Source organism: Podarcis tiliguerta (genome assembly GCF_965153285.1).
Source record: "Podarcis tiliguerta genome assembly, chromosome: 11".
Taxonomy (NCBI): Eukaryota; Metazoa; Chordata; class Lepidosauria; order Squamata; family Lacertidae; genus Podarcis; species Podarcis tiliguerta.
In genome coordinates this window covers 52,397,125-52,640,917 of record NC_139544.1, presented here as the reverse complement: position 1 = coordinate 52,640,917, position 243,793 = coordinate 52,397,125, and the positions used below count along the sequence as shown (strand labels likewise).

At 45.4% G+C, this 243,793-nt stretch overlaps 4 protein-coding genes across 11 annotated transcripts; 3 read left to right on the top strand and 1 right to left on the bottom strand.

Moving 5' to 3' along the window:
• The first annotated feature begins 1,721 nt into the window (after nucleotides 1-1,721).
• Nucleotides 1,722-47,015, top strand: ME2 (malic enzyme 2). Its single transcript, XM_083402921.1, has 16 exons — nucleotides 1,722-1,880; nucleotides 17,301-17,422; nucleotides 21,289-21,422; nucleotides 24,944-25,093; nucleotides 26,647-26,722; nucleotides 28,315-28,476; nucleotides 30,453-30,556; nucleotides 31,262-31,371; nucleotides 31,479-31,576; nucleotides 32,562-32,675; nucleotides 32,784-32,898; nucleotides 36,597-36,739; nucleotides 39,902-40,004; nucleotides 40,623-40,693; nucleotides 41,443-41,541; nucleotides 42,316-47,015. The coding sequence occupies exons 2-16, from the start codon at nucleotides 17,315-17,317 to the stop codon at nucleotides 42,478-42,480; spliced, it is 1,752 nt and encodes a 583-aa protein (XP_083259047.1). The 5' UTR covers nucleotides 1,722-1,880; nucleotides 17,301-17,314; the 3' UTR covers nucleotides 42,481-47,015.
• A 3,735-nt stretch (nucleotides 47,016-50,750) lies between these two features.
• Nucleotides 50,751-61,777, top strand: ELAC1 (elaC ribonuclease Z 1). Of its 4 annotated transcripts, XM_083403053.1 has the most exons (5): nucleotides 50,751-51,562; nucleotides 51,700-51,742; nucleotides 55,294-55,474; nucleotides 56,821-57,288; nucleotides 61,117-61,777. In XM_083403053.1, exons 3-5 carry the CDS (start codon nucleotides 55,318-55,320, stop codon nucleotides 61,599-61,601), a joined length of 1,110 nt encoding a protein of 369 aa, XP_083259179.1. In that variant the 5' UTR covers nucleotides 50,751-51,562; nucleotides 51,700-51,742; nucleotides 55,294-55,317; the 3' UTR covers nucleotides 61,602-61,777. The 4 variants fall into 4 exon arrangements, with proteins under 4 accessions (XP_083259179.1, XP_083259180.1, XP_083259178.1 ...); XM_083403054.1 differs by lacking the exon at nucleotides 51,700-51,742; XM_083403055.1 differs by lacking the exons at nucleotides 50,751-51,562; nucleotides 51,700-51,742 and adding an exon at nucleotides 51,985-52,245.
• A 2,638-nt stretch (nucleotides 61,778-64,415) lies between these two features.
• SMAD4 (SMAD family member 4) lies at nucleotides 64,416-92,528 on the top strand. 5 transcript variants are annotated; one of them, XM_083402945.1, is made up of 12 exons: nucleotides 64,416-64,934; nucleotides 76,019-76,340; nucleotides 76,619-76,793; nucleotides 78,863-78,892; nucleotides 80,730-80,945; nucleotides 83,591-83,710; nucleotides 83,837-83,950; nucleotides 84,564-84,614; nucleotides 85,440-85,623; nucleotides 86,042-86,210; nucleotides 87,977-88,115; nucleotides 89,851-92,528. In XM_083402945.1, exons 2-12 carry the CDS (start codon nucleotides 76,092-76,094, stop codon nucleotides 90,060-90,062), a joined length of 1,659 nt encoding a protein of 552 aa, XP_083259071.1. In that variant the 5' UTR covers nucleotides 64,416-64,934; nucleotides 76,019-76,091; the 3' UTR covers nucleotides 90,063-92,528. The 5 variants fall into 5 exon arrangements, with proteins under 5 accessions (XP_083259071.1, XP_083259075.1, XP_083259072.1 ...); XM_083402949.1 differs by having other exon boundaries at nucleotides 64,542-64,934; nucleotides 85,446-85,623; XM_083402946.1 differs by having other exon boundaries at nucleotides 64,566-69,783.
• A 10,906-nt stretch (nucleotides 92,529-103,434) lies between these two features.
• MEX3C (mex-3 RNA binding family member C) lies at nucleotides 103,435-141,515 on the bottom strand. The gene is made up of 2 exons (XM_083402764.1): nucleotides 140,036-141,515; nucleotides 103,435-106,910 (listed from the first exon to the last, which is right to left on the bottom strand). The coding sequence occupies exons 1-2, from the start codon at nucleotides 141,465-141,467 to the stop codon at nucleotides 105,682-105,684; spliced, it is 2,661 nt and encodes an 886-aa protein (XP_083258890.1). The 5' UTR covers nucleotides 141,468-141,515; the 3' UTR covers nucleotides 103,435-105,681.
• Between the last annotated feature and the right edge of the window lie 102,278 nt (nucleotides 141,516-243,793).

Genomic DNA, 243,793 nt, shown 5'->3' with positions numbered 1-243,793 from the left:
CAGCACAACTGGACATCATCATCTGTCCCAGATGCAATACAATATGTCCCTCCTGTATCTGCCTCTATACCCACAGCAGGTGCTGAAACCTTTCAACAATTTGACATCATCCGCCAGAGGTGCACTCCTCCATTGTCTCCCAAGATAGCCCTGTCCCTCACAGAACTTAAATTTCACTGTGACGTGGGATTGATAGTTAAACCACTCTGGAAATTGTATCTGTGGAGGAAATAAGGGCCTCCTAGCAATTCTCAGCACACTTAACAAAGTGCAGCAGCTCCCAATATTCTTTGGGGGAAGCTATGACTGTTCAAAGTGATATCATAGTGCTTTAAAAGTGGTATCATACTGCTTTAAATGGTGTGAATATGGCCACAGTCATGCATCTCAAGGTGCCCTCAGTCAATCCCAAGCTATCTCTCCCTGCTCTCTTACGCAACTATTGTTTTGTCATACCCTTTACACTCACTTCCTCTCTATTCACCTGGAGAGGTGTCCCTATTTACCAAGCTCTGGTGTGTACAAACATGTAATGCTGGAAGGATAAACCTCCCTTTCTATGTTCGGACATGTATCTTAACCATGGTCATTCTTGTTTGGCTGTTGGTTTGGACATTTGGCAGCTTATATTAATAAACGTGTCTTATGTGTGTGTGTGGGGGTATTGTTTTGTGTTTCATTATGTTATGTATCTTTGTGTTTCTACATTGTAAACTGTCCTGTATTCCTCAGATGAAGGGTGGTACACGAATATAATAAAATAAAACTACCTACCTCACAGAGTTGTTGTGGGGATCAAATGAGGAGAAGTGTAAACATATTGAGCTGGTTGGAGAAAAAGGTGGGTGTTAAGTTGTGGGTGAACATATCAGACGACACAGCGATTTTTCAAACAGCTCTTGTTTATTCACAGGCCAGAACAGAACTGAACTGAAGGGTTCAGCCAGCCTGCTTATATAGAGCTCCAGTACAACATAACTGTAACAACTTTCTGTAACTATCCAATCAGTGAACGTCACTTTCGATCCCTTATTTGCATATGTCGACGTGAACTATCTACAGTATCCCCCTGCTGGCCCAGGGTGAGAACTTCAGTACATAAGAGTGGGATATAAATGTAAACAATCAGTGCTATTTTTCTGGAAAAAGAGGTGCCGGAACTCAAAATGAAAGCCTCCCTTATTCTCTTATAATGGCAATGGTGTCCACCAGAGAGGTGCCAGAACTGAATTCTGGTGAGTTCCAGCTGAAAAAAATCCCTGTGAACAAAATACTGTATGTATTTGCTTGGCCACAGGTGGCCAGCAACACGTGGAGGAATATCAGGTGACCGCCAAATGCTCGTGCGAACTTTCCCATAGATTTTCCTTTTAAATCAGCGCCGGCTGGCCAAGCCGCACCCACCAACCTCGCGTCGCTTTCATTGCCTCCCTAGTCCGCCATCATTTCCCCAGCCAGATGTTTTCCTCTGCATCCCGGCGCGGCGGTCCTTCTGAAGATGCTTTATCCTTACGAGAGCGCTCTGATTGGCTGCTCCGGCCAGCTTATCAGCATAATTCAAATAAGCCCCCCCCCCATCCCCTTGCTTCCGCCTTCTGTGGTTCCAAGGCGAGAGCGGCGGGACCGAGCTGCGGAAGCACCATTGGCTGGCGGCCGCTACCGGCTGTCTACTCGCCTGCGCCTTTCATTGGTCGGGCTGCGATGTCGCTCAGCGAGGGAAGACCCGCCCCCAGGGTGTCGCTCCCTGACTTCGGCTTGCGTGCTTCATTCACTCCCGGGGCCTGCAGGAGGATCGTGGGCTTGGCAGAGGGCTTAGATGGTGGAATAGCATCACATAGCGTTGCGACGAAGAGCAGAAGGTGTCGGCAGCCACTTGCCTGGTAAACTATTTCTCACTTTTATTAAAATCTACAACCTGCGTTTCTTACGGTTGCCCTTTGTAGTTATATTCATTTTATTTTCTTCCTGGTTGCTTTTCAGTTCAGTCCCTTTCCCTCCCGGGACCTGCCTTTTAGACTCTTAATGTACCTTTACATATATACATATACTTTTCATGTATGTGTGTGTGTTTGCTGTGGGCAAATTCATAATTAAACTGCAGCTCAAGCTGGTATTACTATTTTTAATAATTATTATATTATAATATAATTAATAATAATAATAATTCATCATAGCAGTGGCCGCTGGATGGGTCACCCTGTTTCAAATAGCATTTTGAAACTTGCTTGGTAAATAGTGCTTCTCCGCAGGCCCTCTGTTGAGTGATTCAGGATGCTGGTAGGATTGTGTGTCTTTAGGTAGACTGTTAAGCATCCATGCTGTGGGGTGGTGATCTCCTCAAAATATTTTGTCCTTAGAAATTAGATCAAACAGATTTTTCGCTTGGGCAGGATGAGCCCCTCTTCCGCTCAGATCCATATCCGATTTATTTTTCGCAGTCCTCTGTTTGCAAATCATTACTTCCAAGAGTGGAGACCGTTTGCATTCCTGCAGGCTGCTTACTGGTATCTGGCAAGGTTCCTTGGGACAGCGCAATCTGCTTGGGACAGTGTCTACGGTTTTATTTTGAAGGAAACAAGCTGTCTGAAATGAAGTGTGTGTGTGTTATAAAAGCAAGTGAGAGCATATTTGCAAAAAACCTTCACTTTAATGAAGACCTGCCAATAAAGAGCCAGGGCTGTGAGGGGAAGGAAACTTGTCCTGAAGGGTAGCTAAACCTTCAAGCTAAAATCTGATGGTAGTTGAGCTTTAAAACTAGTCATCCTTATTGCTGCACGTCCAGCCCTTAGAGCAAAGCCATTTTGTGTGTCAGCTCTTGGCCTGAAGTGAACCTCTCTCTTCTCAACCGTAAAAGTCAGGAAGTGAAGATTTCAGACTCGGAAGCAAACATTTTCACTCTGGGTTTGATCGCAGATTTCTTTTGCAGTGACTTTGACATATGTAGAGCCAAAACGTCACTTAGAGCTTGCAGCAGCAAAGAGAGAAAGAAAAATTCCATTCTAATGGGCCATAGAAAGGAGACCGGAATAGAAATAATGAAATGTTCCTCGTACGTTTATCACATAAACTGCAGAAATAGCAACAACTAATTGATGGTTAATTCTTGACTCTTTTTTTCCGATCCTTTCTTTGCTTGTGGTTCACTGGAATATTATTTTCCATTCCACCTTTAATTGCTGCAAATAAAGACTACTTGTGCTGTCAGCACAGCCAGAGTGACTTTTGCTTTCTGTTTGTATGAAACCATTTCCTTAGTTTGGAGGGACACACGCAGAACACAGGAATGTCTCTCCATAGCAGGTGGGCTGGCGGCTGTGGTATTTTCTATAGTGTTCAATCTGTTCCTTGTAATATGCTCAGTGGCTTACTTGCGAGAGCCACCTGCCATGTGCACATCTTTGCATGTAGATTACTTTGGCTTCTGCCACCTGCTTATGTATTCCAGAGTACTGTAAATGTCCTGTGAGATATTGCTGCAAGGAAAATTCTCTATTGTAGTATTGGGCTTGGACCTGTCAATCTTACTGCATTTTATGTGGTGGAGGGGTGTAACAAACATACCCACAGTGGCAAGTGCCTTCTCTTCAGTTTCTTTCCTAAGTCCCTGAAAATTAGTGCAAGAATAGCCATGAGGACTTAGTTGTGTGTTGTCTGTCCTCATTCTTTTCTGTTCTGTGTTATAAAATGCAAAGGTTCTTTTGCAGGCCAAATTAAGCAGCTTCTTCACAGCAGGGGTATGACGGGAGTGGTTGAAAACCCCACCCACTTCATGCACTGGTCTTCCACTTTCCTTTGCAGGTTATTGTTTATTTATTTTAAATGTGCATAACCCGCCTTTCAGAGTCAAAATCAATAGCTGAACTGCAGCAGGCCTATTAAGAGCCTTAATCACAAGAAAGCAGCAGTGAATCGATAAGTTTTTATGGCCTTGTGTATCACGACAAAAGCAGAGTTCCACACAGCTGGAAAATGGTTCCATGTCCACAGTTTGTAAAACAAAGCACACAAAAATGGTAGGACAAACTATGTTTGATATGTGGCCTTTACGTTCCCCTGTTGTTGGGAATGGAGTGCGGCTTGTCGTGGGATGAGGTAGGTTCTCTTTTTTTAGCATTATGAAATTCTAAGATCTACCGTTAACAGGAAATAAAGTAGAGAGACAATGTTAGAGAGTCCCATCTTAAACAATTGCATCACATACTTACATACTCCTTCATCCCTGAAAGGAGCAAACCTAAAACTCGCTTCTAGTTTGAACAAGCTGGCTGTAGATGTGTTTTGCTTGCCACAGAAGTGCCACTTTGAAGTTTCTTTTCTGTGTCTCTGTGATGCTCTTCATTTCATACACAGGCAAAGGAATTAAATACGGTATGCTTTGTTTTACTATTTACACTATTAGGAGGCTTTAAGTTCAGATCTAGAAACAAACTCTTAAAAATGGGTATTAACGGGTTTCCAATTTTGCTACTCTGTCTATAAAGTCAAGAAGTCCAAAGTAGATTATTTAAAAGGTAAAGGGACCCCTGACCATTAGGTCCAGTCTTGACCGACTCTGGGGTTCATCTCGCTCTGTAAGCCAAGGAACCGGAGTTTGTCCGCAGACAGCTTCCGGGTCATGTGGCCAGCATGACTAAGCCGCTTCTGGCGAATCAGAGCAGTGCACGGAAACGCCGTTTATCTTCCTGCCGGAGCGGTACCTATTTATCTACTTGCGCTTTGATGTGCTTTCGAACTGCTAGGTTGGCAGGAGCAGGGACTGAGCAACGGGAGCTCACCCCGTCGCAGGGATTCGAACCGCCGACCTTCTGATCGGCAAGTCCTAGGCTCTGTGGTTTAACCCACAGCGCCACCCGCGTCCCACTGTAGATTATTTAGGACCACCTGAAAATATGTGGTTGCTCACTGCACTCCAGTATATTATATATTTTTGATGTAGTCATCATCTTGAGCGAAATAATTGCATTAATATGTCTGTAACATCTAACGTGAAGACAGGAGTGCCTGGCGTGCTCTGGTCCATGGGGTCACGAAGAGTCGGACACGACTAAACGACTAAACAACAACAACAACATCTAACATAAATGTCTTCACTTTTTTGCTGCGGGACAAAAATGTGAAGAATTAACTGATTCTGAAATCTAATATGCAGAGGCAGTGTCTCTGTTTGTTTGAAGCGGAGGCATAATGCATCGATCAATTTGTACCTGGAACTTGCCCAGCTTAATGAATTATAGCCTGTTGTATCTCTGCTAAAGTGGTGAGCCAATCTAGCATGAGCTGTTCTGTCTCAAGCTTATAAAAAGGTCTGGCTATTTCCACAAAAAGAGCGGACGCTTAGTACTGTGATTCATCTTGCTCGTTCTAAGGAGCATAAAGTCCTTCTTTTTAATGGTCCTCATGACTTTGGATGAGGTCTAATCCTGTACAAAGTATCCGCTCTTTATTACTTTGGACTGCAGATTGGAGGCCCATGTAGTCTTTTTAAAAAAGAAAATAATCCTCCCCATAGAAAGCTAGCATGTCAAGGAGAAAGGCTCCCCTATCTCCTAGTTTTCAGAATGCAGGGAGTTCAGTATGCTCAAGGAAATGGGTTCCCCTTCTCCTGACATGCTAGGTTTCTATATGCAAAGAAGGATTTGCATGGAGGAGTGTTCCGTTTTGTGAGACCCCACACGGAGCCCGAAGTGGTTTGGCCAATAACATGGACTTACCATCTTAGTGGGGACGCGGGTGGCGCTGTGGGTTAAACCACAGAGCCTAGGACTTGCTGATCAGAAGGTCGGCGGTTCGAATCCCTGCAACGGAGTGAGCTCCCGTTGCTCGGTCCCTGCTCCTGCCAACTTAGCAGTTTGAAAGCACCTCAAAGTGCAAGTAGATAAATAGGTACCGCTCCGGCGGGAAGGTGAACGGCGTTTCCGTGCGCTGCTCTGGTTCACCAGAAGCGGCTTAGTCATGCTGGCCACATGACCCGGAAGCTGTACACCAGCTTCTTCAGCCAATAAAGCGAGATGAGCACCGCAGCCCCAGAGTTGGCTACGACTGGACCTAATAGTCAGGGGTCCCTTTACCCTTACCATCTTAGTGAAGCCCTTTCCCCTCCTTCCAAATGGTGCCTCATTACCTGCAGCACTTTCCCCTTAATAGTTCTGGTGCTGGAAGTTAGTTGGGCTATGGGAGGAGGAGGAGAAGTCTAGGGAAGGCTTAGTTCTCTTCACCCGCATGCCCCCTTTTCGGTGAAAACAAAAACAGACACCTCTGCTTTATCCATGAGCAGGATCTCTCGGCATAGACCTCTCTGCTTATTCTATTTCTGTGTTTAGATGGTGTGCATTCTCCTCCCCACTCCCCATTTCATCCTCCTAACATCGACCCTGTGAGGTAGGTTAGGCTGAGAGTCAGGGACCGTCCCAAGTTCACCCAGTGAACTGCATGACTGAGTGGGAATTCGAACCTTGGTCTCCCAGGTCCTAGCCCAGCGCTCGAACTTCTCTCCCCATTGCACACCCGCTTCCCAGCCCGTGCGTTTCGCTGGCCTGACTTCGCACCCTCCTGGAGGGTTTTTGCCTGGCTGGAATTTGCCTCTCGCTTGTCTTGATGGAGGGCATGTGTGAATGTGCGTGGGAGCTAGCCAAGCTCAGAAAAATAAAATTTACATCCTTGAGCCGTCCACTTTTCCCCATGTTTGGTGTAAACATTGCTTTGACTGCTTTTGAATAACTTTTTTTTAAATTCAGAAGAAATGTACATTCCTCTTTTTTAATTTTTTTTATTAATTTTCCAAAAAACATCCAGTCAACATATCCAATCATAATCCAGTTAAAACAAAAAACTAAAATAAAAAGTCCAAATTATAATCCAAATTGTAATTATTACTCCCCATAGTCTGGACCTCTGAAGCATATCTCCAAATCTCAGTGCTGCCTCTCCTCGTTGTTTTCATATTTTCCACATCCCAATTTTAACGCTTTAAAGTTCTCTGGTTCTGACTCTACGATTCTCAATCATGTCAGAAATCATATATCTTTTCGCCCGTCGAATACAGCTTTATCTGTGTCTGTATATTTTTCCAACTGTCTATTTGCCAGCACAGCGTCCCCTGACTCCATTCCAGTCCGGGCTGTTGTTCAAGTCTGTTATCTAAAGTTTCATGACGCAGCAACTCCCAAGTTGTTAATCCTTCCAATCCTGGCTGTTATCCAAACCTTCCTTTTGAGATTTAATGACACAGTACCTTCCACATTGTTGAGTCGTTATTATAAATTGTTGGGCAAACTATTTGCAATATTGCAGTGTAAATAACCTGTATTCCACAGATATAAGACATTTGACGGATCGATCAAAATGTACATTCCAAGATAATGCAGCTACTGCAGTGTAACATACTCTTTCGTGCCCCAGCCTTCATTTTCTTTTTTGAAAAAAAAATTAATGATAACTACCCCTGAGTGTATGGGACGCGGGTGGCGCTGTGGGTAAAAGCCTCAGCACCTAGGGCTTGCTGATCGAAAGGTCGGCGGTTCGAATCCCCGCGGCGGGGTGCGCTCCCGTTGTTCGGTCCCACCGCCTGCCAACCTAGCAGTTCGAAAGCACCCCTGGGTGCAAGTAGATAAATAGGGACCGCTTACTAGCGGGAAGGTAAACAGCGTTTCCGTGTGCGGCTCTGGCTCGCCAGAGCAGCGATGTCACGCTGGCCACGTGACCCGGAAGTGTCTCCGGACAGCGCTGGCCCCCGGCCTCTTGAGTGAGATGGGCGCACAACCCTAGAGTCTGTCAAGACTGGCCCGTACGGGCAGGGGTACCTTTACCTTTACCCCTGAGTGTTAGGGGCTGGCTGGGGACGAATAATGTAAATGCATCAGCTGGCTCTAATATTTATTTATTTCATGGAATTTAGACACTGCTTGGTTGTAAAAAAATAAAAATAAACCTGTAAGTGGTTTACACAAAATATAAAACAATGATTTTATCAATAAGAAATATTATTGCAAAAATAGAATATATTTAGCTATGCCTTCCCTCCCCCCCCCCCCCCCGGACAGGGACTCAAAGTGGCTTGCAGATAAAATAAGAACAGAACAAGAATTAACAACAATAATTTGGAAAAGCTCAGACTAACAATAAATTAAAAACAGATTGAAAATCAACATCAGTGTATACTGGCTCCCACTGATGGGAAACGTTTGCTCCCTAGATAAGCGCCTTTGTACAGTGCTAACGATTAGTTTGAACTGGCGGGCTGCCCTTCTGATAAGAGGTTTCCCCTCAGAAACCAACAATCGTCCGTGACTCAGAGAAATACCGTCTTCCAGATACCAAAAATTATTGGCTGTGTGAAATCGAGATGGGTAATGCAATTAGGAGGGGGAAAGCCATTGGTGCCTCTGGTCTGATTGAACGGAAATCACATCTGTCAAGGAAAAAAATGGGTGTGAGAACTTTTCCACATAAAATCAGGCAGGGAACTGTAGGAAGCCAACCTCTGTCTTAGTGAACCTGCTAAGCCCTGCTCAGAGTAATCCCGTTGAAATTAATGCACCTACTTTGTGACCTATGGGTTTACTCTGGGTAGAACTAGCATCCCAGGGTGCAGGTCCCCAGTCAGCCATCAAGGTTGATTACTGGGTGACCTTGGGCCAGCCAATGTCTCTGAGCTACCCTACCTCACAGGATTGTTGTGAAGATAAAATGGGAAGGAGGAGAATCATGTCTGTCACCAGTTCCACAGGGCAGGCGCCACTACTGAGAAGGCCCTCTGCCTGGTTCCCTGTAACCTCACTTCTCGCAGCGAGGGAACCACCAGAAGGCCCTCGGCGCTGGACCTCAGTGTCCGGGCAAAACGATGGGGGTGGAGACACTCCTTCAGGTATACTGGGCTGAGGCCGTTTAGGGCTTTCAAGGTCAGCACCAACACTTTTAATTTTGCTCTGAAATGCACTGGGAGCCAATGAAGATCTTTCAGGATCAGCGGTCTCAGCGGCCGTCACCAGTCTAGCTGCTGCATATGATATGATATGATATGATATGATATGATATGATATGATAGCCATCTTCAAATATCTCAAGGGCTGTCCTATGGAAGATGGAGCAAGCTTGTTTACTCCTGCTCTGGAGGGTAGGATTCGAACCAATGGCTTCAAGTTACAAGAAAGGAGATTTGGACTAAACAACAGGAACAACTTTCTGACAGCAAGAGCTGTTTGACAGTGGAACGGTCTCCCTCACGAGGTGGTAGACTCCCCATTGTTGGAGGTTTCTAAGCAGAGGTTGGGTGGCCATCTGTCATGGATGCTTTAGCCGATATTCCTGCATTGCAGGGGGTTGGACTAGATGGCCTCTTGGGGTCTTTTCCAACTCTATGATTCCCCCTGTCCCAGCAATGGCTCCCTTCTGCATCCTGGGATTGCCACAATTGCACATATTCCCTGTTACGCTAAAATCTTTGTGCGAGGCTGCTCTGCCACCCAGCTCGTCGGACTAAGTCCGCGGGTCCCTGCGGAGGAAAATGAGCTCAGCCGGAGACAGGAGCAAACTGCAGAAGATCCGAGTTTATTGCGCAACAGGTTCAAGGCGAGATTGAACAGCGAGAAAGGGGTGACATGAACTTTTGAAACTTCCTCCATGTCCCAGAATACAGTGCAAAATACATCCCAGTTACATCATGAATACATTAAGAAGAGGTTGGGTTACACAGATTACATCATGAATACATTAAGAAGAGGTTGGGTTACACAGGATTAACATATGGAGGAGGGAGGGGGGAATATGCAGAGCTGGAGATATGCGTAGATAAGCACATCCTGAGTCCAGGTGATGAGAAGACAATGGTCCATGTATGCATAGTCTGCCACCTGGCATTGCCCAGAGGAAAGGCTTGGCAGAGTGATTTGACAGGATTAGGGTCTTGACACCTTGCTTGAGGGATTATGGAGGACAGGGGAGGTGCCATGGAGTCCTAGAGAAATTGAGCAAATTGGCACGTTGATTTTCTATGAATTTTATAGATTTTAGTCCCTTTTGACATTGACAATTGGAAATAAATGGATATATTGTAGCGAAGAAGGAGGTGAAGAAGACATGCCCCCCCCTTCCGTATCACTCCCCATCCCCCAAAAACAAAAACATTGAAGGGGATTCAATCACAGCTGTATCCCTTTTCAAATCATCGCTTCCCCCTGCATCTGTGGCTTGCCAAGTCCACATCTTTCTGATTTCCTCCTTGTCTGAACTGCTGTGGTTTTTCAACGTACCTCCTACTTACCTGTGTTGTAAATAAAAATACGCCCTTTTTCCTTATGGGGTATCCAAGAGCCCGTATAGAGTCCTTACATAGGTTCCCTATTGGTAGGAGAAAATAACAGAGGCCAACCAGAGAATATTGAGAAGCAAAGCAGCTAGTAAGCTTGATCTTTATTGATCTGTTGCAACAGGGTGCTCCCCTCACACGCAGGAGAGGAGGAGGACCCACAAAAATGCTGTGCAAGGGCTTATAAAGACTTTTGAAATTCCCACCCTGTAGACCAAGACCACCCCCAGAAACATGATACATACATCACAGAAGGGGTGTAACCTAAGACCACCCTTCAGATACATCACAGAAAAGGTGGTCTTAAAACAGAACATTTGCATGTTGTTTTTCTCCTGTCGCTGTTTATCTCCTGTCTGGCAAGTTACTTGATTGGATTTCCTGGGGAGCCTGGCCATTCTTTTGTAGTGGTAAAATACTTATTTCCTGGGCCAGGTCACAGGCTCACACCCTATTCATATCTTAAATGTGTCCTTAAGACAGCATTTGTGAGGAAAGAGACAATGGGGAGACTTTTCCAGTTTGACCTTGCAGAGAAAACATTTGGTCAGTTTAGGAATCAAAATGGTTCCAGGTTGGCCTTCCTGTGCTGATCCATGTATGTGCGGTTATGAACATTACCATATGTCTAAGACCATAAATAAGACCATAAAATTCCTATCGCACCTGTTTGCTGAGGATTCCTCCCCCAGGAAAGCTAGGCTAGTGCTTTGTGTGGAGTAAGTGACCACATTAGTGATAGTTAAATGGTCACCCCCACTTCTGCTTGTCCCACTGCTCCCCGCCCCCCACCCCGGGAAAACCCGCTGTTCACCGCTGAATCAGAATAAACATGTTATGTACTGAGTTGAATAGGATTCAGAATGCAGCAGTCTGATTGGTCCTAGAACAATAGGATTCAGTATGCAGCAGTTTGATTGGTCCGCAGGAGCCACCCAATCCAACTCCAGGTGGAAGTGAATCCGCAACCTGATTGGCTACAGGAGAATCCCAGAATTAGCCAATCACATGGGGCCCGTTGTGTAAATAATGTATATAAAGCAGACATTTTGGGGGAACTTCCATTCCTCACTATTATGAGCTGAATAAAGAGCATGAAATCCACACTCGACTCTGAGTATATTTCAAAACATTAATTGGTTTTTCTGCAGATTGCAGATTGCTCCATTTCAGCAGTAAATAGCGGGTTTTCTAAGAGAGAACTGTGTGACAAATGAAAAACTACTTGGACTCATGCGTAGATTGCACAGGACAAAAATCTCTTGGGCTTTGTGGGCGAGCCCTAAGCCTGAAACCACTGCAAGACAACCTTGTTTTGCCAAGCTGGTATTTGGCACACTTGACTCAGCCTTGCACGCTCATATTCACATGCTCATCTGGGGCGATTAGCAGTAGCCCCTAGGTGAGCAGGGGCATGGCAAGTGCCCTGCCCCATTTCCCCCACCCTACCTCATTCTCCCAACTCCTGCTTGCCCCCATGGTTTAAAGCACCGGGGCAACTTTTCTTACCCATGGCAAAAAGAAATTTTTAAAAAACAAACAAACCTAATGTGTGTGTTCTCCTTGTGTTGAAAAACTAAATTAAGAAATTAATTTGAAGGACAAGTAGAAAGTCCGAATTCATTATGGTTTAATCGGCATTTATTTTAAATTATGAGTTCAAGGACAGAGTTCGGGAGAGAATAAGTAATGGCTAATTAGATTGTACCGGGGCCAGATGACACTTGTATCATATTTCATTTGTTCCTCCTCCTGCAACGGGAGAGCAATCCGGTTCCACAGGTTGCTCATTAACTGGAGACAGGTAAATTAATTTGTTGGGAGGAGTACCTTCTGTTGCCTTTATATCATGGCTAAATATATTTGAAGGTGCTTAGCCTCCTCTAATGGATGCCTGTCAGTAATGCAGAGCAGAACGTAGTGCTAATTGCTGTCAAATTGGGATCTAAGGACCAACGTTATTTGAGGTGCAACCCCCATAGCAATTGAGGAATCTGTCTAGAGTTGCCTTTCAGACTGTGTCCAGGGAAATCACCTTTCAGGGGGGTTTATTGGCCAATTGGTGCCAAAGAAGGATAGAACTTTTTTTATGCATGCAACAACAGCAGCAAGAATACTCATCGCGAAGTATTGGAAGACACAAGATTTACCCACCCGGGAAGAATGGCAGATGAAGTTGATGGACTATATGGAATTGGCTGAAATGACTGGCAGAATCCGAGACCAGGGAGAAGAGACGGTGGAAGAAGACTGGAAAAAAATTAAAGACTATCTACAGAAATACTGTAAAATTAATGAATGTTAGAACAAAGTTGGAATGAAGTTATATGGCTTTAGTAGAAATGTTATAAGGAATTAAGTATAAATAGATTAATAGAGTGTTAAAGGAAAAAATAAGGTCAGAATGTATTAAGAAGAATACAGGATAGAAAACAGAGGAAGATGGAAAGGAATTGCTGAAATAATTAATAGAAGTGGAATACAAAAAGGGAGGTGTGAGGAGGTTGCTGAAATAAGTGAATGGAAGATAAGATATTGAAATTGTTTGATGTGTTTTAAACTGTTTTTGTTTTGTTAGTTTAATGTGTTAGTGTTAGGTGTTAGTGTTAGTGTTATGTAGTGTTTTTGTATTGTATTGTATTGTCCATTTTTATTTCTTCTATGTAGTGTTTAAATTGTTGGAAAAGTAATAAATAATATTTTTTTTAAAAAAAGGAAAACGACTGATTCACAGCTTCTTCACTGAGGCATTGCAGTGAATAACTTCAAAGCATTAGTTAATTAGTTCCATTAAAAGCCGAGTGGCAAATAAGCTCCAAAATCATCTTCTTTGTTGACAGGTTCTAAAAACCTTCAACCTAGCTCAAGTTCTCCTGTTTGAATTGTCTATGTACTAATGGCATCTCTTCAATAAATTGGATTTGATACAGATTTCTGCCATAGATCTTTCTCGACCGATTAATTCCAGCAGGCCAGCTGGGTTTTGTCCCCAGTCACCTAAGCGCTCTTCAGAAAGCAGCTTGTGTTTCTGTTAGCAACGAAGTTTCCGTTGCTCCTGTTGCCAAGCTGTAAATGAATAAACTTGGCCGCAGGTCCCTCTGAACTAGCGTGATTCAAAAGAAAACTTCTTATTCTTTTTTACTTTGATTTGTTTTTAAACGGTCTATGCAGCAAAGGTTTGCAAATGTGCACCAAATTCGTGATTTAGAAAACAAAGTCGCTTCTCTCTCCCATAACACCCGCATCTTAAAGCGGGCAGCTAAGAGAGATGGAACTCAAGGCAGACTAAAAATAAAAAGGCACAATCGGTTCCCACGTTGCTGTCGGAACTTTCCAAAGGACATTTGGAGGTTTTTACATTCCTGGCAATGGATTTATTGTTTTTAAAGAGCAATTTATGGCAGTAACCTCCCCTTGTATAATAGGGACCCGAATCTTGATTTCAAAGCCGTACTTAATATAGAGAGATAATTTATTACGGTCAAAGACCAGCTCGCATAACACAATAAAAACAGCGTTCATAAAGATAAAATATACAATTAGAGCAGATTCCAGCAATAGCTCATGTGTTAAAATTGAGATATATACATACACCCGTACAACAGAGATTTGGGCTACCATAAAAATTGACCCTGAGGCACCCCAAAGGACGACTTCAGCTTTTCCCTAATAAGCTATTTTATTCTAGAGGATGATCTGTGCCTACAAATCTGGGCACAGAATCTGGCTACCAGCCAGGTCGTCTTGTGATCTTTGTCCAAGTGGAGAGAATTAAGTTTAGACTTTTCTGAAAGATTGGCCAGCCTCTTCAGCAAAGGGTCAATGGTTTCTCTACGAATCTCAGCATAAAAAGGACGTCTAAAAAATATGTGTTCGGGGCTCCCTATTTCCCCTAATGGGCAGGTGCAAAGTCTCTGTGTATATGGGACTTTTCCATAGTAGCCTTCCAGTTCCGATGAGGGCAAGGCTGAGCTTCTAGCAAGAGTTAAAGCTTTTCTTGCATTTCTGGGTGCGAGGAAATAGAGATATGTTGCTGCAATGGCTACATATCTCCCGTTTTCTATGACAGCTGGACATATAAAGGGCCCCATTACCTTCAGTAGCTTAGGGCCTCATCAAACCTTTATAACCACTTCCCCAACTCACTAGTTTATAATTGATTAACATAATGTTGTGCCTAGAACTTTGACTGCTTCCCCTCCTAATTAATCAATAACTTGAGACATGGAACAGTATGCTATTCAAAAGACGCCTCCACCAGAATTTCATTTTCATTGGTGTTTAAAACCATCTCTCTCCTTCCCCTGCCACATTTAATATTCTATAAAATGACAATAGAAAACCAGATAAAATTATTCCAGGGCCCAAATGAGACCAATGAAACACCGCTTCGCCACCCCTGCCCTGCTGTGGCATATCAAAGAAAGCCCCCCCCCCCACTTTCCCTTGTTGAAAAATTCAGCATTTATAGGCATGGCCTCTGCTTCAAACCATGAAATGCAGGTTGCGCCGAAGCTTGCAAAACAAATACTTAAGACTCAATAGATGCTGCTGTTGTTATAGTGCCTGGATAGCTCAGTTGGTTAGAGCGTGGTGCTGATAATGCCAAGGTTGCAGGTTCGATCCCCGTATGGGGCAGCTGCAGAGTCGTGCATTGCAGGAGGTTTGGCGAGATGATCCTTAGGGTCCCTTCCAACTCGTAAGATTCTATTTATATTGTGCCATGCATATGGTGCTTTACTAAAGTCCCTACTGCAAAGGGCAAAGGAAGCAACAGAGGAAGAATGGTAGAATGTACCCTACGTACCCCTTCCCTGAAATGGGATTGTTTCAGTTACAGGTACTTTGGTTTAGCTACAGCAGGGACGTCCCACTCTCAATAGACTGTGATCTACTCACAGTATAAAAAACTGGCAGTGATCTACCCGTTGTTTTTTGTTTTTGTTTCCCCCCCGCAGTTATTTATTTATTTTTATTAAAGATTTTCTTGTTTTACAGAGGTATGTGTAATGTCTTTCGTATTTTTTCCATGTAACATTTTTACAAACAGTTTCATTTGTTGAGACATTAGGAAGGAAAGGGGGTGGAGGGGGGGAAGGTGTGTGGGGGGGGGTCGGGTGGCGATGTTTCTATTTTGCTTAATGTAGGTAGGGTTTGGTGTCAGCGTTACTCGTGCTGGTTCTCTGCTGTTCACTTCTGTTCCTTTGGTGGTGAGAGAGGTTGGGGTTGGCCTAGGGTGTGATTGTTTGCTTGTGATTGGCTGTGGTGATCTTTGTTTTTGTGTGTGAGTGGGGTGGGTATGATCTACCCATTGTTATTGGATGGACCAAATTTGTTGAGCTTTTTTTAGGAGGCCAAAGTTGTTGAGCTACCAGTAGATCATGATCTACCTCTTGGACATGCCTGAGCTACAGTAAGAACATAGTAAGAGCTCTGCTGCATCAGGCCAGCATCCTTTGGCCAACCAGACTCCTGTGGGAACATCCCTCTCTCCTTCTGCACTTTTTATCAGCTGGCCTTCGGAAGAATTGCTGCCTCTGACCATGGAGGCTGAGCATAGACATCATGGCTCGTAGCCGTGGATTAGCCCTTGTCTTCCGTGGATTTTCCTAAGCCATCCAAGTTGGTGTTGATCACTACATCTTGTGCGAATGAATTCCACAGGTTAGCTGTGCAGAGAAATGCCTTCTTTTCTCTATTCTGAATCTTCCAGCGTTCAGCTTCATTGGACGTCTCTGAGCCTCTAGGGCAGCCTTTCTCAACCTGTGGGTCCCCAGATGCTGTTTAACTACAACTCCCATCACCCCTAACTAGCAAGGCCAGAGCTCAGGGATGGTGGGAGTTGTAGTCCAACAACATCTGGGGACCCACAGGTTGAGAAAGGCTGCTCTAGGGTTATGAGAATTAAATTTGCGATTTCTGCAACTCGGCAAGCGATGGCACACGATGGACACGGGTGGCGCTGTGGTCTAAACCACCGAGCCTCTTGGGCTTGCCGATCGGAAGGTCGGCGGTTTTAATCCCCGCGGCGGAGTGAGCTCCTTTTGCTGTGTCCCAGCTCCTGCCTGCCTAGCAGTTCGAAAGCACGCCAGTGCGAGTAGATAAGTAGGTACTGCTGTAGCAGGAAGGTAAATGGCGTTTCTGTGTGCTCTGGTTTCCATCACAGTGTCCCGTTGCGCCAGAAGCAGTTTAGTCATGCTGGCCACATGATGTTGAAAACTGTCTGTGGATAAACGCTGGCTCCCTCGTTCTGAAAAGTGAGATGAGCGCCACACCCCATAGTTGTGTTTGACTGGACTTAACTGTCCAGGGACCCTTTACCTATACCTGTTTTTTTACTGTAGTCATGCTGCACCCTCATATAGTAAAGGTAAAGGGACCCCTGACCATTAGGTCCAGTCGTGACCGACTATGAGGTTGCGGCGCTCATCTCGCTTTAATGGCCGAGGGAGCCAGCGTACAGCTTCCGGGTCATGTGGCCAGCATGACTAAGCCGCTTCTGGCGAACCAGAGCAGCGCATGGAAATGCTGTTTACCTTCCCACCGGAGAGGTACCTATTTATCTACTTGCACTTTGAGGTGCTTTTGAACTGCTAGGTTGGCAGGAGCAGGGACCGAGCAACGGGCGCTCACCCCGTCGCGGGGATTCGAAGCGCCAACCTTCTGATCTGCAAGCCCTAGGCTCTGTGGTTTAACCCACAGCACCACCCGCGTCCCTTGCACCCTCATGTACGCAGCCACAAAGTGCCAGGAATAAAGCAAAGCACTAATGTTCCTTCCCACCCCCTTCTCTTAGCTCTTTTTCATTCCTCCAAATGCTGTCCCTGCCTTGCTTTTAGACCGAGTTGTTGTTGTTTTGAAAGGCTATAGGTGTTATCTAGCCAGCATGAGAAAAGCTTAACTATCCATAAAGGGTTTTCTTGTACCTCTGTGTGTTGCCAGCGTGAAACAAGACTGCCCTCTTTGTAGTGTGTAACGTAATGTTTTCTTTCTCCAGGCAAACCATACAGAATGTTCTCCAGATTAAGAATAGCTTCTGCTCCCTGCGTGTTGGCATGTCGCAGAGTACATACAAAAGAAAAAGGCAAGGTCTTGATGCTGAACCCGAGAACAAATAAGGTCGGTCGCATGGAATGTCTTTCACGTCTGTTCTTGAATTGCTATCTGTGTTGTGGATCGTACCCAGAGCTAAAAGCTTCTGCAAGAGCATGGGGGGTTGTTGTGCTGAGACTCGTAGCCTCAAAAGAAAAGACTAAGGCTGGTGCAATTCTTACCCACACTTACCTGGGAGTAAACTCCATTGAATTCAGTAGGATTGACTTCTGAGTAGGTGTGGTTCAGATTGTGTTGTAAATGAGATAGAAGCCTTACTTTAAGCAAAGCCTGAATGACCACATCTAACTTTGCATATCTTTATTACCGGTAGTTTGAATGGAAGGGCGACAACGTAGAGAATCACAACAAATCCTCCTCTTGTAATATGAGTACAGTGGTACCTTGGGTTAAGTACTTAATTTGTTCCGGAGGTCTGTTCTTAACCTGAAACTGTTCTTAACCTGAAGCACCACTTTAGCTAATGGGGCCTCCTGCTGCTGCCGCGCTGCCGGAGCACAATTTCCGTTCTCATCCTGAAGCAAAGTGCTTAACCTGAAGCGCTATTTCTGGGTTAGTGGCGTCTGTAACCTGAAGCGTATGTAACCCGAGGTACCACTGTATAATACTGGTGGTGGTAGTGCATTGTGCTTGTGTTGGTGCAGTGTCATGGAATACTTAGCTGATTGGGAAACACAGCAGTTTGCAGTCCTTCTTCCATAAGGGAAGGAGACATTGTCAGTGTGGCTGGGATCAAAACTTTTCACGTGGCAAGTGCAGGGCTGGTAGGGAAAGCACAGGGAACAGGTCAGCTGGAGGATAAAGGAATCTAGTGACAAGGAATGGCACAGGGAGAACTGAGACGAGAAGAAGAAGCTGTGGGAGAACGAATCTTGAGAGAAAGGGTAGAGAAGAGGAAAAGTTTGCATCAGAGAAGAAGTTCATCCCATGTGGTTTAAGATTAGCACTTACTAAGAGGGAGGGAATTGGGTTATTTAAGGTAAGTAACTTTTAAAGCAGGCCTTTTCGGAGCAATGGATCCAAACTACAAGAAAGAAGATTCCACCTAAACATTAGGAAGAACTTCCTGACAGTAAGAGCTGTTCGACAGTGGCATTTGCTGCCAAGGAGTGTGGTGGAGTCTCCTTCTTTGGAGGTCTTTAAGCAGAGGCTTGACAACCATATGTCAGGAGTGCTCTGATGGTGTTTCCTGCTTGGCAGGGGGTTGGACTCGATGGCCCTTGTGGTCTCTTCCAACTCTTCTATGATTCTATGATTCACATACTTTTGGTCTACTGCAAAGTTCCTAACTAGTGAATGGAAAGTAACAAGAAGTGGGGCGGGTGCTGGGTGCCTGCTAAATACGGGGCTCATTTCCTTGAAAACTCAGTGGTTCTTGGCTAAATTTGACTTTCAGAAGAATGTCACCTGGTTGCCTTATTGCCAGCCCAGAGCCGAGAGAGGAGTAAGGGGTACGGCAATAGGTTTGGGTGTCGGCTGCTCTAACTGACCTACTGTCCCCTTTCCAAAGTGTCTTACCACAAAACTTGTGGCCCTCTAGTTAGCTGGCCTCCAACCTATAGCCTGCCCTACAATGGGCACAGCCGCAACACTACAATGGTACAAGTATATGGTGTTTGTTTAAAAGTGGATCCCCAAATGCATGTTTGATCAAAAGGTGGCTCTTCTAAAAAGGTTGCTCGACATGTCATTGGGACTGCAGCTCCCATCATCCTTGACCATTGGCTGTGCCCGCTGAGGCCCATGGGAGTTGGAGTCCTACGACATTTGGAGGGTCACAGGGGAGGTAGGGCGGTACGGAGCTCTGACAGACTGATCTCTTCCCCCCACGCCAAAAAATGAGTTACGGATTCTGTTGACAGGAAAAATAAGAAGCATTTCCGTGTGCAAAACTATAGGAGTGATGAACCCCGAGGTCACCGCTGGGTTTATTGTTCAATCCGGCAGTTTTTATTGAGGCTGAGTCATAAGAGGATTAAGAATGAAGTCGAGACAGATAGCTGTCAAAAGGGGTTAGCTGGGGTTGCTGAGAGGGAATGGGCTTAGGAAAATAAAAGTGCTAAATAATGGCTGCCTGGTTCTCTTCTGCCCCCTCCCCCCAAAAAAGAACCCTTGCCCATTTCAACAATAATATTTTAATATTTATTATTTTTAAAACAGATGTTTGCTGAGCATCTGGATAAGCCCTAAGTAGGCCATATTGAAGCTCAATCTTCTGAAAAAGGAGGGCCTCTGTTCAAACCTCTGAAGAGACTGAACAAGATGTCATCTGAGATTAGTGACCCCGACTTTCCTTCAAAAAACAATATTCTTCATTAGTCTCCAAGCCTCCTCATCCCTGGCAGATTAAAACTGAGGGAACTATGGGCTCTGTTAGCTAAATAAGATGTCAGGCTCACTGAGTTTCAGCTTTGCTAAAAAAATAAAACCCAACTAGATGGTACTGAGAATTGGCAGGAATTGTTTTGGCTTGTTGAATTAGGTTAGTGTTGGTATAATAATAATAATAATAATAATAATAATAATAATAATTTTCTTATTTATACCCCGCCCATCTGGCTGGGCTTCCCCAGCCACTCTGGGCGGCTTCCAACAAAACACTAAAATACAATAATGCATTCAACATTAAAAGCTTTCCTAAACTAGAACAGGGGTGCTTGTTTTTATTTTCCTTAGCATTCTTATGATGAAGCAAATCTTAAGAGTAGGGCCGGGGATACTGGTTGCTAGGAAACAAGAGTGAGAGGGGCCTGTTTCGCTTATGTCCTGCTTGTGGTCTCCTGGACTAAATAGAATCCTGGACTAGCGCTAGGCGAGATCAGCCTTTCAACATCACGATGTATCAGCAGCCAAACATCACAATATGTATCCCCAGCCAACACATTGCAGTGTTGAAAAGCAGAGGGAGGAACGAGCTGCACCGGCCCTGGCCCTGCAAGGCTCCAAGGTGAAAGCACCTCAGCTCCCTTGGCACCTGCATAGCTGTCAACCTTCCCTTATTTGGTGGGAAAGTCCCTTATCCCAGCGCTGTGTCCCGCTTCTGTCCCTTATTGATGGTGTCCCTTAAATTTCCCGGGTTTCAAAGGAATCAGCTCCTCTCCCTCCCTCCCTGCCAGCCAGGAAGGAGGGAGGCTCCAACTGTGTTGCTTGGCTGCGTTGCTCACCCAATAAGGAGTCTAAGAATGACTGGGGGGTGGAGCTTGCATGCCTTGTGCCAATCAAATCGGCCGTGTTGCTTGGGGACTCACCTTTGCTCAGCGCTTCCCAGCGGAGAGGTGACGGTAGTTTCCCTTGCTGCATCCCCTTTGCCGGGTTGCTGCGCTGTGGGAACCACTGCTTGAGGCTTCGTTTGGCTGCTGCCTGGGCTTTCTGCCTTTGGCTCGGAGGGGCTCAGAAGTTGAACATACCTGTGCTCTGAAAAATCCCTTATTTTGGCTGCTGATCCCTTATTTTCGAGGCTGCTGGTCCCTTATTTCCAAATCTGTAAGTTGACAGCTATGTGCTGGTGGCGAAGAGAGTTCCTCTACTGCTAGCACGCCAAATGAGAAACAAGTTGCATTGGCTCCATCGCTGGCAGATGGCCATTGAACTTCTGCTTAAAAACCTCCAAGGAAGGAGAGTCCGTCACACCTTTCAAGGGAGTCCGTTCCATTGCAGAACATCTCTTCCTGATGTTGAGTCGGAATGTCCTTTCTTGCAACTTGAATCCATTGGTTCGAATCCTGCCTTCCAGGGCAGGAGAAAAAAAAGCTTTCCCCCTCCTCCGTGTGACAGCCCTTGAGATATTTGAAGATGTCTATCACACCTCCTCTCAGTCTCCTCTTCCCCAGGCTGAACAGCATCTGACTTCTCTTGTTCCTCTCTGTCTCCAGGGCATGGCTTTCACGTTAAAAGAACGTCAGATGCTTGGCCTCCAGGGACTTCTACCTCCAAAGTTTGAGACGCAAGACATCCAAGCCTTAAGGTTTCACAGGAACGTGGCAAAAATGACCGACCCTTTGGAAAAGTAAGTGTGTGGGGGCAGGCACTTAGTCTTGTATCATTCATTCTCGAGTTTTTATTGCTATTGCTGTTGTAGCTTGGACATGTGTCAGGGATCCATATCCACAGGGGGAAAGCCAGTTTGGCCCAAACTCAGCTTTTGAAAGTAGCCGGTTGACTCAAGCCTTAAAAAATGTCTGATAAGAGAACACTCAGCAGTGCCTAAACGTCCATCAAACGACAGACATTACATTTACAGCATGCTATAATCTCAGTGTATTTTAAAATGGGGTTTCAGAGTTTTTAGGGGGTTTTGGATGTTTTATGTAGTTTTTATGTAGTTTTTTTCCCTTTATTTCCCCCCCAAAAGCAGGTCGGGGAAACCGAACCAGGTCGAGGAACAGCGGGATGGCGGCGCTGCGCCTCCCTGCTGTACCCGAGCTTGTGGGGCTGGCCGATGTCTGCCTGGCGCGAGGGGCGCTCTGCTTCAGGGTGCCCCTCGCGCCAGGCGGCAGGCTGCTATCCGCAGCGTGGGGAGCCCTGCGGGGAACTCCTGCAGGGCTGCCTAGGGTGTGGATGTTTTTCCCGAAGCGCCGGGCGCTCTGCTTTCAGGGCGCCCGACGCTCCAGGAAGCAGGCTGCTATCCGCAGCCTAGACATCCCTGTGGGACCTCCCGCAGGGCTGCCTAGGCTGCGGGTGTCTTCCTGAAGCCTGGAGAGCGAGAGGGGTTGGTGCGCACCGACCCCTCTCGCTCTCCAAGCTTCAGCGAAAGCCTGCATTCACCCCATAGGATGCACCCAGATTTCCCCTCTATTTTTGGAGGGGAAAAAGTGCGTCCTATAGGGCGAAAAATACGGTAGTTTTATGTAGTTTTTATGTGGTTTTATGTAGTTTTTATGTAGTTTTATGTAGTTTTGTAGTAATTTTATGTAGTTTTTCAATTTCATTGTCCTGCATGGGGCAATGATAATAAAGATATCGTATATTGTATACCATGAAAATGGTATATAGATGGCATCTTACCCCCCAAAAGCTTGCTAAGATGTATAAAGGGAAAATATCAACCTGTTGGAGATGTAAAAAAGAGAAGGGGTCATACTATCATATGTGGTGGACCTGTGTAGCCATTGGCAAATACTGGAATGATATCTATAATGAGTTTAAGAAACTATTTAAAATTACTTTCACCCCCCCCCCCCGAGATTTTCCTACTTGGTATATTACCACCATAAATTAAATAATATATAAGGTCATTGTTTATGTATGGTATAACAGCAGCTAGAACCCTCATAGCAAGGAGTTGGAAAAATGAAATGTTCCTAGAGATTACAGATTAGCTCATGTTAGAATATCTACAATTAGCAAAACTGACGGGATCAGTTAGAGGAATATCGAAACAAAAAACAATTAGAGAATGGATAATATTTAAGAATTATGTAAAACTTTATTGTACAAATAACTCCATATTAGCAGAAATTGAGTGATATTCGTAAAAAAAAAGATCAAAGGAATGTATACAAAGCAGAAAGAAATGATATTATATAATGTAAATCTGTGTAAAAAAGAATGTTATATCAAACAGTATAATGAGAAAGATGTGAAGGATTGTGTCGATGAGTACTTTTACTATGTAAATAACTTTGTCTTTTTTAAAATTTCTTTGTTTCTTATCTTTGTTACTTCTTTCCCCCCCTTTCTTTATAAATTTTCTATTTTATATAATTTTCTTTTTTCTATCTGTTAAGAGATAGTACATAATGTTTGTATAGACATGCAATTTTTTTAATCAATAAAGAATATTAAAATAAAAATAAACATGTCCATCGAAACATCATCAGGGCTTCCATCAAAGCATCTCTGACCAGGTATAGGCCGTGCTTCTTTCAACTCGTTCCCATTTTCCAAATATACCCCTTTGAAGCCTTTGTTGCTTTGCTTCTTATTAAATATATTTACTAGTAAAGCAACCTGCTTTCTTTTCTCCATTTCTGAGATTCCCAGCCCTACTTGGACCTGGGACCTTCTGCCTGAGATTTAGATGCTGTGCCATTGAGCTTAGAGCCCTTGCCCCACCCCTGATATAAATCTAAGAGTAATTACTGACTTGAGTGTTAATGTGTAGGCACTTAGGATCTGGGCAGTAACTGAAAGATAGATAACATGCCCATAAAGCAGTGTTCTGCCTAATAAAACAGCTCTCTTATCAAGGGAGGCCCCTGTCCATTGAGCAAGCGATGATTGCACCGGAGCACCTTCATTTCCAATGTCCCTTAAGTAGGTTTTCCCATAATCCTGATCCAGTGTGTGTTTCTTGGAAGAAACTACCACTTGGTTCACAGAAGAAAGAAAGAAGATTCCACCTAAACATTAGGAAGAACTTCCTGACAGTAAGAGCTGTTTGACAGTGGAATTTGCTGCCAAGGAGTGTGGTGGAGTCTCCTTCTTTGGAGGTCTTTAAGCAGAGGCTTGACAACCATATGTCAGGAGTGCTCTGATGGTGTTTCCTGCTTGGCAGGGGGTTGGACTCGATGGCCCTTGTGGTCTCTTCCAACTCGATGATTCTATGATTCTAGGTTACTTTGCATTCAGCAAATGCAACTGTTAAATGCAAAATAAAAACAAAAAGTTTAGTGTCGGTTGTAAAAACAACCTTGAATTGGAGTCCAAAATCCTGCATTAGCTTAACTGGAAGTAACCTCCATGAACAAAGTGTCCATAGGTTGAGAGCCAGCGTGGTGTAGTGGTTAAGAGCGGTAGACTCATAATCTGGTGAACTGGGTTCGCTTCCCCGCTCCTCCACATGCAGCTGCTGGGTGACCTTGGGCCAGTCACACTTCTCTGAAGTCTCTCAGCCTCACTCACCTCACAGAGTGTTTGTTGTGGGGGAGGAAGGGAAAGGAGAATGTTAGCCGCTTTGAGACTCCTTTGGGTAGTGATAAAGCGGGATATCAAATCCAAACTCCTCCTCCTCCTCCTCCTCCTCCTCCTCCTCCTCCTCTTCTTCTTCTTCTTCTTCTTCTTTTCAGCCTTTTTGAGTCCACGGCTCTCTTGACCAACTGCATTCTTTCTGCAGCACCCTGCTTAATTTTCCCCCCTCTTCTGGCATTTTTTGCTCAAAATTCACTCTCTTTAAAAGCTGCTTTTTGTTCCACGGGGGGAAAACAGTATACGGAACCCTTGTATCTTTTCCCCTGTGGGTGAAAAGCAGCCTGCGGATACTTTGAGCAGAAAGATGAGTGGAAGGGAGAGGATTAAGCAGCCCCTTCCCTTCTCTCACCCTCCACCCTTTTGCTGCCCTCCTGCTGAAATTTAACGCCACTTGTGTTTTTTGGTTTTTAAAGAGAAGAGATACTCATCTAAGTGAAATGAATAGTTTCTCCCTGAGAAGGATAGCACGGGAGAACCACAAATTCAAAAAGCAAAAGGTGGAAAAAAGAATGATTTTGTTATTGTTCTCCGTCTTTCATTTCAGCTTCAGAGTATTCCTCATTAGTGGGAAGGTATATAAATAAATCTAATCTTGCATCTCCACTGTTTCATTTACAGATACATCTATGTGATGGGCATGCAGGAAAGAAACGAGAAGCTATTCTACAGGGTATTGCAAGATGATATTGAGCAATTAATGCCAATTGTTTATACACCAACAGTAGGCTTAGCGTGTTCCCAGTATGGACATATCTTTAGGAGGCCAAAGTAAGAACATTTTAATATTCTGATTTTTATGTCTCAACCAGTGAAGCTTTTCAGAATTTACAGTTGCCGTACCATGGTAACTCAGGAGCAGATATGCTGCTGTCTGTTTGCTTGCTTATGTTACTTGATAAAGAGCCATGTACATGTGCTATAAAAAATAAACCAGGAGCCTGCAGCCAAATAATGGACTAATTTTGTCCAAATTGACAACTTTATCTGTTTACCCTTTTCCTCAAGCCTTCCTCTCCTTCATCTATCGTTCCTTTAGATTTTTTGGTAGTCCATTGCCTAATCTGTTTCACAGTGACAGCTGTTGAATTCAGAGATGATGATGATGATGATGATAATAATAATGCTGATGATGTTATTTACACCCCACCCATCTGGCTGGGTTTCCCCAGCCACTCTGGGCGGCTTACAGAAAATTGTAAAACATTAGACATTAAAAATTTCCTGATACAGGGTTGCCTTCAGATGTCTTGTAAAGGTTGTATAGTTACTTATTTTCTTAATATGTGATGGGCGGGCATTCCACAGGGCAGGTGCCACTACTGAGAAGGCCCTCTGCCTGGTTCCCTGTAACCTCACTTCTTGCAGTGAGAGAACTGCCTTGGAGCTGGACGTCAGTGTCTGGGCTGAACGATGGGAGTGGAGATACTCCTTCAGGTATACTGGGCTGAGGCCGTTTAGGGCTTTAAAGGTCAGCGCCAACACTTTGAATTGTGCTCAGAAACATACCGGGAGCCAATGTAGGTCTTTCAGGACCAGTGTTATATGGTCTCGGCAGCCACTCCCAGTCATCAGTCTAGCTGCCACATTCTGGATTAGTTGTAGTTTCCGGGTCACCTTCAAAGGTAGCCCCAAGTAGAGCACATTGCAGTAGTCCAAGTGGGAGATAACCAGAGCATGCACCACTCTGGCAAGACAGTCTGCTGGCAGGTAGGGCAAGCAAATATTCTACAAGCTAACTTCTCTGCACCCTTCCTTCAGCCCCATCCTTTTGAGCTTTCCTACCTACTTGATTTGATTTCCAGTCTTCAACTCGCCCCACCAAGATCCTCATCCTCCTGTTCCTTTGGGGCTAATGTGAGCTTTTCAACCCAGCAAAACAGACAACTTTGCCTTCCCTCACAGGTGACAGACATCTGCTTTGACTTTTGTGCAGCTGTGAATTTCTGTTCACAGAGAATAGCGTGGAGAAGAGAATGTTCGGACTGGTTCCCATTCCCCAATCTTTCTCTCCCTGTTCATTCCTATACTTGATCTAAACCCTAAGTACTTCTGTCAGCTTAGTTTGCTGATTTATGAAGTTCTGTCTAATTTTATTTCATGTGACAGATTGAAGTTGGGGTGGATTAATTTCACATTTTCCAAACTCCATAACCTTTTAATAATACATTCCAAAATTGCAATCTAATATTCATTGTGTCGTCGTCTTTTTTTTAAAGCACTATCTTTAGCTTGATTTATTAATTGAGAGGGTGCCCTTTCACTGCAAAGAAAAGGAATGATTTGAAGGCATCAGTGAGTGATATGTTTCTATTTTCTTGCAGAGGATTATTCATTGCCATAACAGATAGGGGCCATATCAGATCAGTTGTGAATAACTGGCCAGAAAACGATGTGAAGGTATGATGCGTCCCCTTCTTCATATGTGTGTGTTTCTCTTAATTCCAGCTTTGCTTTCTCAGCAATGGGGAAACTGGATAGATAAATACCAGGGGTTATTTGTCTTGCAGTCAGGGATTTGTGTCATGCAACTATGCATACTGCATAGCCACCTTGTTCCATGTCTCGACGAACATGTGCTTCTGAGTATGAAACTTAGGAACGCATCAAAACAGGACCATTTTTGTGAGATCCACTGTGCTCACTCTTTGAGCCAAACAGCTAGGCTGCACCAGGTTGGGGAAGACTGATTTGGACAACTGTTGCATCGCTTCACTACCATTGATAGAGATTTCTAAAATGTATGTGCATTGTGGGAATGTTCAGAAAGGCAGGAGAGGTACCAGATATTTATTAATATCCTTCAAAACTTGTGCTAGCAAGTTCTATAACAGCAGAGTTTTACATTCCCCTTTTAAACGCACGGCAGATAGCTGGTTGCAGGCTTGTTTAAACCTCTCAATATTAGGTTCCTGGTAAATTCCCTTATATCCCTCTTAAAAGAATGAACACGCCACAATCTTGTGTAAAGTATATACAGTGGTACCTCGGGTTACAGACACTTCAGGTTACAGACGCTTCAGGTTACAGATTCCGCTAACCCAGAAATAGTACCTCGGGTTAAGAACTTTGCTTCAGGATGAGAAAAGAAATTGCGCGGCAGTGCAGCAGCAGCGGCAGGCCCCATTAACTAAAGTGGTACCTCAGGTTAAGAACAGTTTCAGGTTAAGAACAGACCTCTAGAACGAATTAAGTTCTTAACCCGAGGTACCACTGTAAAAGAAGTTTACTCACATCATCAGTTCACAGTTGGATTCCTGAAGGCAGACTTAGTTACAAAGTATATACATGTCGATCTATCCCATATGGGGACAATCCCAGTGTCCTATGTTGGCTAAAAGCCAACAGAGCATTTCTAGCTAAAAAGAGCTGCTCCAACAACAGAAGAAGTAAAAAAGAGAAGGTGTGTTGCGTGCCTTGTCCGTTTGTTCCCTAGACAGGTAAGGTCACGCCCACCTCTAGTCACATACAAGAGGAAGGATGCTCCACACCAGGAGGAAACAGGAAGTTTTCGACTGGCTGGACCAAACATTCCCCCACATGTATTCTCTAGGAAAACAAGGAATGTTGTACTTGACTGCTACTTATGTATCATATGCATGTCCACCTATTCCCTAATCCAAGGCAATCCAAGTCTATTCTTTTTTTTATTTGTGCAACCCCCACCTCTTTGCAATCTCAAAGTGGCATCTCATCGTCCCCTCTTTTGCCTATGGTTTAGTCAGTGTGCTGGGAAATTTCTTGGTTCCTCCTCTTCACCCCTGATCAAAGGGTTTCAGGATTCTCTGGGAAAGGGGAACATACTGATTTAATAGTTAAGTCTACAGCGCAGCAGTGTGCCGGGTACTCCTAGTTGCCCTATCCTAATTAGGAAACCAATTGCTTCTTCAGCCTAAACATTCTTACCTATTGGAAAAGAAAGACTGTAGAGATTTATACTGTACCTCTTCCATCCGTGTGCCTGAAGTTAATTTCCCCCTTGTGCCTTCAAGGCTGTTGTCGTCACAGATGGAGAACGGATATTGGGCCTTGGTGACCTTGGCGTTTATGGGATGGGGATTCCTGTTGGCAAGCTCTGCTTATACACAGCATGTGCTGGAATACAACCCGACAAGTGCCTCCCTGTGTGTATTGATGTCGGCACAGACAATCAGGTAAGTTACAACATTGGCTCACCCCTTCTCCTGATACCAGTTTTGTATCACTACATCACTCGGGCCTAGTGGGAGGTTTGGCCTTCCCTTTGTTTATGGGGTGTGGTTATTTAGACTTCCATGTTTTGGTTTGCCACTTGGTGGACACAAAAAGCCCTAGCCTTTTCCAGTCAGGGACACGGGTGGCACTGTGGTCTAAACCACTGAGCCTCTTGGGCTTGCTGATTGGAAGATCGGTGGTTTGAATCCCTGCGACGGGGTGAGCTCCTGTTGCTCTGCCCCAGCTCCTGCCAACCTAGCAGTTTGAAAGCACACCAGTGCAAGTAGATAAATAGGTACTCCTGCGGCGGGAAGGTAAATGGCGGTTCCGCACACTCTAGCTTCCATCACGGTCCTCCGTGCACCAGTAGCGGTTTAGTCATGCTGGCCACATGGCCTGGAAAACTGTCTGTGGACAAACACCGGCTCCCTCGGCCTGAAAGCGAGATGAGTCCGGCAACCCCATAGTTGCCTTTGACTGGACTTAACTGTCCAGGGGTCCTTTACCTTTTACCTTTATAGCCTTTCCCAGAACTGTGGAACGGCAGAGAAGAGTAGAGATCCTCTTGAGAATTTCATGGCAGGTTTTATTTTGATTCGATTCGATTTATTGATTCGATTTGTTGATCTGATTTTTCTGCAAGATGAAAGCTAGACGTAGGACAGCCTGGTTCTAGCATTTCCCTAGGCTGGTTTTCTCTCTGCAGCGGGAGTTTCATGTAGAGTGGCATTTGAAAACAATGTAGTCCTCTCCATTTTACAGTCTGAAGTGGTGCGGGCCATTCATTCATTCCACCATCTGATTCTGCTGCCTGGATAGACACTCTTTTCTTGCAGAATGGTTGATTGATTTGATTGATTGCATTTCGACACCAGTTTTCTTTTGGACGAATCCCAAAGTGGCTTGCAAACAATAAATAACAGTCATGTAATAAGACATAATAGGACACCACAAGTACAGCATAAATCATATTAAACAGTTAGCAAATCATAAAACAATTACAATCTATAAAACACTATTAACAAAGCAGCAACTTTAAAAAGTCACAATTACAGGAAATGTCATATTATGTGATTGACAAATCAATAGAACATTTATAATTTATTAAACAATATTAACAACATCAACAAAATAGCAACTATAAGAAAATAAGCTAAGCACTGTTAAATTCATAACACATACTCCACAACCTATGAGTCATAATCTTTAACACTATTGAGTTCATTAAAATACACATGAAATACATATAATGCTTATTATTATTATTATTATTATTATTGATAATTTTATACATATAAAACATAACGATTTCAAACATTAAAATACAAGGTTCTTTTGAACTTTTGGACCTCCTTCCCTCCCTCTATGGGTTCCATGTTTAAGTTTAAATTTGCTGCATCTTTTACCATTATCCATCTATTATATAACCATAATTACCATAAATAATTCCACATTACAAGTATCGTTACATCCCAGCCAAAGATTTTAACTGTTTACAGTGGTCTTTTAAATAAATGACAAATTTACTTTAGTCTTTAGAAAATACTTGATCTTCCTGGTTTCGGATCTTCCCCATCAGTTTCGCCATCTCTGCATATTCCATCAGTTTCATCTGCCATTCTTCTTTTGTTATTTCTCCCATAAGGCTCATTATTAAGCCAGCTCAGCCAGATGCTTTTCTGCCTGGGGTCCTTGGGTAGTGGGACATGGTAGGGACGGTGGTCCTGGTCTGGGAGTGTTGTATTCTTAGTTTTCTTTTTAAAGAGATGGTGAAGCGTTTAAAATTTGACTAAGGTGTGAAAAGCTACTTGATATCTGCTGCCAAAGTCCACACTTCCTGGGAATGGCACAAAATAAGTAAGTCCTCTGTAGAGCAGGGTACTGCAGAATGATCTAAGCGCTTCCTTTAATGGCTTTTGTTCTTCGTTTTCCACAGACGCTTCTTCATGACCCGTTTTATATGGGGCTCTACCAGAAGCGAGACCGCTCTCAGCTGTACGATGAGCTCATCGACGAGTTCATGGAAGCCATCGTAGACAGGTATGCGTTCCAATAATCACAAACATCAACCCATGTTCCAAGTACAGTGGTACCTCTGCTTATGTACTTAATTCGTTCCAGAGGTCCGTTCTTAACCTGAAACTGTTCTTAACCTGAAGCAACACTTTAGCTAATGGGGGCCTCCTGCTGCTGCCGTGCTGCCGGAGCACAATTTCTGTTCTCGTCCTGAAGCAAAGTACAGTGGTGCCTCGCAAGACGAAATTAATTCGTTCTGTGAGTTTTTTCGTTCTACGAGTTTTTTCGTCTTGCGAAGCACCGCTGCGTATTGACGGTTTCCCGTAGGAATGCATTGGCGGTTTTTAAAAAAAGGCGCAAGACGTTTCGTCTTGCGAAGCAAGCCCATAGGGAAATCCGTCTTGCGAAGCAACTCAGAAAACGAAAAATTCTTTCGTCTTGCGAGTTTTTCATCTTCCGAGGCATTCGTCTTGCGAGGTACCACTGTAAAAGTAAAAAATAAGGAAGGCCATAGTTGGCTAGATGGACCAACCAACTCACTATAAAATAACTAAGTTAAGAAGAGAATCAGCAGCTTAGCTTTACAAAGGTTTCCTTGCCTTGTTTCCTTATGTGGCAAGAATCTTAAATGGCTGTTTCCAAGTCTTGCATGAACATGCACAAAGTATTAAAACATTGTGCCCTTTGCAGCACAGCTATTGACTCCGTGTTTCTCACTCTGCCCTCTAGGTACGGCCAAAACACCCTCATTCAGTTTGAAGACTTCGGAAACCACAACGCTTTCCGCTTTTTGAGGAAATACAGAGAGAAATATTGTACCTTCAATGATGATATACAGGGTAAATCATCCCCTCTTGGCTATCTGTTTTGATGATATTTTGCTGGCTGTATTTGTAGACGCCTTTTTTATTCCAGCTCTTTTCAGCAAGGTCTGTTCTTTTCACAGGGACAGCTTCGGTGGCCTTAGCTGGGTTGTTGGCAGCGCAGAAAGTTCTTGGTAAACCAATTACAGAGCACCAGATCTTGTTCCTTGGTGCAGGAGAGGTGAGTTGTGCTTCCGAGCGAGGCATGAAGTTCTTTCCCAGCTGGAAAAGGTTTGCGACTGACCTTTTACAGCTTCGTTGCAATGACCAAACGCAGTAAGGGATTACAGAAAGCTTTGCACATATAATATTGGCCTGTTTCACACAACCCACCAAGCCAAACTGTGGCTTAGCACACGCTCACAAGTATTCCTGGAGAAGTGATCGCTGCTGTCTCGCTCCTGGTCCTCCTGCTGATGCCTTGAGCTAAACCATGTGTCAGGGAACTGCCATCGGAGCTGGAGGCGGAGAGGAGGCTCCAGAGGGATGCCGGAGAGGGTCCCAGTAGGGAGAGAGGCAGCCCATCCGCTGGGGAAGGAAATCAGCGCAACACCAGTAGAGAAGGGGGGCACATGGGGGAATCGGAGAGGTGGCTCCAGGACTCCTCGCCAGAGACCAGCGGAGAGGGCATGGGTACTCCGCTGCCCACACCCACCCTGCGCAGAAGACTTCCGCGCAGGGAGAGTAGGAGGAGACTGGGCATCAAACAGCTTTTATGCTGGAAAAGGTTCAAGAAACGCCCACTGACGGATTCTGCCAGCGACTGAGGCAGCCACGAAACTTGAGGCTGTCCAGACAGAAAGGGTTCAACCAGGTAACCTAGCCAGGAGTGGTGGCAACTTACGCACGAGCAACCCCTGGAACCATTACACCATGCTTTGGCTAAGTGCATCATTTGCACCCAGGCTCATGGTTTGCCTTGCTCCAGACTACTTAACTAATTTATTGAAAGGCAGTTGGTCAGCAGCTCTACAGAGTGACATACCATACTTATCCATGTATAAGACTGTGGTTTTTTTAAAATTCTAAAATAATGTTCAAAATCGGGGCTCGTCTTATACACGGATACATCTCCCCCCATTTTCTTAAATCGGAGTCCCCCCAAATAGGGGCGTCTTATACACGGAAAAATACGGTATTTTCCCAGCATTTCTCTTATTTATCAGGCTGCCCTTGGAATTGCAAATCTCATCGTCATGGCTATGGTGGAAAGCGGTCTTTCTCCGGAAGAAGCTTATAAGAAAATATGGATGTTCGACAAATATGGCTTATTGGTTCAGGTGAGGCTTGGGGTTTGGTTGGGCACAATCTTATTGCTCTACTCTCTCCCCCCCCCCCCACCGCCGCCCTGCCAACTCTCAATAATTCTTTATTTTTAAAATGTCTAGGGTCGGGAACAAACAGTTGATGCCAACCAAGAGTCCTTTACTCACGCAGCCCCAGACCAGGTGCCAAAGACCTTCTTAGAAGCAGTGAATGTGCTTCAGCCTTCAGCTATCATTGGTGAGTGTTGCGGACGCTTCTCATATCAGGTCAGCAGCCCAGAAATACCGTATTTTTCGCTCTATAGGACGCACTTTTCCCCCTTCAAAAATGAAGGGGAAATGTGTGTGCGTCCTATGGAGCGAAGACACTATAGCCCCGCGACCCTCTCCCGGCTGGAGAGGTGACACGCGTCTATGGCAGGAGCCTCTATAGCTGCGTGTCACCTCTCCAGTCGGGAGAGCGCGCGGGGGGCTAAAGCGGGCTTTTGCGAGAGGTGAGGGAATTCCCCCACCTCCCAGGAAAGCCAAGAGAAGCTGTGCAGCCCTTTTAAAGTGCGCGTGGCTTCTGCCGGTTTTGCGGGAGGTGGGGGAATTCCCCCACTTCCCAGGAAAGCCAGGAGAAGCCGCGATCTCTTTAAAGGGGTTGCGCGGCTTCTGCGGGCTTTTGGGAGAGGTGAGGGAATCCCCCCACCTCCCAGGAAAGCCAGGAAAGCCCTGCGCAGCGCCTCCCGGCAAGGAGAGGCTGCACGGGGCTAAAGGGGAAGCCAGAACAGCGAGCGGGATCCACCCCGCTCTCTGCCTGGGCTTCCTCCATAGCTGCGCGCAACCCCTCCGGCAAGGAGAGGCTGCACGGAGCTATGGATTCTTTAGCCCCACGCAGCCTCCCCCGGGAGGGAGAGGCTGCACGGGGCTAAAGGGGAAGCTAAAACAGTGAGCGGGATCCATCCCGCTCTCTGCCTGGGCTTCCTCCATAGCTGCGTGCAACCCCTCCAGCAAGGAGAGGCTGCACGGAGCTATGGATTCTTTAGCCCCACGCAGCCTCCCCCGGGAGGGAGAGGCTGCACGGGGCTAAAGGGGAAGCTAAAACAGTGAGCGGGATCCATCCCGCTCTCTGCCTGGGCTTCCTCCATAGCTGCGTGCAACCCCTCCAGCAAGGAGAGGCTGCACGGAGCTATGGATTCTTTAGCCCCACGCAGCCTCCCCCGGGAGGGAGAGGCTGCACGGGGCTAAAGGGGAAGCTAAAACAGTGAGCGGGATCCATCCCGCTCTCTGCCTGGGCTTCCTCCATAGCTGCGTGCAACCCCTCCGGCAAGGAGAGGCTGCACGGGGCTATGGATTCTTTAGCCCCACGCAGCCTCCCCCGGGAGGGAGAGGCTGCACGGGGCTAAAGAGGAAGCCAAAACACCGAGCGGGATCCATCCTGCTCGGTGCCTTGGCTTGTGCCATAGCCGCGCGCAACCCCTCCGGCAAGGAGAGGCTGCACGGAGCTATGGATTCTTTAGCCCTGCACAGCGTCTCCTGGCAAGGAGAGGTTGCGCTGGGCTAAAGAGGAAGCCAAAACACCGAGCGGGATCCATCCTGCTCGGTGCCTTGGCTTGTGCCATAGCCGCGCGCAACCCCTCCGGCAAGGAGAGGCTGCACGGGGCTATGGATTCTTTAGCCCTGCGCAGAGTCTCCTGGGAAGGAGAGGTTGCGCTGGGCTAAAGAGGAAGCCAAAACACCGAGCGGGATCCATCCTGCTTGGTGCCTTGGCTTGTGCCATAGCCGCGCGCAACCCCTCCGGCAAGGAGAGGCTGCACGGGGCTATGGATTCTTTAGCCCTGCGCAGAGTCTCCTGGCAAGGAGAGGTTGCGCTGGGCTAAAGAGGAAGCCAAAACACCGAGCGGGATCTATCCTGCTCGGTGCCTTGGCTTGTGCCATAGTCGCGCGCAAGCCCTCCGGCAAGGAGAGGCTGCACGGGGCTATGGATTCTTTAGACCCACGCAGCCTCTCCCGGGAGAGAGAGGCTGCACGGGGCTAAAGGGGAAGCTAAAACAGTGAGCGGGATCCATCCTGCTCTCTGCCTTGGCTTCCTCCATATCCGCGCGCAACCCCTCCGGCAGGGAGAGGTTGTGCGCAGCCTGTACGCTGCTCTTTGGGGCTGGGGGGGGGGAAATATTTTTTTTCTTGATTTCCCCCCCTAAAAACTGGGTGCGCCCTATGGTCCGGTGCGCCCTATGGTGCGAAAAATACGGTAATAATACTGATGCTTTCAGGAAGGGCTTTTAATGTCAGGTGGATACTACTACTACTACTATTACTACTACTACTAATAATAATTTATTTATACTTCTCCTATCTGGCTGGGCTTCCCCAGCCACTCTGGGCAGCTTCCAACAAAATATTAAAATACAGTAATGCATCAAACATTTAAAGCTTTCCTAAACAGGGCTGCCTTCCCAAAGGAGGCTATGTGTTTACTGAGCACCAGACCTGCAAGAATTACATTTTCTACGGTGACTGGCCTGTGTGTGCTTGTACTGTCAACAGGCCTGAGGGGACACTCGTGTGAACACTCAGTAAGGTTAAAGGTAAAGGACCCCTGGACGGTTAAGTCCAGTCAAAGGCAACTATGGGGTTGCGGCGCTTATCTCGCTTTCAGATTAAGGGAACTGGCGTTTGTCCACAGACAGCTATCTGGGTCATGTCGCCAGCAGGATTAAACCGCTTCTGGCGCAACGGGACACTGTGATGGAAACCAGAGTGCATGGAAATACCATTTAGCTTCCCGCCGGAGCAGTACCTATTTATCTACTTGCACTGGTGTGCTTTCGAACTGCTAGGTTGGCAGGAGCTGGGACAGAGCAACAGGAGCTCACCCTATTGCAGGGATTCAAACCGCTGACCTTTTGATCGGCAAGCCCAAGAGGCTCAGTGGTTTAGACCACAGCGCCACCCGCGTCCCAACTGAACACTCACTGGGTGTGTTGGTCATCCTGTGCCATGCTATTCCTGATAAAGCAGAACTGAGCCTTATCCTCCATAAATTTATCAGTGGCTGCTAATACTAGTGGCTAGATACTGCCTTCAGGATCAGAGGTGGCAGGCCCTGTTTAATGGCTTCCCGTAGGCATTTGGTTGAATATTTCTGGGCCCAGGTCCTCTTGATGCTTAAAGCCCTAAGAGGTGTAGGCCACAAATATCCTTCCCTACAGTCCCTCTTGGATATTAAGATCAACAGAGGGGGCCCTCTTGATAGTTCCTCCACCCTCAGAAGCTTGCCGGGACGGGGGCATTCTCTGTTGCAGGCCCTCAGTTGTGCAACGTCCCACAGAGGTGTGGCTCAGGACCTCAATACCTCAAGGACCGCCCCTCCCCATATAAACCATCCCAGACTTTTCATGCATCATCTGAGGCATGACAAATGCCAGAGTGCACAGAAACACCATTTACCTTCCCGCCACAGTGGTACCTATTTATCTACTTGCACTAGCGTGCTTTTGAAATGCTAGCTTGGCAGGAGCTGGGACCGAGCAACGGGAGCTCACTCTGTCATGGGGATTTGAACCACTGACCTTCCGATCAGCAAGCCCAAGAGGCTCAGTGGTTTAGACCACAGCGCCACCCATGTCCCTGCCAGTTACGTGTGGAGACAAGGGAATATACAAACTTGCCATGAGACAAGACCTTACTGAGTCTGTGTGTTGCCTGTCCTGCATTAACTGCTTTCATATCCCACTGGCATTGAGGCAAGTAGGAGCATGAGAAATAATTTTGCTTTAGCAGGAACGTGTGCCATCACATCCCCAGAGTGGCCGTGCTGTGTCCAACCCAGTTGGCGCAGAAACACTTGCTGTGTTCCAGTGTCTTATTGCTACCATTTTCAGAAAACTGCATGTGAGCCTCTTTTTGGCAGGAGGGCAGGGGAAAAGGCATCATGTTATTTGCTTCTTCCAGGGGTTGCAGGCGCAGGCCGACTCTTCTCCCACGACGTTCTCAAAGCGATGGGCTCCATCAACCAGAGACCGATCATATTTGCACTGAGTAACCCTACTGCGAAAGCCGAGTGCACCGCTGAGGAGGCATACACATTAACAGAGGTGGGCCAAATAACTTGAAGCATCGCTGGTCATCACAGTCTTTCTCCTGGACTGTGCAGCTTGACTTGCTTGACTGAGCTGCCGGAAGCTTGATCAGGAAGCACCTTCTGTGCTGAAGACATTATGTGGTTGTGACTCGTGTGCTAGTGTGGCTGATCAGCTCACCTGCAGAGAACTGGTATCTGGTATCAATGGTCCTTTCCCTCTCTCACGAGGACCTCAAGGGACACACTGCCCAGATTTGCGCCCTGGGAGGTCACTTGGGTGCTGCTAACACAGTAGTTTGATTTCTCCTCCTCCTCCTCCTCCTCCTCCTCCTCCTCCTCCTCCTCCCTCTCCTTCTCCTTCACTGATCACTCGTAGTCAAGTAAGATCGTCTTCCATGAACACAGTCTTGACAGTGAGTCCGTAAGTGACTGTGGAGGCCAATTCTGGATCCACATGTCCTTCCACAGTGGGGACATAGGTGGGAGTTGATCATGGCGAGGATTTGCCAAGCATGCCTTCCTCTTAGCACGTTTCTCCCCTGCGTCCTGAGTTTGAGCATCTTCACAGCCCATGACACCTTTGGTAAAGGCTGTTCTCCAATTGGAGCGTTCGCAGGCCAGTGTTTTCCAGTTGTCTGTGTTTATACTACATTTTTTTTTTAGATTTGCCTTGAGACAGTCTTTAAAGCTCTTTTGTTGACTACCAGCATTACACTTTCCATTTTTAGGTTCGGAATAGAGTAGTTGCTTTGGAAGATGATAATCCCCAGAGGTGCACTCCATTGTCCCTTGAGACAGATGGATGTCAGCAGCAACAACTTCTGAATAGGCTCTAACTAGATATGGAATCGGCATGGTGGAGCAGAATCTCAGCTGCCCACCAGGAGTATCTGCCCTACCTCTGGGTGTACCAGACACCCACACATTGGATGTCATAATCACTTACGATCCACACACACCGGATCCAAAACACACAGACTGAATAGGGCAATATTATCCCTTTTTTTATGTGTTCAAAAGTTAACTGTCGTATTGTTGGGCTTACACACTTCCAAAGGCCCTATGGAAACATGGGTTCAGCACACAGATATCTGGTAGGTTTGCCAATGGGGTCAGATTCTGCTGTAATGCAGTTTTCAGGGTGGATAAAAATCAATGATTTATTTATTTTAAAATAAAATAGGATTTTTTTTTATTTAAATCGATTTTAAAAATTTAAATTAGATTCTTAAAATAAAATGTTTTTGGAGGAAAAAATCTTTCTAAAGATAAGTTTTCTATTTAAGTTACATTATAGTCCAAAGGCCATCAGGAAATAAGGATTTGTTTTAAGCTTTTCATGTTGTAATGGTTCTAGGGGTTGCTCATGCGTAAATCGGTGCCACGCCTGGGTGGGTTGCCTGAGTGAACCCTTTCTGTCTGGACAGCCACTCGCCCGTGGCTGTCTCAATCGCTGGCAGAATCCGTCAGTGGGCGTTTCTTAAACTTCTTCCAGCATAAAAGTTCTTTGACGCCTAGTCTTCGCCTACTCTCCCTGCGCGGAAGCCTTCTGCGCAGGGAGGGTGTGGGCATCGGAGGACCCGTGCTCTCCCTGCTGGTCCCCGGCGAGGAGTCTTGGAGCCACCTCACCGATTCCCCCATCTGGCCCCCTCCTCCACTGGTTGGTCCTACGCTGATTTCCTTCCCCAGAAGATGTGCTGCTTCTCTCCCTCCCGGGACGCTCTCCGGAATCCCTCTGGAGCCCTCCCTCTCCTTCTGGCTCCAATGGCAGTTCCCTGACACATGTGTATTGAAACTCAGTCTAAGTTTTTTTTTCTTTATGTTTAACCACATCAGTTAACAAACATGGATACATATGCTATAATGTTATTGTTTTAGTTAAATAAATGGTTTAAATTGTTATTAATTGTTATTACTTTTCTCCTTCCAATAAAGTACAGCAGAAAAGTTGTCCAAATATAAAAACAGTTAACTTATTCGCTCCGCCGGGAAGGTAAACAGTGTTTCCGTGCACTGCTCTGGTTCGCCAGAAGCGGCTTAGTCATGCTGGCCACATGACCCAGAAGCTGTATGCCGGCTCCCTCGGCCAATAAAGCAAGATGAGCGCCGCAACCCCAGAGTCATCTGCGACTGGACCTAATGGTCAGGGGTTCCTTTACCTTTACCTTTATATCTCATAGTACAACCAAATCAGTAATTTTTGATATAACTGTAAAAACTACTCTGAAAATGTATTATTCCAAAAATGAAACCTTCATCCGGTTGTAAATATTACGATTATACCAGCAGGAATGCCTTTCTGTAAAAAAATAAATTTGTTGTATAGTCGTGTCCGACTCTTTGTGACCCCATGGACCAGAGCACGCCAGGCACTCCTGTCTTCCACTGCCTCCCGCAGTTTGGTCAAACTCATGCTGGTAGCTTCGAGAACACTGTCCAACCATCTCGTCCTCTGTCGTCCCCTTCTCCTTGTGCCCTCCATCTTTCCCAACATCAGGGTCTTTTCCAGGGAGTCTTCTCTTCTCATGAGGTGGCCAAAGTATTGGAGCCTCAGCTTCACGATCTGTCCTTCCAGTGAGCACTCAGGGCTGATTTCCTTAAGAATGGATGCGTTTGATCTCCTTGCAGTCCATGGGACCCTCAAGAGTCTCCTCCAGCACCATAATTCAAAAGCATCAATTCTTTGGTGATCAGTCTTCTTTATGGTCCAGCTCTCACTTCCATACATCACTACTGGGAAAACCATGGCTTTAACTATAAGGACCTTTGTCGGCAAGGTGATGTCTCTGCTTTTTAAGACGCTGTCTAGGTTTGCCATCGCCTGTCTCCCAAGGAGCAGGCGTCTTTTAATTTCGTGACTGCTGTTTTTTAACTGTTAACTGATGTGGTTAAACATAAAGGGGGAAAAACTTAGACTGAGTTTCAATACACACGAATAAAAAAATTTAAACCAAGTCTCACTGACTTAAATCAAATCCACTCTGGCAGTTTGTAATATTATTTGGCTGGAGACATGTGTGAGCACCTCTTGGTGTAGCTAAAAGTGTTGTGTCTGCCCAGTGTACAAATACTCACATGTATAAAATTGCAGTGGAACTTCATCTGTACTGTATTGCCCTTATTCTTGCAGAAGTGGCTTCCTGATGAATCGTTTCCTCTTTTTTCTATTTGACAGGGGCGTTGTCTGTTCGCAAGCGGCAGCCCTTTTGAGCCAGTGAAGCTAAGTGAAGGGCGATCCTTCAAACCCGGACAAGGAAACAATGCATACATATTTCCAGGTAAAGCAGTTTGTTAAGAGACAATTTTGGCTCGTAAGAATCCAAAGGCCTCTTGCATTGCGAGATGGGCTTTACGATGGCAGGTTACAAGTTCATAATAAAAAATATTTTTTGCCACAAGGGCATCAGGGAATTCTGTGCTGCCCTACAGAGAGCCAGTGTGGTGTAGTGATTAAGAGCAGTAGACTCGTAATCTGGTGAACTGGGTTCGCGTCTCCGCTCCTCCACATGCAGCCACTGAGTTACCTTGGGCTAGTCACACTTCTCTGAAGTCTCTCAGCCCCACTCACCTCACAGAGTGTTTGTTGTGGGGGGAGGAAGGGAAATGAGAATGTTAGCCGCTTTGACACTCCTTTGGGTATCAAGTGGGCTATCAAATCCAAACTCCTCCTCCTCCTCCTCCTCCTCCTCCTCTTCTTCTTCTTCTTCTTCTTCTTCTTCTTCTTCTTCTTCAGTTCCCTTCATGCTATTGGCTTTCAGTGCTGAGCATTGTTGGTAGCAACGCTTATAAAAATAAACACTGCTGTAAGCTTCTACGCAAACAGCGGCATAAAAGCCTTTCAGTTCCCCAAATCCAGACGATTTTGCAAAACGACTTTGAATGTCTCTGTTCTTTAGGCGTTGCTCTTGCTGTTATTCTCAGTGGGGTTCGGCACATTAGCGATCAAGTTTTCCTGGAGGCTGCGAAGGTAAGTGGTCCGAAGGCGAAACGCCTGGTGGGTGAAATAGTACGTGCATTGCAGTTTCCGCACGTGTGAAGGGGATTTTCAAATGGAAAAGATAGAATATGAGTTCAAAACTGACCTGTGCATTGGTTGGCTTAAGAGGCTAGAAGCGAGGAGGTTGCGCCATGACGTCAAAAGCCTTGGTTAGATCAAGGCGACCGCAGTGTGCTCTACATGGGGCTGCCTTGGAAGACGGTTTAGAAACGTCCTCTGGTTCATAAACGTAGCAGCAAGGATGTAGACCGGAGCCAGTTACTGCGATTGCGTGGCTCCCATTATTGCAACAACTTCACTGGCTTGAGAGCCATTTCCAGGCCTCAGCCAAAGGATTGGTTATCTTCTCTAAAGCCTTAAATGGCCCAGGAGCAGTGTAACCCCAGATGGTGGTTCATAGAATCATAGAGTTGGAAGAGACCACAAGGGCCATCTAGTCCAACCCCCTGCCAAGCAGGAAACACCATCAGAGCACTCCTGACATATGGTTGTCAAGCCTCTGCTTAAAGACCTCCAAAGAAGGAGACTCCACCACACTCCTTGGCAGCAAATTCCACTGTCGAACGGCTCTTACTGTCAGGAAGTTCTTCCTAATGTTTAGGTGGAATCTTCTTTCTTGTAGTTTGGATCCATTGCTCCGTGTCCGCTTGTCTGGAGCAATTCTGGTTCAATTGTCTGGTTCGTTCCTGTGTAATATTTTTCTCTTCGTATTAAAAAAGGCGTTAACAGAGCAGCTGACTGAGGAAGAACTTGCGGAAGGACGGCTTTATCCTCCTCTTGCAAACATCCGGGAGGTTTCCATTAACATTGCCGTTAAAGTAAGTGCCATTTTAGGGGTGGCAGGAGGAGCGTTTGGATAGATGTACAGCCCACTTTAATTTTTCTGAATATCGCAGGGTGGAGTGGGTGGGGACATTCAATGACATTCTAGGGGCTGGAATTGATTGCGTGGGATGAACCTAAATTGCCCATTCTAGGTGTCCGAACAAGGTTTGGATAATGACGATCATCATTAAACGGAAACCTTGAAGGACAAAGGTAGCACACGTCTGGGCCCAAAATGCCAAGGCCATCTTCAAACCATGTTTGTGAGCTTCCAGAAGCAATTGGCTGCTTGTGGTTGGAAACAAAATATTGCAATAGGAAGACACCAGTGATGGGGAATCTGTGGCTCTCCACAGATGTTGCTTCCATCATCCCTGGCTGTTGGCCTTGCTGGCTGAGGCAGATGGGAGATGGAGGGTCCAACGGCAAGCTGGAGGACCACAAGGAGGACTGTAGCTCAATGGCAGAACATCTTCTTTGCATGCGGACAGTCCCAGATCCAATTGCAGGCAGGGCTGAGAGAGACCCATGTGAAACCAACCTCTGTTGCCTGACTCCCAACTCCCATTAGCCCCAGCCACCATGGCCCAACGGTCATGGATGATGGGTTTTGTAGTCCAGCATCTGAAGGGCAGCAGGTTAGCTAGCCAGGGTGTAGACAATACTGAAGGAGATGGACCAGCATAAGGCAGCTTTCTGTGTTCCACAACTCTGAGATAGATCATGGGAATCTTGCAGATCAATAATCTGATTTCCTCCCGCTCCAGGTTGTGGAATTTTTGTATGCCAACAACATGGCGTTCCATTACCCCGAGCCTGCAGACAAGAACAAGCACATACGGTCGAGGATCTGGAACTACAAGTACGAATCGTTTCTGCCGGATTTGTATGATTGGCCAGAATCTACGGCGCACCCACCAAAAACACAGTGACTCGCCCAAGGGGCCATGTTCCTCAGGTGGCACCTGAAATTCTGCAGGGAATCTCTTTCCAGAACAGATTTAAAACCAGGAACGGTTTGAGACTTTGATTTTTTTCAACAACAACAAAAGTATTTTTAAGCCTTGCCCCATAACAATTGCCTGGATTGCTCCTGGTATAGATTTTCCCTCTGATGATTTGCATTCCAATGGATGGAAGTGACTTATCTGGAACCAAGATACAAAAACTTACACTGATTTATTTTTTTTAAATTCATTTTTACAGTCCTCAGGGTCACTTAACGATATACAGGAAATCCTTAATTATCTTGTCATTCCTGTTATGTAGACCCAGTTTATATATTTAGTGGTAGAGCTTCTTCTGAGCTGCCCCACTTCAGACTGCAAATGATCTTCTTTATCTATATTGGAAACAAATAAACTCACCGAGTGTAGAAAATGAGCATGTCAGAAAGATTCGGCCTAGCCTTCTGGCCTGTGCTGCTTTTCTGCTTGCACAGAACTTGTTTTTTGCGGAGAAAACATTCAAACAGGCAACCTTCCAGCATCTTGAAGTGGTACAGCGCAGAAATGGTTTTACCTCTTGATCCTGCTGCATGCATTAACTGGGCCTTAAGCTGGCTACCAAATCTCTTCATCCCTTTTTGTACTCTGGTTGCCTATTTTATATGTGGCCTGGTGGCCCTTGCAGTTGTCTGATGTGCTGAGCTTTGTGGCCTCAATTGGGCAATGTCAGATTTTAGGACGGGCTACCAACTTCCTTTGCAGGTAAACATGGTGAGTTGTCTGTTCTGAGCTTCGAGTAAGCAACTTTGCCCTTCTTAGCTCTGCTACAAAAACAAAAACCCTTGCCAGCAAGCATGGTTTTAGAGTGCTTCCACATGGCAGTTTATTGTGAAGTCTGTGCTGTTCACAAATGCAGCATCCACACAATGTCACAATGCCCTCCCATATTATTTTCCGGTTTAATAGGGGTTTACTGTTTCTGCAGAAAACCCAGCAAGTAACACCCTCCTCGCAAAAGAACAGAACAATAGAACTGGCTTAAATGCAGTGGGCTAAATTATGGGGTGGCATTTTGATGAGGATGATGTTTCAGGGATGCAGCAAAAAAACTTTTATGTGTGAACAGCACAAAGTCCACAGTGTGTAAGTGACCTAAGTCTCTTGAATCTATACAAGGGGCGTGAGAACCTTTGACCCTCCAGATGTTGCTGAACTAGAACTCCCATCACCCCTGGCCATTGGCCATGTTTGCTGGGGCCGATGGGAGTTGGACTTCAAAGTTTCTGGAGGGCCAAAGTTTCTCCACCCCGCGTACCAGTGTTGGCTTCTACAATGTTCCAATTTTGCCTTTTCAAAGTTTTTCTCTGCGGAGTGCTTACACTCCATAGCCCCAAATCCTGGGCCTCCAGTGCATCCTCAGAGCTCTGTCCCAATGGCATCAGCATTGGGGTGGTCTTCCCATATTTAAATTTCAGCCTCCTGTATAGGTCATTCCCAGTTCCCATGGAAATTCTGCATTCAAAAACGCATACACTCCCAAACTTTGGATGGAGGCATGCATTTAGGAATTAGCTTGAACTGTCTTTATTTTACAACATAATAGCAAGATTTGTGCCTCTGAAAACAAGGGGCAGTTTCAGTGTGGGCTTCCCCAGTGCTAAGCTGCATTTTGACCTGACCAGATGCAAGGCTTGCGTTTGGCATGCAATGTGGTCAGTGAGCAGTCCGGCCACGGCTTCCACCCGACTGGGCCACCCTTAACTATAGATCCGCTATGTGTACAGCTGTTGCAAAACTGATTTTCCAACTGATTGTACATTTAGTACAAAGACTTATTTGGTGCCTGGCTGGGTGTGTTTTTTAATCTCTCAAATGAGTTGTTACCTAAAATTGTGGTGATCGTGGAAAATGGGGAGTGGGCATTGTTCCCTGTTTACTTCTTCCGATAAGCACCAGGCGACAGCAGCTCTAGTTTTAAAGACTTGGGAAACGGATTAGGATTTCTTGACCGCCTCATTTTGTGTAGAAGCAACAATGAGATATCGGGGTTTATATCTGGCACTCCACACTCGCTGCCCTTAATGGCTCTTCTGCCTGCCAAAAGGGATGGAAGACATTTGTGATGAAAGAAATTAAACCAATCAAGCATACGGGGTACATTTCTGAACAGATTTAATTCAAATGTTCTCAGCAGACTGATGAGCTGCCGGACAAGCATCACTTAGTATTAGATTGGCATTATGCTAATGTCTTCTCTGCCATTTCCCCTACTTCACCTCTCTGCATAATTTTTTGTCTGCCAAGATGATTGCATGCTCATACAGCAAAGAGATGAATTTTTTGCACCAGCGAAGGTTGTGATTACAAAAGGCGTAATTTACCAGAGTTTTCACAAGCTCCAGTAAATTCATTGGAGCTGTGCAAGCCAGCTACTGTTCTTTGGGTAAAGTCTCCTGGATTTCACTGAGGTTTGTGCACTGCTCCTGCAGCAGTGCTTATGCCACACTTCTCAACAGAAAGCAGAACAGAATGGTCCTTATCTCCTATACACACCCTCAAGGCTTTAAGAGTTGGATCATACATACGGTATATGAACAGCCCAGTGTGTCTTGCACACACAGAACATTCAAAGGAGTAATTTAAGGGTGTTTTCCATGCTACAGTTTTAAGATACAGGAGCACTCGCATAGTTTGAAACGGTCTACCCACCACCCTTCATAGGCATAGCTAGCTTAATGCAATTGGGCACATAATTTGCTAGATTCTAGAGGTAGTTGTGTGGTCAGACTTGGATCCAAGTACACAAGCTTTGACAGAATGTATTTAGTCTGAGAGATAGTCCAGCTAATGTTTCCCTTCTTCCCATGTTGCTCTTGTGAGAACTGAGTTTACACAACTATCACACTCTGGTGATACATCTGTCGCTGGATTGCACCTTCTTCAGACTCCGGGTGGGGAATTGCGTGCTTAAACGTTCCCCAGAATAAAAAGCGAGAGAGCACTGTGCACATGCAAAACTAATATGTTAAGGAGAAAGTTGCCTTGAACCAACCTTCCCTTTATACTAGTTCTGTGATGTGCAGGAAGGTGTTTTAAAAAATAAATATTCAGATATTTATTTGCCCCCCTCAAGTGTGAAGTGGTAGTCTGGGAACAGGTGAATCTTGTGTTTGCTGAGCGTAGTTCAATTCCTATCCAGTCAGTCTTCCTCCTCCAGGGATGTGAGCCTTCCATTCAAGTCAACCTTTGCAAGATCCTTGACGAATACCATTTTAAAAAATAGTACAAGTAAAGCAACATGTGAAAAACAAGGCACTATAATGTAGCTGTGAGCATAAGTTTCTCTTGTGTTATTGGCAAAAACAACAATGGGGTGTCGGCAATGCTATTTAAAAGTGTGTCTTAGTTTGTAATGTATTTTTTTGTGGGGGGTTGCACACAAAATAGCACCTCCTGGCACCTCTTTTAGAAGGGATTTCCCCTCCCCTTTGTTTGCCTTATAACATGGCTTCATCATTGCACTTCCTAACCCTTGTTTTCTTTTTAGCGACGTTTATTTATTCTGTAAGTCGTTTTTAACGAAGCTGTTTTAATGATTGCTCTCGAGGCTTTGCGCATGAAGATTGCTTTTCCATGAGTGCGACAAAAGCTTAAATGCTGCTTTAGAGGGACTGAAAGCAATTCTTCAGAAGAGGGTTCGTTATGTATTTGTACACCTTGTTATCTTGGAATTCTTTTTTGAGAGGTGAAACTCGTGTTTGGAAAACTTGACCCGTGCCTCTCCCTAGCTGTCCCGTGTCAGTGAAGGTGCTGTTCACACAACCGCCTGAACCCATGATGCCCTTTTGGTCTGCATAACAGCCACTATTTATTGAATTCAGCCCAGATCTGCTTTAGGCACATGCCACCAGAAATGTGACAGAAGCTACATTTTTGGAGATGTGCCGAAACCCAATGTGGTCTGAATTTAAAGTGAACATATGCATGTGTACACGATGATCTATACAACAGGAAATCTCTGTTGACAGCCATGTCCTGGTTGGGCTCCTGGATTTGGCCCTGAAACCATGTACTGTATACAGAAAAGAGGGACAGTTTTCTTATGACTCAAGTGGGGAAACCCTTTCATTTTTCTGGCTCCTCTGCATGAGGAATCTTGATGGGAAATAAGAAACCCCAACTCTCTCTGGTAGCCCAAAATGTCCCAAGCAGAGCATAAAAGTAAGGCAATTTTAGTTCCATCAGCTGTTGTGTCTTGCATAAATGCTGTTTGGGCTGTTTCTAAAGCAAATCAAACACCTTTGTGGGAGCAATTCTTGCATAGTCAAAATACAAATCCTCAGGATGAACCTTTTTTCAGAATATGGTTTATTGCGAAGTAGTCTGTGTGGCTTTAAAAATGAACAAACACTGTGTTTAAAAATGTGGGTTTATTTTTCTCCTTTGGTAATATTGTACCCGTACTGAGATACGTGTTAATGGTCTTCTATTTTCATAGTAAAAGCCGTCCCTTTTGCCTACGTTGTGTGTGTGAAACTATTATTTGGCCAAGTTGAACAAGCCTTCGGCTCACGCACAAGGGAGCCCCTGCCCCTCTCTACTCATTCATTCATTGATGCAGCTTTCCTACACCATAGAATAATATTTGGAAGGGACCCTGAGGGTCATCTAGTCCAACCCCCTGCAATGCAGGAATATCAACTAAAGTATCCGTGACTGATGGCCATCCAACCTCTGCTTAAAAACCTCTGTGTAATTAGGACTGTGATGTGGTCTTTTGAAACACTGATATTGGAAACTGCTACATATAATTACTAAGAAATTCGGATGGAAGAGATTCGAGGAAGTCAAATACTATGTTTATGAAGATGGATGGTACTTAATTTTAATTACCGTATTTTTTGTTCTATAAGACTCACTTTTTCCCTCCTAAAAAGTAAGGGGAAATGTGTGTGCATCTTATGGAGCGAATGCAGGCTGCACAGCTATCCCAGAAGCTAGAACAGCAAGAGGGGTTGCTGCTTTCACTGTGCAGCGATCCTTCTTGTTGTTCTGGCTTCTGAGATTCATAATATATATTTTTTCTTGTTTTCCTCCTCCAAAAACTAGGTGCGTCTTGTGGTCTGGTGCATCTTATAGAGCGAAAAATACGGTAATTAAGTGATAATATGTTGAATGTATCTTTTTTTTGTTTGTCTTTATTATTGTTAATCTTTTCTTTTTTTTTACTATGTTTATCTACTGAGAATAATAAATATTATTGGGGGGGGGGGAACCTCTCAAGGATGGAGAGTCTACAATTTCCCAAAGAAGACCGTTCCACTGTCAAACAGCTCTTACCGTCAGAAAGTTCTCCTTTCTTGTAACATGAATCCATTGGTTTGGGGTCCTACCCTCTAGAGCAGGAGAAAACAAGTCTGCTCCATCTTCCATGGGAATAGCCCTTCAGATATTTGAAGATGGCCATCGTATCTCCTCTCAGATTACTCTTTTCCAGGCTAAACATGCCCTATTCCCTCAAGCATTCCTCATAAGGCCTGGTTTCCAGACCCTCAGTCATCTCGGTCGCCCTCCTCTGCACACATTCCAGCATGTCAGTATCCTCCCATATATAATATATATAATATTATTTACTCTGGGCGGCTTCCAACAAAATATTAAAATACAATAATCTATTAAACATTAACAGCTTCCCTAAACAAGGCTGCCTTCAGATGTCTTCTAAAAGTCTGGTAGTTGTTGTTCTCTTTGACATCTGGTGGGAGGGTGTTCCACAGGGAGGGCGCCACTACCGAGAAGGCCCTCTGCCTGGTTCCCTGTAGCTTTGCTTCTCGCAATGAGGGAACCGCCAGAAGGCCCTCGGCGCTGGACCTCAGTGTCCGGGCAGAACGATGGGGGTGGAGACGCTCCTTCAGATATACTGGGCCGAGGCCGTTTAGGGCTTTAAAGGTCAGCACCAACACTTTGAATTGTGCTTGGAAACGTACTGCTTGTAAATATGCCTTTCAATCATCTTCACAGTGGTGCTGCCATAGGAAAACTGCAGCACTTATTGGCATCAGTGGACAGCACCGATCTGGAATGGGCACCAGGAAGGCTGACGCATAAATTCCTCTACATATGATCAAGCTGATGCATGTGATAAACTGCTTGTGGGTGACACACCTGTCTTGTCCATGCAGAAGCAGGTCTCTGGCTTCCACAGGGTGGCCCCTCTATATAAAGCTATATATGCATTTGGATAATGATAACAACACATACCTACATACTCGACAAGCATATATGAAATGGCAGCTGTTTGCATACATAGTGATACGTTGTACCTTTTCTTTTTAATTCTCAAGTTTTCCAAAGGAAAATAAAACAAATTATACAACATTTTCCAATTAGCATTCCATTAATGTTCAACTTCCCCTCCACCCTTCCAGGGTTTCCCCAAATTTCCTAATACTGCTACATATTAAAATTATGCTATGCCATCTCTCCTCCACCGCTCAGTGTGGCGGACGCGGGTGGCGCTGTGGTCTAAACCACTGAGCCTCTTGGGCTTGCTGATTGTAAGGTTCGCAGTTCAAATCCCTGTGGGTGAGCTCCCATTGCTCTGTCCCAGCTCCTACCAACCTAGCAGTTCGAAAGCACACCAGTGCAAGTAGATAAATAGGTACCACTGTGGCAGGAAGGTAATAGTTTCTGTGCGCTCTGGTTTCCTTCACAGTGTTCCATTGCGCCAGAAGCGGTTTAGTCATGCTGGCCACATGACCCACATGTGGACAAACGCTGGCTGCCTCGGCCTGAAAGCGAGATGAGCCCCACAACCCCATAGTTGTCTTTGACTGGAATTAACTGTCCAGGGGTCCTTTACCTTTACCTTCTCAGTGTGTACACTTTGCTGCTGTTCTTACTTGAAACTGCCTTGCGTTTTAACACGTTTACAAAAAAAAAAAAAAAAGCAATCTACAAACTTTTCCCAGTCCTCCTTATAAACTATCTCACCTTGCTCTCTTAATTCATCATCAGAAGAATCTTTATTTACACCAGCCACTAGCCATAACAATAAAATAAAAATGTCCTGAAGATAGAGGTAAAAACTTAACTATACAAAATACATTCTGGATAGATAAATAAAACTTTATTCGCATTAGCCAATGGCCATAGCAACAGTAAAACATTACAGTATACGCAGAAAAGGAAATTTGATATAAAAGCACAATTTAAAGTCCTGAATCAGCAGTCAGTTAGTGGCCCTTATTCTGATTGCCCCTGCTATGAACCTACCAACCTTTGCTGTTATCTGCTCATTTTTATCTGATAGAAGAAAATACATTCTGGAGGTTTACATCAATAATCAAATAATAGCTCTTATTCTAATTGCCCATGCATTTATTTTTTTTTTGCAGTCACCTGATTATTTTGATGACAGGCATGTCCAACTCTCAAGAGACCCTGATCTACTCCCAGTATAAAAAAAACCTGGCAGTGATCTACCCATTGTGCGTTGTGTGGGTGGATTGCCCAGAGTTGTTGAACTTTTTTGGGGGGAGGATTGCAGTTTTTTTTAGCTTTCCCCCCGTAACTTTTTGTACGCAAGGATCCTGCGATCCACCAGGATCAGCACGGGATCTACCAGTTAGACATCGGCAGCTAAAAAAGCCAATGCAATTCTGGGCTGCATCAATAGGAGTATAGCATCTAGATCAAGGGAAGTTATAGTGCCACTGTATTCTGCTCTGGTCAGACCTCACCTGGAGTACAGTGTCCAGTTCTGGGCACCACAGTTCAAGAAGGACACTGACAAACTGGAACGTGTCCAGAGGAGGGCAACCAAAATGGTCAAAGGCCTGGAAACGATGCCTTATGAGGAACGGCTAAGGGAGCTGGGCATGTTTAGCCTGGAGAAGAGGAGGTTAAGGGGTGATATGATAGCCATGTTCAAATATATAAAAGGATGTCACATAGAGGAGGGAGAAAGGTTGTTTTCTGCTGCTCCAGAGAAGCGGACACGGAGCAATGGATCCAAACTACAAGAAAGAAGATTCCACCTAAACATTAGGAAGAACTTCCTGACAGTAAGAGCTGTTCGACAGTGGAATTTGCTGCCAAGGAGTGTGGTGGAGTCTCCTTCTTTGGAGGTCTTTAAGCAGAGGCTTGACAACCATATGTCAGGAGTGCTCTGATGGTGTTTCCTGCTTGGCAGGGGGTTGGACTCGATGGCCCTTGTGGTCTCTTCCAACTCTATGATTCTATGATTCTATCTCTCTGCTAGAAGAAAGGACACAGTAGCAACGGTTGAGCGATGTGGTATGGATAGTAGTAGAGGGGTAATAAGTAATAACCTCACTCCTCAAATCTTTATAGAGTACAAACCAGAAACACGTGAGCTACTGATTCAATACTGCCATTTCCACAGGGACATAACCGTTTTCCCAGGGGAGTTTTTTGAAATCGACCCTCAAGTACAGTCTGTATTCTGGAATTGCCAAATTTTGCAAATAGAGTGCCAACGTGTCAAAATGACTAGGTGGGAAATAATCATAACCATGGACAAAATTTCCTTGTCGCGGCCAAATTTTTCTGCCGCTCAGTATCATATAGGCGCTGCCTAATTAAATTATTTGCTTTCCTAAAACCCAGTGTTGAGAACTGTTGTGGTGATAAACACCAGAAATGTAAAGCTTTGGGTTGACCATTTTAGTCCAATTTTACTAGTTAAACTTGCTAATTCAGCCTATTCCATCAGTTTCAGCTGCCGATTGTACCTTTTCCTTTTAATATACTTTGCATAAAATAATGAAATTAGAAGCGTTCCCGAATTCCAGCCATTTCACCTCCAGACTCGCCAGCAGCTGCATCCAAAATGCCAAAGCGGTTCCTTTTCTTCCTCTGCAGCGGCTCCTCCTCCTCCTCCTCCTCCTCCCCCTGAACGGACTCAACCCCGGAACCTATTGCCTTTCCTATTATGCTCACTTCCTGAGCATGCGGAATAGCCCCCCATCCCGCGGGAGAAGGGCGCCTCTGAGCTTGCAAAGAGAGCAGTTCATTCCTCCGCTTCCGGCTGCTTGCTTGCAAGGTTCGTTTTGGACCGGGGAAAGGTCCGAATGAGCAAAACTGATTTTCAAGCAGGGAGGCTTGCTACAGCCCCGGAAAACCCTCCTCTTTAAACAAAAATCACCTATTCTTTATTTTCTTATTTCCCTTCCTTGGTAGCCGGGCTCTCAAGCTAAGAGGACTCCGAGAGAGAAAACCCAAGGTGGGTAGGAAAAAAAAACCACACACACCCCAAACGCCCCAGGAAACTGTAAACGAGCTGCTTTTAAGCCCAGGAGCAAAATCAGGTGGCGAACTCCAGCTCCCATGAGCCCCAGCAATGACTAGGGATGATGGGAATTGTAGTCCAACGCTATGGGGGCGGGGCGGAATTCCCAGGTCGATGAATGCCGTCTGCAGATTGGCTGAGGTTCTATGCATGCCAGGAAAGGGTTAAAATGCATGCCATTTTTAAATGCTCTTGTCTTAAAACAAAAAAACCACACCAGCATTTTCTCTGCGAAAGGAAAACTTGACACGGAACAGCCTGGTTTTAGCACTGATCAATGCTGGTTTTCTTCCTGCAGCGAGAGTTTCCGTTTGGAAGCAATGCTATCCCTCCTTTGCAACCTGAAGTGGCACAGGCCATTTTATCTGGGGAGACACGCTTTTCTTGCAGAATGTTTGATTTAGTTGGTTGGTTGCAGTGCCAGATTTACGTATAAGGTAAACAAGCTATAGCTTAGGGCCCCACTCCCTTGGCCCACCCCCCAAATTTCACTATTAATATACTGTAAAGGTAAAGAGACCCCTGACTGTTAGGTCCAGTCGTGACCGACTCTGGGGTTGTGGCGCTCATCTCGCTTTATTGGCCGAGGGAGCCGGTGTACTGCTTCCGGGTCATGTGGCCCACATGACTAAGCCGCTTCTGGCGAACCAGAGCAGCGCACGGAAACACCGTTTACCTTCCCACCGGAGTGATACCTATTTATCTACTTGCACTTTGACGTGCTTTTGAACTGCTAGGTTGGCAGGAACAGGGACCAAGCAACAGGAGCTCACCCCGTCGTGGGGATTCGAACCACCGACCTTCTGATCAGCAAGTCCTAGACTCTGTGGTTTAACCCACAGCGCCACCCGCGTCCCTCACAGATAATAAATAGCAATAACCATAATAAAACATAATCGAGCACCACAAATCCAGCACAGATCATGTAAAATAATTAACAAACCATTAATAAAACCATTACGATCTATAGTAACAAGCCATTAATAAAACCATTACAATCTATAAAACACTATTAACAAAGCAGCAGCAGCAACAACAAAAAGCTGTAGTTTCTGCACTTAGACAGAAGGAACCAGATGTACAAATGTAGGATGGGGGACACCTGGCTTACTAGCATGTTAAAAGGGTCTAGGGATCTTGGTGGACCACAAGCTTAACAGTGAGTCAACAGTGTGATGTGGCAGCAAAAAAGCAAATGCTATTCTAGGCTGCATCAACAGAAGTATAGTGTCCATTCTGCCTTAGTCAGACCACACCTGGAATCCTGTGTCCAATTCTGAGCACCACAATTTAAGAAGGATGTTGACAAGCTGGAACATGTGCAGAGGAGGGCAACCAAGATGATCAATGGTCTGGAAACTATGAGGAGCGCTTGAAGGAGCTGGGTATGTTTAGCCTGGGAAAGAGGAGACTGAGAAGAGATATGATTGCCATCTTCATATATCTTAAGGGCTGTCCCATGGAAGATGGAGTGAGCTTGTTTTCTACTGCTCTGGAGGGTAGGATTCAAACCAATGGCTTCAAGTTGCAAGAAAGGAGATTCTGACTAAACATCAGGAAAATTTGATGACAGTTAAGAGCTGTTTGACAGTAGAACAGACTCCTTTGGGAGATGACAGACTCTCCTTCTTTGGAGGTTTTTAAGCAGAGGCTGGATGGCCATCTGTCATGGATGCTTTAGCTGAGATTCCTGCATTGCAGGGGGTTGGACTAGATGACCCTTGAAGTCCCTTCAAACTATGGTTGCCAAATTTTTTTTCAATGAATCCAGGGACCCTTTTTTTTTTTTATGAGTAGCAACAGGGAGTCAGTAGTGGGGATGGTGAGGCAAAAGACCCTGGGCCCAAGCACACGTGCATATTGTATAAAGGTGCAAAGCCCTTCTTTCTCGCCCTGTGGAACATAAATGCACAGTTTTTAAGAAACTGAGCAAAGGTGCTCCTCCTGCTTGTGACTCCCAAGCCCCTTCCCCAATCTCCTCACCCTTCCCTCTTTGTTTTGACTTATCGGGGGGAGGCTCGGGAGTCGTGGGTGGGCGGCCATTGCCCAGTTTTTTAAAAAACTGTGCTTTTATGTTTCACAGGGTGCGAAAGAAGGGCTTTGCACCTTGTCTGGCCGAGAAACCGAGGACCTTGCGCCCCTCCTAGGCAACGCCCGCCCACCCATGACTCCTGAGCCTCCCTCGATCTGTCAAAGGGGAAGGGGGCAGCAGATCTGTACTGCCAGATGTCCCCGGTTCTCCTTCGGCAGTGGCGGCAGCAGCGAGCAGCTCCTGAAGCCAGCCAGAGCCAACTGCACTACCAGGCTGGCTCCGGGCTGCCGAGGCTGCCGCTGCCACGTTTCCCGGGCACAGATTTGCAAATCCGGGGACATTCCGGGCACGGAATTTGTCGGGGGACAGATTTGCAAATCCGGGGACTGTCCCTGAGAACCGGGGACATGTGGTAACCCTACTTCAAACTCTTCACGGCCCAGGACCCTTGTACCTACGGGACCGCCTCTCCCGGTATGCCCCACGGAGGACCTTAAGGTCCATAAATAGCAACACCCTAGCGGTCCTGGGCCCTAAGGAAGTTAGATTAGCTTCAACCAGAGCCAGGGCCTTTTCAATACTGGCTCCAGCCTGGTGGAACGCTCTGTCTCATGAGACCAGGGCCCTGCGGGATCTGATTTCTTTCCGCAGGGCCTGTAAGACAGAGTAGTTATGCCTGGCCTTTGGCTTGGAGCCAATTTGATACCTTCCCCCTCTTTCTTTTTCCTTTCTCCTACTGTGATGAGGCTGCATTTTAATATTTTAATGTTTCTATATTTTAATGTTGTATTTTAATCTTGTTTTTAAGTTGTATTCATTCAACTTGTTTTTATTATTGCTTGTTAGCTGCCCTGAGCCCGACCTTGGCTGGGGAGGGCGGGGTATAAATAAAAATTATTATTATTATTATTATTATTATTATTATTTGATTCTATGATAGGAGTAAACCTGAGCTCCATTGAATTTAGGAACCTAGGAAGACTCCAGCTGGATCAGACCAAAGGCAGCAGTTTGTTCTTACAGATGCCTGTGGAAAACCCACAAGCAAGAGCTGAGCACAGCTGTATGCTTTCTATTTACAATCCCCATCAGCTGGTGTTCGGAATCAAATTCCTCCAACAGTGAAGGTAGAACATAGCCATTATGGCTAGTAGCCACTGAAGGCCTTGTCCTCCGTGACTTTGTCCAATCCTCTTTGAAAGCCATCCAACTTGGCGGCCATCAGTCATTACCTCTTTGGGAGCAGACTTCTTTTGTCTGCCTTAAATCTTGCAACATTCAGCTTCATTGGGTATTCAAGAGTCCTGGTGTTTAGGCCTTTACGCCTTAATAAGTGTGCGTAGGATTGCAGCCTAAGCCTTTACCAGTTCATTTTGATGTCACGTAGCTTTTCTCTTTGTGCATGGGGCCAGAAAGCCCAAAAGTAAATCCCATTTGTTACTGTCTCCGCTAGGGTACCGCGCTGATTTGGAGCAAAATGGCGATGGATGTTACTTTCCTGGGAACCGGGGCTGCCTACCCGTCTCCAACGAGAGGGGCCTCGGCTACGGTGGTCCGTTTTGAAGGAGAAAGCTGGTTGTTCGATTGTGGCGAGGGGACACAAACCCAGTTCATGAAAAGTCATCTGAAAGCAGGTCAGCAAACTCCATTGTCTCTCGAGTCAGATATAACCAACAAGCTCTTTTCTAAAGTCACTGGTAGAAGCTAAAAGTTCTAGCCAAGCTGGCAGCTTTGGAAAAGTATGTGTTTCCAGTTCCATGCTTAAGGCTGCAATCCTATATATCGAGGTGTTGCCAACCATTTATTATCCCATGGAGGCACAGGTCAATTCTGTGTCCAGGGCAGTTGTTTACCAGCTCTATCTGGTACGCAGGCTGAGACCCTATCTGCCCGTGGACTGCCTCGCCAGAGTAGTGCATGCAACCAAGTAGTGGTTAGCTCCCGCTTGGACTACTGCAATGCGCTCTACGTGGGGCTACTTTTGAAGGTGACCCGGAAACTGCAACTAATCCAGAATGCGGCAGCTAGACTGGTGACTGGGAGCGGCCGCCGAGACCACATAACACCAGTCTTGAAGGACCTACATTGGCTCCCAGTACGTTTCCGAGCACAATTCAAAGTGTTGGTGCTGACCTTTAAAGCCCTAAACGGCCTCGGTCCAGTATATCTGAAGGAGCGTCTCCACCCCCATCGTTCTACCCGGACACTGAAGTCCATCACCAAGGGCCTTCTGGCAGTTCCCTCACTGCGAGAAGCCAAGTTACAGGGAAACAGACAGAAGGCCTTCTTGGTAGTGGCGCCCGCCCTGTGGAACGCCCTCCCACCAGATATCAAAGAGAACAACAACTACCAAACTTTTAGAAGACATCTGAAGGCAGCCCTTCATGTTTGATGTATTACTGTATTTTAATATTTGGTTGGAAGCCACCCAGAGTGGCTGGGGAAGTCCAGCCAGATGGGCGGGGTATAAACAATATATTATTATTATTATTATTATTATTATTATTATTATTATTATTCATTTGATGTTTTATTTCATATAATATTTATTGATTTTGTTAAGAAGGACAAACATAGCCAAGAATGCAATAAAATGAAGAATCTAAAGTGCAGGCCAGGAGGCATCACAATAATAAAATATTGACTCATACCGATTATGATATTCGATAATGGGTGGCATGCCTATCTAATTTATGAGAAGGTGAAGTCTTCCTCAATCATCTAATAAGGAAATCATTATATAAGATCTGGATAAAATATAAAGGAATATTGGAACCAAAATTACCTCTGTGGACCTCGCCGACAGAAGCGATGGCAGTTAAGAAAAAGAACAACTCCATATGCCTGTTCTAAAGGTGGAACGGAACTATAGCCTAACATATTTGTACTTCTCTGGTGTGAACTTCTGTTTTCTCCATGTGCTGTTTTCAACGTATGCTTCCTGAATTCTCTCATCTCCAAACCATTGTTGTGTTTTTAGGTAGGATTGCCAAGATCTTTATAACACACCTCCACGGCGACCACGTCTTTGGCCTGCCTGGGCTTCTTTGTACAATCAGCCTCCAGAGTAGCCCTGCCACAAACAAGCTGCCGGTTGAGATTTATGGACCTCTTGGGCTGAGGAGCTTCATCTGCAGAACTTTGGAGCTTTCCCACTCGCAGCTCGCCTTCCCTTGGGTCGTTCACGAACTGGTGCCGACGCCAGACCAATGCCCTGCAGAGGAACGGAAGGAACTGTCTTTTGTGGACGGAGACAAGGTCTCGTCTGAAGAGGCACCAGGAAAAACCCTTCGCCTGGACCCTCTAGAAGACTCGTACACCTTGGTGGACAACTCTCAGTTTGTGGTGAAGGCGTTTAGGCTGTTTCACCGCATACCTTCCTTCGGATTTCTCGTGGAAGAGAAGCCACGGCCTGGTAAACTCAACGCCCAGAAGCTGAAGGAACTAGGTAATAAAAGACCTGCCTCTTTCAACCCTTGAGAATACTGTCCTGTAGCAGGTGTTTTGAAGTTTGTCTTAAAACAGGGACAACCAACAGGTACCCTCTAGATTTCATGGATATCAATTCCAAGCAGCCCCTTCCAGCATGGCCATTGATTATGGATGATGGAAATCTACACCTCTGAAGGGCACCCAGTGGTTACCTCTAGTCTCCCCCCCCCTTTTTTTTTTAGTGAGACCTGCAACAGAAAGTTGCAGCATGGAGGTTTCCTGTTCAGGGTGCCAGCCAGCCAAGCCCTCTCCTCAGGGTACTCCATTCCATTGCCCCTCCCTTGCCCAGCAGACAGTGTTCTGTGGCCACTGAGCATGCTCATTAGAATGGTGTGGTTTTTTTTGTAAGATTTTTACATCGGCAAACTTTGCAATTTCCCCGATTGTACCCTTTTGTGTGTGAATGGTTCTGTTTTGGCTACATAAGGATTGATACTTGAAGAATGGTTTTGCTGTTAGCATATAGGGTGCTCCTGATCATGTTAATCCGGTGGTCCAATCAACATTAGCACACACCGTGCCAAATCCTGGTCAATGTACTAATATTCATTGGATCCCAGTCAAGGTTCGATTTTACCTCCAGTGGGCTGGGACAAAGCAGCTTGTTTGTATGGCTCAGCTGGCGTGCTGGAGTGCTCCCGATCTCCAGCTGAGACACCCCTGGTACTCCCCCCGCTTGCATGGGAGCCAGCGCTGGGCTGGGGGCTCCTTTAATTGCTCTGCCGAGGGTAGTGGCAACTGCACACTCCTCAGCCAAGCAGTTAAAGATACAGAGGGAGGCAGAGTGGGATGGTGGTTTCACTCAGCGGTATATCGCTGGTAAAACAGCCACCGTTCCTGAGTCCCTCTGCTAGCAACACTCGCTGGAGGAAGTCGCTAGCAGAGGGACTCAGGAGCAGTGGCGGTTTCACCAGCAATATACCGCTGAATGAAGCTGACATCGCGGTCTGTTCCTAGGCGATATATTGATATACGGTGGTACCTTGGTTCTCAAACTTAATCCATTCCGGAAGTCCGTTCCAAAACCAAAGCGTTCCAAAATCAAGGTGTGCTTTCCCATAGAAAGTAATGCAAAATGGATTAATCCATTCCAGACTTTTAAAAAACCGCTAAAACAGCAATTTAACATGAATTTTACTATCTTATAAGACCATTGATCCATAAAATGAAAGCAATAAACAACGTACCACAGTCATACAGTCAACCAAACAGTAGCCGAACTGGGTTCCACACAGTCACAAAAACAAAACAAAAAGAGCCGCAAAAACAGAAACGCAAAATAAATAGCAAAAACAGACAGACCTCAGCGTAACACTCAAAACGGAAGTGTGGCACGCAAATCGGAAGCGTAACACTTAAAATAGAGTATGTTTGGCTTCCGAAAAAAGTTTGCAAACTGGAACATTTACTTCCGGGTTTGCAGTGTTTGGGTTCCAAGTTGTTTGAGTACCAGGGCGTTTGAGAACCAAGGTACCACTGTATCAGCCAGGCCTACTTGTAAACGATGGCCGTACTTAGCATCTACTTCAGGCAGAGTATCTCAACTGTTCCCACAACGACCCTGAATTATAGGTCGTTATTGCAGTGGCGTAGCGTGGGGCGTGCAGGGGGGGCCGGCCGCACCGGGCACAACATCTGGGGGGGGCGCTCGCACTCGCAGCTCTCTGCCCCCTGCTAAAATCCACAGGTTAGGGGGCGCAAATTACTTGCCTTGCCCCGGGTGCTGACAACCCACGCTACGCCACTGCATTATTGTGCTGCTGGCAGAGGGAGCCGTGAGAGATTTGAGCAGAGGGCTTCCTGGTGCACAGCGCCACCTCTTAGCCACTGCTGTACACTTGATGGATTCAAAATCCCACAGCGCCTCTGCTGATTGTCGTGAGCGCTGACGTCACACCGCAGCTCCTGAGTGTGACTAATAACTTTCCGAGCAGGGGAAACGTCTTGCTTTTACCCATAAAAGAGAGTGCTGTGGCACCTTAGGGAATAATTAATTTAGCACAGTGCTTGTGTGTGTGTGTGTCTTCAAAGCCATCGGCCTGCTCTATGTAATCGCTATTGGTTTCATGTGGGATGTGCTTTTGAGGCCAGTCTTTGAGATGCCTGCGTTCTTCTTTCCCTTCGCTGTTATAGACTAATGCACATATTCCCCTCTTTTAGAGACGCAGGTAATGTTGGTTAATGCTTCTGATCAAATCTGAAAACTTTAGTGCAGAAATCTATGGGGGGTAAGAGCCGAGCTCCTTCCACCCCCACACCCCCCAAAAAAAGCATTTCAAAGTAGAGCATCCTTCATGTAACAGGGAAGTAAAAATCAGTGTTGTATAAGATTATAGCTCTACCTTTTTTATTTTTCAACCAAGGCTAACAGAGAGCTATATTTAATGTGCGGGGTTGGAGTATTAGGCTGGCCTTGGCTGAAGCACTGCAGATATTGTAAGTATTAAAATACCGTATTTTCCGCTCTATAAGACGCACCAGACCACAAGATGCACCTACTTTTTGGAGGAGGAAAACAAGAAAAAAAATATTTTGAATCTCAGAAGCCAGAACAGCAAGAGGGATCGCTGCGCAGTGAAAGCAGCAATCCCTCTTGCTGTTCTGGCTTCTGGGATAGCTGCGCAGCCTACATTCGATCCCTAAGATGCCCACACATTTCCCCTTACTTTTTAGGAGGGAAAAAGTGAGTCTTATAGAGCAAAAAATACGGTATATATCATCTATGGGACAAAAAGTCATGTGGGAATGAATGCAGCGAGAAAGGGTTGAAAAGGAATCTGAATAGGATGGAACTTTTTCATGTGTAAAATTTGTTAGGCAACAGAAACAATTCAGTACCTAAAAATAGAAACCCTGCATGGACTTTATTCTAAACTCAGTATTTCCCCTGCATAAAATGTTAAATCATACAGACTTGGAAGGGACTCTGAGGATAATCTAGTCCAACCCCCTGCAAAGCAGGAATATGCAACTGGCCCTTATGGGGTTTGAACCTGCAACTTTGGAGTTATCAGCACCACACTCTAACCATCTGAGCTGTCCAGCTAAATGTTCTTTAGCAGTGGTCACTGATGCAGGGAAGGAATGGTTATGGACCCCTCGCCTGGAGTACTGTGTCTCCTCACTTGGAGTACTGTGTCCAGTTCTGGGCACCTCAGTTCAAGAAGGACACTGACAAACTGGAACGTGTCCAGAGGAGGGCAACCAAAACGGTCAAAGGCCTGGAAACGATGCCTTATGAGGAACGGTTAAGGGAGCTGGGCATGTTTAGCCTGGAGAAGAGGAGGTTAAGGGGTGATATGATAGCCCTGTTCAAATATATAAAAGGATGTCACATAGAGGAGGGAGAAAGGTTGTTTTCTGCTGCTCCAGAGAAGCGGACACGGAGCAATGGATCCAAACTACAAGAAAGAAGATTCCACCTAAACATTAGGAAGAACTTCCTGACAGTAAGAGCTGTTTGACAGTGGAATTTGCTGCCAAGGAGTGTGGTGGAGTCTCCTTCTTTGGAGGTCTTTAAGCAGAGGCTTGACAACCATATGTCAGGAGTGCTCTGATGGTGTTTCCTGCTTGGCAGGGGGTTGGACTCGATGGCTCTTGTGGTCTCTTCCAACTCTATGATTCTATGAGATCATTGCAAATGTGCATTCATAAGGACTAGAAACTTGGTGGCATGGATGCGTGAATTTTTGGGGAACTGCCGATTGCTCAAAAGTGTGTTTAAAATTTTGTTGCAAGCCAAGCTTCTTGACAAATAGCTTTGGACCTGTGCTTTAATTTCTAGGAGTTCCACCAGGCCCTATATACGGCAGACTGAAAGACGGGGCTACAGTTGTCCTGGAAAACGGTACAACCATCTTTCCTTCAGATGTCATGGAAGACCCGCTTCCTGGGAGAAAAGTTTGCATTTTAGGAGACTGCTCTGGCATTGTAGGAGACGGAGCGGCGGCCCTTTGTTACGGAGCCGATCTCTTGGTTCACGAAGCCACGCTGGACGATGCCCAGGCAGACAAGGCGAAGGAGCACGGTCACAGCACCCCACGGGTGGCGGCGGAGTTTGCAAAGTTGTGCAAAGTGAAGAAACTGGTTCTGTCTCACTTCAGTCAGAGATACAAGCCCGCAGGTCAGACTGGCGAAGGAGATGTGGATGTCATGGAGCTGAAGAGGCAAGCCGAGTGGGTATTGGATGGCCAAGAAGTGGTGTTAGCCGAGGATTTTATGACCATTGATATTCCAATGAAAAAAGTAACAATAGCACAGCCAAATTAATTTGCTGATAGGCTGAACCTCTAGCTATAGTTTACTTCCAAATTAGTTTTTTAATGCCCAGTTGGAGGTACTTACGGACCTGATCCATTGGACTTACTTATGGGTACTTTTCCTACTTGAAAGACCTCATCCGTGCTTTCCTTTTGACAAATATATTAATTAAATCATCAAAAGACTGAGCTAGCAAGCTTACTTTCTGCTGAAGGCATAATAAGCTGGTTTAGCCTTTGATCTCAGGCAAACCATTACAAATTTCACTTTCCTAAACTAAGCATTCTTAAGAGTCATAATGGGACGCGGGTGGCGCTGTGGGTTAAACCACAGAGCCTAGGACTTGCTGATCAGAAGGTCGGCGGTTCGAATCCCCGTGATGGGCTGAGCTCCCGTTGCTTGGTCCCTGCTCCTGCCAACCTAGCAGCTTGAAAGCACATCAAAGTGCAAGTAGATAAATAGGAACCGCTCTGGCAGGAAGGTAAACGGCGTTTCCGTGTGCTGCTCTGGTTCGCCAGAAGCGGCTTAGTCATGCTGGCCACATGACCCAGAAGCTGTACACTGGCTCCCTCGGCCAGTAAAGCGAGATGAGCGCCACAACCCCAGAGTCGGTCATTACTGGACCTAATGGTCAGAGGTCCTTTAAGAGTCATAATGCATATCTGTTAAATATAGGTTTGGAGTGAAGTGCAATCTGGGATGGGATTATAATGGGGAAAGGTGGGTAGACCCTAGTGCCTGCAGGTGATATCAGACTCCATGATCCATCTGCCATAACACAGACCTGTGCAATGTGGCAAAATCATAAAACAGGGATTGGAAATATGTGCAGTCAGAGAACGCAAGTGCACGATCTCATCCACAGACTGCACATCAACTCACAAAACCACTGTTCATTTATTTCATAAAATTTATATCACACTTGATTGTCAGAAACCTCAAAGCGGTTTACAAAAAGAACGCTAAAATTATCAGTCAAAACTGTTAAGAACAACTATTTTTACAATTCGAAACAATATATGATAAGTGATAAACTAAAAACAGGTTAAACACACACACCAACATGTTAGATATCTACATAGGCTTGTATAAACAAATATTTTTTAGCAGGTGGCAGAAAGAGTACCGTGAAGGTGCCTGCCTCATGTCAAGAGGCAAGCAGTTCCAAAGTGCAGTACCATCGTAATCAAATATCAGTTTCTTACAAATGCAGTTTATTTGGCACCTGCGCTGTGGGTTAAACCACAGAGCCTAGGACTTGCCGATCAGAAGGTTGGCAGTTTGAATCCCCGCTTCAGGGAGAGCTCCCGTTGCTCGGTCCCTGCTCCTGCTAACCTAGCAGTTCGAAAGCACAAAGTGCAAGTAGATAAATAGGTGGGAAGGTAAACGGTGTTTCCATGCGCTGCTCTGGTTTGCCAGAAGCGGCTTAGCCATGCTGGCCACGTGACCCGGAAGCTGTACGCTGGCTCCCTCGGCCAGTAAAGCGAGATGAGCGCCTCAACCCCAGAGTCGGCCACGACTGGACCTAATGGTCAGGGGTCCCTTTACCTTTACTAATAGTACCACAAGAACTGGTGTTCAAATTCCTGCATTGTGTTGCATGGAAAGGAATGCAGCAGAAGGCAGCTCTGTGCTGGAGGCTTCGCTTTAGCAGAAGCCGCTGCATAGAAGAGAGATGCACGCGGGATTGTGAAATGTGGTTCATCTCCTCTGCAGCTTCTAAAATGTCACGAAACTGGATATCTTTTACTTCCCCTTTTGCTTTTTGGATCCAAGTGCATCCAGAGTTTAAAAATACTTCTGCCTCCCCCGAGATCCCATCCGAGCTCAGATGTCCTTGATCTAATTTTAAACTTGGCAGGCACATTGGGCATGAAGGCTGAATCTTTCCCATGTTCAAAGAAAGAGGGCGTGGCTTGGGCCAAAGATCCCAACCGCTGCGCACATTCTCCCCTTTAAATAGCATAGCCTGGCTCGGCTATCCCCAGGGTTCCCTCCTGTTCAGCGTCCCAAGCCAAGGAAAAATTTCCTGCAGCTAATCACTGGGAGTTCAACACTTTCTCCCTGCAAGCAGGTCCCTGATCCAACTTGCAATTACTGCATCTAATCGCATCCCAAGTGCTAGGTGCTTTTATGGTTGGTGTGGAAATCTGAACCGTGGAAATCGCTGGACTTTGGCAACCAGCAAGCAAGCCCAGCTTTTCACAATTGGATTCTCTTGCCTTGTTGACCCAAGCTGAAGTTGGGCTGGGTGTAAGGACCTTACACCCCATCCCAAAAGTGAGGAGGGGGAGGTCATTTCGTGGTTCTCCTCAGATCCCTTGCTTTATACAAACAGACTTGTTTGAAGGGGTCCTGAGGATCATCTAGTCCAGCCCCCTGCAATGCGCGAATCTCAACTAGGTCACCTATGATTTATGGCCATTCAACCTCTGCTTGAAAATGTGTGTGTGCCCTACACCCAGCGCTGCTGGCAGATCAAGGCTGGTGGCTGTCGCAGGTACCGCGTGCACGCTGCAAACAATAAGCAGTGCGGTTTTTTTTTTTAGCAAAATCGGCGGTATTTCCCTGAAGGAAATTGCCAGCCAGCAATTTCAGGGCAAAAGAAAGTTTTTTTAAAAAAACCCGCCCGCCCGTTCTGTGTTCGCACGCTGACGACGCTCCTGAAAACCAAAAACCCAACTCCCTTTCCCTCTCCTGGTTCCCGCGGTTACTCCGCGCCCGCCCGCATTCTTTTCCAAGGAGAGGGGAAAAAAAACCTATGCTAGGGCGCCGTCGCCTGGCTTGCCCTCGACTGAGCATGCGCGCTGTGTGCACGCTTGCGGGAGGTGGTGAAAGAGCCGTAGCAGAGGGCGGCGTGGGGCGGCGGCGCGACAGAGAGAAGCAGCAGCAAGTGCGGGAGGGTGGGAGGGAGAAGGGAAGAGAGAGGGGAAAAACCCGGATGTGGCGCATGCGCGCTACGGCGCCTGCCTGGCCGTGTCTGCGGCGGCAGCGGCACCAACAACAACACCAGCCAGCCAGGGGCACGACGTAGGAGGTGGCGGCAGCGGCGGCGGCTGGAACGTTCCTCCCTCCTCCTCCTCCTCACGCCTCGGCCCCCCCCCCGCCGTCTGCGCGCGTGCGCAGAGCGAGAGGCCGCGGCGCCCCTCAGGAAGCCTCCCCCCTCCCGGCTCGTCTCCCTCAGGGCCGCTGAGGAGGCGGGAAGGCGATCGCGAGGGGCGGCCGAGGAGGTGGGTTAGGGGCGCCCAGGAAGGCCCCTCACCGGAGGGCGGGCGGGCAGGCCGCGGCGGCGCCTCTGCTGCTGCCACCGCCGCCCGACACGGGGTCCCGGCCGAGGCCCAGGTAACGCCCCCTCAGCCCCTTCTTCTTTTCCCCTCTCCGCCGCTCGGGCTTTTGTTTTCGCTCTGCTCGCTTTATTTACTACTTACTCGGCCTTGAAGCTCCTTCCCGAGTTAAGAGGCGAGGAGTAGTAATCTGCCTGTGTATATAAACATTGCGAGGCTGTGATTGTAATAAATCTGCCGCGAGCAGAGAAGGAGAGACAAAGGGAGCCTGGGAGGTCTCTTTTCCCTACTCTCCCCCCCTCCCCCGGGACCCCCTTTTGTAATGATTTAGAAAGGAAACTCTGCACGTTTACTCTACTTGAGTTACTCCCGAGTAACTCCTGCCTAAGATTGAAGCCCGAGCAGTGGCTCTGGGCGGGTAAGGGGGGCTCTCCGTGGAAGCCCCCTGCAAATCCGCTTCGAGGCTTCATTATTCTCATTTTTTTTCCTGCCCCCTTTGCGCGGTGTAAGAGTTCCAGGAGTGTTTCTTTCATCTGTTGCTCCTGCAGCGGAAGGAGGACCCCCCTTAAAAATATGGTACCTTTTAAAGGCTTTACGGGACTAGTTGGTGGAATCGTGAAGGGTTTTTTTTTTGGGGGGGGGGTCTAGTCCACCCCCGTGCAATGGCATGAGTGGGTTTTTGTTTTGTTTGCAGCAGAGCAAGAACACTTGCCACAGTAAACCTGCTAGTTTTTTTAAAGTATTGTAAAGCTTGTGGTGACACTGTTGTGGCGAGAAGAACAAAGAGCTTAGTGGCACCGTAAAAACCTAAAACAGAGTTATTGTTTGCATGAGCATTTATGGAATAGCGCCTGCTTCATCTGATGCAGGGAAGAAAAACTGTTGCCACCGTACATCTGCTAAATCTCTCAGGGGTCACAAAGCTGCTCTTTTTGAATTATTGCGGTTAACAGTCCTGTGGCACCTTGGAGACTAGCAGTCTTATTGTGATGAGTTCTTCTGCATCTGATGAAGCAGGCGCTAGTCCGTGAAAGCTCATGCCATTTTATTTTTATTAAAAAAACACCTGTTAGCCTTTAGTAGTAACCATAGTAATGAAGTGCCCTCAGCAACATGAGACAATTATGTCTGTGTGTATTATTATAAAATGCATGGATACTTCTGTTAATTTTCATTTAAAGAATGAATTCAGAAAACTAATTTTAATAATTAGCTGTAATGCTTCATATGTTTCTGTGGGTTGCTGTATACCTCTACAGTAAGTTAATGAAGAAGTTGGCTATAACCAACTTCATTAAAACTTGATCTGAAAAGTTGCTCCTGAATGTCATGTTTAAAAGCTCTATTATTATGTCTTTCTGGATAATAGCCCCCATCCATATTTAAAATATGGAAGGAGATTACACACCCACAAGAGGTGAATTGGTGGGTCGAGAGAGAAGCTTTGTAAAGCATGCTGTGATGTGCCCAAAAAAAGTGATCTGGAAGTGAATAATACTGCCTGAATCAGTGGTAGTAAGTGGGAAGCATTTTGTACAATCAATATAAGAAGCTTGTCTTTGTCATACAAGGATTGTGAAGTACTGAAATACAAGGTTATAGAAGCTATTCACTTCTTTAGAAGAAGTTCTTTATGCTTTATTCTTTATGTCTGAAGAAGTTCTTTATGCTTCTTCACATTGTTGTTAAAACACAAAGCCTGATGTAAAAGTACTGTAGAAATGTGAGTCAGTGTTGGATCTAGGTTCCAAATCTAGCCTTGGGGTATTGCTAGCTATTGCCTTTCAGCCTTAGTTTGTGAAAAGAAGGGTGGGTTATCTATTGACTTTAATCTTAGCTCAGAGTTGTGTGCAAAAGAACTTCCCCAATGCACTGTGTTAAAACTAATCTTGCCTCATTGCATTGCTCAGAGGTACATAAACCACTGAGTGGTTTTATTACAATCAAGCGCTATATACATTTTGTTAAGTGAATAAAAAATACTGCATAGTAAAAGAGCTCTATTGTGAATGGCAACGAATTTATAATAGCTTACAAGATGTTTTTCCATCACATATTAAGTAGGGATGGATTTGCTGTGAATATTTTTTCTACTGTTCATCTGTCAAGTAGGGATGCATGTCATCCATCCCATGCAATCACACACATTTTATCCCCTTTTCGCTATCATTAATGTGGATTAAGAACATAAGAGCCTCCTGGATAAGGCTGGTCTCACTGTAGCCAGCTCGGTGCCTGTGGACATCCACATGCAGCACAAGAGCGCTGAAGTTTCCAGCAACTATTATTCATAAGCATTACTGTCTTCTGCCATGAAGGTAGAGCATCAACATCATGGCTAGTAGCCCTTGATAGCTTTTTCATCCATGAATTTGTCTAATCCTCTTCTAAAATATCACTGAGATGAAAAGCAAGGATTAGAGCGAATGTGTTGAACATGTGTCATGATTAGTGTGTAGCCTTGGGTGCTGGCAGGTGTTGGAAGGGAGTGGATTGAAAGTAATGTCGGATGATAACACATCCTTGAACAAGTCCAGCTAACAGAGTTGAATAAAGCTATGAGCATTTTATGAGCAGACAGTATTCTGGGAATGAAGGCCAACTTCAGGCAACCAGGCATTGGAAAAGGTTAGACACTGTGACTGCCATTGAAAGGGTTGACAGTGCGGTGGTAGCATTCAGTGGGTGATAGAGCTGGATGGCTATTTCCAATGGACTTGGTGGCAGGGCTGGGTGATCTGTGGCTCTTCAAATGTTTTGTACCACAGTTTCTATTATCTCTGACCATTAGCCACACCGGCTAGGACAGATGGGAGTTCAGAGTTCAACAACATCTAGAGGGCCAGAGACAAGCACCCATGCTTTATGGATACATTCTCTTTAGATAGTTTTCCCCACCACAATTAATGCACCAATGATTTTTTTTCTTTGACATTAAAAAACTGACCAGTTGCTTGTATGCATCATTGACTGTGAGTCCACCAGCCTGTTAGGAGTGGGCTAAGTCAAGCTGTCGTGAGTCGAATTTTCCTTAGATGAAAAAATTACTATCCATTCTGAATAGGATGATCACATTTCCTAGATATCAGAGAATATGGGAATCTTGTAGGCATCTTACTTTTTGACTGTGATTAGATTCCCTTGCTATAGCTACACTTAAGCAAATTATCCTAACTGTCCATTAAGTTAATTCTGTACACTTTTAGCTACCCTTTCCTTGCTGTTTTCTTTCAGGTGATATGCAGATGTAAATGGCTTTTTACTGGGACCAAACATTTGAGAGTGTTTCCAGTAAATAAGCATTCTTTGGCTCCTGACAATCTCCCCCGCATCCTGCCATTACATCTTTTTTTTTCTTTGTATTGTTAATGGATTGGATGTTCTGGCTAGTAACAGTATGTAACATTTTAGTGTACTCATTTAATGTCATTTAAGTATTAGGGACACCTCTGACATTATAATCTCAATTACTTTATAGAAACTTATTTATTTTATCGTATTCAAGCACTTTGCATGCTGCAAGCGCTCTCACTGCTCTCCAGCTCCGTTCTTCCATTCCTCCCCCTATTATGTGGGATTTCTCACATTCTTAAACAAAACAGTGTCCTATTGCTAGCCAGAGTTAAGTGATTCCTTTTGATTATTCAAAGCTTTTGGGGTTTATTTGTTTGTTTTTGCTTCTGACAGAAGTATCCATTTATATGTCTTAAGTCTTTGCTGTCCCTTATCTCATTATTGTATGTTGCTATGTTGAAATCTTTATCATCAGTTTTCCTGTTTGTATATACTCCCTATTCATTATTCTTTTGTTTTGATGCTAAACCATGCTTTCACACAATATAATTTGATGCTACTTTTTAATGAAACCCAGAGCTTTTGACCCATGGCTAAACATAAATTATTATTTATTTGCCCTCCCCTTACTGTATTATTATTATTAACATGGATTTCCCCTTGATAATCAAATTCATATTTTGAATTTCCATTATGCCATCAGGAAATCAAATGTGCATGCAGAACAGAATCACATAGTAGACCTGAGTTCCCATTTAATTAACAGTTAGGTTTTACAGAATATAAAACTAAGCTTTTAAATCTATGAGTTTTGAGATTTTTTCAGTTTATGGATTCACATTCTGGGACTGGTGTGCCTTCAGACATTAAGATACTTAGTAATTATCCTTGATGTAAGCATTCTTGCACACACTGAAGGTCACCCTAACCTTACGCAATACATCATAAATCCCAGCAGCATTCAAAGTCATCCCAGATAACCCACCTGCCTTTAGACTCTAAAGTTTGGCTGGCTACAAGGCACAGAACCTTCTCAGTACAGTCATACCTCGGGTTAAAGTTGCTTCAGGTTGAGCGTTTTCAGGTTGTGCTCCACAGTGACCCAGAAGTAACGGAACGCGTTACTTCTAGGTTTCGCTGCTCACGCATGCGCAGATGCTCAAAATGACATCATGCGCAGAAGTGGCAAAACGCGACTGTATTATTAGGTTGCGTTCTGCTCCAGAACAGATCCCGTTCGCATCCAGAGGTACCACTGTAGCTTCCATGTGATGGTTGTGGCTTCTTTGGAAAGCTTTTCTTACTGTATGCTTTTTGCTACTTTTAGATAATTACGATGTTTTTATTGTGGTGATTTTGTAAATGTTTTTGAGAGCCTTGTGTGGCTGTAAAGTGAGATGTAACTTCTTGATTTTTTAAATAAAATTGTCACAGGTTTTTAACAAGGATAAAAGCCACATAACTTCTGGAGTGAATAAAAAGATCAAATGGAGTTGGGTGCTTAGTTGATGGTTTCAGTGTTTGGCACAGATGGACAAATGCAGTCATTTTCATGATCCTTTTATACAACCACATGAAGCATTTTTTGAAAAACAACTTCTTGCTACTTAAAGGTAACACATTTTAATTGGTGACAAGAAGAGGAGGTCTTTTGAGGTAGAAAGGGGACAGTGAGAGTCACACTTAAGTCTACTTCTTGTAGAATGCGTTTCATTGAAGCAGATTTACACCAGTCAGTGAATAATCTAAATGAGCCTTCCCCAGCCTGCTACCCTCCACATATTTTGGACTACTGAATTTAGGATTATTACTGTTATTTTCATTTCTATTAAGTCATTTTCCTCCAAAGGACAGGAAACAACAAAATTGTGAAAACAATACGAACATTTCAAAAACATTGGCAATGGCTCTATTAGTCATGTGGGCATCTCAACTACATGAAAAAAAAGAACTGACATATTTCCAATTTACAAGCACTGGGTTTGCTGGACAGGTGACCCGTCAAGCTGCTATTTACAAGCTTGGATTAGTTGTACATTTGTAAAGAATATTCCTGTTTGATTTAGCTTCTACTCCTTCAGCTTTGTATGTTCTAGAAGCTCCTGTTTTTTATTTTTTTGTTCTGTCACCATTTTTATTGTGTGGGTTTTTTTGCATTGTTGGCTGCCTTCAACTGTAAATAGGTGCAATATAAATTCTACAATAAATACATTTTGTTAATGTTTATTTACCTAGGTTTATAGAGGTTGTTAACTTGTAAAGCTAGCTTTGTTGTTTATTTGACCATAGCAAATATCAGATTAGGCCACAATCCTAACTACCGGTATGTATGCTCAGAAGTACATCTCATTGAATTAGTGGAGTTTTCTCCTAGGTAGATGGGTTTGGATTGCAGTCTTAGTCACTCTGTTGTGGGTGCCTTTCAGAGGAAGGAGGCTATATAATGATGATTATATTTCTTTAAGGATTGATCACTTTATATGCCAACTATGGGCTTATCTACACTTACCTTTCCTCTGCTCTTTCCAGGCACAATTTGTGATTTAAAGCTTCGTGTCTGAGACTCTTTTTTCTTCTTCTCCAGAGCTTTCCCCACAAAACTACTCTTTAAAGCTCAGTCAGAGCAAGCATCAGTCTGCTCGAAACCTGAATTGATGTTTACTCTGATTGAACTTTGAAGAATGGGTTTTTGTGGGGAAAGCTTGGGGATGGGAGCCCGTTCTGTCTCGGACACGGAGCATTATACCTTCCTAGAAAGAGCAGGAGAAAAGGGAAGTGTGGGTAAGCCCTATTACAGTGCAGTCATGTATAGATAGAGATAAATTTGGAGGGAAGCTCTGTTGAGCTTAAAGGAATTTACTTCCAGGTAAGTGTGCATTGGATCGGAATCTACAGATAAACCTGAGAATTAAACATGTGTAAGAAAGAGTTAAATGTGAGTGTGCATGTGTGCACACACAAATAAAAAACAGGTAGATTTTTTTTTTAAAGTAAGCAAGCAAGCTTAAATATCTGGAATTCCTGAGTTGCTCTCCTATTATATTGTTTTTACAACATTAATTAAACATATTTCACCCAGGTCAGTAAAAGGAAATGTATAAATATATGATGTTGCAGGATGAGGTAGTTATGCACCATAAGGTTAAAATTGGGGGTTGTATCCAATGTTAGTCCTGTTCAGAGTTGATCCATTGAAAAGACCTGACTAGCTTAGTCCATTAATTTTAATGGGTGCTGTCTAATTGCTTTCCTTTGATTGACTGGCAAGTGAATACCCCCCCCTTTTGAATACAAATTAAAATCCTATTTTTATTTGCTGAGAAGGCAGTGGCGGTTGCTACTGCTCTCAAAAGCTAGATTAAAACTTCAGTAGCCTCTTGTTGATTCAAGTGCTTGAATGGCTTCCATTAGACCAGTGGCGTGATGATCTTAAAAGCATTATTGCTCTGCACAGTTGCTGAATGATTCACCCCAGCCTTGAAATTTGTTGTAGCTGGTGTCAGTGATTGTGATTATTGAATTTGTGCCATGTTTTCAGCAGTTAAGTATCTAAGCTGTGTACTAGATTATTGGTCTAGAAATGAGTTGAGGTCAAAGCTTTGGTCCATTAGATGGTTTAATACATATCATTTGAGATATGTATTTATTGTTTTACCTTATATTTCAGTAGCAGCATCACTCTAGTGTTGAATCTTGGCTATTGACATCCTTATTAATTTATTAAGAAAATATTCACACACAAAAAACAGAAGAGGCCAATTCTAGGAATATGTTTCAAAACAGTCTATTTAGCATCATCTATGGGGGAGTTGAGTATGTTTAGCCTGGAAAAGAGGAGACTGAGATATGATAGCCATCTTCAAATATCTAAAGAGCTGACCCATGAAGATGGAGCAAGCTTGTTTTCTCCTGCTCCAGAGGGTAAGACCTGAATCAATGGCTTCAAGTTACAAGAAATAGATTCCAACTCAACATCAGGAAGAACTTTCTGGTGATAAGAGCTGTTTGACAGCGGAGCAGGCTCCCTCAGAAGGTGGTGGACTCTCCTTCATTGGATGTTTAAAGCAGAGGATGGATAGCCATCTGTCATAGATGTTTTGGTTGACATTCCTGCTTTGCAGGGGGTTGGACTAGATGACCCTCAGGGTCCCTTCCAACTCTACAATTCTACGATTGTATATAAAATACTTCACATGCATATGGGTGTATTTTTGCTTCTCTAAACCACATGTGTCTGCCTGGGCAGAAGAAATACGGTGTACATGATCAGAAAGAGGAAGAGTTAATGGGCTGGTTCTGGTCTTTATGAATTGCATAGGGCAGCAGTGAGCAAACTGTGGTGCAGTACCTATGTTGTACTTTCACTCCCATCAACCCCTGCTGTCTTGGGCAGTGCTAAGAGGTACAGGAAACAATGAAACCTGGAGGGCCACAGCTGTCCCCTAGGAAATATAGTCCAGAAAGCCAACTGAAGACTGGCTGAGTAAGTGTTGTGATAATATATCCATCACATCAGTCCTCTTACAGTGATAAGCATGATTTCAACTTCCAAGACTAACAGTCAGGTCACTAACCGATTCAGCAGGATTCCAGTAAACATATTGGTCTGAGCTTCAGTTTGTCCATTTTGTGTATTGAACCAGGGTCAGACTGTAGCTAGGAAGCGAAAAGGAGGAGCAGGGGTGCAGATCATTGTACTGGGTAAGGTTGATGGGAGATATGAGCCCAATGACATTTGGAGGGCCTCGAGTTAGCCAACCCTGATGTAGGAGGAAGAGACTTGTGAAGGTATCGGGTGCCTGAAGCAAGGAGGAAAACAAAGCAACCAACAAGAGAAGGGTGTTAAAGAGGGAAACATGTAGAGCAATGTAACCTGCAAACATGGAAGACAAGTTTGCACTTGTGTTGCCCCACCTCGCTACCTTCAAGTCTATATAGCTCACAAATAGATGCAGTGGCAGCTTGCGGCCTCTAGTTATTCTTTATTAATGAAGTATATTATTAATTGTATGCCAGCCAGGGCTTTTGGAACAGATGTCACAGCAATCTAAGCTGAAGCACCTTGCATTTGGTGGCCACATCATGAGAAGCACTTTACATTTCCATGTTTCCGCTTGTGCCAAATGTATAATAATGGTTTTGTATCTGTTCTTATGAGTATGTGGGTGATGAGGAATTGGAGCTGGTGGTGTAAGATTGATTAGGGTCCCTTGGCATGATGGATCCTACCCATCCTTGATGAATCTGCCCCCACAAAACTACTGCACCCTGGGAATTAAGCATCAAGACTGAGGGGATGTGCATTTACTCACACATACCCGTCAACCCTGAGAGTAGATAATAGAGATCCTTTGAGAGAATAGGGTACTGGAAGGACATCTGTAGATGGAGATTTTACATGTATGCTGTAGTTAAGCCATCTAGAATCACCACTAGCAGAGAGCATTTTGCCTGTCGTCTTTTCTATTGAAACTCTTAAAAAAAATAAAGTGCACATTTCTTCAACTTTGGGTTCCCAGCTCTGGACTCCAACTGTGATAATTTCCAAATACCGTATTTTTTGCTCTATAAGACTCACTTTTTCCCTCCTAAAAAGTAAGGGAGTGTGTGCGTCTTATGGAGCGAATGCAGGCTGCGCAGCTATCCCAGAAGCCAGAACAGCAAGAGGGATTGCTGCTTTCACTGTACATCAATCCCTCTTGCTGTTCTGGCTTCTGAGATTCAGAATATTTTTTTTCTTGTTTTCCTCCTCCAAAAACTAGGTGCGTCTTGTGGTCTGGTGCATCTTATAGAGCGAAAAATACGGTAGTTTAGCCAAGAGTGAAAGGAATTGTAGTCTAGCTGCATCTGGGGACCCAAAGGTCAAGAAGGTTGATGCAGGGGATTTTGGCTTTATGGATGTGCACCTTCTGAATCATGTGTGCCCCAGCACCACAAGGCAGCAAATGGCAGCAAATTAGGGCTATCCTATCAGTGACTGAGAGAAAAGCAAGCGGGTGGTATGTGTTAAGCTGAGAAGCTAAAGCATTCAGCCCCAACCTGTTGTTGGAGTGCAACTCTCCTTGTTCATGACATTTGGCCATGCGAGCTGAGGCTGTTCATGGCTGCTCAGCAGCATCTGGAGGGAACCAGGAAGTGAAGGAAGGAATTTCTAACTTTTAATTGACACATCAGAACATCCTGTGATTTTCACAGATCCCTGTTTATATTGCTTTCTTTGGCGTAAACACCAGTAAATAGAAGAGATGCTAAAGCAAGCTATGCTGTATCTGCAATGACATTTAAAGCATGCAAGGCATTATCTTTGCAATGCAGCTTACAAATGTTGTCTCTTAATTGTTCAAATACCCCTTTGGGACAGAAATATCCCGAGGAATGAAAAGAGGCAGCATGTTGCACCATAATAGCAATGTTAATTGGAAGAACTGCCATCTGCTTTGAATTCCTACGCCTCCGTTGAAAAGACATAATCCCATACCAAATCAGTGCACTGGTCAGCTCAAAGTGGCATTTTTGTGGGGACTACTTTAAGCCACACATGCATAAAATGTATTCTGATGTGTGTTGCTAATGCTTTCTTGGAAGTGATTTTATAACTTCCTGGCTGCTCTGAATGTTAAATGTCAGTTGTAGAATAAGTCTTAATTGGAAAGAATTACGGCTACTCTGTTGACAGGGTATAGTGGATTGGATACAGACTAAATGCTTAGAGTATAGCCATTGAAATCAAAGGAACAAGTTATGACTAACTCAATTCTCATTTATTTCAGTGAGTCTGCTGTAAATATGACTAAGTCTGGATGCAGCCCATAGTTGAGGCCATCCAAGACTCTCAGTTACCAGAGAGCGGGGTTTCACATGGACTTCCGCAAGGGGAAAGCCTATGTGCATAGGTTTCCATTAGAGCTGGAATCCATCATGAAGCATGCCTAATATGTGAATACTATGGAATAGAGAATGTAGGGGAAACTATATCTTCAGGGGCAGAGCTAGGAGCATGAACTTGCTCTCTGGTAATATTCTATTCTGTTATATTCTATTGCAAAAAGGGCTTAGTGTGTCCAGGAAACTTAAATATTGGTGCAGATGTGTATGTGTGTGGAATGCTTGGCACTTTTTCTTTGGACTGTTTATCAAATCAGAATTGCCTTTCCCAGTTGCTTTCATCTCCATATCTTTCCCCCTTTATAAAGGAAAGCAAAAATTGTGCATGAGGAAAACTTTTAACACTCCTTCGGCCCTGCTGCTTTGCCAGTCAGATTTGGACCCCCCCCCCCCAATCTCTGATTTGGCAGCGGCAAAATATTAAAAAGCCAACATAATTTGGAAGACACTAAATGTATCCTCTGCTTTGATGTCTACTGTGGCTGTTGAGAGCGGAATTAGACATTATAAAAATATGTGTGGTGATTAATGAAAATGATGGGCTCTTCCTCACCCCCTCACTCAATTTCTTAGCGGTACTAATTTTAAAATTGAGATAAACTCACATGCATGATTTGGCTCTTATCAATGCAGCAATCCTATTACAGTGGTTACTTTTTGAAAAACAAAGTGCATAAAGGGTTAAACCACATAGATCCACTGAGCTAAATTTTGAGGGCAGGGAACAGAATAAAACATTGTCAAATAAGTATAGATACTTGTGGGAAGGCTGTTACATAGTTGCAGAAGAACAGGAGTATGCTTGCTTCCTGTTGAATAATCGTCTCGAAAAATAGCTTGAACACACTCAAATATTGCACATGGAAAAAACATGTTGATTTCTCATACATGATACTTCCTGGTGGCCCAGACAGTAAACATTTCATGGCCATTCTTGTGATGTTTGTTCTCTGTTCCTTCTAGGTGCATGTTGGAGACAGTTCTTGGCCCGCTGACTGGCAAGATTATTTGGTCTTGGAAGTAAAAGCTGTACCAAATGGACAATATGTCTATTACTAACACACCAACAAGTAATGATGCTTGTCTGAGCATTGTTCACAGTTTGATGTGCCATCGACAAGGAGGGGAGAGTGAAACATTTGCAAAGCGAGCAATTGAAAGCTTAGTAAAGAAACTGAAGGAGAAAAAAGATGAATTGGATTCTTTGATTACAGCTATAACTACAAATGGAGCTCATCCTAGCAAGTGTGTTACAATTCAGAGAACATTGGATGGAAGACTTCAGGTTGGTAGAAGCACATATGATACCTTAATATCCTTACTCTGAGAGCAGCAGGGTATGGGACATTTTGAAGTAGGGGGAGTAGTGGTACGAGAGCATAATTTGCTTTGTGTTATGGAAATCAATTTGGGGTTTATAAACTGGGTTGGTTCCTTGTGGTGGTATTCACAGTGTATAAAGTGTTGTGTTGCTACCACTTAGTGACATTTGATTCTGATCCTTGTCATCCTTTGTGATTTTCTCTTCTCATTTGAAATTTTTATGATCTTCAATCTTTCTAGGTGGCTGGTCGTAAGGGTTTCCCTCATGTAATTTATGCACGGCTATGGAGGTGGCCTGATCTTCACAAAAACGAACTCAAACATGTCAAATATTGTCAGTATGCTTTTGACTTGAAGTGTGATAGTGTCTGCGTGAATCCATATCATTATGAGCGTGTTGTATCACCCGGCATTGGTAAGTATGTTCATACTGTATGTGGAGTTGCATTTCATTAATGTTTCATTAGGTTGAGTGTTGCAGGTTTTTCATTCACCCTGCTGTCCTGGGCTTTTTCATGATACCTCATGTAGCCAGTTGATTCTAGATTATTGCAAAACACCCTTGGGGCTGGACAAGGGCCCATCCCTCCAAAACCCAGTTGCATGTATTTGCTGCTTTTAAGGGACGAAGGAATATACTGCTTTTTAGTCTATAGGTAGGTTGCTGCTGTGGCAGCTGCTGCTTACCATGAATGCTGTGCTGGTAGAAGCAAGGTTGCAGCCCTCAGGTGCTCTTGATCTTCACTTCTGTCACTTAAGCCAGCAGTTCTTGGTTTGTGCCTTTCCCTCACACAAAGTAACTTCAGCGCTTGGGGAGATCTGCTGGGAGAACAGGCTTTCCTGACAGTGGAACAACCCAGACCTTTCCTTCCCACTTTAGTGAGGATGCAGGCCAAATCTTACACCACGGAGTGATGTTCTGTATTCCTCTGCTCTTAGGGAAAGCAATAGCAGGAAGAGGTACAACAGCTGTGGGGTTAACATGAGTAGAGAGTTCCTGCCTCTCTTTGGACAGGGTTATTTGAAATACCGAATCACAGAGCAATTGTCTTCACCATTTTCTGACTTGAGACCCAACCTAAACATTGGGGACCCTCCCTTTTTTTAAAAAAAATAAAAAGGCCATATATTTGTATGGTGGTAGTCCTGCCTGGACGCGGGTGGCGCTGTGGGTAAAACCTCAGCGCCTAGGACTTGCCGATCGCATGGTCGGCGGTTCAAATCCTCGCAGCAGGGTGCGCTCCCGTCGTTCGGTCCCAGCGCCTGCCAACCTAGCAGTTTGAAAGCACCCCCGGGTGCAAGTAGATAAATAGGGACCGCTTACCAGCGGGAAGGTAAACGGCGTTCCGTGTGCTGCGCTGGCTCGCCAGATGTAGCTTGTTACGCTGGCCACGTGACCCGGAAGTGTCTGCGGACAGCGCTGGCTCCCGGCCTATAGAGTGAGATGAGCGCACAACCCTAGAGTCTGGCAAGACTGGCCCGTACGGGCAGGGGTACCTTTACCTTAGTCCTGCCACCTTAGATTAGGCCATGACCTGGGAGTAGGTCCTGTGCTACCAGTTGATGTCCAGTGCCATAGATGACCTTGGGAATTCTTCTTTGGCTTCGGTTACTGTGGTATTCTGGCATTTTTTGTCTAGCTGTGTCTTTTCCTTGCAGTTGTGTTCTGTACTGCTGCAGCCAACCTGTTCTTGCTGAAAGTTGACCCTTGAGCAATGTTGTTCTATCTTACAAGATTTAGGCTATCTCTCACAGGTGGCACCTACTGCTAATGCAGTGTCTTCCAACAAAATGTATAGAGCATTCAGGAAGGCTTTTGAAAACAGTTGTGTCTCATGAATCTTCCTTCCTTTTGAAGGATCTTTTAAAGTTCCTCTAAGATGGGTTGGAGAGGAAGGGTCGGTCCCTTGTCCAGGTTTGGAGATCTGCTGGCTTTTTATTATTATTAAAGCCACCTCACTGACTGAGCAGGGAAGACCTTAATCATGTAATTTATTCATTAAATTCCATTTATGAATTGCTTTACATAGAAATCTCAAAATGATTTCACATGAAAAGCATCAGCTATAACAACAATTACACAGTTTCCTATCTAAAAGCAATTATAACAATTCAAAAAAATTGAAAACATTATCACATATAAAAACAACTAAAACCTTTCCATATTTAGAAACAATTCCATATTTAGCTCCAGTATTGGTGGTAGAGGGAAGTGAATAGGTAAGGAGACAGTTTTCTAGTTTGTTACAAAAGTTGTGATAGAAAGTTATTTTGTATTTTAATGAGTATTTTAAGAGTAAAATTTCACTTTTCCAGTTTTCCACAAACACTGAAGGAAATGTTTAATTGTGCTTCACTGCCATATACAGTATGCCTGCAATTATTTACCCACTTTCTGTTTATAGGCTTTATAGATAGTAAAATATTTGTTTACTGGTATTTAAAACTGAATTAGTGACTTAATATGTTCTTTTCTCTTTAAAGATCTTTCAGGATTGACATTGCAGAGTTCAGGTAAGCTATTCGTGAAATCATAACAAGTATAAACAGCAATATCTCTTAAGGTGAATGTCTCTTCAATTTAAAGCGTATGCAAAGCATTGCTAGGGAAATTACTTTGACAATACTCAAGTTAATTGATATACAGACATCTTCCACTTGTGTGTGATGGACTCACGCCCACCTGCGTATAGGCGTGGTGCCGGGAAATAGTAAAATAATTTAATTCATACTTGGAAATGGAGGGAGAGAGACGGGGAGTCCTTGTGGCTCGCTAGGAGACTCTCCCCAGAGTCCGAAGAGGAGAAGAGAGGTCCAGCAGGGCTTTGTTCATGCTGCTTAGCCTCCCCACCTAACAGCTGGTATGTGGGGTAGTGGAGCAGTAGCTGCCGCTTTCCTGCACTATCTCCAGTCAGCCCCAGAGCTTCAGTTCCAGTTGTGGATATTTTGGGTACAATATTTTTGATTTTTGGGGAGAGCACATCAGAGAGGGCATTTAAAGGGTGTTTAGAGAGTGTTCCCCATTTACGCAATTTTCACTTATGCGTGAGGGGCACTGGAAGGTAACCCCTGTGTAAGTGGGGAGTCGCCTGTACTATGGGCCACACAAACGTGTACAGACATGAGGGTAGAGAGAGAAGGGTTCTTAGGCTGGGGTCTACTGACATTTTACACCAATGATTTCACTGCTACTGAATGTAGCTAACTAATTTAGCAATCTTAATAAGATATTGCGTGTATCTAAAATGTTAAAATTCTAATTATATTTGTTCCATATGCTCACTAACAGAAGATGATTAGGTTGGATATCTACAACTCTTTTCTGTGCAAAGTTTGTTGAAAACAAGTTTAGGAATTGTTGATGGTTTCATTTTGTCAAACTGGAATTAAATCCATTTCCATTGCTTTCTGGGGAAGTGAAAATCCCCCCCCCAAAAAAGTGTAGGAAGTCTGTATATCTGCAGTATCAGTTTTGTGCATTCTTGATGGCCACTTCTGTTTTATCACTGAATTATTTGCATATCCAAATGTGAATCTTTGGATAATGGTGCTGAATTGTACCTACGTAATATAAAGAGGTATCTGTGTTCTATTCATATTATAGTTGATCTGTATTATTTTGATTTTCTAAAGCAGTTGAAACTTTTAGGGGTTCCAAGCAAGCCCCAGAGATTTCAGCTTTAATTCCTAGAGCACAAATGTGAGATGGATCGAAGGGATTGGGAGGCCTAGCAAAGTGGACTGGAATAGGCATAGACAAGGCAAATAGGCTTTGATTTGAAAAGGATGTGAATTGCTTTGTTTGCTCCGCTTTCCAAAACTGAATAATCTGTACATACATAAAGCATAATACCAGTTCTGAATGTTAAGAGTTTTGGAACCTAAAATGTTTTTGTTTATAGAAGCCTACCCAGATATGTAGAATGCTGATGACTGTTTTTAGTTTATTGCTGGTCTTAATTGTTGAATGTTTCAATTAGTCACATTTAAATATAATTTTATTGCTTTACTCATTTGGTACACTGCTTTGATGTTTTCTTTTACAGTCAAGTGGTGTACACATTTTATGAAATAATGGGGAAAAATACATCCCTAAAGGGGTTGCCTGTCTAACCTTATTTTGAATAGCTCACCAAGCAGCTTACTTTATTACAGATCTGCCCTCATAGTTAGAAGAGGTTCCCCAGTTCACTTATCCTAAGTTTCCTTCCTTGTAATTTAAAACAGTATCTTCTCTTTGTAGTCTGTGGATAATGTTAACAATTGCTGTCCTTTCTGAGATTTTTTTTATTTTTAAATGTATTCCCTCCCTTAATATTTCCTTGTAACTTAACCTTTTTTCTTATCACAGCACCCTCAAGCATGTTGGTGAAAGATGAATATGTTCATGAATTTGAGGGGCAGACATCGCTGTCAACTGCTGAAGGCCATTCAGTTCAGACTATCCAACATCCGCCTAGTAACAGGGCATCTACTGAAACCTACAGCACCCCATCCATGTTAGCTCCTTCTGAGTCTAGCACTACCAGCACCACCAACTTTCCCAACATTCCTGTCGCTTCCACAAGTAAGAGAACTCTGTTTATTTTAAAGATTACAAAACTTGTTTCAACTTCTTTCAAACTTGGCAAAATTAACTTCTGTTACAAAGTGGCGAGATTACAAATTGGAATACTGATGTGGTTCAAAGAGCAACGCAAAACTTGATCTGCCGTATTGGAGGGGGTTTGGATGAGGTGGTGGTGCTCCTCATCCAGTGTGGTGTAGTGGTTAAGAGCGATAGATTTGTAATCTGGTGAACCAGGTTCGATTCCCCGCTCCTCCACATGCAGCTGCTGGGTGACCTTGGGCTAGTCACACTTCTCTGAAGTCTCTCAGCCCCACTCACCTCACAGAGTGTTTGTTGTGGGGGAGGAAGGGAAAGGAGAATGTTAGCCGCTTTGAGACTCCTTCGGGTGGTGATAAAGTGGGGTATCAAATCCAAACTCCTCTTCTTCTTCTCCTCCTCCTCCACCTGGCTGTGCTGGCACAGGAGCTTTTCCACAGGAGAACGCCCCATGGCACCTGCCCAAATGGAAGCTACTTCCAGTGTTCTCCCTGCTGGTTGTTGCCAGTGGAACACACCAAAATGCGACGGAGGGGGTAGGGCTGGCTGTGCTGCTGTCACATGATGGCGGCTGCCCATTCTGGCCTCTTCACTGTGCTAGCATGGGGGCTAGTGTAGCATACAGACATTTCCCTCTCTTCTCTCCCTGCTTCCCTTCCACTCTGGCCAGGGTGAACTGCAGGACTGTGGATGCCGCAGTGGTTGCACCACTCCTGTTAAGTCCCACTGCTGCTGGTCAGGGGTTTGGAATGCAGCCACAGTCTCAAATTACCTTACATGTTTTCTCCTTTTCACATCCTTGATTGATATTTCGTTACATTTCATTGTTGATTTTACTGCAATTTAATTAGTGGGGAAATTTGATATGCTTTGGGTTGATACTCAACCCTTAAGTTGAGTAGGAATGTAAGTCTTGAAAGCTGTTATCATTTGATCCCTAGTGTTGTGCAAATGATTGGATTGAAGAAGATAAGATACGAGCAGTGGAAACATGGCAAAACTTACACACATACACACACACTTGCATGCTCACAACTGTGTAGATTTGTGTGAGTGCAGATTTGTTTGTGCAAGTATGTGGTCAACAGTTTAGCATTAGAAAACATTTTGAAATTCAGTTCTAGTTCCCATTGTTGTAGAGAGAACTTGTCTGTGCAGTTACCTGAAGTACGTACAGAAGTCAGAAGACTGAGAAATGATTTAGTGACTTGATAGTGAAGAGTTAATGGAAGACCCCTGGGTATAGGGCGGTATATAAATTCAACAACAGCAACAGCAACAACAATAATAATAAACACTTTACAGTGGTCCTGTTTGCTCATCTGATTACTACTACTCTGTGCATGCTGGATAACACTGTTCATGAAAGTATCTACCATTGAGTATCAACATGTGAAAGTTAATTCTTTTTTCGTTTAAATAGTTTTATTGAGTTTTCAAGAAGTAGGTAAATAAGTAAGCAGAGGAAGTTATCTGTTCAATAAAGTATGTTAGTACATCTGCATTACAGGCAACATCTATTTATGTGGGGGTTATGTTCCGGGGGCCCCTGCATATAACAGAGACCATGTTTATTGGGAGCATCACGGAGGGGCAGTGGGGCTTGTATAGCCCCCACGCATCAGCTGAGCTGCTCAGCAAGCCCTGCTGTTCCTCTAGTGGCTCAGCTAAGTGTTTCTTCTTCTCAGGCTCTTGCACAGCTGGCACATGGGGCAGTGGCTGCTGTTGCGCTACCCTGCTCATCAGCTGTTAGGTGGGGAGGCCTCAGCAAAGCCCCACTGGGCCTCCAGCTCACAAGAAGACCCTCCCCAGAGCCCAAAGAGGATGTGTTCCCCATTTCCAGGTTCCACTTTTGAGATCCCGGCACCACAAGATTGCACGCAAATAGAGCGAATGTAAATGGGGAGTTTTCTGTACATCATTGCACTTCACTTGTTCAGTAAACAAAAAGACACGGAACCACCATGACGAATAAACAAACTAACTTATGTGGAAGTTAATACTAAGATTTTCAGACTGTCATTTAAAACCTACCCAGAGGAAGAAAATAAGCCCATGCACCTCCAAGTATAACTTAGAAAAATGCTGTCAAGCGGTGTCTTTTTTGTCATTAATTCATACGCATGTAAATGAAAGAATAGGGAATCAAACAAGATCCACTGCATTACAGTTTGTTGGGGTGGGGGAAAGGTGTATGTAGCCCATACTTCTATCAGCACTGATATAGTTTGATCCACAGCCTTCTCTTAGCTTGCATGCTAGAACTCTGTTCCCTGGCCCATTCACACACGCTGCAGAACATCCACAAGTTATCTCCTTGTTCTAGGTTGTCTCTTCCCACCTTACAGGTTTGGGGCATATAGAGAAGTTCCATTTATAAGTTATTTGGCATTAAGCAGCCGGTGTTAGTAATGAACCATATTTTGTGTCATGGCTTCCTGAAGGTGCCAAAATCAAAGAAGTAATTTTACAAAATAAAGGGCAAAGAAGGAGAATTGTGATGCTAACATCTGTCTAATGAAATGATAACTCATTTTATTTTATTTTTTTTATTAGAAATGATAACTCATTTTAAGGCAGGTATTAACTGTTTTACATTTTGCCAGGTCAACCCCCCAGTATGCTGCCAGGTAGCCACAGTGATGGACTTTTGCAGATTGCTTCAGGGCCTCAGCCAGGGACACAGCAGAATGGCTTTACAGCTCAGCCCGCTACTTACCACCACAGTAAGTATTATTTATACCGTACATCAGTGTTTTAAGGCACTGGTAGTTTTTCAAATGAAATGGAGCAGGGAAGGGGTTTCCTAGGTAAAGCAAATTGATCAGACTTTCCTACTCTGCATTTTTAAGACAGTACAACAACATGGACTGGGAGTCGAACTGCCGCCTATACACCTACCATCCCTCACCATCAGAATGGGCATCTTCAACATCATCCACCTATGCCCCATCCTGGACATTACTGTAAGCACCCTTTTATTACCGCATTGAGATGCACTTACTTTTTGTGCAGCATCTTGGTGGCTGCAGGAGAGGCAGTAATGGTGCAGTGGGCTTGGACCAGAAAGATCTGACTTTAGGTGTTTGCTCAGCTACAGAGGCCCTTGTCTGGTCTCGGGCAGGTCGCTGTCTCTCACCCGAACCTACCACACAGGAAAGGAAATGATATGGGAAGGGTGGGATATAAATGTAATGAAACAAAATAAAGAAAACTCCACGCATGTTTCTGGTAGGCATGCTCATCTCTTATTCTTCTGTTTAACAAACTGAAAGTGTTTGTACAAACAGCACTTTGAGCAATGGTTGGGGTACTATTCCACAAGTCGTTTCTGCCTTACACATTTGGGCATTCTCTATGTGTGTCTATAAAGGCTGAGTTATCTGAGTTTATGTATAAAATTTGCACTGTACATGATCCCCCCACTAATTTCTACTGTCTGCCCTATTTACTGTAACTAATAAATCCAAATATTTAGTGGTCATTTGTTTTTGGAGGATGCAGGGACTTGTGAGGAGAGTAGACAAAGAATAAGCACCATGACTGTATTTATTTATTTATTTATTTATTTATTTTTAGGGCCAGTTCATAATGAACTTGCATTCCAGCCACCTATATCAAACCACCCTGGTAAGTGCATATAAAGAACATTCAGTTGAATTGGTGTTCTTCTATGAGCTAAGAAAGTCAAATTGAAAGCAGCTTCATGCTCCCTTTAAAATCTCTTCTACCATTCATTTGATGTATGGGCAACCTTTAAAAAATATATGTAAACTTTTTTAAAGAAACCTGTGAAAAACGTTACAGTTTTGAAAGCTTTAAGGAAATAATAATAATAATAATAATAATAATAATAATAATAATAATTTATTATTTGTACCCCGCCCATCTGGCTGGGTTTCCCCAGCCACTCTGGGCGGCTTCCATAGAAACCAAAAATACACTAAAATATCACAGATTAAAAACTTCCCTGAACACGGCTGCCTTAAGATGTCTTCTGAATGTCAGGTAGTTATTTATCGCTTTGACATCTGATGGGAGGGCGTTCCACAAGGCGGGTGCCACTACCGAGAAGGCCCTCTGCCTGGTTCCCTGTAGCTTTGCTTCTCGCAATGAGGGAACCGCCAGAAGGCCCTCGGCGCTGGACCTCAGCGTCCGGGCAGAACGATGGGGGTGGAGACGCTCCTTCAGGTGTACTGGGCCGAGGCCGTTTAGGGCTTTAAAGGTCAACACCAGCACTTTGAATTGTGCTCGGAAACGTACTGGGAGCCAAATTGAATAAGCTCCCTATTTCTAGAGGCACACAGTGAAGAGATTTAGCAAAAGCTTGAACAACTATGTTCTAGAAGTTGATTCCCTATGTTCCTTCTCTGCTGCTGCTTGTTTGCCTGGTGCTCTGCATTCACTTCTCTTCTCTTTCTTCCTCCTCCCTACTCCTGGGGGGATAAAAATCAGCCCCAGAATACTGGTGTTCAATTGCCTATTTTGAGATGGATGTCCAAGTTGGCGAAACATTTAAAGTACCTTCAAGCTGCCCAATTGTTACAGTTGATGGATATGTGGACCCTTCAGGTGGAGACCGCTTTTGCCTCGGACAGCTCTCCAACGTTCATAGAACAGAAGCCATTGAGAGAGCGAGGTATGTTTTGTTATTTCCGGAAAAGTAAGCGACCAAAATGAACAAGGGGCTGGAGCGAATCTGTGGGGAAAGGTTGCAACATTTGGGGAGCTTTAGTTTAGAAAAAAGGCAGGTACAGAGGGAAATTTCATGTAATGAAGCTAAATGTTGGGATATTCAAGACAGACAAAAGGCAGCACTAATCCCAGGATCCCTGTGTTACCAACAGTTGTTTTGTGCAGTATTAAACATGGAATTGTCGCTTTAAGGTACCACAAGACTCTTTATTGTTTTTGCTGTCCACAGATTAGGACTGCTATCCTACTGGAAATTAATGTTTTTTAAGTATCCCTCCCCCTGAAGGAGCTGCCTACAAACTGAACTGATTTTCTATATAACTGTTTCCCCTTCTTGCATTGAGTGGTCTGGTCTTTTTCAGGTTGCATATAGGCAAAGGTGTGCAGCTGGAATGCAAAGGTGAAGGTGACGTGTGGGTTCGGTGCCTCAGTGATCATGCGGTCTTTGTTCAGAGTTACTACCTAGATCGGGAAGCAGGGCGTGCGCCCGGCGATGCGGTCCACAAAATTTATCCAAGTGCATATATAAAGGTTTGTGTGAATCTGTTGGGTGGCAGTCAATATTTCCTAGAAGCCTTTCCTGACTTGTTTTTTTTCTTTTTACTGTAATTGTGTTTGGCATTGCAAGTAGAAGGGAAACAAGTTTTTATTTTCTAAGAACAGCCTATAGGCAAAATAAGAATTGAAATATAAGCTTATGAAGAGCAGTCTTAGGAAGGGGTGGGAAGATAGAGACTATTCCTTTGAGGTTTGCTGCTGGGCTCACAGACATTGGATTCATTCATTCTCTCTGTAAGCCATGAGACCCACGATCAGATTTAAAACCCTTGATTAGGCTTGATGACTTCAAACATCAAAATTAATCGTTTTATGCAAGTTGATTTTTGTGAGATGTTGACAGGTTGCCATTTTAATTCTACCTATAATGTGAGCTGTTTTAAGAACTCAACCCATGCTCATGCCAACATGTATTTGTGGCCTTTCTCAAACTTCATGAAATCAGGCTGATCTCCCTTAATTTGTGGAAGGAAAATAGATCTGACCCACGTGTGGGTATTTAACAAAAGACTTGGCTGGGCGCCTAGATTCAAAACATGAGGGTTTGCACACTCTCCAGTTAGTTAACAGCACAGTGTGGAATATTGGTTGTTAAACCCTTTTGCATATCCCGTTTAGTCTACCATAAAATGCTTGCCCCGCTTTCTACCCTTCTTGCAATGAGCAGTCCACACACTGTTATAAATAAGTTTAAAATGTTCTAATTACTAAATCCAAAACTGGTTCATGTATTATTCCATGCAGCAGCAAGGAGAGCACAGGTAGATTACTCCTCTGTGCAAAATACAGCATATAATTTCAAACATGTGGTCTGAACTTGGACCAAGTTCATACACATCCGTCCTGGTGGATTACATGGCAGCAAGAGAGTTTGAGAAAGGGATAGAAACAGCTTCCCTTGTGGAAGAGAAGGGGTGTGACCTAGCTGAGACTAGGAACAAAACTCTTGTGGTCTTAAAACCTTCATGTGTTAGCTAGCACTCATGCATGCTTGTGTTGGGCTGCAGTTTCCCAAATAATTTACCATAGATCCCTACTCTTTCCCCCAAATTCACTTCCACCCCCTTCAGCACTTTTCCCTCGCTTCGTTCTTTTCCTATACCCCCAACCTTAATGCTTCCTCCCCAGGGGCAGCTGTGTGTGTGCTTCTGTCTTTCCAACATGTCACTTCTCCAACATTCAGTAGCCTCAAACCATGTGGTGTAAGTGTGCTGTTTATGTTGTTGCCCAGCCATTCATTATAATTCTCATGTGCACAAATAGTTTGGTCTGATTTGGTGCCTAAGTTGCCTGTGTGCCTTTTCACAGAAGCCACCATCATTCAGTGTGGTCCATGATCTTCTGTTCCTGAAGCATGTGGCAGGAACTTAACAAACAGTTGCTACTCTATGTAGTAACAATCCCTACACAGAATACATTTATGTGGCTTCTTCTGCATGATTCCTGGTGTCCGCCTTCGCAGTTTGCAGCGCTCTTGTTGTGTTTTCCACAGTGCATACAACCAGTGGCGTCAGAATCTTAGAAGGAGATTCTTAGAAGGAGAACAGCAAAGGGAGAGAACAGTCAGCTTTATGTTCTAGAAATAAACTTAGCCAGACAAGTTTGTCCTAATTTTTTGAGTTACCTGCACTTTCTGCATTGTGAAAGCCTTAAGGGGTGGGAATTCCCAGTTGTTTTAATTTTGGTGGGTGTTCTCTCAAAGACTAATTTGTAATCTCTGCTGTTTCTTTTTTAATAAGGTGTTCGATTTGCGTCAGTGTCACCGTCAGATGCAACAGCAGGCTGCTACAGCACAGGCTGCAGCTGCTGCTCAAGCTGCTGCAGTTGCAGGAAATATTCCTGGGCCAGGATCTGTAGGAGGAATCGCTCCAGCCATCAGTAAGTGGCATATAAAAGTAAATTACCAGCTTTTCCCACCTCTTTTTGCTATTATGGTGGTGCCCCGCAAGACGAATGCCTCGCAAGACGGAAAACCCGCTAGACGAAAGGGTTTTCCGTTTTGGAGGTGCTTCGCAGGACGAATTTGCTATGGGCTTGCTTCGCAAGACGAAAATGCCTTGCGATTCCTGGGTTTTCCCCCCCCTCCCCCCTTTTTCCCCAGCGCCTAAGCCACTTAACAGCTGTTCGCTAAGCCGCCTAACAGCTGATCTAAGCCGCTTATCAGCTGATCTAAGCGGTTAATAGCCTTTTAGCAGCTAATCCGCTAATCCCTTAAGCCTTTAATAGCCGCTAATAGCCGCTAAACCGCTAATAGCGCTAATCCGCTAATGGGCTTGCTTCGCAAGACGAAAAAAACCGCAAGACGAAGAGACTCGCGGAACGGATTCTTTTCGTCTTGCGAGGCACCACTGTATTCACTTTTGAAAAGATTTTGGCAGGGATAAATTAAATTTGATCATGCCAAACTGTAGTTTTATCTTCCAAATGTGTAAACAAACCATGATTTATAGTTGTTCACTCGTTTCCTTTTTTTGTTCATCACTCCCGTTTCCAGATGCAGTGACCTCTGGAGGCAGACAAATTAATAGAACTGCGGTTTGTCAGTTCAGACAAAACAAACCGTGGCTTGCAACCCTATTGAACCATAGCTTTGCACGGTGTCTGGCTTGAGCTGTACACGTGTCTATCTTGTTTTTCATCAGGGAATTTGTTGTGTCTCCTTTCAACATGATATACCCCTATGGTGAGTTGACAGGAGTGCTGGGTGTGAAAGCATTTACAGAATTCCTTTCCCATGGGAATTCACACGGTGCCGCAGTTTTTGATAAATGCTTGGAATGTCATGTAGCAGGAAACTGGAGGCTGCAGTTCAGATGAGACAGCTATATCTCCTACTGCTTTTTAAATCTGGAAGATGGTTAAAAAAAGTTCCCTGCAGGGCAGAAGCAGGAGATGGTTAGGACCAGCTACGACCTGCTACCAAAATTGGACAAAAGAATCATGGATTCTGTGGGGTAGTGTAAGTTTCTTCTGAAATGCTGCTGGAATGTTAAAGTAAAGGTAAAGGGACCCCTGACCATTATATCCAGTCGTGGCCGACTCTGGGGTTGCGGCACTCATCTTGCCTTATTGACTGAGGCAGCCAACGTACAGCTTCCGGGTCATGTGGCCAGCATGACTAAGCCGCTTCTGGCGAACCAGAGCAGCACACGTGCTTTCAACTGCTAGGTAGGCAGGAGCAGGGTCCTAGCAACAGGAGCTCACCCCATTGCAGGGATTCGAACCACCAACCTTCTGATCGGCAAGTCCTAGGCTCTGTGGTTTAACCCACAGCGCCACCTGCCTCCCGCTGGAATGTTAGGCTCTGTTAAATTGAGCTTTGGCATCAGGATTTAGGCCTTGAGGAAGCTAATAGGACAGTAATAGCTGTTACACATTTGTTGCATATTTTCCTTAGCCAAGAGCATAAATATTTTGAGACTATTGGAAACTGTTGCTGCTCACCCAGCAAACAAATTTTAAATATTTTCAGAAATCTGGGAAGTGTTTGGCAGCAAGCATTGTTGCTGTTAAAGCACCCAAGCCACTCGAAAGCTGGGTTGAGGCTGGCAAATTGCTTACCTGAAACCGAAAGCTAAGAAGGGTGTTTAATGCAGTCCCTGGCTCTTTTTAGGTTTGTCTGCTGCAGCCGGAATTGGCGTGGATGACCTTCGTCGCCTGTGCATCCTCAGGATGAGCTTTGTCAAAGGTTGGGGACCTGATTACCCAAGGCAGAGCATTAAGGAGACGCCATGTTGGATCGAAATCCACCTGCATCGGGCCCTGCAGCTCCTAGACGAAGTTCTTCATACCATGCCTATTGCAGACCCCCAGCCCCTAGACTGAGACCTTGCTGCTGTTCTTAGCTGTTATAGAGTGAGGATGGCGGATTGTAAAATACAATTTTATTAACCGGAAGATATATTTTGCTTCCGTTCTGCTTAATCTTTTAACCAGGTTTTAAAGAGAAAATGTCTTTGCCACCTTGCTCTCAGCAGAAAATAAATAAATCAGAACCTGCAGGAATTCTGAATAGTTTCACACCTTCGGGCTTGTTCTGTAGTTGTGGGAAGCTGACGCCAAGCAGCAAAGTTTTGATTGTGGTCTTGGCGTGATCACTGCTGTGCTTAAGCCTTGGAAATCTCACTTGGCTTGATTAAGGGAACCCCCCTCCCCTGCTCCATTCTCTTGGCGGCATGGATTTTGGGGGGCTCCTCTTAAGCACTTATTCAGCCTGCCCCTTAGCTAGATCCACCCCAAATGAGCAAAATCATGTTGATTATTCTAAAGGGATGGTTTCTGGTGCTGTACTCTGCTACAGCACTGGGGCACGTCTCATAGCAAGGCTCTGTATGTGAAATATTTATGTACACATAATCATTTGAAACACACTAGAAATGGATGGGCTTCGAAGCTGGCACTAAATGTAAATGCAACATAAAATATTCAGCAAGGAGAAACTGCCAGCTAAATTATGTAACCAGTGTGCAATGATACATATTTTCATTACTATTCCCAACTGATTTCCGCTACAGTGAAAAGGCTGTAAAACCTGGACAGTTGAGATAGCATTAATATGTGTTTTACTGCACTTGGAGTGCCATTTCAGAACCTCATAATCATGTTGATGGTTGCATCGCCGAGAATCCAGATTTTATATTTTTTAACATTTCTACTCAGGGCAAGATGGCAAACTTGTTTTTATACCTCTTGGTTATTTTAAGCTCTTTATCCCATCAATGATTTTATCTATTTGCATTGACTTTGTATAGAGAATTTCAGGTAGAAGTTGCAAATGTATTGGCTGTATGACAGATGCAATATTATGCTTTCTCTAGTTAATAAAACTACTGGAAAAAAACTCTCAGCACTCTGATAGAAATTTATCGACAGTTTTTGTAAGTATTTTCCTACGTTTTGAATCCTTTCATCTGGAGTCCTGGATAAAGTTTCTGCCTGAAAATTCTGCAGGAAGCAATGGGAGGGTTTCTCTCCACTTTCCAGCTTGCTTTCAAACCCTGTGGTGTCAGCTGTCTTTCCCCTTTACGTAGGTCCAGTATTATAAGAACAAACGGTGGCAGGAATGGACACTGGCAGTTCCCCTAGCTAGCAGGCATACAGAACAGTGAGGAGCACATCTGGCCTGCAGCATCTCTCCCCTATGCCCAGCCCAGCTCCTGGTATCTAAGTCTCCTGCCTGTATTAGTCTCCCTCCTCAATTCAGCCTGACTTATTTTCTGCCTCGCCCTCCAGTTTTCTATGAAACCAAAGGATTATAAAACTTCTAATCATCTGAAAAGGTGTCCTGATTAATCAGGCAACTTTTAAATTTTATTTTAAAGTTAATAATTGCCAGTATAAGTGCGTACATAAAACTGTAGGTGGCAACCTCCAATTTTAGTGGAGGTGTCCCTCTCCCCTGCTGCCTGAAAAAGGAGTGCTCTGTAAGATGGTGCCTGTTTTTATAACCTAAAGACAAAGCATGGTTTTTCTTCAAAACTATGTTATTCCTATGCAAACGTATGCAGACTTAATTGAGTAATCAATTAAAAGCCATACCATTAATCAACGAAAGAGTTCTTTAAATGAGCAACAGCCCCAATGGAAGTTAAGTAATTTTAAGTACTCAGCATTTTTTAATTCTTCATGTAGAATTTCTTCCCCGCCCCCAAGCTTAAGCAAAAAAACACAGCTTTGCATCTTGTGGGTGGGGTGTGGGTGTTTGAAACTTTGCAATTCCTGGAAGAGAATTTTTTGCCCTGCTCTTAAATGTTGAACTGAAACACAGGGGCTGCTCTAAATCAGGCTCAGCAGAATGGTTAACCCAGCCCCAGATGTAGCCTCTGAATGAGTTAGTCATCAGTGTAGGGCCTGACAAGCACACCAGCTGGAACCCAATGTGTGCTAGAGCTTTTCCAAGTCTGTAAATAGTGCAAGAAGCATCAAAGCAGTCAGACAGGTTTTCCTAGGCGAGTCTCACTTCAGAGATGCAAATGTACCAGTTGCCTTGGCTTTCTTTCAAAAAAAAAAGCATGGGAGGCCTTGTGGGGAGAGTATGTGTGAGTGCCAGATTTTGCTCCCCTCCCAAGTCTATCCTCCGTATACATCTTGGGCTACTTTGAATGGTCAGTGATGGAAGGAGTACCCTGTGTAGCCCCAGTTCCAATTTATGTAAAAAAAAAAAGGGGGGGGAGCCAAACAATTTCTTCCAACCTGGAGACTATGTATATCATGAAAACCCAGAATTGTGTGAAGAAAAATGGAATGCTTCAAACTGTACGAATTATAGAAATAAAGCAAATTTGCATACTTGCCTATTTTGCATAATTCCTCCTCCTCTTGTCACGAGACTGGGCATGTTGGAAAACCTGCATAGGACACCTCCCTTATCCCCTGCTTCTGTTTACAGTCTTTGGGACAAGATACTTTTTTCTTTAAAAATAAGTAAGTAAATAAGTAAGTGGAAGTTGAAATTCTCAGGCTGAATTCTGCTTCTAGGATCTGTATGTGCTTGCATAATGCAGTTGTAGAATTGTGAGGTAATTATGGTCCTGGCACCTTCCTGGTTGTGAAACTCTTCCCTGAGAAACAGCTCTGCTCTAGGTCTTTCAAAGTGGAAAAGAAAACACTCCCCATTTTCAAAAACCTCTGGAGCTGATGTCACTCCTGTTGCAAAATAAAATATAGAGATAGGCTGCGTATAATTGCCTGCTGGGATATTCTTAAGCAAGAACGCCCCCTGGAGCACACACTCACTGCTTGAAAATAACAATTAGCTGTGCTGCACAAAGGAATTGATAAGAGATGCATATTTGGGGGAACAACCCCACTTCTGCATTATTTGGCCATGAAAAACACCTTACCTGCTGTAGATGTTGAGCTGCTGTGATAACTTGCTTTTTGTCTATGGCAGCCAAGGTATTTAGTCTTTGCAGATTTCAATCCGATTGTACCAAGTGGTTTTTAATTTTAACCTTTGTTCTCAGGGGGGAAAATGGCAGTTGTGGATTGCATGAGTTTGCAAATCCTTAAAAGGTGCAGCTGTATCAAGTCTGTCTCAGACTACATAAAGAACAAGCGTTCTTGTAGGCACCTTTAAAAAAAGTTTCATTGGCTGGTTTGTGCTTATGAAAGCTTAAAAAGGTAAAGGGACCCCTGACCATTAGGTCCAGTCATGGCCGACTCTGGGGTTGCGGCTTTCATCTCGCTTTATAGGCCAAGGGAGCTGGTGTACAGCTTCCAGGTCATGTGGCCAGCCTGACTAAGCCGCTTCTGGCGAACCAGAGCAGCGCACGGAAACGCCGTTTACCTTCCTACCGGAGCGGTACCTATTTATCTACTTGCACTTTGTGCTTTTGAACTGCTAGGTTGGCAGGAGCAGGGACCGAGCAACGGGATCTCACCCCGTCACGGGGATTCAAACCACCGACCTTCTAATCGGCAAGTCCTAGGCTTTGTGGTTTAACCCACAGCGCCACCCGCGTTCCTATTATGAAAGCTTATGCCCACATAAAAATCTTTTGGTCAAGATCTGCAAGATTAATGCCATGAAGTGGACCAATGAGACGTGTGGTGAATGTTAACTTGTCTCCCAGAGTTTCCTGTGAACCATATGCCAGCTGGTGGTGGCCAGGAAGTTCCTGTTTAACCACGATGTCCAGAGGGTTTCGGGATCTGTCTTGCATCTACTAGAATAGAAGCTGGCTCTGCTATGATCCATCGGGGCAGATTTTAAATTTTGATGATAATTGGGCTGCTTGAAACAACTCTTGACAGTGCAAGTTGCCACTAGGTGTCCTCACTCTTCCACGTTTGGAAGGAAATGTCTCATAAAATGTGTCTGCTTCATCCTTTCCTCATGAAGAAAGAAAGCTTTATTTGCAAGAATCTAGTTTGACCCTTAAGACAAGACATTAATGTATTGGGTGCACAAATGCCATTTCTTCTTCCAATTGTTGGCTGCGTCTTCTATGCAAATAGAAGCATTGCTTCTATTTGCATAGAAGATGCAAATATAAATTTATTGCATTTATATCCCACCTTTTCTCCAAGGTGTACATGGTTCTCCTCCCTCATTTAACCCGCACAACAGCCCTGTGAGGTTGGTTAGTCTGAGAGGTAGTGAGTGGCCCAAGGTTCCCCAGTGAGCTTCATGGCCGAGCAAGAATTCAAACCCTGGTCTCTCAAGTCCTAGTCCAATACTCTTGACCACTGTACCACACTGGCTGGCAATGCACATTAGAGACTTTGAAGGCTTGGGGAAAACAGCAGAAGTCAAGCATGCCCATTGGACATCAACAACATGGCTTGTGTTCTGCAGTCCAGTTTCTTTCCTTGGGATTTTGACATTGCTGGCTCTTACTAGATGGTATTTTGGGCTGCTGGTGAGAGGGGTGTGTGTGTGGCACATCTAAGCACTTCCACTAAAAAAACCACCTGTGGTCAGCTCCCAAAACTGCTGTGAGAAACCCCACGCAGCCGACTTCCCTTGACAGGTCGAATTTCCAATTGTAGCGACCCTATTGTGCTTTGGCTCCCTGGTCCATAATTGCCAGTCTTCCAACTCTCCCTTGCTCGCTCACTTCCTAACAGCACATAACTCCATTCCTCTGTTCTTAGCTCCTCCTTTCTTCCACTCCTGTCGTCACCGCATACTTCTTCCCTCAGGTTCTTGCTTTTCAGATCACTGCCTACTTTGTCCCACTTTCCTTTGCCGCTTCAGCTCTTGCCCAAACTCCTAAGTACTCTTCCTTGCCCCCTAGCATGCAACTCCTTTTCATCTTACATGCTGTGAAGTTCCTTCAGCGCTCCCTCTCTGATTTAACACCTTTTCTTTTCAATTCCCTTTCTGTCCTTACCTGGCAAGTCTCATTCTCCACTTATCCTTTTTGCAAGTTGCTGTGTTCTCATCCTTCTGCTGTGTTGCCTAGAAGTTCCCTTTCCTCTTTATTTCCATAGGTCTTGAGATCCTCTCCTGAGTTTCCAATCTGCCTGTGTTGGAGGTTTTCTTCCCAGCCAAGCCAAACTGACAATGTGCCCTTCCCTCAAAGAAGCTGGACTGTCCAACTGCCCCCTGAGCAGCTAAATAGTTTCTAATAACACCACCAAGCATCAGCAAAGGTTTCACCACCCTAAGTACTATACTAGATAGCTACTTCTTAAATTTGCAGGGTCAAGTAGACCTTGAATATTAATTTTAACAATGAGCAGTCCTCTGAAGTCTTTGCAGCCTTGCAATCCCCTCCCGCCATTCACATCAGCCACAAAAAGCAGACAATTATCCAGATGTTGCAATATACCATTAATTATTACCTTTGGGCTCTTTTATTTGCAGTACAGGTGAGTCACTGGTGAAATTATCCCACGGACTGTTTTCAAGGACGCTGGTCTTTCTGGAACAGCAATAGCCACACCTTGAAAAACAAGGCCCAAGTTGGCTGACTCACCCTCATTTCCAACTTCTGTTGTATTCTTAACAGGAAATATACCCAGAACAGCACTGTGCTTTGACAAAGCAAGATAGGAAGAAAACCTGTGTCCGACTCCGTGACACTGGAGATGTGGTCATGCTAACCAATTATGGGAGTTGTTTGATGTACGATGGTTCTCATTGTACATTCTGTCCTCAGGTACACCTGCCTGAATTCAAAATACTATTGCCTTGGGACTAGTAAATGGTCCGGAAGCTGCAGATGCTGTAGAATTGCTTGAGTAAGGCAGGTGTAGCACTCATTGGGATTAAGAGATCACTGGAAGCCTCTTTTGTAAGAGCCGGACAGAAGCAGAACAGATGAAAATAACCTTTAGGAAATATTAGACCTATTAGACCTTTAAAGCACAGTCAAAGCCCATTTCCTGCTTCAAAGAATTGTGGGCACTGTAAGTTTAAGAGTTGCTGGGAATTGTAATTACAAGGTGCAAACTACATAGACAAAATCTCTTGGAAGGCAGAACGATGGGGGTGGAGACGCTCCTTCAGGTATACTGGGCCAAGGCTATTTAGAGCTTTAAAGGTCAGCACCAACACTTTGAATTGTGCTCGGAAACATACTGGGAGCCAGTGTAGGTCTTTCAAGACCGGCGTTATGTGGTCTCAGCGGCCATTCCCAGTCACCAGGCTAGCTGCCGCATTCTGGATTAGTTGTAGTTTCTGGGTCACCTTCAAAGGTAGCCCCACATAGAGCGCATTGCAGTAGTCCAAGCGAGAGATAACTAGAGCATGCACCACTCTGGCGAGACAGTCTGCGGGCAGGTAGGGTCTCAGCCTGTGTATCAGATGGAGCTGGTAGACAGCCGCCCTGGACACAGAATTGACCTGCGCCTCCATGGACAGCTGTGAGTCCAAAATGACTCCTAGGCTGCATACCGGGTCCTTCAGGGGCACAGCTACCCCATTCAGAACCAGGGAGTCCCCCACACCCACCCGCCCTGTCCCCCCAAAACAGTACTTCTTTCTTGTCAGGATTCAACCTCAATCCATTGGCTGCCATCCATCCTCCAACCGCAGCAAAGGCATGAGACCTTCTTCTTCATCTGCATACATTTGCCTACATGGGCACTAGAGACACGATGCAATTGTGCCCTTTTACAAAAGGAGAGTCCTTTGGTACGCAGAAGAGAGGACTTTGAGGAGTCATAAACATTTGTTTCTGGAGAGATTAGATGATGTTGGATGCAAGTATTCATTCTTCGCTTGTGGGGAGTTTAGATGACGTCATCCCATACTTTCCCCTGACACTTTTCCTTATCACATAAAGTTCCTTTGGGGCAAGTGGGCTTCTTGTGCTCAATCAGCTATAACTGCACAATCTGAAATTGCAGGTATGCAATGGATTCCCAATCCTTTCAGGTAATGGGTCTCCGATAACAGGCCAGGGGAGGTGATTTTTGCCGACTTCCATTTCCCCTAACACCCTCCCCCAACGCTTTCAATGCAGAACTGGAAGGGCCCCCAACCCCCAGTCCTGGAGCAAATGGGGGGGGGGGCGGGGGCGGAAGGCCTATAGGGTAAATTGGTGAAAATCCTCTTCCATTAGTCTCTGGATCAAAAGCCTTTCTGTGAATGGAAAGTTGTAATTGGTTTTGGCACTTCTGCAGCTGAGGGATAGTCAACTGAAACCTGAAGAATAACAACTTGCACTAACAGGTTTTTAGAAGAGGCTGCGCCAAGTGGCGCAGTCTGTATTGCTCTCCACTGTCTGTATTGCTCTCCACCGTCCCTTCCAGCTGGGGAAATAGTAGCTGGAGGTTGGAAGAGCAGGATTTAGACCCAGGAAATGTCATAGAGGAAAAGGTTCAAAGTACAGTGGTACCTCGGGCTACAAACTGAATTCATTCTGGAGGTCTGCTCTTAACCCGAAACCGTTCTTAACCTGAGGCTCACTTTCGCTAATGGGGCCTCCTGCCACCGCTGCACCACTGGCGCATGATTTGTGTTCTCATCCTGGGGTAAAGTTCTCAACTCGAGGTACTACTTCTGGGTTAGCAGAGTTTGTAACCTTAAGCGTTTGTAACCCAAGGTACCACTATACCTCAGCACTGCTGTGGCTCCAATCACAGATCAAAGGTCCCTGCAGCCAGATTTGAACCTAGGTAAAGGTAAAGGGACCCCTGACCATTAGGTCCAGTTGTGGCCGACTCTGGGGTTGCGGCACTCATATCGCTTTATTGGCCGAGGGAGCTGGAGTACAGTTTCCGGGTCATGTGGCCAGCATGACTAAGCTGCTTCTGGCGAACCAGAGCAGTGCACGGAAATGCCGTTTACCTTCCTGCTGGAGTGGTACCTATTTATCTACTTGCACTTTGACGTGCTTTCGAACTGCTACGTTGGCAGGAGCAGGGACCGAGCAACGGGAGCTCACCCCGTCATGGGGATTTGAACCACCGACCTTCTGATCGGCAAGTCCTAGGCTCTGTGGTTTAACCCACAGCGCCACCCGATTTGAACCTAAATTATGCCAAATCCCATATGCTTCAGCCCTTCCAGTATATTATAAACACACACACACACACACACAATGCCCTGTGTTGAAGAGAGCCTGCTGCATGCAACTCTGTGCAATTCATTCAAATGCCCCAGGGAAGCTGCCTCTGAAGAGGGTCCATTCTGCTGCGTCCAGGCATAGAATCATAGAATCATAGAGTTGGAAGAGACCACAAGGGCCATCGAGTCCAACCCCCTGCCAAGCAGGAAACACCATCAGAGCACTCCTGACATATGGTAATAATAATAATAATAATAATAATAATAATAATAATAATAATAATAATAAAATTTATTATTTGTACCCCACCCATCTGGCTGGGTTTCCCCAGCCACTCTGGGCGGCTTCCAACAAAGATGAAAAATACACTAAAATGTCACATATTAAAAACTTCCCTGAACAGGGCTGCCTTCAAATGTCTTCTGAATGTCAGGTAGTTGTTTATTGCTTTGACATCTGATGGGAGGGCGTTCCACAGGGCGGGCGCCAGTACCGAGAAGGCCCTCTGCCTGGTTCCCTGCCTAGTTGTCAAGCCTCTGCTTAAAGACCTCCAAAGAAGGAGACTCCACCACACTCCTTGGCAGCAAATTCCACTGTCGAACAGCTCTTACTGTCAGGAAGTTCTTCCTAATGTTTAGGTGGAATCTTCTTTCTTGTAGTTTGGATCCATTGCTCCGTGTCCGCTTCTCTGGAGCAGCAGAAAACCTTTCTCCCTCCTCTATGTGACATCCTTTTATATATTTGAACATGGCTATCATATCACCCCTTAACCTCCTCTTCTCCAGGCTAAACATGCCCAGCTCCCTTAGCCGTTCCTCATAAGGCATCGTTTCCAGGCCTTGGACCATTTTGGTTGCCCTCCTCTGGACACGTTCCAGTTTGTCAGTGTCCTTCTTGAACTGTGGTGCCCAGAACTGAACACAGTACTCCAGGTGAGGTCTGACCAGAGCAGAATACAGTGGCACTATTACTTCCCTTGATCTAAATGCTATACTCCTATTGATGCAGCCCAGAATTGCATTGGCTTTTTTAGCTGTCGCGTCACACTCTTGGCTCATGTCAAGTTTGTGGTCAACCAAGACTCCTAGATCCTTTTCACATGTACCAGGTGTCACCCATCTTGTATTTGTGCCTCTCATTTTTTTTGCCCAAGTGCAATACTTTACATTTCTCCCTGTTAAAGTTCATCTTGTTTGTTTTGGCCAAGTTCTCTAATCTGTCAAGGTCATTTTGAAGTGTGATCCTGTCCTCTGGGGTGTTAGCCACCCCTCCCAGTTTGGTGTCATCTGCAAATTTGATCAGGATGCCCTTGAGTCCATCATCCAAGTCGTTGATAAAGATGTTGAATAAGACCGGGCCCAAGACAGAACCCTGTGGCACCCCACTAGTCACTAGGCATGAGTGAATCAAAGGTCTAGCACACCACCCTGGTGCCCTACAGCTATTTGGGGCTAAAAATCCAATAAGTAAATAAAAACAAAAAATGGTAAATCTGAATCAAATGTGTGTGGCAGGGGGGAGAATATGGGATAACTTTTTGTTGTGGTCTCTGCAAAAAAAACCCCCCCACAAATGTGCACACATGCATGATTCCACAACAAATTTTTGTGTCAAAAGCACCCTAAATCACACTGGACTCATGTGGGACTTACTTGTGAGTAGACAGAGCATTGCACTGTCACCATTCCAACAAATATGCACAAACACGCACATGACAACTATCGGATACAATTTGCTATACACTGGTTTCTACCTACACAAGTGAGTCATCTCTAGACAAATCCCTTCTCCTAGGCCTTTCTTCATTCAACTCTCTATATCCTTTTAAACTGTGTGTGCAAGTGCATTGTTTTTGTTTATTACTTTATGTATTTTTGTGTTTTATTATAAACCGCTCTGTGATCCTTGCATGAAGGGCTGTATAGAAATTTAATACATAATAAGTATGGAGCAGCCGGTAGATTTTCTTAAAACAGTTAATGTGCACAGGTCTAGATCAGTCGCCTTTTCTTTAAAAAAAGACAATGTATGCATGCAGAGACATGCTTCTCCAGTTTGCAGTTTTAAAAGCCTGAAAGAACTTGAATCTGACTTAATATTCCTCTTCCAAAGCTGAGATAAAGCAAAACGTTGCTAAAAGGTAATTAGTCTCAACTGCTTTGAATATAAGCTGTTACAAAAGAGAGCGGTGCGTTGCCTTAGCAGCAGCAGTATCAAATATGGCAATTCATGAACATCTGAGTGATTTCCCAAGTCCTGTTTGAAATGCGTTGCTCATCTCCACATGCCACAACACACAGACAGGGAAAATAAGTCTTGGAAGAATATGAAAATCAGGTCACTTGCAGATCTTGTGTGTCACCACAAAATGTGTCTGATATTGATGGGAGTGAGAAAAGATGCTCACCAGAGGATCTTAGCAATCTAGATACAGCATTCTGGACCAGCTGAAGCTTCTGAACACTTTGCAAAGGAAGTCCCACTTAAGAGCACATTACAGTAGTCCAGGTAGGATGTAACTAAGGTATGCATAACCATGGCCATAGCCAACATTGCAAGGAAAGGGCACAGTAATAAATAATAATAATAATAATAATAATAATAATAATAATAATAATAATAATAATAATAATAATAATAATTTATTTATACCCCGCCCATCTGGCTGGGTTTCCCCAGCCACTCTGGGTGGTTTCCAAAAGAATATTAAAATACTGTGATACATCAAACATTAAAAGCTTCCCTAAACAGGGCTGCCTTCAGATGTCTTCTAAAAGTCTGGTACTTGTTGTTCTCTTTGACATCTGGTGGGAGGGTGTTCCACAGGGAGGGCGCCACTACCAAGAAGGCCCTCTGTCTTGTTCCCTGTAACTTGGCTTCTCACAGTGAGGGAACCACCAGAAGGCCCTCGGTGCTGGAGCTCAGTGTCCAGGCAGAACGATGGGGGTGGAGCCGCTCCTTCAGGTACACTGGACCGAGGCCGTTTAGGGTTTTAAAGGTCAGCACCAACACTTTGAATTGTGCTCGGAAATGTACTGGGAGCCAATGTAGGTCTTTCAAGACCGGTGTTATATGGTCTCGGCGGCCGCTCCCAGTCACCAGTCTGGCTGCTGCATTCTGGATTAGTTGTAGTTTCCGAGTCACCTTCAAAGGTAGCCCCACGTAGAGCGCATTGCAGTAGTCCAAGCGGGAGATAACTAGAGCATGCACCACTCTGGCGAGACAGTCTGCAGGCAGGTAAGGTCTCAGCCTACGTACCAGATGGAGCAGGTAAACAGCTGCCCTGGATACAGATTTAACCTGTGCCTCCATGGACAGCTGTGAGTCCAAAATGACTCCCAGGCTGCACACCTGGTCCTTCAGGGGCACAGTTACCCCATTCAGGACCAGGGAATCCTCCACACCTGCCCGCCTCCTGTCCACCAGAAACAGTACTTCTGTCTTGTCAGGATTCAATCTCAATCTGTTAGCCGCCATCCCTCCTCCAAACGCCTCCAGACGAGCTGCACGAGCTGTAATTGTGCAAACACATTCCTGGCCAGCACTGAAAGCTGGAGAAATCCAGAACATTCAAACTACAAGCCTGAGTCTTCAAGGGGAGTGTAACACCAGTCAACACAGGTTGAAGCATTATTGTGTTGAAGTGGGGCCATTTCACACTTACCACTGCTTTCCCTACCAATTTCCTTCTCACAAAAATTTGGGGAAAGCGGGTTTCTTGCGCAAGCCCTCCCAAACGGGACTATGATTGGGCAGCCTGAATTTGCTGATATGACCGAATCCCACGCCAAAATGGCGACCATCTTCCACAACGCTTCCTTTGCACAATCCACCCAGCTGTGGTTCAAACACATTGTTGAGATAGCTGGCTGTACCAGGTCCGTTGTGCGAGAAAAGAAATCAGTTAGTTTCCTGGCAATATTATAAAGTGGGTAAGTCTGCTTTCCGCCTTGGTACCAGAACGTGGCTTACAGTCCCACAGGAGCAACGAGTGCCACCTGGTTTTCTATTCTGAGGGCATTTGGCAGAGCCGGCCCATCCATGAGGCAAGGTGACCGCCTCAGGTGGCAGGATCCACAGCGGCAGCAGCTCCTGCCGCCTCCAAGAAATGTACCGTATTTTTCGCCCTATAGGGTGCACCTAGTTTTTTTTTGGGGGGGGGATAAAGAAAAAAAAATTATACCCCCCCCAGGGGGAAGTCGCGCCGGGCTCCCAAGGCTTGTGGGGAGCTGCCCGAAGCCTGGAGAGCGAGAGGGGTCGGTGCGCACCGACCCCTCTCGCTCCCCAGGCTTCAGCGAAAGCCTGCATTCGCCCCATAGGACGCACACACATTTCCCCTTCATTTTTGGAGGGGGAAAAGTGTGTCCTATATGGCGAAAAATACGGTACTTCCTACTGCCACTGCTGCCATGGTGGCAGCAATAGCTGCAGCAGGCACCGTGAAGACCTATTGGTGAATAGGCACTACAGTGGTACCTCGGGTTACATACACTTCAGGTTACATACACTTCAGGTTACAGACTTCGCTAACCCAGAAATAGTACCTTGGGTTAAGAACTTTGCTTCAGGATGAGAACAGAAATCGTGCTCCAGCGGCAGCAGGAGGCCCCATTAGCTAGTTAAGAACAGTTTCAGGTTAAGAACGGACCTCCGGAACAAATTAAGTACTGTATTTTTCACTCTATAAGATGCACCAGACCACAAGACACACCTAGTTTTTGGAGGAGGAAAACAAGGAAAAATATTCTGTTCTGGCTTCTGGGATAGCTGCGCAGCCTGCATTTGCCCCATAAGATGCACACACATTTCCCCTTACTTTTTAGGAGGGAAAAGGTGAGTCTTATAGAGCAAAAAATACGGTACTTAACCCAAGGTACCGCTGTACTGGTCTCCTCCCACTGTGTTCCCAATGCAGATCTGTTTTTCCCTCTTGTTTCTGATGTAGATCTTCACTCAGCCCTTCTTCCCTGGCGGGAGGCACCGTTTTGTGGTTCACCTGAGTGCCAGTATGTCTTGGGCTGACCCTGGCATTGGGAGGTAAATGGCCCTGAATTGGGGTGTGCGTGCACAAGGTAATAGTGTAGATGGAGACTTTTTTTTGCTTGCCTCCCTTGTTTTCTTCTCAGTGTACTAGTTACCCTCCATGAATTCTTCAGTTACGGGTTACTAATATGTCGTTTAACATGAAGCGACATGCAAACCATGAAAAGAGTGAAGTCAAGAAAACATTCAAGTTAATGGAAACAAGTCTTTATTAAGTAACTTTTAATATCAGAAAAATAAAACTCTTATAATTCTCTTTACAGCAAATATATAATATCAGTGCTTTGGCCACCATAAGTTAAAGGCCCTTTATCATAAAATATATGGTTTGTTTTTTTTTAAATTTACTCAAATTGAATTTATAATCCCTATGACCTCCCTACATATACATAACAAAAAGAGTGTAGTAAAATTAGCAAATACTAAACTATATTGAGAGCTTTGTCATTCTTGAGTCTGTGGTTTATAGAAACGGTACACGCAGCTAATGTCTGTCGACTCCTTGGCTTATTAGTTGCAGTGTACAATGCAAGAGTACAAAATACATGCTCGGTGAACGAGATTGTTCATATCTACAAGACTGCAGCTAAAGATTAAGGTTTCAATACTGACATTTAAACTATCCTACAAGCTGTTAGCGTTAAAGTTATGCATTTCATAATATAATAATATTATAATAATAATATGCCATCAAGGCAACTTTTATACTGAAAAAAAATCATAAAATAAAAACCGTTATCTGTAAACTTTTTTTTTTAATACGAAATGTAACCCTTTCAAGTGGAAATAAAAAATAAAGATTTCTGTATATTTACTAGTTCAATACACATAGAATTTGCTATACTGAGGGGAGCGGGGAATCTGTTTGTTTCAACTCGGGAAGGTATTGCTCCAAAAGGAAAAGAAAAGATAGAAATAAAAAAATAAAGAAATCCACCAGAACTTCTGAGTGTTCTTTTTTTTTCAAATGCCAGCACAGATTTGGGAACATTCTGAATATGAAGAAGCAAGAAAACATCCACAGGTTGAAATGTAAAGAAAACACAAAGGAAAGGAACGGGGAGAAGCTCGTATTGACTTGCAAAGGGGAAGATGGGTGGCTTTGAAATGAGATAAAGCCCTCGCTGGGCCAGTCGCAGCTGCTCTCATGAATGATACAAGAGCATGACTGCTTCTCTGTCGTCGTCGTCCCCCCCTTTTACATTACTAAAAATAAAATACATGCTTCACATAATGTGCAAGTTATGGTTGAAACGTAAAAATGATTCACATTTTTTGAACTCTGATATTCTCTAAAATAGTCAATTTAAGAACAGCTTGATCAAACTAGCCAATGGAATGTTAGCATCCTCGCTATCCGATACAAAGGGCGCAATGACCCGACAGCTGTCCTTCCACCAGACGCCCCCTCCTCTGAAGCAGATGGGGGGGGGGAGAGAAGGTGGGAGGGGGAAAGGAAGGGACATTTGGTGGGCTGCTCGGAACACCACAGCTCTCCACATGGATTCCATGTGTGGTGTGGGTCGAACACAGAGAGCTCCAGGGCAAGCAGAGGGGTCCCCCTACTCTCAACGGGGTGAGCCAATCTACGGATCCAAAACACAGGACCGACTCCCTCCCTTGAAATGAATGGGGAGGCCAGACACTTGTGGGGGGGGGGACAGACTCTGCTTGCGCTGGGAGCCCCCCGGGTCCCTTAGCACTGATCGAGGCAAGGCAGACTTTCCCACGCTTCAGCAACGGAAGACCCGCACATTCCTGATTCTCTTAAGATGCCCCATTTGCATATTGGAGGAGGTGGTGGTCAACCCATGCCATTTTGCCCTGTCCTCTGTCCCCTTATGAACAATGATCACATTAATAAAAGTTACCGCTACGCTACTTGCTGAATGCCAGGAAATCAAATTGTGCATCATAAAATTATTTGCAACATTAGGTAAGTTAAGCCTATGTTGTAAAGGGGGGGGGGGAGGAAGCGCCCCCAAACCTGTTTTGAAAAACTGGCAGTGTAAAGAAGGCAGCATTGGAAGTGTGTTTGATACATTGATAATCCTTTGTACCCTTCCCTCTTATAAACCGACAGTTTCAGGGCTGTGCCAGGCTTTTGCTGTCATGACCTGCGAAGCCTCACGCTCCGTTCTGTTCTGAAACTGTTCCTGACCCTCCTATCACCTCACAACTTCATTCCAGAACTCTGCTACAGGTGCCACAGCTGCAACCAAAATGGACAAAGACTGGCTAGGCTTAGTGTTAAACTGTACAGACCTTTTCCAAAAAAGAAAAAGAAAAAAAAGAGAGTACATGCCTTTCAAACAACATTAGCCTAATCTCAAGAAAGCCCAATAACAGTCTGAGTTCATTATAAGTTTACTTAGGGGGTACCATTACATCCAAGCCATTAAGAGTTTAAAAAGTCCATATATAATATCTCTATATATTTAAGAGTGAATTTGAATCGCCTGAGTAACAGCTGTCTGGCAAACTGGACACGTGGGTACGTCTTTTTCACAGATCTTATTGGCACATTCCATGCAGAATAGGTTGTGGCCACACGGAACCAGGGCAGCGATTACTTCGTTCTCAAAGCATATCACGCAGTCATGCTTCCTTCTCAACTCTGGAGGGGAACTAGATGTGGAGCCACCATTGGAAGAAGAGTAGCTGTTGGTACCATTGGAAAAAGCAGGGATGTAGATCGGAAGGCCAACTTGGCTGACTGTACTGGGTGGATCGCTTCGGACTCTCCTTGCCAGCGGATGCTCCAAGGTTTCGGGAAATGTAGGCGACAGGCGAGGAGTGGATGGCTGACTCCCTCTCCGTGGAGCCTTCACGTTACTAGCAGGTTCGTTACCAAAACTGGAGAGCGGGTTCACGGGTTCAAAGGGTGTCCAGATGGTTTGAGAAGGCGTCGGCAAGGAGTCGTACGCAGGAGAGTCAACTGCAATGTCCTCCGCACCTACAGAAGGCAACGTTTCCCCAAACCAAAAGTTGCCTGTGCTGAATGGACTGGTGGGGCTGAAGTCAGCCAGCCTATTGCTTCCAAAGTAGGAATCAGTGGAGCCGCTTCCTAAAGAACTGGAACTGTCGTTTCTGTAATTAGAAATCATCCTAGTGCGGCTTGGAGGAGGTACTGGGTTGGAAGTAAGCCAGGCAGATCCCAGGTTTCCTCCTTCAAAGCTCACGTCCGTACCGTTATAATGGAAATCGTTTTCTTCGTTCAGTTCAATGTAGTTTCCAGTGCGCATGGCAATGTGCATTTCTATCTCTTCGCGAGCACGATCTACGTTTTCAGGCATACCGGTAACCTCAAAGACTGGCTCCTTGTCTCTACTGGGAGTAACTATGTAGGTGTGGGTCTGCTGCTGGATCCGCTTGATTGTAGCGCCTTTGGGGCCCACCACCAGCCCCACAACACGGTAAGGCACCCTGACCTGGACTGTAGTTTGGCCTGGTAGGTTGGGGTTACAGGACAGTCCTCCCAGTGCTGGGCCATTTTTGTTGCGTGAAGCTCTGATCATGGAGAAGTGTTCAGCAGCAGAAAGAATTTCCCTTTTGGCCATGGCTACATCTTCTTTGCGCCCGGTGACGACAAAAATGGGTTCTTCTCCGCGGACAGGGGTCTTGATGTAGGTATTTGTCTTGGCTCTCAATGCCTTTATTTTGCAACCTGCGTGGAGAAAGCACAAATAACAGTGCTTGAGTGAAGAACCTTGAATGGAAAAAGATGCAAGAAGCACTTAGCCTCTGAAAATTGCTTTGTGCTGACACTCTGATCCTCAACATCTCCCTCTCCCCACTGTTAAAGGTAAAGGGACCCCTGACCATTAGGTCCAGTCGTGGCAGACTCTGGGGTTGCGGCGCTTATCTTGCTTTATTGGGCGAGGGAGCCGGCATACAGCTTCCGGGTCATGTGGCCAGCAGGACTAAGCCGCTTCTGGTGAACCAGAGCAGCACATGGAAACGCCATTTACCTTCCCGCTGGAGTGGTGCCTATTTATCTACTTGCACTTGGATGTGCTTTCGAACTGCTAGGTTGGCAGGAGCAGGGACCAAGCAACGGGAGCTCACCCCGTCGCGGGGATTCAACCCGCCGACCTTCTGATCGGCAAGTCCTAGGCTCTGTGGTTAAACCCACAGCGCCACCCGCATCCCCTCTCCCCATCTCCCTCTCCCCACTGTTAGATCAGTGCAAAATCACACCATTACAGTGAAAACAGCAATTACCCAATTAAAGAAGGTTGCTATTGAGAACAAGTGCTTAGGAAGCCCGGTAGTTAAGTCACAAAGTAACTCACAAAAACCTTTAGCAACCTACCCATCCATACCAAGCTGCAATTTGAAAAAGACAGCTAACTTTTTGAAAAGCCTCCTTGCCTGGCTAGTGACTATTTACAAGCCTCTTCCAAATTATTGTCTTAAGCTAACAAATGTTGTTGACTTCTGTATTTGTTCTGTTTCTCTGAGGAGTGCAAAACAAGCTCTAATGCCAGTGCACTTAGGTTTTCAAAGAAATCTTTTCCAAGTAATTAGCTGAAGCCAAAGACACATTGATCAATGGTGTAGCAGACAGTTTCATTCCATTCCGTATATAGCAATTAAACAGAAGCTACATGAAGGTTATTTAACTGAACAAGAGATTTAATTTTCTTCAATATGCTGCTTTTCATCAAAGAATATCAAAGCTGTTTACAATAAAATGAGTAAAACACATATAAGGTCAACAGAAGCAGAAAAAGCAACATAACCACATATGAGTGAGCAACAAAAAGCACACCCAGAGAAGACTCACTGAAATTAATAAACAAAGTTCGGTCCAATAATAGTATGGTGCTGCCTTCTCAAGAGTTACTATAGATAAAAGAATAAACATGGTCTGGAGATCTTATTAAAGGTGTTAATAAAGGTATAACTATACTAGATGGTCATCTGATATCTCTGTTAATTATATGATACAATCTTTTCTTATTAACTGGAAAACTGTTCAGTTCTAGTTGAGCGCAGATATTGCTTGGTGGCATATATATTTTAACTATATTCAACAATAACATTTACAATTTCATAGCCCAGGAAAATGTGGGTTTTTGTTAAATATCACTCCCCCCGCCAAAAAAAAGATGGTAAGTCTTGCAGTATTTGATAATTTGCACAAGATGGAATAATAGAATTCAATGGTTTGAATGTTTTCAATTAATGCGCCTGCTAGAAGACCTTATAAGGCAAAATGAAATTAATAGACAACAGGGTTTGAAAAATTAACTTCACAATTACAGAACTCTAAAGAATAATTATCTAAAATATATTGGAGAATAATGGTTGAGGAAAGCAAAGCAAATATAGATAGGTTTAAAAGCTAGATGGAATAATTATTGTGGGGTGGTGAAGCTATTTTCATAAAAGACTCTTATATCTCAATTCCTACTGCTTTAAAGGAAAATCATTATAAAGTTCTATACAAAAAACATTTCAATCCTTTAAAATTAAGCAAAAATGAATAGGGTAATGACAGAGTGAATGTATTTCCAGCACAGAGTATGTGGTTTTCATATGTGGTGGGGTTCTGAAGGGCACTGGATGGAAATTGTTGAGATTAGAATCACTGCGCACATTTCCATTATTGCCATCACCAGTAAGAATTATTCTATGATACACTGAGGATATAATACCATCTGAAGACTGCAGAATTGGAATGCAACTTAATATTTTACAACTCCAACTGAGGTGGCAAATAAATTTTAAAAAGTAAAAAATTCAAGGTGTGCAGAAATATAATAGGGTGAATAGTGTGGGATACACTATATTTGACAAAGTTTACCCACTTAGCTTGGTTTAGGAAAGTTAGGCAAAGGGTTTACTTGAAATTGGAATTTGTGAATTTTCGGAAGAGAGATTGCCAAAAATAAGACATTTCTGTTGAACTCAATGGGACTTACTTCTGAGTAGACACATGCAGGGTTGTACCATTAAAACATCACATATACAGTACAGTACAGAATTAAGCCTCCCAAGCTGAAGACACCCTATTTAGTGGCTTTAGGTTTCTCATCAGGAGAAATGCATGCGGTTTGAGACGTCACCGAAAAATGCCAAGTCCCGATCTATTATGTGAAAAGCCAACACAACGAGACCATTAAAAAGTTTTTCTTAAAGTGACTTTTACAGGAAAGCTGACTCTACAGACTCCAAGGTCAATCTCTCCTTTGTTATTTGGAGAGAAGAAACAGCTGCAGCCTCCGACACCTGAAACTTCTGAATGAGTCATCAATCAATGCTAAATGAGTTTCGTTTGTAAGGAACTGGTAGCAAGATACAGATGCAATAGACTACTGTAAAGGCAGCCAGGCCAAAACACAGGCCATTAACCTTCTTCTGTAGTTCCACTGGCTGACCTTCGTGTCTGCTGCCTTCCTTGTCTTCTCCATTAAATCACGTCTTCAACATGCCATCTAATTGGCTGGTAAAAGTATTAAGCTAGGGTGAGTTACTGGTACATTTTAGGCTTCTAACACTCTGTCCTGGATGCTGAGGCCCAAAGCTATAAAGGAGGGAAACTTACAATCTCCCACACCTTGTTTCCAAATCCCTGGACGTGTGAGAGATTGCCACATGCATTTTCTGTTGTGATAACAGAATAGATCTGATGCTTGGAAAAATTGAGCTAAACTGTGCAGTGCTGATTTGTTAGCAAGATATTGTCTCCAGACACGCTCAAAGAGATGTTAAAGAATACACACAGTTCATGAATAAACCTAGGGCTACTGATCTAGAACTATGAGAACAAACTACCACAGGTGATTCCCTATTTACTGGTACAAGGTGGTGTAACTGTATGTACAGACAGACATCCACCTATGGGAAGTTGTTTTTTCTTATCTGAGGCCTTGAACTACATGCTCAATTCTGGATGCGGAACACCGAAAGACTACATTGTGTTCCAATGTAGTCACCAAGATGTATGTACAGATATGCCTGCCTGCGAGTTGAATATTTCCATCGCTCTAAACAAAAATGAACAATTTTAGTAAAAGCAAAAGCTTGGCAGGCAAACACAGTCCTTCTCTCAAGTGGTTTTTTTTTTTAATTGATACTTTATCAGTCCCCTTTCATTATTCCTCTTATTTCTACAGGTGAAAGACCACATTGAGGCGGCCCAAGTTTTGTCAGCCAGGTATGTGCAGAAGGATGAAGGGAATAAGCAAATATAGTTTTCAGGGGGGCAGCGCTGCTGTAATTTTCTTCAGTATGTACATGCAAAATATATACTACTATGTCTAAATGCACCACAAACTGGGATACGTGGACATTTCATGGGTGGAAAAGGAGAGGGAGGTATTGGGCTCAGAGGAAGTGCATTTGCAAGGCAAAGCCTCTGCTCCTCTTGCAACTTGTTAATGGGCCGTTCTCCTTGCAGCTAAAACAATGCTTCAGGAAGGAGGGAATTGGGCCACTGGGTGTTTGGACCAGAGGGTGCATGTCCTCCAAGGTAAATCCCTCACTGCGTCTTTGAAGGGGGGGGGGAGAGCTTGGAGCTTGCATGCTGCAAGGTGCACTTTGTGCAAGCCCTATGGTCCTTTCCCTTTTATCTTTGAACCTGTGTGATGTGTTGATGACATAGTTAAGGGGGGAGGACACTAACCGTTATAACCTCTCGACCTGCTTAAGACAGAAGCTGTGCCCATTACCTACTGCGGCAGGAGGGAGACAGAGACTGTAGAGAATTCAAGATGTATGCCTATTGCACCCATGCCTTTGGCCATGTGCAGTTAAGAGATGTCAGGGTTCTGGTTCGATCAACCTCTATTTGTAAGACCTTTTTTTGTCTACTCTCTGGTGTGCATGTGTATGTGAAAACTCTCTTTAGCTACTCAGTGCCAAATCCCTCATACAACTAGGAGATCTAATCATTGCCCTTTCCCAAAAAGACCATGATACTCAGTATGCACCATTGCTGCCCTTTCTGACCATAGAATTTGTTGGAGAACCCGCCCCCCTCCACAAATGCAGCTGACTAGTTATTTGCTAGGTGAAATATTCCATCACCATACTTGTGAATAAAAGTAAATATAGTCCCATGTTCAGCAGCCTGCAAACTATATTGCAGTCTGCCTTCCAATGCAACTGCTCTGGAAGTTCCACTGCCCAGGAAGTTAGCATAGGCTCATTTTTCACCACTGACCACTAATTAGAATTGGACAAGAATTTCTCTGCTCAGATTGACTGTTGGATCCGACTACTTTTGTTAGCTTTTCTGCTTCACGTGGCTTGACTATGTGATTGGGTCAGCTTGAAACTGTTTGCTTTAAGTAGCTTTCTGGGAACCTTCTAAGAGTCACTTGGATAGGACCCACAGACAATCAAGTCCTTCATTTTGTTTCCAACTGTGGCTGGCATTATAGGTATGATGCTCTGTGGCGCATAAGTTTTGGTCTGATTTGCTTGGGTGGATCTGTGGTGAACTGGCTGAAATGCTCCTGCATCAGTGTGTGAGATAAGGAGGTTGTGTATGGAAATATGTGTCCACGCCCTGAATGCTTGGCAAATCCCTCTTTCCAGATCACCATGAGCAGCTTCCCCTTTTTCCAGAGTCTCCAGAAGTTTGGAGAAGAAGCAAGGCAGACTCTTATTTACTTTTAGCCTTCTCAGGTGGTAAAACAGATCCGGGTTTCCTTCCAAGACCAGTGCTGCTTCTCCTTACTGCAGCAGTCCAGTATGACATGCAGCAAGATCCAGGACCTCAGATTTCTCTGGAAGATGGCTCAGTGAATGGTGTCTAGGCTGCTGATGAGGGCAAAAAGCAGACCCCTCAGTATTATTACGGTAATTTTAATTATATCCTACCTTTCTGTAGAATACAATTACAGCTGATAAAGTACTAAAAATAGCAGCACTATTAAAAAATCACGTTAGAAGCGGCAGTCCATAAAGATCCCTAAAAGCAGCAAATTGTTAAGCATTAAAAGCTTGTGATGAAAAGTTTATGAGTAGATGAATCTCCACAAGAAGGGCATCTCATAGTTTTGGTGCTTTCAGAAGATGCTGTGTCTTGTACCTGCCTGACTAATCTCACATTGTAATAGAAAGGGAGATGTCCTCTGACATTTATTTTTTAAAAACCAGGCACCTTTACACATAAATAGATAGTCCTTGAGGTAACCTAGGTTGGTAGGGGCTTTAGAGGTTAACACTGGCATTAAAGTGATCAGAAGCAAATAAGCAACCGTTGTAGGTGGAATAAGATCTAAAATGTGATCTGATTGTCCAGCTGTAGCTACCACGGTGCTAGCTGGTACAGTGGTACCTCGGGTTACAGACACTTCAGGTTACAAACTCCGCTAACCCAGAAATAGTACCTCAGGTTAAGAACTTTGCTTCAGGATGAGAACAGAAATCACACGGTGGCGTCGTGGCGGCAGCAGGAGGCCCCATTAGCTAAAGTGGTACCTCGGGTTAAGAACAGTTTCAGGTTAAGAACAGACCTCCGGAACGAATCACGTTCTGAACCCAAGGTACCACTGTACTACCTTGCTGTTTCCTCCACCTTCTCTTTGAGCCAAGGTTTCCCAGAGCACAGTTCCAGAATTCATTTCAGTGGTAGGAACTCTGGAAACCATACAGAAGTACCAGTTGATGGAAACCACAGGTAAGAGTATTATTGTGCTAAGATCCTGCTTGCAGGCTTCACAAAGGCACCAGTTCGGCCACTGTGAGAACAGGGTGCTGGATTAGACAGGCCACTGGCCTAGTCCAGTAGGCTTTTCTTATTATTTTCCTTCACTGCTGTCCTAGCCAGCAGACACCTGGAGATAATAATTTCCAAGAGCAATACTTGAAGGGAAATTGGGGTTTGGGGGGAGGAGAATAAGATAGAGCAGGCTCCTATTCCCTAAATCAGTTCTCTTTCTGCGTAGATCTCTTCCTCCAATCTATCTCCTAAGTTTTGCAAGACTGTTTGCACCCCTAATAGTTGTGAGCCTTCTGTTTCCAGCTCTCTTCTACCACCACTGGTACAAACAGGTAAAAGCTTGGCCAAATTACATACTAGGGCGGTCCTTATTGTTTGCCAGCTTCATGCTCAGGGAGAAAATGTTGCTTTGGGAACAGAGCTAAATAGCACCTTCCTCTCCCCCCCCCCACCAGTGCTGTGAACATTCTTTATTTAAAAACCCCCTGCTTACTGCCATTCAGTCCGCTGCTTTTTACTAGTCTCCTTCAATGCCATTAAAAAAGAAAACATTCAATTTAATCCACTCAATTAAAAGTTGGGCTATAAATCCTCAAAATGAGTAAGTAAACAGAGTCTTCTTCCTGGCAATAATCTCATTGATGATCCTTGCCTAGTGGGTATCGTATAGTGAGGAAGATGGTGCCAAAGTTGACAACATGCTGGTGTGGCTGAGATGGAACATAGCAGGACTGCCCTCACTCTCAAGGGATTTATCTTTTTGCCCTCTCTCAAAGCCATGTCCAAAAGGTTACTGCGCCAAGGTGCTTTTTGCTGCTGCTAATATAAAAGGGCAAGGGAGGTGGGTGGCGCTGTGGGTAAAACCTCAGCGCCTAGGACTTGCTGATCGCATGGTCGGTGGTTCGAATCCCCGTGGCGGGGTGAGCTCCTGTCGTTCGGTCCCAGCTCCTGCCGACCTAGCAGTTCGAAAGCACTCTTAAGTGCAAGTAGATAAATAGGCACCACTCCAGCGGTGCTGCTTTGGTGCAGGCTCGCCAGAGCAGCTTTGTCACGCTGGCCACGTGACCCGGAAGTGTCTGCGGACAGCACTGGCTCCCGGCCTCTAGAGTGAGATGAGTGCACAACCCTAGAGTCGGACACGACTGGCCCGTACGGGCAGGGGTACCTTTACCTTTTACCTAATATAAAAGGGATGTGCCCACCCCTCTTTCTGGCTGAGTTTCTTTTATACATTCCTTAGGGCTGGAGCAGAATTTCCTTGATAGATGCTTATTATCAAGCTCTTCGCATCACTAGGAAAATTTAATACTGGAAGCTGCTTGCAATAATTGAGGTTGCTCCTACCATGCTTTTGAGTAGGTTCACCACTCCTCTCCCCTCACTGCCCCCACATCTGTGCAGTATTTGTAGTTTTAAACTTTTCTACATGTATCCTGGGTTATATTTCCATAATAATAGATTTATCCTTCAAGTCAGCTAGTTGATACTTTCTGCATCTGTTGGGCTGATCTTGCGCACACTCACGCGCTCTCTCTCTCGCTCTCTCTGGTATTGTGGGTAGGATGTATGCAGCGTACAAATGTTATTTTATTTTCCAGGAAAGTGCAAACTCTGTGTTAGAATACATTATTTTAGCTATGCAGATTTGCATGCATTTGTTTTACATAAACTCAGCTTTCAACATAGATGCTTTCAACAGATTTTGACCTTTAATGGGGCTGTCAATGGAAGCAGAGGATGATCGAAAGAGAAAATACAAGGAGATGGGACATGGTAGATGATGAAGATGATGATAAATTTATTTATACTCTGCTTTCCCCCCTGATGGGACTCAAGTCAGCTTGGAATCGGGTAACTGGCAATAGCCATCTATCACGGAGTGGGGTGCTGAAATTCCCTACTCTAAGCTTGACCGCCATGTTATCTAAAACCTATTCTTGTTATCATTCCATATTATTTGCATGTTTGGGTGCGAGGAATCCCTGTCTCTGGAGGGGAGGGATAGTGCAACAACAGGAAGGCAGCTTTACGTGCAGCAATTGCATGTTGATTGCCCTCCTAAAAGACAAAGTCCAGCAACTGGAGGAACGTGTAGCTACGCTCCAAAGAATTAGAGAGCTGGAGCTCTTCTTGGAAGCAACAGAGCACACCGTCTCCACCAAGGAGGAGACAGGGGACTCCCCTGAGGAGGCGGCTAGTTCACCAACACAGGAGCCCGATATGTGGAGAAACGTGACTCAAAGAAGTAGGAGGCCCAGGGTTCGCTCTGATTGTCTAGAAATACGCAATCGCTTTGAGGTCCTCTCCCCTAGCATGGAAGACAAAGAGCAGACTCCATTTGAGGATCTCTCCCTCATTACAGTCGATCACGTATATGAAGATGAGCAGCAAAGTCAGTCCTCAGGGAATGTGCAGGCGACCTTGGAACGGACCGCTCACGGAAGAACCCTGACCAAACCTAAGAGAAGGCGTGTAGTGGTGATAGGGGATTCCTTACTGAGGGGAACAGAAGCAGTGATCTGTGGGCCTGACAAGATGTCTCGGGAAGTGTGCTGTCTCCCCGGGGCTAAGATCCAAGATGTAACTGAACGACTGCAAGGAATCATAAAACCCACTGACAAATACCCCTTCCTCTTGGTTCATGTGGGAACCAATGACACTGCAAGCAATAGCCTCCAGAAGATCAAAAGAGACTACGAGGCTCTGGGCAGGAAATTGAAGCAATTAAATGCACAAATCGTCATCTCATCTGTCCTCCCAGTTGAACGACGTGGCCCAGGGAGAGAGAGGAAAATAGTGGAAGTAAACAGCTGGCTTCGCAAATGGTGTAAACAGGAACGGTTTGGATTCTTAGATCACGGACTGCAGTTTCTTGAGGATGGACTTCTGGCAAGCGATGGGCTGCACCTCACAACGGTTGGGAGGAATGTTTTTGCCAAAAAACTAAGAAACCTCATCAGGAGGGCTTTAAACTGACTAATGCGGGGGAGGGAGACAGTGCTCCTGAAGGTAGGAGTCTATTAATTGATGAAGATGATCATCCAAATGTCATAGACCAAATGGAGCAAACAGCAAGCAGACCTAGTGGTGGGAGGAAAAAATCCTTAAATAAGAGACACGGGGGAATGACTAATGGACTTCAATGTCTGTACACTAATGCACAAAGCATGGGAAATAAACAAGATGAGCTTGAGCTCTTGGTACAGCAAACTAAATATGACATAATAGGCATCACTGAAACCTGGTGGGATAAGTCCCACGATTGGAATGTAAAAATGGAGGGATACAATCTATTTCAGAGAAACAGACCAGACAAGAAAGGAGGAGGGGTGGCGTTATATGTCAGGGATGTGTATACCTGTGAAGAGATCCAAGATTTAGAACCTCAAAGCCAAAGTGAGAGCATTTGGGTCAAAATTAAGGGAGAGAAGAATAATAGTGACCTCATTGTGGGAGTTTACTATAGATCCCCAAGCCAAACGGAGGACATAGATGATGCCTTCCTGGAACAGATGGCCAAGCATGCAAAAGGAAGGGAGATAGTAGTAATGGGGGACTTCAATTACCCAGATATTTGTTGGATGTCAAACTCAGCCAAGAGCATAAGGTCAAACAGATTCCTCACTGGCCTTGCAGACAACTTCATTGTCCAGAAAGTGGGAGAAGCAACAAGAGGAACAGCCATTTTAGATCTGGTCCTAACCAATGTCGATGACCTGGTTAATGGGGTAGAAGTGGAAGGATCATTAGGCGCAAGTGATCATGCTCTTCTGAAGTTTACTATACAACGGAAAGGAGCAGCCAAGCATACTAGGACTCAATTTCTTGACTTTAAGAAAGCCGACTTCATAAAACTTAGGGAAGTGCTGGGTGAGATCCCATGGACAGTAATACTAAAAGGAAAGGGAGTTCATGATGGCTGGGAGTTTGTTAAGAGGGAGATAGTAAAAGCACAACTTCAGGCAATACCAATGAGACGGAAACATGGAAGGTGCCTAAAGAAGCCAGGGTGGCTATCTAAAGAACTTTTAACTGAGTTAAGATTAAAAAAGGATATGTACAAAAAATGGAAAAGGGGGGAAACCACCAAAGAGGAATTCAAACAAATAGCCAGCACGTGTAGACACAAAGTCAGAAAAGCTAAAGCACAGAATGAACTCAGGCTTGCTAGAGAGGTTAAAAGCAACAAAAAAGGCTTTTATGGGTATGTTCGTAGCAAAAGGAAGAACAAAGAAACAGTGGGGTCACTCAGAGGAGAAGATGGTGAAATGCAAACAGGGGACACAGAAAGGGCTGAACTCCTCAATGCCTTCTTTGCCTCAGTCTTCTCCGATAAAGAAAACAATGCCCGACCTGAAGAATTTGGAGGAAATGATTCAGCAGAGGAAACACAGCCCAGAATAACTAAGGAGATAGTACAAGAATACTTGGCTAGTTTAGATGTATTCAAGTCTCCAGGGCCAGATGAACTGCATCCAAGAGTATTAAAAGAACTGGCAGATGTGATCTCAGAACCACTGGCAGTCATCTTTGAGAATTCCTGGAGAACAGGCGAAGTCCCGGCAGACTGGAGGAGGGCAAATGTTGTCCCTATTTTCAAAAAGGGGAAAAGAGAGGACCCAAATAATTACCGCCCAGTCAGTCTAACATCAATACCAGGGAAGATTCTGGAGCAGATCATTAAGCAAACAATCTGTGAGCACCTAGAAAGGAATGCTGTGATCACCAATAGTCAGCATGGATTTCTGAAAAATAAGTCATGTCAGACTAACCTGATCTCATTTTTTGACAGAATTACAAGCCTGGTAGATGAAGGGAACGCAGTGGATGTAGTCTACCTTGATTTCAGCAAGGCATTTGACAAGGTGCCCCATGATATTCTTGTAAAGAAGCTGGTAAAATGCGGTCTTGACTATGCTACCACTCAGTGGATTTGTAACTGGCTGACTGACCGGACCCAAAGGGTGCTCATCAATGGTTCCTCTTCATCCTGGAGAAGAGTGACTAGTGGGGTGCCACAGGGTTCTGTCTTGGGCCCGGTCTTATTCAACATCTTTATCAACGACTTGGATGATGGACTCAAGGGCATCCTGATCAAATTTGCAGATGACACCAAACTGGGAGGGGTGGCTAACACCCCAGAAGACAGGATCACACTTCAAAACGACCTTGACAGATTAGAGAACTGGGCCAAAACAAACAAGATGAATTTTAACAGGGAGAAATGTAAAGTATTGCACTTGGGCAAAAAAAATGAGAGGCACAAATACAAGATGGGTGACACCTGGCTTGAGAGCAGTACATGTGAAAAGGATCTAGGAGTCTTGGTTGACCACAAACTTAACATGAGCCAACAGTGTGACGCGGCAGCTAAAAAAGCCAATGCAATTCTGGGCTGCATCAATAGGAGTATAGCATCTAGATCAAGGGAAGTTATAGTGCCACTGTATTCTGCTCTGGTCAGACCTCACCTGGAGTACTGTGTCCAGTTCTGGGCACCACAGTTCAAGAAGGACACTGACAAACTAGAACGTGTACAGAGGAGGGCAACCAAAATGGTCAAAGGCCTGGAAACAATGCCTTATGAGGATCGGCTAAGGGAGCTGGGCATGTTTAGCCTGGAGAAGAGGAGGTTAAGGGGTGATATGATAGCCATGTTCAAATATATAAAAGGATGTCACATAGAGGAGGGAGAAAGGTTGTTTTCTGCTGCTCCACAGAAGCAGACACGGAGCAATGGATCCAAACTACAAGAAAGAAGATTCCACCTAAACATTAGGAAGAACTTCCTGACAGTAAGAGCTGTTCGACAGTGGAATTTGCTGCCAAGGAGTGTGGTGGAGTCTCCTTCTTTGGAGGTCTTTAAGCAGAGGCTTGACAACCATATGTCAGGAGTGCTCTGATGGTGTTTCCTGCTTGGCAGGGGGTTGGACTCGATGACCCTTGTGGTCTCTTCCAACTCTATGATTCTATGATTCTATGATTTTGGCTGGGTACCAAGGCATGCCAATATCTCTGACCCCTGTATCAAGCACAGAAAGAATTATTCCTGGAAATGTAGAAAGCAAATAACTGGCTGCTATGCAACTAGAAGAACTCTAGAAATGACAGCTTCTATTTAGACATCACATCAGAGAAACAAATTATAATACACCAAAAATAAATATTTTTGAATACTATGTAGCCAAGGAAAGATCTACTCAAAATCAAACATGGCAGGTTTGGGGTCAGACGAGAACAAAGTTGATGTTTCTTCCATCTCTTTGTCTCTCCTCCACCACAGAATGAAATGTTACTGAATCTTCACTGATTTTCAGAAATGTTTCTCTAGGGACTCGTGGCCTGTGCCTAAGTTATTACACTCCTTCCATTATAGCTTACTTATTTCCCTTACAAATGACCACATTTTAAAAGTGGCTGAGAACAAAAAAAATCATTTTGCATTATCTAACTCAGTATGGTCCAACATGTGGCGCTCGTGCTACCTTCCCACAGCTGGGTAAGGCGCCAAAGGAGCCGGGAAGACTTCAGAACCCTGCCAGAGCCTTGTGCCTCCTTCCTAAAGCCCGACACCTCGCTTAGCTGGCTTTGAGAAGGCAGCACAAGGGTGGGGTCCCCCCCTTTTGGCCTGGCTCCCCACTTTGTGCAACAAGGTAGTGCATGGCCTGCAGGTATGAAAAGTGGACCGCCCTGATCTAACCCACTGCTTCCTTCTGAAGAATACAGTGGTACCTCGGGTTACACATGCTTCAGGTTACAGACTCCGCTAACCCAGAAATAGTACCTCAGGTTAAGAACTTTGCTCCAGGATGATTACAGAAATCGTGCTCCAGCGGCGCAGTGGCAGCAGGAGGCCCCATTAGCTAAAGTGGTGCTTCAGGTTAAGAACAGTTTCAGGTTATGTACGGACCTCCGGAACGAATTAAGTACTTAACCTGAGGTACCACTGTATATCCCAAGATCTTTTGAAAACAACCCTTCAAACCCAAAAGCAATTGAACAACCAAAATCTTTCTAAACCATAATCAGAATTTACTTTTAAAAAAATAAAATAATAATGCACAAAGATGAGCAATTTTGGAGCAACGCTTACCAGAAGTATAATGGATTAATTAACTACCGTTCAGGATATTTGCAAGGCAGCTGAGTGTGGAAATAAGCTTGCTGCTCAACAACCAAGAAATTATTTCCTATTCAAAGAAAGGGCATCTCAGTGTCAACAGGTGATGTCCTCAGGCACAGCAAGGACATGGCAGAAACTCCCCAAACAGCCCAGCTGAGCATATCTCAGTCCTTGCTTTAATCTCCAGGAGTCCTGCTTGCACATGTGTGGCAATGTTACACTGTCTGCTGAAATGTACAGCTCTTCTTAGCAGTCAAGCCCACCTGTTTCCTTCTACTTGGTTATTCCTCTTTACATGGAATAGAGGCACCAAATTAAGGAAGTGCTGCCTACGTCACTGCAAGTGCTGGTCTTTGAAGAACAAGGAACTGAAACAAGAAAACTCGTGCTTACCCGTCAGCCTCTGGTCTGGAACAGTGGCAGTTCAGAGGTCGGCTGTTCCAGTTGCCCTCTCACCTCTCTCGCTGACATCTGTTTAGACTTGGCACACCTTAAAATCTGCTAGCTTCCCTTGGGATATGCAGGCCAAACGCATGACTTCTGTATATAGCTTAATACAGCCTTCACCAATCTAGTGTCCTCCCTATCTTTTTGGCGTCAATTCCCATCAGCACCAGCATCAATATGGCAGTGATGGCTGGGGGTTGGTGGGGTTTTAGTTCAAAACATCTAAAGGCCACAAGGTTGGCAAAAGCTGGCTTAATATATACAATAAGTTCTATAGAGGTTAAGAAGTGCCTGAATTCACTGGTCCTCTAGCTACAGTCAAGGCAACCACTAAAGTCTCTGGACATCTTTTAACTCTAATTAGGGCAGACATTTTTCTAGTTGCACCAAAAAAGTGTGAATGATAGGAAAGGTAAAGGTAAAGGTACCCCTGCCCGTACGGGCCAGTCTTGACAGACTCTAGGGTTGTGCGCCCATCTCACTTAAGAGGCCAGGGGCCAGCGCTGTCCGGAGACACTTCCGGGTCACGTGGCCAGCGTGACAAAGCTGCATCTGGTGAGCCAGCGCAGCACACAGAAACGCCGTTTACCTTCCCGCCAGTAAGCGGTCCCTATTTATCTACTTGCACCCGGAGGTGCTTTCGAACTGCAAGGTTGGCAGGCGCTGGGACCGAGCAATGGGAGCGCACTCCGCCGCGGGGATTCGAACCGCCGACCTTTCGATCGGCAAGCCCTAGGCGCTGAGGCTTTTACCCACAGCGCCACCCGCGTCCCCGAATGATAGGAAGCTCCCACATTTTGGAATACAGATCCCAAAAACCTGTCTCCTTGCATTTCTGCACTTCAGCAAAATGTGATGCGCTATCAGGCTTATTGTATGCCAATAAACTGACAGACAACAGTCTCAAAGAGGAAAAGCAGGGCACTCATAGAATCATAGAGTTGGAAGAGACCACAAGGGCCATCGAGTCCAACCCCCTGCCAAGCAGGAAACACCATCAGAGCACTCCTGACATATGGCTGTCAAGCCTCTGCTTAAAGACCTCCAAAGAAGGAGACTCCACCACACTCCTTGGCAGCAAATTCCACTGTCGAACAGCTCTTACTGTCAGGAAGTTCTTCCTAATGTTTAGGTGGAATCTTCTTTCTTGTAGTTTGGATCCATTGCTCCGTGTCCGCTTCTCTGGAGCAGCAGAAAACAACCTTTCTCCCTCCTCTATGTGACATCCTTTTATATATTTGAACATGGCTATCATATCACCCCTTAACCTCCTCTTTTCCAGGCTAAACATGCCCAGCTCCCTTAGCCGTTCCTCATAAGGCATCGTTTCCAGGCCCTTGACCATTTTGGTTGCCCTCCTCTGGACACGTTCCAGTTTGTCAGTGTCCACTCTCTCTCTGTGTATATATACATACACCCCCCACCCACCAATCTGTTGTATCATTGCAGCCTTCCCTCCTTTGCCTGTTTTACATGTGTTTTTACCATTCTCTCTTTCCAACAGCAAAGGGTGAACCAAAAGTGACAATTATTTGATTGCAAGATGCACACAACCACATGGGGAGCCGGTTGTCTGCACCGCATAGCCACATGCAAAGGCACCCCATATTCCTCCACATTTATGACTGGTAACAGGTATCAGAGTGCAAAAGACTCCCCACAAAATTAAAGTTTGCAGGCAGTCAGCACATGGCAAATGCCACAGATATTCCAATCCTGCTCTGGAGTCTGGACCCTTTCCTGTGATGAGAAAAGCAACACCAACCAAACAAAGTTAGTTGCTTGGCTCTGCTAGTTTTACAGTGCAAGTTATGTTATATGACGACAAAACTGTCTGTTCACTGGCAACTTGGAGTAGCCTAAAGAGAGAGAAAAACAATACCCAAGGGAACTCTGGCAGTTACCCCCAAATACTGATTCACGTAACAAGCCTGCGCTAGTCTCTGCAAGGCATGTCTGTTAAGTAATTACTATTAGCATTTCCATGTTGAAATGCATAACTTTATAGAGGGAAACAGCACATATGGAAATACTGCCGAGGTAAACTAGAAGAATATATGCACATTTCTTAAGTAACTAACAATCCCTGATAGCTCCCTCTTACTCTCACTCAAGGTAGGCTGCTGAAGACAAAGTACTTGGCTCCAAATCAGGTCAGTTTGGAAGAAACACTACAATAAAGCACACCGAAAGATACATCTTTGTGGGGGAAACGCATAGCAATTAAAACATCGGATCTTGAGATATATTAGCAGAATTCCACTCATGCGGCAGGGCTTTCCAGGCACATATCTGCACCGCAATCCCAAGGATCCCTGGAAAGCCACTTCTGAAGGGTGAGGGACTCTCTGGAATGGCATGTGACTGGGTATGGGGGACTATAGCAGGGCAGGGTAACAAGAGATAAATTGGCAGGCGACTGCCTTGCGTAAGTGCTTTTCTGCTTGTGCAAGACGTCTCTGGTTCCAAGCTCTTGTAAATAAAATGTGATTGCCATATAAGTTGGCAGGTGGAACATATACAGTGGTGCCCCGCAAGACGAATGCCTCGCAAGACGGAAAACCCGCTAGACAAAAGGGTTTTCCGTTTTTCAATGCGCTTCGCAGGACGAATTTCTCTATGGGCTTGCTTCGCAAGACGAAAATGTCTTGCGATTCTTTTTCGCTCCCTACCCCCTTTTCCTAAGGCAATAAGCTGCTAATAGCCTTTTAGCAGCTAATCCGCTAATCCCTTAAGCCTTTAATAGCCGCTAATAGCCGCTAAACAGCTAATAGCGCTAATCGGGTTGCTTCGCAAGACGAAAAAACTGCTAGACGAAGAGACTCGCGGAACGGATTCTTTTCGTCTTACGAGGCACCACTGTACTTGTAAGCACAAGGGCCCAGGTTCGGTCCACAGCACCTTCAGCTAAAAGAAGCTAGGTAGCATAGTGTTGAGAAGCCTGCTGCCTAAGGGCTGGAGAACTAAGTCCATTTCAAGAGATGATACTAAGCTAGGTGGACCAGTTCCTTCTATCTTGTTTTAGAAGGTTGATTTTACAAAAACAACAACTGTGAATTTGCTTGCCACCCTAGGCACCTTTGGGAGGAAGGGCGGGATAATAAATTCATTAAATAATAACCCTACGCCCAAAAGGGAACTTTCACTATTTTGTACTGATTCAAAGGCCAGAAGCCAGGTTATACTAGCTCAACTAGTCTTACAGTGAGTATATTTTAATCAAAGGAGCAATTAATTCATCAACTTTAATTACACAAAACAAGGTGGAGCACTTGTTCAATGACACCTGTTAACTAGTCTCCAAAACTTCAACTTAAACTGGTGGGGATGGGGAGAAAGAACCACGCAATTATATAGTGTAGCTTATATACAAAGACTGATCTGGGCATTATGGTTTATCCATGTTTAGCAGCTTAAAAGTCACAGCTACAGAAATGGTACGGGTGAATTCATTTATTTAAGAAAATGGGCACAACCGCCTGATTGTAAAAAACCTCAACCTTAAACATAGTTAACTAGTATGTGGGACACATTATCATATCCTCCTTATCTCATCCACCCTCTGCCAGGAGAGATAAAAACTGATTACTTTTAAAGTTTTATTTTAATGAAAATTGCCAGATTGTAAAAGCTTCAAGTATAACAAGTTTCTATTTAAAAAAAACCTGGTAAAAATGAAATCTTAATGTAATGCAAACATTTACGGTGGAATTTAATGTGATACTACAAGTGTTTTCGTTTGCATAAGCTTATCAGCCTTGCCAGATAGTATCCCCTGCCCCCCTACTGGGGATTCTCCTACACACACCCCAAGCCAATTTCAGGGTGAACAGGGAGTAAAAGGGAGGAAGCCCAGTTGCACAGGGTTTCTGTTGAGGGGGTTTGTAAGGTGAATCCCGCCCATTACAATCATATCTTGGTTGACGAACGCCTTGCGAGTCGAACGTTTTGGGTCCCAAACACCGCAAACCCGGAAGTGAGTGTTCCAGTTTGCGAACGTTTTGTGGAATCCGAACGTCTGACGCTGCTTCCACAGCTTCCAATTGGAAGCCAATCGGAAGCTGCGCCTTGGTTTCCAAACGTTTTGGAAGTCAAACAGACTTCTGGAACGGATTCCATTCGACTTCCAAAGTACCACTGTATCTCTTAAAAACTGTATTTATGTCACTCATGTGAGCTTTTGATGAAAGGCTACTGTTTGAAAAGCAATCACTGTGGGGAAAACATATTCAGTAATTATCATTGCAGCACAATGAGTCCATGTGCTCATATTATGGTTTGATCCCTGGCAGCAGAATCTAGTTGATGCCATTCTGTACCTCACTAGGATCATACACCGAGTACTTATGATGATCATATATATGCTAAACTACCCAGGAACTGCAATGTATTAAAGTTCTGAAATAATTTCTATAAACAAAATAAACAAAACGAATAGTCTATTTGCACTACACAGAAAATACTGCTTTGTTCTGTTTTAACTACAATTCATTGCTTCTGAAAAGATATTGGTGATTGTTACAGACCAGTCTTATGAACACTATACTGGTGGGATGCCAATACTTACCAAGTGTCACTGGGAAAGAGGGTCCCTAGTGGTGGTGGCCCCAAGCACGTACTTTGGGCAGTGCTGCCTGTTTCCCACTATGTGGACTAACTTTGATGTCTCGTGTGATCACCAGATGCATGGAAATGTTTCATACAGCCAGTAGTTCTTTCTCTCTATTGGCTGCGTTGTCATCTGTGTATGGGTAGGAGATTCGAATCAAACTGGTTCTGAGCCAGTCCAATGGTAACTCACCCATTTGTACTTGCCTATAAGTAGATATTATTTCACAGTATAAAAAACACAGTGCTATCTTGCTTGTTACAGCTGCAAGCAGGAGGAGCCCAGAGGAGCACTGAAATCCCTCCTCATGTGGAAAATACACACATATGAAAAATGCTGTGAAAATGCTTTTTTAAAAATGTTTTGAAAAATATATTGAATTTGCCATAGCTCGCCATCACCATCTAGTGTCACATTTGTATGTTGTATTTTACAACACATTTAAAACGTTTTATTTGCAGCTGTATAGCTGAGTCCTCAGTAACACATTATTTGTGAGTACTGGTGCATTTTTGAAGCACTACCTTAGCACTGATTTTAAACAAATTTATTTAAAGAGATGCAGAAATAAGCCTGAAATACTAATGTATCACAAATGGGAAAAACTATTCTAAAAGCCAGAATTCACCAAGCCTCTAGATTTCCGCTACCAAGATTTTTCAGTGGCTGACACAAATCTGTTCACCTTCAAAAGGTAACCATAACAATGAAATAAGTTGCAGGGGGTCCCGGGGAAAATGCTCCAGAACTTCCTAAGAACTGAAAGGGAACTGCAAGTCACTGAAATTTGATTTAGAATCCCCCAGTAAGAATGATAATGAAAAAAAAACCCATGCAATATTAATACATAACACGCTGAATTACATTTGGAGTTCACAACTGCACTGGAGGAAGTGTCTCAGCATTTTTTTTCTTTTTTTGAGCCCAAATGAGCTTCATAACTTGCCCTCAGATAACACTCACAATCACTCTGCATGGAAAGGGCACCGACTGCCATTAGTCACAAAGGTTATGGAACAGAGAGAAGAGTTATAAACAAAACCTCCATGGCTGTGATCAGATCACTTGGCCTTGGCCTCTTAGGAGGACTCTGGGAACTCAGCTTTCATTAAAATAAGCCTAACAAAAACATACACAGAGAAGTGCTTCGAGCCCTCACAGCTGTCAAGCAAAACTAAAATCACGTGCAGACAGCGCCTGCCAAAAGACTGAAACCAGAGAGGATGCGAGCAGGAAGCATGGGCAGAACTTCCTTAATCATCAGAATTCCCTAACCCACAACACAGCCTCTAGCCCGGCTTCTTGTCCCAGAATCTACAGCCTTGAGCAATCCTTCCTCTATGTTTGCAGGACTAACAGAGTTTTGCAATAGCTCTCAAACCCCATCACTATTAAGGTGACTATTGTGTGTCTTTATGATCATGGTTGGAAAAATGTGTTTTAATTTTGACAAATCTGCATATCCCTTTCTCCCAGAGAGCTCAGATTACCTGTAGAGTAGATTACCTACTCTACAGTAGATTAATCTACTGTAGAGTAGATTAGGGCAAAGGCTAATAGAGTTCTGTCAAGAGAACAAGCTGGTCATCACAAACACTCTTTTCCAACAACACAAGAGACGACTCTACACATGGACATCACCAGATGGGCAGCATCGAAATCAGATTGATTATATTCTCTGCAGCCAAAGATGGAGAAGCTCTATACAGTCAGCAAAAACAAGACCTGGAGCTGACTGTGGCTCAGATCATCAGCTTCTTATAGCAAAATTCAAGCTTAAACTGAAGAAAGTAGGAAAAACCACTGGGCCGGTAAGATACAATCTAAACCAAATCCCTTATGAATACACAGTGGAAGTGAGGAACAGGTTTAAGGATTTAGAATTGCTGGACAGAGTGCCTGAAGAGCTATGGATGGAGGCTCGAAACATTATACAGGAGGCAGCAACGAAAACCATCCCAATGAAAAGGAAATGCAAGAAAGCAAAGTGGCTGTCCAATGAGGCCTTACAAATAGCGGAGGAGAGAAGGCAAGCAAAATGCGAGGGAGATAGAGAAAGATACAGGAAATTGAATGCAGAATTCCAAAAAATAGCAAGGAGAGACAAGAAGGCCTTCTTAAATGAGCAATGCAAAGAAATAGAGGAAAACAACAGAATGGGAAGAACCAGAGATCTGTTCAAGAAAATTGGAGATATGAAAGGAACATTTCGTTCAAAGATTACCATAATAAAGGACAAAAGTGGTAAGGACCTAACAGAAGCAGAAGACATCAAGAAGAGGTGGCAAGAATACACAGAGGAACTATACCAGAAAGATATGGATGTCTCGTACACCCCAGGTAGTGTGGTTGCTGACCTTGAGCCAGACATCCTGGAGAGTGAAGTCAAATGGGCCTTAGAAAGCATTGCAAATAACAAGGCCAGTGGAGGTGATGGTATTCCAGCTGAACTATTTAAAATTTTAAAAGATGATGCTGTTAAGGTGCTACACTCAATATGCCAGCAAGTTTGGAAAACTCAGCAGTGGCCAGAAGATTGGAGAAGGTCAGTCTACATCCCAATCCCAAAGAAGGGCAGTGCTAAAGAATGCTCCAACTACCGCACAATTGCACTCATTTCACACGCTAGCAAGGTTATGCTTAAAATTCTTCAAGGAAGGCTCAAGCAGTATGTGGACCGAGAACTCCCAGAAGTGCAAGCTGGATTTAGAAGAGGCAGGGGAACCAGAGACCAAATTGCAAACATGCGCTGGATTATGGAGAAAGCTAGAGAGTTCCAGAAAGACATCTACTTCTGCTTCATTGACTATGCAAAAGCCTTTGACTGTGTCGATCACAGCAAACTATGGCAAGTTCTTAAAGAAATGGGAGTGCCTGATCACCTCATCTGTCTCCTGAGAAATCTCTATGTGGGACAAGAAGCTACAGTTAGAACTGGATATGGAACAACTGATTGGTTCAAAATCGGGAAAGGAGTACGACAAGGCTGTATTTTGTCTCCCTGCTTATTTAACTTATATGCAGAATTCATCATGCGAAAGGCTGGGCTGGATGAATCCCTAGCCGGAATTAAGATTGCTGGAAGAAATATCAACAACCTCAGATATGCAGATGACACAACCTTGATGGCAGAAAGTGAGGAGGAATTAAAAAACCTTTTATTGAGGGTGAAAGAGGAGAGCACAAAATATGGTCTGAAGCTCAACATCAAAAAAACGAAGATCATGGCCACTGGTCCCATCACCTCCTGGCAAATAGAAGGGGAGGAAATGGAGGCAGTGAGAGATTTTACTTTCTTGGGCTCCATGATCACTGCAGATGGTGACAGCAGCCACGAAATTAAGAGACGCCTGCTTCTTGGGAGGAAAGCAATGGCAAACCTAGATAGCATTTTAAAAAGTAGAGACATCACCTTGCCAACAAAGGTCCGTATAGTAAAAGCTATGGTTTTCCCAGTAGTGATGTATGGAAGTGAGAGCTGGACCATAAAGAAGGCAGATCGCCGAAGAATTGACGCTTTTGAATTATGGTGCTGGAGGAGACTCTTGAGAGTCCCATGGACTGCAAGAAGATCAAACGCATCCATTCTTAAGGAAATCAGCCCTGAGTGCTCACTGGAAGGACAGATCGTGAAGCTGAGGCTCCAATACTTTGGCCACCTCATGAGAAGAAAAGACTCCCTGGAAAAGACCCTGATGTTGGGAAAGATGGAGGGCACAAGGAGAAGAGGACGACAGAGGACGAGATGGTTAGACAGTGTTCTCGAAGCTACAAACATGAATCTGACCAAACTGCGGGTGGCAGTGGAAGACAGAAGTGCCTGGCGTGCTCTGGTCCATGGGGTCACGAAGAGTCGGACACGACTGAACGACTAAACAACAACAACAGATTACCTTGTGAGAGTCACAGCTGGATGGTGATTTGAACACCCACCTCCCTGAGTCAGGTTTAAATGTTCTATTACACCAAACAAAGCACCTAAGTCCCATACCCCTTCAAAAGCGCCAGATTCGATAAATACACAGAAAGTTTCAAGGGCTCTATAGCCTCACACTCCTGGAGTCCTGTATGTCTGCATTTCAATGCTTGTTTATTTATTTTAGCAAATAAAATAAAGCACCATGAAAAGGAGGGGGTCCATTGTATCACTGCTTCTCAAATGTTTTAACTAACACCATGCATATATATGGTAAAGGATTAAGAAATGGGTCCCTCAAATGCATGTTTGAGTTAAAAGTGGGTGCGGGGTCTGAAAAGATCGGAAATGTTTTACAAGTTGACTAGGCAAATGCATGAAGAGATTTAAGCATGCAATATGGGACTCTCCCCCTAACTTCTCTGACTTTGGAGTTCATGTCAGGAAATGCACTCCAATATTTTATTATTACTCGAAGTGATTTCTTATCCTCCGAATGAGGAGCTCCCCATGTCCACAAAGATAAAGAAATTCATTTTTATTTGTGGCAGGGTCAGAGATTAGTTGCTTTGCATGTTGAAAGTCCCTGGTTCAATCTCCGGCTAGAAGGGCTGGCAGAGACCCCAGCCGAAATCCTGGAAAGCTGCTGCCTTCCAGTGTAGACAATACTGAGCTAGATAAACTACTGAGCTAGATGAACTCAATACAAGACAACTTCCTATGTTCCTACTCAATTCAGGAGTCAAATACCCACAGCTGCCTCTTGATGTTGGCACTCAAAAGGCATAATTTATATAAAATACAAACAGACAGACATGACAGCATTTTCTTTAGCAGGTTTAGAAGTTTGCCTCCTTTTTAATTTTTGACCTCTGTTCTGGAGATTCAATAAACCAAAGGCTAGGTTTCCTTTCCCCCCTTCTGACCTCCCTATTCTTATTGCAAGGAGGTTTGGAGTTGTGCAGACTCCAAGAAAGCTTCGATTGGGGACTGCCTGGCCCTCCTCTTTGGAAATGGTACTACAAGTTTCTGTGATGTCACCACATGCAGCAGGTGAGACCAGCCACCAAATTTGGGCTGGAGACAAAGCAAGCCAGCCAGCAGCGGTCACCAACCTATTCTCAAGGTGGTCATTGAGACTTGTTCCTGGCCTGAATTCTCTGCTTGCTGTGCAGTGTGCCTAACACTGTCCATTTTTGGCAGCAAATCATTCTGGATGACTCTGTGCCTCATAACACAGAGCAAAGCTTGTAGTGAATGGAGCTGTGAGATACTTACTGCAGCCCTGCCAGCAATGGCTTCAGTACTGACGGTGCTGAATGTAAGGCTATAAATTCGCAAGCAGCTGAAGAAATGGAATGTGCACACATAATGCCCACCCACTGAAATCACACAAAGGCCAAAAAAAGAAAAAAAGACCTAAAATATCTAACACATTCCAGTTTCGGACTCTGGGAACTCTGATGTATTAATATTCCACAGTGGAAGTTACAAGAATATGCCACTAGCATATTTCAATATATACTAATTCTGGATGGAAAACATCTGTCATCAAGATGCATAATTACCTTGCTTGGTTAGGTTACCACATTTCTGTTAAGTTACCACTCTCAAGAACTGTAATCTTAATGTCCATCTGGCCCTGTTTTCAGAAAGCTCACAAATCTTTCACCATTGTAAAGTTTCCTTTACAAAATAAATCACTCCATCTGCAACTACTCTACCCCAATTATTAATGCTCTGGAATTCAGTTTCTTGCAGTGCAAATTTCACAGGAGTCATCATAAGAATTTAAGAGGTACCCTACTGTATCATATTGACCCAGAAACTTGTTTCCAACAATGGCCAACCACATACCTCCAGGAAGCTCACAAGCTGAAGAGGAAGACAGAAGACCTTCTCAGCATCTGATACACTGCCTCTGAATCCAGAGGTTCCATATAACTGTAATGGCTAATACCTGTTGATAGAGACCTATCCTCTATGAACTTGATTTGATTTATCCTCCATCCCAAATGTGGAGTATACAAAAGACTGTCTGAAGAAATTGCAAACTTAAATGGCGATTTCCAGCTAAATAAATCAGCTTTATTGTATTTTTTGTTTTGCCTTTATAAAGCACAGAGGTCCTCCCATATTAGGTAAAGGTACCCCTGCCCGTACGGGCCAGTCGTGTCCGACTCTAGGGTTGTGCGCTCATTTCACTTAAGAGGCCCGGGAGCCAGGGCTGTCCGAAGACACTTCCGGGTCACGTGGCCAGCGTGATGAAGCTGCTCTGCCGAGCCAGCACCAGAGCAGTGCACGGAAACGCCAGTTACCTTCCCGCTATAAAGCGGTACCTATTTATCTACTTGCACTTAGGGGTGCTTTCGAACTGCTAGGTGGGCAGGAGCTGGGACCGAAAGACGGGAGCGCACCCCACCGCGGGGATTCGAACCGCCGACCTTCTGATCGGCAAGCCCTAGGCACTGGGTTTTACCCACAGCGCCACCCGCGTCCCTTCCTCCCATATTACCTCTATTAAAATTTCAAGTACCTTTTAAACCTAACACTTTTCAGTCAGCAAAGAACAAACAAGGTAACAATGGGTAAAAATGAGCAGCCTAGTTAGCAGGGGAGCCATTTACTGTTCTTAAAACCTTTGGAGCTTTTTCCTCCTTGTTAACCATCATTTAACTAAATCCATTTTTCATAAAATTACTATTTATGTCAAATGAGTACTTTAATAACATGTAATGTGCCTTCAATTTATTACCTTTCTATAGCATTGTAGAAGCTATACTTGTCCTCAAAGAAGTGTCAAATTGTGTTGGGAGAAAAAAACTTACGTTGGCCTAGTTTGCACACAACATAAACTATGTACAATAATGCAAATAAAACACAAAAGAGCTTTTGCTCCTCCCCTGCTTGTGACTTTGCCACACTGGAGAGGAAATGAGTCTGAGTCTGATTTTTAGATGACTATCATATCTCCTCTCAGTCTCCTCTCATCAAGGCTACCCTACTTCCTCAACCATTCCTTCCAATGCTTGGATTCCAGACCCTTGATCATCTTGGTTGCCCTCTTCCGCACACATTCCAGCTTGTCAATATTCTTCTTAAACTGCAGTGCCCAGAACTGGACACAGCACTCCAGGTGTGGTCTGATCAAGGCAGAACAGACTGGTACTACTGAGTTCCCTTGAATGGGACACTGTACATCTGTTGATGCATCCTAAAATAGCATTAGCTTTTCTTTCTTTTTTGCTGCTGCATCACACTGCCAAGCTAAGTGTCCCCCATCTTATATGTGTGCAGCTGTTTTTTCCTGCCTAAGTGCAGAAACTTACATTTGTCCCTATTGAAATTCATATTATTAGTGTGGGCCCTGTTCGCCAATCTGTTAAGGACAGAGTGAATCCGTGGCATTAACTATCCCTCCCATCTGCAAATTTGGTGACCATCACCTCAGTTTCTTCATCCAAGTAGTTAATAAAGATGCTGAACAACAATGCGCCTAGGACAGAACTCTGCAGCACCGCCCTTGCCACTTTTTTCCAGGATGATGAGGAACCGTTAGTGAGCACTCTTTATGTATGGTCAGACATCCAGCTACAAATCTACCTAAGACTTACATCACCCAACCCACAGTTTACCAGCTTCACTGCAAGAATATTATGGAGCTGATCGTACAAAATGGGACCAATAGTCCTTTGCCCATCCATAGCAAAGGGGATGGAGCTCTACCTGCTTTGGTAAGACAGGCTCTGACTTTACATGGCGTGTACAATTGTACTGTACAATGTAAGCAAGGATTCTAACAAAATGTCCTTCTGAACAGGTATTTATTTTTCAACATTCCTCAAAATGTTTTATGACAACCACATCTTTAAGTGGAACAAGCCATTCACTATAAAATGGTGATAACCCCCCCCCCCCCACAAAAAAACTACGGGGGGGGGGGGGGAGGTTGTTACCTGAGGTTATATTAGCCTGGATTAACTATGCCTCTTATGGCAACTTTGTCACTGAGCATGCCTGGCAAAGCAGGTATCATGGGAGTAAGGAAAATCCATTTAGCCTCATCCACTTTTAAAGGCAAATTCTACTCAGATTCCTTCATGTTAGTGGGGGTTTTTGCCTCTGGATGAAACACAGTTCCTTTGTCCCACCCACTTGGCTTTTGGAAGGCTGGAGAAATAACCTGGGCAACTGTTTTAGCTACTTTCAGAAATGTTAAATTCTACCATGGGGGCATAGAATGCTGAGCTGGCCGGGTGTAGTCTTGAATGCAGACATCTCAACTGGCCAACTTTTGTTTTCTAGGTGCAAATAGCACAATATAATTTTGAGAACTGTTTAAAATGTACAGATGCACTAATGTTTGTTTATTCCTCTCCTCACTCATGCCTCTTACAGAAAACATTCTTTTCAACAGGAATTTCTTTGCGGAGCCACAAATCTATTTATGACATGTTCTTTGCTATGCTGACTCTGTAGTGGCATCAGAAACTAAATAGCAGGAACATGTAGTACGAAAAGTAACTGCAATAAACAACAATAACCTTTGGTGGTGGTGGTGGGGAAACAGAACAGGACTCAATTCTTACGCAAATAACATTTTCTGAATCTGGTTTGAAGGAACTGAATCCCTGATAAAGTACTTCTGGGGAAGAGCTACTTGTTCAACACTGAGGAGCATATCAGAAGCATATACCACACTTGAGGATTGTATCTTGCAACATTTAATTGCAGGTAGTTAACATAACTTGCATACCAACCATTATGACAGATGCCAAGCAACAGATCCTATAGTGTGCTTGTTTTGCAGCAGCTCACGCCTCACCGTGAAAAGGTGGTTCAACCACTTGTTATGAACTGAGAACGGAGATTGGGGAAACAATGTATTTAGATTGGCTGCTACTTCTTTCCTTGCTTCTTGGTAGAATCAAAGAAACTAGTACAATCCAGGCTGCAGAAGATATTACTTGACAGCTACTGGACTAGCAAAGCAATCCTATGCAGGAATTTATTTCTAGGTAGACAACTCTTAAGTTCAATGGGACTTACACCCAAAGTAAATTGTGCATAGGATTCTAGCCTCCAGAGAAATACTAATGAGGCAGATAATCCAACCTATCTTCTATGCAAATTTAACTACATCCTAACTTCTCTTGTGTGTATGTTGTATATAGGTGGCACTGTAAACCTTCATTTTCTGCCCTTCCATTGATGCCTATGGGATGAATTTTAGTTACACTTGTATTTGGGTGGTGTATCTTACACCAAACAGGTGGGCAGGATCAGTGAATGGAGTCAGGATGAAGTCGTTTTATACCTCTCCCCACCCTAGCACACTCATTTCCCACACTTGACAGAACCCTTTTTGCCCTAATCTCTCTCTCTCTCTCTCTCTCTCCCCCACCACCACTTTGATTTGTGCCAGTATGGCTTGAACACAGACAGTCTAAGCAAATGTGCCAAGTTATGTCGCCAGCTTAAGAAGAGCTCAGCCGGGGTGAAAAATATACCAGCTGGAATAGTGGGGATGTGCTGTATGTAGGAGTCATGATTGCACTGTAAATGGTCACACAATTTCTTAAATTCCCTAATGCCTGCAATTCTCTTAAAAGGAGTAACTGTGAACACTCCAACACATTTCTTCTGCTTTTGTTTGTATAAAAGGTCCACATTTAAAAATGTATTTTCTTCTTTGAAAGTATGATTTCCTGCTTTTGTGCAATGTATTAAGATCCTCAGGACAGCTATAAATAATGAATCTATAGAGTAAATAGGGCATAAATTTGAGAGCAGAAGAGCCTGTTTGTCATAAACATGAAAATAAAAAGCAGGCACCCAAGAAACTTCAACCTAAGTCACACAAGAAACGATGGGACAGCTGTTTATTTAACATATAGTTTGTAACTAGTTTTTTTTAAAAAAATATTACTACTTCAATAAAGCCTTTTAGGGAATTGCACATAATTCTGGGCATCAGAGTTTAAGAAAGATATTGACAAGCTAGAATGTATGCAAAGGAGGGCAACCAAGATAAATAAGGGCCTGCAAACCAAGCATTATGAGGAATGGTTGAGGGAGTTGGGCATGATTAGCCTGGAGAAGATAATACCAAGAGGTTATAGGATAGCATAAAAGGTAAAAGGTAAAGGGACCCCTGACCATTAGGTCCAGTCGTGACTGACTCTGGGGTTGCGGAGCTCATCTTGCTTTATTGGTCAAGGGAGCCGGCGTACAGCTTCCAGGTCATTTGGCCCGCATGACTAAGCTGCTTCTGGTGAACCAGAGCAGTGAACAGAAACGCCGTTTACCTTCCCGCTGGAGGTACCTATTTATCTACTTGCACTTGATGTGCTTTCGAACTGCTAGGAGGGCAGGAGCTGGGACCGAGCAACGAGAGCTCACCCCGTTGCGGGGATTCGAACTGCCTACCTTCTGATTGGCAAGTCCTCACATGGAAGATGGTGCAAGCTTGTTTTCTCCTGTTCCAGGGGGTAGAACCCAAACCAATGGATTTAAATAACAAGAAAGGAGATTCCAACAAAACATTAGGAAGAACCTTCTGATAATAAGAGCAGTTTGATGTCTACATCGGAAGGTGGTGCACTCTCCTCCTTCAGCGGTTGGATGGCTATCTGTCAAAGATTCTTTAGCTGTGGTTTCTGCATTGGAGAGGGCTGGACTAGATGACCCCTTGGATCCCTTCCAACTCTACAATTCTATGATCTGCCTCTGAGATTTAAAATAGACTTCCATGGCAGCTCTAATCTCTAAATAGTGTTCTCCTTTGCCAGTTACCAAGGTAATAAAATCCACAGGACTACATGCCCCCAAAGGCAGTCTATTACGTGGAGAGAAGCACAAGCATGCATGCTCTCTCCACTTAGTCTCTGATGCCCCTAACCATGGGGATGCCATGTTCAGATACTATCTAAGTGCATAATTTCTTATGTGCGCAAGCTAAAAGTGTATATTATTCATCAGCAGATTTTGTCAATAAACTGATTACAAGATTTGACTTACACATGTTGAATTTTATGCGCATAAGATAAGTGTTCCCTTCTGGATGCCCTCCAGATCTTTTTAGACTATAACTACCATTATTTTCCACAACTGGGTGGGGATGATGGGAGTTTCAGTCTAAAATACACTAGGTTGTGGAAGGATGATTTAGGACAGGGGTGGCCAACTCTCGAGACTGTGATCTATTCACAGAGTTAAAGACTGGCAGTGATCAGCCCCCCTTTTTTGGGTTCAGGTCAAGGTTGTTGAGTGTTTTTAGTGAGGACGAAAGCCCCATTTTTTTGGGTGCAGGGCGGTTTAAATGTTGAACTTCTTTGGGGGAAGCCAGTGATTGTCTAGTGATCTACCACAGACATCCAGTGATCTACCGGAAGATCACTATCTACCTGTTGCACGTGCCTGATTTAGGACATAAGTGGGAACAGGATTTGGCTGGCTGGTGGGCTTTTAACCTCCCACAGCCTCGTGGGCTAAGTTAGACAGGTGGACAGGGCTATCCACCTGTCAATCAGCTGGCATCACAATGACCAGTTTTTGCATAGCATGAGCATGGAAGCCTTAACCCTGTGCTCTGCAAGCTCCAACAATCAGCTGATAAGAGTTTTCATGCACAGGACTATGCAAGTCCCGCTGATCAGCTGACTTGACATCCTTGCAGCCCCACTGTGCCTTTATCTGCCCATACCTGACAACATATGAAGTTAGGTGTATGGCAGGTAGGCATGGCTTGGCCAAGCATAATTAAGCCTGTGGGCAAGGGGATCCCTACCAAGAGTGCTGGATATATTTGAATTTTCCCACATGGACAGCTGAGGATGCTAGAGATGAAGGTCAGTGGGCCAGTCTCCTCTCCACATGATGGACACGGGTAGGAGGAAAGTATAGTCCAATTTGCCCTACTGAAATAAGTACATCACATGAGTAATCTTTAAAAGGTTATCTAGCTTGAAGCAGAAACGCTATTGGTTCTGGAATGTTATTGTGACATGGAATGAAATACAGGGAAAGAGGATTGTTAATATTTTCTAATAATGAGCAATAAGTACCGTTTATTAAATAATAAATGACTTTCAGCATCATAAATAATATGCAAATTAACCAAATTTAAAGTAGCCGATTCATCAGTTAAGAAGCACAATGATTGACTAAAAATACTTTTAAAACACAAGAGACAGCCAAACTTTTGAAGTGTTTATCAAATAACAAAAAACCCCACACATGCTATATAGTACTTTGGTTTAATGGGAATGCTTTTATCACTGACCACACCATCCACAAGGAAGTGATAACTTGATTTTATGACATCACAAGTCATGTCCTTATCAGACAAGCACAAGCTGAGAAACAGGGTACTTGGTAGAAGCAACAGCAGAAAGCAGAAGCTGGAGGATTGGAGACATTGGCCAGGCAAACATGAAACAATACATGTATTCCCTCCTTAAATCTGCTTACTGTAAAACCCATTTCTTTTTATTTATGGCCTGATTCAGCACAAAGGGAAGCATGTCAAAGTAAAAGTCACAGCAGCATAACTTTGCTCATCTGAGTCAGTCCCTAACAAGTCAGTTGACTGCTAACAGAGGTAGTTAAAAGCCTGGCGGCAGCATCTGGCCTGAGGTTAATAGGTTTCATATTCAGTTATAATCAGAGCTAAAGTTTTTAAAAAACAACAAAATCAAGTTTTTTTTGGGAAAGGATAGGCACTTAAAATTTATAGCAGCAAATGATGCCTATCCTTGTATCTGCAAAGCCAGCTATGTCTGCTTCAGCTTTTTATTTATTGCTTCACAGGTCACACCAGCCTGGCGCTTTTGTTGTGTCCTTGAATACGCCTTCCCACTAACTTCAGGTTATTATTGTGCTCCCAGACAAAAAAGGACAGATGGGGGATAACTCTGAAGAGGAGGAGGGGTGACAGGAAAGCATCTGACAATTAACTGACAGAGAATGGGAAAGGATGAGTGGCATTAATTCAGCTAGTTTGTTTTTGTGCTTTTATGAAACTTGGAATACAGTACTCTACACTGTAGATGGGAGAGGAGGGGGACAAGGAAAGCACAAGCTGTGGAAAAAGAGGCTGCGCCCCATCTTTATTTGCATATTGCTTTGCAAAGGAGCTCTGCTAGTTAACTTCTAACCCACCCCTCTGATACTGCACCAGCTTGGATTATGCCAACCCTTCAACTATAAATTATTATATTCCAGTAGATCTGTCGCCAGAGCCTTCCCACACTTATATTACCACTGACATCGTTACAGACCACCTACAGCACCAAAACAGCATCTTCCCAAGTGTATCCCTGCAGATAGCAAATCACCACATAGCATGCAGTTAAGATAGATCAAATCCTTCATTGAAAGAGCTCTCAGAATCATACAACTGAAGTAGCCCTATAGTAGGAGTCCTATAAGGTGCTTGTGTATATTAGCAATGGCCTCACACCACATTACATGTCTATCTTTCCAAGGAAAATGGGACCTCTTCTTACAATGAAGACTGAGCAGGTGACAAGCGCATCATTAAGTGAGCTACATGACCAAGTTGGGGGCTGAACTCTGGTCTCCCTAGTACTCTTAACATCACACCAGCTTTCTACCAGGAAGTCATCTCAATATTCATGCCTCTTGCCAGCCCCAGGCATTGAATTCATCACCTATCCCAACTCAATTCTTTCCTAACCTCCCCCTGGCCTGAAGGGTGGAGATTCCACCACACCCCAGGCAATCTTTTCCACTGCTAAGTTATGCTTACATAGAAAGTTTTCCCTAACATCAGGCTTCGATATCATCCATTCCAAACTATGCAACAATAAGACTTTGGGCACAGTTCTACCTGCGATAAATGTTCTATTCGTCTTCTCCAAAATAATGCTTCCTGAAAGATCTCTGATCTTTTCTCTACGATCAATATACAGTATTCAAATCCCCACTTAATGGAAGCAAACATTCTTTCTAAGTGTCTGTTCTTCATTAAAAAAACAAACCCCACAGGCCCTACTCAGTTCTACCACCCATACAAACTAAGTTGTTACTGTCTGTGAAAACTTAAGTCACCAAAATCTGCTCATGCTTTCTGTGGAACATGCCCAGGCCTGTCCAAAGGCCTCCTACATTTAGTTTTAAAATACCTTGGACCTTTCCTTCCCAATCCAGCTCAGAACTCTTGCACAGCTTCCCTTTCTCTACAGGTCACAGGAACAACAGAAAGCACCCACATTTCGGAACGCCACTTCCTCACCCACCTGTTGGTATTACCCACTCACCTCCCACCACCAAGGTAACCCATTCAGCAACCCTGTAACAGGGCAGGGCACCTACCAATCCCAACCCCCCAAGTTCCAAAACCAAGAGGTCTTTCCCAACTTCCAGCACATGTCAATCCTGCACATAGCTGTCAACTTTCCCCTTTTTAAAAGGGAAATTCCCTCATTGTGAATAGGATTCCTCGCAAGAAAAGGGAAAAGTTGACAGCTATGATCCTGCATCGTCCGAGGTCGCACCCCTCCAAACCCCTTATCCTCCAGACAATTTCCCCCTCCCCCCCATCTGGCATCCTGGCAATCCCAAGGTTCAGACCCAACTTCCTCCTGCTCCGAATGCCCGGGGGTCTCCTGACACACCCCGGAACTTCGCCTTCGCTCCAAGTCATCCCGCGTGCATCCCATTCCATCAGACCAAGCCCTTCCCAGTATCCCATTGCACTTACCCTTGGCTTCCCTGGCCTCGTGCAAATTTCGTGTGTGTGCATTCAATGGGCCATGCTACCCGCCCGCCCCCCTCGTGCTTCCCATGCACAATAGAACAGGGCAGCCTCCAACAATGGCAATAATAATAATAATTAGGGAGGCCTCGCCCGAACCCAGTTTATCCAGATCCCCGCCCCCCCCCCAGCCTCTCCTCTTCCTTCCCCAGCGCCCACCTAATTTCGGGGCCCCGATCCCCGATCTACTCAGCCTCCCCCGCCTCCTGTTCTCCTTCCCACCCCCCAAAGCACTCACCCTGCCGCCCCACAATCTCGGCCACATGCTCGGAGCTGGGCACCGGCACGCACTCGGTGGTGTTGACGCTCTTCCTCCTCAGCAGCGCCGCCTGCTCGCCGTTCAAGGCCGGCACCGGAGGGATCCCGGCCGCCGCCGCTGCCGCCGCCACACCTCCTCCGGGCGGCCCGTAGCCCTGCGAGAGCATCGCCGCCATCACGCCGCCGTGGTGGGCATCGTCGCCGGGCCCGTACAGCGCCCCGCCGAGCGCCGCCTCCTGGGCCTCGAAGGCCGAGCCGGCGGAGAGGGGCGGCGGCAGCATGACCGAGCCCAGCCCGGGGGGCAAGGCCGGCGGCGGAGGCAGCAGCAGGAGGGAGGCCGCCGGGACGCCGCCGCCGCCGCCGCCGGGCTCCAGCAGCAAGTCCTCTCCGCCGCCGCCGCCTCCTCGGTCGTCGTCGTCCTCCTCGTCAGGCGGCTCCTCCAAGTCCAGCTCCAGGTCGCCGCCGCCGCCGCGGGCCGCCTCCTCCTCGCCGCCGCCGCCGCCCTCCTCTTCCTCCTCCGGGCGCTCCAGCGACGGAACGGGCGCCGCCTCGCCCAGGCCCAAGCCGGCCAGGCGTTCCCTCAGCATGGGCGGCGAAGGCGGCGGCGGCGGCAGCAGCAGCGGGTGATGGTGGTGATAGTGGAGGAGCAGGCCCGGCGGTGGCCTAGGCGGCAGCAGCAGCCCCACCAGCTCGGGCGGCTCCTCCTGAGGCGACGGCGAGGCGCTGCCGCTCGGCATGGCCTCGGCAAGGCCGCCGGCAGCAGCAGCGGGCGGAGAAGAAGGAAGAGGAGGAAGGGGCGACGCGCTGGGGCTACTGGGCCCTCCTGGGCGACATGCTGCTGCTGCTGCCGGCTCTCCCGCGGCGGCGGCGAGGACGACGGCCTCCTCCTCCTCTTCCTCCTCCTCCTCTTCTTCTTCTTCCTCCTCCGCCTCTTGCGGGGCTTGAGGCGAGGCGCTGGCAGCAGGAGCGGCGGCGGCGACGACGACGGTGGTGCCGCCGCCACGGCCGCCGCTCGGCTCAGCGCTTCTTTTGTTCCATGGCGGCTTCCCCCCGCCGGCTCCTCCAGCAGCAGCAGCGGCGGCGGCGGCCGCAGGCGGCGGCGGCCCAGGCAGCTCCAGCCCCGCCCCGCGCCGCTCCCCCAGCCGGGCGATTGGGTGGTGGCAGCGGCGGCTCAGCAACCGCAGCAGCAGCCGGCGCTTGGGCAGGGCCCCGGGAAGGCGGTGGCTGCTGCCGCGGCCGCAGGAGGAGGAGGCGGCGGAGGGGGGGAAAGCGGCTGCTCCGGCCGCGCCTGGACGGGCAAAGGGGCGCGGGGCGAGAAGCGGCGGCGGCGGCGGCGTTTGCGGAGAGGGCGGCGGCGGCGGCGCCTCCTGCTGCTCTTCTCCCTCCTGCCCTCTGGTCTCCTCAGACACCATCCACGCGCCCGCCCGCCCTCGCTCGCTCGCCTCGGGCCCAATCTCGCCGCCAGGCCCCGCAGGATTGTTGGGTCGGCCGGGCGGGTATTGTGACGGGGGCGGGAGGGAGGCTGAGGCGCCGGCGGCGGCGCCGGCCGGGTGAGCCGAGGCCTTGCCCTGCTTGCCCTCCGCGGCCTGGCCTGGCCCAACCCCTCACTCACCCCGGCCTTCGGTCAGCTTCCCGCTCCCCGCCCCCCTCATCCCGCGTGGGAAGAGGAACGGAGGGAAGAGGGAGAAAGGCAAAGGCGCCTGAGGGAGGGAAGGTTGAAGGGCAGGAGCCGCTGTGAGGCGAGGGAGGAGCAGGAGACAAAGGATAGGCGCCCGTCCAGAGATTATATGCCATTTTTAAATAATAATAATAATAATTCGACAGGTTCACACACAAGCGTGCCTCTGAACATGCACAGAATGCACGCACCTGCGCGCGCACAACTTTTTTTTTTTACTTTTTTCTCGCCCCCAGAAGCTTCCCCAGATCAAAGGCATGGCTTCCACCCAGGAAAGCCCGAGCCTCCTTTTTAATAAATGGCAGGGTGGCACCAACCCTGACAAAAGAGAGAGAGTGTGTGGGGAACTTGCCCAGTTCCTTCCAGAACAAGCTTCTGCTGAAAATCTGCAAAAGCGCATGTGAATTTCTTTCTCCAAAAGAAAAAGGTTTCTGGGTTTTTTTGCTTTACAGTGCTTCCTGGAGAATTGCCTGGAAAAGGTTTCTTGGGTGAGCAGGCCAAGTTGCCTTTTGCAGGCTGGGGCTAAGTTACCCCTTGTCAATGTTCAGCTGCTCACCATCAGGTTTCTTAAAAGTGGCAGAAAGGAGAAATGTCTTCCGTCTTTATTTAATTTGTAAACCATCCTCCACCTGAAGATCCCAGGGTGGTTCACAACACAAAATGCATAATAGAACACCCCCCCACCATCTAAAAAGGCCATAGAATGTTTAATCAGTTCAAGGCCTGTTTATGTTATGATATATAATCAAAGTGCCAGGCGAGCCGCCCTGGGGAGAACATTCCACGAGTGGGGAGCCACTGCAGAAATGAGGCACACAAAGAAGGTCCTCAGGATGACTGTAGGATCCATTCATATGGGGAGAGGCAGTCCTGAGCCATTTAAGGCTTTATACACTAAAACCAGCACTTGGAATTGGGCCTGGAAACTTAACTGGCACTGGCAGCTGGTGTAGTCAGGCCAGGATTGTTGTAATATGCTAAAACTAGCGAAAACAAAAGGAAAACTAAAAGGCCAGATGATGTGGATTCCTAACACAACAAGTGTTAGGTGTGCAACCTGGCCACCAATTTCTGCAGCAGCTGAAGTTTCCAAACCACCTTCAGAGGCAGCCCCATGTATAACACATTGCAGTAATCTAACCTGTAGGTTATCAGAGCATAGGTGACAGAAGTTAGGCTATCCCTGTCCAGATATAGGCGCTACATTTCTGCACCTTCAGAGGGAGTGTAACCGCATCAAGAGCAGACAACATCCCATCTAGCTGATCTAGGGAACGGTCCACTAGGGTTGCCACCTGTCCTTTATAATACAGGATTGTCCCGTATTTCAGCGGAAAATGCTATGTCCTGCATTGATACACTTTTGTCATGTATTACAGGTCGTCTCTGCCCCTGTGTGTGTGTGTGTGTGTGCATACCAAGTTAGGGATCCTCTCCAAATGCATGTTTGAAAGAGTGTGCGAGAGGTCATGTCTTTAAGCTCTGGGTAGCCAAGCACAGAAGGATTTACAAATTCTTGTGCACGTGTGTATGTGACAAATTCCAGAGGGGTCATCCTGTTAGGCTGAAATACAGTGGTGCCCCGCAAGACGAATGCCTCGCAAGACGGAAAACCTGCAAGACGAAAGGGTTTTCCGTTTTCAGAGGTGCTTCGCAGGATGAATTTCTCTATGGGCTTGCTTCGCAAGACGAAAATGTCTTGCGATTTTTGAGTTTTTCCCCCGCTCCCCAACCCCTTTTTCTAAAGCGCTAAGCTGCTAATAGCCTTTTAGAAGCTAATCCGCTAATCCCTTAAGCCTTTAATAGCCGTTAATAGCCCTTAAACTGCTAATAGCGCTAATCCGCTAATGGGCTTGCTTCGCAAGACGAAAAAACCGCAAGACGAAGAGACTCGCGGAACGGATTCTTTTCGTCTTGCGAGGCACCACTGTAGATTGTAATGGGTTGCTTTGAAGTCACTTCGCAACATATTTTTTTTTTGGGGGGGGGGAGATCACATCCCCAACCACCCCAGCCTGTCCTGTATTTTGCCAGGACAAAGGTGGCAACCCTACCGCCCACTAAGAATGCCTCCGTCTTATCTGGATTGAGCCTCACTTTGTTAGCTCTCATCCATTCCATTACTGAGACAAGGCAATGATCCAGCCCATCCACTGCCTCATTTGCCGATGTAAAGGAGAAGTAAAACTGTCGCCAGCAAATTGCTTACACTGCAGGCTTCCTCAACCTCGGCCCGCCAGATGTTTTGAGACTACAATTCCCATCATCCCTGACGGCTGGTCCTGCTAGCTAGGGATAATGGGAGTTGTAGGCCATAAATATCTGGCGGGCCGAGGTTGAGGAAGCCTGGCTTACAGTGTTCTCCCTATATCTGTACCACAGCAGTGGTTTTTAAGACTTTGTTTTAGGGACCGCTGGGATTCTTCAAACGTAAAAGGGGTTCCTTGGGGAGATCAGTAATGGCAGGCAAGCTTCTTCGAAGGACAGGTTGCGAACCAATCTTGATCTTCCTCTGCAGTGTGCAGGGGGAATATCGGGAGCACATGGGTCAACTCAGACCCCAAAGCTCTACCCTAGAATATGCCCCACGTCCTCTGCAGTACACAGAGGTTTCATGGCAAACGTGGCATTACACAGTGGAGAAGCCAACAATGTTTGAAAACTGGTGATTTAGAGTGGTTGCTATTGTTTTAAATGTATATTGTTTTAAATGTTTGTTTTGCTTTTGGGATTGTAGTTCCATTTGTGTTTTAGAAGCTGGTCTCTGACCGTAATAAATTTCATGTTCATGAGTGGTGGCTGCTTCAGACAAATTATTTTCCACTTAGAACAGCTTGCATGAAGCTGGCGTTCTCAAGCAGCTACCATTAATGGAGTGGTCTGTTTGAACCAATATCTGAATGCTGCCAATGGGAAGGTAGTGCTTATGGGTCCAAGGGAGAAGGCAACTCAAACAATATGATTGAAAATGTCTCCACTCAACCCACCCCCAAAAAAACCATTTTCCATTTGGCCTTATGCAAATGTATACAGTACTGGGAGACAAGAGTTGAGATGAAATGTGAGTCTGAGGGCCTATTACTTAGGCTGGCAACTTGAGTCTGCTGCTCAATTTGGGAGTTGCAACATTCTGAATAATTTTACAATTAACAAAGTTTGAGCTGATGATGTGTTTTTAAACTGTGAGGGTAGAAGAACTACACCTTAGCTCTCCGATAGGAGCTGTTTATCCAGTTTAGTTTTTTTAAGTCTTCCAGTGATAAGTATCACACAACCTCCCTTGTTAACTTGTTCCACAGCCTTTTTTTTAAAGTTACTGTTACATAGGAGAATATTAGAGGGGAAAGTAGGTCATAGAAGACTGAATTTTTCATCCTTTTCCTGTGGACACATGCTTTATGGAGAAATCCCAATATGGTGTGAGCTTAGACTGTTTCCAGACTATCTGCAAGGCTCTATTTTAAGCCAACCTTCATCATTTTCCCCTGGAAAATAAATATTTATTCAAACTTTATGTGATATAAAACAGTTAGGATGACACACATATTGCCTTTGCTACGCGTCTTATGTTTCCTGCATGCCTGAAGCTCTGCAAATATGCTTTTGAGTCATCCTGGCTGACACCCACAAACCACTTAAGAAGGCTTTTAGCCCCACTGACATCAATAAGACTAATAGCCTAATTCTAAGGATTGTTTTGCTATTAAATAGTAAGGACGGGTTCGGAAGGGGTGTAGCGATTTCTGTGCCAATGTATCTCAGTGGAAATTGGGATGTTATGGTGTTGTTGAGTACATCAAATAGGACTGGACTGTGGATTTCAGAACGCCCCACTGTCCTAGCTTAAGTGGTTTGCCGGTTCCACAAATGTGGGCTTTTACATGAATAAGAAAGTTAAGTAGAATCCCCACAGAATTCAGGAGGGCTTTGCATGTTACCAGGAAATAGGATGGTGTTGAAGGAAGAAGCGTTTGCATCACTTTGACCAATTCTTTAACGCTATCCCTACATGATGGGGGAAGGAGGGATTAGAAGATAGGTAAAAAAAAAAAAAAAAGGAGTGAAAGCTTTTTGAAATGACAGTGGGTTCAAGAAGGCATGCTGTGATGTCATGGGCACTATCCAATGGACAGAAGCTGCCTTGGAGCATGAGTGGCCATGGAAAGACTATTCGGTCCTAAACTTGATAGTTGGACTGAGGGTGTGTCTGTCCTAGCACTTTCAGAGAAAAATATATAAAGTTAGATATGTGCTTTGCTATCTGCACAAAACACGAAGGCATGGTTCCATTTAGTATTACCGTTTGGTAGGAATCATAGGTGGGTCCTCCTTATGGGCTTGGCCACTGTGAGAATAGGGTGCTGGACTTGATGGGCCTGATCCGACAGGGCTCTTGTGCTCATTAGAATTTGCCTCTTGAGACTCTGCTGAAATGAAACAAATGTTGACACAACAGAATAAATAGAAATGTGCTTAGTTGCCTTGGACAATGACAGTCTCCCCCCCCCCCGTCTGCTGTTCCTTTTTCCATTCGCCTGTGTCTCTCCCTATTTCCCTTTACTCCAGCTGGGATGCTCATCTTTTCAGCTTTTCACTTGTTTGTGGTGGGTGGGTAGATATCTGTATCTGAAATGTCCAGAGAATGTACAAAATTCAGTTGATATATGCACATTCTCCAAAGTCAGTTGGGGATTATGCATAATGACCGGAGAATGTACAACATTCCATCTTCGTGAATAGATCATGTGCCCAATCCGTACGTGGCCTGGTGAATGTGCACCATGGCTGGCTGTGAATGCACATAAACAACTCAACTTACACGTCCCTTAAAATTATATACACATGTATACAGGCACACTCCCCACAACCTGGCGGAACATCAAAGGCATTCTTGTAACTCATTTCAAGGCCGTCTTTTGGAGAGAAAACAGGATGTATATTTTTAAGTGCATAAAAGAAGTCTGGCTGTTCAAGTCATAACTAACTGGTCTCTAAGAAGCACAGGAATTGTTGGGGTAAGGTCCTAAGAAAGGCTAAACACACACACACACACACACACACACACACACACACTTTTGACAGAAGGTCAAGGCAATAACTTAGACACCAAAGGAACACAATAGCTCTTCATAGGAAAAACCTGCTTTCTCCATGGTTGACTGGAGAGAGTAGCTATTTCTATCACTCCATCTAATACTGAGCTCAGGTGCTGAGTGCCGACAGGCCTGGAGTCAAAATGGGGCCATTGGGAAAGAGAGATATTCCCATGCTTCTGGGGAATACTATGTTTTGCAGAACTATAAAAGGAAAAGCAGTAAAAACGAAACCCCAAAGGGCGTCACGCCCCCTCTCCAGGTTGCAGAGGCTGCTGAGCATGCTTAGTCCTAACTGAACTGTTTTTGAAAGGGGAGTGGAATGCTTTGCTGGGAGGAAATGGCTTGCTGGCATCCTGAGCAGAAGCATGCTTTTTTTTGGGTGGGTGGGGGGGAGAAGAACAGACTGCAGCATTTTGTTGCAGTTGCCACTTGTGACTTCCTCTTGTATAACTGCTCTAAATTTGTTTGCATTTAAAGCCCTGCTGCAACAGGCGAAGGCTGTTTAGTTTCTCAAGGGGAGAATGCAGCTGCTAGGAGCACATTGGGAATCCTGGGAAACGTCCACAAGTATTTAGGATTATGTGATCTGCCTCCATAACTAGCCTCAGATGACCTGGAGTCTCTCATTTATAAATCTTTGCAGACTGTTAACAGTCTAAAATAATACTCAACTGGAGGTCCTGGAATTTAATTGATTCATCTGCATGGCTAATCCATTAAAAATTTAATTGCAGATTATAAAAGCTTACTGGTTAATCAGGAAAGTCAGTAGGCCCATGGAACAGCCTCTTAGAGCCCAGCTCTGACAATATTTACCTAAAATAAATATCCAGGCCATGTTTGTGTTCTTTTAAAAATGTTTAGTGCTGCTGGACAATGCTTGGATAGTTTGCACCATTATCTACTTTGGTTAACTCTTCCGATAGAAGGACAAACTTTGCTAGCACCTTTCCTTATCTATATGTTTTTAATATTGTGCTTTAATACCGTAAGCCACCCTGGGACCTTGAGGGAAGGTCATTCTGTGCCAGCTTTTAAACATCCGAAAACTTTTTCTATTCTGCCAGGCCTATGCAGGCAATGAAGAGCACATCACTCACAATGGTCTGTTTTAAATTCTTTTGCTTTTAACTTTTTGTGATTTTACTGTGTGGTTTGGGGCTTTTATATTGCTGTAAACCACTGTGTGATGTGAGACACACACACACACAATGCTACAGCAGTATAGAAATAGGGGTTTTTTTTGGGGGGGGGGTTGTAAATGAAGAATCCTAGTAACAACTGCCTCATTGGCCTGTAACTGAAGGAAAAAACAGAGATGTTGTAGCTTCATGCTATTCGTAGAGCATAATGGGTGGTTTGGCCTTCAGTTCCATAGTTATGGTCCGTGGTAGCTGGTATCTATTGGAACTGTTACGATAGAAGGCAGACAGACCAATAGCAGATGGAGCCAGAGAACCAACTAATTATAGTTTTGCTCCTGTTCTTCTACAATGGAAGACCAAGGAAGAGGAAGCTGATCGTCTGTCCTCCCCGCTTTGGACTGAAGGGAGGACAGGTGGAAGCTGGCTGAGGTTGGTGGGGCAATGCCCCATTGTCCTCATGGACCATCCATAATTAGTTATGGGTCAACAACCAAGTATGTAGTACGTGGAGGAAGGAGAGCTTTCAGGTAAATACTGCTGTTTGTGGTCATCACCTCTGAGACTTGGGAGGGCAGAGTGAAGTCAGGTTCAACCCTTGACATCTTCAGGCAGGGCTGGGAGAGATCCCTGTGTGAAATCCTGGACAGTCTGTGCCAATGATGTGGAATGCTAGACTGGTGACTGGGAGTGGCCACCAAGACCATATAACACTGGTCCTGAAAGACATACATTGGCTCCCAGTATGTTTCTGAGCACAATTCAAAGTGTTGCTGCTGACCTTTACAGCCCTAAATGGACTCAGCCTAGTATACGTGAAGGAGCATCTTTACCTCATCGTTCAGCCCGGACCCTGAGGTCCAGCTCCAAGGGCCTTCTGGTGGTTCCCTCACTGCAAGAAGTGAGGTTACAGGGAATCATGCAGGAGGCCTTCTTGGTAGTGGTGCCCGCCCTGTGGAATGCCCTCCCATCAGATGTCAAGGAAATAAACAACTACAGTGGATGCTCGGGTTGTGTGCGGGAGGCATGTTCGCAACCTGCAGCGCCTCGTCTGCGCACGCGTGGCTCGCAATTTGGCACTTATGCGCAAAGTGCAATTTAGCGCTTCTGTGCATGTGCGAGTGCCAAAACCCGGAAGTAACCCGTTCTGGTACTTCCGGCTTTGGCGTGGTGCGCAACCCGAAAACGCACAACCTGAAGCGTCTGTAACCCGAGGTATGACTGTATCTGACTTTTAGAAGACATCTGAAGGCAGCCCTGTTCAGGGAAGTTTTTAATGTTTGATGTTTTATTGTGTTTTAAATATTCTGTTATGAGCTGCCCAGAGTGGCTAGTGAAACCTAGTCAGATGGGCGGGGTATAAATAAATTATTATTATTATTATTATTATTCCCCACAAGTGTCCCAGGAAAACTGGGACATCCCCTGTTTTCTTGGGAGAGAACACAGCCATTTTGGTTGGCATGATCTTGCATCATTTCGTGCTGTGATTTCCTCCCGGGAAAAGAGTGAATTGTGGCACGAAATCGAGCAAGATCACAGCGATCAAAATGGCCGCCATTTTCTTGCCATAAAAAAAATCAGGAAGGTGGTGTCCATGAAGATTGTGTCCCAGTTTTCACTGTCCAGATATTGGAGGGTATGTGAGCACAGAAATCCTGAGCTAGATGGGCCAAAAGTCTGACTCAGTATAAGACTGCTTCCTATGACTATTACTCAAAAAGATCACAAGGCCTTCCCAGACTCAGAGTGGTTCTTTCTGTTCCACCGAAACTTCTGCATCAAAACATTTTGTGGAAACAAAGGCTGTCAATTCCAGACAGCAGCTGGATACAAGGAACTGTTTTATGTTGACTCAGGTTATTGGTCCTTCTAGCTAAGTATGTATTTTGTCACTGCAGCTGAGCAACCAGCAGAATGGGGTAAGGTGCTTTTCTGTTTGAAACAGAAGCATGGCTGTTCTGCCATGTGATTGGCTAATGCTGCTACAGCTGACTGCATGGCAATCCTTGCTACGTTGGTCTCAACATAAGCATCAGGCTTATGTTGCTTTTGTCATTTACCTTTACCTTTTTTATCAACTGTAGTAACGTAAAGGTAAAGGGACCCCTGACCATGAGGTCCAGTCGTGATCGACGCTGGGGTTGCAGCGCTCATCTTGCTTTATTGGCCGAGAGAGCCGGGGTATAGCTTCTGGGTCATGTGGCCAGCACGACTAAGCTGCTTCTGGCAAACCAAAGCAGCGCACAGAAACGCCGTTTACCTTCCTGCCGGAGCGGTACCTATTTATCTACTTGCACTTTGACGCTTTCGAACTGCTAGGTTGGCAGGAGCAGGGAACAAGCAACGGGAGCTCACCGCGTTGCGGGGATTTGAACCGCCGACCTTCTGATCGGCAAGTCCTAGGCTCTGTGGTTTAACCCACAGTGCCACCTGCATCCCTCTTATCAACTGCAGTAGGGGTGGTTAAACTGCTGCTCTCCAGATGTTTGACTGCAGCTCCCATAACCGCTAACCATTGGCCAGGCTGTCTGGGGCTGATTGCAGTTGGAGTCTTAACATTTAGAGCACCATCATAGTTGCTACAAAAGCAGAGACATCACCTTGCCAGCAAAGGTCTGTATAGTTAAAGCTATGGTTTTCCCAGTAGTGATGTATGGAAGTGAGAGCTGGACCATAAAGAAGGCTGATCGCCAGAGAATTGATGCTTTTGAATTATGGTGCTGGAGGAGACTCTTGAGAGTCCCATGAACTGCAAGAAGATCAGACCTAATCATTCTGAAGGAAATCAGCCCTGAGCGCTCACTGGAAGGACAGATCCTGAAGCTGAGGCTCCAATACTTTGGCCACCTCATGAGAAGAGAAGACTCCCTGGAAAAGACCCTGATGTTGGGAAAGATGGAGGGCACAAGGAGAAGGGGACGACAGAGGACGTGATTGTTGGATAGTGTTCTCGAAGCTACCAACATGAGTTTGTCACGAAGAGTCGGACACGACTAAACAACAACAACATAGTTGCTACAATACACAGTAGTTTGGGGTGTGTGGGTAACAGTGGCATGTGGTAAAACTTTCCGTAGGGCAAAAGTTAGGGCCAGAGGTGCTCACTTGCGAGGGCAATTGGGGCAGGGGACCAATGTTGTGTGTGTGAGCATCCCTGGAGCTCTGCTGCCTCCTTCCCAAAGGCCATCGACTTTGGGATGGTGGCGGGAGGGCTCTCGGATGCATAAGAGCATCATGCCTCTTTCCCTAAGCCAGGTAGAAGCTTCCAGGGTTTTGGGGAGGAGGCACCAGGGGAAGATTTAGGGGACTAGCCTACGCCCCCGGCCCACTGACTGCATGCTACTGGTGGGTCAAGAAAAGAGAATTAAAAAATATATGCCCATTGCTCTGATGAAGTCTGCTATTGTTTTGGGAAGCAATAGATCAATGTGTTTTTCATGAGACAGATTACTCTCTGGCATCTCATTTGAACTGAATTTATTTATTAATTGATTGATTTCCTAAGATTTCTATACGATTGAAAAACAAACAAACAAACCTACCTCAAAATGGTTTGCAAAAAGATTAAAACAATAAATTTATTGGTCAAAACAGTTAAAATATTCAGAAAATTAATACAAACTAATAATAATATAAAAAATAAAAATAAAAGACCCACGAGGAATTTCCTGTGCTTGAGCTCTCTCTCTCTCTCTCTCTCTCTCTCTCTCGCTTTTGCTTTTGCTTTTGCTTTGAAGCTTTCCCCATGAAAGCCTGCTCTTTACTGCTGAATCGGAGCAAACAGCAATCTACAGAAAAACTGAATTGACGTCTGCTGTGCTTCAGCTTTAAGGAGCAGGTTTTCACAGAGAAAGCTCAGGGGAGAAAAAAAGGAGCACTGGGACATGGAGCTCTAAATGTGAACCTGGAAAACGTAGGGCAATAGTTCTACCTCTAAGTGTGCTTTGTTTTGGCTGGCCGATGATCAAGATAATCTAAATTTGGAAAGGTGATAGTTATTTTTTTAAGTTCATCAGAAAGGTTCCCTGTTTTGCATCCCTTTCCTTTAGTCTCTCTCTTTTCCACTCCCTCATTCACTCTCAGGTCACGCACTCACACATGCACACACACACACACACACACACACACAGCCACAGACTTTATCTTACCTTGCAATCTTCTCCTTTGCATACTCCCTTCTGACTCCCCTTCTCTTTTTCTATGAAAAGTTGCTTGTCTCTATTCCTTCCAGCCGACTTCCAACTGCCGTGGGGCATTCCAGAACTTTCTGAGTCCAACATTCAGTGCCTTTTGTTAGAGATGGAGTCCACACAAAAGCACCCTTCTGGACATATGTATAACAAAGGGATCTTCCCATGATTTCTAGGAAAGGCATCTTAGACCTTTCCCTGGAATTTCTTTTAATAGGCTGGAAACCATGTGGACTAACGGTTTGCAAATCTCCCAAAGTGATTTAATGGTGTTCTGTCTCTGTTCCTGCTCTAACCATAGGCAGGGGGGAAGAACTACAGAACCTCTAAAAATGTTGCGATTGTCAACTCCCAGAGCATGGCCAGCTGCTCACGAGAAGCGCAAAAATGGTTTTATTACCCATATGAAAAAGAAAAGATACAACGCTATACTTAGAAAACGGGCTGTCCTATGTCCAGTGAAATGATTGCCTGTCATGGGCTGTGTGGCGATCACACAGGGTCGCCAGATGTTTCACCGTCTATCGATCCCTGTGCCACCACTTTATTTCTCGCTGCCACCACCCAGGACCTACTGAGTCCAGTCAGGTTTAAATTGGAACATAAACTTCTGTTTATTTATTGCAGTTTAACAAGCGTGTGGTTTCATAAACGGTATCGGTCAATTACAATCATGGGGTGCCTATCCAGACCTATAACTTCCGCTACCTGCTCTAACTCACTAAACCACCTCTCAGATATTTACCGTATTCTTTGCTCTATAAGACTCACTTTTCCCCTCCTAATAAGTAAGGGGAAATGTGTATGCGTCTTATGGAGCGAATGCAGGCTGCGCAGCTATCCCAGAAGCCAGAACAGAACAGTTCTGGCTTCTGAGATTCAGAATATTTTTTTTCTTGTTTTCCTCTCCAAAAACTAGGTGTGTCTTATGGTCTGGTGCATCTTGTAGAGCGAAAAATACGGTACTTGGCTTCCTAGCTCCTAACTGTTCCTGACTCAGCTTATTTCTCTACACTAAGTCAACCTACCTACAGACTCTATCCCAATTCACTCCCACTCCCACACCCACCCACCAACCAACCAACCAACTCCCAACAAACTCCTCCCTTTGCCCCTCCCAGAGCTGGTTTTATAGTCCCTCTGACTCCACCCCCTGAGTTCTGATTGGGTAACTTGTTTAACTATTTCACCTCCAGCACTCTCATATGTTAATGTCACAGGCTGGCTGGACACAGAGGAATGGTGGGAGGCAGTAGGTGGAGAGTGCCCAAGGGAAGAAGGCTCAGAGCCTAGGGACTTGTGGTGGGACGGCACTGAGTGGTCAGAGGAAGAAGAGGGAGCAGAGGAGGAGGAGGAGGTGTCAGAAGCTGATGAGGTAACAGGGCTTAGTGAGCAGGAAGAAGCTGTGGTGGAGAGCAGTCCAGAAGCAGAAGCAGAGGCTGGAGCGGAGGGGACTCAAAATGCTCCCCTTCCCTCTGGTCTTCCAGGAGCAGAAGAGGCATGAAAGGGAGGGAGGGGCAAATTCTACTAATAAAGAGTTAACTTCATGTGCTCCATGTGATTTATTTCTGGCTGCCTGCCTGACATTGTCCTAGTTCTGCAACTCGAGATCCTTTGAACTGGGATTACTGGGGGCCGAAGCTGCTTGCTGGCCATTTGCTGCACTGTTGGGCTGCACTATAACAAAGGCCTGGATAGCTCAGCTGGTAGAGCAGGGGTCAGCAACCTTTTTCAGCAGGGGGCCGGTCCACCGTCCCGCGGAGCTTGTGGGGGGGGCCGGACTATATTTTGAAAAAAATATATGAACGAATTCCTATGCCCCACAAATAACCCAGAGATGCATTTTAAATAAAAGGACACATTCTACTCATATAAAAACATGCTGATTCCCGGGCCGTCTGTGGGCCGGATTGAGAAGGCGATTGGGCCGCATCTGGCCCGTGGGCCTTAGGTTACCTACCCCTGGATTAGAACATGCTGATTATTATTATTGTTATTATTATTAATAATAATAAATTTATATTCCGCCCTATACCCGGGGGTCTCAGGACGGTTCACAGAATAAAATCAAGCTATAAAACCACAAAATACCTAATAAAAATAAAAATAACAACCCAAAATCACATTTTAAAGGGCATAGGATATAAATTGGATCAACCAAAGGCCTGGTTAAAAAGGAATGTTTTTGCCTGGCACCTAAAGGTGTATAATGAAGGTGCCAGATGAACTACCCTGGGGAGAGCATTCCACAGACGGCGAGCCACTGCAGAGAAGGCCCCGTTCTCATGTTGCCACCCCCTGGACCTCTCAAGGAGGGGCCGCACGAAGGAGGGCGTTGGAAGATGATCTCAGGGTCCAGGTAGGTTCATATGGAAAGAGGCAGTCCTTGAGGTTGCAGGTTTGATCCGCTTTTGGGACCGCTGCATATTCCTGCATTCCAGAGGATTGAACTAGATCATGGGTAGGCAGACTAAGGCCCGGGGGCCGGATCCTGCCCAATCACCTTCTAAATCCGGCCCGCTGATGGTCCGGGAATCAGCATGTTTTTACATGAGTAGCATGTGCCCTTTTATTTAAAAGGCATCTCTGGGTTATTTGTGGGGCATAGGAATTCGTTCATCCCCCCCCCCCAAAAAAATAGTCCGGCCCCCCACAAGGTCTGAGGGACCAGCCCCCTGCTGGAAAAGGTTGCTGACCCCTGAACTAGATAACCCTCCAATTCTGGAATTCTGTGATTCTATGAATTATTGCACAGCCTGAGCTTAATCCTTTGGTGCTTCAAATGTCAATTTGGATATGATAGCATAGAGGGTCTTATATCGTGTACAAGAACTGTGACATAATGAAATAGATTCATCAAAGGGGCATTGGGGAAGTAAGAGCCGCAGAGGCATGCGACATTTTATTCTGATGTCTGCTAAAGTATACCGAACTTTCTGCTTATTTTATTCTACGTGCAACAAGGTACAGCTGTTGTTTTTTTGTTTTGTTTGTATGTTTTCAGTTATTAAGTTTTCAAAACCAAAAAACACAAGCACATCTTGGGAAGAGAGAGAAAAGAATTCTTGCGTGGCAATCCTGGCCTCTTGCTCATCCCCCAGAAAGAATTGTGCACAAAAGTGTGTAATTTCTCCCCCTGCTCTGCATGGCGACCAAAAAAAACAAAACAAAAAACCCACCCTTGCACAGCTGCAGTTTTACATCTGTGGCTTTAATTTTATGAATGAGCAGTATCCTAATTATTTCAGCATTCGGGGGAATGGGGTTTGTTAGGCAGCCTAGCCATGCTTGGAATTCAGGTTTATGTAATTCTCTCCTCGCTGTATAATAGATTAGAGGCATGCTGCTGGCGGAAGCATAAAATGTACCCCTTGTTAATAAGCATTTGATATCATACTCTGAGCTGTTTCTCTCTCTCTCTTTAATGTACTCTTTGCAGCTGCAGGAGCCGGTGGAGGGAATCATGGAGTCCCCGGTTTGAATCTTGCCTCTGTCATGAACTCAGGACCAGTGGCGTAGCGTGGGTTGTCAGCACCCGGGGCAAGGCAAGTAATTTGCGCCCTCCCCCCCGCTGCACTGTCCCTCCCCCAGATACTCCCTCGCTCTCTCTCCACACCGCACCGCACGCCTGGCACCCTCCCCTCCACAGTGGGCGGCGACCCGGCGGCTCGGATCGGATTCGCACAGCCAGCACTGCAGTGAGAGTGAGTGAGTGAGCCAGGTAGGGGCAGAGAGCTGCGAGTGCGAGCGCCCCCCCCAGATGTTGCGCCCAGTGCGGCCGGCCCCCCTGCACCCCCCACGCTACGCCACTGCTCAGGACAGAGTTGGGCAAGCCACTCTTGATAACCCCAACTCCACCCCACACAATAGGGTGAATAAAAATGCTGACTTACCTTACAGGTGGATTATTTATTCATTTATATACCCCTGAATGCCAGCATAGGCTTCCAAGTGGTTTACAAGTATAAAAACCAACCATGCAATCATGAAAATATAAACACCTGCCATTAAAATACACAATAAAACAATCCCTTTAAAACATAGAACATCCTTATTTATGTATTTATTTATTGTGCGGCACACCTGCTTTTGAAGGCATTGGAGCAGGGTTGGTAAGAAGTTGGCAACCTTAACTGAGCTACTGGAGAATGGGAGAAACAGCATAGCATTTCAGAGTCTCTCTTGGGGTTTCAGTAAGAGATGACCTCTATTAGCCTAATAAAAACATATTTGAGTGGGTGATTCTTATTTCTAGCGGGTGTCCGAAAGATAGCCAAAGTATTAGAAAGGCAGGCCAATTGAAAACAGGTGCATCTGTAGATAGCGTGGGCTGTCGCAGCGATCTATGTGATAACGAATGAACCGTGAGCCAGAAAGATGATAAACTCAGCAACGGGCACCATTAATCTATATTTAATTGAACAAGTTCCTGGCCGTGAAAAAAATATATACTCTCCAACTTGGGAAAGGTGAAAAGGTTAATTGCTAACCCATTAATCACTGGCCGATTCTAAAGCTTGCTGATAAAAAAATTTTAATTGGCCAACATTGATCCTTAATTGGCGTTTTATAAGCAAAGATATAATTCTGTGTCTGGCAGCAGTTTTAATTTTTTTTTAAAAAAGGAAACATTCATCAATGGGTCAATACACGGGCAATGTCTCTAGTTGCTGCCTGAAAGAACCAAATGTTAATTTCTTGGATCACTGCAGCACAAATTTAAGCCTCTGCAAAGAAGAACAGCAGAAACCCAGTCTTGGCGATATTGGTCCTAGGAGATTCCTTTGTCTAAAGCAGGGATGAGCTTGCTATAGTCCAGCATGGTTCTGCTTTTAACATATATAGGATGTGAAGTTTCTAATGAGGTCGTTATAGACATATATATTGTACAGTTTGTATCAGAAACAACATCAAGGAGTATAGCTAGGAACAGGGCCACAAATAAGGCTCAGAAGCAGATTTTGCTAAAACCTAAGAACATAACGCGGGTGGCACTGTGGGTTAAACCACAGAGCCTAGGATTTGCTGTTCAGAAGGTCGGCAGTTCGAATCCCTGCGACGGGGTGAGCTCCCATTGGTCGGTCCCTGCTCCTGCCAACCTAGCAGTTCAAAAGCACATCAAAGTGCAAGTAGAGGTACCACTCCAGCGGGAAGGTAGACGGCGTTTCCGTGTGCTGCTCTGGTTCGCCAGAAGCGGCTTAGTCATGCTGGCCACATGACCCGGAAGCTGTACGCCGGCTCCCTCGGCCAATAAAGCGAGATGAGTGCCGCAACCCCACAGTCAGCCACGACTGGACCTAATGGTCAGGGGTCCCTTTACCTTTACCTTAAGAACATAAGACGAGCCAGCTAAGTCAGGCCAATGACCCATCTAGTCCAGAGAGCCATAGTTTGACTATGTGCTGTGAAGAAAGACTTTTCTTTTATCTGTTCTGAATCTTCCAACCTACAGCTTCATTGGATGTCCACGAGTTCTAGTGTTATGAAAGATGGGGAAAAAACTGTTCTCTGCACCATGTATACGTTTATAAACTTGTATCATGACACCTCTTACTGTCAGGGACTGGACAGAGGAAGAGTGGTGGAGACTGCCGCCCCAGCCTGAACCTTCCAGAGAAGAGGACGACAGTATAGATTTACAACACTGGTTTGTGGAGCATTAGAAATCACCCCAGAATTGACCTTAATAAACATCTTCCAAGACAACAATGCCCACTTACACCACAAAGAACTCATAACCCACATACTTTCAGCAGCCAGAAGCATCATAGCCAGACACTGGAGAAACCTGTCAGGAGTAAGCATGGACCAATGGTACCAAATAGTATGGGAAACAGCCCTACTAGAAAAATTAACCAATAAACTGAAACTGACACGGGGACAAATAGAAGAAGACGCTCCCCTTTATCACATACACAGCCCAACAAGACAACAACAAGAATCCACCAACAGCATACGAATCAATATGGCTAACCTGATCCAAAACACCCACCCACCCCACTCATACATGAAGACCACCACAGCCAACCACAAATGAATAACCACACCCTAGGCCAACCCTAACCTCTCTCACCACCAAAGGAACACAAGTGAACAGCAAAGAACCTGCACAAGCAACGCTGACATCAAACCCTACATATATTAAGTAAAATAGAAACATCGCCTCCCCACTCCACCTCTTTCCCCCCTTTCTTCCCAATGTCTCAACAAATGAAACTGATTTGTATAAATGTTACTGGGGGGGGGGGGAATACGAGAGAGAGACATTGCACACACTTTTGTAAATCATGAAAATCTATAATAGAAAAACAAAAACAAAAAACACTGGTTTACGTGTGTAGCCCGAGATACCACTGTACATATGCTTCAGGTTACATACGCTTCAGGTAACAGCCTCCGCTAACCCAGAAATATTACCTCAGGTTAAGAACTTTGCTTCAGGATGAGAACAGAAATCGTGCTCCTGCGGCGTGGTAGCAGCAGGAGGCCCCATTAGCTAAAGTGGTGCTTCAGGTTAAGAACAGTTTCAGGTTAAGAACGGACCTCTGGAACGAATTAAGTACTTAACCCGAGGTACCACTGTACTGTGGATTCAACTGTAGGTTTGTTTTTAAAAGAGTGAAAAATCTAAGTGTTTTCTTCCCTCTAGTGGTCGTTTCATGTAAGAGAGCAACAGTTAATGGATTTAATTAAACTCCAACACCTCTGTTTTGCTCATCGGATATCAAATTTTAAAACCCAAGTAATACTGGCGAGTGATTATAAAATGAAGTTTGCTACAAATAATTTGAGAAATTATTTACTGAAATCCCAACATCAACACTGAACATTTATTTCTATATTATGTAATTGTTTAAATCACATAAGCCAGGCTTCCTCAACCTCGGCCCTCTAGATGTTTTTGAGACTACAGTTCCCATCATCCCTGACCACTGGTCCTGCTAGCTAGGGATCATGGGAGTTGTAGGCCAAAAACATCTGGAGGGCCGAGATTGAGGAAGCCTGATATAAGCTATGCTAAGAGCTGGATCATATATGCATGAGTAAGCCATGATTATTCTTTTAAAACTGTACTTTTATGAAGTATACCAGAATTGCAAATTCAAAGAGGAAAAAAAGTCCTTCAAAGAGACCGAACAAATACAATAATGAAGGAGCGCATACTTTGCTAGAAAGTGTGACAGAAAAGAGTTGGATATGAAAAGTATACCTTAGCCTTCATCAAAATACCAGCCTTCAGATGTTTTGAACTCCCATCACCCCAGCCAGAATGGCAGCCGTAGTTCAATATACTTTTTATATGCAACACTTTTGGAGGGGCCCAGATTAGCAGAGGTTGGTATATTAATCAGATAATCTTCTTGACTATTAGAAAGAGTCCTTTCAGATTGTGGTGTGAACGGCTGGATTCCTGCTGCCATTTGACATTAAAAATAATAATAATAATAATAATAATAATAATAATAATAATAATAATAATAATAATTTATTATTTATACCCCGCTCATCTGGCTGGGCTTCCCCAGCCACTCTGGGCGGCTTCCAAAAATATATATTAAAATACTGTAATACATCAAACATTAAAAGCTTCCCTAAACAGGGCTGCTGTCAGGGAACTGCCATCGGCAGGACAGGAGGTGCCAAGGCTCTCTGAGGTAGAGAGAGACTTGACACCTGAAGAGGGAACCAGTAGGGGGCGAACAGGAACGTCAAGGGAAGGAGAGTCGGAGGAATGGCTCAGAGATGCTTCCAGTGAAAACAGTGGGGAGGTCTCAGGACCTCCTATAGGAACACCCGTTCCTCGGCGGAAACTGTCACGCAGAGAGTCCAGAAGACGTGTTTCCGTTAAGGAGCTTTTATGTTGGAAACGTTTCCGAAAGCAGCCACTTTCGGATTCTGCTAGCGACTGACGCAGCCATGCTGGAGGGGCTCCGTCACAGGCAGAGGTTTGAGAAGCTGTTCAAACTCTGAGGGATTGCAATTTACACACAAGCAGCTCTTCATCCCATCACAGCAATCCGAAAGTCACCGACAGCTAGCTTGTGCCAGGGAGAGGCATCATGAGCGAACCAGCAGGAACCGGAGGGGCAGCTGGAGGAGGTCCAAGCCTGGAGGAAAGGTATAGGACGTTGGAAATCCAGCTTGCCTTGCAGACGGCGAGGCTGGAAGAAAGGAGGGCTCAGGATGCAGAGAGGGGGAGGGAGAAAGCCACCCCACTCAACAGAAAGATGCCAGGATTGGTGCAGAAATTTGGGGGGGACCCCAGGAACTACCATGCCTTTAGGACAGAGATGCAATATGCTCTCAATCTGCAATTCGATGACTTCCCTGATGAGGAATCGCGAGTGGCTTTTGTAATTAGCCATCTCGAATCAGGGGCGAAGGACTGGGTTAGACCCTTGATGGCAGCAAATAATGAGATCCTAAAGGACGCGATGAAGTTTTTTCGTGCCATGGACCTGATGTTTTCCAGTGACATTGAGCAGGGAGGGGTGCGAAGGCAGTTAATGGCTTGCAAACAGGGAAACAGGACTGTCCGTGAGTACTGGACTGAGTTCACTATGTTGATTCATCGATTGGGGTGGGACTTGTCTTCTGAGCCCATTCAAATGCTTTTCGAAGAAGGTCTGTCTTCGTCCTTGAAAGATGAACTTTCCCGGAACCCCAGAGCAGAGTCTATGGACCAGCTGACTAAAGCCGCGCTAGCCATAGGAGCGCGCCAGGAAGCGAGGGCTTTGGAGAAGCGGGAGGGGAAAGGAGAACGTTGGAGGGAGCTCCGCATTCCAGACATTCCAGAGCAGCCTTTCCCGCCGGCAGAGCCGATGGAAGTGGGAACAGCGCGTGCGCGCACAGTTTCAAACATCGGTGAAGGGCGGAAGAAAGAGGGAAAGGGCGGGAAGAAATGCTATCTCTGCCAACAGCCAGGACACTTTGCCACGGAGAAAGGAATGGCAAGGCATGGCAGGAGCTGTTGGGGGAGAGGAGGAGGAAAGCACAGAGCAAGTAAAAGCCAACGCCTGGCTGCCGTCGGGGCACAGCAGCCAGGCTCAAAAGCAGTGAGAGTGCCCGCACCAGAACCTCCCAGACCTGCTCTAGTGATAGAGGTGTTGCTAGAGCTGCCAAATGGACACCCCCTACAGATCAAGGCCCTGCTGGATTCAGGCAGCTCCTGTAATTTCATGAGTAAGGAGTTCGCAGCTGAGCACCAGATACAAACCCTCCCCTTAAGTAAACCCCTGCAGGTAACCACGATTGACGGCAGAGAGCTGTTGGGAGGAGAAGTGAACCAACAGACAGTTCCCATGATAATGAGGGTGGCAAGACACACCGAGAGGATAGCGTTTAATGTGGCCACATTGGGAGGAGCTCCCATAATTTTGGGGATGAGCTGGCTGGCACTACACGATCCTCTAGTGGGCTGGCACCAGAGTGTGGTCTCCTTTGGGTCGGCGCATTGCCTGGAACACTGCAAGCAGGGGAAGGATCCAGGGGGAGCCAAGCTCACCTTAGCTGGGATGGAGGTAATGAAGCAAGGGGAGGTGCCTCCGCAATATGCAGATCTGAGCAACGTATTTAGCGAAAGAGAAGCGGACAAACTGCCGCCGCATAGACCCTTTGACTGTCAAATCAACCTACTCCCGGGGGCTCAACTCCCAGTGGGCAAGCTGTACGCCATGTCAGACAGGGAGATGCAGGAGCTGAGGGAGTTCATTGACAAAAACCTGAAGAGGGGTTTCATCAGAGAGTCCCGAGCGGTGGGGGGCAGCCCAGTGTTTTTTGTGGACAAAAAAAACACAGATAAGCCGAGACTTGTAGTGGATTTCAGGGCCCTAAACGCCGTGTCGGAACCCCTGGCCTTTCCTATGCCCCGAATTGATGACATTCTGACCAGGGTGAGGAAGGGGAAGATTTTTACAAAACTGGACCTGCGGGGGGCGTATAATCTGATACGAATAAGGAAGGGGGATGAATGGAAGACCACCATGTTCACCCCTTTGGGAGCATTTGAATACCTCGTAATGCCCTTCGGTCTCCAAGCCGGCTCCGCATGTTTTCAAAGTTTTATCAACCACGTCCTGGGGCCGTTGCTCTACAAGAATTGTGTGGCCTTTTTGGATGACGTGTTGGTGTATTCGGAAAATGAAGAGCAGCATGTGAGGGACGTGAGAGAAGTGTTGGGCCGGCTGCAAGCCAATCAGCTGTGGGTGAAACTGGAGAAGTGCCAGTTTCATGCCAAGGAGGTGGAATTCCTGGGGTACCGCCTGTCAGACCAAGGATTGGCCATGGATCCAGGCAAGGTCCAGGCGGTGCTGGAATGGAAGACACCGAAAACCAAGAAGGATGTGCAAAGATTCCTGGGGTTTGGGAACTTTTATTGGAAGTTCATCAAGAATTTTGCACACTTGACGGCGCCCATCACCGACTGCCTCAGTAGCAAGAAGAAATTTGTTTGGACGGCGGAGGCGGAGAGAGCTTTTGAAGAACTGAAAAGGGCTTTCGCTTCGGAAGAACAACTTCTGCATGTGGACCTACAGAAGCCCATGAGGGTGGAGACAGACGCGTCAGACAGAGCGGTGGGGGCTGTGCTTCTTCAGCCGGGAAGAAATACGTCGGAGTGGAGACCGTGTGCCTTTTTCTCGAGGAAGCTGAATAAGTCCGAGCGGAACTACACGGTGTATGACAGGGAACTACTTGCCATTCACGAAGCGTTCCGGAGGTGGAGACATTTATTGATTGGGGCACAACACAAGGTGCAAGTGTGCACCGACCACAAGAATTTGGAGTATTGGAGAACAGCTCGAGTACTCAACCAACGACAAGTGAGATGGGCACAGGAATTTTCCAAATTCCACTTCGAGATTTGTTATGTACCAGGCCCAGAGAACGTCAGGGCGGACGCTCTCTCACGCAAACCAGAGTACTTGGAAGGGGAGGGGGCAAGCGAAGAAAGACATGTCATTCCTGAGGACCGCTGGGTGTGTGGGGCGGCGCTGGTGGGGAGACGAGAGCTGGTAGAAGAAACGGAAACTGACGAATATGCCCAAAATAAGCTCAGAGGCCTCAGGGGAGAGGGTGAGAGCCCGGAGGGTTTTGAAGAAAGAAATGGGGCATTGTATTACAAAGGGGCACTGTATATACCAGAAGGTGAATTGAGAGGGAGGGTACTCAAGCAGTTGCATGATAGTCCCACGGCGGGACATTTTGGACAACACAAGACCATGTGGATGGTCACCAGGGAGTTTTGGTGGCCCAAGGTGAGGGAAGATGTAAAGGAGTATGTAAGAGGGTGTGACCAATGCCAGAGGGCCAAGGGGGAAAGAAGGGCGCCGGCAGGGTTATTGGAACCACTACCCACGCCAGAACGGCCTTGGGAGGCGGTATCAATAGATTTTATGACGGATCTGCCCAAATCCAAAGGGAAGACGGCCATCATGGTAGTAGTGGACCTGTTAACTAAGATGTGCCACTTTGTAGCATGTTCACATGCAGTCACAGCGGAAGAAACAGCGAAGTTGTTTGTAGAACACATCTTCCGGCTGCATGGCGCCCCCTTGAGGGTTGTATCGGACCGCGGGAAACAATTTACTTCCAGGTTCTGGAGGAAGCTCATGAGCTTGCTGCACGTGGAAGTCAATTTTTCGACGGCCCGGCATCCTGAAACCAACGGGCAGGCGGAAAGAGCAAATGGCATCCTCCAACAATATCTGAGGTGTTATGTCAATGACAGAGGGAATGATTGGGTCGAAAAGCTGGCGCTGGCAGAATTTGCCTACAACAATGCGGAGCATGTGTCCACAGGGATGAGCCCCTTTTTGGCCAATTACGGGTGTCACCCCAGGGCATTCCCGGGGGAGGGAGGCGAGAGATGGAGCGTCCCAGCGGCCGAACATTTTGTAGAAGAGATAGAAGCGATCCATCGTCAGCTTCAGCTCAACTTAGAAAGGGCCAAGGCTCAATATAAGAAGCAGGCAGACAAGAACAGGAGGGAAGGTGAAACCATAAGGGTGGGGGATCAGGTGTGGTTGTCCACCCAAGGGTTGCCGTTCAAAGGGGGTTGTAAGAAATTAAGACCCAAGAGATTGGGACCCTTTGAGGTCATTCAGCAGGTCAACCCAGTGGCTTTCAAACTCCGGTTACCCAACCACATGAAATTGCATCCAGTGTTCCACAGGTCATTACTGTCACCGTACAAGGGGGGAGGTGAAGGGGAGCACACCAGGGGACCGGTCTTGGAAGAGAGGGAAAGCAGTAACCATGTAGCGGAAATCCTCGATTCCAGGTGGAAGGGCAATCAGGTGGAGTATTTAGTGGGGTGGGAAGGGGAACCGGAGTCAGAAAACACCTGGGTGACTGCAGAGGAGGTCAATGACGAGGTTTTAACAGAAACGTTCCACCAAAGATTCCCGCGGAAACCACAGCCGGTAGCAAGGTTTAGAAGGGAGTATTTCGGCACCACAGACGAGGAAGAGGAACTGGAAGGATTCGCGGAGTCGGAGTTGGAAGAAGGAACGGACTCAGATGACGAGGAGTACCGAGAGACTAGGAACCACAACAAGTGGAGAAAGGTGTTCGAAACTTCAGACGATGAGGAAGGTTCTTTCCGGGGTTTTACCTCCTCACAACCCGTAGGGGAGGAGACGGGAGGGGGTGAAGGGGGCCCTGGAGGGGAGGTGGATGTCAGGGAACTGCCATCGGCAGGACAGGAGGTGCCAAGGCTCTCTGAGGTAGAGAGAGACTTGACACCTGAAGAGGGAACCAGTAGGGGGCGAACAGGAACGTCAAGGGAAGGAGAGTCAGAGGAATGGCTCAGAGATGCTTCCAGTGAAAACAGTGGGGAGGTCTCAGGACCTCCTATAGGAACACCCGTTCCTCGGCGGAAACTGTCACGCAGAGAGTCCAGAAGACGTGTTTCCGTTAAGGAGCTTTTATGTTGGAAACGTTTCCGAAAGCAGCCACTTTCGGATTCTGCTAGCGACTGACGCAGCCATGCTGGAGGGGCTCCGTCACAGGCAGAGGTTTGAGAAGCTGTTCAAACTCTGAGGGATTGCAATTTACACACAAGCAGCTCTTCATCCCATCACAGCTGCCTTCAGATGTCTTCTAAAAGTCTGGTAGTTGTTGTTCTCTTTGACGTCTGGGAACCAATGCTCAAAAAGGTGTTCATTCTGTGTCACACCATAAAGAACATGAAACTGCTGAGTAAACTGGTCCGTGAAGTTCTGACCGTGATGATCAGCAATCAGCTCATTCTCCACAAGTAGAGTTTTGACGTTGCACAAATCATGACCCAGAGCCTGAAACGCACAACTTGAGCCGTCCCTAAACCTTGTGGGGGACGTCACACATCTCCCTGACAATGTTTTGTAAAACAAACTTTTTGAAGATGCCGGGCTAACTAGCAAAGCACAGGGACAGGAACCCGGTGTCTGCTATGCCGCACTGAGCTGCAGCCAGAGGCATCCAATTATAAAGCATGGTTTCACAATGTCTTTCATGAATTCATCCCAAACCGGTGACAAACGGCCACTTTGAGGAGCATCCGTGAGGTTTCCTCCAGCGCGTTCTGCATAAATGCCCTTGCAGTAATCTCTCTCTCTATTACATCTCACTGACAGCGCTTTCTTCGTTATTGCAAGCAAGACCTCACCTGTCAACTCGGGGACTATGAAACTTTAAACATGGAAGATTGCATGTCAGCTGTAATAATGGGGCTCTGGCACAAAATCTATTTTGACCGGGCAATGAATCCAAGCTGCAGCCCTGTAAATCTATGCAAGATGACATACTGCAAGGAAGGAAGGCCATATTCTGCTAAGGGATGACAACACATTACATCACCGCTCTAACATCTGCAATGGCTCTCTGTTCTTTTCCAGGCAGAATAGATGGCAATAGTTTTGCAGAAATCCCAAATGGGTCAATCCCAACATAACCCTAGAGGTCACCCTCTTATATGTCCCATTATGTCCTCTGAGCTCCAACAAGGGTGCTGTTTTAGAAGTGCTTTTTTTCCAAGAAAAATAGGTGCCGGAACTCACTGTGAAGTTAGAATCATAGAGTTGGAAGAGACCACAAGGGCCATTGAGTCCAACCCCCTGCCAAGCATCAGAGCACTCCTGACATATGGTTGTCAAGCCTCCGCTTAAAGACCTCCAAAGAAGGAGACTCCACCAGACTCCTTGGCAGCAAATTCCACTGTCAAACAGCTCTTACTGTCAGGAAGTTCTTCCTAATGTTTAGGTGGAATCTTCTTTCTTGTAGTTTGGATCCATTGCTCCGTGTCCGCTTCTCTGGAGCAGCAGGAAACAACGTTTCTCCCTCGTCTATGTGACATCCTTTTATATATTTGAACATGGCTATCATATCACCCCTTAACCTCCTCTTCTCCAGGCTAAACATGCCCAGCTCCCTTATCCGTTCCTCATAAGGCATCGTTTCCAGGCCTTTGACCATTTTGGTTGCCCTCCTCTGGACACGTTCCAGTTTGTCAGTGTTCTTCTTGAACTGTGGTGCCCAGAACTGGACACAGTACTCCAGGTGAGGTCTGACCAGAGCAGAATACAGTGGCACTATTACTTCCCTTGATCTAGATGCTATACTCCTATTGATGCAGCCCAGAATTGCATTGGCTTTTTTAGCTGCCGCGTCACACTGTTGGCTCATGTCAAGTTTGTGGTCAACCAAATTGTTAGAGGAAGACGCCTGGTGACTTGGGCAGCGCTGAATGGATGCTGGTTGGACAACAGCTCTGTTCATTGCCAGTGGAGGGGCTAAAACCTACAGCAAGCTGTCTTTGCGGGGTCCTCCTGGTTCTGGTGCAGGTCAAATAAATGCACCCCATCTTCCTCATTCTCTTAGATTCAGGCTGGTGGCTAGAACATATTGGAAGGGCCCTCATACAAACACGAGGGTGTGCAATGGTAGAGGTTTGACTGGAAAGCTTAAAGCCCACCACTGCTACACCGGGAATGGATTGAAGAAAAGGAAATAGGAATTGGCCCAGCCCTGTAGCTTGACCAATTGCAGCTAGGAACTAGGTGATGTCATAGATCTAAAAAAAGGTGTAGATTTGCACATTGAGCCTCTTGGGCTTGCCGATCAGAAGGTCGGTGTTTCGAATCTCCATGACGGGGTGAGATCCCATTGCACTGTCCCAGCTCCTGCCAACCTAGCAGTTTGAAAGCACACCAGCGCAAGTAGATAAATAGGTACTGCTGCGGCAGGAAGATAAACAGCGTTTCCGTACTCTCTGGCTTCTGTCATGGTCTCCCGTTGCAACAGAAATGGTTTAGTCATGCTGGCCACATGACCAGGAAAGTTGTCTGTGGACAAACACTGGCTCCCTTGGCTTGAAAGCAAGATGACCGCTGCAACCCCATAGTTGCCTTTGACTGGACATAACCATCCAGGGGTCTTTTACCTTTTTATTTACCTGTCCATCCAGTCTTCAGTTCAAGTTCTTCACATTTATACATCAGTTTGCATTTTGTAAAGTCCTCGTGACAATTCATTAGCATCAGAGTACATGTTTGTCCTAATATACACATTTTTGAATGCAATTTTGCTTAATACACAGATTTTTGGGGGGGCAAAGCTATTTCCCCTCATATTAAGGATTTTTAATGCACTCTTTCATTCATGCATTTTTGTTGACATTACTGGGTTTGGAGAAGTGCACCGCAAAATTCAGAGAAGTGTGAATTTTGAAGGACAGCTGTGCTTCAGTTTGTGTATTTTTTCAGAAAGTGTGAATCAGGTAGGTTCACCTTTAAATGTGAACTGAATCTGATTTCTCCGCCATCTCTAGTGGTGTCCCATCCAGGTGCTCACCAAACCCCAACCTGCTTGGTTTCAGCAAGCTGGTGGCCCCATGCTCCTTCAGACCATACCCTGGGACATGATTTGAATCGGGTACTCTTCCACCGATAGCGGACTTTGGATCAGTGCATTGCTACATGAGTTGCATCCCATCGCAATCAACATCTACATTGTCCCCTCCCCTCTACAGGCCGCAGATATATGCAATGCTGGCCTCTGTATGTCTCAAATATAAAGGAATTGATTTTGTACAGCAGTAAAACAGAATGCGATCGCCTCATTTTTTAAATCACAGTTTTGAGTAACGACATGCCAGTTTTGCAACAAATGAGATAAGGGTATAAAAAAATAAGGCTTTGACCTTTCTCTACTCGTTGTCCATGCTGCTTTTCAAAAGTGCCTTTTTCTTAACGCCAAACCATACAACAGTTTTGCATTTCAGAGAACTTTTCCTTATGTATTTTGCAGCAGAATTGATGGACGGCAGTTTTGTTTCCAAACCGCAGGGACCTTTCATAAGTCAAGTTTATTTAACACCACCCAAGAATGTGTGTTGGAAGCAATATTAGCCAAGCGCTGGAATTCGTGTTCAACTCTTGCCTTTAGAATGAGCTAGAAGATTTGGGGAGTAAGCACCTGACCCCCAAAAGACATGTTACACATCTCAAGGAATTATGATAGAAGTGGAACAGAACTTGACTTTTGCAGCTGTTATGACTGGCACACAGAGTGGGCTGAGTCTATCGATGGGCTCTAGTGATGGGTTCAGGGGCTCAGGGGCTCTGGATCTGCTATTGCCAAACTGACCACAAAGGTAAATTGCTCTGCCCATTTTGGCCTGAGGCATGTGGCCCTGAGGCATGTGCCATGTGGCACATAATAATGGAAGGGTAAGATAAGCGTTGGGACGCGGGTGGCGCTGTGGCCTAAACCACTGAGCCTAGGGCTTGCTGATCAGAAGGTCACCTGTTTGAATCCTCGTGATGGGGTGAGCTCCCGTTGCTCGGTCCCAGCTCCTGCCAACCTAGCAGTTCGAAAGCACATCAAAATGCAAGTAGATAAATAGGTATCACTCTGGCAGGAAGGTAAACGGCGTTTCCGTGTTCTGCTCTGGTTCACCAGAAGCGGCTTAGTCATGCTGGCCACATGACCCGGAAGCTGTATGCAGGCTCCCTTGGCCAATAAAGCGAGATGAGTGTCGCAACCCTAGAGTCGGCCACAACTGGACCAAATGGTCAGTGGTCCCTTTACTTAAGATAAGCGTTGGGACGCGGGTGACACTGTGGTCTAAACCACTGAGCCTAGGGCTTGCCGATTAGAAGGTCACCGGTTTGAATCCTCGTGAGCTCCCATTGCTCAGTCCCAACTCTTGCCAACCTAGCAGTTTGAAAGCACATCAAAATGCAAGTAGATAAATAGGTACCGCTCCGGTGGGAAGGTAAACGGCATTTCTGTGCACTGCTCTGGTTTGCCAGAAGCGGCGTAGTCATGCTGGCCACATGACCCGGACGCTGTCTGCGGACAAACACCGGCTCCCTCGGCCAGTAAAGCGAGATGAGCGCCGTAACCCCAGAGTCGTTCATGACTGGACTTAACAGTCAGGGGTCCCTTTACCTTTAAGATAAGCGTTGATCTTACTCTGGGACTTCTCTCAGCGCATACCACAAACTGCTTCTACTTCTACAGTTTTGTGAAGTTTTAATCTCAACAGAAGTCAACCATTTTCTCCTTTCCTGACAGAAGCAGAACTGCAAACACTTTGAAAGATTTGTTCCCTGAGCAAGGATGCTGGGTTCTGCCCAACATTGGGGGTGCCCAGAGAGCATGGCATCCTGTGCTTTGCACATGGAACGTCACATGGCACGATGGGCCCCATTGGACCCTCCCGTGGCTGCGACAAGCCCCATCGGGCCTTGGCACACCCTGTGATGTCACACTCGTGAAGCTTTGGGTTGCCCAAATTTTGTGGGTGCCTTGGCACCCAGGGCTCCCCAGAGATGGTGCCTATGTCCCTGAGCCATTGGAATGTTTTGGGCCATTACACCAGTTCAGTCAGTCAGTGGAAGGAGCTACACGGCAACAGCCACAATACACAGCAGATAAAATCTGCGTTGCATGCCCACTTACCTGGGAGTAAGCCCCATTGAACAAAGAGGGACTTGCTTCTGAATTAACATGCTAAGGATTTTGCTGCTATTTATTCACTTGTTGCAGCTCTGCATACTTTGGAGTTCGCAAATGCCTTCTCATCCAACAAGAAGTCTTGAATAATTCCACCGAGGGATGAATCCTGCACTCCTCCTTTTGAGCAGCTCTTTGTGACCTATCTGTGTGCCATTACATTCTGTCTGTGTTTGCTAAAGTTTCATTGTGATCTATAAACGTCTCTTGAGAGTGGCTTCTGCATATTGGAGTATGCAACATAAATCTTCCATGGGTAATTACATTTTGGGGATGGGAGAAAGATTTCATTCTTCGTCAACAGCTTGCCACCCATACAAACTAGGGAAGCTGGAAGCCTTTCATGCAGTTATCAATTGATTTGTTGGATGAAAATGTCTTTCCCAAATTGCACTGCTTTTACCACAAGATGGAATGGAGCTGTTATTAAATGCACTCTGATCCTTTTCTTCTTTTTGTAGTCTTGCTTGAAATCCTTCACTGATACTTTCCTGCAAACTACATGGATAGTGACAGATTTGTCCCAAAAAAATCTGGGATCTGACCTTTTGGATTCAGAACTTCTCACTTCCTGACACAAACCCAAAGGAAGTTATTTATGCTTAAGACACCTTGAAGCCCACTGGTTTCAGAAATACCAAGAGATCTAAAAAGACTATTTATGTGACAACAGCTGCAAAAATGGTGTTAGCCCAGATGTGGAAGGAGGTGAAGGTCCCAACAAAAGAAGAATGGATTACCAAAATGATGGACTATGCAAAAATGGTGAGGGACGCGGGTGGCGCTGTGGGTAAAACCGCAGCGCCTAGGACTTGCTGATCGCATGATCGGCGGTTCGAATCCCCACAGCAGGGTGCGCTCCCGTCGTTCGGTCCCAGTGCCTGCCAACCTAGCAGTTCGAAAGCACCTCCGGGTGCAAGTAGATAAATAGGGACCGCCTTCCAGCGGGAAGCTAAACGGCGTTTCCGTGTGCTACGCTGGCTCGCCAGATGCAGCTTGTCATGCTGGCCACGTGACCCGGAAGTGTCTTCGGACAGCGCTGGCTCTCGGCCTATAGAGTGAGATGAGCACACAACCCTAGAGTCTGGCAAGACTGGCCCGTACGGGCAGGGGTACCTTTACCTTTACCTTTATGCTAAAATGGCAAAGATGACCATGAAGTTCAGGCCCCAAGATGACAAAAAATTTAATCAAGAAAGGAGAAAATTTGTAGAATACCTTAAAAACCACTGTAGTCACTTAGAAACTTTAGCAGGGTTGTTATAACATTTATGAAGTGATATGAACTAAAGTAAAAAAATAAGAAGATGAAATAGTATGGATAAATATAATTACATGCAAGAAAAGAGGGTAAAATTTGGAAACTGGGGGTTTGTTTAATCCCAGTAATATATATATATATATATATATATATATATATATATATATATATATATATATATGAGTGTATGGAAATAACTCCAGCCTGGTAGAACGCTCTCTCACAAGAGACCAGGGCCCTGCGGGATTTGACATCTTTCCGCAGGGCCTGCAAGACGGAGCTATTCCGCCATGCCTTTGGTCTGGGTTCAGTCTGATTCTTTTCTTTTTGTATAAGAACAAGCATTAAAGAGGCCTCCTATCCCGCTCACAGGTCCTTTGGCCCTGGAGAATATGAACCACTCTCAATTTTCCCTGTGGACTGCCATCTGTCCAGATTTTAATTTGCTCTGAGCTAATTTTAAGATTTTAAAAAAATCAATTGATTGCCTGTTTTATGTTATGTTCTTTCTATACTGTGTTAGTCCTATGATGTCAGCCGCCCTGATCCCAGCTCCGGCTGGGGAGGACGGGGTACAAATAAATTATCATTATTGTTATTATCATCATCATCATCATCATAAAAAACTGAAAATATTTTTTTTTAAAGAAGAAGAAGAGGAAGAGGAAGAGGAAGAGGAAGAAGAAGAAGAAGAAGAAGAAGAAGAAGAAAGAAACCCATCAGTCTCGGATGTGACTAATTTGTCCATTGTTTTCAGTGGACCATAAGCATAATTGGGACTCTTTGAATCAATGCAGCATACTACGGCCCGAAGGGAATGATCTTGTTTCCTGAGAGGCAGGAGATCACTGCAGTGAGCACACGCCCACAACTTCTGTCTATCAGGTAGATCAGGCTTGTCCAACAGGTGGATCGCAATCTACCAGTCGATCGTGGGGCGTCCGTGATTGATCCTGGTTGATCGCGTGATCACGATTGATCTCCCCCAACCCCCAAAAAGCTCAACAACTTTGGTCAATCCAATGGGTAGATCACTGCCAGGTTTTTTTTTTTAATAGTGGGAGTAGATTGCAGTCTCTTGGAAGTTGGACATGCCTGAGGTAGATGATCATACAGGTGTCAGCCTACGCAATACACTGGGGAGCCACAACTGACACCTCTCTGGGCTTTCTATTATCAAAACATTTTTTTAAAATTGAGTTTACTTGCAAAGTTTGTATTTGTAAGATCCAAAATCCAAATTCCACATTTGGCCCTCTGGGCAGAAGTTCCTCACTCCCTCCAGATTTGATAGATGCAGAAATCCCAGGAAAACTTTATAAATCTGAGGGTAGCGGGAGGTGATTTTAGTCAGGCAAAAATCAAAAGTCACCTCTAATGTGCTCACTGCTGTATATGGCAAATAACCAGGACTTTCAGGAATAAATGGGTGAGATAGGAGTCATCTGGTTCTTCAGGAAGGCAACTGTGAGGGTTCAGGTTGTGGTCTTGCAGGCCCTGAGGACCTGGGAGGTTCCTCTGGGGAGGTCCTACCCAATGGCCCCAGGTGCAATGCTTTCCTTATCTCCTGCAGTGTTCAGGCGTGGAGTATGCTCTCCTTCCCCCGGTAGCCTCAGAGGCAAGAAGAACAAACAGTTCGTATTTTATGGCTTTTTATTCAGTCATCTGGTTGCAAGACAAAAGATCAATGTCTCCATACATAGGAGATGTTGGCTACTCTGAGTCCCTCCTCTTCCATCTCCCACAACATCCTGGGAACCTATGGGGAGTCACAGGAGTCACAACCCTCAGCATCCTCTGTTCTTGAATGCAGAATGTGGCGATCACACAGGGTCCCCGGAGGTTTGACGGTCTATTGATCCCTGTGCCACCACTGTGCTCGCTTCCCCGCTGCCACCAACCAGTTACTCTCTGGTAAAACACTAAGTCCAGTCAGTTGTTAAAAGTGAACCAACCCCCCCCCCCAAGTTTATTTTACAAACATTAACAAGTTTATGGTTTCTCAGATAATATTCCTGTCAGTATCTTAACTTTAGTTTCTTTACCGGCCTATACCTTCCTAATACCTTCTGACTGATTATCTCAACTGTCTGACTGACTCCTCTTAACAAATTCTCTCACTCTCTCACACCAGACTAGCCCAACCCACAGACTTATCTTCTCCGTCTCTTCTAACTCCAGACTGTCTTCTCAACCACCCTAACTCTAACTCTCCCCAAAACCCTCTGTGCTTAAACCTTATGCACAGTTAACTCTGCCCCCTGGGTTCCCATTGGTTAGTCATTTTACAATTACCTCAAAGATCCTTGAAGCCTTCTTGCTCTCCTGGTTTCAGCAAAAGGAACCTGAAGCCTCCAGAACGCAGCGGGAACTCGCGCTGCGCTCCGAAGGCTTCAGGTGGCTATCCCTGAAGCCTGGAGAGCGAGAGGGGTCGGTGCGCACCAACCCCTCTCGCTCTCCAGGCTTCAGCGAAAAGCAACTTGAAGCCTCCGGAGCGCGGAGGGAGCGCTCCCTCTGCGCTTCAGAGGCTTTGCGTTGCTATCGCTGAAGCCAAGGAGCCTGCATTCGCTCCATAGGGCGCACACACATTTCCCCTTAATTTTTGGAGGGGAAGAAGTGCGTCCTATAGAGCAAAAAATATGGCAGTCACACACATAGGAGGGCAAACGCCACATAGAAAGGCCCAGTGAGTCCTTGGACTAGGAGGGTCTCCCATACTCTCCAGGGAGGTCTCTGCTATCTGCTCTCTAACTTCCTCCTCCTCCACTATCTCGTAACTAGGGATTTCCTCATTCAGCTGTACATCATCCCTGTCTCCCTCTCCTCCTGAAACTGCTGGAGACAAGGGGGGGGGGGGAGAAACTTCCCACTCCTTCTCCTCTTTTGAGAGGCACCGACCAGACCAAGGGCTCATTTCCCATTCCTCCTGTTCAGTCCAGTCCCTGACATGCAGTCAGCTCTGAGTCCCAGGGGCGGAGCAAGGTGGGGGCAGTGGGGGCAGACCGCCCTGGGTGTCATCTCCAAGGTGTGTGTGTGTGTGTGTGTGTGTGTGACATCTGGCGTGCTGCCCGCTCGCGATTCCCACCTACCCCGATCCATCTGGGGAAGGGGGAGCTGTGGCGTTCCCCACTTCCCACTTCGTTTTGACAGCCCTGCTGGAGGAGGCATGCAGGGAGAGGAAGCAAAGGAGGCAGGTGAGCAACCAATCAGAGGGAACTCTGGACCCAAACCCTGGAATCCCCCCCCCAAAACTCAACAACAAATGAGAATGGGTAGATCACAGGCAGTCTTTTTATACTGTGAGTAGATCACAGTCTCTTGGGAGTAAACAACTTGACTGTAAACTACATTTAAATGTGTTGTGTGGTGGTGTAACAATAAATTTTCTGCACCGGGTACCATCTGACCTTGCTACGCCACTGCTGAGACCTGAGCCTGCCCTGACACCCCACTTGGTGATCCTGTAGCCTGTGACTCCATCTCCACCTCCCTGCTAGACTCAGGTGTCTTGATAACTATGGACGAATCTTAAGATGACCCAAGGGATTGTATACAGAATAATCTCACCCTTTGTGCTCTCTCTCTCGTTATTCAATACTAGAGTGATGATAGGAAAATATTTATCCTGATGCTTGTGTTTCTCTCTCTCCTTCCCTCCTCCTCCTCCTCTTCTTTTATTCTAAATGTTGTTTTCAAAAGTAAATCTGAAAAACATCCACACTCTCATTCAGAACTAAATTGAGGGAAATCAATCACCAGCGTGAAGGAGAGATCCATCCACAGGTTATTTTCCCTGCCCTCTTTTAACAAATTTTTCATTTATTCTCCTTATTAATCCCACTAAATCTCTTTTACGTTAGCAGCATGTACAAATAATTCAAGTGCTCGGTCACTGCTGTGAGTGAACATTATGCCTTGCAGGTGGCAAGGAAGATATTAATTTTATAGTTGCAGGCAAAGAGGAATTGACTGGAATTAAGAACAAGAGAAAATGACTCGCTGCTCCACGGTAGTTTATGAAGGAAACGGGAAGAAAAAAGAGATGAAGAGGACTAGAGAATCACATTTCATTCAGCCATTGCTTAATTTCTTGGCTCTGCTCCCAAACGTTTGATCTGTGGCGCACTTTAAAGAAAAATAAAATTTTAAAAATGGAGGCCTATGTGGTTCTATACTCTCTCTCTCTCTGTGTTTCTCATTCAGCTCTCACAACATACATCCAACCTCCATGGAACTGCAGGATCACAACAACAGCAGCAAGAATACTCATCGCGAAGTATTGGAAGACACAAGAACTACCCACTCTGGAAGAATGGCAGATGAAGGTGATGGACTATATGGAACTAACAGAAATGACCGGCAGAATCCGAGACCAGGGAGAAGAGCTGGTGGAAGAAGATTGGAAGAAATTTAAAGATTATTTACAGAAACAATGTAAAATTAATGAATGATGGAATGATGTTGGATTGAAGCTAAGGGGTTTATAGCAACAAAGTTTGAAGTATTAGGGAAAAAATGGAACAGAGGGAAAGGTAAAGTTAAAATATTAAGATAAAAATTAAGATAAAGGTAAAGAGGGAAATTATTTGCTGAACAAACAATTGCATTGGAATACAAAGGAGGGAGGTGTGGGGAAGTCCAAGAAACAAGCTAAGGCAAGACATGTTTTGAGAGATGGAATTGTTTTTAATTGTTGTTATTTTTTGTATTTTTTCTGGTATTGTTTTTTTTCTTTTTTCTTTTTCTGTTTGTATCACTTTGTGAAAATCTTAATAAAATATTATTAAAAAAAAAAAAAAAAGGAACTGCAGGATCACATAGTACATATTTTGCCAGCCTGGAGACCTCCAGATCTTTTGGACTATGATTCCCATCAGCCCTAGCCAGCACAGCTGTACTGGGTGAGAGTGTTGGAGCTGGAGGTTTCTGAATTTGCCTGTTTTGCTCTCATCTCCCCATCCGTTTTCCTTTTTGTTATGTGTCTATTGCATGGTAAACCTTTACGGAAATGAATTGCCTCTTCTGCTCTTTGTATACTGCACTGGCCTCTCAAACCCTCCTCAGCATTTTGAGCTTTAAGACAATACAGTGGTACCTCCGGTTAAGAACTTAATTCATTCTGGAGGTCCGTTCTTAACCTGAAACTGCTCTTAACCTGAGGTACCACTTTAGCTAATGGGGCCTCCCGCTGCCGCCACACAATTTCTATCCTCATCCTGAGGTAAAGTTCTTAACCCAAGGTACTCTTTCCAGGTTAGCGGAGTCTGTAACCAGAAGTGTCTGTAACCAGAGGTACCACTGTAATAAAAATAAATAACATACTACTTCCATACTACTGAAGCTTCCTTGCTCAGAGGGACGTAGAACGAAGGACACACCTGACAGAATGGGTTAATTTTTTTTTGGAAATACACACTTCAGCTCACCTCACTTTGATGGCACACAGTTTGGGAAACAGTACATTAGAGAGCACCAGGCTGAATAAGGCTCTTGCTGTGAGACACTTGGGTACATAAAGCAGGAACAAATTCCTTTTATTGCCCGCTATTTATTTGGTGCCATCAAATTGCATGGCATTTGACCAGGTTGTTATAAGAGTCATACCCTGACTCCATGGGCTTTAAAAGCTTCCCTGATGCCTGCTGACTAAACATTTTGCTGGTTATGTCGAATCAATATGCGCTTTCTCACCTCTGCAATTCCTAGTCTGCTGATCCTCTGCTTGTTTTCTCTCCTAGTTCCCCTTTCCAACTTTCTGGATTAAGGTGGCCAATTATAAATTGCCGAAAAAGAGAACCAAAGAAGATAGATTTGAACAAAACCTTTCTCTCTGTGTGTGTATGTACATAAAGGTAAGGTAAAGGGACCCCTGACCATTTGGTCCAGTCGTGGCCGACTCTGGGGTTGCGGCGCTCATCTCGCTTTACTGGCCGAGGGAGCCGGCATACAGCTTCCGGGTCATGTGGCCAGCATGACTAAGCCGCTTCTGGCGAACCAGAGCAGCGCACGGAAACACCGTTTACCTTCCCGCCGGAGCGGTACCTATTTATCTACTTCCACTTTGACATGCTTTAGAACTACTAGGTTGGCAGGAGCTGGGGCCGAGAAACGGGAGCTCACCCCGTCGTGGGGATTCGAACCGCCGACCTTCTGATTGGCAAATCCTAGGCTCTGTGGTTTAACCCACAACACCACCCGCATCCTGTGTATGTACGTACCACTGAGCAAAAGCCATGGTTGGTCTGGCCTGCCAGAAGGAAGCTGTTGTAGCCCCTTTGAGCCCCTTTGCTGAATAAGCAGGGGTTCGGAGTCTCTGACAAACACTTGTCTGAGAGCAGAATCCACATACAAAATCAGACAGTCCAGAGATCAGGGAATCCGGATTATCACAGAGCAAAGGGTCAAGATGGAGAGCCGGAAGCAACAAAGTAGGGCTTTAAAGGCAATAAACGTATAGTGCAGATGGGGGCCATAATGTGCATTTCTGCTCTAAATAAATTTCCAAGTTTTAAAATATGCTCTATATTCAGTTCCTTTCCAGGAGATTCATTTAAAAACTTTCCTCTGTCTAGGTTTCTCTGCCTTAGCAATAATGCAGCCCTTTCTATTGTTAGCAAATCTAATTAACAAGGATAGCTCGGGGTTACTTGTCTGAAGCATTTTATTGATCTCAGGATGATCAGAGCAGGAGGAACTGTCAAATGAAGTACATAAGCAACAGCGGCAAAAGAAAAACCCCTAAACCACTAATTCCTTTGCCACCTTTGCAAAGCTTATCGTAAATCTCTCTCTCCTAATTGAAAAGGAGAAGCCAGAACTGCATTGTTTCTCGGGTGTCGAATGGAACTTCAGAAAGAACTTTTACTGATGGAGAACATTTCTTGCAGTATTGCTATTAATTTTTCTAGAACCAAAGAATTGCTAAGGGACTCTGAACAAAAAAGTATCCAGGTCATGTCTCACCTCAGCCATGATTAAAAGCTATTCCATGCCTGATAATCACTAGTTAGGGATACACAAATCAGTTTGTTTCAGTTTCTCATTTTCCCAATCTTCTGTTTGGTTTTCCATATTGCCACAGCAGCCTGTGATTATTATCATTATTATTTTAAAAAACTTTGTCAACATTTTAGTGTACATTTCTCATAATATGCACATTTTTGGGTGCTATTTAAATAAACTCCTTTTTTGCAGCTAGTTTCGCCCCCAGTACAGGGGGGAGGTTAAAAAAGTATCTACATGGTGCTTAGAGAATAACTTGCACCTAAATAACTTGCACCTAAATTTTAGTAAGGGATGCGGGTGGCGCTGTGGGTTAAACCACAGAGCCTAGGACTTGCCAATCAGAAGGTCACCAGTTCGAATCCCTGCAACGGGGTGAGCTCCCGTTGCTCGGTCCCTGCTCCTGCCAACCTAGCAGTTTGAAAGCACATCAAAGTGCAAGTAGATAAATAGGCACTGCTCTGGCGGGAAGGTAAATGGCGTTTCCGTGCGCTGCTCTGGTTCACCAGAAGCGGCTTAGTCATGCTGGCCACATGACCTGGAAGCTGCATGCCGGCTCCCTTGGCCAATAAAGCGAGATGAGCGCCGCAATCCCAGAGTTGGTCACGACTGGACCTAATGGTCAGGGGTCCCTTTACCTTTAAATATTAGTAAGACAAAGGAGATGGTGTTGGCCTTTCGGAGGAAGTAGCCCCGTTGTATATCGGTGTGTGTGTGGTTGTGTAGAGAGAGTCTCTTCCTTTAAATTCCTGGGAGTTTACCTTAGTGAAGACCTCACTTGGAAAAATAATATAACTCAGGTGGTTAGGAAGGCCCATCAGAGACTCCATTTCCTCAGGGTCTTGCGAAAGAACAGTGTTAAACAACAATTGATGACCTCCTTCTACCGGTCCACAATAGAAAGTGTCCTCTCATATTGTATCACAGTGTGGTACGTTGGCTTGACAGCCACGGACAGAAAGTCTTTACAGAGGGTGGTGAACACAGCACATGATATCATGGGCTGTCCCCTGAGCCCGCTAGATGACATCACAAGGGATCGTTGCCTTAGGAGAGTGAGAAAAATTCTCAGGGAGGATTCACACCCCGGCCAGCACCTCTTGAATCTTCTACCCTCGGGCAGTTGTATAATCAGTTGTAAAGGTACCCCTGCCCGTATGGGCCAGTTGTGACTGACTCTGGGGTTGCGCGCCCATCTCGCTTAAGAGGCCGGGGGCCAGCGCTGCCCAGAGACACTTCCGGGTCATGCGGCCAGTGTGACGAAGCTGCTCTGGCAAGCCTGCACCAGCGCAGCACACGGAAACGCCGTTTACCTTCCCGCTATAAAGCAGTACCTATTTATTTACTTGCACTTAGGAGTGCTTTCGAACTGCTAGGTGGGCAGGAGCTGGGACCGAACGATGGGAGCTCACCCCGCCGCTGGGATTCGAACTGCCGACCATACGATTGGCAAGTCCTAGGCACTGAGGTTTTACCCACAGCGCAACCCGCGTCCCATAATCAGTTGTACCAACAGGCTAAAAAACAGTTTCTATCTGTGGGCTGTTAGGCTGCTGAATGGAAAATAATATAGTGCAACTGACTTTTTGGGTTGGTGTGTTGTGCAACAAGAACACAGAGTGCAATGAGATTGAGTGTTTGTGGAGCGGGGAGGGCGGCTCGGTTAATTTCATTGTACACAGGTTGTACATTGACAATAAAGGTATTATTATTATTAATACCTTTAATATATTAATATATGTCAATATATATCAATATATTAATATATGTCAATATATGTCATTTTATGGTACTTTGCATGCCTTCTTCTGACAACTTCTGCAGCCAAGCTGTTGTCAAATGTACAGTGGTGCCTCGGGTTAAGTACTTAATTTGTTCCGGAGGTCAGTTCTTAACCTGAAACTGTTCTTAACCTGAAGCACCACTTTAGCTAATGGGACCTCCTGTTACCGCCGCTCTGGCGGAGTACAATTTCTGTTCTCATCCTGAAGCAAAGTTCTTAACCCGAAGTACTATTTCTGGGTTAGCAGAATCTGTAACCTGAAGCGTATGTAACCTGAGCTACCACTGTATTGCTCTACTTTCCTTTGGCCCAGAGGGGATGGGTCTGGGCAGAGAAGGAATGGTGGAGACCACCTCCCCATCCTGACCCTTCCAGGGAGCAGGAAGAGGAAGACAGTATAGATTTACAACAGGGGTTTGAGAGGTAGCAGCTCAGAGGCAGATGAGAGGGAAAGCTGGGAAATCATGGGAGAGCCGGAACAACACATAGGTGACACGTTGTCATTGGAAAGCATCCCAGACCCTCCGTCTCCCACAACCCGGTGAGCCTTAAAAGTAGGAGAGCAAAGAGCTCAAAGACAGAGGGCATGTAGAAGTGATGAATGAGGAAGTGGGAGAGACAGGCGGTGGAGATTCACTTGGGACAATGTCATTATTCAAGAGTCTGGGTTCTATAGCCTCTCTCTGTAACGACTGAAATAAAACAGGACGGTAAGAAACCTTCCCTTGTCTGTATATTGTATACTGTATACCGGGAGCCGCTGACAGCATCCTGACACCTTTCAAGGCTTGCCTGAATAAAAGTATTGCATTGCTTATGGAAGGTGCTTAGAGTCTTTGGCTGGATCTAGACACATCCAAAAAGCATTTCAGGAAAACGCGTTGTAAACCTCAAAGTGGGAAATCACACTGGCGAACGACAGAACTCCACAGTGCCATCTGGTGTCACAGAGGCATATAATGTACAGTGGTACCTTGGTCAAAGTGCAAGTAGATAAATAGGTACCGCTCCGGCAGGAAGGTAAACGGGGTTTCCGTGCGCTGTTCTGGTTTGCCAGAAGCATCTTAGTCATGCTGGCCACATGACCTGGAAGCTGTACACCGGCTCCCTCGGCCAATAAAGCGAGATGAGCGCCACAACCCCAGAGTCAGCCACGACTGGACCTAATGGTCAGGGGTCCCTTTACCTTCACCCTTTTACCTTGGTTTATGAATTTAATCCGTTCCGGAAGTCCGTTCTTAAACCAAAGCGTTCTTAAACAAAGGTGTGCTTTCCCATAGCAGCGGGGGACTCAATTTACAAATTGAACACACTCAACAGGAAGCGGAACATGTTCTGCTTCCAAGGCAAAGTTCACAAACCAAAACACCTACTTCCAGGTTTGCAGTGTTCTTAATCAAAGTTGTTCATAAACTAAGCTGTTCTTAAACCAAGGTACCACTGTATATAAAACACCTTTTCTTTACTAATGTAGTTGAGTCCCTGATCTTTGGATGAATAAAGCAAGCATAGCAGGGAGCCTCTCTCAAAAATGGGTTTCTGTGTGCCAGCTTTGAATGGTAGGGCACAAAGAGGGCACTGCTGAGTTTTCGGGCTGGGTCTCAAATTGGTGGTGGTTGAAGTAACTCTTTAGGCGCCAACCCTTTAAATAAGGAAGCCATCCTTGATTCAGGACCAAGTTATTTGAAGGATTGTCTGCACCCATATGAACCTGCCTAAACTCCAAGATCAGTTTCAGAGGGCTACTACTCATGAACCCAACATGTATATATGAAATTCGTGGGCACTAAAAACAGGGCCTTTTTGGTGTGTGCCCCATGTTTATGGAACATCGGTGGATGTTGCTCCCTGGGCAGGTATGTATTCCCCCCCACCACCCCTCACCTTGGAACATCGTTGATTTTTAAATGGGCTTTCCATTCCAAGCTGGACTTAATTAATATATAACGCTCAGCAATCTAAACTGCCGCTACTACAATTGCTTATTTTTAGCTGCATTGATTTAATTTATCTAATGTTTGTACTGTTCTAAACGGCTGCTGGTGCAATATTGGTGCTTTTTAAAATAAATGTTTAAATGCCTTGATGAATTTTATGGTTTCAATATACAGTGGTGCCTCGCAAGACGAAAAGAATCCGTTCCGGGAGTCTTTTCGTCTTGCGGTTTTTTCGTCTTGCGAAGCAAGCCCATTGACGGAGTAGCGCTATTAGTGCTATTGGCTAAAAAAGGGCTAAAAACGGCTTTTTTTGGGGGGGGGGAATTAGCGGTTTTGCTGCTAAAATGCTTTTAGCAGCTTAGCGATTCAGAATAAGGGGTTTTGGAGCAAAAAAAAAATATAGATTTTTTCCCGTCAATTTTCGTCTTGCGAAGCAAGCCCATAGGGAAATTCGTCCTGCGAAGCGCCTCTGCAGACGGAAAACCCTTTCGTCTTGCGGGTTTTCCGTCTTGCGAGGCATTCGTCTTGCGGGGCACCACTGTATTGTATTTTTCCATCTATAAGATGCCCTCCATGTATAAGATGAACTCTATTTTTGGGGACTCAGATTTAATAAAATGTGTGCGGGGGGGTGGGGGAGAGACATGCATCCATGTAAAGGTAAAGGGACCCCTGACCATTAGGTCCAGTCGTGACCGACTCTGGGGTTGCTGCGCTCATCTCGCTTTATTGGACGAAGGAACCGGCGTTTGTCCGCAGACAGCTTCTGGGTCATGTGGCCAGCATGACTAAGCCGCTTCTGGCAAACCAGAGCAGTGCACGGAAACGCCGTTTACCTTCCCGCTGGAGCGGTACCTATTTATCTACTTGCACTTTGTGCTTTCGAACTGCTAGGTTGGCAGGAGCTGGGACCGAGCAACGAGAGCTCATCCCGTCGCAGGGATTCGAACTGCTGACCTTCTGATTGGCAAGTCCTAGGCTCTGTGGTTTAACCCACAGCACCACCTGGGTCCGTGTATAAGACGCCCCGTAATTTTTGACATTATTTTTTAGAGAAAAAACCTAGTCTTATACACGTAAAAATACGGTATGTCTGAAAGGTAAGCGTACTAAAGTTGAAATAAATAAATGGATTACAGAGGAGGAACAGCCAGGATCACCAACAGATGCCACACAGCATCAACCCTTAAATTTGCCTTTGATCCCAATTCCCATCTATTCGGCTTTGCAGGTGTATTTAGTTACCAGTCCAAAATTAGGAACAACGCATTCAGACCCATTTGCTGGATACAGTAGGGGTGGGGGATATTTTTTTCCATCCTGAGAGCTATATCCCCCATGGACAAGCTTCCTGCATGCCAGTTGACTGGGTTAGAGACTCCTTCACAAATTTCTGCTGTTCAGGACTTACCGTACATTGGATGAGGAGGAAATGGCCTGCATTTTTGATGATTGCATCTTGAAAATGAAACACTGGAGTATCCCACGGGACTCTTTGGATAGACAACCAGAAAGAGTATCCATGCCTCTCTCCAAGAGGATTGGTTATTCTTCTACAGTTCTCCACAAAGCCACTTCCAACCTCGGGAGGAGGTGGTGTTGGGGGCTTCACGCCCCCAACACTCACGTGGAAGCTGGTTCCCAGCCCCACGCGATCAGGGGAATCCTCTGCCGCATCATCCCCCTGGCCAGCCAATCGGCAAGCATTTAAGGCAAGCGAGGCAGAGGAGTGTCCTCTTTTGCCGCCAATGAGCTGGGGAATTTCCCACCCACCCACCCTTTAGGTTTCTCCATTGACCTTGCTATGGACTTTGGTTGGTCGCCGTTAAGGGGCCTGGTAGGAATTTTTCCACATGGCAAATTGGCACCAGCCATTTGGTTTTTTCGCCTACCTCGTAGCAAATTGTCACAACTTCCTTGGTTTGGCGGTTAGGCATTGGTATGGGCATTGTTATGTAGATGTATGGGGGGGAGGAGCGCGATCACCTCCCCCGGTTACTGAAGGATTCTGGGGGGCATGGCCCTGTCCAAAGCCTATGGAGGCCAGGGCCCAAGGCACGCCCCCAAGTGGTGACCCCGGGGGAGTGCCTCGTTGATGTGCACCAGCAGGGCTCCCCCTGCTGGTGTTAACCCTTCCCGGCCTTCAGGCAGACAGACTGAAGCCAGATAGTCGATTAGGACCAATGCCTAAGCCAATACCTCTCATCACCTGTGACCAATAAAGTTGTGGCCAATTTTAGCCCATTAACCTTAATAATGGTGTCTTGTGTCTTTATTTCTACTGGTGGGAGGCGGGAACTCGCCACACAACATATTGCTGTGATCAGGGATTTCCGACTCTGGCAACTATGGAAGATCAGACAAGAGAAAAGCTCCTTTGCATTGATGAGGAGAGGAGAGTTTGTTTGTCTCAAATTAGACCTAATATAAATGAGATTTCCCAGCAAAAGCAAGCTCACACCTCTCATTGAATTTGTATACATTAATAAGGAACAGATGCAAGAGGCTCATTCACAATTATATTTTGGGAATGATTTGTGTTCTTACGTAGCTGCATTGTTTCATACTTTCTGGATGTCTCAGGATCATCTTATAAAGTAGTCATGTTCTATGTTATAAATCAAGCCATGCTAGGAGTTGTGTCTTTTTGTTTTCCACCAAAAGAAGGCTCCAACTCTGCTCACTGGCTGATGAGCATGCTCTGAACAGGTCTGCTCATTCCCAGTTAAACCGCCCCCCCCCATAAGAGATTGCCTCAGTGTGTTTCACTGCAGGTTGGGGTGTGGTATTAAGAACCAGCCAGTTGTTCACAAAGATGCTTATCTGCCAGCCTAATTCAAGTTTCACCCAGGCAACCCGCACCCTTATTTATTTATTTTTAATTACAAGGGCATATGTGGGCCTGCCTCTTTGTCTAACGAAAGGCTGCAGTAATTAAAACGGCATCAGCCTAACCAGAATCGGGTTGCATCCTCTTCATGCCGGATGCAACGAATATTTCGAGAGAGGACGAAAATTGCACTGATTGCTGTTAACCGCCAAATTGCAGAGCCTACTTGTTACAGCAAGGAGGAGTGTAATTATGCGTTTAAGCATTGTCTCCTCACTCACTCAGCAGAATTGCCCTTAATGTTGCGGCTTGCGCTTTCCCCCACTCCTTGTTTCTATGCTGAAAATTTATTACCGATGTGTGAGAGAGTCATTTTCCCTTTGAGTCAGGATACCAGCTTAACAGTGAAAGATTTTTTTTTTACACTGGGCCACCAAACCCCGACTCTCTATTAACACTGTCCCCTCTTCAAACAGCCCACAATAACCCCACCTCTCTCTGAAACATGTAAGAAAAGTTAGGCTTAGTGGGAGTTTGAAAAGAGTGAAATTTCCAAACATGGTTAGAATCATAGAACTGCAGAGTTGGAAGGGATGCTGGGGGCAGCGCAGTCTTTAGCATGCACACTGCCGGGGTGCAAAGGTCCGCCCAGGGACCCCAAATTTAGTTAAGGCCCCAAATTAACTGTAATGGTTCTAGGGGTTGCTCGTGCGTAAGCCGGTGCAAACACCTGGCTGGGTTGACTGAGTGAACCTTTCCTGTCCGGACAGCCACTCACCCGTGGCTGTCTCAATCGCTGGCAGAATCCGTCAGTGTGCGTTTCTTAAACTTCTTCCAGCAAAGAAGCTCTTTGACGCCTAGTCTTCTCCTACTCTCTCTGCGCACAAAGTCGAAAGTGAAACTGTAGGTATTTGTTGTTGTTGTTTAGTCGTTTAGTTGTGTCGGACTCTTCGTGACACCGTGGACCAGAGCATGCCAGGCACTCCTGTCTTCCACTGCCTCCCACAGTTTGGTCAAACTCATGCTGGTAGCTTCTAGAACACTGTCCAACCATCTCGTCCTGTCGTCCCCTTCTCCTTGTGCCTTCCATCTTTCCCAGCATCAGGGTCTTTTCCAGGGAGTCTTCTCTTCTCATGAGGTGGAAAAAGTATTGGAGCCTCAGCTTCACGATCTGTCCTTTCAGTGAGCACTCAGGGCTGATTTCCTTAAGAATGGAAACAGTAGGTATATATTTTGGTAATACCTAGGTATATATGTACAGTCATACCTCGGGTTAAAGATGCTTCAGGTTGCGTTTTTTCAGGTTACAGACCCGCTGAAACATGGAAGTACCGGAATGGGTTAGTTCCAGGTTTCGGCGGTCGGGCATGAGCATAAGTGCTAAATTGCGCTTTTCGCATGTGCAGAAGTGCCGAATTGCAACCCATGCATGCCCACCATGCAAATGTGCATCCCACACGGACCATGTTCGCAACCCGATCATCCACTGTATTTTGTTTTTCTAGCTTGATCAAAATTATTTATTATTTCATAACAGGTAGATAGTTTAGAGCTTATGCGGCTTCAGCGGTGAGTGCCTCCCAGAATTTGGTACCCGGGTGCCCCGCACCCCTTGCACCCCAGGTTAAAGACGGCCCTGGCTGGGGGTCATTCAAACATAAAAAGCTTCCATAAACAGGGCTGCCTCCAGATGTCTTCTAAAACTCTAGTAGTTGTTGTTCTCTTTGACATCTGGTGGGTTTCCTGTAACTTGGCTTCTCACAGTTGAGGGAACCGCCAGAAGGACCTCGGCACTGGACCTCTGTTCCCGGGTAGAACGATGGGAGTGGAGACGCTCCTTGTAAGTAGGAAGAGACCCAAAGAGTCATCTAGCCCAACCCCTTTCAACAGTTGAGCTCTGGAAATTGGCACTTAATGTTGTTTTCCTCATAACATGAAGGTTGCCCTAACAGTGTTGGGTTTGGCCAACCCTTGACTTAGATGAGTGTGCCTGTGCCTTTAAGAACTGTGTAGCAGCTTTGGCAGAGGCAGCTTTTTCAGCACTGCAAAAAGATTTGAGAAGAGAGACCCGCCCAGGCCTCTTCCTGCCACTCAACTGTTAAAGACACAGGAGCCTAATTTGAACCGGGGCTACATTACTCGTATAGTTGCTGCCATGTAAGAGTGGGACCAGGAAGTTCCTCAATAGTTCATCTCTCATGCACACTCTCATTAGATTCCCTGTAGCAAACTCCTACCTCTTATATTAAGACAGCCCACACAAAAGAGGCATGGCCAGGCTGTAACGGTTGTGTCATCTATTGAACTTCAACCAGTGCCAGATACCTGGTCTTTATCAAACATCCAGTGTGATTTGTTTGCAGGGAGGTTCCATAGCAATGAGCATTCATCCTAATTTGCTTGCTGAAATATATTCAGAGGAACATCACCCTCTTCTTGGCGTCTTCTTTGTTGGTGATCCCTTTGGTTTCTAGGAGGAAGGTGAAATGGGAGGCGTACACTTCCCAGTCTCTGGATGCTGGGTTGAACGGCGAGAAGCTGCTGTCAGTGGCCATTCTGGGTTCCTTGGCTTCCGGAGCTGAAGCCTGGATACACGGTGCGAGGCAGCGGTGTGGCAGGTGGCAGTGCTGTGTGTGGCGGTCAGCTCAGCGGTATCCCACCTTCGTCGCCAGTGAAATATACTTGGAGTTGAGTGTGGATTTCTTGCTCTTTATTCAGCTCTTAGTAGTGAGGAATGCCAGTTCCCCTGAAATGTCTGCTTTATACACAGTGGTGCCTTGCAAGACGAAAAGAATCCGTTCCGTGAGTCTCTTCATCTAGCGGTTTTTTCGTCTTGCGAAGCAAGCCCATTAGCGGATTAGCGGTTTAGCGGATATTAGCGGCTATTAAAGGCTTAAGGGATTAGTGGATTAGCTGCTAAAAGGCTATTAGCAGCTTAGTGCCTTAGAAAAAGGGGGTGGGGAGCGAAAAAACCCTCCCAGGAATCGCAAGACATTTTCGTCTTGCGAAGCAAGCCCATAGAGAAATTTGTCCTGCGAAGCACCTCCAAAATGGAAAACCCTTTCGTCTAGCGGGTTTTCTGTCTTGCGAGGCATTCGTCTTGCGGGGCACCACTGTACATTATTTACACAATGGGACCCACATGATTGGCTAATTCTGGGATTCTCCTGTAGGCCAATCAGGTTGCTGATTCACTTCCACCTGGAGCTGGCTTGGGTGGCACCTGTGGACCAATCAGACTGCTGCATTTTGGATCCTATTCAACTCAGTACATAACACTTGCCGAGTGCTTATATGTCCTCCCGTTAACCATTCATTCACGCCACACTTTTCAACACATTTCCTTGTCACTTTCCTAACTGCAAAAGTACATTTTAAAAAGTGGATTTGTGGGACTAGGGCAACAGAGTGCTTTCATGGCTCAGTCAGAAGAGCATGAGACTCTTAATCTCAAGGTCGTGGATTTGAGGCCCACATTGGGCAAAAGATTCCAGCATCGCACGGGGTTGGACTGCATGACCTTCTTGGTACCTTCCAGCTCCACAAATGCAAGTTTCCCAATATCTACTTCAATCCCTCCTGCAAAATATGGACAGTTTAAGGTAAAGGACAAAGGGTAAAAGGACCCCTGACCATTAGGTCCAGCTGCGGATGACTCTGGGGTTGCGGCGCTCATCTCGCTCTATAGGCTGAGGGAGCCGGCATTTGTCCGCAGACAGCTTCTGGGTCATGTGGCCAGCATGACTAAGCCGCTTCTGGCGAACCAAAGCAGCTCACGGAAACATCATGGTGCTGGTCCCGAGGGTTAACCGTGCGGCGAGGTCCGAGTCCAGTCCGAGGTCGAGGGTGTGGTATGGAGACTGTCTGTCAAAGCTGAAGCGGGATCCAAGCCAGGGAATTGGGTGAGGTCAGGAACTCTGGCAGAAGAGCAGGACAGGGTGCAGGCAGGAACAGGCTACCAACAATGTTGCTCCCGCAACCTGGGACTGGGGCTGGCTGGCTTTTATCTGCCCTGAGGCATAGGGAGGCCCCGGTCCACAGGTGACTCGTCTCTCCTGGCCTGGAAGTGAGCACTCCTCCTGCGGGAACTTAGTTCCCCCCGTCTCTCTGCCCTGAGCCTCTGCAGCTCAGGAGAGGCTGGAGGGTTACCGGACCCAGAGGCAACCTCAGCTTCCCCTGACGGGGCTGAGAGTGGAGCACCTGCAGGCAATGGGTCCTCCATCACCTCAGGAGCCAGAGCAGACTCAGCTGGTGCCTGCACCTGAGGATCCAGCACAGGTGAGGACCTTCAGGCTCAAGCCCCAGCCCTGGCTCAGCTGGTTCTGGAGGTGGGGACTCTTGTGCAGGCTGGGATTCCTCTGGTTCAGCCTCCGAGTCTGAATCCCAGGCCATCACAGCCGTTTACCTTCCCGCCGGAGCGGTACCTGCTTGCAGTTTGACGTGCTTTCGAACTGCTAGGTTGGCAGGAGCAGGGACCGAGCAATGGGAGCTCACCCCGTCATGGGGATTCGAACTGCCGACCTTCTGATTGGCAAGTCCTAGGCTCTGTGGTTTAACCCACAGCGCTTTGGGATGCCCTTACGCTTTGTCCCAATATGTTAGGTTTCTCTGCACGGGAAGCATTTTTAACACTGAAATGGGAGATAAAACGAATGATTCCCCCACCTGTAATTTGACTAAAGTAGCAGACATCCCAGGACTCATCTGACTGTGTGATTCAGTTCCAAGTTAATAAGCGGTCATCTGTATTCATAAGCCCATCTGTCCTTTGATGAGTGTGTGACCTGATGCTATGCGGGAAAGAGAGAACATTGCCATATTATGTTTTCAATTCATTTGTTCATGTACATTTTTAAACAGGTCAAATAAAAGCCATTTGGATCTATTATTTTCAATTACAAGGCATTTGTGGGGTGGGAGGGTGAGAGAAAAGACCATTTCAGGCTATATAATAGGGCAGTAAAACATTTCCTCCCCCCCCCTCGAAATTGGATATTAAAACCCACAAGCATAGCTTCAGACACCAAAATATCTCTGCTCTAATACCCTCAGGGCAAACGGACACGCAAACGAGCGGCTGTTAATAATATAGTTCAATAATGCAATTAAGTGATGCATAAAGAGATGGCCTCAGCGTTAGTTTTGGGGTGACAGCCTTGCGCTGGTGCACGAGAGGATTAATTCCACTACATTAGCACTAAACAGAAATAATGAAATAAAAAACGCTGCCGCTCCTAATTTGGCTGCTCTTAAAGCTGAAGGCAACTGTGATGCGGGGTATAATTCAGAACCGTGAGAGAAAAGACTCTCGTGCAGATGAAGTCATCCTCTTTTCTGGAGTTTCCTGTGTACTCCAGTTCTGTAGGATGGCTGCACTTCAGTTCCCATATTGCTTTAGAAAGTGGGAATTTGATAGGTAAAGGTAAAGGGACCCCTGACCATTAGGTCCAGTCGTGACCGACTCTGGGGTTGCGGCGTTCATCTCGCTTTATTGGCCGAGGGAGCCGGCGTACAGCTTCTGGGTCCTGTGGCCGGCATGACTAAGCCGCTTCTGGCAAAGCAGAGCAGTGCACGGAAACGCCGTTTATCTTCCCGCCAGAGTAGTACCTATTTATCTACTTGCACTTTGACGTGCTTTTAAACTGCTAGGTTGGCAGGAGCAGGGACCGAGCAACGGGAGCTGACCCTGTCGCGGGGATTCGAACCACCGACCTTCCAGTCGGCAAGCCCTAGGCTCAGTGGTTTAACCCACAGCGCCACCTGCATCCCCGAATCAATTTTCTTCTCTCTCATCCTTGGTGATGTGCGAGTGGGGGAAAGGGGTAGGCAGCCATTGCAAAGAGTCATGGACATAAGTTCATATCAAAGTATTTAGCTATATTACTTCTTAGGCCGCATTCACACCATTTTCCAAACCGCCATGGCTTCTTCTCAAGAATTCTGGGAGATGTGGTTTGTTAAGGATGCTGAGAGTTGTTAGGAGACACCAGGGGTGCCAACTGGATTAAAATATTGGGGGAGGGGGCAGGTAAGCCCCACCCTGTATAATCAGTCACATGATGTGGCGCACGCACACCATTTGAACGTCAATGGCCTTCAACTTTGGCAGCTGATATTTTATTAGGGGCCCCAAAGGGACCTTGGCCCCTAAGAGTTGGCTGTTATGGGATTCTGCAGATCCCAAGATTGGCTTAACAATCAATCAGGGAGCTCTGGGAATTGCAGTTCTGTGAGGGGAATAGGTTTCGGGTTAGGGTCTATTCTAGAAGCCATACTTGCCTGAGAGTTCCTCTTAGGTGTCTTATAACTAAAGATACCGACTTTAAGGTGGGATTGCTACTCTTTGGGAGCTATTTCCTCTCTGAGTCGGAGTGATTTGCCAAGTAAATGCCAGCAAGTGTCCTGCCTGAATTTACTCCAGAAGGTAGATACCCCGTGTGGGCTCTTAATTAGGCAGAATGCATTAGTGTGTAGCCAAGTTGTCATGACAATCACTAAGAAGCAATTTCCAGCCTTGAGAATCCAATTACCCATCACTTGCAATCCATCAGGCTGACAAGCTTCTTCCATGTTGATTTTCAGCTGTGCTGGTGGTTGGCCGGCCCATGGGGAAGCCTTGGGAGAAATCTCCCTATGTTGGCTGTGCAACTTTATTAGGTACCCTCAGGTTCCCTGCGTCGCCTTTGCTTGGTGATTAAGTGACAGCCGATAAGGAAAACTGTATTCAGTGGTGATCCGCTGAAGGAGCGTCTCCACCCCCATCGTTCAACCCAGACACTGAGGTCCAGCTCTGAGGGCCTTCTGGTGGTTCCCTCACTGCAAGAAGCAAAGTTACAGGGAACCAGGCAGAGGTCCTTCTTGGTAGTGGCACCCACCCTGTGGAATGCCCTCCCATCAGATGTCAAGGAAATAAATAATCTGACTTTTAGAAGACATCTGAAGGCAGCCCTGTTTAGAGAAGTTTTCAATGTTTGATGTTTTATCGTGTTTTAAATATTCTGTTGGAAGCTGCCCAGAGTAGCTGGCGAAACCCAGCCAGATGGACAGGGTATGTATGTATGTATGTATGTATGTATAAATAAATAAATAAATAAATATTGTTAGGGCCAGCACAAGACAGCTGAGCAGAGCATTAGACTAGGACTTGGGAGACCAGGGTTTGAATACATACTCAGCCAGGAAGCTCACTGGGTAGCCTTGGACCAGTCACTTTCTTTCAGCCAAGCCTACCTCAAAATGGCACCCTCACAGCCAGAGAAGGAGAGGTGAGTGAAGATCTGTATCAGGAACCAGGGAGTCCAGAGTGGCTAGGGAGGCCAGATGGGCAGGGAATAGGTAATAAATTATTATTATTATTATTATTATTATTATTATTATTATTATTATTATCATCATCATCATTATCATCATTATCATCATTATCATCATTATCATCAACCTCATCATCCTCTATTAAAGTCACATGGTATCACAAAGGTAAGAGTGGTGATGGGCACCTCTTGAGACAGGTAGGGGGGGGAATTAGGAAGGCTACAGCCAGGAGGAGACTGAGCCTAATAATTCTAGCTTTGTCCTCAATCTCCTCCCTGCTGTGGTCTGCAAAGGCGTCACGGAGGAGGAAGCTGACAGTCAGTGCAAAACTCTGGATTGCTTGTAAGTAAGAAGGCAGGCAGGTGGGAGCAGCCTGAGGTTGGTGGGGCTATGCCCCATTCACTCTAATGAACCAGCCTCCCTGGTTGCTAACCTCCACCCAGATCACCTGGTTTCCCCACTTTCATCTTCTCACCTGGATTCATTGTTCGTCCCCATCCATCCCAAAAGAACCTCCAGGCACCACCCCAAGACTTCTCTAACCTTCCCGAGATTATAAAATTGTAGAGTTGAATGAGATATTGAAGGTCATTTAGTCCAACCCCCTGAAATGGAAGAATTTCAACCTCTGCTTAAAAACCACCAAGGGAGGGAAGCTCACCACCTCCTGAGGGAGTCTGTTCCACAATCGAACAGCTCTTACCACCAGAAAGTTCTCCCTGATGTTGAGTCAAATGAGCAGATCGAAATGAAGGTAGAACTATCTATTGTCCTGCAAAGCTCCTGTTATATAGTCTTATGGGATGTGGGTGGCGCTGTGGTCTAAACCACTGAGCCTCTTGGGCTTGCTGATCAGAAGGTTGGCGGTTCGAATCCCCGCGATGGGGCGAGCTCCCATTGCTCGGTCCCTGCTCCTGCCAACCTAGCGGTTCAAAAGCACACCAGTGCAAGTAGATAAATAGGTACCGTTGTGGCGGGAAGGTAAACGACATTTCTGTGCACTCTGGTTTCCATCGTGCCAGAAGCAGTTTAGTCCTGCTGACCACATGACCTGGAAAGCTGTCTGTGGACAAACGCTGGCTCCCTTGGCCTGAAAGCGAGAAAAGCGCCACAACCCCATAGTCGCCTTTGACTGGACTTAACTGTCCAGGGGCCCTTTACCTTTACCTATAGTCTTACATTTTTAAAACGCAGGTTGTAAGAATCTTCAAATGCGGAGGTTTTTCGCTAGGCATTAGGTCCAGTATGAGACTGCGTCCAGTAGGGGGCAGCAGGTACATGAATTAGAACAGTACAGATGCTGTGCTCCTTAGAAGGGAGTTTTTTTCTTTTGGGCGGGGGAGTGGGAAATTTGCAAAGGTGGATAAACGAGGCATATGCTGATTGGCATTATCAACACCCTTTGATGGCTCTGGCACTCCTTGCAAGAAAACTCATTTTTCTATAAAAGGAGATCTGGACAAATTGCTTCTGAATGGTTCTGGACCCTCCATCCAGACATCCAACCGCATATGTACCGTATTTTTCGCTCTATAAGGCGCACCAGACCACAAGACGCACCTAGTTTTTGGAGGAGGAAAACAAGAAAAAAAACATTCTGAATCTCAGAAGCCAGAACAGCAAGAGGGATCGCTGTGCAGTGAAAGCAGCAATCCCTCTTGCTGTTCTGGCTTCTGGGATAGCTGCGCAGCCTGCATTCACTCCATAAGACGCACACACATTTCCCCTTACTTTTTAGGAGGGAAAAAGTGAGTCTTATAGAGCAAAAAATACGGTATGTTTTGCAGCAAGTTGGGGGGGGGGGGACCTCAAGCCTGACTATTAAAAAGGGGAGGTTTTTGAACACATCGGTCCCTTTTTTGGCTCATGAATAATGATAACGAATTCTTTATCCTCTGCCAGATCAAGGAAACACACATCATGATCTCCCCAGATGTTCTCAGTGTCGGACCTTTCATATGTTCCCGCCTGAGCTCTGGGAGTATCAAACGCAGCGTGACCCCAGCATGAAAAATCCACTTAAAAAGGAGAGTGATAAATATGTAACTATTTTTGAAAGGCATCAGACCCTTCATGTATATTTCATAATGAGTTAGTCGCTGCGTCTTTGCTCTTCCGTCTGAAATCACCCAAATTACATTTCAATGCAATTTGCATTAATAGTCTCATTTTCATTTAATTACAAGCCTCTTGTTGCTGGAATGAAAGGCGTTTTTCCAAGGCACAATAGATAACTCTTCCAGAGACATTTTGCCGTGGCGACTGCTGTAACCAGTCCCCTGGAACCCAGGTGGATTCATAGGAACGCTTAACAGTCATTGTGGCATTAAGTTCTTCCCATTTTCCTTTGCTCGCAGTGACCGCTTGGATTCTCCTGCCTCTAATAGCACTCAGGTTTTGCAAGTTGACCTTTTCACCCATTCTTTGGGTTTCCAATGGAGGGATCAACTCTGAAGGGGTTATGTGCAGCTCCCCCATGTGGTGAACCATTGAGCTGCAGCTGATAAGTAGAATCATAGAATCATAGAGTTGGAAGAGACCACAAGGGCCATCGAGTCCAACCCCCTGCCAAGCAGGAAACACCATCAGAGCACTCCTGACATATGGGTGTCAAGCCTCTGCTTAAAGACCTCCAAAGAAGGAGACTCCACCACACTCCTGGGCAGCAAATTCCACTGTCGAACAGCTCTTACTGTCAGGAAGTTCTTCCTAATGTTTAGGTGGAATCTTCTTTCTTGTAGTTTGGATCCATTGCTCCGTGTCCGCTTCTCTGGAGCAGCAGAAAACAAACTTTCTCCCTCCTCTATGTGACATCCTTTTATATATTTGAACATGGCTATCATATCACCCCTTAACCTCCTCTTCTCCAGGCTAAACATGCCCAGCTCCCTTAGCCGTTCCTCAGAAGGCATCGTTTCCAGGCCTTTGACCATTTCGGTTGCCCTCCTCTGGACACGTTCCAGTTTGTCAGTGTCCTTCTTGATCTGTGGTGCCCAGAACTGGACACAGTACTCCAGGTGAGGTCTGACCAGAGCAGAATACAGTGGCACTATTACTTCCCTTGATCTAGATGCTATACTCCTATTGATGCAGCCCAGAATTGCATTGTACCTCGAGGCTTTGGCGTGACTTCCATCTGGAGAGAATGGTGTATAAAAGGAAAGCCTTTCTTGAAAAACAAGGTCTTCCTGTATCTTTGGTCCTGACTTCTGGCTCACTCCTTCTAGCTTTGTCCTTCAAGCCCACCCATCTGGCTGGGTTTACCCACCCACTCTGGGCAGCTTCCAAGGAAATACAGAAACACAGTAAGGCATCAAACATTAAAAACTTCCCTAATAGGGCTGCCTTCAGATGTCTTCTAAAAGTCAGATAGTTGTTTATTTCCTTGACATCTGATGGGAGGGTGTTCCACAAGGTGGGCGCCACTACCGAGAAGGCCCTCTGCCTAGTTCCCTGTAACCTCACTTCTCGCAAGGAGGGAACCGCCAGCAGGCCCTCAGAGCTGGACCTCAGTGTCCGGGCTGAATGATGGGGTTGGAAACGCTCCTTCAGGTATACAGAGCCAGGGCTGTTTAGGCTTTAAAGGTCAGCATCAACACTTTGACTTGAGTTTGAAGATGTACTGGGAGCCAATGTAGGATTGATGTTATATGGCCCAGCAGTCGCTTCCAGTCCCCAGTCTAGCTGTCGCATTCTGGATTAGTTGTAGTTTCCAAGTCACCTGCAAAGGTAGCCCCACGAAGAGCACATTGCCATAGTCCAAGCAGGAGACAACCAGAGCATGTACCACCCTGGTGAGACAATGTGCAGGCAGTTGGAGTCTCAGCCAGTGTACCAGATGGAGCTGATTGACAGCTGCCCTGGACACAGAATTGACCTGTGCCTCCATGGACAGCTGTGAGTCCAAAAAACTCCCCAGGCTGTGCACCTGGTCCTTTATGCAATAATAGGTTGGAGAACTGCATTGTTAAATTCAGAGAAGTGAACATTTTGAAGGATTTTGGTTCGTTTATTGGTTTGCGAAGTGCAAATTACGTCAGTTTGCATTAAAATGCAAACTGAATCCTCTATAGAGCCAGTGTTTGGTGTAGTGGTTAAGAGTGGTGGACTCGTAATCTGGTGAACTGGGTTCGATTCCCCGCTCCTCCACATGCAGCTGCTGGGTGACCTTGGGCCAGTCACACTTCTCTGAAGTCTCTCAGCCTCACTCACCTCACAGAGTGTTTGTTGTGGGGGAGGAAGGGAAAGGAGAATGTTAGCCGCTTTGAGACTCCTTCGGGTAGTGATAAAGCGGGATATCAAATCCAAACTCTTCTTCTTCTTCTTATACATGCTTTGATTGGGCTCTAAGATCTAGAGGACCTACAAACTATCCAAAAAACAGCTATTGACATGGAGAGAGCCTCAAAGAGGAGACCTGACATTTGCAGTCTGTGATAGTCCAGTCAGCTTTCAATCTCCTTTCCTGCAGATGTTCCAATATTGGCAGCTATGTGTAGCACTAACCAAGAATGGCTGAGACGACGGCAAGTTCTTACAAGTGAAAAATGGAGCTTTTCGCCTCCTTGTATATTAGATCAGGTTTGCTCAACGAAGCGCAGTCTGATCTGGAGGAGTAATGCGGGATCTGGAAGGGGCTAAATCACAGCCCTATCTATCTTCATTGAAGAACTAAGTCTCTCTGTTTGGGAGACTGTTTTGTGGGTCTTTGGTTGAAGTGGGTAAGTAGCAGTTACTGTCAAAGGGGAAGGAAAGCATGGCGCCATTACAGGAAGGGAAGGGAAAATGGAGTCAGGGATGAAGAAGCAATGGCTATACAATAGCTTCATGTACATGAACTTTAGCTGGATTAAAATAGGGTATAGGAGATAATAAATAAATAAATAAATAAATAAATAAATAAATAAATAAATATAATATTTATACCCCGCCCATCTGGCTGGGTTTCCCCAGCCACTCTGGGCGGCTCACAACAGAATATTAAAAACACAATAAAACACCAAACATTAAAAACTTCCCTGAACAGGGTTGCCTTCAGATGTCTTCTAAAAGTCAGATTATTTATTTCCTTGACATCTGATGGGAGGGCATTCCACAGGGCGGGCGCCACTACTGAGAAGGCCCTCTGCCTGGTTCCTTGTAACCTCACTTCTCGCAGTGAGGGAACCACCAGAAGGCCCTCAGAGCTGGACCTCAGTGTCTGGGTTGAACGATGGGGGTGGAGACGCTCCTTCAGTGGGTCACCACTGAATACAGTTTTCTTTTTCAGCTGTCACTTAATCACCAAGCAAAGGCGATGCAGGGAGCCTGAGGGTACTTAATAAAGTAATATCTTAATAATAAACAAGGCTGCTTTCAGATGTCTTCTAAAAGTCAGATAGTTGTTTATTTCCTTGACATCTGATGTGAGGGCGCTCCACAGGGCGGGTGTCAGTGTTTGAAAAAGAAAGGGTTCTGATCTCCTTTTTACTCCTTTGCCTAGTCCTCAGACCTTACTTGGCACAAAAGAGTCTTTGAGAAAGAGTATTCTTGCAGAGTATTGCTGCTTTTATTCTTAAAAAGTCTTCTTCTCCAACCACGACCGACAGCTTTCACACACACCAAACGCAACCAGCTTTCTACCATCCAACCAACCCACACCCAACACTAACATTGACCACTGTATATATACAGGTACAATTTGGTGAAAGGTTGCATGAGTCATTGTAGGCTGCTGACTCATGCTGACTTAGTTCTTTTAGCATTAAAGAAACAGCGGCCAATTTTTTGCCGTGACACCGGGTGCCACTACCGAGAAGGCCCTCTGCCTGGTTCCCTGTAACCTCACTTCTTGCAAGGAGGGAACTGCCAGAAGGCCCTTGGAGCTGGACCTCAGTGTCTGGGCTGGACGATGGGGGTGGAGAAACTCTTTCAGGTAAACAGAGGGAAAGAAGCCTTTACCAATGTTCGGATCCAGCAAGGCTTTTACAATGTTCTTAGTACCTGATCAGGTTCCTTGCCCCCTGCAGCTATGTAAGTTTTAATAGTGGCTGCAGCAGCTGGCAAGAGATCACAGCTTCCCTGCTGGATGAACCACGAAAGGTCAGATCTTCACTAGGAACAGCATGTATCAACTGCAATAGCTATGTTTGTTTTCTGCTGCTCCAGAGAAGTGGACATGGAGCAATGGATCCAAACTACAAGAAAGAAGATTCTACCTAAGCATTAGGAAGAACTTCCTGACAGTAAGAGCTGTTCGACAGTGGAATTTGCTGCCAAGGAGTGTGGTGGAGTCTCCTTCTTTGGAGGTCTTTAAGCAGAGGCTTGACAACCATATGTCAGGAGTGCTCTGATGGTGTTTCCTGCTTGGCAGGGGGTTGGACTTGATGGCCCTTGTGATCTCTTCCAACTCTATGATTCTATGTCCTATCTGCCTTGTTGTAGGCAAAATGCCTGTGAATGCAAGTTGCTGGGAATTGCTACAAAGATGTCTGTAAATGTGACCTGAAGGTTGGCAACACCAACCCTGCAGTGTGGGAACTGCTTGCGGGTGACCGCAGTGCCTGGAGGCAGACAGTCAGATTGTGCAGCCGCAGCAGTGACCAGAAGAGCAATGGCTGCTGGGAGGAGCGCAGAAAGAAGAAACGCCATGGTGCATCTGCAGCAGCGCAACTGGACGCCTTCATCTGCCCCAGCTGCAACAAAACATGTCTCTCCCTTATCGGTCTCTACCAATGGCTTCAAGTTACAAGTCCTCAACATCAGGAAGAACTTTTTGAAGGCAGGAGCTGTTTGACAGTGGAATAGACTCCCTCGGAAGTTGGTGGACTCTCCTTCGTTGGAGGTTTTAAAACAGGGGTTGGACAGCCATCTGCCAGAGATTCTCTAGCTGGGATTCCTGCATTGCAGGGGGTTGGACTAGATGACCCTGAGCCATAGCTGTCAACCGTCCCTTATTTGGCGGGAAACTCCCTTATCCCAGCGCCGTGTCCCGCTGCTCTCCCGGATTGATGATATCCCGTAAATTTCCCGGGTTTCAAAGGAAGCAGCTCCTCTTCCTCCCTCCCTGCCAGCCAGGGAGGAGGGAGGCTCCAACTGTGTTGCTTGGCTGCATTGCTCACCCAATAAGGAGTCTGTGAACATTTGGGGGGGTGGAGCTTGCATGCCTTGTGCCGATCAAATCGGCCGCATTGCCTGGGGACTCACCTTTGCTCAGCGCTTCCCAGCGGAGAGGTGACGGTGGTTTTCCTTGCTGCATCCCCTTTGCCGGGTTGCTGCGCTGTGGGAACCACTGCTTGAGGCTTCGTTTGGCTGCTGGCTGGGCTTTCTGCCTTTGGCTCGGAGGGGCTCAGAAGTTGAACATACATGTGCTCGGAATCGGATGGATACGTCATCGACGGCCCACTCACCCTTGTCGGGGAAAAGGACTGTCTGGAGCAGGGGCACATGGTGGGGGGAAAGGAAATTCCATATTTTGGCTGCTGATCCCTTATTTTCGAGGCTGCTGGTCCCTTATTTTCAAATTTGTATGTTGACAGCTATGCCCTGAGCAGGAGGGTCCCTTTGAATGCTATATAATTCTATTATTCTTATGCCCCATAGCTTTCAAGCCAGGTTCTGTACAGCACTCACACTGGCCTTTCTCACCTTCTTCGGAGCCTAGACACGCATCATTTGGCAATCTTAAATTAACAAAAACCCGCCACTCATCTCGCCATCATTACATTTAGGAAGGCACTGCGGGGAGTGATGCCTATTTGCTTTCTGAAAGCTGCTTAAGCATGCACACCATTCTATCTGAATTGATCATTTTACAACAGGAAGAATTCTCTCAGAGACAGCAGTGGCTAGAAAGAGAGGGGGCAAGCACCCTCAAATGCCACCCCACTGTAAAAGAAGCATAGAAGTTGTATCATGCTGTGGATGTAACAAAACAAAGCTCTCCAGCTGAGCCTCCTTCCAGCATGTAGAAGCATTGTTTTGAAACTTTGATTAAGCAGCATATAAATGAGCTGAGTTGAAGAAGTTGAATAATATCTCAATTTAGGACAAAAAAAAAAAAAGTCATACTGGGGAGAGAAAAACCAAACAGTGGAAATAAAGAGGAGAACAAGGCAGTTGTGTGTGACCTTTGGAAAACTCAACTTCATAATGAAATATGTAAAAAAATATTTCCCTAGACTCGAAAGCTGAAATATTCAATATGTGCATATTATCTGTGATATATTATGGAGCTGGAGAGCTGGACTGTGACACAGAGAAACACAAGCAGCTTAAGAACAGGGCAACATGCAATAGCAGGAGAGAAAAGTCAGTGATTGGATATGGCAAAGATCAAAAGTTGTGGATGTAGTGGAAAAGGCCACAAAGCTAAAATGGAAATATGAGGGACATCTGGCGAAAGATGACTCAGGCTGAAGGAACAAACAAGTGTTAATGTGGAGACCCTACAATTTCAAAAGACCACAGGGACAATCACCTAAGTGATGGGTGTCTGATCTAAAACAGGCATAGTCAAACTCCGGCCCTTCAGATGTTTGGAACTGCAATTCCCATCATCCCTGACCACTGGTCCTGTTAGCTAGGGATGATGGGAATTATAGTCCCAAACATCTGGAGGGCCGGAGTTTGCCCACGCCTGATATAAAACCAAGAACAGGAGCTACGTGGATGCAGAGTGCAGCAACAGAGAATGTTGTCCTGGCACCTGATTGATCAATTGGCAATGGATGTGGAGGTGTAAACAATACATGCATTCAAAAACTTATGTCATCTTGTATGGCTTAGTTTCTAAATAAGAGGCACTGAGTCAATCGTGTCTGAAAATCATAATGTTTGTTTACAACGCTCTTGTACCACCAACCTTACTGTATGCTTGTGAAACATGGATCACTTATAAACGCCATCACCAACTCCTCGATTCAATCAATGGTGTCTCCAAAATTTTTTACATATCACTTGGGAAGACAGGCAAACTAATGCCAGTGTATTGGAAGAAGCAAAGATCATGAGTGTTGAAGCGATGATTCTCCAACATCAACTTCGCTGGACTGGTCATGTTGTTCGGATGCCTGTTTACTGTCTTCCAAAGCAACTACTCTATTCTGAACTTAAAAACGGAAAGTGTAATGCTGGTGGTCAACAAAAGAGGTTTAAAGACTCTCTCAAGGCAAATCTAAAAAAATGTAGTATAAACACCGACAATAGGGGAACATTGACCTGCGAGCGCTCCAGTTGGAGAACAGCCTTTACCAAAGGTGTCATGGACTTTGAAGACACTCGAACTCAGGACAAAAGGGAGACATGTGCTAAGAGGAAGGCACACTTGGCAAATCCACACCGTGATCAACTCCCTCCCGGAAACCAATGTCCCCACTGTGGAAGGACATGTGGACCCAGAATTGGCCTCCACAGTCACTTATGGACCCACTGCTAAAACTGTGTTTATGGAAGACAATCTTACTTGGCTTCGAGTGATTGAAGAAGAAGAAGAAGAAGAAGAAGAAGAAGAAGAAGAATGGCTCTCTTGCATGGAAGCTCTTTCCCTGTGCATAGCTGTGGAGAGAATCATTGATTTTCTTTTTAGGTAGAAGAAGGCAAGGGCACTCTGCACATGTGCAATGACACACTGCCCTGAATAAAAGTCCTGTTGTGATGAAAACAGCAAGGTTAAAAATGGCAGCCCTAAAAAGTGAGAATGTTGCCAGCTGCCATTGCATATGTGGAGAGGAAGATCCAGGAATTTTATTTCAACTGCAGTCTGAAGTGGTGTAGCTCCAGAAGGGTGAAATGAATGTCTAAATGTTCCAGAATTAGTTCTGTTTGCACCAGAAAAGTATTTCACGCATTAATAGAAACCAACAATTTACATATTGCAGATTTCAGCAATGCCAAGTTAATAAGCAATACAGTAAATAAAGCCTGAAGCCTTAAAAATGATAAATTCCGCTGGCTTTTCCAAACACAAGTTTCCTGCATTCTTTAAAATGCTGTACCACACAGAAAGCCCTATATGCAAAACCATTTATAATTTGGCATATGAAAGCTATTACCGCAGTGCAAAAATCCTTAATGGTAATGTACATTGTGCACAAAAATTATTTACTGTTGGACTTGGGGGAAAAAATGTTTTGTTTTTGCAGAAATATCTAATGGAACTATTTAGTTGCTCTGATAAAAATACTTAGATTCTCTCTACCCCTCCCTTTGCCCAAACTGGTATTATTTAATAAACTTTTTTTTTTTTTTAAAAATGTGCACCCTGGATAATTCTTCCTTCCTGCACCTGTTTATATGAAATACCATTCTGTGAAAAATTATAGTGTAGGAAATCATCAAGTTTAAACACAAGTGTTATCTAGTCCAATCCTCTGCAATGCAGGAATTTCAACTAAAACACCCGCGACTGATGGACATCTGTTGCTTAAAAACCTCCAATGAAGGAGAGTCTGTTTCACTGCTGAACAGCTCTTACCTTCAAAACGTTCTTTCTGATATTGAGTTGGAATCCCCTTTCTTGTAACTTGAAGCCTTTGGTTTGAGTCCTGCCCTCTGGAGCAGGAAGAAGAAGAAGAAGAAGAGTTTGGATTTGATATCCCGCTTTATCACTACCCGAAGGAGTCTCAAAGCGGCTAACATTCTCCTTTCTCTTCCTCCCCCACAACAAACACTCTGTGAGGTGAGTGGGGCTGAGAGACTTCAGAGAAGTGTGACTAGCCAAAGGTCACCCAGCAGCTAATGTGGAGGAGTGGGGAAGCGAACCCCGTTCACCAGATTACAAGTCTATTGCTCTTAACCACTACACCACATTGGCTCTCATCAGGAGAGCCACACTTCTCTCAGGAGAAAACAAGCTTGCTCCATCTCCCATGGGACAATCCTTTAGATATTTGAAGATGTCTGTCGTATCTCCTCTCAGTCTCCTCTTTTCCAGTCTAAACATACCCAACTCCCTCAACTGTTCTTCATAAGACTTGGCATCCAGACCCTTGATCATCTTGGTTGCCCTCCTCTGCACATGTTCCAGCCTATCAAACTCTCATCTCCCATAAATACTGATCATACTAACAAAAATCAATCCAAATCACACTCTCATCAAGGTATACACTGGGCTGTTCACTTTTGGAAATCATTTTGTGGGATTTTGCACACTGTTGCTCCTTTAATTTTCTACTCTGTAAAAATGTTGTCCTTCATTCAATAGCTTTTCTGCCCAGTTCTTTTGAGTATATTGAACTCAAAGTATGGCTGCCGGATCTCAATGAAGTCCACCAGGACTGCTATAGTCAAAGACAAGGAATTGGTGCTATTTATGTACGTGACCGCTGCTGCTTGGATGTTACTAGCCCAGAGATGGAAAGAAGACAGAGTCCCAAACCACAGAAGATTGGCAGATTAAGTTGACGGACTATGCCAAAATGGCAAAAATGAATCAGAAATCAGGAAGACCAAAATTTTAATAAGGAATGAGGAAAATATATAATTTACCTTAAAAACCATTATAAACAATTAAAATTATTAGCAGGACTGGAACAACACTTGGAAATGCTTTGGAATTCTCTTTCTGTGTTGGTTGTTTGATAATTATTTGTAAATTTGTAAATTTAAAAATCTGATATATATATAAAAATCTGATATATATATATCTCAGATATATACTGTATTTTTTGCTCTATAAGACTCACTTTTTCCCTCCTAAAAAGTAAGGGGAAATGTGTGTGGAGCGAATGCAGGCTGTGCAGCTATCCCAGAAGCCAGAACAGCAAGAGGGATTGCTGCTTTCACTGCGCAGCAATTCCTCTTGCTGTTCTGGCTTCTGAGATTCAGATTTTTTTTTTCTTGTTTTCCTCCTCCCAAAACTAGGTGCATCTTGTGGTCTGGTGCATCTTATAGAGCGAAAAATACGGTATATATTGTAAAGGTAAAGGGACCCCTGACCATTAGGTCCAGTTGTGGCCGACTCTGGGGTTGTGGCGCTCATCTCGCTTTACTGGCCGAGGGAGCCAGCGTACAGCTTCCGGGTCATGTGGCCAGCATAACTAAGCTGCTTCTGGCGAACCAGAGCAGCACACAGAAACGCCCTTTACCTGCTAGGTTGGCAGGAGCAGGGACCGAGCAACGGGAGCTCACCCCGTCATGGGGATTCAAAATGCCGACCTTCTGATCAGTAAGTCCTAGGCTCTGTGGTTTAACCCACAGCGCCACCCGCGTCCCTTCACACACACACACACACACACACACACACACATTTAAGAAGACAAGGAATTGGTGGCCCATGAACACATCACCAAGCATTTCTTGACCAAGACATTCAGTACAACATTGCAGTGTGACTAATCACTTGGCTTTTCCATTGGGCATATTCCTTACACTATTGAGGACATTGTTGTCGTTCATCATCGCTACTGGGGCCTGCACCATCATGTTGCAATAGGAGTTCTCCTCTTAAGAATTCTAACCAGCCAGCCTCACTCCATTCCAGGATACTCCTCTCTCCCAGTTTTCCATTTTTCTTTCCAACAGGCACTCAACATTCTGTGGCTACTGAATACATTCAGTATTTCAGTCCTTGCGAGCTCTTTCCTGGCTGAAATGGGTCATTGGATGGTGATAAGGCCTCTTTCAAAAAGGTTGGGAGGTAGGGAGGTGGGGAGATGTGTGTGTTGAAAGTGAAGCCTGACTTTGATGTGGTTGGAATGTAGCTTGCTATGCATAGTTAAGAGTCGTATTTGTTGCTCCTCCTACATTTTGCTTCTGGCCCCACCCACCACTGGCTTGTGGTCCCAAGAATCTCCCTCCCCCCTCCGGTTTGAAAGCTAGGCTAGGACTAACACTCCAAGAGATCTAGCTTAGCTTTCTATGTTGTGAGCTGAATCTTGACTGGTTCCGTGCAGATTTTTCAATGCACAAAACGAGAAAGCAACTGATGTAGAGATGTATAAAATAAATAAGCAGCGCTTAGTAGAGAGGTCTCAAAATAAACAAGCATTTAGCACTATCTATACTTAAAAAAAGAAAACCACGTTTGGGTAAAATAAGGCGACTGTCGCCCTTCTCAACCCGAGCTTATTTAAAGGCCAAGCAACAATAAGCTGCTCTTTACTTTGTGAAAGTCATACTTGATCTGGGTTACAAGTTACAAAGCTATGATGCACCAGAAGAGCAGAAAGCTAAGAGGCCCTATTATGGAAGCAATTATGCAAGCTTATCTGCAGCGGCGTAAATGCACCGCTGGAACATGAGATACCAGCTGAATGAAGTGTCGGTACAAGTTGCTACATTATGCACAATCTGTCTTTTGACGGAAAAAAGCGGGAGGCTGGAGGATCAGATCAATTTTTATTATTATTATTATCAAGACTGACCTGTGCTTTATACTCAAAACAGTTTTCTCTTTCCTCTAGGATTTCCAGCAGCTCTAGAGACGAGGGCGCAAGTATGGTGGTTCCTTGGCTCTAGAGAGGAGCCTGGGTGCAGCCAGAGGCGGAGGAAGGAGGGTGCGGTGGGGGCGGTCTGACCCGGGTGTCTTCACTGAGGGGGGTGACATTCAGTGCTCTGCCCGCCTGCGACTCCCAAGCCTACCCTGAGCCATCGGGGAAGTTGCGCCACTTTGCTAGCGCCATTCCTCCCTTCCCCCTTTGTTTTGACACCTGAGGGAGGCTTGGGAGTCGCGGGCGGGCAGAGCACTGAATGTCCGCCATCGGTGGCTCGCTCTGCCCCCGTGGGTGGCTCGCTTCGCCCCCGGCTGCAGGGTGCGCATGCCGCTCCCTGCACCCGAGTGGCTATCCCACACCTGGAAGGGCACCCTCCGTCCCCCTCAAGAGTGCACCCACCCTGGTCATATGCGGCGATTCTGTTGCAGGGGAAACCATTGGCCTAGGTCATTTCACACACCAGCCTCCTTGAATGCTCTTGCCTGCCTAGAATGTGTCCTTGCACTGTGATGCTTCCTGGAGGGTAGAGATCTGATTGTGTGGCTAGATGAGCGCTCCACAGAAGCGCAGAAGGCAAATTGAGTGATGCTTTCCCACCCTAAACAGGAGGGGGAATTAATAATAATAATAATAATAATAATAATAATAATAATAATAATATATTATTTATACCCCGCCCATCTGGCTGGGTTTCCCCAGCCACTCTGGGCAGCTTCCAACAGAATATTAAAATACAATAGTCTATTAAACATTAAAGGCTTCCCTAAACAGGGCTGCCTCCAGATGTCTTCTAAAAGTCTGGTAATTGTTTCTCTCCTAGACATCTGGTGGGAGGGTGTTCCACAGGGCGGGTGCCACTACTGAGAAGGCACTCTGCCTGGTTCCCTGTAGCTTTGCTTCTCACAGTGAGGGAACTGCCAGAAGGCCCTCGGCGCTGGACCTCAGTGTCCGGGTAGAATGATGGGGGTGGAGACGCTCCTTCAGGACCCAGGCCGTTTAGGGCTTTAAAGGTCAGCACCAACACTTTGAATTGTGCTCAGAAATGTACTGGGAGCCAGTGTAGGTCTTTCAGGACCGGTGTTATATGGTCTCGGCGGCCGCTCCCAGTCACCAGTCTAGCTGCAGCATTCTGGATTAGTTGTAGTTTCCGGGTCACCTTCAAAGGTAGCCCCACGTAGAGCGCATTGCAGTAGTCCAAGCGAGAGATAACTAGAGCATAACAAGTCGCGGCTGTGTGATAACTGTGAGCTCTACCCGTGATGCGGGGTGGACCGTAGCTCAGTGATGGAGCATTTGCCTTGCATGAAGGTCCCATGTGGAATTCAAGATGTCTACAGTTACGGCTAGGAAAAACTGCTGCCTGAAAATTTGGAGGCTCATTGCCTGGCAGTGTAGTGAATACTGAGCTCAATGCTCCACTGGTCTGATTCAGTACAAGGCAGCTTTCTATAGTTCTGTGTTTCAGCAACACACATTATGAGTGATTACGTATTTGTTTGAGCACTAGGGTGTCAGGGAACTGCCATCAGTGTCCGAGGGAGAGAGCAAGCTTCGAAGGGATCCCAGAGAATGTCCCGGGAGTGGGAGGGGCAGCCCATCTTCTGGGGGAGAGAATCAGCGTAGCTCCAGTGGAGAAGGGGGGGAGATGGGGGAATCGGCGAGGCGGTCCCATGACTCCTTGCTGGGGACCAGCGAGGAGAGGAAGGGTCCTCCGCTGCCCACACCCTCCTTGCGCAGAAGGCTTCCACGCAGGGAGAGTAGACGAAGACTGGGCGTCAAAGAACTTCTTTGCTGGAAGAAGTTTAAGAAATGCCCACTGACGGATTCTGCCAGCGATTGAGACAGTCACGGGCGAGTGGCTGCCCGCACAGGAAAGGTTCACTCAGGCAACCCAGCCAGACGTTGGGACAAGCTTACGCACAAGCAACCCCCAGAACCATTACATAGGGGTTGAGGAGGAATCCAGCTAAATCACATTTAGAGGAGAACTTCCTTTATTCACACAATATCCGAAGCAAAATGCTGCTGTCCTTTGAAATCCACGCTTCTTCTAATTTTGCAGTGCAGTTTTCACACACCTGCATATAAATTTGCACACAAATTCATGTCATGAATTATTTCATGTAATGAAACAACCTGCAAAATGCATTGCGGGGGGGCATTGCTTTGGAACAAAGTGTATTTTAGGCGAAATTGCACATGAATGTGTGTCAGGAGACACTGACACCGAAACAGTGGTGAATTTTCATACATACTTCTTCTTTATTCCCTTGCAAACTGATATGGAATGTGGAGAATTGAAGAGGGGGAGAAAAAAAAATGAGAATCTGAGATGAATCAAAATGGACAAACCCACCATTTCCTAGTAAACACCCAGCTATCCTTGCATTAGGGGTGAGCGGCCATCTGAATCAAGGTCTATAAGAGGAGATTAGTTACTCTTTTTTGCCTGATTGGTTAACAGACTCCTTTGCCTCTTTATATCCTTTAATTAGCTGTCTTTTGTGTCTCAAGAAACCTGGTTAGTAGTCATGAAATTATGCAGGCTGGTTTTCAAAGCCAAGCCAAGTCTTTGACACCATGACCTCCTGCCACCTTCCCTCCTGTGCCTAATGGAGTAATTTCTGACAGAAGCAGGCCAGGGCTTAAGTCTTCCTGTCAGAACAGGCCTCTTGGAAATGTTTTATTTATAACGGATGAGGTTAGCAAATTAAAAATGTTGTTCAGGTTGAACCTGTTGGGCCTGTAGAGCGGTCCTGTTCTGAGAAATAAGCGTAGCCCCTCCTCAAGAGTTGCAGGGGATTTTAATTCAGCGAATCGAGGCTGAATCTTCTCACTTTCAATCACTTTTAAGCCCATAGATACCCGTGCATCTTGATGTGAGAGGCTACAAGAAAACTAGATTATATGAGAATGTGCAGCACGGACGATATAAAAGAGCAGTATGATTGAAAGGTAGTACAGATGTTACTGGAAAAAATCATAGAATTGTAGAGTCGGAAGGGGTCCCGAGGGTCATCTAGTCCAGCCGCCCCCCCGCAATCCGGGACGCTCACCAGCCACGCCCCCACCTGCTCTCTGCCCCCCCCGCCAGAGCTTGAAGCTCTGCCACTGCCAGCGTGGTGTAGTGGTTAAGAGCGGTGGACTCGTAATCTGGTGAACCAGGTTTGCTTCCCTGCTCCTCCACATGCAGCTGCTGGGTGACCTTGGGCCAGTCACACTTCTCTGAAGTCTCTCAGCCTCACTCACCTCACAGAGTGTTTGTTGTGGGGGAGGAAGGGAAAGGAGAAGGTTAGCCACTTTGACACTCCTTAAGGGGAGTGAAAGGTGGGATATCAAGTAGTAATAATAATAATAATAATAATAATAATAATAATAATAATAATTTATTTATTTATACCCCGCCCATCTGGCTGGGCTTTCCCAAATTCAAACTCCTCCTCCTCCTCTTCCTCTTCTAATAGGGCACTCTGACGTCACCCCAAGGAACATGACCTCAAGGAGTGGGGACGGGGAATGTCTGGGTGCTGACTATCATTGGGAAAATTGTATTTTTGCCTTCACATTGACCAATATGTACACAAAACATGCCCCCCAAAAGAACACCAGCAGATTAAAGTATAAAGATGCAGTATCAAAACCACAAAGTTAAGGATAAGCAAGCATTAGACACAGAAATAATACTAATAAAAATTTAAGCCTCATGCAAATGAATGGCTGCTAATCACTCCTTCAAGGGAAAAAAATAAACTCTTACTCTTCTTCTTCTCGCAGTTGTCACTGCTGCCATTGTCATCACTTGGGACAAGCGTCCTCCTCGCTGTTCATGGTGCTGGCGGGGGAAATAGGGATCAAATCAGAAGCTGGGGTGGCTTTTGTTATTCCAGGATTGCCCCTGGAAAATCAGGACACTTGGAAGGTATGGACAAATCCCTGACACACCGAGGGCTTGAGACTCATCAGCTACCCTCTCCTGGTTTAGTTGGCCAGTCAAAGCCGTATGTAAACACTGCCTAGAAACTTGTGACTAAGCCACAGGTCACAATTTGTTCTTGTTGTCTAGTCATTTAGTCGTGTCTGACTCTTCATGACCCTATGGACCAGAAGCATGCCAGGCACTCCTGTCTTCCACTGCCTCCCACAGTTTGGTCAAGCTCATGCTAGTAGCTTCGAGAACACTGTCCAACCATCTCGTCCTCTGTCGTCCCCTTCTCCTTGTGCCCACAATCTTTCCCAACATCAGGGTCTTTTCCAGGGAGTCTTCTCTTCTCATGAGGTGGCCAAAGTATTGGAGCCTCAGCTTCATGATCTGTCCTTCCAGTGAGCACTCAGGGCTGATTTCCTTAAGAATGGAAAGGTTTGATCTTCTTGCAGTCCATGGGACTCTCAAGAGTCTCCTCCAGCACCATAATTCAAAAGCATCAATTCTTTGGCAATCAGCCTTCTTTATGGTCCAGCTCTCACTTCCATACATCACTACTGGGAAAGCTATAGCTTTAACTATACAGACCTTTGTTGGCAAGGTGATGTCTCTGCTTTTTAAGATGCTGTCTAGGTTTATCATTGCTTTTCTCCCAAGAAGCAGGCGTCTTTTAATTTCGTGTCTGCTGTAACCATCTGCAGTGATCATGGAGCCCAAGAAATTAAAATCTCTCACTGCCTCCATTTCTTCCCCTTCTATTTGCCAGGTCATGATAGGCTATGGGTAAAATGAAGTTTACATCAGGAGGGATTAGCAATCAGACAACAGGCTAGCATCAAGGAACTGTGCTTTATTGTGTGCCATTTGCAGGAGCAGAAATTGTGTGTAAAGCTGTCATATCCTGCATTGCCATTTATTCATTAACTTGCTGGAAGGTTTTTGACGCTGACTTAACTTTTCTCATTGTGGCAGAGTGCACGGACTCTGGGAGTAAAACACTGGCAGTTCGTGCACCACTAGATGGCGGTGTCTCACAGGTTTCCGGCAAGGAACAAACCCGCCTGGCTTTCAGCAGATGGCTCTCAGAGGAGAATTAACAATTATTCAATTAATGCCCACTGTATTGGCCAAAGCCAGTGGAAAGCATGTTCCGTTCCAGAAACTGCAGACAGCTGGAATGGCCCCAAGCACACCGCCTGCCAGTTCACTAGCCAAACATAGCCTTCCAGCCAAAAATATAACCTGACTCGGGCCAAAACCGATCTGAAATTAGCCACCAGAAGAAGACACCCATCAGCAAGTATCAATGTGTATTATAAAGGTCAATGCCTGCACTGGCCTGCATTATCCTTCTTTCAAAATGTTGATTGCAGCAGTGTGACAGCCCTGAAAGTGGAAGAAGATGGTTATGGGGATAATGCACTAGGGAATTTTCACACAACAACGAATGGGAAAAGTGCAAAGGCACATCAAATTTGGGGAATGTTTCCATTGTTGCAAGGGGTCCAAATTCCTGCTCAGTGCTGCCCCAAATTATTATTTTTTCAACGGCTATATTTTTAGACCAATTAAAATATTGGATGGGATTCAACTCAATTGTTGCCTGCATGGAATGAGGTCCATGTGTGTAGCCCCCCCCCCCCTCAATTCTAGGCCATCCTCTCCCTTGGACAGCCCTGGATCACTTTGAGTGGACCTGATCTGACCTGGGAAAACCTGGGGCTGCCTCCACCCACTCTGGCCAAATCAGAGGTGGACCCAAATAATCTTGGGATCTGGGTTTTGGACACAACAGGTACACCTTGTTGATATTACGATTATTCATGCTAATACATTTTGCATTGTTATATTTTTTGTTCATTTGTTATATTATGAGTCCAGTGGTGTAGCGTGGGTTGTCAGCACCCGGGGCAAGGCAAGTAATTTGCGTCCCCTAACCCGTGGATTTGCGCCCCTTAACCCATGGATTTGCGCTCCCTAACCCTAACCTCCAGATGTTGCGCCCGGTGCAGCTGCCCCCCCCTGCACCCCCCACGCTATGCCACTATATGAGTCACTTTGGGCACAATTTTAGTGGAAAAGTGGCATACAAATAAACTGAGGAAGAAGATGGCAGTGGTGAGGATCTCTGGCCTTATCAGGGTGTTGTTGTTGTTGTTTAGTCGTTTAGTCGTATCCGACTCTTCGTGACCCCATCGACCAGAGCACGCCAGGCACTCCTGTCTTCCACTGCCTCCCGCACTTTGGTCAAACTCATTCTAGTAGCTTCGAGAACACTGTCTAACCATCTCGTCCTCTGTTGTCCCCTTCTCCTTGTGCCCTCCATCTTTCCCAACATCAGGGTCTTTTCCAGGGAGTCTTCTCTTCTCATGAGGTGGCCAAAGTATTGGAGCCTCAGCTTCACGATCTGTCCTTCCAGTGAGCACTCAGGGCTGATTTCCTTCAGAATGGATCGGTTGGATCTTCTTGCAGTCCACGGGACTCTCAAGAGTCTCCTCCAGCACCAGAATTCAAAAGCATCAATTCTTTGGCGATCAGCCTTCTTTATGGTCCAGCTCTCACTTCCATACATCACTACTGGGAAAACCATGGCTTTCACTATATGAACCTTTGTTGGCAATGTGATGTCTCTGCTTTTTAAGATGTTGCTTATCAAGGTGCCTCTAGGCAAATGGGAAACACCTGCCCTGGATTGTGCTGGCTCATCTTCCAAGGAACTTTCCTTTCCTTTATTCTGGTGTTCTCCTTGAAACAAAGCCCTCTTTATTTACGATTCCCACCAGTCGCGGGAGCCCGTTTTCCTTGTTTGACAACCTTGCAGAGGATCACTCTTCATTCCTTCATTCATGCAGTTCATAAGAGGTTGCATTAAATATACTAATAAAACTTCCCCAAGCCACATGAATACGTGAACATATTCACAAAATCTTCTGAGACTAATCTTGCAAAATCAGATGCATGTGACACCAGTACCACCTTGCAGAAGTCTGTTCTGCTGTGAAATAGCTCCTATTGTTGGGAAGTTAGCACAGTTTCCCTTTCTGAGAATTTAGAACTCTTGGCTTGGGCTTTACCTATTGGAGCAGCAGAAAAACATTCATGCCACCATCTGTGTGACACCCCTTCACATATTAAACCCCATCGTTCAGCCCAGACACTGAGGTCCAGCTCCGAGGACCTTCTGGCAGTTCCCTCACTGTGAGAACTGAGGTTACAGGGAAGCAGGCAGAGGGCCTTCTTAGTAGTGGCACCTGCCCTCTGGAACACCCTCCCATCAGATGTCAAGGAAATAAACAACTATTGGACTTTTAGAAGACATCTGAAAACAGCCCTGCTTAGGGAAGTTTTTAATGTTTGATGTTTTATCGTGTTTTTAATATTCTGTTGGAAGCTGCCCAGAGTGGCTGAGGAGGTCCGGCCAAGATGGGCAGGGTATAAGTAATAAATAATTGTTATTATATTATTATTACAACTCTACAGTTCTATGATTCCGTGATTCTATCGCTGTTTGGAAATTGCACTCTTTTCAATCTCCCACTAAGCAGAACTTTTCTTAAGTGTTTCAGAGAGAGAGAGAGTGAGAGAGAGTGAGAGAGAGAGAGAGAGAGAGAGAGAGAGAGAGAGAGAGAGAGAGAGTTTTAGTATGGGCTGTTTTGAAGAGGGGACAGTGTTAATAGAGAGTCAGTTAAACAACTACCTGACTTTTAGAAGACATCTGAAGGCAGCCCTGTTTAGGGAAGTTTTTAATGTTTGATGTTTTATTGTGTTTTTAATATTCTGTTGGAAGCCGCCCAGAGTGGCTGGGGAAACCCAGCCAGATGGGCGAGGTATAAATATAAATATAAACATAAACATAAACATAAACATAAACATAAACATAAACATAAACATAAACATAAATATAAATAGTTAGGGCCAGCACAAGACAGTTGAGCAGAGCATTGGACTAGGACTTGGGAGACCAGGGTTTGAATACACACTCAACCAGGAAGCTCACTGGGTAGCCTTGGACCAGTCACTGTCTTTCAGCCAAGTCTACCTCAAAATGGCACCCTCACAGCCAGAGAAGGAGGGGTGAGTGAAGATCTATATCAGGAACCAGGGTGGGAGGAGACCAGCATTGCCTCCTATTTGCCAAGAGGTTAATGCAGAGGTGACATTGATGGGGATGGGGGGTGGGGTGGGTTGCTGAGGAGATGGCAAATCCATTCTCCAAGGAGTAGGACTCAGGCACCATTGCCATAGTGGTGGCGGCAGCAGTCAATGCATTCCTTGGAGGCTAGATTTTCTGCCTGTGTGGATTCTCCCAACCAAGGGGGTTATTTCACCTTGCCTAATGGGTGGGCCAGCCCTGGTGCAGATGGAGGCCCAATCACATGAAAGGTTGGTGCCAGTTATGGGTCCATACCAAGCTACAAGCAACTCTTCAGACAACTAGAAGTGTGGAACCCCATCCACACTATTCCTTTAAAGCAGGATCATGCCCCTTTAACAGTCTTGGCTGACCACACCCCCATAAAGAACCCTGGGAGTTGTAGTTTGTGAAGGGTGCTGAGAGTTGTTAAGGTACCCCTGTTCCCCTCACAGAGCTGCAATTCCCAGAGTTCCCTGGATGGACTGTTAGGCCACTCTGAGAACTGTCGCTCTGTGAGGGGAATAGGAGCACCCTTAACAAACCACTTCTCCCAGGATGCTTTGGGGGAAATCCCTGTTTAAAGTGGTACGACACAGCTTTCAATGCACAGTGCAGATGGGGCCTAACACTCTTTCCCCATTGGCCATTGTTATGGGCAGTTCCTTAATTCTTAGCCCCACTGATTGAAATTGCTCCCTGCCCACTCATCAAGCAAATCTCTTATTGATTCAGTTGTGTCGATTAATCCTGGCTGCCTTAAAATAAACAAGGGACCATGTCGTTTTATGTTCCCGAAGGCAATCGTCCAGGCCTTGCCTGCCAGCCTACCCCAGGCGTTCAAATCCCAAAGAATACCTCCCCCGCTTCTCTCGTCAAAGTGCCCATCGCCAACAGCACATGCGGCAAGCAAATTGGATCCAAATGGTCTCCCCGGCGCTTGGCTACTTGAAATGTGAAAAACTCCACATATTTAGATTCAATTACTAACTATAAGCCTGCGTGTGGAGCAGAAGAGTGTCTCTGATTGCATTCCAGAAGCACCTCCAATTCTTGGCAACAGCCGTGACTTATTAAATTATTCAGTGTGGCTTTCTCTATTTTTGGTACGCTATGAGACAAAGAGGTCAGGGGGGATCTCCCTCCCTGCTTCTAATAATGCAGCACCTGGAGATGATGCGGGAATCAGAGGATGTCCTTCCAATTGATGAAAAGGACTCGCCACCATTTTGTAATGGGTCAATTTCCTTCCCCCATTTCAGGCTTTCTCCTTAACTCTTGTATAGGCCTAAGGGACTTGCACCGAGGCAGGCCATTGGTCATTCTAGCTTAGTATTGTCTTCGCTGACTGGTGGAGACACTCTAGGGTTTTAAGGTAGGATTCCCTCACAGATGTACCTAAGGTGCTCCGCCACTGAGCTGCTATCCTTCCCCTAAAGGTAAAGTAGGGTTCTAGTCCTCATGGTCTTGAATAAAGAACTGGTTCTGAAAAAGTAACGGAGGAAGGTGTTGTCTACCAAGTCAGACCATTAATCCATCTAGGTCAATATAGTCCACACTGACTGGTGGTGGCTTCCTTATATTTCAAGCAGGACTCTCCCAGTTCTACCTGGAGATGTAGAGTATGGAACCTGGCCCCTTCTGCATGGAGAACGGATGCTCTGTCACTGAGCTACAGCCCTCCCCTCTGCAACATGCTAGGTACTAGCTGTGGCACTGAGGTCAAGTCATGTCAGCTTGCCACTGGAAAGAGCTGCTGGCTTGCTCTACACTGCCAACACTCAATGTGGCCAGCCGGTGGCATTGCAGTTAGCAACTTGGAAGGGACCAGGTGAAAGAAGAGGTCCACAGGGTTTTGCCTGCTCCTGAATTCAGCTGCTGACTTGGCCTGGCTCCCTATCTGATCAAGGCTTTGCTCAAGTGCAAAGTGATCTCCCCTTGGACTGCCTTGCTTGCCTGCTTGAATCCTTGCCTGCTTCTAGTCCACTGAGCCTGCCACCTCCATTAAGATAGGCAAGTTGGAGATGGAAAGGCAGCTCATATAGCACAGGGACTCATTACTGAAAATGACCAGCGACTTCTACTTTTTCTGGGACTGCAATCACGCTACGCAAAGGGTTATTGGGCGTTAGGCCACGTACTGCTGCTATTTGTGGGATATGTGTATGTGTGAGTGTGTGCATCTGTGCAATGTTGGGGTGGGAGACCTGACCACTGGTTCTGCTAGTTAGGGGTAATGGGAGTTGAGGTCTGACAACAGCTGGAAACTCAAGTTTGGGAAACCCTGATCTAGGTAAACAAGAAGCATGGTCAGAGCTCAAGGACATGTGCCAGCCTAGCAAAAACATTTGAGGAGGGTGCCTCAGGAGGGTTGCAGCCTGGGGAGAGTCCCCAGGGCCAGATTTAGAGAGGGCTGGAGGTCACATTTGGTTCCCCAGCCAGAGGTTCCCCATCTCTGATATAATGGACCAAGACTGCTGCATGCTTCTTCTTCTTCTTTGGCGATCACTCGAAGCTGAGTAAGATTGTGGTGTAGTGGTTAAGAAAGGTGAACTCATAATCTGGTGAACCGGGTTTGCTTCCCCGCTCCTCCCACGTGCAGCTGCTGGGTGACCTTGGGCTAGTCACACTTCTTTGAAGTCTCTCAGCCTCACTCACCTCACAGAGTGTTTGTTGTGGGGGAGGAAGGGAAAGGAGAATGTTAGCCGCTTTGAGACTCCTTTGGGTAGTGATAAAGTGGGATATCACATCCAAACCCTTCTTCTTCCATGAACACAGTCTTAACAGTGAGTCCGTAAGTGACTGTGGAGGCCAATTCTGGATCCACCCATCCTTCCACAGTGGGGACATATGTTTCTGGGTGGGAGCTGATCACTGTGAGGGTTTGCCAAACGTGCCTTCCTTTTAGCTCGTTTCTCCTTTTCACCCTGAGCTTGTGCTTCTTCAAAGTCCATGACACCCTTGGTGAAGGCTGTATGCATGCACTTTTTGACTCTCCTTGGGCTCATGGCTCCAACGACACCACGGGAGAGACCCATCAATTCAACGAGACCACCATTAATCGTGATGGAGTGATGTGAGAAAGTGTTGCTGAAAATGGAATTGCTTGTGCATTGACAAAATAACTTGCCTTTCTCTCTCTTTTTTTAAAAAAGCTAATTATGTAACAGATGCCCAGAAGCACCTTGGGAGAATGCATTAGGAATCGAGAGCTGTCATTGCAATCAAGCTTGTTTATCTATTCATGTGGTGCGCAGCTGCGGTTTCATTGGCAAAGGTGGGTCTGGGGTGGCTGTCGTCGCTGCAGAGTGGGAGTCTCATAAGTTCAAAGCCCTCCATTGTTATTCTCCAGTGTGAGGTTCCTGGAGAGTTCAGCAGGCCTCAACTAGAGGTGGCAGGAGCAGAGAGAGAGAGAGAGAGAGAGAGAGAGAGAGAGAACTGGCTTGCATATATTACTGCTCCTTAATGCCCAGCGTGGATCACAACATTTCTGGAACCGCAGGCATCTAACTGACAAAAGGCAGGAGAGTTGACTCGGGGCCCTTCCACACTATCGGAACTTTACAGGAGTGATTCAGTTGCATACCAAAACTTTAGGACCAGGCATTTAAAGCAGGGTCAAAGGGTGGTGCTGTGGGTTAAACCACAGAGCCTAGGACTTGCCGATCAGAAGGTCGGCGGTTCGAATCCCCGCGACGGGGTGAGCTCCCGTTGCTCAGTCCCTGCTCCTGTCCACCTAGCAGTTTGAAAGCACGTCAAAGGGCATGTAGATAAATAGGTACCGCTCTGGCAGGAAGGTAAATGGCATTTCCGTGCGCTGCTCTGGTTAGCCAGAAGTGGCTTAGTCATGCTGGCCACATGACCCAGAAGCTGTACGCCGGCTCCCTCGGCCAATAAAGTGAGATGAGCGCCACAACCCCAGAGTCGGCCACGACTGGACCTAATGGTCAGGGGTCCCTTTACCTTTACTTAAAGGGATCTGTCACCTTTGCACAGGGGTGCTGAACCTGTGGTCCTCCATATGTTGTTAGACTCTAGCTCTCATCCAATGGCCAGGGATGATGGAAGTTACAGTGCAGTGATATCTGGAGATCCGCAGTTCCCCCATTCCTGCTTGAACACAACAAACTCTCTTTAAAAACAAAAGCAGCCTGTAGGTTGGAAAGTGACAGGGGAATGCACTGAAAAGTGTGGGATGGATGAATGACTAACAGGAAGATGTGTAAACAGCCTGCAAGGAAGAATACAGGATGAATGTTCTGCAGAGTAGCTTTCTATCTCATGGAAGACAAGCACAGAAGTAAACTGCAAACCAAATCTTTACTTTGAATCATCAGCTATGACTTGCAGCAACGGAAGAAAGGAGTGAAGGTGAAATTAAAACCGAAACCCACAACTCAGGCAAGCTTTCCAGGCCTAAATAAATAAGCCCTTCTCAGAGTATGCCCATTGAAATTAATGGGCCTTGGCTAGTCATGTTCATTAATTTCAATGGGTCTTTTCTGAGTAGAACTAACATTGGATGCAACCCATTCTCATTCATCGTGCATTTTCAGAAGACCAGTTAACCCACCCGATTTTCTTGCGTCGTCTTTGGGTGCTAACAGGCTGCTGCCCTTTTGTGAGGATCTCTCACTGCCATACTCCCATCCCAAAACACAATGAGAGCAGCTCTTACCTGAGAATAGGGAAAATGTATTTATGCAGGTTAATAGTGGTATAGCCATGTTTCCAAGCCATGCAAGGCAAGAGACCCAGAACAGAAGCAATGAAGATATCTCAACAATTGCCACACCCTTTCTACCCAGCTTGTAAAGGTGAGTTGAGGGTGAGCTCACTCATGAGATTCTCTCGCCTTACAAGACTATATGTGTTCTCTGCCTGAATGGGTGCATCTGATCTGATCTATGAAGGCAGTGACTGCTTCTCAGTGATAAGACTCTGTCCTGACCCCCAGTGCCTCCTGGTCATTTCCTCTCACTGGCTGGCCAAAATCTTCCACCTCTCCTATGAGGCTCTGTGCTCATCTGTGTTCCTCAGGAGGGGTGATGGAGAGAGCTGGTGTATCTCCTTCCCTCTCTCTGATATCTGGAATTAAAAGGGTCCACCATGTTCCATCCCTGGGTGCCAGATTTCAAGCCCACACCCCTGATTCTTTCCAGTTGATATTTTTATTAAAGTTTTATTGGTTTACAAAGGTATGCGCAATGTCTCTTTTTTCAAGTTACATTTTCCATAAGTCAGTTTCATTTGTTGAGACATTAAGGTTACATTAGGAAGAAAAGGGGGGAAGAGGTGGGGTTGGGAGGTGATGTTTCTATTCTACTTAATGTATGTGTGGGGTTTTGTGTCAGCGTCACTTGTTTGGGTTCTCTTTACTATTCACTTGTGTTCCTTTAGTGGTGAGAGAATTTGGGATTGGCCTAGGGTGTGGTTGCTTGTTTGTGATTGGCTGTGGTGAACTTTGTTTTCATGTGTCAGTGGGGTGGGTGGCTGTTTTTGGATCAGGTTAGCCATATTGATTCATATGCTGTTGGTGGATTCTTGTCGTTGTCTTGTTGGGCTTTGTATGTGACAAAGAGGAGCCATTCTAGGGTAAAGGCGTCTTCTTCTATTTGTTCCCATGTCAGTTTCAGTTTATTGGTTAATTTTTCTAGTAGGGCTGTTTCCCATACTATTTGGTACCATTGGTCCATGCTTACTCCTGACAGGTCTCTCCAGAGTCTGGTTATGATGTTTCTGGTTGCTGAGAGTAGGTGGGTTATGACACACCCCTGATTCTTCTTCTTCTCTTCCAACTGAGGCTGCCAAATTCTGCCAGATCCTGATGGAACCAAGAGGCCCATGGCACTCACCTCATTCAAGTAGATGTGCATCTTCTGAACCTGCCGCATAGAAAGCAGGTGTGTGGTGTGTAGCAGTAATGGCTACATAGCACTCTTGTGCAACAAATTTGTTTTCCACCCCATGGACTTTGTGCAGTAAGAAAATTGTGACAAGGGCAGATTAACAACCACTTGAAAGCAGAGTCATATGACCTCCACGCAAATGTGAAACCAAATCAGCACAATTGTTCCATATGTCTGGAAGTGACTGTTGCCATTTCATATATCTCCTGTGTTGATATGTTGGATGACATCCAATATTAGTCATAGTTGGTTATGAGTAGACTGGTTGAAATCATTGGACTTAAATGACTTAAGTTGCTTTCAATGGATCTACTGCTCTGAGTATGACTTAGTTTTACACCTTCCATGCTTTTTTAACCTACTGCTTTTTTTAAAAAAAATCACTTTTTTTTGCATGAAAAAGTATATTGAGCAAAGTCACCAATTACCCAAATAACCCGTTCTCACTGTATCATCCCTGGAGTGTACCTGTCATTACCTTCTCCTTTCCCACCACAGCCATTTAAAATATTGCAGAATAGGATCTTTTGTGCATTAATTCAAGAAATCTGTTATCTCCAAAAAGCAGTGCCCCGGTAGTCATTGAAAATTGCTCTTGTATTTACAGTGTGTCATTGACAACAGGATAACGATTTAGGCTTCAATATTATAAATGATCCCTGAACTGAACCCACACAAAGGAAGGAAGAAAACCTCTTACAATATACAGTGCCTAACTGCAATTGCATCCTAACCCTTGAATGGGGGGGGGGGCGTCCTCTGTCCTGCCGTGATACCTTCAATTTTCAGAATGCTTTGCCATGGCAATCATAAGCACATCGGGCTGCTTTTGCACTGCCGATAGCTTTGTGCCATTTCCAGGATGGCCGCCCATCATTCTGCTCTTGTCTCCAAAGGAAATTCAATGCTAGAGATGATTTTATCATCAACTGACTGTTCAGTTCATTCCCAGATATTAGCTCTTGTCAGGGGTAGCAGTACATATGAACTGAATGGACTAGGAAAGGGGGGGGGGGCTGCACCTGCTGGCCACACCTCCATTGTTGTGTCCCTAATGACCCAACTCTGCCACCATCCATGCACTGGGAAAGAGTCATGGCTCAATGGTAGAACAGGTGCCTTGCCTGCAAAAGGATCCATGTTCAGTCCCCAGAGTCTCCAAGTAGGACTGGGAATGAATGAAATCCGTGAGAGCCACTGTCATTCAGTGAAGACATTGCTGAGCTAGAAGAACATTTGATCTGTAAGCCTTCCTGTGTTTCTATATTTAGGTAAGATCCTTAGCTCAGTGGATAAGCAACTGATTTCCATGCAGAAGGTCCAATATTCAGTCTCCAGCATCTCCAGCTAGGACTTGGTATATCTCCCAGCTGGAATCCTGGAGAGCTAAATGGATCAATGGCACAAAGGCATCTTCCTTTATGCCCATATTCCTAAGGTCTGAAGCAGGGAACTTGCTCTACATCAGCTTCCTTGCACCAGACCTTCAGATCCAGTGTGTGGATGGCGATGGGACTGGGTTGCTCAGGACATGATGGAGGGGTAGGTTCAGCAATCCTGGAATGCTCTTGGAGCCTTTATGGCAGCAAGGAGCTCACCTGGAGCTGTCCAGGGTGCTGCAGCTACTGGCCTGCCTTGCCTTGTTGTGCTTCTTGTGGCCAGGTCACTGGCATTTATTTTTGTCCTCTTGCAATACTGCAAGTTGGGATCTTTTAAATAAACTGATGGGCTAGTAAGGCCAGGACTGCCAAAAGGAGGCACCCACACTTGGGAACTCCCCGCCTTTTGACATTAGGGTAGGTCCTTCACTGTACTAGGACCTTGTGGTCCTGGGCCCTAAGGAAGTTAGATTGGCTTCAACCAGAGCCAGGGCCTTTTCAACACTGGCTCCAGCCTGGTGGAACGCTCTGTCTCATGAGACCAGGGCCCTGCAGGATCAGACTTCTTTCTGCAGGGCCTGTAAGACAGAGTTGTTCCACCTGGCCTTTGGCTTGGAGACAATTTGATTCCTTCCACCTCTTTCTTTCCTTTCTCCTCCTGTGATGAGGCTGCATTTTAACATTTTAATATTTTACTGTTTCAGTATTTTAATGTTGTATTTTAATCTTGTTTTTAAGTTGTATTCATTCAACTTGTTTTATTATTGCTTGTTAGTCACCCTGAGCCTGACCTTGGCTGGGGAGGGTGGGGTATAAATAAAAAAAATGTTATTACTACTACTACTACTACTACTACTAAACATTTTTCTTCAGGGAAGTCTACCCAGATATGTTGACATGTGTTTTAACCTTCTTTTAACTTACTGTTGATTTTGATGATTTTTGAATGCTTTACATAGCTGTCTTTCACTGCATTTACTGATTATTTTATTGTTTTGTTCTCTTTGTAAACCACTTTGAGGTTGTTGTTTTTAAAAATGATCAAGCAGTATATAAATTTTATGAAATAAATAACTAGGTTCTTCTTCACACAACTAGCAATGCTCTTAAGTTCAAAATTAGGGAGTTCAGAGTATACATTTCTTCAGAACTTCCAGGCTGATTATGGGAAGAGTCCAAATCAATCCATATTTCAGGCTTTGATTATAATTAATCCAACCCCAGCTCTTCAACAGCCGCCCCTTCCGTTCCCCCAAAATGCTCCTGTGGCATTAATTAGGTGAAAACAGCATTCTGGTGTGCTGAAACCTCTGGAAAATAGGACTTCTGAGGGCTTCTGGGCTCTCAGTATGTCCTGTTAAATTCCCAAGGATCCTAGTATCCATGGGCATGCTAAACAGCTTTCTAGGAATTACTATCTGTGTGAATTATAACTTCCCAAGGCTCCTGGGATCTTATGAAGGGCCCAGAAAGCTTGGGAAATGAAAATTTCCAGGGATCCTGGTGCCTGGGAGGCTGTCCACTCTGACAGCCACCACTTTGTTTTTTGGAGTAAATTCCAGAGTTAACAAATCTACACGAAAGACAAGAGAAGATGGCAGAATAATACAGTAGCATTGATAAAGGTGATGCAAATAAATTCACATGCCAGCAAACTTGGATATCTAAGTAGGAATTTGCAGACAGATGGATCGAGTAAGTCATAAGGAGAGTCAAAAGGGATGGATGGAAAAATATAAAGATGACCTCAAGGTGAAAACCTACCGAGATGCTATTTCTCTTTCTTCGGTGAATGTTGTGTACCTTTTTAAAACAGCAAATTGACAATCTGGAAACTGACACCATCCATTTGTCTAGAGATTAGAAACTGCACATTGGATGATGGCAGAGATTTCACACCTGCTGCCAGGGCCACTGCCGGAGTTAACCATGTGATCTTTGGCCACTGAACTTGCGAAGGTTCAGGGCTGCTTCCCAGGTTATTTTCCATTGGCATGAAATAACAAAGTCAGAAGGAAACAAAAGGCCAGATCATCGAATGTTTGGCTGCAAGGCAAGACCTCACCCAGCCACTAATATTTCACACATGAGTCTATACAAATCCAAGTCATACTTTACCCTAGGTTTTCTTGTAAATGTCCTAAATAATTGGCCCTAGGTTATCTCAGACGGGGTAGGCCACACCTCTTACCAAACCTGATCCACAACCTCCTTTAATGCTTTTGTCATTTAGTCCAGAAAAGGTCCATCTAGTCATAGAATCATAGAATCATAGAGTTGGAAGAGACCCCAAGGGCCATCGAGTCCAACCCCCTGCCAAGCAGGAAACACCATCGGAGCACTCCTGACATATGGTTGTCAAGCCTCTGCTTAAAGACCTCCAAAGAAGGAGACTCCACCACACTCCTTGGCAGCAAATTCCACTGTCGAACAGCTCTTACTGTCAGGAAGTTCTTCCTAATGTTTAGGTGGAATCTTCTTTCTTGTAGTTTGGATCCATTGCTCCGTGTCCGCTTCTCTGGAGCAGCAGAAAACAACCTTTCTCCCTCCTCTATGTGACATCCTTTTATATATTTGAACATGGCTATCATATCACCCCTTAACCTCCTCTTCTCCAGGCTAAACATGCCCAGCTCCCTTAGCCATTCCTCATAAGTCAGAGAATCACAGAACCTTAGAGGTGGAAGGGACCCAAGGGAAGGGACCCTGCAATGCAATCTAGTCCAGCACCTTCTTCTCAATGGCCAGAAACCTTGCAAACAGGACCTGAGTGCAACAGTGCTCTTTCCAGGTGCTGTTCCCTATTCAGAAACATACATGGAACCCCTGGGACACATCTCTCTCCCAAAAAGCACAGCACGTAAGAAGTTTATAAACAAGGCAGGCTATGTGCCCATCTGGCTCAGTTTTGTCTTTATTTTTTATTATTATATTATTATTGGTTTTTACATATAATTTCCAAAAATCATATAACATATTTTCTTATCTTATACAATGTTTTGGACTTCCATCAACCACATCTGAAGATTTTTCAATCTTTATCACTTAATCTGTTGTTGTTTAGTCATTTGTTGTTGTTTAGTCGTTTAGTTGTGTCCGACTCTTTGTGACCCCATGGACCAGAGCATGCCAGGCACTTCTGTCTTCCACTGCCTCCTGCAGTTTGGTCAAACTCATGCTGGTAGCTACTAGAACACTGTCCAACCATCTCTTCCTCTGTTTTCCCCTTCTCCTTGTGCCCTCCATCTTTCCCAACATCAGGGTCTTTTCCAGGGAGTCTTCTCTTCTCATGAGGTGGCCAAAGTATGGGAGCCTCAGCTTCACGATCTGTCCTTCCAGAGAGCACTCAGGGCTGATTTCCTTCAGAATGGATCGGTTTCATCTTCTTGCAGTCCATGGGACTCTCAAGAGTCTCCTCCAGCACCATAATTCAAAAGCATCAATTCTTCGGCGATCAGCCTTCTTTATGGTCCAGCTCTCACTTCCATACATCACTACTGGGAAAACCATAGCTTTAACTATATGGACCTTTGTTGGCAAGGTGATATCTCTGCCTTTTAGGATGCTGTCTAGGTTTGTTACTGCTTTTCTCTCATGAATCACTTAATCTACATTTCATTAATTTCATTATTACTTTTAATAATCCTTAACTAATAATTCTCTTCATAATTTTCTCTGCAATATTTTGCATAGTCCTCCTTACAAAACGTCTTGCAGCCGTACTAGCGTAATCTGTTTATTACAATTGCGTTTCAAATAGTTCAGATATTTGCTCCAGTCCTCTGAGAATCTCTGGTCCCGCAGGTTTTGAATCCTTCCTGTCATCTAATTCTGCATAGCCCATGAATTTCGTCTGCCATTCTTCTTTCGTCGGTAGTTCTTCTTGTTTACATTTCTGTGCCAATGAAACTCTTGCTGCCGTTGTTGCATGTAAAAACAATTTACTATCCTTCTGTTAATATCCTCCCCTACAATGCCAAGTAAAAATGCTTCTTTTTTTTTTTTTTTTTTTTATAAATGTATCAGTATTTTCAACTCTGACCAGGAGCTGCTTTCCAGGGTCTCAGGCTCACTGTAGTTGTCCCCTGATAGCAGGAATGAGGCATCAAACCCTACCCAAGACATCCATTGAAACAATGAATTGCAACCTATTCCTTGTATCGTGGAGAAATGGCAGTGATTCCAGCTCTTAAAAGCAAGATCATGAATGTGAAGATGGCATTTGAAAGGCTAAAGCAGGGTGCCTCATTTGGCTATATAAAAAGGCAGGTTGAAAAAGATATGCAGTCAGCCAACTAAAATAAAATTTGAGACTAAGGGGAGGCCATTGGGATAAATTGGCACCGGGTGCATTTTGTTCTGAAGAATTGCGAGCATTTTTCATGAGTCCTTTTTTGTGCAGAAATTATAGAAGTTACAGACAACAAAAGCCAGACATCTGGTAACTGACAGCTACCATAAGATACCAGCAGGTAGCGGCTTTCTTTTGAAAGCCATTCAGATTAATCTAACCCAACAGGACAATAGGCATCTGATGAAGCCTTTGATATAATCTGCTTGGTTTTTCTCTTTCTCTCTTTTCCGAACCAGAAGGATGAAACAGAGACCTGAAGAGATTTTGTCTGAAAGATATCCATTGCGGCTCATTCTTCGTGGTATTACAAACAGCTCTGTGAACGGAATGTGAAATGCCGTTAATAAAAAAATAAAACACAGCCAGGCGCAAAGCTTTAAAGGACAGGGTGCCTTTAACCTGAGGAAATGACGGATTCACAGCACGGGCTGAGGTTAGACCAAGGGATGAACTGAAGGGGCCACCTGCCAGGCGAGAGTTCAGATGTCCATGTGGAAAGTTTTATTTGAATTTTTTTAAAGCAATGGCAACAACCCAGCAATGATGGTAAATTTCTGCAGGAAGCTAGTGTCCACTCATCCGCTCTCACACCCCCATCTTGCATCCAGGCTAAGAAGAAGCATATTTCAGCCAAAGGAGTTTGCACATAACTACAGAGAGGGGTATGGTCTAGGCACAGTCCCCAGGGTCAGATGGAGAGACCTGGGTGGGGTGGTGGTTGCATTTGACTAATGAATCAAATAAATAATAATAAAACTATCAATAAAATTATAGATTCACTCAACAGTGCTAAAAACCAAATGTACGATATAAAATTATAAGTATGGGTGTTGTTGTTGTTGTTTAGTCGTTCAGTCGTGTCCGACTCTTCGTGACCCCATGGACCAGAGCACGCCAGGCACTCCTGTCTTCCACTGCCACCCGCAGTTTGGTCAGATTCATGTTTGTAGCTTCGAGAACACTGTCTAACCATCTCGTCCTCTGTCGTCCCCTTCTCCTAGTGCCCTCCATCTTTCCCAACATCAGGGTCTTTTCCAGTGAGTCTTCTCTTCTCATGAGGTGGCCAAAGTATTGGAGCCTCAGCTTCACGATCTGTCCTTCCAGTGAGCACTCAGGGCTGATTTCCTTAAGAATGGATGCGTTTGATCTTCTTGCAGTCCATGGGACTCTCAAGAGTCTCCTCCAGCACCATAATTCAAAAGCGTCAATTCTTCGGCGATCAGCCTTCTTTATGGTCCAGCTCTCACTTCCATACATCACTACTGGGAAAACCATAGCTTTTACTATACGGACCTTTGTTGGCAAGGTGATGTCTCTACTTTTTAAAATGCTGTCTAGGTTTGCCATTGCTTTCCTCCCAAGAAGCAGGCGTCTCTTAATTTCGTGGCTGCTGTCACCTGGAGCAGGAATCGGCAAGCCACTCCAGTATCCCTGCCAAGAAAACTCCATGGACAAAGACAACAGGTATATAAGTATGGGTAGACTTGCCTAAATGAGAAAGGTTTTAGCAGGGTCAAAACCAGTCACACAAAGTTGCCTGCCTATATTAATAGCAGCAGAGAGTTCCAGTGATCATCGGTGCCATTACTTCATCTCAAATACTTCCAGTAAAGGAGAGAGCATCCATGGCAGTCTGTACCCTGTTTGCTGTCAAACAGCTTCTCCTGTGGTCTGCTTTCTATGTGACATCTTGCTGATCGGAAGGTCGGATGTTCGAATCCCCGTAATGGGGTGAGCTCCCGTTGCTCGGTCTCTGCTCCTGCCAACCTAGCAGTTCGAAAGCACCCCCAAAAGTGCAAGTAGATAAATAGGTACCACTTCGGCGGGAAGGTAAACAGTGTTTCCATGTGCTGCTCTGGTTTTGCCAGAAGCGGCTTAGTCATGCTGGCCACATGACCCAGAAAAACTGCCTGCAGACAAACGTCAGCTCCCTTGGCCAGTAAAGTGAGATGAGCTCCACAACCCCAAAGTCGTTCGCAACTGGACTTAACTGTCAGGGGTCCTTTACCTTTACCTTTTCATGTCTTCTCTTAAAATATATATTTGTTCATTTATTTTAGATATTGATATCTCACCGCTTTAGTTCAAGAGGTCCCTGTAATGGTTCTAGGGGTTGCTCGTGCTTAAGCTTGTCCCAACGTCTGGCTGGGTTGCCTGAGTGAACCTTTCCTGTCCGGGCAGCCACTCGCCCATGACCGTCTCAATCGCTGGCAGAATCCGTCAGTGGGCGTTTCTTAAACTTCTTCCAGCAAAGAAGTTATTTGACGCCCAGTCTTCGCCTACTCTCCCTGCACGGAAGCCTTCTGCGCAAGGAGGGCGTGGGCAGCGGAGGACCCCTTCTCTCCCCGCTGGTCCCAGGCAAGGAGTCATGGGATCGCCTTGCCGATTCCCCCATCTCCCCCCCTTCTCCACTGGAGCTACACTGATTCTCTCCCCCAGAAGATGGGCTGCCCCTCCCACTCCCGGGACGCTCTCTGGGATCCCTTCGGAGCTTGCTCTCTCCCTCGGACACTGATGGCAGTTCCCTGACAGTCCCCAAAGCAGTTTACAAATAGTTTAAAACAACAAAATATTCCTCTCCCCCTCAAACTCTAGGAAGTGATCCCAGTTACAATACAGCAAAGCCGGAGCGACTGAACAGCTGCTGAATGAAAAACAGAAGGATTAAAATAAATCAGTCCATTTCAATGGGGATTACGCCAGAGGCTCCAACAGGCTACAGGTGAGTCTGGAGACACACTTGAGTAGTTAGAACATCTCCATATTCATGCCAGAGTCTTTCCCCGGCACTATTTTCTTCTTGGCTTCCATTGTATTCATTTGCTCTTTATTTTTTATAATAATTTTTATTGGAATTTTATTTGCAATGTAACATAACCCCCCCCCCCCAATACACAATCCACCCTCACTAAACGTGAACATAACATACAGTGAACATAACATACAACAATACAAACAATGAAATAAAAGACTTCCTTTATCCTGTATCTGGCCTCCTTATTTACTTCTTATAAACTGTTTCCTTTATTAAGATTTTTCTAATTATAACTTAAATATCCACAAAGTCTCCTGCAGACATTAATCGAAACAAGTCCAGGTATGTATGTTAAGACACTGTTTTGTGAAGTATTCTCAGCATTTCCCCCATGCTTTTTGAAACTCTTTTCTAGTGTGATCTCTAATTGCCATGCATTTGCTTTTTAGAGATCTGTCCTACACTGGCTTTGGAAGGAGAGTTTCTTAGCAAACTGACCATAAGCACTGATTTTAAAAAGAAGAAAGCTTAAGAGGGTCTAATAGGGTGTTTCATTTCATGGTGACTCTGATTGCGCAGCTACAGTTTACAGACCATTCAGAAACAAGAGCCTGCAACAAAATGTCACAGCGTGGGATTGCAGTGTTGAAAATTCACACTTCCCCAAATTTTGCAATACAGTTCTCTGGGCTCCAGCTAAGTAAATTGTACAAATTGCATATGCTATGTTAAAACCTGCATATAAAGTTATGGAGTATTAATAACACTCCAAATGCATTATATTAGGGGAAACTGCTTTGCAGAAATGTGCATATTAGACAAATTTGCATATAAAATGTGTGCATTAGGAGAAAAACATAGACAATTTTTCACAAGGACTTTTTTAATTATTATTTTTTTAAAAAACCCCACAAACTAATGTGGAGAACTGAATTTAATATTGAAAAAAAATGAAAAGAAGAGAGAAAATGAAATTAACAGATTTGCCCATCCACACCAAGAGGTTCTTTTGGACGGAGTGAATCTAGGCCTTAGCTCCTGTTCCAAAACTGCCAACCAGCAGGATTTGACCTCTTAAAAAAGGCCTGCTGTTGAATCCAGAAGGAAAAAGGAGTCTTCAGCACCCATTTACATTTTTGCTTCACCACCTCTGCAGAGAAATGCACTCAGAAACCAATTTCTATATACATGTTACCCCTAGCTGGATTTTGCAGGTAATCGGGAAACATTCTTAAATCTGCTCCAAAGCTCATAATATTTACTTTGCAAGCAAAACACCATCACAGCATAATGAGACTCCCAACCGCCTCTTTTGTGTAGCCATTTGGAATGCTTTGTAAAAATAAACTTTCCCTGCAGATCACATATTCTCTCCTTCCATTCTGTTTATTCTGGATTAATGTGGAGGGGGAGGGAAAACAACAACACTGTTTTTCTTTCTTTTTTAAGATGATGAAATGTTCTCTTTTGGCATCATCAAGGTGAGCAGGAGTGGGTTTTTAAAGCCTGAAGGGAAATGACAACCCCATCACATAGCGAGGTGTCAGATGATGAGTAAATTGAAACTCCCTATTATTTATTGAAAACAGCGACTCAAGCCTACGCAGATTTCTTCAGCCTGACGGGGCACATTTATTTCATATTTTAAACATTAAAAAAAACAGCAGTGGGGAGAAGCTGTCGTTAAGATATCAAGTCAATCGAGCCAATGAGTGAGATAATTGCTCAGCAAAGTAGAGGCACGTTCAATTTTTAATGCTTTGTTCTCTGGCCTAAGGAGAGAGAAGGTTTATGGAGTTCACGAGGCTGGTGAACTGGAAGATCTCGTGAACTTCAGGATGGATGCTTGTGATGGAATAAGATGAGAAAGGGTGGCTTGGAAATGGATCAAATCAGTAAATAAGACAACACAGTATCAAGGGAACAAATAGACACTAGACCAGGCTTCCTCAACCTCGGCCTTCCAGATGTTTTGAGACTACAATTCTCATCATCCCTGACCACTGGTCCTGCTAGCTAGGGATCATGGGAGTTGTAGGCCAAAAACATCTGGAGGGTCGAGGTTGAGGAAGCCTGGTCTAGACCAAAGGTAGACGTCGTCGTCGTCTTCTTCTTCTTCTTCTTCTTCTTCTTCTTCTTCTTCTTCTTCTTCTTCACACAATTCAAAGTTTTGGTGCTGACCTTTAAAGCCCTAAACGGCCTCGGTTCTGTATACCTGAAGGAGCGTCTCCACCCCCATCATTCAGCCCGGACACTGAGATCCAGCGCCGAGGGCCTTCTGGCAGTTCCCTCACTGCGAGAATCGAGGTTACAGGGAACCAGACAGAGGGCCTTCTTGGTAGTGGCACCCACCCTGTGGAACGCCCTCCCACCAGATGTGAAGGAAATAAGCAGCTATCCTATCTTAAAAGACATCTGAAAGCAGCCCTGTTTAGGGAAGTTTTTAATATTTAATGCTGTACTGTTTTTAACATTTGATTGGGAGCTGCCCAGAGTAGCTGGGGAGACTCAGCCAGAAGGGTGGGTATACATAATAAATTATTATTATTATTATTATTATTATCATTATCATTATCATCATCATCATCATTATACAACACCTTTTCCCCTGATGGGACTCAAGGCAGCTTACAGAATTAAAACAAGGCCCACTAAAAACATAGAAAAAATTAATTAAACATTGATAGACTTAAAACTACCGTATTTTTTGCCCTATAGGATGCACTTTTCCCCCTCCAAAAATGAAGGGGAAATGTGTGTGCGTCCTATGGGGCGAATGCAGGCTTTCGCTGAAGCCTGGAGAGCAAGAGGGGTCAGTGCGCACCGACCCCTCTCGCTCTCCAGGCATCAGGAAGCTATCCGCAAGCCTTGCAGGGGGTTGGACTAGATGACCCCTGGGGTCCATTCCAAGTCTACAAGTCTATGATTCTGTGAAAGCTGACAAGGGGTCCAGCAGAACCAAAGGGGGGACACTCCCCCTGTCCAGTTCCCAGCATAGGTCATCCACCAAGGTGACCAAAGCTGTCTCTGTCTCATAACTATGCATGAAAAGGATCTACCTATTTCTTCCCAGATTTTGTTGGACTACAACTCCCATCATTCTTGACCTTTGTGCATCCTGAGGGGAGCTGTCTGGAGGGCATTAAATTAAGGGAAATTGCTTTTCCGAGTGTGGTGTAGTGGTTAAGAGTGGTAGACTCGTAATCTGGTGAACCGGGTTCGCGTCTCTGCTCCTCCACATGCAGCTGCTGGGTGACCTTGGGCCAGTCACACTTCTTTGAAGTTTCTCAGCCCCACTCACCTCACAGAGTGTTTGTTGTGGGGGAGGAAGGGAAAGAAGATGGTTAGCCGCTTTGAGACTCCTTTGGGTAGTGGTAAAGCGGGATATCAAATCCAAACTCTTCTTCTTCTTTTCAAAATTGTTGGGCAAAGTTGCATACAATACAGTGGTACCTCGGTTTAAGAACAGTCCTGTTTACGATTGATTCGGTTTACGAACTCCACAAAACTGGAAGAAGTGTTTGAGAACTTTACCTCAGTCTAAGAACAGAATCTGAACGGCAGAAGGGCTCTGGCGGTGGGAAGCTTCATTAGGGAAAGCGTGCCTCAGTTTAATAATGGTTTCAGTTTAAGAACGGACTTCCGGAACGGATTAAGTTCATAAACCGAGGTACCACTGTAATGGACATATTAGGAGAAATTGACACTATATGCTGATGAATTTTCAAATTGATGTCAAAATGTGGAGATCTGGAGAAATGCGAAATGGAGAAACCAAGACAGACAGATTTGCCTATCCCTGGCCACTGCTCAGCCCTTTCTTCAGTGGTGCTCAGGAATTTTTGGCTTTTGACTTGCATGAGCAATAATGAGGTGATCTCCACTGGAGAAACAGCTTGCATTAGAGCATCACCTGCGTGAGAAAGAGCCTGTGCTTGGCTTGCTGGAAACACCCCTGGGATGCAATTAGCTAATGACCGTGACAATAGCCATGCTTGAACATTAGCGCTGCAGCCGGCATGCAGGTTCAAGGCTATGAGGTCACTTTCAGTTTTCTTTCCCAGCAGGGAGCTGTTGTCCCTCTCAGGGATGGCTGGTTCTCTTGCCCCTGAGCTACTGTCTGGCGTCTTCACCACCTCGGCAAAGTAAAGCTTCCAAATGACACTGTTGTTACTGCCGGCGCTGCCAATCTCTCTCCGAAAACAGAGCAATTCGCTAACGACAGACGCAGCTCACTTCTGTGGGTGGAAGTGCTAATCTGGCTTTTCCAACCAACCTCACAAGCTGCCTCCATTCCAATTGCCAGCAATCGTTGAAGGATTTTGCTGGCTGAAGGATCTGCGAGGCAGATTTTTGGTTTGCACATCAAGGGGTTTCATGACACCTTAAGGGAGAGCAGATTTGCTGTGGTATAACATCCAAGAATGTGAGGGTCTAGCCAACGAAGCCTTATGCCGCAGTAAGTCTGCTAGCCTTGAAATCTGCCAGTCTACCGCAGGGTTCCTTTTTGGCTTTTGCTGGAGCAAGCTTAACATGGCTATCCCTCTGAAAAGTTACTCCAGGGGTTGCCAAACTGTTTTGGGCCACTGAGCAGATATAGAATTTAGAGAAAATGTTGCGAGCGTAGCACAAAATGGCTGCCATGGGGCATGACAAACACAAAATGGCTGCTGTGGGGTGTGGCGTGTTGACATGCCTAAAAGAGCAGCAAAAGAGAGAGGGAAACCAAGTCTCTTGGGCTTGCCGATCAGAAGGTCGGTGGTTTGAATCCCTGCGATGGGGTGAGCTCCTGTTGCTCTGCCCCAGCTGTTGCCAACCTAGCAGTTCAAAAGCATGTAGATAAATAACAAGTAGATAAATAGGTACCACTGCAGTGGGAAGGTAAACAGTGTTTCTGTGCGCTCTGGTTTCTGCCACGGTGTTCTGTTGCGTCAGAAGCAGTATAGTCATGTTGCCACATGACCTGGAAAGCTGTCTGTGGACAAACGCCGGCTCCCTCGGCCTGAAAGCGAGATGAGGGCCGCACCCCATAGTCGCCTTTGACTGGACTCAACCATCCAGGGGTCCTTTACCTTTTAAAAAAATGCCTCTATAGTTTCTGGGAATTGCAAATGGGGAGAGTCCTGTTGCACTCAGGGCTTGCTTGCGAGCTTCCCATAGTATCTGATTAGCCAGAGGGGACAGGATCCTGGACTCGATGGGCCTCTGGCCTGTTCAAGCAAAGCTCTTCTCATGTTAGCTAATCTCACCCAACTTGTTTCGGCTGTTCTCAACTTTCTGAAGGTGCCTTGTCAGTTTAAGACCCTCCAAATTAACTTTGACTTAGTTGCTGACAGCTCCAGGTTTGCACATGATCTCCTGCAGCTGTCTGCATGCGGAGGGGAGCTCAACCCACGCCGTGTCCTCGGATCTGACAATCTTTGTGCTCTACCTTTGATTTTATGCCAATTAAGTTTTTGTTTTAAGTAAAAGAGTAAGAAAAACTGAGCTTGCTATTCTGGGAGGAGAAAGAGTGTTATGCATGGAAAACTTTCATAGCTTTTGATCTATGTAAAGGTAAAGGTAAAGGTACCCTGCCCGTACGGGCCAGTCGTGTCCGACTCTAGGGTTGTGCGCCCATCTCACTTAAGAGGCCGGGGGCCAGCGCTGTCCGCAGACACTTCTGGGTCACGTGGCCAGCGTGACATCACTGCTCTGGCGAGCCAGAGCCGCACACGGAAACGCCGTTTACCTTCCCGCTAGTAAGCGGTCCCTATTTATCTACTTGCACTCAGGAGTGCTTTCGAACTGCTAGGTTGGCAGGCGCTGGGACCGAGCAACGGCAGCGCACCCCGCCACGGGGATTCGAACCGCCGACCTGACGATCAGCAAGTCCTAGGCGCTGAGGTTTTACCCACAGCGCCACCCGTGTCCCTTTGATCTATGTAGGCACAGCCTTATTCACAGTGGCAGGTCATGGATGTAGAGAAAGGAGGTGAACAGTTTGCTTTTGTTGCAAACCATCAAGTTGGTTCGCATGTTCACCATTAGCTTAGAACTGATTGGATGATACATTTCCCCTTATCTAGCCCAACACATAGTGAGGAAAGAGCAGGCATGTTGTAATGTAAGAACATAAGGGGTGTTTGCAGGATCAGGCCAATGGAACAGATGTGTGGAACAGGTCTCGGTGTTTCGATTTCTGGGAATGGAGTTGAGAGATGACCTAACCTGGGGGGAAAACAGCAAAGACCTGATGAAGAAAGCACAGCAGAGGCTGTATTTTTTGAGAATCCTCCAGAAAAACAATCTCTCAAAGGACCTGTTGATGGCATTTTACCATTGTACTGTGGAGAGTGTATTAACTTATGGTCTGTGTGTGTGGTTTGGGAGCTGCACGGTCAGGGGAAAAACAATGCTGTCCAGGGTTGTAAAGACTGCGGAGAGAATAATTGGGTGCACTCTTCCCACCTTGGATCAAATCTACGCTTCCAGGTGTCATAAGAAAGCTGCAGAGATAGTGTAGGATAGTGCGCACCCCAGAAATGATCTCTTCCAGCTTCTGCCTTCTGGAAGAAGGTACAGGGTTATAAAGACTAGGACTAGCCGCCTGAGAAACAGTTTCTATCCAAATGCGATTTTAGTTTTAAACCCAGTGTAAGGTAGTCTCTATGGGAGTATATTTTATTGGGATACTGCCAGGGAGAGAAAGTCCATCATGACTCCACGTCGTCTCCGGACGTCCATCAATCTCTCGTAGACACGCAGTATCAGCAATTAGCGACATGAGCTCCAGAAATAGCTTGCCACATTCCAGAACCGATGCATGCTCTATCAGCAGATAATGCACAGCGAAAGATGCACTCAGGAGAGCATTATTTACAAGTTTATTTCTGCGTTGATCAGAACAAAGAAAAACATGACTGCCTGCTTCAGTGTTCCGGCTCAGAGAGAGAAAAATGAAAACAAAGACACAACAGAAACACCCTGTGAAAACAGGAAACACGCAGGCTGTGACACAAACATCCTGCTCCCTTTTAAGGTGGAACGGAAATATCCTAACATATTTGCCCTTTTTTCAGTAAGGGAAGTTATGGGGAGAATGTTATGGGGAGAATGTGGGAAAACACTGGGCTGATGCCACATCATATAATCTCTCTGCAAGCAAATCAGGATGAATGCTCAATAAAGAGATCTTCTGGAAGTAGGGATGGAAGGATCTGCCAGTTTTGCTTCTCTTACTTTCTCATTTCCCCCGATCGTAAATTCAGTTATTAACATCATCACTTTATTTTGCGCTTGCACTTAAACAGTTTCATAAATACAATACATGAATACGACTGAAAAACACATAATTATAATACTAAATTATAAATTGCAATGTGAAACAGTAGCACACGCACATACACACAACACACACACAGAGAGAATATAACATTTCTGCAACAATCTGCAGTTCTTTTTTCTTAAGCCTCATGAATATTCACCAGCATTTTAGTGTGGATTTCTTCTAATAAAACACCCTTTAATGCAGTTTTGACTAATATATACATTTTTGCAAGCAATTTCTCCTAGGAGATTGCATTTTGCATGTTATTTTCCCCAATGTATTAATTTTTATCGTCATTTTTCAATAATACACACATTTTTGGTAAACATTGTTTTGTTGGAGAACTGCACCACAAAATTCAGATAAACGCGAATTTTGAATGCTGACTGTGTCTTGGTTCTCGTATTGTTTGGGAAAGCGTGAATTTGATATCTTCTCCTTTAAATGTGAACTGAATCAAATTTCTTCTCCCATCCCTTATCTGGAAGTTACCTTATTGCTGAAAATGGAGGGGGGCTGTGAGAGAGAGAGACACCATGGATTTGGGTCCAAAATTGCAGCTCTAAATCCCAACATTCTGGTGATAATTCTGATAATTCTATAATGTGAATGAATGCACTTATAATCCATGCTTAAATGAGCAAGCACTATACATGCCTACCTCCGCACAACATTTTAATCTTTTCGCACCAAACCATGCATACAATACATCTTTTGCAAGTTTCTTTTAAATGAAAGTACAAAAGCAAAGCTACATGATACACTACACTTAGAAATTAACCAGTATGATTATATCAATGGATATTCCGGTAAATCCATTATTATCACAATATCTTACACAAGGAAGAGCTACATCTTTAAGAACTGAAACAGAGAATGCATAACAATGTCAGTCTTGATTCATGGAATATCATAAGGAACATTTTGTTGAACATGCCTGTTTCAATACATTCTGAACTGATTGCAGGTTACAATGAAAAAGCTGTTGGGATACTGCCAGGGAGACAAAGTCCATCATGACTCCACGTCGTCTCCGGATGTCCATCGATCTCCCGTAGACACGCAGTATCAGCAATTAGCGACACGAGCTCCAGAAATAGCTTGCCACATTCCAGAGCCGTGCATGCTCTATCAGCAGATAATGCACACAGCAAAAGATGCACTCAGGAGAGCATTATTTACAAGTTTATTTCTGCGTTGATCAGAACAAAGAAAAACATGACTGCCTGCTTCAGTGTTCCGGCACAGAGAGTGAGCGAAACGAAAGCAAAGACACAACATAAACATCCTGTGAAACAGGAAATACGCAGGCTGTGACACAAACATCCTGCTCCCTTTTAAGGTGGAACGGAAATATCCTAACAAAAGCAACAACCCTGTGTAATTCTTCTCTCTTTCCCTTTTACCTGACTAGGTGGGCTACTTTGACCATAGGCACCCATGATGGCCCTCCAGATGTTGTTCTTGGACTCTGACTCCCATCAACCCCAGCTGACATGGCCAATGGTCAGGAATGATGGCAGTTGTAGTCCAAAAACCTCTGGAGAGCCAATGGTTCTGCTAAGACGAAAGTCCCCTTGAATTCAACGGGGTTTGCTCCCAGGTCAGTGGAGTTAGGGTTGCAGTCTTAGTCAGGATCCAGCCAGTGGACTCTGGCCCAAGTATGGAATTTCAGCAAGGTATTTGTTCTAGGACTTGGCCTGGGGCATTACAGTCCATGTGATTGTGACAATAGTGTGTCTTAAAAACTCAACTGTGCAGATCAGTTTATTTTGCATGGCTGCAAAAGCAAATCAACAGGAAACTGCACTATTGATACCTAGCTTGTGTTGACACATTTGGATGTTGTTTGGCTGAGATGATCACTGGTGATGTAGCTCCATGGTGGACCATATGCTTTGCATGCAGAAGGTCTGGGAGTCTGGGAATGCCCATTGTCTGAAATCCTGGAGAGCCACTGCCAGCCAGTGTAGACAAAACTGAGTTGGATGGACAAATAGCATGATTCAATATAAGGCAACTTCCTATATTCCTGTATACAGTGGTGCCTCGCAAGACGAAAAGAATCAGTTCTGCGAGTCTCTTCGTCTTGCGGTTTTTTTCGTCTTGCGAAGCAAGCCAATTAGCGGTTTAGCGGATTAGCGCTATTAGCGGTTTAGCGGCTATTAAAGGCTTAAGGGATTAGCGGATTAGCTGCTAAAAGGCTATTAGCGGCTATTAAAGGTTTAAGGGATTAGCGGATTAGCTGCTAAAAGGCTATTAGTGGCTTAGCGGGCTTAGTGGATCAGCTGATAAGCGGCTTAGCGGCTTGGGAAAAAGGGGGGGGGGGGAGGAAAAAAACCCCGCAGGAACTCGCAAGACATTTTCGTCTTGCGAAGCAAGCCCATAGCAAATTCGTTTTGCGAAGCACCTCCAAAACGGAAAACCCTTTCGTCCAGCGGGTTTTCCGTCTTGCGAGGCATTCATCTTGCGGGGCACCACTGTACTATAAAGAGGTACCTTCTGTAAATAATAATAATAATAATAATAATAATAATAATAATAATACCTTTATTGTCAATGTACAACCTGTGTACAATGAAATTAACCAAGTCTCCCCACCCACAAACACTCGATCTCATTGCACTCTGTGTGCTTGTTGCACAACACACCAACCCCGAAAGTCAGTTGCACTATATTATTTTCCATTCAGCAGCCTAACAGCCCACAGATAGAAACTGTTTTTTAGCCTGTTGGTACGACTCATTATACTTCTATATCTCCTGCCCGAGGATAGAAGATTAAAGAGCTGCTGGCCGGGGTGTGAATCCTCCCTGAGAATTTTTCTTGCTCTCCTAAGGCAACGATCCCTTGCGATGTCATCTAGCGGGCTCAGGGGACAGCCCATGATATCATGTTCTGTGTTCCCCACCCTCTGTAAAGACTTTCTGTCCCTGGCTGTCAAGCCAACGTACCACACTGTGATACAATATGAGAGGACACTTTCTATTGTGGACCACTAGAAGGAGGTCATCAATTGTTGTTTAACATTGTTCTTTCGCAAGACCCTGAGAAAATGGAATCTCTGTTGGGCCTTCCTAACCACCTGAGTTACATTGTTTTTCCAAGTGAGGTCTTCACTAAGGTAAACTCCCAGGAATTTAAAGGAAGAGACTCTCTCCACAGAACCCCCCCCCAATATACAATGGGGCTAGTTCCCCTCTCTTCCTCCGAAAGTCCAACACCATCTCCTTTGTCTTGCTAATATTTAGGTGCAAGTTATTCTCTAAGCATCAGGTAGATACTTTTTGAACCTCACCCCTGTACGCTGATTCATCTCCACCTGTAATTAGACCCGTTAGGGTAGTATCATCTGCAAACTTAATAATTACAGTTCTTGGATCAGATGAAATACTGTCACATGTATACAACGAGTACATCAATTTGTCCTGTTGTCCACCACTTTGGAAACATTGCTTAGAATGCAGTTTAGAAATCCTTATAGAAAAGAACACTTTCCCTTTATGGAACTGAAATAGACCAGTACAGTGGTGCCTCGCAAGACGAAAAGAATCCGTTCGGCGAGTCTCTTTGTCTTGCGGTTTTTTTCGTCTTGCGAAGCAAGCCCATTAGCGGATTAGCGCTATTAGCGCTATTAGCGGTTTAGCGGCTATTAGCGGCTATTAAAGGCTTAAGGGATTAGCAGATTAGCTGCTAAAAGGCTATTAGCGGCTATTAAAGGCTTAAGGGACGCGGGTGGTGCTGTGGGTTAAAGCCTCAGTGCCTAGGGCTTGCCGATCAAAAGGTCGGCGGTTCAAATCCCCGCGGCGGAGTGCGCTCCCGCTGTTCGGTCCCAGCGCCTGCCAACCTAGCAGTTCGAAAGCACCCCTGGGTGCAAGTAGATAAATAGGGACCGCTTATTAGCGGGAAGGTAAACGGCGTTTCCGTGTGTGGCTCTGGCTCGCCAGAGCAGCGATGTCACGCTGGCCACGTGACCCGGAAGTGTCTTCGGACAGCGCTGGCCCTTGGCCTCTTTGAGTGAGATGGGCGCACAACCCTAGAGTCTGTCAAGACTGGCCCATACGGGCAGGGGTACCTTTACCTTTACTAAAGGCTTAAGGGATTAGCGGATTAGCTGCTAAAAGGCTATTAGCGGCTTAGATCAGCTGATAAGCGGCTTAGATCAGCTGTTAAGCGGCTTTGCGAACAGCTGTTAAGCGGCTTATGGGCTTGGGAAAAGGAGGGGGAGGGAAAAAAACCCCCAGGATTCGCAAGACATTTTCGTCTTGCTAAGCAAGCCCATAGCAAATTCGTTTTGCGAAGCACCTCCAAAACGGAAAACCCTTTCGTCTAGCGGGTTTTCCGTCTTGCGAGGCATTCGTCTTGCGGGGCACCACTGTATTTCAAGCTATGTTAAGATGCTTCAAGAACTTAGAACTTAAGTTGCCTTGTACTGAGTCAGACCATTGGTCTATCAAGCCCACTATCATCCACATTGATTGGCAGCGGCTCTCTAGCAGGGAATATTTCCCAGCCTTACCTGGAGATTCTGGGGACTGAACCCATGACCTTCTTCATGCAAAGCTGGTGCTCTACCACTGAGCTACAGCCCTGGATGGCTTTCAAAGAGGACTGGGCAAATTCCTGCAAGCTAAGGTTGTCAGTGGCTACTAACCACCATTGCTATGCTGTGCCTTCCTTATCAGATGCCATACACCAGTTGTGGGAAATCACAGGAGAGTAGAGTGCTGCTGTGCTTGCTCCTCATGGCCTAGGACCCACGTACCTACGGGACCACCTCTGCTGGTATGCCCCGCGGAGGACCTTAAGGTCCACAAATAACAACACTTTGGATGGCCCAAGCCTCAAGGAGGTTAGATTGGTCTCAACAAGGGCCAGGGCCTTTTCAGCACTGGCCCCAACATGGTGGAACACTCTGTCACAAGAGTCTAGGGCCCTGTGGGACTTGACATCTTTCTGCAGGGCCTACAAGACAGAACTATTCTGCCTGGCCTTTGGTTTGGACTCGGTCTGACCCTTATGTTTCCCTCCCCTTATGGTCTTGAGGCTGCATTTTAAATTGCATTTTAACCTGCATTTTAAATTGCTTCCCCCCTTCTCTTTTTCCCCTATAATGTTTTTACTGTGATTTTACTGGTGTTAGACATCCTGAGCCCGAATCTGGCCAGGGAGGGTGGGGTATAAATAAAAGTCATTATTATTATTATTATTATTATTATTATTATTATTATTATTATTATCTGGTTGGCCACTGTGAGAACAGGATGATGGGCTGTTGGACGGACCGTTGATCTGATCCACGTGGCTCGTCTTCTGTTCCTGTGTTCTTATACTTCTGCTCGTCTTGCAATAAATCAGTGGGTTATAATCTCTGGTTAAGTAAGTTTAAAACCAGAATCTTTGACGTCTTTCACATCTGTAAGAGAACTGTCTTTTAAATAAACTCAAATAATGCATGCAATATTTCCCAACCATTGAAAAGCAGGAGTAACATTTCCTCTGTGTCTGTCATGCTTGATTCCATTTCATACTTTGATGTATTAATGGATGTCTCTTTAATGCACCGAAGATGTCCCGAGATTGTCGTTAATCATTGCTTTGGAGAAGGAATTGGCTTTGATTGCACCTGCCCTCGTGATAACGTTTTGACTCACACTGCGTGTTCTGCAATGTCTCTTGAACAATGCACAAAAGTCGTTCTTAGAGGGAGGTTAAGAATTTAAACATTTTAACTATAGATTTCTTGGGTGATGATATAATTGGAGGCCTCAGGTCCTCTGCAGTGAAATTGCTTGCTTTGTCTCCGATGCTTCCCTCTTCACTTCCCTCTGTGAGTTACCTTTTACAAAACTGAAGCCGTAGGAACAACTCCTTGGGGGAAAGCTAGTTGACTTCGAGGGATAATTTTGGATGTTAAGAAAACCTTAAGGGACCCCATTGAAACATTTGTCATGAATACAACATGAGTCTCTTTAAGATGACATCATAATGGCTATTATAGATGAGCACCAGCACCCATGGAATTGTTGATACTGAAGACAATAGATGCATGGAGAGCAAGCACCATGAAGAGAAGAGAAAACACACAGTTTTGGAGTTAGGTTAGTAGCTTTCAGTTTAGGAACACAGGAAAGTGCCTTATGCAATACAGTGGTGCCTCGCAAGACGAAATTAATCCGTTCCGCGAGTCTCTTCGTCTAGCGGTTTTTTCGTCTTGCGAAGCAACCCTATTAGTGGATTAGCGCTATTAGCGGTTTAGCGGCTATTAAAGGCTATTAAAGGCTTAAGGGATTAGCGGATTAGCTGCTAAAAGGCTATTAGCAGCTTAGCACCTTAGAAAAAGGGGGCGGGGAGCGAAAAAAAATCTCAAGAATCGCAAGACATTTTCATCTTGCGAAGCAAGCCCATAGAGAAATTCGTCCTGCGAAGCGCATTGAAAAACGGAAAACCCTTTCGTCTAGCGGTTTTCTGTCTTGCGAGGCATTCGTCTTGTGGGGCACCACTCTACAGTTATGGCAACGAGCTCTATGTGGGGCTGCCATTGAAGATGACTTGGGAACTTCAACCGGTCCAAAGTGCAGCAACTAGGCTTTGTGGACTGTCTTTGACTACAGTTCACAGTCTAAGCTTCTGAGATCAATCCTGCATGACTGGGAAGAGTGACATTCAGCCTTCATCCTTTCCGCATTTACTGATTTTGACGGTGTGATCTGCTGTGTGGAGCAGCTCTTGAGGGTTATCCACGCAGACGGTCCCCCCCAGGGGCTCGATTAACTCTCATGTAGAAGCCTAGGGGCATGGCACCTGGGCTTGGGCACACCACTGGGGTTAATTGAGCCCTCTTGGCTGTGGAAGTAATTACCAACGCCACGAGTCTCTCATTACTCATCATTAGTTCTAGTTCGGGCCTACGAACCTCCTAGGACCATAAAATAGTTATTGCCACTGTTAATATCCTGTGGTGCTTCGTGGCGTAAACATTCCCGACATGATTTAATAGGAAAGCAATAACTGCAGGCCAAACCGAGTCTCTGTATGGGGCAGCGACAAGAGTCTTCTGTCAAGGTTCATCTCGCTCCCTCAGCATTCGTTCTCTCTTTATTTCCTCAGAAGTGCTCGGAATTAAACCACCGTAGGTCCCCCTCCAGAGAAATCTCTTTGCAAAAATGCAAGGTTAGGGTTCGGCGCAATCAGGTTATCAGTGAGACCGGCCCTAACATGAGGCAGAGTGAGGCAATAGCCCCAGGCAGCAGGTGCTGAGGGTAAGGATGGGGGAGATGTTATAAATACACGTCTTATTTAAAGGCAAAGCATCCTCATTTGCACTCCCCAGCAGAATTCAAGAACCAAAATGCATTCTTGGACCCGGAGGACTCCACTGCAGAACAGCCAGGAACACCTGAAGCTCTTTTGCTGAATTGCAATAGGTGACTACCAGATAATGCTGGCCAGGGCTGTCTTTACCTGGGAGTGCAAGGGGTGCAGGGCACCCGGGCGCCAAATTCTGGGGGGCGCCAAATGTATACCTACTGTATACTGGTCCCTCTCGTTCGGCGGCAGTGAAAAGCAATGGAGCGAAAGTCCCCGTCCCCCACCTCCATCGCTCTGTTACTCCGTAGTGTCAGATATTTATGATGGGTCAGGAGACAAAAGCAGTTTTTTCAATTGCATTATCATTTGTTGTTGTTGTTGTTTATTTGTTTAGTCGTGTCCGACTCTTCGTGACCCCATGGACCAGAGCACGCCAGGCACTTCTGTCTTCCACTGCCTCCCGCAGTTTAGTCAAACTCATGCTGGTAGCTTCGAGAACACTGTCCAACCATCTCGTCCTCCGTCGTCCCCTTCTCCTTGTGCCCTCCATCTTTCCCAACATCAGGGTCTTTTCCAGGGAGTCTTCTCTTCTCATGAGGTGGCCAAAGTATTGGAGTCTCAGCTTCAGGATCTGTCCTTCCAGTGAGCACTCAGGGCTGATTTCCTTAAGAATGGATAGGTTTGATCTTCTTGCAGTCCATGGGACTCTCAAGAGTTTCCTCCAACACCATAATTCAAAAGCATCAATTCATCCATTCACTTTCTCAACACCTTGCCTAATTTTATACACCTCTCTCTCTCTCTTATATAGCTTCAGATTAAATATGTTCTTGTTGGGGGAGTTCCCAATTCTGCATTCCTGGGTGATAGCTTGACTAAAGTGAGATTAGCTTGGCCAACTCCGAAAACTTAAAAGGTGTGTGTGTGTGGTTATTTTTTAAAAAATATTTATACTTTTCAGATTTATACATTTCACTGATTTTACAATCATTTTAACATTTCAAAACTTCCTTCCCCCTCTT

What these genes read in the sequence shown, in the direction of transcription:
- MEX3C (XM_083402764.1), bottom strand. Translation starts at nt 141,467, where the DNA reads ATGGTGTCTGAGGAGACCAGAGGGCAGGAGGGAGAAGAGCAGCAGGAG. An exon ending in CGAGATTGTGGGGCGGCAGG is followed by an intron (nt 106,911 to 140,035) that starts GTGAGTGCTTTG and finishes TTCTCCACGCAG; the next exon opens with GTTGCAAAATAAAGGCATTG.
- ELAC1 (XM_083403052.1), top strand. Translation starts at nt 51,283, where the DNA reads ATGAAATTAGAAGCGTTCCCGAATTCCAGCCATTTCACCTCCAGACTC. An exon ending in TCCGGCTGCTTGCTTGCAAG is followed by an intron (nt 51,563 to 56,820) that starts GTTCGTTTTGGA and finishes TTGTGTTTTTAG; the next exon opens with GTAGGATTGCCAAGATCTTT. An exon ending in CCAGAAGCTGAAGGAACTAG is followed by an intron (nt 57,289 to 61,116) that starts GTAATAAAAGAC and finishes TTTAATTTCTAG; the next exon opens with GAGTTCCACCAGGCCCTATA.
- SMAD4 (XM_083402945.1), top strand. Translation starts at nt 76,092, where the DNA reads ATGGACAATATGTCTATTACTAACACACCAACAAGTAATGATGCTTGT. An exon ending in CATTGGATGGAAGACTTCAG is followed by an intron (nt 76,341 to 76,618) that starts GTTGGTAGAAGC and finishes CAATCTTTCTAG; the next exon opens with GTGGCTGGTCGTAAGGGTTT. An exon ending in TGTTGTATCACCCGGCATTG is followed by an intron (nt 76,794 to 78,862) that starts GTAAGTATGTTC and finishes TTCTCTTTAAAG; the next exon opens with ATCTTTCAGGATTGACATTG.
- ME2 (XM_083402921.1), top strand. Translation starts at nt 17,315, where the DNA reads ATGTTCTCCAGATTAAGAATAGCTTCTGCTCCCTGCGTGTTGGCATGT. An exon ending in GGCCAGAAAACGATGTGAAG is followed by an intron (nt 26,723 to 28,314) that starts GTATGATGCGTC and finishes TGTGCCTTCAAG; the next exon opens with GCTGTTGTCGTCACAGATGG. An exon ending in AGGCATACACATTAACAGAG is followed by an intron (nt 36,740 to 39,901) that starts GTGGGCCAAATA and finishes TCTATTTGACAG; the next exon opens with GGGCGTTGTCTGTTCGCAAG.